Source organism: Bombina bombina, chromosome 6 (genome assembly GCF_027579735.1).
Source record: "Bombina bombina isolate aBomBom1 chromosome 6, aBomBom1.pri, whole genome shotgun sequence".
In the NCBI taxonomy this organism is placed as follows: Eukaryota; Metazoa; Chordata; class Amphibia; order Anura; family Bombinatoridae; genus Bombina; species Bombina bombina.
Genome location: NC_069504.1, coordinates 218,254,008 through 218,542,365, shown reverse-complemented (window position 1 = coordinate 218,542,365; position 288,358 = coordinate 218,254,008). Strand labels below are relative to the sequence as shown.

Genomic DNA, 288,358 nt, shown 5'->3' with positions numbered 1-288,358 from the left:
ATAGAAACAACAGCAGGAAACACCACATATGCCATCCTTTTGAATAATCCAGTAAAGGTATGGCATTGAATTTAGAAACCCGGAAATAATTTTTAGGAACCGGGAGATGGAAAAAGATGCTTGGACAGTACACCCAGTACAGGTCTTTCTCCTTCAGCCTTTTTATAAGAGGGGCCAGGACCCTCAACACAAACAACAGCATGAAACAGCACATATGCCATCCTTTTGAACAATAGAGTACAGGTATGGCATTGATTTTAGAAACCCAGAGATCATTTTTAGGAACCAGGAAATTGAACAAAAAAAATGATTGGACACCCAGTACACTTCGTTCTCCTTCAGCCTTTTTATACGAGGGTCTCAGACCCTCAACATAAACAATAGCAGGAAACACCACATATGCTATCCTTTTGAATAATCCAGTACAGGTATGGCATTGATTTTAGAAACCCAGAGATAATTTTTAGGAACCGGGAGATGGAAAAAGATGCTTGGACACCCAGTACAGGTCGTTCTCCTTCAGCCTTTTTATAAGATGGCCCACGACCCTCAACAGGCACAACAGCATGAAACACCACATATGCCATCCTTTTGCACAATAGAGTACAGGTATGGCATCTATTTTAGAAACCCGGAGATAATTTTTAGGAACCGGGAGATGGAAAAAGATGCTTGGACAACCAGTACACTTTGTTCTCCTTCAGCCTTTTTAGACGAGGGTCCCGGACCCTCAACAGAAACAACAGCAGGAAACACCACATATGCCATCCTTTTGCACAATAGATTAGATATGGCATTGATTTGAGGAACCCGGAGATAATTTAGAGGAACCGGGAATATTGAACAAAAAACGTGCTTGGACACCCAGTACAGTTCGTTCTCCTTCAGCCTTTTTATACAATGGCCCACGACCCTCAACAGGCACAACAGCATGAAACACCACATATGCCATCCTATTTGCACAATAGAGTACAGGTATGGCATTGATTTGAGGAACCCGGAGATAATTTAGAGGAACCGGGAATATTGAACAAAAAAACGTGCTTGGACACCCAGTACAGGTCGTTCTCCTTCAGCCTTTTTATACGATGGCCCATGACCCTCAACAGGCACAACAGTATGAAACACCACATATGCCATCCTTTTGCACAATAGAGTACAGGTATGGCGTTGATTTGAGGAACCCGGAGATAATTTAGAGGAACCGGGAATATTGAACAAAAAACTTGCTTGGACACCCAGTACAGGTCGTTCTCCTTCAGCCTTTTTATAAGATGGCCCACGACCCTCAACAGGCACAACAGCATGAAACACCACATATGCCATCCTTTTGCACAATAGAGTACAGGTATGGCATCTATTTTAGAAACCCGGAGATAATTTTTAGGAACCGGGAGATGGAAAAAGATGCTTGGACAACCAGTACACTTTGTTCTCCTTCAGCCTTTTTAGACGAGGGTCCCGGACCCTCAACAGAAACAACAGCAGGAAACACCACATATGCCATCCTTTTGCACAATAGATTAGATATGGCATTGATTTGAGGAACCCGGAGATAATTTAGAGGAACCGGGAATATTGAACAAAAAACGTGCTTGGACACCCAGTACAGTTCGTTCTCCTTCAGCCTTTTTATACGATGGCCCACGACCCTCAACAGGCACAACAGCATGAAACACCACATATGCCATCCTATTTGCACAATAGAGTACAGGTATGGCATTGATTTGAGGAACCCGGAGATAATTTAGAGGAACCGGGAATATTGAACAAAAAAACGTGCTTGGACACCCAGTACAGGTCGTTCTCCTTCAGCCTTTTTATACGATGGCCCATGACCCTCAACAGGCACAACAGTATGAAACACCACATATGCCATCCTTTTGCACAATAGAGTACAGGTATGGCATTGATTTGAGGAACCCGGAGATAATTTAGAGGAACCGGGAATATTGAACAAAAAACTTGCTTGGACACCCAGTACAGGTCGTTCTCCTTCAGCCTTTTTATAAGATGGCCCACGACCCTCAACAGGCACAACAGCATGAAACACCACATATGCCATCCTTTTGCACAATAGAGTACAGGTATGGCATTGATTAGAGGAACCCAGAGATAATTTAGAGGAACCGGGAATATTGAACAAAAAATGTGCTTGGACACCCAGTACAGGTCGTTCTCCTTCAGCCTTTTTATACAATGGCCCACGACCCTCAACAGGCACAACAGCATGAAACACCACATATGCCATCCTATTTGCACAATAGAGTACAGGTATGGCATTGATTTGAGGAACCCGGAGATAATTTAGAGGAACCGGGAATATTGAACAAAAAACGTGCTTGGACACCCAGTACAGGTCGTTCTCCTTCAGCCTTTTTATACGATGGCCCATGACCCTCAACAGGCACAACAGCATGAAACACCACATATGCCATCCTTTTGCACAATAGAGTACAGGTATGGCATTGATTTGAGGAACCCGGAGATAATTTAGAGGAACCGGGAATATTGAACAAAAAATGTGCATGGACACCCAGTACAGGTCGTTCTCCTTCAGCCTTTTTATACAATGGACCACGACCCTAAACATGCACAACAGCATGAAACACCACATATGCCATCCTTTTGAACAATAGAATACAGGTATGGCATCGATGGAACCCGGAGATAATTTTTCGGAACCGTTAGATGGAAAAAGATGCTTGGTCGGTCCTCCTACTTCAAATTTGGGGCACTGCACGTGCAATGTACTGTGCCACCAGATATGAGTGGTGTGTTAAGTAGTACTATTCTTAACAGTTTAATCACTGTTATGTGCCTTTTTTTTTGCTTTGAGTTTTGTAGCCACAGTGCAGCAGAGGCCAGAAAAATTAGGCATGTACAAATGCCTTAAAAATTTGGTATTGTTGAAGAAAAATTGTTGTTTGTAAAACAGTTAGAAAGTACCCTAAAACCTTGTGGCTTGAACACTAGTTGTTGGTGGATAAGTCACGCAAGTCATCCTGCATTATAAGAAAAAAAAAAAGCCAGCGTGTGTACCATTTGTAGCCCAAGGCAGCTCATCTCATCATCAGGCCTTTTTTACTCAAATGTATTGCCCAATGTCAGTCCCTTCGGGATCCATCCCTCATTCATTTTAATAAAGGTGAGATAATCAAGACATTTTTGACCTAGGCGACTTCTCTTCTCAGTGACAAAACCTCCTGCTGCACTGAAGGTCCTTTCTGATAGGACACTTGAAGCTGGGTAGGCCAGAAGTTCAATTGCAAATTGGGATAGCTCAGGCCACAGGTCAAGCCTGCACACCCAGTAGTCAAGGGGTCCATCGCTCCTCAGAGTGTCGAGATCGGCAGTTAATGCTAGGTAGTCTGCTACCTGTCGGTTGAGTCTTTCTCTGAGGCTGGATCCCGAAAGGCTCTGGCGATGCATAGAAGTTAAAAAGGTACGCATGTCCTCCATCAACAACACGTCAGGAAAGCGTCCTGTCCTTGCCGCCGTGGTCGTGGGAGGAGGAGGAGGATTACTTTCATCTCTTCCCCTGTTAGATTCCCGTTGTGCTGTGACATCACCCTGTGTAAAGCATGGTTTTTAATTTATTTTTGAAATGCTCCATCCTTTCCGACTTGCGGGAATTTGGTAACATTTCAGGCACTTTATGCTTATACCGGGGGTCTAGTAGCGTGGACACCCAGTACAGGTCGTTCTCCTTCAGCTTTTTTATACCAGGGTCCCTCAACAGGCACGACAGCATGAAATACCCCATTTGCACAAGGTTGGATGCCGAGCTAATCATGTCCCGTTCCTCGTCCTCACTGTTGTCACTGAGGGTATCTTCTTCCCCCCAGCCATGTACAACACCACGGGTACCAGATAGGTGACAACAACAAGCACCCTGGGATGCCTGTTGTGCTTGGTCTTCCTCCTCCTCCTCCTCAAAGCCACATTCCTCCTCTGACTCCTCTTCCTCACAATCCTCTTCCTGCGTTGCCGCAGGTCCAGCAAGCGATGCTGATAAGGCTGTTTCTGGTGGTGATGGACACCACAACTCTTCCTCTTCCTCTTCACACTCATCTACGGCCTGATCCAGCACTCTTCGCAGGGCACGCTCCAGGAAGAAAACAAATGGTATGATGTCGCTGATGGTTCCTTCGGTGCGACTGACAAGGTTTGTCACCTCCTCAAAAGGACGCATGAGCCTACAGTAATTTGGGAAAAAAATCACCAGCTCCCCAGAGGCTGTCCTAGCACCCGGTCATACAAATACTCATTAACAGCTTTTTCTTGTTGGAGCAGGCGGTCGAACATTAGGAGTGTTGAATTCCACCGTGTCGGGCTGTCGCAAATCAAGCGCCTCACTGGCAGGTTGTTTCGACGCTGGATATCGGACAAGTGTGCCATGGCCGTGCAGGAACGCCTGAAATGGCGACACACCTTCTTGGCCTGCTTCAGGATGTCCTGTAAACCTGGGTACTTATGCACAAAGCATTGTACAATCAGATTACACACATGTGCCATGCACGGCACATGTGTCAACTTGCCCAATTTCAATGTCGCCACCAAATTACTTCCATTGTCAGAAACAACCTTGTCAATCTCCAGGTGGTGCGGAGTCAGCCACTGATCCACCTGTGCGTTCAGGGCGCACAGGAGTGCTGGTGTGGTGTGACTCTCCGCTTTCAGGCAAGTCAACCCCAAGACGGCGTGACACTGCCGTATCCGGGATGTTGAATAGTACCTGGGGAGCTGGGGGCGTGCCGTTGATGTGGAGCAAGACGCAGAAGCAGAAGAGGACTCAGCCGAGGAAGAGGTTATGGAACAGGATGGAGTAGGAGGAGTAGAGGAGGTAGCAGCAGGCCTGCCTGCAAGTCGTGGCGGTGTCACCAACTCCTTTGCAGAGCCACGCATTCCATGCTTGTCAGACGTCAGCAGGTTTACCCAATGCGCAGTGTAGGTGATATACCTGCCCTGACCATGCTTTGCAGACCAGCTATCAGTGGTCATATGGACCCTTGCCCCAACGCTGTGTGCCAGACATGCCATTACTTCCTTTCGCACAATAGAGTACAGGTTTGGGATTGCCTTTTGTGAAAAGAAATTTCTGCCAGGTACCTTCCACTGCGGTGTCCCAATAGATACAATTTTTTTTGAAAAGTATCAGACTCCACCAGCTTGTATGGTAAAAGCTGGCGGGCTAAGAGTTCAGACAAGCCAGCTGTCAGACGTCGGGCAAGGGGGTGGCTTTGAGAAATTGGCTTCTTACGCTCAAACATGTCCTTGACAGACACCTGACTGTGGGCAGATGACCAGGAACTGCTACGTAAGAGAGACTCAGTGGAGGATGGTTGAGAGGGGGCAAGGAGGACAGCAGTGGTTGATGTGGCTGAAGATGCTGGAGCAGGAGGAGGATGGTGGCTTTGAGTTTGTGTGCTGCTTCTACTCATGTGTTCTTCCCATCAGCGTTTGTGATGTGAGACCATGTGCCTTCGCAAAGCAGTTGTACCTAGGTGGGTGTTGGACTTCCCACGACTCAGTTTCTTTTGGCACAGGTTGCAAATGGCATCACTGTTGTCAGAGGCAGACACACAAAAAAAATGCCACACTGCTGAGCACTGCAATGACTGCATTCTGGTGGTGGCGACAGCATGCGTTGATTGGCGTCGGCGTGCTGTCTGGCTGACCCTGGGTGCCGATGCATGCTGTCTGACTGTGCCACTAGCTCCTTGCGACGACCTCCCCCTGCTTCCAACTCGTCTCCTCCTCCTCCTCCTCTCTGTCTCCCCATCTGAACTTTCCCCCTCTTCTTCTTCTCTTATGGCAGGCACCCACGTAACATCCACCGACACATCATCATCAACCGCTTCACTTGTATCTGACACATCAAAAAAGGAAGCAGCAGCGGGTACAACATCATCATCATCATCATCATCATCACACCGTACCTCCATGTCTGTAATGCTGCCTGACTGAGACACTGTTATCTACATCCTCTGTCAATGATGGTTGCGCATCACTCATTTCTTCCAACTGATGTGTCAATAACTCCTCTGACAGATCAAGTGAAGCGGCTGTGGTGCTAGTGTTGGTGGTGGCGACAGGCGGGCGAGTGGCACTGTTCACTTGAGAGGTGCCCAAAGCACAGCTGGAGGTGGATGGTGCGTCAAGGTTAGGAGGACTAGGAGTGGAAGCTGTAGAAGATTGGGTGTCCTGTGTTAGCCATTCAACTAGGTCCTCCTCAGAACCTTTTGTGTCCCCCCTGGCACCTGGCCTCTGAACAATGTGCATATTTGTAGGATCTAAAGGAATCACAGCACCACGACCACGACGGCACCTGCGGGGTGGCCTGCCTCTGCCTGTCATTTTTTTTTAAATGTACACTTACAATACTATTAAACAAATTATGAGTGGTGGCACTGGGCAAGTGGGCACAGTATACGCTGTGAGCCTGACACCAAAAAACAGACTGATGTTTCAAAGTCAAAAATGTTTATTTTTTAAATATTAAAAGTAATGTGACAACAAATATGATTGGTGGCACTAGTTGGCAAGTGGGCATGGCTGGCACACATGCTGGGAGGAAGGCAACTGCAATTAGATTACACTAGCTGACTGATGCTTCACAGTCCAAAAAGTTTAAAAAAAAAAAAATTACAATACTGTTAGAACAAATATGATTGGTGGCACTAGTTGGAAATGGCAAGTGGGCCTGGCACACACGCTGGCAGGCAGGCAACTGCAATTCAATGGCACTAGCAGACTGATGATTCACAGTCAAAAAAGTTTTTATTTTAAATATTTTCAAACCTGTTAGAACAAATATGATTGGTGGCACTAGTTGGCTTGGCAAGTGGGCCTGGCACACACGCTGGGAGGAAGGCAACTGCAATTAGATTACACTAGATGACTGAAGTTTCACAGTCAAGAAATTTTTTATTTTAAATATTTACAATACTGTTATAACAAATATGATTGGTGGCAGTAGTTGGCAGCAAGTGGGCCTGGCACACACGTTGGCAGGCAGGCAACTGCAATTCAATGGCACTAGTAGACTGATGATTCACAGTCCAAAAAGTTTTTATTTTAAATATTTACAATACTGTTACAACAAATATGATTGGTGGCACTAGTTGGCTAGTGGGCCTGGCACACACCCTGGCAGGCAGGAAATTGCAATTCTATTGCACTAGCAGACTGATGATTCACAGTCTAAGAATTTTTTATTTTAAATATTTACAATACTGTTAGAACAAATATGATTGGTGTAACTAGTTGGCAAGTGGGCCTGACACACACGCTGGCAGGCAGGCAACTGCAATTCAATGGCACTAGCAGACTGATGATTCACAGTCAAAAAAGTTTTGATTTAAAATATTTTCAAAACTGTTATAACAAATATGATTGGTGGCAATAGTTGGCAGCAAGTGGGCCTGGCACACACGCTGGCAGGCAGGCAACTTCAATTAGATTACACTAGCAGACTGATCTTTCACAGTCAAAAAATATATTTTTTTAAAAATGTATACTACTGTTATAACAAATATGATTGGTGGCACTAGTTGGCAAGTGGGCCTGGCACACACGCTGGCAGGCAGGAAACTGCTATTCAATTGCACTAGCAGACTGATGATTCACAGTCAAAAAAGTTTTGATTTAAAATATTTTCAATACTGTTACAACAAATATGATTGGTGGCACTAGTTGGCTAGTGGGCCTGGCACACACGCTGGCAGGCAGGAAACTGCAATTCAATTGCACTAGCAGACTGATGATTCACAGTCTAAGGATTTTTTATTTTAAATATTTACACTACTGTTAGAACAAATATGATTGGTGTAACTAGTTGGCAAGTGGGCCTGGCACACACGTTGGCAGGCAGGCAACTGCAATTCAATGGCACTAGCAGACTGATGATTCACAGTCAAAAAAGTTTTGATTTAAAATATTTTCAAAACTGTTATAACAAATATGATTGGTGGCAATAGTTGGCAGCAAGTGGGCCTGGCACACACACTGGCAGGCAGGCAACTTCAATTAGATTACACTAGCAGACTGATCTTTCACAGTCAAAAAATATATTTTTTTTAAATTTACACTACTGTTATAACAAATATGATTGGTGGCACTAGTTGGCAACTGGGCCTGGCACACACGCTGGGAGGAAGGCAACTGCAATTAGATTACACTAGATGACTGATGTTTCTCAGTCAAAAAAGTTTTTATTTTAAATATTTACAATACTGTTATAACAAATATGATTGGTGGCATTAGTTGGCAAGTGGGCCTGGCACACACGCTGGCAGGCAGGCAACTGCAATTCAATTGCACTAGCAGACTGATGATTCACAGTCAAAAAAGTTTTGATTTTAAATATTTACACTACTGTTATAACAAATATGATTCGTGGCACTAGTTGAAAAGTGGGCCTGGCACACACGCTGGCAGACAGGCAACTGCAATTAAATAACAATAGCAGACTGATGTAACAGTTTGTTTTTAAAAAAGTTACACTAATGTTACAACAGATAGGAGTGATGGCACTCAGGATAGAAGTAGGCACAGTATGTGCTGGCAGCCTGACACACAGGCTGGCACTAGTGGCAGGCTGGCCTGGAAACTAAAATTAAATAACACTAGAAGACTGATGTAACAGTTTTTTTTTAAAAAATTTAAACTAATGTTACACCAGATAGGAGTGGTGGACTGGCACTGAGGATGGAAGTAGGCACAGTATATGCTGGCACATGAGTGGTGGCTACTGGCACAGCAATTAAACAACGTTGTATGCTGTGTAAGCCTGACACACAGGCCTGATAGAAAATGATTCACAGTCCAAAAAGTTTTTATTTTAAATATTTACAATACTGTTACAACAAATATGATTGGTGGCACTAGTTGGCTAGTGTGCCTGTCACACTCCCTGGCAGGCAGGAAACTGCAATTCTATTGCACTAGCAGACTGATGATTCACAGTCTAAGAATTTTTTATTTTAAATATTTACAATACTGTTAGAACAAATATGATTGGTGTAACTAGTTGGCAAGTGGGCCTGGCACACATGCTGGCAGGCAGGCAACTGCAATTCAATGGCACTAGCAGACTGATGATTCACAGTCAAAAAAGTTTTGATTTAAAATATTTTCAAAACTGTTATAACAAATATGATTGGTGGCAATAGTTGGCAGCAAGTGGGCCTGGCACACACGCTGGCAGGCAGGCAGGCAACTTCAATTAGATTACACTAGCAGACTGATCTTTCACAGTCAAAAAATATATATTTTTTTAATTTACACTACTGTTATAACAAATATGATTGGTGGCACTAGTTGGCAAGTGGGCCTGGCACACACACTGGGAGGAAGGCAACTGCAATTAGATTACACTAGATGACTGATGTTTCTCAGTCAAAAAAGTTTTTATTTTAAATATTTACAATACTGTTATAACAAATATGATTGGTGGCATTAGTTGGCAAGTGGGCCTGGCACACACGCTGGCAGGCAGGCAACTGCAATTCAATTGCACTAGCAGACTGATGATTCACAGTCAAAAAAGTTTTGATTTTAAATATTTACACTACTGTTATAACAAATATGATTTGTGGCACTAGTTGAAAAGTGAGCCTGGCACACACGCTGGCAGACAGGCAACTGCAATTAAAAAACAATAGCAGACTGATGTAACATTTTTTTTTAAAAAAAGTTACACTAATGTTACAACAGATAGGAGTGATGGCACTCAGGATAGAAGTAGGCACAGTATGTGCTGGCAGCCTGACACACAGGCTGGCACTAGTGGCAGGCTGGCCTGGAAACTAAAATTAAATAACACTAGAAGACTGATGTAACAGTTTTTTTTTTACAAAATTTAAACTAATGTTACACCAGATAGGAGTGGTGGACTGGCACTGAGGATGGAAGTAGGCACAGTATATGCTGGCAGCCTGACACACAGGCTGGCACTAATGGCAGCCAGGCCTGGCAACTAATATTAAATAACACTAGAAGAGGACTGATGTAAAAAATATTTTTTTTAAACATTTACACTAATGTTACACCAGATATAAGTGGTGGAAAAAAGAGCTATTAATCACACTATATGATGTGGGCCTGACACACAAGCCTGATGGAAAATGAAATTTGATTACACTAGCAAAATGATTTAAAAGGTTTTTTTTAAAATTTAAAATAATGTTAAGCAGATATGAGTGGTGGCTGCTAGCACAGCAATAAACCACAGTATGCTGTTTAAGGCAGAAACACACAGGCCTGATAGAAAATGAAATTAGATTACACTAGCAAAATGATTTAAAAGTTTTTTTTTTAAATTTAAAATAATTTTAAACAGATATGAGTGGTGGCTGCTAGCACAACAATTAACCACAGTATGCCCTGTAAGCCAGAAACACACAGGCCTGATAGAAAATGAAATTAGATTACACTAGCAAAATGATTTAAAAGGTTTTTTTTTAAAATTTAAAATAATGTTAAGCAGATATGAGTGGTGGCTGCTAGCACAGCAATTAACCACAGTATGCTGTGTAAGCCAGAAACACACAGGCCTGATAGAAAATTAAATTAGATTACACTAGCAAAATAATTTAAACGTTTTTTTTTTTTAATTTAAAATAATGTTAAGCAGATATGAGTGGTGGCTGCTAGCACAGCAATTAACCACAGTATGCTGTGTAAGGCAGAAACACACAGACATGATAGAAAATGAAATTAGATTACACTAGCAAAATTATTTAAAAGTTTTTTTTAAAATTTATAATAATGTTAAGCAGATATGAGTGGTGGCTGCTAGCACAGACATTAACCACAGTATGCTGTGTAAGCCAAAAACACACAGGCCTGATAGAAAATGAAATTAGATTACACTAGCAAAATTATTATTATTTTTTTTTAAATTTAAAATAATGTTAAGCAGATATGAGTGGTGGCTGCTAGCACAGCAATTAACCACAGTATGCTGTGTAAGCCAGAAACACACAGGCCTGATAGAAAATGAAATTAGATTACACTAGCAAAATTATTTAAAAGGTTTTTTTAAAAATTTAAAATAATGTTAAGCAGATATGAGTGGTGGCTGCTAGCACAGAAATTAACCACAGTATGCTGTGTAAGCCAAAAACACAGGCCTGATAGAAAATGAAATTAGATTACACTAGAAAAATGATTTTTTTTTATTTTTTTTATTTAAAATAATGTTAAGCAGATATGAGTGGTGGCTGCTAGCACAGCAATTAACCACAGTATGCTGTGTAACTCAGAAACACACAGGCCTGATAGAAAATGAAATTAGATTACACTAGCAAAATTATTTAAAAGTTTTGTTGGTTAAATTTACACTAATGTTAAGCAGATATCAGTGGTGGCACTAATCACAGTATATGCTGTGAGCCTCACACACAGGCTGAAAGCCAGGCAAATGCAAAAAAAATTACAAATAATTAAAAAAAAAAAAACGACTGAAGTTATAGCCCTAAAAGGGCTTTTTGGGGTACTGTCCTTACAGCAGAGATTAGATGAGTCCTTCAGGACTGTAGTGGACACTAAATACACTAGCCTTGCTATCTATTTCCCTATAATGTCAGCAGCAGCAACACTAAAGCTCCTCTCACTAAGAAAGCAAGATCGTAATGAATCTAAAATGGCTGCTGCCAAGGAGCTGGGAGGGTCTGTGAGGGAGTGTCTGCTGCTGATTGGCTCAAATGTGTCAGAAGGCTGTGAGATACAGGGTCAAAGTTTCCTCAATGATGACACATAGGGGGCGGATCGAACATCGCATATGTTCGCCCGCAGCGGCGAACACGAACAAGCTATGTTCGCCGGGAACTGTTCTCCGGCGAACAGTTCGCGACATCACTATAAATGTCCCAAGTTCCAAAGTGAAACCAAAGACCCTCCCAGTTCTGCCCATGGCAGGTCCTGCTACACCCACAGGACAATAATGACTTTGCCATCATCCACAAAGACACCACCCATTCAGATGGAATCCATGGATTATTTAGAGGTTAGCAAAAAGAAAATAATGGTAGATTTAAAAGAAAAACATCACATGTACAACTATAAGAATGCAGAAATAACGAGCCTTCAATTGAGCTATACAAAGTAAAAGTTTGTTAGTTCAAAAGTAGCACTGAGTGAAAAACCAGCTGGGCTAGATATTGAAGACAGCTTTACTGTGACATTGCCCTAAAATGTGTTCATTCAGTTATCTCTTAACTGATTACTTTGATAATCTTTGGAATGATACAAAGCAACACAACAACATATGTTTACCCAGAGGCATTCTATAAACAGTCAACAGAATACAGCTATGCTTTTTTAATGTTAGACAGATGTTATACATTAAACATACATGAAACCCAATGTTTTTCTTCCATAATTCAGATAGAGAATATAATTTTAAACAACATTCCGGTTTACTTGTATTATCAAATTTGCTTCATTCTTTAGATATCCTTTGGTGAAGAAATAGTAATGTACATGGGTGAGCCAATCACACGAGGCATCTATGTGCAGCCACCAATCAGCAGCTACTGAGCCTATTTAGATATGCTTTTCAACAAAGGATATCAAGGCAAAGAAACAAATGAGATAATAGAAGTAAATTGGAAAGTTGTTTAGAAATGCATGCTCTTTCTAAACCATAAAAGAAAAATTTGTGTTTCATGTCCCTTTAAGATTTCTGTATATCATACCACAGATAATAATTCACAGGATGAATTAAGACAGATATTTAGCCAATAAGACTGCTATTCTAAATTAAAATAGCAAGACACAAACCAGAATAAACAATTACAAATTTATGTAAAAAATGTCAAGTATCAAGTATTTGTACCTACCAATCAACTATTGCTTCAGAGAATGTATCAATGGAGATAACCTTTGATGTAAATATTATGGAAGCTGGATTTTATTTATTTATTTTTAAAAACAGAATCCTATAACAATGTTTGTATAATAATTATGATTTGGCCATTCTCCATTTATAGTCACATTTGTATATCCCTTTAATAAAAATAATTTAGCTTAAAGGCATCTACTTTCTTGCATTCGACGGCACCAATACGCTCGCCTAAGATCGCCGCTGCGGACCTGAATACGTTCAACAAAGTTACCAAAAAAGCTGTCAAAAAGCCATGCACCAAGTACAGTGCGATGAGCAGCGGACTGTTGTTAACTGACAGTCATCGATCTCACTGCTCTTCGGCTTTTTTACAGCTTTCTTGGTATACTGTCACTAAACACCTATACTATACTAACTGTTTTACCCCCTAAACCGTCGCTCCCGGACCCCGCCGCACCTAAATAAAGTTATTAACCCCTAAACCGCCGCTCCCGGAGCCCACCACACCTAAATAAAGTTATTAACCCCTAAACTGCCGCTCCCGGAGCCCACCGCACCTAAATAAAGTTATTAACCCCTAAACCGCCGCTCCCGGAGCCCACTGCCACCTACATTATACATATTAACCCTTAATCTTCCGCCCCCTATACCGCCGTCACCTACATAAAGTTATTAACCCCATCCTGCTGCTCCCGGACCCCGCCGCAACTAAATAAAGTGTTTAAGCCCTAAACCGCCACTCCAGGAGCCCACCCCCACCTACATTATATTTATTAACTCCTAATCTGCCCCCCTACACCGCCGCCACCTACATTATATTTATTAACCCCTAATCTGCCCCCCTACATCGCCGCCACTATATTAAATGTATTAACCCCTAAACCTAAGTCTAACACTAACCCTAACACCCCCTAACTTAAATATAATTTAAATAAATCGAAATAAATTATTCCTATTTAAAACTAAATACTTACCTATAAAAAAAAACTAAGATAGCTACAATATAACTAATAGTTACATTATAGCTATCTTAGGATTTATTTTTATTTTACAGGCAATTTTGTATTTATTTTAACTAGGTAAAATAGTTATTAAATAGTTATTAACTATTTAATAACTACCTAGTTAAAATAAATACAAAAGTACCTGTAAAATAAAACCTAACCTAAGTTACAATTACACCTAACACTACACTATAATTAAATTAATTACCTATATTAACTACAATTAACTACAATTAAATAAAATTATCTAAAGAACAAAAATAACAAACACTAAATTACAGAAAATAATAAAATAATTACAAGATGTTTAAACTAATTACACAATCTAATCCCCCTAACAAAATAAAAAAGTCCCCCAAAATAAAAAAAACCCTACCCTACACTAAATTACAAATAGCCTTTAAAAGGGCCTTTTGCGGGGAATTGCCCCAAAGTAATCAGCTCTTTTACCTGAAAAAAAGTACAATACCCCCCAGCGGGTCCATCTTCAAGACATCCGACACGGAGCATCCTCTTCCATCGACATCGACTGTAGAATGAAGGTTCCTTTAAATGAAGTCATCCAAGATGGCGTCCCTTCACTTCCGATTGGCTGATAGAATTCTATCAGCCAATTGGATTTTAAGGTAGGAAAAATCCTATTGATTGAATCAGCCAATCAGATTTTTCCTACCTTAATTCCGATTGGCTGATAGAATCCTATCAGCCAATCGGAATTCGAGGGACGCCATCTTGGATGACGTCATTTAAAGGAACCGTCATTCCTCGTTAGTCCGTCGGCCAGGAAGGATGCTCCGCGCCGGAGGTCTTGAAGATGGAGCCGCTCCTCGTCGGATGGATGAAGATAGAAGATGCCGCTTGGATGAAGATGTCTGCCGGTCCGGATGTCCTCTTCTGCCCGGATAGGATGAAGACTTCTGCCGGTCTGGATGTCCTCTTCTGCCCCATCAGATGAAGACTTCGGCCTGGCTGGGTGAAGACGGCTCAAGGTAGGATGATCTTCAGGGGGTTAGTGTTAGGTTTATTTAAGGGGGTTTCGGGTGGGTTAGAGTAGAGGGTGGTGGGTTTTAATGTTGGGGGGGGTGTATTTTTTTTTACAGGTAAAAGAGCTGATTACTTTGGGGCAATGCCCCGCAAAAAGCCCTTTTAAGGGCTGGTAAAAGAACTGGTTACTTGGTAATTTAGAATAGGGTAGGGCATTTTTTTATTTTGGGGGGCTTTATTATTTTATTAGGGGGCTTAGATTAGGTGTAATTAGTTTAAACTTCTTGTATTTCTTTTTTATTTTCTGTAATTTAGTGTTTTTTTTTTTTTGTACTATAGTTTAGTTTATTTAATTTAATTTAATTGTAGGTAATTGTAGGTAATTTATTTAATTAATTTAATGATAGTGTAGTGTTAGGTTTAATTATAACTTAGGTTAGGATTTATTTTACAGGTAATTTTGTAATTATTTTAACTAGGTAGCTATTAAATAGTTAATAACTATTTAATAGCTATTGTACCTAGTTAAAATAAATACAAAGTTGCCTGTAAAATAAATATAAATCCTAAAATAGCTACAATATAATTATTAGTTACATTGTAGCTATATTAGGTTTTATTTTATAGGTAAGTATTTAGTTTTAAATTGGAATAATTTAGTTAATAATAGTAATTTTTATTTAGATTTATTAAAATAATATTTAAGTTAGGGGGGGTAAGGGTTAGTGTTAGACTTAGGTTTAGGGGTTAATAATTTTAATATAGGTGGCGGCGGTAAAGGGGGGCAGGATAGGGGTTAATAAGTTTAATATAGGTGGCAGTGGGGTCCGGGAGCAGAGGTTTAGGGGCTAAACAATTTATTTAGTTGTGGCGGGGTCCAGGATCCGCAGGATAGGGGTTAATTAGTTTATGTAGGTGGCGGCGGTATAGGGGGCGGCAGATTAGGGGTTAATATGTATAATGTAGGTGGCGGCAGGGTCCGGGAGCGGCGGTTTAGGGGTTAACATGTTTATTATAGTTGCGGCGGGGTCCGGGAGCTACAGTTTACGGGGTAATAGATTTATTTAATTGTGGCGGTGTAGGGGGGGGCAGATTAGGGGTGTTTAGACTCGGGGTACATGTTAGGGTGTTAGGTGTAGATATCTCCCATAGGAATCAATGGGATATCGGGCAGCAGCGAACATGAGCCTTCACTATGGTCATACTCCCATTGATTCCTATGGGATCCGCCGCCTCCAGGGCGGCGGATTGAAATCCAGGTACGCTAGCCTGGAATAGTGGCGAGCGTACCTGCTAGTAGTTTGATAACTACCAAAAGTAGTCAGATTGTGCCGAACTTGCGTTTGGAACATCTGTAGTGACGTAATCAACGATCTGTGTCAGACTGAGTCCGGCGGATCGAAGCTTACATCACTAGATTCTACTTTTGCCGGGCAGTAGGGGTTGATAACTAAGGCGAATCAGCCTCGCCACAAATACGCTGCGGAATTCCAGCGTATTTGCGGTTGACGGCTTGATAACTAGACCCCTATGTATTGAGCTTTGGTGTTCCAGCCAAATAAAAGATAAGGAAGCAAATCTGTTTACACAAACTTAGAACATAATGAGATCTGATATCACCTTTAAGTTCAACCCATTGTAATAGGCTGTGGTTTCAAAGCACAAAATCAGCTACTTCATATACACAAATAAGCATGAAAATGAAATTTCTCAAATATTTTATACTCTGCAGTTGGTATAACAAGTCATTTAAAATACATTAATGGAAAAACAATTTTACAGTGTACTGTCCCTTTAAACACTAAAGTCAGGCCCCCGTTAGATAAGTACTGTGTGTTTGTGTACTCAGTTGCTGCTTGTTACCAGATTAGGCCACTTTACTGCCTTGCAATGGCGTTTCCGTCCTGCTCGGTTACAGATCCTTTTTCTGCTTTTCCCCCAGCTCTCAGCGTGTATGGTTGCTGTAGGACCAGGCACTGTGCACTCTAGTTGTCACATACCATCCCAAGTTGTGATAGATTTGTGGTTATATGCTTTATATTATTAAGTTAAACATGTTGGCTTACGGAGCTGTGGAGTTATGCTGCCATTTTAGCAGCGGCTGGCTCCGCCCCCCCTGGTTTTTTATTTTGTGTAATTTAGTGTTTGTTTGTTTTTTGTAACTTAGTGTTTGTTTTTTTCTGTAATTTAGTACTTTTAATGTTTAATATTTAAATAATTTGAGTAGGGTTATGTTTCTTTAATATGTAATTTAGTTTATTTTATTGGTATTTTAATTTAATTGTAGTATAATAGGGTAGGTTAATTAATAGTTTAAAATAGTTTATTTTAATTTTACAGGTAAGTTTTAATTTGTATTAAGATAGGGATGTTGTAATTTTAATTTAAAATTAGGGGGTTGTTAGGTTTAGTGGTTAATATCTTAATTTTTTTTTGGCGATGTGGGGGGCTGACGGTTTAGGGGTTAATAGGTTTAGTTAGTGGTAGTGATGTGGGAGGCCAGAGGTTTAGGGGTTAATACGTTTATTTAGTGGCGGCGGTGTAGGGGAGTGGCGGAATAGGGGTTAATACGTTTATTTAGGTTGCGGCGGGGTCGGGGAGTGGCGGGATAGGGGTTAATAACTTTATTTAGGTTGCGGCGATGTTGGGGAGTGGCGGGATAGGGGTTAATAACTTTATTTAGGTTGCAGCGATGTCAGGAAGCAGAGGGATAGGGGTTAAACATTTTAGTATAGTGGCGGCGTTTAGTAACAGGGTATAAATAAAGTTGGGAAAAAGCCGAATAGACGCGAGATCGATGACTGCTAGTTAACAACAGTCTGATGCTCATCGCTTCGTACTTGGTGCACGTCTTTTTGCCGGCTTTTTTTTAAATAAGGAGAGCGTATTGAGATACGCGGCCGCGTTGTTAGGAGATGTTAGGCGAGCGTATTGATGCCGGCAAATGCAACACAGTTGACAGCTTGATAGATATCCCACTGTGTATATATATTTAGCTTAAATTTGTTACATTTAGGATGTTTTGTATATTTTTCTATGTATATAGCTAAGAAACTACTATGAATGTTTAATCTGATTTGGGCTGTTCGCCAAATATGCACACTTTATAGATCTCCTATGTTTGAACATTGTTCAACATATATTTTTAGATTGAATGATCGTATCTGTGATGTCAAAGACATATGGGTGGGGCATGCAAGTTTAAATAGACCAACCCGTGTATGTAAAAATTAGCCCTGACAAAGCCCCTGTATGTAGCCCTTTTGTACCCAAACAAGCACTAGAAAACAAGTGTCTAAGACGACCATAATGCTATTGGAAATACATACATTATAATCTCTCTGCATGCCAGAACTGGTTTATGTGATTACAAGTAGTGGACAAGCTGTGGATACTCTCAAGCAATTACCTGTTTGCCATAGCCAGAGTGGCTTCACATGAGTGAAAATCTGGATGCGATCCAGATTCTTAAGCAAGCTGTTCGTATATATCTGAGCTGAGACATACATGAGGAAATATCTGTTTCCAAGAAATGGAAGCTGTCAAACCGATGTGGAGGCAAGCTGAGGGGCAGTGACCTGTGTATGCAGCTATGTGATATAGTTTGCTCTATTGCAGCTCTCCAAGAAGGCAAAGTTGTATCAATTATATACAGTGAACTCTGTGATTTACCATCTTTATATGTTTCACACATGAAGTGTCTTGCTGAAGAGATTTAAATAAAATGTATACACCTCTTGCACAGTGTTACTATTTCCAGAATGTCTGATACACAAGGGGTTAACAAGTCCAGTTAATTATAGCCAGTGCCTTTCTTTCCCTGCGTTTTTTATGGAGAATTGTTCTACCAGTCGCGTGCTAACTCCATGAGCATGTGACAGGCTAGCCTTCTGTAAGGCTCGATACGCACAAAAGTACTCTTGGTCTGATAAACTTTATGTGGACATTGTTCAAATAAGGTATTGCTTGTTGATGTCAACTATTTAGCCATACATTTATGTATTTGCTAGTTTGCAAACGTTTATGATGGCTGTTGATTCTCTGTGGTTTTATGTATGTACGTTGATATATTAAGGTTGCAGGATTTTAAGTGTGTATATTTGTCTTTCCTCTCACCTGATGCATCCTTTTATTAACTCATTAATAAATGTGTATATATTTTGAAAAAAAGAGTGCTGAAATCCCTTCTTTTTAACAGGATTTGATTGTATCCTGTTTATATTTCTCTCTTGTCCATTTTGAATATTTGTACGTATAAGGTTCTGCACCATAGCTGCTTAGCGTTTTTTTGGGGCCATATAATTGATTTTATTGTGGCCAGTTAAGATTTTATAGTTCATAGGCATTATCTCTCCCCACATTTTGTTTTTTGTGTGTGTATTAGTTGTTTACAATATGTCTCAGAATTACCATTCCTATGATCAGGCCACTTAAAGTAAGGCTACAAAATTTTGTTGCAAAAAGCCTTGATAATGAAGGTGCTGAAGGCAGGTGTGGGGCAACAATAGAGGGAATTTGCAACACTGGCAAGGTGGTCCTCTTCCATGCTTAACAATCTAAGAAATAAGAGGTTGCATATTTCCACCCTCCATCTCTTGTTTTTTTTCTTCTTTTTATATTATTGTCACGTTTGTGGATTTGGAGGAGTGCTTGCATAAGTTTGGTTTTACTAGAGACCATTTAAAGGAGGGCTACTAAAACTGTACATGGTCTATGAAATAAAATGTACAAGGAAATATTGAACATAATATGTATAGCTCAGAGGAGAAAAGGAGAGAGCTGATACAGCTACATTGCCTCACCAGCTGCACCACCCCCTTAAATTGTAACTGGTCTGCCCCAGCTGCTGCAGCCCACTGGTTAATCTCCTGGTGTCCTGGTAGGCCAATTCAGCCCATATACTCTGCTTTATTGATGATATTTTATTTGAAATGCTTGTCCTAAGTTTTAATTGGTACACATTGCCTAATTCAGGGATTCAGCATACATATTCTCTGTCTCCTGATTCCATCCTATTGAGAGGAATTATATTTAAAGGGACACTAAGGTAAATTAAATTTTCATGATTCAGATACCGCATGTAAGTTTAAACAACTTTCCAATTTACTTCCATTAAAAAAAAAAATGTTCACAGTCTTTTATATTTACAATTTTGAGTCACCAGATCCTACTGAGCATGTGCAAGAATTCACAGACTATACGTATATGCATTTGTGATTGGCTGATTGCTATCACATGGTACAAGGGGAGTGGAAATATACATAACTTTGAAATTTGTTATACAAAAATCTACTACTCATTTGAAGTTCAAACTAAGTTATATTGCATTGTCTTGTTATCTTGTATTTGTTGATTATGCAAATATAATGTGTTGACTGGTCCTTTAATTCAAGTATTCGATGACTCATCCCAAAAGTTTCTTGTACTGTCACATTTATAAAATCATGTTTAACTGCATAGGACTTGCATTGCTATTAGGTATCTTGTTCTGATTATGATTATTGACTCTCTGTGGTAAAAAGTGCCCGTGCTATTATTATATGGGTCAATAACTAAGGTGGAATTAATGTTTTTTTTCTAAACAAAGCCTCATCCCTCTTAATTGTTTCTGTTGTTAGTAGGCCATCCTCCATCTATTTGTAATATCACAGGGGTGTATGTCATTCTTATTGATTTAAATAGATATTCTAGTGTAAATATAATATGATATATTTCATTAGACCTTTTTATTTTAAAAACAAAATTCCCTTTACCACGTGTTTTAGTCTCTCAGAAGAGTTATATAGTCAAAGAGTTGTAATTTCACACAAACATTCACTGGACAAATTGTATAGTTAAAGTGCATCAAAACAAATTTGTTCACCAAAAATCGTATTTTTAAAAAATGTAAAATATGTATGTAAATTACCCAGAAATAAATTTATATTAAATATGCACGGTATAAATTGTATTTAAGTACACTGGATGTGTAAGAAACACATAGAAATTCATACAAAGCGCTATTGTTTTTTTATCTTAAAATGGCCTGAACATGGTTGTCCCATGGGCGTGCATGAAATTGTCTCTTAAATCCAAGAGTAGGTATCTAAACATTTCCACCTTACGGATCTCAATCTTTTTTCTCCCTAGCTGTTATTAAAATACTCAAAACACTAATTACTCTTATAGAAAAACCTCTGCATATGCATATAACAGCAATTTTAAGGTACAGTGCACTGAAAACAGCATATTTTGATTTCTATTAAGCAAAATATTAAAGTTTAAACATAAACCTTGTTCTCCCAGAGTACTTAGACCTCCACTGTGGAATCTTACATAGCAGAGAGCTCTCATATTTCTATGGGAAACGGCTTGCCACTTGCAGCGATGGCCCATTTTCTGTGATAATTGCACCAAGACTGTCCCTGCGAGACTAAACATGTTTTTTTAAGAAATTTTGATCATTGGACCTTGGATTGCTTATTGTTGTGCTTATACCAAGATATAAGGAGTAAAATCCATGTGTTTGCCCCTTCATTTCCCTCCAGACATACATGTATTATGTGAAGCATTATTATACTTTCCTGTGACAAAGCTTGCTTTTGCTCCATCAAATGTTAATACATTTTCCTATGTACTTGCAAGAAAGTTATTTTAACAATAAAACACTATTACTGTCTTCTTTTCTATCCACTCTTGAGGATATTTGGGGATGAAATGCTATTAAGATACAGCAGATTGAAAACCAGCTTCTTTTGTCCTTGGGAGAATACAAAGAACAATAGAGTATACAGAATAACACTTAGAGGTGTCATTATTATACTTATTTTGGTCACGTTATATTTTATTACATTTATTTACACAAATATTGTTGCTATGCAACTCGAGAATGGAGCAGTTGTCCTTTGACGTCACAAACAGAAGCTATACTAGAGCTTTATTAAGAATCAGAAAAACAAAACAGTCACAAGTTATACTAAATCATCATGTTATCTTTGTAACTTAGAATGTGAGCTCACAAGTCTACCTGTTCTGTTGATCGTCCTATGTAAAGATGGTTTACAGCTTGCAGTTACTCGTCACTTTATGATTTACGTAAATGTATTCTGATTATTGTACTCCACATGTGTATACTTATTGTTACAGCACTGCGTAATATGTTGGTACTCTCTAAACAAATGATCATAATAATATAAAGAGATAAAATAAACATTTATTAATCAAAGCAAAATAACAATTAAACATGCTAAACCAAAATCATTTTGTTTTAGAATATCAAAAAGATGGTAGCATTAATAGCTGAAGCAATGGCATATTTAAGTATATTATTCTGAGAAAATTAGCCAAGTCTTCGCATTTTGCCAGTAATAAAAGAAAAGGAAAGGCTGGAAACTCCTAATGGGGGTAAAGTGTAATAAAAGTAAAACATACTCCAGTTCCCTAATGCACATGCAAAGGTATATAAAATGGGTGTACTTCAAAAAGAAAACCAATAATGTGCTTAAAATCGGTGGGATTCGATAGCCTAAATAAAACTTGATAGACATAGACCTGTGAAAACACCGGATTTACATTAAAATGTCTTGAAAAGTAGCAGGAGCGAATTAGCATGAAAATAGGGTTCCTAGACAAGCATGAAAATAGGGTTCCTAGACAAGAAGTGTTCATTAACACAACTATTCTCACTTTTATACAACCAAAGGTATGACAACAATAATCACAACTTGTTAACAGGCAGAGACTAAGAGCAATTTAGGCACCCTATTATACACTTAAAAAAAAGAAACACATACTAAACAATGAAGGACACAGTTTGTCATAAAATATAATCCATCCAATTTATAGTGAAAAAACACAACAGATTAAAGAAAGAAGGAAGCAGATGCGTCAATTAGACAAAATGGAACTTGGTAGAAAAAAAAACAATGACTAAGTAACTATAGAGTTATTTAATGTAAAACATTACAAGATAAACAAAAGGTAGGAATTGTGCATAGAATTAAATCCTATCTATTTGAGGAGAACGTTGGTCCAGGGGAGTTTAATGTAAAATGGAGCATAAATAGCCTAGAAACACCTGGTATATGAAATTGCAAAATATGAGAGTTGTGAGATATGAGATCTCTATCTCCTTGTTGAGTAGAGTCCAGAAGAGCAATACATTGATGTTTTTGTTCATGTTGCAAAACAGAATCATTCACAAAGCATAAAAATGCACTCTGAGGAGGTCCTACTAAAGTGATAATAGCATCAATAGGGAACCTAAACCTTTTTGGCCACAAAGCTGTCAGGTAAAGTTTTGAAATGTTGCTGCAAAGCAATATTCCTGCTAATATTTGCCATTTTTGTCCAAGTGGCTAAAATGTGTGTGAACTTTAATCTCGCATGTAGTCAAACCTTTTAAATGTTGCAAAGATATTAAACATCTCCGTGATGGACACATTGTGTGACTGATCTAGTATTTTGTTCTCTATTTAAATATAAACATCTTTGAACTTTATTTCTATATCTATATGATGCAGAAAATAGACAACAGAGACCAGGGACTTATTTTCATTAATTTATAAATGGCTAGATTACAAGTGGCAAGAAAACAAGTGGCGAAAACTCAGCTAGAGTTAAGGTTTTTGCACTAGTCGGTTTGTGTTTGTATTAGAAGTTTAAAAAAATGTATTTTGCGCTAGCGGGAACCAAACTAGTGCTTAAAATCAAAAAAACATAATTGCGTTTTTGCATTCTCCCATAGAAGTCAATGGAGCAAAAAATTTTGAAAAAAAACACCCACTCCCTCGCACAAACAACATGACATATTCTCATTAGCACAAATCCAACATGAAAATATTAATATTTAATTTTCCAATGTTCCTTACATAACATAATATGTTCTAATTATTCATAAATAAATATTTCTACATATATCTGATGTTTTTTTAAACAAATATATATATTTATGCCTATATATAGATGATTATATATATGTATATATATATATATATACACACACACACACACATATATATATATATATATATATATATATATATATATATATATATAAATAGCTATTTAGAAATACATAGAACATACTATGCTATGTACATTGGAATGTGAAATATTTACAGTTAGTACACAGTTAAACATATATATATATATATATATATATATATATATATATATATACACAGTGGGTATTGAAAAGAATCACCCCCCTTGAAAATAATCACATTTTGTTGCTTTGCAGCCTGAAATAAAGGCACACAATTTTTGTTTATCCAGTTGTAATTACTCAGTGCAACAAGTGAAAGATATAACACCAACATGTCAGTCAAAAAGAAAGACAATTCAAAAACAGAATCACTGAGTTGGAAAAAGGATCACTCCCTCCTAAAATTACTTGTAAACTCAATCAGGTGTAGATAATCACCTTCTCAATGGCACACACAAAGCCATTTGACCTTCAACTGTGATCAGATGTGGGTATATTGATTAGCTTAGCATGAAAAGAGCTTTCCTGGAGCATCTCAGTCCCTGGTAGTGCAACTGAAATGAACAATCAACTATGGGTGGCAAGGCACTGTCAAAAGATCTCCAGGATAAAGTTGTGGACAGGCACAAGTCAGGAGATGGATACAAGAAAATATCAAAGGCTTTATCAATGTCTAGAAGCACAGTGAAGTTAATTATTAAAAAGTGGAAAGTATTTTGTACAACACAGACCCTCTGTGGATCAGGAGGTCGCTCCAAACTGGATAAAAATCAGGAGGAAACTGGTCAGAGAAGCTACCAAGAGGCCCACAGCAACTCTAAAGCAGTTGCAGTTGCATGTGATGACAATATCACAAATTATCCTGAAATGTGGCTTGAATGTGAGGGTTGCAAGAAAAAAAGCCACTTCTCAAGACAGGCTACATGCAGTCACGACTGAGCTTTGCCATAACACACCTAGGAGATTCTGAGGCCACATGGAAAAAAGTGGTATGGTCAGATGAGACTAAAATTGAATCATTTGGCCTCAACACCAAACGATATGTCTGGAGGAAATCCAATTCAGCTCACCATCCAAATAACACCATACCTACAGTAAAGCATGGAGGTGGTAATATCCTGTTATGGGGATGTTTTTCTGAAGCAGGCACTGGAGTATTTGTCAGGATAGAAGGAATAATGTATGGGGCAAAATACCGTCAAATTCTTGAGGAAAATCTGCTGCCCTCTGCCAGGAAGTTGTTAATGGGAAGGTTTACCTTCCAACATGACAATGACCCAAAGCACACAGCAAAAATGACCACACAGTGGTTGAAGGAGAAAAAGGCGAATGTCCTTGCATAGCCTAGTCAGATCGCAGATTTAAACCCCATTGAATATCTGTGGCATGACTTGAAGGCAGCAGTCCACAAATGGTCACCATCAAATGTAACAGAACTGGAGCAGTTCTGCAAAAGAAGAGTGGGCAAATATTGCACAGTTTAGATGTGCAAAGTTAGTAGCGACGTATCCCAACAGACTAAAGGCTGTAATTAAAGCAAAAGGTGGTTCAACAAAATACTGACACAACGGGGTGTTCCTTTTTCCAACTCAGGGATTCTGTGTTTGAATTGTCTTTATTTTTGTCTGACATGTTGGTGTTTTATCTTTCACTTGGATGTTATAAGTTGCACTGAGTAAATACAACTGGATAAACAAAAACTGTGTCTGTCTTTATTTCAGGCTGCAAAGCAACAACATGTGATTATTTTCAAGGGGGGGGGTGATTATATATATATATATATATATATATATATATAAAAATACAAATACATATTTAGCAATGTATATGTATGTATCTCTATGTTAACCCAACGTCTCATATCTTTGAGCCCTTATAACTTTTTTGTGCAATATTGTTTTTTAATATTTTTTATTAGCCAGTGTTATTATGAGTGTAACTGTACTTTGTAATGTATTTTTGAAGTTTTATGCAACTTTTTAGTTTCACAAACAGCTAACCACAGCTCAGAGATCGCTGTAAGAATTGTAGCGTAAATCGCTCAATATAAGGACAAGTAAAACTGCTCGGGAAAACGCAATATCGCTTGCGCAAAACCATTTGTGCCTCTCTTGTAATCTAGACCAAAATGTTTTATATTAGATTTTAGATGAACCTCAGCTTCAAGGTTAGCATGTGATTGTCACAGAGCATTACTTGGCAGTGCTCTCTACCAAAATCATTTGCAAACTTCCCTGATGCACATTGCTGGGCTATTGTATTTTGAATCTCCAAAATAAATAATAATATTTTTTGGTCTTTTTTAAATATTTAACCAGAAATTCAACAAATTCATAATAACTAATTAAATAACAGTTTTCAGAGCTCTAGAAATCTCAACATAAATTTAAAAATAAAGCTTAAAAAGATGGGTATAAAAGGAGATGACAGTATTTCCATTTAGTTTTTACTTTTCATTATTTCTGCCTGGGGAGGGATGAACCATAAAAATACCTACCATGCAGACGTTAGTGAGATGTGTAGTATATATTTTTACAAATTTGGGTGTTTCTGATAGGATTGGAAGATGTTGGTAAACCTTCTTCCAATTGACAATGGGCAACAGATTTTTCTCAAGAATTTGATGGTATTTTGCCCCCTTCATTATTCCTTCTATCCTGACAAGTGCTCCAGTGCCTGCTGCAGAGAAACACCCCCATAACAGCATATTACCACCTCCATGCTTTACTGTAGGTAGGGTGTTATTTGGATGGTGAGCTGTATTGGATTTCCTCCAAGAGGGATGTTGGATTTCCTCCAGACATATCGTTTGGTGTTGAGGCCAAATAATTCAATTTTAGTCTCATCTGACCATAACACTTTTTTCCATATGGCCTCAGAATCTCCTAGGTGTGTTATGGCAAAGCTCAGTCATGACTGCATGTAGCCTGTCTTGAGAAGTGGCTTTTTTCTTGCAACCCTAACATACAAGCCACATTTGTGGAGAATTTGTGATATTGTTGTCACATGCACACAATGACCACTCTTTGTCAAAAATTCCTGCAACTGCTTCAGAGTTGCTGTGGGCCTCTTGGTAGCCTCTCTGACCAGTTTTCTCCTGGCTCTTTCATCCAACTTGGAGCGATGTCCTGATCCAGAGAGGGTCTGTGTTGTACCAAATGCCTTCCACTTCTTAATAATTGACTTCAATTTACTTCTAGGCATTGATAAAATCTTTGATATTTTCTTGTATCCATCTCCTGATTTGTGCCTGTCCATAACTTTATCCCGGAGACAGTGCCTTGCCACCCATAGTTGATTGTTTACTTCAGTTGCACTACCAGGAACTGAGATTCTCCAGGAAAGCTCTTTTCATGCTGAGCTAATCAATATGCCCACATCTGATCACAGTTGAAGGTCAAATGGCTTTGTGTGTGCCATTGAGAAGGTGATTATCTACATCTGATTGAGTAATTTACAAGTAATTTTAGGAGAGGGTGATCCTTTTTCCAACTCAGTTATTCTGTTTTTGTATTGTCTTTATTTTTGCCTGACATGTTAGAATTATATCTTTCATTTGGATGTTATAAGTTGCACTGAGTAATTACAACTGGATAAACAAAAACTGTGTCTATCTTTTTTTCAGGCTGCAAAGCAACAAAATGTGATTATTTTCAAGGGGGTGATTATTTTCACTACCCACTGTAATACTATAAGGTTTATACCTATGCAAAAGAGAGCTCCATTTAATATGGAAACAAATACATGATTTCGAATGAATGAAAAGTGCATATAGATGTGTGTATCCGCACGCACACATGTGGGTACAGAAATATATGCAAACAAATATTGCCCTTCCATGTGTATACATATGATCCCCATGTACATACATATGATCCCATATATTGCATGGAATAATCTACCGTAATAATTTTTAAGTCTATTAACATGAAATTATCTGAAATTTCAAAATGGAAAAAGGAAACCCCTTTTCATAGCCAATAGTTACTGTAATATTTGGAATTTAGATCCAAAGGAATTTTGGTTCTCAGCTTAAAAATCCAATCCATTTCCTGGTGACTTAAAGGGAAACTGAACCCAAATTTTTTTCTTTTGTGATTCAAATACAGCATGCGATTTTAAGCAACTTTCTAATTTACTCCTATTATCATTTTTTCTTCATTCTCTTGTTATCTGTATTTGAAAAAGAAGGCATGTAAGTTTTTTTTTGGTTCAGACCTCTGGACAGCACTTTTTTATTGATAAATTAATTTCTCCACCAATCAGCAAGGACAACCTAGGTTGTTCACCAAAAATGGGCCGGCATCTAAACTTACATAGAACTAAATTTACACAGGGAGATACGGTATCAGGCCATATAATACTGATCTCTCAAACACCCCTATATATATATATATTTCAATTTTTGAGGATATCTTGTTTGAGATAGAGTGGATTGCTGCAGGAGTGAGTTAATAGCTCCTGTTTTTCCCTTCCCTCTCTGTGTTTTGGCTCTCTCCAACATAAGGTATGGCATATGTTTTGTCTGATGATTTGTGGGAGGCCAAATTGAAAGATTCTCTTGCTAATAATAATGCAGTTGGAGAGGATAATGATGAGGAGAATATAACAATCTTTAGTGCATTTAGGAGATATAGATATCTCCTAAATCGACAATTGAAAATCAAAGCTGAGAATGCAAGCCTAACTAATTATAAAGAAAAAAAGATTATCCCAAGAGGTTTACGACTATCATTAGATCCAGGTGCGAATACAAGGGAGGATGAGGAAGGTGATTCCTTTGTAGAGGATTGGAACGATAAATTATCCTCAACCTCCCTTGATTTGATGGAAATGATGATACAAAGAAATATTAGACGACTTGAAAAAGTCAAAAGTGAGGCTGAAAAAGCTCTTTTGAAAGTTAACACCTTTGAAAGTGATCCTAATTTTGAGAAACTTAATGGTGAAACAAGTACCAACATTATTAAATTGAAATCAGATATTAAAATGAAGAAATGTAGAAAATTTAGAAGGGATCAGGAGGATTATAAAAATGGAAGGGTTTATATATATAAGTCCCAAAAGGGGACTTATGACTCAGGGACAGATGTGTCTGACTCTGAAACAGGGCCCTCAAAAAACTCCCCTGGAATAACATCAAGAGAAGGAAGAGAAGGACTAGAAGAGGCAAAAGGAAAAGACCCATTTGGGAACCCCTCAAAGGAGAAGAGATTTCAGACCAGACAGACCAGGGGGAGAGGGGATCAATATGTTCAGAACAGAGGGAGATTCAGAGGGAGGGGAGTACGCAGGGGTTACTAGAGAGCCCATTTGTGGATGAATTACAAATTGTTAATCTCTCATCTTTCCCTCTCAATCTGGCTCATATTGAACTCCTCAAAATGGGTTTCTCTTTCTGCCCCACAGCCAACATTGATAAGTTTGAGGTATTGAAAGATTTACACTTATTTGCTAGGAAAATTGTCCTATCTGTGGTAATGAAAAATAGAAACTTTAACAGTTTGGATGCCAATGATCAACTAGCTCTAAAAGACCTGGAATCCTTATTAAATGATAATGATCAGGAGGGTTCTATTGATGAATCCCAGGATAATCCTGTTAATTATCAAAAACCCATTTTCAAGTCTAAATCCTCATACATGCCTTCTCTCTCACTAGTGCCATCTGTCAATCTCTTTGTTAAGAAAATGGAAAAGGAAATTGACATGATGGTTACTTTAAAGACAAATGACAATTTGAAACCTCGAGAGAGAAAAGCTTTGAGGGAACTATCTATGGCCAGGGGGTTGGTGATCAAACCGGCCGACAAGGGCGGAAATTTAGTCCTGTTGGATGAACAGCTTTATGTAAATGAAGCAAAACGCCAATTGAACGATAAGAACCAATATGTAAGGTTGGATCACAGCCCCCTGGCACAGATACAGATTTCTCTCTTTAAACTTCTAAATGAAGCAAGGTCCAGGGGGATCATAGATCAGAAAGAGTTTAAGTTTCTGGTCCCTGATTTCACGGTGATGCCTGTTTTCTATATTCTCCCGAAACTGCATAAGAACTTAAAGTGCCCACCAGGAAGGCCAATCGTTTCAGGGATTGGCAGTGTCACTGAGAAAGTTGGGGAATATGTAGATACATATTTACGTCCTTTTCTTTTATCTTTAACATCATATGTTAAAGATACAGCGGATCTTTTGAGGAAACTTGATGGAGTGGTAGTTAATGAGAATACACTGCTGGCTTCTCTAGATGTAGGGGTTATACTCCTCCATCCCTCACGAAATTGGACTCCAGGCAATAAGGAAATTTTTGGAAACAAAAGGTCCCCTTTTATCAGAACATTCTGAATTTATTATTTCTCTACTTAGATTTGTCCTTCAGAACAATGTATTTACATTTGACGGACAGATCTATAAACAGATACGGGGAACAGCCATGGGGGCAGTATGTGCCCCCACTTATGCCTGCCTTCATTTGGGGGCTTGGGAGTCAGATATCTTTGAACGATACAGTGACACCTTTAATAATAAGGTGTTAATGTGGGTGAGATATGTGGATGATGTTCTTGTCTTATGGGATGGGAACTTAGAAGAATTCCATGACTTTGTTCATGAGCTTAACCATAATGACAGGAACATCATCCTCACATCAGAGACAAACAAGACCGAATTAAACTTTCTTGATATCACTATTAAGAAAGAAGGTTTGAAGATTGTGACAGAAAATTTTAGGAAAAAGAATGCCACTAACAGCATTTTACATGCTGATAGTGGTCATCCTGTTCATCTGATTAAGGGTATACCGTATGGACCGTTTCTCCGACTTAGGAGAAACTGTTCTTCTTTAACCAAATTTGATATGCATGCTGCCTTAATGAAAGAAAGGTTTCTCAAAAGAGGCTATTCCAATAAATGTCTTAAAAAAGCTTTGTGGAAGGCACGAAGGACCCCTAGAGATGATCTTTTGTATAATAAAAAATCAAAGCCTAAAGAGGCGCAAATCAGATTTATCACTAAGTTTAATAATCAATGGTCTAACATTAGATCAGCACTAGCTAATAACTGGCATGTACTCACTCTGGACGACAAAGTCAGAGATACTATTGGTGAAAAACCATTTTTAACAGCTAGGAAAGCTTTAAGTCTGAGAGATCACTTGGTTCAGAGTCAATTTGTGAGAGGGCCCTCTAATGCTGATTGGCTAAGAAGGGACAAGGGAATCAAAGGTAGCTATCCATGTGGGCACTGTGTGTACTGTGCCCACATGGATAGCACCAAACAATTCTTCACTTTAAGTGATAAGGTTTTTGATATTAAATTCTTCTTCAACTGCAAATCTGAAGGGGTAATTTATCTTCTTCGCTGTTCGTGCCCGGTCTTTTACGTTGGCAAAACCAAAAGGGCAGTAACGGACCGGGTACAGGAACATCGGGATGATATCCTTCATGAAAATGACACAAATGTGGCAAGACATTTTTGCACGTTCCATAATGGAAGTGTAGAATCTTTGAAATTTACTGTAATAGACAAAGGGATAACAAATGGTAGAGGTGTTAATAATGAAAAAGTTCTATTACAGAAAGAAACAAAATGGATTTATAGACTTAATACTAGGTACCCGGCAGGACTTAATGACAAATTGGAGTATGCTAGTTTTCTATAGTCAGTGGACTCTCCCACCTTCAGGCAGAACATGTGCTATATTTATAAGGTGTCATCATTTCTATTTGTGATAAGAAGTGTTAGAAAGCTGAGGAATTAGGCTGTTTCTTTCATATGATTTTAGTGTGTAATTAGAATCTTCACAATCTTACACATAAGAGCATTGAATTTTGATTTTCTGTGTTTTTAAACAGTGACATGTTTACTTATGTGAATACACCTTTAAGCAATTATCCCAGATGGGGGAAGCACACCTGAGGAATGTCAGGTGAGCTTTTCTTTAAGAGGAAGTCCGCCGGTAAGGACTCAATTAAGCCCTGATGAACCCCTGTGAAACACACTGGATGTGGGGGTGAAACGGTCGTTGGTTTGTGTTTTTAACACTGAAGTGTTTAATCAGGAGCAGGTCGACTTACTCCTGTTTACAAGAACTGTCTAAGGTTTTAAGGTCTATGGTGCACGCATAGCCTTTTATACTCTTTTACTGCCTGCATTCTATCTGCATACCTGTTAAAGTGCTGGCTGTAAGAAAACATATGGTCTGTGCTATCACAAGGACTGTTTGGTGTTTAACCTGTTGCCCTGTCAAGCGGATACAGGATTTGGAGAACAGGCACCTGTGGAGTCTATGCAGGTGCACTTAAGCTATGAGCGAGTGATATCTGCACATTGCATCTGTTTGGGCAAGTCTGCGCACATCCTGGCGTATGCTCCGATGCCTTTGGTCTATCAGCCTAGGGAAAGCCTGGTTCTTTCTCGGTGCGGTGGATGCCGGTACAGCTGATTACTACTACACAAGGAAAGCGCACTTTACCTACAAGTCCGATTGGAGGAGTCTGCAGGCTATACCACTCCCCTTCTCAGTGACATCAGACGCCACAGAGAGAGCGGCCTGCTTTTTGGAAATCACCTGGGACACAGAACCTGTATGTTTCACTGCTGTTTGCTCTATCCTGGCAAGTGATATATATCTTACACTTCGGAACAAGTTACAGTAAGAACTAGTACGCTTACTTTATCCTTTGTATGAAGGACTGTCTTTTCATTTGCATTTTTTTGGACTGAGTGCAGCATATATTTTTGTTTCCCTCTAATTTTTGAGAGAGACTTTTTTCAGCTGTTTTATTTTTATTTCATTGACACACTGCTCTGACATGTTATAATTATGATTATATGTTTTGATATGTGCTTATATGTTCTATCTTAGGTTTCTATATAATCTGGTAACTTGATTAATGTGTGTCTTAGATACTATTTGATTTAGCAGCATACGTATGCTTTAATAGATATCTTGCAGGTGTTATTACCATACGGCTAGATTTAGAGTTGGGCGGTAGCCGTCAAAACCAGCGTTAGAGACTCCTAACGCTGGTTTTTACCGCCCGCTGGTATTTAGAGTCAGTCAGGAAAGGGTCTAATGCTCACTTTGCAGCCGCGACTTTTCCATACCGCAGATCCCCCTACGCCATTTGCGTATCCTATCTTTTCAATGGGATCTTTCGAACGCCGGTATTTAGAGTCTTGGCTGAAGTGAGCGTTAGAAATCTAACGACAAGACTCCAGCCGCAGAAAAAAGTCAGTAGTTAAGAGCTTTCTGGGCTAACGCCGGTTTATAAAGCTCTTAACTACTGTGCTCTAAAGTACACTAACACCCATAAACTACCTATGTACCCCTAAACCGAGGCCCCCCCACATCGCTGCCACTCTATTAAATTTTTTTAACCCCTAATCTGCCGCTCCGTACACCGCCGCTACCTACGTTATCCCTATGTACCCCTAATCTGCTGCCCCTAATACCGCCGACACCTACATAATATTTATTAACCCCTAATCTGCCGCCCCCGCTATCGCTGACCCCTGCATATTTTTTTTAACCCCTAATCTGCCGCTCCGTACACCGCCGCAACCTACATTATACCTATGTACCCCTAATCTGCTGCCCCTAACACCGCCGACCCCTATATTATATTTATTAACCCCTAATCTGCCACCCCTGCTATCGCTGACCCCTGCATATTATTATTAACCCCTAATCTGCCGCTCCGTACACCGCCGCAACCTACATTATACCTATGTACCCCTAATCTGCTGCCCCTAACACCGCCGACCCCTATATTATATGTATTAACCCCTAATCTGCCCCCCACAACGTCGCCGCCAGCTACCTACAATAATTAACCCCTAATCTGCCGACCGGATCTCGCCGCTACTCTAATAAATGGATTAACCCCTAAAGCTAAGTCTAACCCTAACACTAACACCCCCCTAAATTAAATATAATTTAAATCTAACGAAATAAATTAACTCTTATTATATAAATTATTCCTATTTAAAGCTAAATACTTACCTGTAAAATAAACCCTAATATAGCTACAATATAAATTATAATTATATTGTAGCTATTTTAGGATTAATATTAATTTTACAGGCAACTTTGTAATTATTTTAACCAGGTACAATAGCTATTAAATAGTTAATAACTATTTAATAGCTAAAATAGTTAAAATAATTACAAAATTACCTGTAAAATAAATCCTAACCTAAGTTACAATTAAACCTAACACTACACTATCAATAAATAAATTAAACAAACTACCTACAATTACCTACAATTAAACCTAACACTACACTATCAATAAATTAATTAAATACAATACCTACAAATAACTACAATTAAATAAACTAACTAAAGTACAAAAAATAAAAAAGAACTAAGTTACAAAAAATAAAAAAATATTTACAAACATTAGAAAAATATTACAACAATTTTAAACTAATTACACCTACTCTAAGCCCCCTAATAAAATAACAAAGACCCCCAAAATAAAAAAATGCCCTACCCTATTCTAAATTACAAAAGTTCAAAGCTCTTTTACCTTACCAGCCCTGAAAAGGGCCATTTGCGGGGCATGCCCCAAATAATTCAGCTCTTTTGCCTGTAAAAAAAAACATACAATACCCCCCCCAACATTACAACCCACCACCCACATACCCCTAATCTAACCCAAACCCCCCTTAAATAAACCTAACACTAAGCCCCTGAAGATCTTCCTACCTTATCTTCACCATGCCAGGTTCACCGATCCGTCCACTGAAGTCTTGATCCAAGCCTCCGAAATCTTGATCCAAGCCCAAGCGGGGGCTGAAGAGTGACGTCCATCCTCCGGCTGAAGTCTTGATCCAAGCGGGCAGAAGAGGACATCCGGACCGGCAAACATCTTCATCCAAGCCGCATCTTCTATGTTCTTCAATCCGATGACGACCGGCTGATCTTCAAGACCTCCAGCGCAGATCCATCCATCTTCACCGACGACTTCCCGACGAATGACTGTTCCTTTAAGGGACGTCATCCAAGATGGCGTCCCTCGAATTCCGATTGGCTGATAGGAATCAGCCAATCAGATTCAAGTTCAATCCGATTGGCTGATCCAATCAGCCAATCAGATTGAGATCGCATTCTATTGGCTGTTCCGATCAGCCAATAGAATGCAAGCTCAATCTGATTGGCTGATCAGCCTGATACCGTATCTTCCTGTGTAAATTTAGTTCTATATTGATTAAGGGTGGCACCAGAATCTTAACTATCAGCAATATTTTCCACTCTCTCAAACACCCCTATATATATATATCTAAACTTACATAGTTGCATTTCAAATAAAGATACCAAGAGAATGAAGAAAATTTGATAATAGGAGTAAATTAGAAAGTTGCTTAAAATGTAATGCTCTATCTGAATCACGAAAGAAAAAATGTGGGTTCAGTGTCCCTTTAACCCCTTAACGACCGAGGACGTGCCGGGTATGTCCTCAAAAAAAGGCAGTTAACGCCTGAGGACGTACCCTGCACGTCCTCGGTGTGGAAAGCAGCTGGAAGCGATCCTGCTCGCTTCCAGCTGCTTTCCGGTTATTGCAGTGATGCCTCGATATGGAGGCATCCTGCAATAACCTTTTGTAGCCATCCGATGCAGAGAGAGCCACTCTGTGGCCCTCTCTGCACCGGACATCCATGGCTTTCCTCATTGGTGGGTGGGAGCCTGTGTGGGAGGCGGGTGGCGGCCATCAATGGCCCTGGTGATGTGGAGGGGGGCGGGATCATGGGTGGGGATGACTGGGGGCGCGCAGGGACGGGCACGTGTGCACGGGGGGCGGGCGCGTGCACGGGGAGGGAGCGGGTGGGAACCGCTACACTACAGAAAAAATGTGTACTAAAATTAAATAAAAATGGGTATAAAAATTCAAAAAAGACATCCGTCAGGTGGTGGGGGTTGGTCTGTGGGGGGGGGGGGGGAAGCTACACTACAAAAATTTTTATTTTTTTTTGCAAACTGGGTACAGACAGCTGCCAGTACCCAAGATGGCCCCCAATAAGGCAGAGGGGGAGGGTAAAAGAGCTGTTTTGGGGGGGATCAGGAAGGTTGGGGGCTAAGGGGGGATCCTACACAGCAGCATATGTAAATATGCTAAAAAAATATGTTTTAAAAAACCTTTTATTTTAGTACTGGCAGACTTTCTGCCAGTACTTAAGATGGCGGGTACAATTGTGGGGTGGGGGAGAGAAGGGAGCTGTTTGGGAGGGATCAGGGGGTGGGATGTGTCAGGTGGGAGGCTGATCTCTACACTAAAGCTAAAATTAACCCTGCAATCTCCCTACAAACTACCTAATTAACCCCTTCACTGCTAGCCATAATACACGTGTGATGCGCAGCAGCATTTAGCGACCTTCTAATTACCAAAAAGCAACGCCAAAGTCATATATGTCTGCTATTTCTGAACAAAGGGGATCCCAGAGAAGCATTTACAACCATTTGTGCCATAATTGCACAAGCTGTTTGTAAATAATTTCAGTGAGAAACCTAAAATTGTGAAAAATGTAACGTTTTTTTTTTAATTTGATCGCATTTGGCGGTGAAATGGTGGCATGATATATACCAAAATGGGCCTAGATCAATACTTGGGGTTGTCTACTACACTACACTAAAGCTAAAATTAACCCTAGAAGCTCCCTACATGCTCCCTAATTAACCCCTTCACTGCTTGGCATAATACACGTGTGGTGCGCAGTGGCATTTAGCGACCTTCTAATTACCAAAAAGCAACGCCAAAGTCATATATGTCTGCTATTTCTGAACAAAGGGGATCCCAGAGGAGCATTTACAACCATTTGTGCCATAATTGCACAAGCTGTTTGTAAATAATTTCAGTGAGAAACCTAAAATTGTGAAAAATGTAACGTTTTTTTAAATTTGATCGCATTTGGCGCTGAAATGGTGGCATGATATATATCAAAATGGGCCTAGATCAATACTTGGGGTTGTCTACTACACTACACTAAAGCTAAAATTAACCCTAGAAGCTCCCTACATGCTCCCTAATTAACCCCTCCACTGCTGGGCATAATACATGTGTGGTGCGCAGTGGCATTTATCAGCCTTCTAATTACCAAAAAGCAAAGCCAAAGCCATATATGTCTGCTATTTCTGAACAAAGGGGATCCCAGAGAAGCATTTACAACCATTTATGCTATAATTGCATACGTTGTTTGTAAATAATTTCAGTGAGAAACCTAAAGTTTGTGAAGAAATTTGTGAAAAAGTGAACAATTTTTTTTATTTGATCGCATTTGGTGGTGAAATGGTGGCATGAAATATACCAAAATGGGCCTAGATCAATACTTTGGGATGTCTTCTAAAAAAAAATATATACATGTCAATGGATATTCAGGGATTCCTGAAAGATATTAGTGTTCCAATGTAACTAGCGCTAATTTTGAAAAAAAGTGGTTTGGAAATAGCAAAGTGCTACTTGTACAGGGAGTGCAGAATTATTAGGCAAGTTGTATTTTTGAGGATTAATTTAATTATTGAACAACAACCATGTTCTCAATGAACCCAAAAAACTCATTAATATCAAAGCTGAATATTTTTGGAAGTAGTTTTTAGTTTGTTTTTAGTTTTAGCTATTTTAGGGGGATATCTGTGTGTGCAGGTGACTATTACTGTGCATAATTATTAGGCAACTTAACAAAAAACAAATATATACCCATTTCAATTATTTCGTTTTACCAGTGAAACCAATATAACATCTCAACATTCACAAATATACATTTCTGACATTCAAAAACAAAACAAAAACAAATCAGTGACCAATATAGCCACCTTTCTTTGCAAGGACACTCAAAAGCCTGCCATCCATGGATTCTGTCAGTGTTTTGATCTGTTCACCATCAACATTGCGTGCAGCAGCAACCACAGCCTCCCAGACACTGTTCAGAGAGGTGTACTGTTTTCCCTCCTTGTAAATCTCACATTTGATGATGGACCACAGGTTCTCAATGGGGTTCAGATCAGGTGAACAAGGAGGCCATGTCATTAGATTTTCTTCTTTTATACCCTTTCTTGCCAGCCACGCTGTGGAGTACTTGGACGCGTGTGATGGAGCATTGTCCTGCATGAAAATCATGTTTTTCTTGAAGGATGCAGACTTCTTCCTGTACCACTGCTTGAAGAAGGTGTCTTCCAGAAACTGGCAGTAGGACTGGGAGTTGAGCATGAATCCATCCTCAACCCGAAAAGGCCCCAAAAGCTCACCTTTGATGATACCAGCCCAAACCAGTACTCCACCTCCACCTTGCTGGCGTCTGAGTCGGACTGGAGCACTCTGCCCTTTACCAATCCAGCCACGGGCACATCCATCTGGCCCATCAAGACTCACTCTCATTTCATCAGTCCATAAAACCTTAGAAAAATCAGTCTTGAGATATTTCTTGGCCCAGTCTTGACGTTTCAGCTTGTGTGTCTTGTTCAGTGGTGGTCGTCTTTCAGCCTTTCTTACCTTGGCCATGTCTCTGAGTATTGCACACCTTGTGCTTTTGGGCACTCCAGTGATGTTGCAGCTCTGAAATATGGCCAAACTGGTGGCAAGTGGCATCTTGGCAGCTGCACGCTTGACTTTTCTAGGTTCATGGGCAGTTATTTTGCGCCTTGGTTTTTCCACACGCTTCTTGCGACCCTGTTGACTATTTTGAATGAAACGCTTGATTGTTCGAAGATCACGCTTCAGAAGCTTTGCAATTTTAAGAGTGCTGCATCCCTCTGCAAGATATCTCACTATTTTTGACTTTTCTGAGCCTATCAAGTCCTTCTTTTGACCCATTTTGCCAAAGGAAAGGAAGTTGCCTAATAATTATGCACACCTGATATAGGGTGTTGATGTCATTAGACCACACCCCTTCTCATTACAGAGATGCACATCACCTAATATGCCTTATTGGTAGTAGGCTTTCGAGCCTATACAGCTTGGAGTAAGACAACATGCATAAAGAGGATGATGTGGTCAAAATACTCATTTGCCTAATAATTCTGCACTCCCTGTATTTATGGCCCTATAACTTGTAAAAAAAAAGCAAAGAACATGTAAACATTGGGTATTTCTAAACTCAGGACAAAATTTAGAAACTATTTAGCATGGTTTTTTTTGGTGGTTTTAGATGTGTAACAGATTTTGGGGGTCAAAGTTAGAAAAAGTGTGTTTTTTTCCATTTTTTTATAGTAAATGATAAGATATGATGAAAATAATGGTATCTTTTGAAAGTCCATTTAATGGCGAGAAAAACGGTATATAATATGTGTGGGTACAGTAAATGAGTAAGAGGAAAATTACAGCTAAACACAAACACCGCAAAAATGTAAAAATAGCCTTGGTCCCAAACGGACAGAAAATGGAAAAGTGCTGCGGTCATTAAGGGGTTAATAGCTTAAATCTGTCACCTCTTCTTCAGAAAAATATTTTTTTTAATCACCATCCATTTTAAAAGATATGACATCTTTGTTATGTTTGTTCATAAAAATGTTGAACAAGAGGTGTGGTTAAAGTACATATATTTATAATTGTCAAATGTTTTCGAATCCTCAATCTAACCTCTCTGGTGATAAAACCTACATATTGTAAATTGCAAAATACACAGAGTAAGAAATATATTTGAAAAGTAAATCTACAATTTAGACAAGCGGTGGCTGATTTTCATGTTCAAATTCATGAAAGAGGTATCTCGCATTTAAAATTCAGTGTGCGGCTTGTGACTGCATGAAGTGACCTCTGTGTTGAAGATGTGAAGATGGATAAAGACATCCGCCGCCGGTATTAAGATAAGAAGATGGACCGCCGCCGAGATGAAGAAGGACCACTGCTGGGATGAATATGGAGCACCACCATCATCTTTGGTGAGTTAGGTTATTTTTTAGGGTGTTTTTTTTTAAGAATAGGTATTTTTTTTTTTTTAGTTTCTCTCAGGAGCAAAAGAGCTAAATGCCCTTTTCAGGGCACTTTTTAGAGTAGTTTTGTTTATTTTTTTTTGGGGGGGGGGTGGAGGGGTTAATGTTAGAAGATGTAGGTTTTTTATTTCACAAAAAGAGCTGGTTCACTTTAGGGCAAGTGCCCTACAAAAGGCCTTTTTAAGGGCCAGTTGTAGTTTAGTTTTAGAATAGATTTTATTTTTATTTTGGGGTGGTTTTTATGGGCGTTTAGAATAGGCATAACTCTTTTTTTATGTTTAGTAATTTGTTTGTTATTTTTTGTAATGGTAGTTTTTTTTTTTTTAATGTTAGTTCTTTTTTATATATACAGTATTCTCAGAAGGATCTTGTTCTTGTTGTTTATCACCATCATTAATTTTATTTTTATTATTATTCGATGGAATTTTTGTATTATCCCTATTATAATTAGAGCTCCTTTAATATTTCTATTTTTATTTTTAGCATTATTAGTACTACTCCAAACATGAGAATCAGTTATCCTCTTACCGGTCTCCTTTATTAGTTTAATTCAAATCTTTTTCTCTTTTCCAATCTATTTTTGTATTATTACGATAATCCAATACATCTCTCCTAAATTTATTAGTTTTTGTAGCCACCAATCAATTTATAAGCAGTTTAACATTATTAATCATATTCTTATATAATTTATCATATTTTTCTATATCCTCGTATTATATAAAGGGCCATAATACCCAAATGTTGAAACACTTGAAAGTGATGCCTCATAGCTGTAAAAAGCTGACTAGAAAATATCTCCTGAACATCTCTATGTAAAAAAGAAAGATATTTTACCTCAAAAGTTCCTCAGTAGCCACATCCCATTGTAAAGGACTTCTAAGCATCAAATCAGTATGTCTGTCCCGGGACAGATAAGGGGTTGAGCCTCGTACACTCTCATGTTATTTCCCTATTCAGTTTAAAGGAAGTTTACTATGAAATCTCATGAGAATTAAAGGGACATTCCAGACAAAATTGGAAACCACATGGGTGCATTTCGGTATTGAACAGAAGCATTTTTGTAATATACATGCATTAGCAAAAATGCTTCTAATAAAAGCTATAGCTGTTTCAAAAGTGTATTTAAGTATGCGCCATGCACCAGCATTTTAAACACAGCACTTGCTCAGAGAGCCTAAGGTGCTTGTACCATCTTGTAATGACTCAATTTGTTAATTACTGACATGATACATGCCCCAATGATGATCTGAGCAGCTGCATTATTTAAAATGCTGGTGCACTGAGAATATCTAGCATTGCCTCACATGCACGTGCAGAGAAAAATGTTAACACTAAAACAGTGATAACCTTTACTAGAAGCATTTTTGCCAATACATTTATATTGCAAATATGTTTCTATTCAAATATGTAATTAATCTATGTGCATTTAAATTTTGACTGGAATGTCCCTTTAAGTGAAATCTCATGAGATCACAGTAAAAGAGTTCATGACCTCAGCACTGCTGATGCTGATTGGCTGATGTTCATTTCTTCATTTATTTATTTTTTTTACCTGCAGCTGGGCAGTTACTGAGTATAACTTTTTACACAGAACTTACTCTGCTGAGCTGAGGAAATTGTGAGGTAAAATCCTTTTTTACATAGAGATGCTCAGCTGATATTTTCCTGTCTGCTTTTTACAGTTATACTGCATCAGTTTCAAGTGATTTAGCATATGAGTATTATGTCCCTTTAAGTTTCAGTTTATCCAACTCCGGGCTAAATTACGAGTGGCACACTAATTGTTGCGTGCAAACAATATTGGTTTTATCGTGCCTGTTTGAGCATGTCGGAAATAGCGTGCGTATTAGAGGTTAAAAGTCAACGTGATCGATTGAGCACAATTTAATTTAACATGCGTCTGGATAGCGCAACTTTAAATCTCTGGTTAACTATTACTCTCAAATAAAAAGTTGCACAAAACACATCAGAAATACATTTGAAAGTACAGTTACACTCATAATAACACTAATAAAATTATAAAAATTATAAGAGCTCAAAGATATGAGGTCTCAGGTGTTTGAAAAAAATAAAGGGCCACAAAGGGCTTTAACATAGAGATACACACATATACATGTCTAAATATGTATGTGTGTGTGTATATATATATATATATATATATATATATATATATATATATATATAGGGTTAATTAGACAAAGCAATCACTGGTCTTATCAAGTGTATCCAAACTTTATTCCTTAGTGACGTCACTAAGGAATAAAGTTTGGATACACTTGATATGACCAGTGAGTGCTTCGTCTAATTAACTCTCACTTAGATTATGAATTTTGCGTTATGGTTTAACACTTAAAAAATGGCTATTTCAGCGTAAAACAGAGTCATGTCGGTATAGCTATACCGCAAGCATTTTAGCCTGTGACGCAACGTCAATCCTGCACTCAAAAAAATGACGTTTTCGCGTGGGATATCCATAGAGCAGGTATTACAGGTTGTGCGGTGAGGCTAAAATGCTTGTGTTACAGCCTATACCGACACGATCCACACCGCCATCTGAAAGCAGTAGTTATGGATTTTATGTCACAAAAATGTTTCACAAAACTCATAACTAAAATGTTACAAAGTAAACTAACACCCATAAACTACCTATTAACCCCTAAACCAAGGCCCTCCCGCATCGCAAACACTATTTCAAACTTATTAACCCCTAATCTGCTGCCCGCCCACATCCCCGCCACTATAATAAAGTTATTAACCCCTAATCCGCCACTCCCCGCCACTACTGCCACTAACTAAACCTATTAACCCCTAAACCGGCAGCCCCCCACATCGCCACTACTATCTAAACCTATTAACCCCTAAACTGCCAGCCCCCCCCACATCGCTACTAATAAATTAAACTATTAACCCCTAATCTGCTGCCCGCCCACATCCCCGCCACTATAATAAAACTATTAACCCCTAAACCTATCACCCCCTAACTTTAAATTACAATTACAATATCCCTACCTTAAAATAAATAAAAACCTGTAAAATTAAAAAAAACTAATTTTAAACTAACAAATATCCTAACATAACTATTATACTAAACTATTATACTAAAATTAAAATAACTATCAATTTTAAAAACTAAATTACACATAAAAAAACTAACACTACTAACAAAAAGTCTAATATTACAAAAAATAAAAAATACTAAATTACGAAAAATAACAAACGAAATTATCAAAAATAAAAACAATTACACCTAATCTAATAGCCCTATAAAAATAAAAAGCCCCCCCAAGATAAAAAGAGCCCCTAGCCTGCAATAAACTACCAATGGCCCTTAAAGGGGCCTTTTGTATGGCATTGCCCTAAAGAAATCAGCTCTTTTACCTGTAAAAAAATACAAAAACCCCCAACAGTAAAACTCACCACCCAAACAACCCCCCAAAATAAAAAACCTAACTCTAACAAAACCCTAAGCTACCCATTGCCCTGAAAATGGCATTTGTATGGGCATTGCCCTTAAAAGGGCATTCAGCTCTTTTACATTGCCCTGAAAAGGGCATTCAGCTCTTTTACATAAAGACCAAACCCTAATAAAAAAAAACACCCAAAAAAAGTTAAAAAAAGCCTAACACTAATCCCCGAAGATCCACTCACAGTTTTTTTAAGTCCGGACATCCATCCTCATCCAGCCGGCGAGAAGTCTTCATACAGGTGGTGAGGTCTTCATCCAGGCGGCATCTTCTATCTTCATCCCGGCGTCTTCTATCTTCATCCCGTTGGCGCAGAGCGGATCCATCCTTGAAGACATCCGTCGCAGAGCGTTCTCTTTATACGGTCACCGCAGTACACTGGATCTTCAATGCAAGGGATTCCTATTGGTTGATTTGATTCTTGAAATTCAAATCACCCAATAGGATGAGAGCTACTGAAATCATATTGGCTGTTCAAATCAGCCAATAGGATGAGAGCTAATGAAATTCTATTGGCTATCCAAATCAGCCAATAGAATTTCATTAGCTCTCATCCTTTGGCTGATTTTAATTTCAAGAATCAAATCAGCTAAAAGGAATGCAAGGGACGCCATTTTGAAAGACTCCCTTACATTGAAGATCCAATGTGCGGCGGTGACCGTATGAAGAGGACACTCTGCGCCGGATGTTTTCAAGGATGGATCCGCTCTCCACTGCCGGGATGAAGATAGAAGACGCCACCTGGATGAAGACTTCTCACCGCCTGAATGAAGATGGATATACAGACTTTGTTTGGGTGGTTTTTTTTTTAGATTAGGGTTTGGGCTTTATGTAAAATAGCTGAATCCCCTTTTCAGGGCAATGTAAAAGAGCTGAATGCCCTTTTAAGGGCAATTAATACCCATACAAATGCCATTTTCAGGGCAATGGGTAGCTTAGGTTTTTGTTATAATTAGGTTTTTAATCCGAATGTCGATAAGAACGAATATTCTTAAAAATTCGAAAATCAAATGTTATTTACAGTTTTCGAATGTCACTTTCGAATTCGAATGTTTATAATTATATCGAATGTCCACATTCGAAATTTCGAATTTAACATTCTATTTAACAAATACTATTCAGAAGTTCAATAGTTCATGTGGTAGGGCGGGAATCTAGTAAATTTGAAACATAATAGATACAAATATATCATTTCGAATGTTTCCATATAGAATATTGCATAATTCGAATATTACATTTAAAGAAAGCATTAGAAATACTATTACAAACATATAAATTCGAATTTTTCGAATTCGAATATTGCATAATTCGAATATAACATTTAAAGAAAAAGCATTAGAAATACTATTACAATCTAAATTCGAATTTTTCGAATTCGAATACACGTATTGCATAATTCAAATATTACATTTAAAGAAAAAGCATTAGAAATACTATTACAATCTGAATTCGAATATTGCATAATTCGAATATTACATTTAAAGAAAAAGCATTAGAAATACTATTACAATCTAAATTCGAATTTTTTGAAAAGAATATTTTCGAATGTAATCGTAAAATTTGAAACGGAACATTCGAAAATCGAATGTTAGAATGTTATGTAAACATTCGAAATTCGATTCGAATGAACGAATGTGTTAAAATTTGTGCCGTTTTTCGAATGTTGCGAAACATTCGCCCATCCCTAGTATATATGTATTTAAAGACATATATACACATATAAACACATAAATACATATGTATACATATGTAGATATATATATGCAAGTGCAATGGAGCCCTTTGCAGTCAAGTAGATGAAAACATGTAAAATCATATTTATGCAATATTCATATTTAATAAAGTGTTTAACTATGTATTTACTGTAAATATTTCACATTGCAATGTTTTTCACATAGGGGAATATGTTCTAAGTATTTTTAATTAGATATTCCTATATATATCTGTATATATATATATATATATATATATATATATATATATATATATATATACTCATATATATTGATATATTGTACTAAAATACCATCAGATATTTGTAGAAATATGTAGTTATGAATAAATAGATCATATTCTGCTATGTGAAGAACATTAGAATGCAAAATAATGATATTTTCATGCCGGTTTAGCAAACGTGATCAGGTTTGCATGTGAGTAGGGTGTTAGATTTGTTTCCACTTTTCGCACTTTTTTGAAGTCAATTGGGGAAAATGCATACAGGGTTGCAATATTCAAACTTTGGCTTTTTGTGCTCCTCAGGTTAGCGTGCAAGCAAAAACGTTTTACTTTCAACTTGTAATACACGTGCTACCCGACACGCACAAAAAGCCTACTTCTAGCGAAGTTAAAGCGTGAGCTTGACCACTCATTTGCGTTCCACTCGTAATCTAGCCCTCAATCTGAGTCATTTTCACTCTATTATCCTTATATTTAATTAATAATTTTATTAAATTGAATGCACACTCATCTAAAATAGAATCACATTCTACCATAAATTAAAATTCATCAAGAACAAAAGCTGTTTTTTTCAATATCCTCAGGCCTCTTAAAAAAAAATTGTGTTTGATATAATTCTCTAATAGTATAATGCCCTGCCAGTCCTTTGCATCCTGAATGAGTAATCTTTCATACATTTTCAATAATTGTACTCGTTCATCTTTTTTATCAACAATATCATTACTATTACCCTCCTCCATTAAATCTACTGATTAACATAATCTGCCATGTTAGTTAAAAATAGCAGCCCAAACAATAAAAGAACTTACAATATGGAAATTATGGTAGGCGCTAAATTATTTTATCACTTAAAGCATAAAATGTTCATAAAGAATCTTACTGTTTGTTAAATAATAATAAGAAGAAAGTGTCCTTATATCCAAAACCAGATCACTTGAAGAAAGAATATTGCCGTGTCCCCCTCCGGTTGATGTCGCTGCTCAATGATCACCTGTGATTCTCCACACTGCAACAGTAATGAATCTAAATCTGAGGATGGAGAGCGCAAAAACAAATAGAGACTTCCTCTTGCAATATAACTTTACACCTTTACTTTTAAAAGTTTAAAATGAACTCACAAACAAGTAGATAAAAAAAGGCACATAGGGACCGATTTATCAAGCTCCGTATGGAGCTAGATGCCCCTGTTTCCGCGCGAGCCTTCAGGCCCGCTGGAAACAGAAGTTATGAAGCAGTGGTCTAAAGACCGCTGCTCCATAACTTGTCCGTCTGCTCTGAGGTTGAAGACAGAAATCAGCCTGATCGAATACGATCGTGTTGATTGACACCCCCTGCTAGTGGCCGATTGGCCGTGAATCTGCAGGGGGCCACATTGTACAAGCAGTTCACAAGAACTGTTGGTGCAATGCTAAATGCCAACATATGCTGTCGGCATTTATCAATGTGCAGCGGAGATGATATGCTACATGGTATCATGTCCGCTCGCACTATGATAAATATACCCCATAGACTCTGTTTTCAGTCCATGTTGACGAGTGATCATTCTCCCCACTGAAGCGGCCCGGCGTCTGGCATCACTTACACGTGAACTTCGTCATTACAGATGCTTTATTGATGAACTGTTGCTGATTTGGAACAGAGAGGAGACAGTTGCTCAGTTTTTTTTTTGGATTGGATTAATTTAAATGATTTGGGACTCAGATTCACTTATGGATTTCAAAAATTCACATCCATTTTTTTTGAATGCCACTTTGTTTGGAAGCAACCAAGGCTGGATTGGCCTACCAGGATTCCAGGAGATTTTCCGATGGGCTGCATCAGTTGGGGCTGGAAAGCTACAATTTAAGAGGGGATTAAGTGATGCAGTTGGGTTGTAGGGTGCCTGTATAACATCAATCTGGCACTTTTTTAAATACAAACTAATATAATTTAATTATGAAAAAATAGGAGATTCCTACTAACCCCCTTTCAGAAAAATGGGGCATGTGCATTCTACTGACTCTGTAGAAAATAAGGCTGGTCTTCATATTTTTCCAGGGTTGCTCTTTATCCAGAGCAGGGGCAGAACTACAGGGAGTGTAGAGACTGCAACTGTGAACGGGCCCAGCTTAAAGAAAAAAAGAGTTTTTTTTTTCAATAAAAACCGTTGACCTGACACTACCTGCACTGATATCATGTGAGTGTGACGTGATGCTTCCCTAGTGTCTCTGTCTCTGACTACAGGGGTTAGTGTTTCTGTTTTACCCATTGATGTTTATGTGTGTGTGTGTATGTTTGTGGAACCAGCACATTACAGACCTTGTTTCTACAGCATGGGGGGGGCGGGGGCTAAACAGTATCACTATACAGTACCACTATATACGGTACGGGGGGGCTGGACCATGCCATAGACTACTGTGGTCACTTTATAAAGTACTGGGGCGGGTAGGGTCAGGCCAATCATCTCAATGGCAGATTACAGAGTGTGTCACTAACTCACTATATACAGTACTGGTGAGTTAAACAGTGTCACTATATACAGTAATTGGGGGTCAGACCATCTCACAGACTGTGGGCACAGGGTACCTCCTTTTGCAATGTAAACTGAACAAAAACTTGAGAAGCACTCGAGCGGCAGCAGTTTAGTGCATTTATTTGTAAATTCCAATTATGGATAAGACAAAAATGGTGCGAGAACCAACAACAAAAAGGGTAACATAACCCAAGTAAAACAGAGTTGATGAAAACTAGAGTGTCAAAGTGAACGGCTTATGCGTTTCGGCCTAAGCCTTACTCATAGCCATTTTAAAATGAGCACGAAGTTTGCGTGCTTTAAAACCTCACTCCAGTGTTGATAGGCCGTCAGGATCCCCACCTGTGTTTACTGGCCAATCAAGTAGTCAAACACATACACACCCCCACTCCAATCACACGAGTGAATGAACTCATGCACACGCTGAAACATCAGAGGGAAAACCAAACAGCCCAATGTAACCTAGAAACAGGGGGTGCATTCCCACATGACAGTAACGTTCAGTCTCTCCGCCGAATGCTGTTTACTGCACAGCCCGTAAGTATAAAGGATCCACAGGATCACAACATACTATTAGTCAAATTACAAATTAGTACTTACGACACAACAAGGATGACTGAGAGGGCGAATATGCGGAGACAGAATGTGCATGATGGACAAATTTAGTAATAACCTCCAAAACACAGTGAAAGAGAAACCTCAGGGTAATAATAGTCTAATTCTCTCATACCGAAAAGGACATTACAAACATTCACATCTAGTGCAGGAGGGTGAATTATCTGTCCAGGTGCACATAAAGAGAGAGGGGTGCAAGAATCAATTCCGCATGCAATGGAAGCAACCAAGGATTGTATGTGGCAGTGAAGGGAGAAGAATGTCGGCAGTTGTGGACATATGGGCCAATGCAGCTCAATGGTACTAAAAAGACAGTATTGGCAAAAGGCCCCCCACATCATCTGGAGACACCAAATCAATTCCAGACCGGATCTTCCCTACACAGCAAACACAAAAAACAAAAATAGAAATAACAAAATGTAAATAAATATAAAGATAATCCAGCATTGAAAGCATTCAAACAATAAAACAACGTGTACATACATGAATAGGGGTAAGGAATGAACAATACACATAATCACAGCGGTACATGATCCAAATTAATTCTGGTCTGTAGACCAGAAATTAATAAGGTCGAACTCAGAGTTGAAGCCCTCTGGAGTTCGAGTTCTCAACTTGAAGATCCAGAAGGCCTCTCGCTCCCCTAGTTTACCAACCCGGTCAATCAGATCCTTCTTGGGTGGGACCCTGTCAATAATGGTCCAAGTAAATGATCTAGACGATTTCGGATGTATATCAACAAAATGTTTGACCAGGGGAGTTGTCATGGTACCTATCCTGATATCTGACAGGTGTTCCTTAATTCGCGTTCTCGCCTCCCTGGTGGTAAGTCCTACGTATTGGAGGGAACAAGTGTTGCATGTAATAAGGTAAATAATGAATGTCTGCCTACAGTTGAGGCAGAATTTAATCCTAAATGACTCACCCGTCAACGTAGAGACAAAAGAATTCCCCACAGTTACCTTCTCACATGCAACACATGTGTGGTGATGACATCTGAACATCCCTAGACTAGTAAGCCATGATGAGGGAGTTGCTGTCCCTTCAGCAGACCCTATCCTTGTGGGTGCCACATAGTTACCCACAGTTTTGTTCTTTCTATATGCAAATCTAACTCCCTGATCAATCATTCTTACTAGGCCGTCATCAGCTGTCAGGAGCTTAAGATGTTTCCTTACAATTTGGCAAACCTCCTCATACTGCCTAGAATACTCAGTGATGAAGGTCACCTTGGAGTCAGAATTGGACATAGAGTCAAGGTTAATATTTTTCTTTTTCTCTAGGAGCAGAGTCCTGGGTATCCTGCTCACCACTACTCTCGCCTTCCTCACAGTCCGTGTGTCATATCCCCTCTCACTCAATTTCAGAGTCAGCTCATCCGCCCGAATTTCATACTCGTGAGGCTCTGAACAATTCCTCTTCAGACGGATGAACTGACTCTTCGCCACACCTCCAAATACCCTACGTGGGTGACAGCTAGAGGCATGGAGCAGTGAGTTACCAGCAATAGGTTTGTGATACACATCAGTCTTTATCCTCTGACCTGGAATACAGTGTAATATCCAGGAAATTCACCTGGGAGGTTTGTATCTCCGAGGTGAACTCTATGCCAACATCATTCCTATTCAGATAGTTTGTGAATTCCACCAGGAGAGACTCTGACCCCCCCCAAACAAAGAGGAGATCGTCAATATAGTGACCGAACCACACAATCTCTTCTCGGTAAGGGTTTCCATCCCCAAAGACGTGGGACAGCTCCCACCAACCCATAAATAGGTTGGCATAGGAGGGGGAAAATTTGGCCCCCATTGCTGTCCCACGCCTCTGGAGATAGAACTCCCCACCGAATTCGAAATAGTTGTGCGTCAGGAGGTGACTTGCACCACATAATCAGAGAAATCAGTGTTGTCAAAAAATCTCGTCATAAAAAAGCGGATAGCCTCTAAGCCCTTATTGTGTGGGATCGAGGTTTAGAGGGATTTGACATCCACAGTGAGCCATCTGTAGTTTTCTTGACACACAATATCTTCAAGTAAATTGATTACATGTCTTGTATCAGCCAAATGGCTCCACAGAGTGCTCACCATGGGCTGTAAAATGCCATCAAGCCATTCAGACATGTGTTCAAGCAATGAAGATATATCACTCACAATTGGCCTCCCCTTTACGTTAGTAAGTGTTTTATGCACCTTAGGCAGGTGGTTGAAAGTCGCAATTCGGGGGTTAGACACCAGTAAATAGCTCCTGGTGTCTGGGTCAATAAAGCCATACTCAACCCCATCGTCCACAAGAGAGGCCAACTGTGAGTGGAATGTCCTGGTGGGATCAGTCAACAATTTGGTGTAGTCATCTGTGTAATGTAGCTGTCTCTCCGCTTCAGCTATGAAATCACCCCTGTTCATGATGACCACCATCCCACCCTTGTCTGCAGCCCTTACAATTATATCCTTGTTCCTGCTTAAGCTCTCAATTGCTTGTTTCTGTCTGTAGGTCAAGTTGCCACTGTGGCCTCTCTCCGTCCTATAATACAGTTTAGTCAGATCCTCCTCCACCCTCCTCTGGAACTTTTCGAGAAGGTTACCCCTGCATTGTATGGGGTAAAAGTTTGATCTCTCCCGGAAAGACGGGAGTTTAAAACCATCCTGTCTGATCAAACCCATTCCTTCTCCCAAAGACTCCATAGTACCCACATCACATAACTCCTGGAAATCCAACGTATTATCCCTAGGTGGCATAGATCCCCAACCTGGTCTGTTAGGAATGTGATCATGACTCTCATTACCCTCCATAGGGTGCATGTTAAAGAATTTTTTTAAAGTCAAGTCCCTTATTAATTTGTTGACATTTAATAGAGTCTTAAAGAGATTAAAGTCTGTTGTGGGAACAAAAGTGAGTCCTAGGCCAAGCACCTTCATCTCATGGGGATTAGGAGAGTAATCAGATAGGTTGATTACATTCTGTAGTTGTAATTCCCTCTTCTCCTTCCCCTCCTTTGGGGATACCTCCGCTGCTCCTGATGTTGATTGGCTGGGTCTTGGTTTTGTCTTCCTCCTCCCCCCCCCTTCTGATGTTCCTTGGGGGATGGAAAAAACCTGCTCCAATTGGACCCGCTCACGTTCTCTGATATCACTTCTAGCCCCTATTGTAGGTGTGATTTCATCTCTATAATTTGACTGTGAGTGGAAAAAGGGAGTTGGGGTTTTCAGTATTGGTGCGGTTGTTTTAGGTCTTGTCACTTGATCTTGTGTGACTTCTTCACCTGCTGATCCTGAACCTGACCCCTCGTTCCAAGACTCCCCTTCACTCTCGTAGAAATTTACTCTGCGACCTCTGTTGCGCCTCTGTCTGTTGGACCCTCGACGTTGATTTGGGTGGAAAGAGTTCTTGTTTTGTTCCCTCCTAAAGAGACTACGTTCCCTTCGGTTCCAGATGTAGACCCTATTCAGATCGTAATCTTGCTGGTCCCTCAGGTACTTATTGTGTTTTACCTGGAGTAATAATGTCTTAGCATCTGCCACAATCTGTTGAAGGGTATTGTTGAATTTTAGGAAGTTGGATTCCTCGCTCCTGGTACTAAGCTCCTTTTGTACCTCCTTGATCTTTCCAGCTAGTGCGAGAACCAACAACAAAAAGGGTAACATAACCCAAGTAAAACAGAGTTGATGAAAACTAGAGTGTCAAAGTGAACGGCTTATGCGTTTCGGCCTAAGCCTTACTCATAGCCATTTTAAAATGAGCACGAAGTTTGCGTGCTTTAAAACCTCACTCCAGTGTTGATAGGCCGTCAGGATCCCCACCTGTGTTTACTGGCCAATCAAGTAGTCAAACACATACACACCCCCACTCCAATCACACGAGTGAATGAACTCATGCACACGCTGAAACATCAGAGGGAAAACCAAACAGCCCAATGTAACCTAGCAACAGGGGGTGCATTCCCACATGACAGTAGCGTTCAGTCTCTCCGCCGAATGCTGTTTACTGCACAGCCCGTAGGTATAAAGGATCCACAGGATCACAACATACTATTAGTCAAATTACAAATTAGTACTTACGGCACAACAAGGATGACTGAGAGGGCGAATGTGCGGAGACAGAATGTGCATGATGGACAAATTTAGTAATAACCTCCAAAACACAGTGAAAGAGAAACCTCAGGGTAATAATAGTCTAATTCTCTCATACCGAAAAGGACATTACAAACATTCACATCTAGTGCAGGAGGGTGAATTATCTGTCCAGGTGCACATAAAGAGAGAGGGGTGCAAGAATCAATTCCGCATGCAATGGAAGCAACCAAGGATTGTATGTGGCAGTGAAGGGAGAAGAATGTCGGCAGTTGTGGACATATGGGCCAATGCAGCTCAATGGTACTAAAAAGACAGTATTGGCAAAAGGCCCCCCACATCATCTGGAGACACCAAATCAATTCCAGACCGGATCTTCCCTACACAGCAAACACAAAAAACAAAAATAGAAATAACAAAATGTAAATAAATATAAAGATAATCCAGCATTGAAAGCATTCAAACAATAAAACAACGTGTACATACATGAATAGGGGTAAGGAATGAACAATACACATAATCACAGCGGTACATGATCCAAATTAATTCCGGTCTGTAGACCAGAAATTAATAAGGTCGAACTCAGAGTTGAAGCCCTCTGGAGTTCGAGTTCTCAACTTGAAGATCCAGAAGGCCTCTCGCTCCCCTAGTTTACCAACCCGGTCAGGATAGGTACCATGACAACTCCCCTGGTCAAACATTTTGTTGATATACATCAGAAATCGTCTAGATCATTTACTTGGACCATTATTGACAGGGTCCCACCCAAGAAGGGTCTGATTGACCGGGTTGGTAAACTAGGGGAGCGAGAGGCCTTCTGGATCTTCAAGTTGAGAACTCGAACTCCAGAGGGCCTCAACTCTGAGTTCGACCTTATTAATTTCTGGTCTACAGACCGGAATTAATTTGGATCATGTACCGATGTGATTATGTGTATTGTTCATTCCTTACCCCTATTCATGTATGTACACGTTGTTTTATTGTTTGAATGCTTTCAATGCTGGATTATCTTTATATTTATTTACATTTGTTATTTCTATTTTTGTTTTTTGTGTTTGCTGTGTAGGGAAGATCCGGTCTGGAATTGATTTGGTGTCTCCAGATGATGTGGGGGGCCTTTTGCCAATACTGTCTTTTTAGTACCATTGAGCTGCATTGGCCCATATGTCCACAACTGCCGACATTCTTCTCCCTTCACTGCCACATACAATCCTTGGTTGCTTCCATTGCATGCGGAATTGATTCTTGCACCCCTCTCTCTTTATGTGCACCTGGACAGATAATTCACCCTCCTGCACTAGATGTGAATGTTTGTAATGTCCTTTTCGGTATGAGAGAATTAGACTATTATTACCCTGAGGTTTCTCTTTCACTGTGTTTTGGAGGTTATTACTAAATTTGTCCATCATGCACATTCTGTCTCCGCACATTCGCCCTCTCAGTCATCCTTGTTGTGCCGTAAGTACTAATTTGTAATTTGACTAATAGTATGTTGTGATCCTGTGGATCCTTTATACTTACGGGCTGTGCAGTAAACAGCATTCGGCGGAGAGACTGAGAGGCTGAACGCTACTGTCATGTGGGAATGCACCCCCTGTTGCTAGGTTACATTGGGCTGTTTGGTTTTCCCTCTGATGTTTCAGCGTGTGCATGAGTTCATTCACTCGTGTGATTGGAGTGGGGGTGTGTATGTGTTTGACTACTTGATTGGCCAGTAAACACAGGTGGGGATCCTGACGGCCTATCAACACTGGAGTGAGGTTTTAAAGCGGCTATGAGTAAGGCTTAGGCTGAAACGCATAAGCCGTTCACTTTGACACTCTAGTTTTCATCAACTCTGTTTTACTTGGGTTATGTTACCCTTTTTGTTGTTGCTTCTCTCACCATTTTTGTCTTGTCCATAATTGGAATTTACAAATAAATGCACTAAACTGCTGCCGCTCGAGTGCTTCTCAAGTTTTTGTTCAGTTTACATTGCTCTGGGGCTAGAGTGAGCACGGAGCTCGCGGCAAAGGGCTGCAGGGGTAATTATTCCACAGGAGTGCTGTTGGAAACAAGGGACCGGAACTCACTCTGACGGGGAGACGACTATGGAGTAACAGTACGTTTACTACCACTACTACGTTGAAAAGGAAAGGTACGACTACGCTGAAAAGGAAAGGTACGATTCTCCTTTAAGTCTGGGGAGCTGTGTTACGATTTTGCGTTCAGTTGCATATCATATCGTGTGATGTATTAAGTAACTTTGGGTCCGTTCTCCACTCATTACTTCACACAGAGGGGCGGAGGAACCCCACTGTTGGTTTTAGCGCCCGGTCACAGGGGGTTAAGTGAATTTACCTTTAAGTGTCATTCCGGATGGTCTGCTTATCAACACACAGAAATTTGGCACTCTACATGCCCTAATACCTTTAGTATTTAAGTGTTTTGGATTGATATTGTTTTTCCATTAGGAATCCTTTTGTGTAACACTTTTTTGACACTTAACCCTTTTGGACTGTTTCCACACCAACCATTTCTTCCTCTTCACTTTTTATTACCTCCTTTTGCAGACATGTAATCTGATTCACCTTTTTTGGGGGGTGGGGGGGGCCCCTTCTTAGATTCTTGCACCTGGGTCCTGTGGTTTCTAGTTACGCCTCTGAACCCGAGTCTGGCCCTGGAAGCAACACTGGAAAATCACAAATTTGATATGCCAGGAGCTGCCACCTGAGACATGTGCACTATGCAATTTATCAGGTTAAAAATAAATTGTGCAGAGAAAGCTTGATATGAATCTCATGCGATCTCCTAGCTGAGCAGCTTTTCTGTCTGCATACCTTGTGGTGGTGCGGCTGTGTCCCATTATGTATAGGGCCCGCAGGGCAGTCTCCAGTGAATTGGAGGACTCAGCTTGAGACTGGCGAGGAGACGCCAATCAACAGAATGCTGCAGCGCAAGTAGCTGGTTTGACACTGGAGTTATTACCACTTACGGTGGGGGTACCAGGAAATTGGTACGCTGTTGAATCGCATTGTGTGCATGGCTCGCATCCAGCTGGAACTGTCCTGAAGAACAAAAAAGTATACAAAGCTACAGCCTTTGTCTGAGCACATATTTCCATTGATTTCCAGATTGACATTCACAGCATTTGTATATTGTGATGACAGCAGATTTTGGCATATTGCACCAACCGGAGAAGAATTATTGCACTAATAGTTTTGGTCATTATTTTTGCTTCATTACGGATTATCCAATATAAGGCTAGATTACGAGTGGAGAGCTAACGTAGCGCACAAGTGATATCAGTTTTTTCTGGCTTTTGGCCCTTTTGCCATTTACTCTTGTCGGGTTAATGCGACTTGAAAGGTCACGTAAACGGTAGGCCCTAGGGGAAGAAAATAAAGTTGCATTAAACACAGCATTACACTCATATTAAAGGGATATGAAACCCAATTTTTTTTCTTTTGTGATTCAGATAGAGCATGCAATTTTAAGCAACTTTCTAATTTACTCCTATTATTAATTTTTCTTTGATCTCTTGGTATCTCTATTTGAAAAAGCAGGAATATATGCTTAGGAGTAGGCCCATTTTTTGTTTCAGACCCTGGGTAGCACTTTTTGATTGGTGGCTACATTTAGAGACAGTGTAAACTTTGATAATTGAGATAGGGCATTTCAATTTTAAACAACTCTCCAATTTACTTTTATATTCAAATGTGCTTTGTTCTCTTGGTATTCTTTGTTGACAGCTAAACCTAGGTAGGCTAAAATTGATTTCTAAGCATTGTGACAGTTTTTTCACATTTAGACACTTCACTGATAGGCCTGTTATCAGGCCAAAACGCGTCGACATTTAACTGGTAAGCAAATTTCCTATACCCTAACAAGGTGTTTTATACTTTCTGCAGTATTGTCTCTCTCTTTATTTCACAGGATTATTTAGGAGACATTCACACTACTGATGGGATATTACTTATAGAAGACATAAGAAATTCACAACCTCCACTGCATTTTTACAATCTTAATATTTTTGGGAACTTTTTGACACACCATTTTCTAATTTTTATATATTTTTCTTATTTTTCATATTTTTCACTTTTTTTCATATTTTTATTTTTATTTTTTCACAATTTTTATATTTTTAATTCCTATATATTTTTTATATTTTTCATTTTTTAACTTCCACTTTTCCAATCCATTTTCTCACCATTATATATTGGAGTATTTTGGTATTAGTTATTTATGAGTCAGCACTGATTGGCTAAAATGCAAGTTTGTCAAAAGAACTGAGATAAGGGGCTGTCTGCAGTGGTTTAGATACAAAGTAATCGGAGAGGTAATAAGTATATTAATATAACCGTGTTGGTTATGCAAAACTGGGGAATTGGTAATAAAGGGATTATCTTTTTAAACAATAAAAATTCTGGAGTACACTGTCCCTTTAAGCGTGTTTTTGCCCAGCACAGTGGTATAGACAGACCAGAGTAAGCAGCAGTAGGTGACATATATGAGTATTTCATGAAAGGGCTCATTAGTGGTCAGCTCACAGGTAAAGACTATTATTGTGGGTTGGGAGAAGAGACCACTGGAAGAAGTAGTATCAGTTGTAGAGCACTACAATAGACAAAGAGAGAGTAAGAAAAGGGATAGAGAGGATAAACTCATAGTATCACTAATATTACTGAAGCACTTTCCAATTGTTTCTCAGGAGGGCAACAAGGGTATGGAGGCTGGGGAAGGGGTGCAAATTGAGCATTAATAAAGTACCCCTGCAGCCACCAGGGTGACTTGTTGCTGAGGTGCTGTTAAAATTGTAGGGAGACAGGGCATTTTTCTAGGTAATGCCCTCACCCTGGGAGGAAAATAAATGACAGAGTCCAGACCCTATAACTCAAATAATAAGACAGAGCAATGACTCAGAGAGATTATTTCCTGCCACTCAATACCCCAGGTGCATGGGCACTCTCCAGCTAGAGTATTTCCAGGTACAGACTCGCATACCTTATGCCCCAGTAGCTGTATGTCCAACTGAGACCCTGATTTTCTGATAGAGAATAATGTGTATGCCCTTGAATGTGCTAGGCTGTAATCCTCAGGGTGTGGGCAACAATATTGACTCTCACTAGTTTGCTGGAATATAAATGGAAAAACCTGGACTTGTTTTATTTTTGAGTAAGATTGTTACTACATCCTCTATAGTTAAAATATAATTGGGTATTGTGAAAAGTCATTTTCTGTCTGTTTAGACACTAACTGACCAACCGGATTGACTAATTTAGCTCTCGTGCAGGAAATTTCTGACTTTCTGCATAAATAGCTGTAATGTGACAGGACAGACAGACCACAGAAATATCTTAAACTTGACAAAATTTTATCTAAAAATAAATGGTGTTATGTGAAAATTTTCTTATTGTTTTATTATTGTGCGGAAGACAGAGCATTCATAGACATGGCTGGTTACTGCCCCCAGTGGATACCAAACTTTCCCAAAATTCCAGCCCCATTACATGAGCTCACCAGCAAAGGGATGCTAGCTTCCTTGCTCTGCCATCCATAAAGAGGCTTTCAGGAAATTAAAGACTACTTTAGCATCAGCCCTTGCTTTGGGACTTCCAAATGATTCACTACTTTTTATTTAGTCCCATGGGGTTTCCAATAGACTAGTAGTATATTTTTGTGCCATTCTGTAGCAGTGGGGCTTTCCTCGTGCATGTGAGCGGTACCAGCAGCTGTACTAATAGTTGACCTCTCCAATAGTACTCGGGCATTCCCTTATTGTGTGTGTCTCCCTTGCAAATTCATGAATGGGGACCATTTGTAAACATGCAACTAGACTTTAATAATATCCCAACATGAGTGCATTATCAGTATGCTCTTGCAGTGTTATGTAAATATATGAGTTTGTCAGATAAGATCATTGGTTCATTTTGCCCAGCTGTTAAATCTTATTTCTGGGATGATTGTGTCTGTTTAAAGGTTTGAGTATGCTGATATTATGTAACGTTTTTGGTTCTGTTTAGTATATGTTTGTTTAAATGTTTTCTTAGAGAGAAAGATTCAATAGGAAATATATGTACAGTATTCAGTGAGTTTAAATATATGTGTTAGTCAGATAAGATCATTGCTTCATCAGGCCCAGCTGTTAAATATTATTTATAGGATGACTGTGTCTGTTGAAAGGTTAGAGTATTCTGATAGAATGTAATTTGTTCAATAGGGCACTCCTCGAAAGTTTGGAGACTGAATACAAGTAAAACGATTCCAAAAGAAATGCCTGGCACCTAGGTGAAAAAGACTTTATCAAGATCTGATAACCACTAATACTGCAGTAAAGGTTGCTGGACTCTCTTCTTGGATACATTTTTGGCACTGTAAACTGGTAACAGTCCCAGAAGTGGACTCTGGCTTATCCATGACTGTTTCCAATGCTGTCTTCAAAACATAAGGACTGCCCTTGTAGCCTTGATTGTTGGAGTTGTGTACATGCTACGGTACTACAGAGTCATCCCCAGCTAAACTAGAGGAGTATTGTTTTAACTAATTTACTAATATTGCTTGTTTTGTATTTTCTTGTAACCAAGATGTTTTAGCAATCATTGTAATTATAAGAATCCATATAACTCTGTCTGCTGAAACGAATGCTTTACTTGGATAACCACATACTAGTTTCTATGATCACAAATGAAACATGTTAAGTCTGTGAACATATATCCCCAAGCACCTCGGGAAGAGTCCCTATGATTGCATGGCCATTTGATCATGAGGGATATCTCATATACCACTGTGTATTTTGGAAGCAATATGCTCATGAACACCTTAAATTCCCAGACAGGGGTGTGGCTCTAAACCTTGCAGTGGCATATTTCATGGTGTTGCCTACTGAGCATAAAGAATACATCCATACTTTCATAGCTGAGAGAGAATGCCATACTGTTTCAGAATACATTCTGAAATGTTATAGAATATACCAAACCCTTCACTTTTTTAGAGCACAAAAAGCCCCCCCCCCACATGCTCCAATACCGCCCCTTAATATGTGGGCATATATGTGTCTTACAATGTAGAAGGTATGAGAAAAGAAAGGGCTGTGTTTTCAGAGATTTCTTATTGTAGTCACACACTAGTATGTAATCAGACACATCGAGTTAGGAATATTGAGACTATGAGGCCTACTTATCAAGCCTTAAATCACCAATACACGAATTCCGCAACGTAATTTTGGAGAGCCTTAGTTATCAAAGCCTACAGACCGGCAAAAGTTGAAATCTGTGACGTAACATACGATCCGCCGGTCTCAGTCTGACACAGATCGATGCTTACATCATTACAAATGTTCCGAATGCAAATTCGGCACTATCTGACTACTTTTGCTAGTTAACAAATTTCTAACAGGTACGCTCGCCACTATTTTGGCCCAGTGTACCTGGAGGCGGCGGATGCCATAGGAATCAATGGGAGTCTGAAAGCAGCAAAAGCTTATGTTCGATGCTGCCCGATATCCCATTGATTCCTATGGGAGAATAAAAGTTACGCTTACACCTAACACCCTAACATATACCCGAGTCTAAACACCCCTAATCTACCGCCTCCTACACCGCCGCCACCTACATTATACTTATTAACCTCTAATCTGCCGCCCCGACACCGTCACCTACATTATATTTATTGACCCCTAATCTGCCGCCCCGACAACGCTGCCACCTACATAATGTTATTAACCCCTAATCTGCCGCACCGACACCGCAGCCACCTACATTATACTTATTAACCCCTAATCTACCGCCCGACACCGCCGCCACCTACATAAAGTTATTAACCCCTATTCTGCCGGTTCCGGAGCCCACCACAACTAAATAAAAGTATTAACCCCTAAACCCCTGGCCTCCCACATCACTAGCACTTACTAAACCTATTAACCCCTAAACCGTCAGCCTCCCACATCGCCATAAACTAAATTAACCTATTAACCCCTAAACCTAACAACCCACTAACTTTACATTAAATATTAACTCATCCCTATCTTATAATAAATTTAAATTTACCTTTAAATTTAAATTAAACTATATTAAACTATTAATTAATCTACCCTATTATACTAAAATTACATTAAACTATATTAAACTAATAATTAATCTATCCTAACTATTATACTAAAATTACATTAGTGAAATTAGGTTTATTGAATTAGCAGAACATGTGCAATATGCATCAAAAAGAAATCAGATAGGTGCATACATTTGGGCACCCTTGTCATTTTGTTGATTTGAATACATGTAACTACCTAGCACTGATTAATTGGAACACACAATTGGTTTGGTGAGCCCATTAAAGGATTACTTTCTGTTATACTTTTTAAGCTAAACAACTAACATATTAAAGTTAATAAACATTAATTAAAACCTACTGACCTATATTTTCTCCAAAACGAAGTTTCATAACGTTCTAAAAGTTATATCTTTTATTCGCCGATGATGTCACGTTATCCTGCCCACTATTTTCAGCACTGCATGTTCAAAATACTTAAACCAATAACTTTGTGTTTAAAGCGACATTTTGAAACCTAGATATTGTAAACTGATTGGTACAGAGCAAAGGATACCCACGGAGTGGGTTTGGAAAATAATTACATTTGCAGACAAGATTTCTGATATAAGGTAGAGATATGTTAATGAAATGCTATTGATAAAAAGCGTATTTGGGGTAGTTACTTAGTAACATGCATAGAAAATATTTACTTACAGTGGCCCTTTAAGCCTTGAACTTCATAGACAGGTGCATCCAATCATGAGAAAATGTAATTTAAGGTGGCCAATTGCAAGTTGTTGTTACCTTTGACTCTCCTCTGAAGAGTGGCAACATGGGGGCCTCAAAACAACTCTCAAATGACCTGAAAACAAAGATTGTTCAACATTATGGTTTAGGGGAAGGCTACAAAAAGCTATTGCAGAGATTTAAGCTGTCAGTGTCCACTGTGAGGAACATAGTGAGGAAATGGAAGACCACAGGCACAGTTCTTGTTAAGGCCAGATGTGGCAGGCCAAGTAAAATATCGGGAGGCAAAGGCAAAGGATAGTGAGAACGATCAAGAACAGCCCACAGACCACCTCCAAAGACCTACAACATCATCTTGCTACAGATGGTGTCACTGTGCATCGTTCAACAATTCAGGGCACTTTGCACAAGAAGCAGCTGTATGGAAGCGTGATGCCACGCCACAAACAGAGTCGCTTGAGGTATGCAAACGCACATTTGGACATGCCAGCTTCATTTTGGAAGAAGGTGCTGTGGACTGATGAAACAAAGATTGAGTTATTTGGTCATAACAAGGAGTGTTATGCATGGCGGCAAAAGAACACAGTGTTCCAAGACAAACACTTGCTACCCCTAGTAAAATTTGGTGGATGTTCCATCATGCTGTGGGGCTGTGGCCAGTGCCGGTACTGGGAATCTTGTTAAAAGTTGAGGGTCACATGGATTCCACTCAATATCAGCAGATACTTGAGAATAATGTTGAGAAATCAGTCACAAAGTTGAAGTTACGCCAGGGCTGGATATTTCAACAAAACAAAGACCCAAAACACTGCTCAAAATCTACTCTGGCATTTATGCAGATGAACAAGTACAATGTTCTGGAATGGCAATCCCAGTCCCCAGACCTGAATATCCATGAAAATCTGTGGGGTGATTTGAAGCAGGCTGTCCATGCTCGGCAACCATCAAACCTAACTGAACTGGAGATGTTTTGCAAGGAGCAATGGTCCAAAATACCTTCATCCAGAATCCAGACACTCATTATAGGCTATAGGAAGCATCTAGAGGCTGTTATTTCTGCTAAAGGAGGCTCTACTAAATATTGATGCAATATTTCTGTTGGGGTGCCCAAATTTATGCACCTGTCAAATTTCGTTTGGATGCATATTGCACATTTTCTGTTAATCCAATAAACCTCATTTCACTACTGAATATTACTGTGTCCTTCAGTTATTTGATAGATCAAAATAAAATTGCTGTTCCAAACACCCAACTATTTATAAATTATCTATAAATGAAAATCATGGAAAATATCAGGGGTGCCTAAACTTTTGCATACGACTGTATGTATATATTAGTGTTTTATATGCGTATATATGACTGTAAATACATATATACACATATAAATACAAACACATTAATATATATATATATATATATATATATATATATATATATATATATACATACATACAGTATATACACACACACAAATACATCTTTAGCAATGTATATGTGTGTCACAATATTAAAGCCTTTTGCCTGCCTATTTTTCTAATACCCGAGATCTCCAATCTTTGAGGCCTTATAACTTTTTGTGAAATATTTTTTGTGAATAATTTTTATTAGACAGTGTTATTATGAGTGTAACTGTACATTGTAATGTATTTTTGAAGTGTTTTGTGTAACTTTTTAGTTTCGGAAAACAGTTAACCACAGCTCTGAGATTGCGGTAAGGATTGAAGCGTAAAGGGAGATTGCGCTAGTGCAATCACGATTTCGCTCCACTTGTAATACCAGCAAAATGAAAATGGCTCACAAAACGGTTTGCACCTCACTTGTAATCTAGCCCCTGGTTGGTAATGTTGGAAAGGAAGATTTTAATGGACAAATTGCAATTATCTGTATATTCATTTGTGCTTTTTGTTTTGCGCTCAGATTCCTTCTGACTTGGTGCCTCGTTGCCTTAGGATCAAGCTTCTCCCTATGTCTGCCCGAGAAAAAAAACATTGTATCTCCAGCATGGACTTGAAAATGTACACTTCCCTATGTACCAAGCACCCCTTGTACAAATGAAAGTGAAGCAGAGAGTCTGAAGGAGATGAACCTCTAAAGGACAAATAAGACAAGAGACCATCTTGTGCCGTTTTCATGTTTTGATTATACTCAACCTTGCTTTGCTCAGAGTATAACAGGGGGCTGTGGATGTTGAGGTGCTGGCTGGATTATGCAGGTCAAGGGAGCTGAGAGGGTAAAGGGGGAGTGGTTGTGTTCCTTGTATGGGCAGGCCAGGTGGTCTGGGAAATGAACAGAGACCAGGTGGGTGGTAGCATCAGAATGCAGCTACAAATGTGTTCCAACTACCTCTATTTGGCTTTTTGAAGTTAACAATATAGCAATAAGTTAGTGCTGATTCATTTTAAGCATTGTCATATAATTCTTGCTTTAATTATTGTTGAAGGCTCTCCTCTCATGCACCCTTATTCAAGTTCATATTACTGTCAGTTGCTTATTGCAGATACTGCAGTTACTTAGGAGGGTGGGAGTGGGGTACTTTTGAGATATACTGGTTAGCCTCTGTAGAGGTTGAACAGCTAGTTTATATTCATCAAATAGTGCTGATTGGTTATGTTATAAAGTCATATAAGGGTTAAAATGTTCTTTTCAGCCTTGGCTGGCATTAAGAAATGCTATAAACTAAGGATATGCATCCTGTGAAAAGGGGCAGGGCTGACACCCCAACAGAGGGGGCAGAGAGATTTGAGCTAACCACAAGAACCGTTGCTGCAGTGATCAAAGACTGATGTGTTTGAATTTCTTTTTGCAATTATAAAATGCTTAGCAAATTATAATATTGTTCACGCCTATATTTGTGATTTATATTGTGATATAAGCGTACATACAGGCATGAGCATTCTATCACACTGGTGTCTTAATCCTGGAGTGAATCTATTGCTATTGCCAATAAATGCAGAGACAGATATATTTCCTTTACTTTGGAAAATAAAGACAGAAACCACAGCACTCTGAACTTCCTTGTGAGAAGTTAAAGGTTTAAATCCAAAACAAGTTTGCGCATACATTTTACTGTAGCCTTACCTTTTACTGCTTATGTTGAGGCTCTCTTTAATATGTTTAATTATCACAGAGATGGGCAGACTAGATCAGAGTAAGCCTACTCAAAACATTCAGAAGACAAAAGCTAACTATAACAGAATATTTATAGCTTTGGCCATTCAAGTCTAGTACGGTTCAGGACCTAGTATGATTAAAGCTTCTGAAGCAAAGTGAACCTTGTCCAAGGTGACAACTGTACAGGAATAGCACATATAGGAATAACACTATTTAAATTGCGAGTGATGGAGACATTAAAACCTCTGGAGGAGACATCATAGAACACTTGCTGTTACAGCATATGAATGCTTAGGTGTCTCCAAGGACCATATATGTATAGTGCATCATCAAATGTAGAGGGGCCTACTTATAAAATAATAAAGCATTCACTTATATGTGTACAATATATATATATATATATATATATATATATATATATATATATATAATGAAGAACTTTACTATAGTGAGAGGGATGATCACTGTTGGAGACACATGGGGTCCAGCCACAATGGCTCCCTACTAGAGCTGCCTATTCATAAATGGAATGGAACAGGGTTAGATTTTCATAATTGAGCTAAATGGAAACCTTTTGGTAGTAAGGTAAATGTAAAAAAACCTTGAATGACCAAAATACAGGGGAGTAGGTGGTGTTTTCTTTCTTAGGCTCACTAATGTGGCACAAGTTTAAAGGTGCAGTAAGGTCAAAATTAAATTCTCATTATTCAAATTCGACTTGTTCTCCTTTGTTGAACAGGAGCTTTAAAGGGATAGGAAAGTCAAAATTAAACTTGCATGATTCAGATAGAGCATGTCTTTTTAAGAAACTTTTAAATTCACTTCTATTTTCAAATGTGCTTTGTTCTCTTGGTATCCCTTGTTAAAAAAGGAATGCGCACATATCATGCACTAGAGGGAGCTGCTGCTAATTGGTGCCTGCACACATTTGTCTCTTGTGATTGGCTAAATAGATATTTTCAGCTTCCTGTCAGTAGTGCAATGCTGGCCCTTCAGCAATGGATAACAAGAGAATGAAGAAAATTTGATAATAAATTTAAATTGGAAAGTTGTTTAAAATTGTATGTTCTATCTGAATCATGAACAGAGAGAAAAGGTAGCCCTTTAAAAGTTACTGTGTAAGTAATTGAGCCAGTTCTCGTACCGGGACTTAGTTCACAGTACACACCCCCAACTGTACAATGTAGATAAACAAATAAATAAACTGTTCCAAGAGCCAAGTAGAGGTGTACCTTGTAGCACTGAAGGAAGTCCTTACTCGAAGACGGTACAGCATCCGATAGCAGCGTATCTGCCGACTTCCCTTGCTTCCGCCTCTATGCGAAACCCGGTCTGCGGCTCTGGTGACGTCACCGTGTGATGTAAGGGGTGTGTGTCAGATCCACATCTTCACCCGGCATAGGCAGCAAAGGAGGAGGTAACAGCTGGGACTCATACGCTGGTGTATAAGCATCAGAAATCAAAAGAGATGAGTCCCAGGTTGAATGAATATAAAACTTTTCTTTATTAGATCCATTAAAAATGCAATGTGAGAAACAGCTCACACAGTTCAGCAGCAACCAGTGTAGAAGGGGTGAGAGGATAAGCGTAGCACCAATGGCTTACATGTTTCGGCTGAGAGCCGTAATTATAGCCTAAGGTGCTGTACATCTGTGCTTCATTAAAAGGGATATGTGACATTCTTATTGGCTAAAAAACTCAAACAGTTTAAATAAAAGTTACGCCCACTACTACACACCTAATGTGTTAAAAAATGAACCCTATGTGTGCCTGTGGTTCTACAGATTGAGGCATATCTATATATGCACCATAACAGAGTGTGTGGATGAAACAACGGAATGAACATGTGTTATAGTTGGTCAGCATCCTACAAAATATCTTGGTCAAACATATAGTGGATACTTAAAAATGAAATATAATATAATTATTATTAAGCACCAACTTTGAATCTTAAGATATACAACAGGATTGGGTATATTCTTAAAGAATAATTGCAATATATAGAATATAGTAACATACAGTACTTTAGTATATAGCTTAAATATATATTGCAAGAACACACTTAGAAATACTAAAAAATGTGTCTCAAAATTACCCAAACAAGTACTCCTATATATGAGTTTGAAGGTATATAATATGCATGGAAAAAGGGACCACATGCAATACAAAATACATAACCACACTTGCGCATTGATGTATAAATGTAACAGTTGGGATTGGTTGAAACTGACCACTTACATATTGCAGTAGTATTTAATATACAATAAGTCTATCTGGAATATATAAAAAGAGACCGTATAGATAGATACTTAATACCATGCAGTCAATGGCTAACATATCTTTTGTAAAATGTATAATCTGTACCTATTTGTTAAACAATCAAGGTGTGGAATGTTTTATAGTGCAAAAGAAGCACAAGTATAGTGTATAAAAAGAGAGATGAATGTATTAAATGTATTAATCATAAAAGATAATTTTGGGGTTTACTATCCCTTTAACATGTATTTAGCATTCTAGAGCAGCAGTGTTTGCATCTATGTATAATATTGCTATAAACAATGTTGCAAACACTGCTGTTATAGACTGCAAAAAGACACATGCACGCCCCTGAGCTCATTTAGGGTCACTTTTTAACAAAGGATACCAAGAGAATTAGGCAAAATTGATAACAGAAGTAAATTGGAAAGTTGTTTACATTTTCATGCGTTATCCTATCCATTTAAGTTACATTTTTTACTTTACTGCCCCTTTAACATTTTCTACACTGTTGCAGACTCGCACGGCTTGTTAAATTTACATTCAATTCAAAGCTTCAGCCCTACAGATTAAAAAAATAAATAAAATTGCATTGCATTATTTATGCAATAGGCTGCTGTGCTTTGTATCTCTGTACTGATTTTCAATATATTCAATGAAAGCACTGATGCTGGTGACTCAAAAAGCGTAAATATAAAAAGACTGTGCACATTTTGTTAATGGAAGTAAATTGGAAAGTTGTTTAAAATTGCATGTTTTAGGGGAATCATTAAAGTTTAATGTTGAATTAAGTGTTCCTTTAAATAATAACCTTTATTGAATTAAACAAATGTGGGTGCAAATTAAAGGTTTTGTATTATGTATGCAATAGCCTGGGTGTTATGTATCTCTGTACTGATATTCAATATATTCAATGAAAGCACTGAACAGAGGATACATATATAAGCGCTCTGTATTCCTTTCAGAAGTGTAAACTGTGTATAATGAGAGAAAGAGTTAAATAATAACCTTTACTGAATTAATTAACCAAATGTGTGTGGAAATTAAAACACAAGATGGGCTGTGTTTCTCTTCAAAACATACTTGTTGATACACATATCTAGTAAACCTTTGTGCTAAATTATACTAAACAAAATGACATTATTAAATCATTTTATAATATTCATTTGCTTACAGACCTTTTGGTATAGCTGTTTGATATGCAACCAAATTATACCTCTATGTGATCATTATGATTCTAATTTTACCAGTATTTCATTTTTTTTTTTAATCTAAACATGCTTTGAATTATTATACAAGAATGACAGATCTTTTATATGAAATTTATTAACAGTAGACAAAATAATTTTAATAAAAATAGTTTGCTTGCACAATAAAACAGGCAAACACCAAATACAATGTATACATAGAAACAAATCACATTTCAGCATGATCTTTACAATATTAAAAACCATGAAGAACATAGCCTCCCTGTATAATAAAACAGAAGCTATCAGTTGTACATAAATGCATATTAGATGTCAAAATATTGAAATAATCTGTTGCGTTACATAGATAATTTGATATAGAATAAATAAATCATTATAGTGGTGTAAATGTGCACTAAATGGCATACATTGTAAGGAATAATAAGTATAGAAAAGCACTCTGGTCTTGAAGCAAACATTAGTGTAAATTCAGCAACTCGTTGCCAAAATCTCTTGCATAGATAGGGTAATTAGATCTCTGATTCCTGCTGGAGAAGCTGGATACCAGATTGGTTTTTATTTAAGAGCAGAGCATGTCCTCACTGTGTAGCTATTCATACACTATCATCTGTCCAGTTTCATTAAAACATTGCTTAAGTCTTTTCCCAGTCTTATGATGCTCAGAATGGTGTCGTTCAACTGGTATAGTTTTAGTCTTATCTGCCTTAAGTCAGTTCATAAAGGTTTTTATTGTTGCATTCAAATACCTTTTTTTTTTTTTTTACTAACATTTAAACAGAATATATAAAAAATAAAAAAAGGACACCATGATCAAAGTCCGTCATAAAAATCTCAAGTTTACAAATGTGTGTGACGCAGAGATATAAATACTGCCTATTTATTTTTTTTTGTCAGAAACATTGAACTTTATGCTCAGTAACAAGAATTGCATCAAATATCCTGAAGTTTAAACGGACAGTCTAGTCCAAAATAAACTTTCATGATTCAGATAGAGAATGTAATTTTAAACAATTTTCCAATTTACTTTTATCACCAATTTTGCTTTGTTCTCTTTGTATTCTTAGTTGAAAGCTAAACCTAGGAGGTTCATATGCTAATTTCTAAGCCCTTGAAGGCTGCCTCTTCTCTCAGGGCATTTTGACAGTTTTTAACCACTAGAGGGTGTTAGTTCATGTGTATCATATAGATAACACTGTGCTCACGCATGTTGAGTTCCAGTGAGCCAGGTCTGATTGACTAAAATGGATGCCTGTCAAAAGAACTGAAATAAAGGGGGCAGTTTGCAGAGGCTTAGATACAAGGTAATCACAGTGGTAAAAAAGTGTATTTATATAACTGTATCGGTTATGCAAAACTATGGAATGGGTACAAAAGGGATTATCTATATTTTTAAACAATAAAAATTCTAGTGTAGACTGTCTCTTAAACCTGAAAGTTGCAATGAATACACCTAAGTAAATAAACTAGTTATCTTGCTTGCTTCTAGTTCAATATATAGCTCAAATATTTGTAGCAAGAAGGTTTATTGTATACCAAAAACATGTTCTGGTAGCAAAAATGGCTGAAGTTGATCACCAGGGAATAACATTTTTTCTTTAAATATTACTAAAGAAAAAATAAAGAAAGGGTCTTCTTTAGACTCTATGTCTACTATAAAGCAGGGGTGCCAAAATGTTTTTTTATAGGGAGGCACTAATTGTAGGGTATCACAAAATACAATTAAAAAATAATAAATACATTTATTATAATCATATTTTAAACTAAAAAAATAATTGTTACTGTTAATATATAATAATAAAATGTACAAAATTTGGCACAAATACACATGCATAATTATTAATGAAAATTGTGAAACTTCTTTTTCGATAAATTACTGATTTCTATTTAGTTGTGTTGAGGGACACAAAAAATCCTTGAAAGGCTCGTAGCCTGTAGTTTGTTCGTCCCTGATCTAGAGTGACCTTAACAACAATTTTGAAAAGTATCTGGTGATTGCAACACATTGGTAGTTTATTTGTAATAAGGTACAAAACATAAATAGGATTTAAATATAATATTAGCTGAAAAAAGTGTTAGTGCACTGAATAAAGGATCATATTAAAAAGGTAAGTCTACAGATTTTTTAATAAAATATTTTTCTATACCTCTTGGAGTATTACACTCTCAGAGGAGAAGAAGATAGATATATCTTAAAAAGCTGTGTGTAAATGTAATGAGAGTTACAGAGATCAATGTGATCAGTGGTGCTAGTTGCAAAATTGGGTAGTGCATAGTGTTACCGATTTGGTCAGCAGAATTTTCTGCTTGGGACAAGCAGTGTGGCCCCAGAGTGGTAGTGTACCTTTGTGTTTAACCCATTTGCAGGAGTTAAAACATATAGGTATGCAGGATCGAAAGTGATAAAATTACATTATCTAATAAAGCAGCATGTCATTTTTTTTTAAACTATAATGGTCAGAGTGATGATAAAGTTTCTAATTCGTAAAATCAGAGCTGAATGGAAATAATATTTTAGTAGGACTTACTTTTTAATATAGCAATGAAATTCTATTACCCTGTGCTTTTGACCGCCCACTTCAAAAGTAATTTATCTTGTGAGCTAACCGTTTTGACTGTTCTCCAATCGGCGCTCTAGCTAGAAATTTTTTTTTGTAAGTGCCATATGGCTAGAGCTCTGATTGGAGTCAGAAGCATTAGCTCACAAAAAAAAAAAAATACTTTTGAAGTGAGCTGCAGGGGTATTAGAAATAACTAAGTTATTGCATATATTCATTAGAAAGAATGAATTAAAGCCCATCTAAAATAAGTTTCCGTTCTGGATCCGATTATACAAATTGGAAACTTTACCATCACTTTAATGTAAGAATGGGCTTTAACAACGTACCTTGGCATTATATAGGGTTCTAACCTTCTTTTGCTATAACCATTATACTTCACAAAACTGTCTGATTCTTCTATACAGGCTACATTTTTACGGAGTATGCCCAAGTGAACATTTGGTAATTACAATTAGACAAAAATGTCACATACAACTGCACACTGAAGACTGGAAGTGATGTTGATAAATTTAGACTAGCACCAGTAGCACAAGGTACACTCAAAACTTGATGAGTCAGGTTTTCAGAATTTCTTAATGTGTTAATTATCACAAATTTTAACAATTTTGTTGCTAAAAAAGGCAACAAACTGAAACGTTTGCAAATAAGAAAAGTTAGCAAACACTTCTTAATAGTGGTTATTACCTGTTCATTCTCAAAGTCTGTATATGGATGATTCAATTATTTTACATTTTGGCACTGTTAAGAATAATTTTCTAGTGGTATTTAATCTAACAGCAGACCCAGTTGGAAATAAGATTAAAGGGACATGAAACACACAATTTTTCTTTCATGATTTAGAAGTTTAGTAAATTGGAAAGTTGTATAAAATTGTATGATCTTTTAATTAAATTGCTTTATTCTATTGACATAAATTGTTTAAGGAGCAGCAATGCAATACAGGGAGATAGCTAAAAGCAAATGACAAGAGGTATATACGTTCAGCAACCAATCAGCAGCTTCTGAGCCTACCTAAGTATACTTTTTAACAAAGGATACAAAGAGAATAAAACAAATTGTTATAAAATAAATTGGAAAGTGGTTTAAAATTACATGCTCTATCTTAATCAGGAAAGAAAATATTTAGGTTTCATGTCCCTTTAAAAAAAAAAATAACAGCACCAAAACAAATATTAGTCCCAGAGGCTAAAATTTGAGGAAGCAAAGCTAGCTATACAATGTTTTTTTTCTCTTTAACAGAATAATTTGTGGCACATTTTCCCTTTAGAACAAGGGTTTTCAACATAAAGCCTGGGGGCAGAATGCAAACCTCCTGTACTATCTCGCCACCTAGTCACATGTAAATCCAGTATACAAGGTTCTTAGTGTACATATTGAATGGTTCATTGTAGTTTATTCATTTAGAACTAAAATATTTTTCACCAGGTCTGCAAGTGAATTTCATTGCTGCCATTCTATAAACCCCTGTTTTACATTATACAGCAATCTGTATCTATTATAACATATGAACCAGGCATAACAAACAACGAATATCTGATAAACTGCCACATGTATATGGAGTACAGTGTACTGTTTTTTTCAGCTCCAGTTTATAAAAAAACAAGCAACATACTGTATATCTCAGGACATCACAAGGAATGAAACCAGAGGCTGTGCACAAGCCGATCAGTCAAGTTGTGAGGTGTCCAGGATCTAGCTTAGCACCTTTGGTGACAGTGGCATAAAAATGAATTGACGTCAATTCATTCATAGATAATGGCAATGTAAAATAGAGAAAGGCTCCACAACAGTTAACTGAGAGTAAAGTTGTCATCCAATCTTGCAGACAGTGCTAGGACAATGCCTTGTCTTATGAATTCAACTCTAGTTACTTGTATGCAACCGCCTGCAAGTATATTATCTAAATTAGTAACAATTTCCTACAATGTTTCATCACTTCATCAATGCAAATTGTCCTCATTGCACGGCAAGAATAGGATACATATTACCAGGAAAAGCTAACAATATTTCACTCAGCGATAATAGAGGTGCCGTTCCATCCAGTTTTTTTTTTTACCACAGTTACTTCATATCTTCATGCTTCATGTTGATAAATGTTTACTCTAATTTATTTACAAATGGGCTGTCAATTCCTTTTAACATTCTATCAGCAATGTTCCCCATTTGTTTTTTCACAAGCTTTAAACGACTCTCATGCAAAAGTTTCTGGGTCAGGTACTTTTCTCTCTTGATTTTTTCTTTGGTCTCATTGGAAATATCTGGTATTATGTATGATATAATAAACTTCACAAAGTAGACAATATGCTATAGAAAAGAAGAACAATTATTATTATATATATATAAAACATAGAACTATATATACGTATACACACCTATACATACATTTATAAAAATTCATTAAAATTATGGGGAGATAAAAAACTGAAATTAAAATCCTCCATGTCTCAAAATTAAATTAATATAAATATTTGCATAGGAAATTAGCACATCTAGGCAAGATTCCCCGCTTGCATTTTCCCAGAAATACTTCATATACAATGTTACCAATGCACAAGAGAACTCTGGGTAAGATATGCATATCTTACCCAGAGTTCTCTTGTGCATTGGTAACATTGTATATGAAGTATGTCTGGGAAAAAGCAAGCGGGGAATCTTGCCTAGATGTGCTAATTTCATATGCAAATATTTATATAAATTTATAAACAAATAAATATAACACTAATATTTATGTTAGCAATTGACCATGACTTGAAATGCCATACTTGACATACTTGATGTTATAACCATGAACATATGTGACAACACATTAGCAGCAATCTAACGGAACTAACAAATTACTGAAGGGTGGGGCTACAAAACCTATGCCACCAGTAGATGCAGCCATTTTGTTTAACAAAACAAATATAGAAAATACACATTTTAATTGTATATTATATTAATTACTTAAAAAAGAAAAATATTTTAAACATATACATATTATTGAAATGTTAACTGCATGCATTGAATTTAAAAAGTGTTTGGCATGAGTAAGAGATTGTTTACGGTAAATTTAGTTAGAAAGAGGAAAAAGTGGCAGACATCTGTTTCCTATTGCACTTTTCATCTCTGATAGCATGGCTGCTCTACTGATGATGCCTGCCAGATCCACCAGAACAGAAAAAAATAGTGACAGAGATCCAAAATAACTGAGAAACTGAAACAGAGGGAAAATGAAATACACAGAGGCACACACACAGTTATGGAGGCAAAGAGAGCAGGAGTGAGACACAGGCAGAACAAAATAGAGAATGAGAGACAGTCAGACACACACAAGATACGCACAGCTAGAGAGATACAGCCAGCATAAAGAAAGATGTAGAGACAGTAAGAAAGAAAAAGACCAAGAAGAACTTATATATAAAAAAAAAAAAATCAGTGCAAAACCCCCAACTTAATTATACAAACTTGGGTATAGATTATTATTAAAAAAAACATGTAACCATGTAATATAGAAGATACATATGGCTAGATTACAAGTGGCACGCTGTTGTTAGCACAGGATGCGATAAGCAATATCGCGACCACGCTAACTAGCATGCTTATTACAAGTTGAAAGTAAAAAGTTGTGCTCGCTTGCAAACAAAATTTGCTTTCACTGGATTAGTGCGACTGAAGACCTAGCGTAAAGTGTAAGGGTTAAAAAAATGTTCACCAAACACAACAAATACATTAAAATAAAGTATTACACACACATATATATATATATATATATATATATATATATATATATACACGTTCTGATCAAGTTTTTTATATAAATATTAATAAAAGTGTTTTGTAAGGTTTAAACTGGATATGGTATATAAGAAGGTATTTGACAGGGAAGGGCTATAATATATACATATTTTGTATGTCTAAATATGTGTACGTGTGTATATATACTTCTATATATGTATATACATGTGTATTTATGTGTTTTTTATATATAAATATATACACACACAAACTTTTGAGCACTTTGCTCTCAAATACTATTAAACATTACAAAATATAATATATATATATATATATATATATATATATACATACATATTTAACATTCCAATGTTCTTAACTTAGGAGAAAAGGTTATTTTTAAAAGAAAATCTCTCTATTAGGTACACCTGTTCAATTGCATGGTAACACAAATTGCTAATTAGCCAATCACATGGCAGCAACTCAATGCATTTAGACATCTAGATGTGGTGAAGACGACTTGCTGAAGTCCAAACTGAGCATCAGAATGGGGAAGAAAGGGGATTTAAGTGACTTTAAACGTGGCATGGTTGTTGGTACCAGGCGGGCTGGTCTGAGTATTTAAAAAAACTGCTGATCTACTGGGATTTTCACGTACAACCATCTCTAGGGTTTACAGAGAATGGTCAGAAAAAGAGAAAATATCCAGTGAGCGGCAGTTGTGTGGACAAAAATGCCTTGTTGATGTCAGAGGAGAATGGGCAGACTGGTTCAAGATGATAGAAAGGCAACAGTAACTCAAATAACCACTCATTACAACCAAGGTATGCAGAATACCATCTCTGAATGCACAACACGTCGAACATTGAAGCAGATGGGCTACAGCAGCAGAAGACCACACCGGGTGCCACTCCTGTCACCTAAGAACAGGAAACAGAGGCTACAATTCACGTATGCTCATCAAAATTGGACAACAGAAGATTGGAAACACATTGTCTGGTCTGATGAGTCTCGATTTCAGCTGCGACATTCAGATGGTAGGGTCAGACTTTGGCACAAAACACGAAAGCATGGATCCATCCTGCCTTGTATTAACAGTTCAGGCTGGTGGTGGTGGTGGTGTAATGATGTGGGGGATATTTTCTTGGCACACTTTGGGCCCCTTAGTAACAATTGAGCATCGTTTAAATGCCACGGTCTGCCTGAGTATTGTTGATGACCATGTCCATCCCTTTATGACTACAGTGTACTTCTGATGGCTACTTCCAGCAGGATAATGCACTATGCCACAAAGCTCAAATGTTTTCTTGAACATGACAATGAGTTCACTGTACGCCAATGGCCTCCACAGTCACCAGATCTCAATACAATAGAGCACCTTTGGTATGTGGTGGAATGGGAGATTTGCATCATGGATGTGCAGCCGACAAATCTGCAGCAACTGTGTGATGCTATCATGTCAATATGGACCAAACTCTCTGAGGAATGTTTCCAACACCTTGTTGAATCTATGCCACGAAGAATTAAGGCAGTTCTGAAGGCAAAAGGGGGTCCAACCCAATACTAGCAAGGTGTACCTAATAAAGTGGCCAGTGAGTGTGTGAATATATATATAAATATTTTAAAATCAAATAAAACATTGGAATTTAAAATATTCATAACTCACTTTGGGTTTAGCGCTGTAAGACTAATGCGCGTAAAGTTAGCGTGCGAGCGATACATTTTTTTCTGCGCTCCGTTGAAGTCTACGAGGAGAAGAAATTAAAGCAGTCTGGATATCCAAAGTGCTGAACTTAGCACGCATTGGGTTTCACTTGCATGCAAACTTTTTACTTTTAACTTGTAACATGTGTGCTAACCCGCCGGGGTTAAAAGATTACCTCTAGTGAAGTTTTCGTGTGAGTTGAACCACTTGTAATCTAACCCATAATGAGTAACATGGGATATTAAAGGGTTATAATGCCATTTCAAAGTTCTTGTGACTATTAGAATTCACTTCACAGAATCCCTTGGTCGCAACTGTAGCACCATAATATATATTTTATAAACTTATGTCTTTACCCAGTTACTATAATGCAGTAAATAAATCAAGGACACTGTATAATAAATTAGCACAACATGCCCAATGAAAAGAAGTCTATATATCTTAAGAATTATGTGCTATAAATAAAATATTAAAGCAAATGATTGCTACAGTGGCAAGAAAAGGTATGTGAACCCTTTGGAATTAGTTGGTTTTCTGCATGAATTGGTCATAAAATGTCATCTAATCTTCATAAAAGTCACAAGTATAAACAAACACAATGTGCTGAAGCCAACAACACACAAACAATTATAATCATTCATGTCTTTATTAAAGACATCCCATTAAACAGTCACAGTGCTGTAGAAAAAGTAAGTGAACACTTTGATTTAATACCTAGCTGATCTTCCTTTAGCAGCTATAACCTCCACCAACCGTTTCCGGTAGCTGCGGATTAGACCTGCACAACATTCAGAATTAATTTTGGACCACTCTTCCTTACAGAACTGCTTCAGCTTAGCCATATTCTTAAGATGTCTGGTGTGAACAGCTCTATTGGGGTAATTCAACAGCATATCTATGGGGTTAAGGTCTGGGCTCTGACTGTGCCTCTCCAAAAGGCAGATTTTATTTTTTTGAAGACATTCTGTAGTAGATTTACTTTGATGTTTAGGATCATTGTCTTGCTGCATCACTCAACTTCTACTGCCCTTCAGCGAACAACCACCCTGAAATTATCATGTAGGATATATTGATAAACTTGGAAATTATTTTTTCCTTCGATGATGGCAAGTGGTCCAGGCTCCACAGCAGCAAAGCAGCCCCAAATCATTATGCTCCCTCTACCTTACTAAACCATTGTGATGATGTTTTTATGTTGGTATGTGGTGCCATTTTTACGCCATACATAGTGCTGTGTGTTCTTCCCAAACAACTCAACTATAGTTTCATTAGTCCACAAAACATTTTCCCAGTAGCGATGTGGAGTATCAAGTTAGTTTTTGGCAAAATTCAAGAGTGCAGCAATGTCTTTTTTGGAAAAGCAGCAGGTTTCTTCATGGTGTTCTGCTATGGACACCATGACTGTTTAATGTTTTCCATATAGTTATGTTAACCAGTTCCAATGATTTTTTTAAGCTTTCAACTGTCACTCTAGGGTCCTTTTTTACCACATTGAAGATTTAACAGTCTACCCTTTGATTAATCTTGGCTTAACGGTCACTTCTAGGGAGAGTAGCCACAGTACTAAATCCTCTCCATTTATAGAGAATTTGTCTAACAGTGGACAGATGAATATCTAAGCTCTTTGAGATAACTTTGTAACCCTTTCCAGCTTTATGCAACGCAACAATTCTTGATGGCAGGTCTTCTGAGAACTCTTTTTTGTGAGACATGGTTTACCTCAACAGATGCATTTTCTGAATTGCAAACTCTAAATGTTTGAGTGCTTCTTATAAGTCAAAGTAGCTCTAACCCACACCTCCAATCTTGTTTCATTAATTGGACACCAATTTCTATATCTAATTAGCTATTGTTGAAGTTATTAGCCTCAGGTTTCATATACTTTAACGATATATTCAATAGGTACAATAATACAATAATGTGTTTATTAGTTAAAACAGATTGTGTTTGTTGATTACTGTAGCTTAGATTAACATAAAACCAGATTTTAAGACAAATTTATATATAAATGCAGGTATTCTAAAGGGTTCACATACTTTTTTGCCACTGTATGATTCAAAATTGCAAAACTATTTTTCTTCTACAAGATACGATGAGTCCACGGATTTCATCCTTACTTGTGGGATTTATCCTCCTGCTAAGAGGAAGTGGCAAAGAGCACCACAGCAGAGCTGTATAAATAGCTCCTCCCTTCCCTCCACCCCCAGTCATTCTCTTTGCCTGTGTTAGTAATAGGAAGAGGTAAAGTGAGGTGTAAATTTTAGATTCTTCAATCAAGAAGTTTTTTTATTTTAAATGGTACAGGTGAGTACTATTTTCCTCAGGGAGATATGGAAAGAAGATTTCTGCCCTGAGGTTGATGATCTTAGCAGATGTAACTAAGATCCATTTTGGTTCCCACAGAGCTTCTGAAGGTAGTGCAAGAGAAATCTTCAGTGTGGAGAACGGTGTCATGCTACAAGCCGCATTGAGGTATGTTAAGTCTTTTATTTCTGAGGAGACTTGGTATATCAGAACTGGCTGACATGTTTCCCTGCAAGGGAAGGGGTAAGCAGTAGACCTGTATCACTGAGGGTGTTACTGAAAATCCTGTGTTTTAATACATATTGATTTGACACTGTATTGGGGCTGGACACTGGGAGAGGCAGCTTGACATTATATATTTTAATAACAAAGTCAGTAGGGCTGCAAATTATTGTTAATACATATTAGGTACAGGGGACCACGTGGCTTTTTTTTTCAAACCGCTTCCCATGCGGTTAAGCACACTGTTAGGACGCGCGCTCAGACGCGCAGTTTACTCTGACTAAGAAGGCAGCAGGCATTAGCTCCGGTGGGGCTTAGAGTTGTTTTCTGTTCACCGGATCGTTGAGTCCTTTTGCAGTACCCTGGGGGCAGGTAGGCGCCACAGAGGTGCAGGCGTAATTTTTTCTGTTCAGATATATTTTTTTATTAAAATGTCTCAGAGGGTAAATTCAAATTGTACCTCTAGGGTGCAATAATTTTTGGGACAATTGCGTTATTATATGTAATTGTGTAGCATTTTTTAAAAGTTTTAGGCAGTTTGAGAAAAAATTGTTGCGCTTTTTATTTCTTAAAGGTGCAGTACACATTTTTCTAAAAATTGTTTGATTCAATAACTGAGGTGTTTTACGTTATTGTGGCTATTGCTAGTCTGTTCAACATGTCTGACATTGAGGAAACTAATTGTTCTATGTGTTTAGAAGCCATTGTGGAACCCCCTCTTACTTTGTGTACCTCTTGTACTGAAAGGGCCTTACAATGTAAAAGGCATATTTTAAGTAAAGAAAGTGTGCCTAAGGATGATTCTCAGTCTGAAGAGAATTAGGATATGCCATCTAATTCTCCCCAAGTGTCACAACCTTTAACGCCCACACAAGCGACGCCAAGTTCTTCAAATGCGTCTAGTTCTTTTACTCTGCAGGATATGGCTGCAGTTATGTCAACTACCCTTAAAGAGGTATTATCTAAGTTACCAGTCTTACAGGGTAAACGTAGTAGGACAGGAATTAATGTGAATACTGAGTCCTCTGATGCATTGTTGGCTATTTCCGATGTACCCTCACAAGGCTCTGAGTTGGGGGTCAGGGAATTGCTGTCTGAGGGAGAACTTTCAGACCCAGGAAGTATGTTTCCTCAGACAGATTCAGACGTCATGTCCTTTGAATTTAAGCTTGAACACCTTCGCCTGTTACTTCGGGAGGTTTTAGCGACTCTGGTTGATTGTGACCCTATTGTAATATCACCAGAGAAATTGTGTAAAATGGACAAATATCTAGAGGTACCTACTTACACTGATGTTTTTCTGGTTCCTAAAAGAATTTCGGAAATTATAAAGAAGGAATGGGACAGACCAGGTATACCGTTCTCTTCTCCTCCTCCTAGTTTCAAGAAAATGTATCCCATATCAGACACCATTCGGGACTCCTGGCAAACAGTCCCTAAGGTGGAGGGAGCTATATCTACCCTGTCTAAGCGTACAACTATTCCTATTGAAGACAGTTGTGCTTTCAAAGACCCTATGGATAAGAAGTTAGAGGGTCTTCTAAAGAAATTATTTATTCATAAGGGTTTCCTTTTACAACCAACAGCTTGCATTGTTCCAGTTGCTACTGCAGCAGCTTTTTGGTTTGATGCTCTAGAAGAGTCTCTGAAGGTTGAGACCCCTTTGGAGGACATTTTAGATAGAATTAGGGCTCTCAGGCTAGCTAATTCTTTTATTACAGATGCTGCCTTTCAAATTGCTAAGCTGGCGGCGAAAAAGGCAGGTTTTGCCATTTTGGTGCATAAAGCGTTGTGGTTAAAATCGTGGTCTGCTGATGTATCATCTAAATCAAAGCTCTTAGCTATTCCTTTCAAGGGGAAGACCCTATTCAGGCCTGATTCGAAGGAAATTATTTCTGACATTACTGGAGGTAAAGGTCACGCTCTACCTCAGGATAAGTCTGTTAAGATGAGGGGTAAACAAAATAATTTTCGTTCCTTTCGAAATTTGAAAGGAGTACCCTCTGCTTCCTCTTCCTCCACAAAGCAGGAAGGGAATTTTGCTCAGGCCAAGTCCGTCTGGAGACCTAACCAGGCTTGGAACAAGGGTAAGCAACCCAAGAAGTCCGTTGCTGTTACAAAGACAGCTTGAAGGGACGGCCCCCGATCCAGGTCCGGATCTAGTAGGGGGCAGACTTTCTTTCTTTTCCCAAGCTTGGGTAAGAGATGTTCAGGACCCCTGGGCACTGGAAATCGTGACCAACGGGTATCAACTGGAATTCAAAAATTTTCTCCCAAGAGGGAGATTTCTTCATTCACAATTGTCTGTAAACCAGATAAAAAGAGAGGCGTTCTTACGTTATGTAAAAGACCTCTCTACTATAGGAGTAATTCGTCCCATTCCAAGATTAGAACAGGGACAGGGATTTTACTCAAATCTTTTCGTAGTTCCCAAAAAAGAGGGAACATTCAGACCTATTTTAGACCTCAAGAGTCTAAACAATTTCTCAGAGTTCTATCCTTCAAGATGGAGACAATCCAAACAATTTTACCAATGATCCAGGAGGGTCAATATATGACTACCGTGGACTTGAAGGACGCATACCTTCATATTCCTATCCACAAGGATCATCATCAGTTCCTAAGGTTTGCCTTCCTTGACAAACATTTTCAGTTTGTGGCTCTTCCCTTCGGGTTGGCCACAGCACCCAGGATCTTCACAAAGGTTCTAGGGTCCCTTCTGGCGGTTCTCAGGCCACGGGGCATAGCAGTGGCACCTTATCTAGATGATATTTTGATTCAGGTGTCAACTTATCATCTGACAAAATCTCATACAGACACAGTGTTGTCCTTTCTGAGAACTCACGGGTGGAAGGTGAACCTAGAAAATAGTTCACTAATTCCACGGACAAGGGTTCCCTTCTTGGGAACTCTGATAGATTCTGTAGACATGAAAATATTTCTGACGGAGGTCAGAAAGTCAAAAATTCTAAATACATGCCGAGCCTTTCAGTCCAATCCTCGGCCATCAGTGGCTCAGTGTATGGAGGTAATTGGATTGATGGTGGTGGCAATGGACATCATTCTGTTTACTCGTTTTCATCTCAGACCACTGCAACTGTACATGCTCGGACAGTGGAATGGGGACTATGCAAATTTATCTCCTCCGATAAATCTGGATCAAGAGACCAGAGACTCTCTTCTTTGGTGGTTGTCACCGGATCATCTGTCCCAAAGGATGTGTTTCCGCAGACCCTCATGGGTGATTGTGACAATGGACGCCAGCCTACTGGGCTGGGGTGCAGTCTGGAATTCCCTGAAGGCTCAGGGTGTATGGACTCAGGTGGAGTCTCTACTTCCGATCAATATTCTGGAATTGAGAGCAATATTCAATGCGCTTCAGGCATGGCCTCAATTGGCTTCGGCCAAATTCCATCAGATTCCAGTCGGACAGCATCACGACTGTGGCTTACATCAATCATCAGGGGGGAACGAGGAGTTCCTTAGCGATGACAGAAGTATCCAAGATAATTCGTTGGGCAGAGGCCCACTCTTTTTATCTGTCAGCAATCTACATCGCAGGAGTGGACAACTGGGAAGCTGATTTTTTAAGCCGACAGACTTTTCATCCGGGGGAGTGGGAACTCCATCTGGAGGTATTTACCTCACTGATTCTCTGAGGGGGCAGACCGGAATTGGATCTGATGGCATCTTTGACAGAATGCAAAGCTTCAAAGATACGGATCCAGGTCAAGAGATCCTCAGGCTGAACTGATAGATGCCTTGGCAGTGCCTTGATCGTTCAGCCTAGCTTATGTGTTTCCACCGTTTCCTCTCCTTCCCTCCGTGATTGCTCGGATCAAACAGGAGAGAGCTTCAGTAATTCTGATTGTGCCTGCGTGGCCATGCAGGACTTGATATGCAGATCTAGTGGACATGTCCTCTCTACCACCGTGGAAACTTCCATTGAGACAGGACCTTCTCATTCAAGGACCTTTCCAACATCCAAATCTAATTTCTCTGCAGCTGACTGCTTGGAGATTGAACGCTTGATTTTACCTAAGCGGGGATTCTCCGATTCAGTCATTGATACTTTGATCCAGGCACGTAAGCCTGTCACTAGAAAAATCTTTCATAAGATATGGCCTTAAATTTTTTTTTGGTGTGAAGCCAGGGGCTGCTCATGGAGCAAAGTTAGGATTCCCAGGATTCTGTCTTTTCTCCAAGAAGGATTGGAGAAAGGGTTATCAGCGAGTTCCTTAAAGGGACAGATTTCTGCTATGTCAATTTTGCTACACAAACGTTTGGCAGATGTTCCAGATGTTCAGTCTTTTTGTCAGGCTCTAACCAGAATTAAGCCTGTGTTTAGACCAATTGCTCCACCCTGGAGTTTGAATTTAGTTCTTAGTGTTCTTCAAGGGGTTCCGTTTGAACCCATGCATTCCATAGATATTAAACTGTTATCTTGGAAAGTTTTGTTTTTAGTTGCTATTTCTTCTGCTCGTAGAGTTTCTGAGCTCTCAGCGTTACAATGTGACTCACCTTATCTTTCATTCTGATAAGGTGGTTTTATTTAAATTATTTTATTGATAAGAGGTCTGTGTACAGTACATATCAGGGAGCACTACAAGAGTTATAAGTCATGCACTGTTTTACAGTCTCAGATATTTGTAGATAAAAATTATAACACAACTGTGTAACATATAAATAAGTAAAGCAATCAACAAAGTACAATAAAGTAGAGTAAAATAAAATAAAGATAAAATAAGATAAAATAAAATAAATTAAAATATGTCGAGTCTCAGAATACTAAGTGTAATAGAAAGGTGAGTTACTATAGAGTAGCACTATCAGTTCTAGGTAATACTATCCTAAATACCCCATGGATTTCGTTATTGCCTAGAGGGGTTATTTAAGGTCCTTATATAGTCTTCCCACAAGGCAATTAGCATAATGAAGCTGTCTGTGATACCTTTCTTATAGGCAGAATATTCCTCTAGCTCTAGTAACTTGGATACCTTGCCCCTCCACGTATCCAATGTGGGAATGTCTTTCGTCTTCCATAGTCTGGCTATTAACATTTTAATGCTATTTGTAAATATCCCGAACAGGGGGAGAAGGGACTTACAGGGCAATTGGGTGGATTTGTTTAGTAGCCATATCTGAGGATCTGGGGGAATGGAAATCTGCAGAATTGTTTCAACCTCGTGCATAACCTTATACCAGAAGTGGTTAATTTGAGAGCACCACCACCACATGTGTCCCATTCCACTCCCCACATGGCCACATCACCAACATTTATTACTCGTATTGCGGAACAAGCGGTGAAGCTTGCAGGTAGTTACGTACCAGCAATGTAGAATCTTATAATTGGTCTCTAGAATGGAGGCTGAGGTAGAGGATTTTTTAGTATTCAAAAATATATTGGTCGCCGTCTGGGGAAGAATTATTATCCCCAACTCTCTTTCCCACATCTCAATGGAATATGGTAGGTTACCTGGGAGGGGTTGAAGTAGTATTTTGTAAATAATAGAAAGGGAATGTTTTATTGGAGAATTTAATATATATAGGTTCTCGAAGTTTGTGAGTGGGAGAACTAAATTATTTTTATGTTTGTGGGTATAGATATAATTATGTAGTCGTCTGTAGGAGAACCAGTTGTGCGCCCAGTCAAAGCCCTTGTTTGTAAGCTGCTCCTGTGTGCAGATAGATTCATTTATAATTACACTCTGCATAGGTACATCACCTTCTAATGGAGAGGAAAGGGTCAAGTTAGATAATAATGACAAAGAAAATTCTGGGTTGTGTAATAAAGATGTCAAAGGGCCCGGGTTGGAGGACAGGCACGGGTTGTGTCTAGAGGTTAGGTCCCATTGTAGGGCAGTTTCTTTAGTGATAGGGTTAATAAGCAGTTTGCTTTTCTCGGAAAAGTCTGGGCACCAACACAGGCTAGCGAGTGGGAAGCCAGGATTAAGATGGTTTTCCAATTGAACCCACCTTCTCTGCGATGCTCCCACCCTCCAGTCCAAAATCCTCTGTAGGAAAATGGAATTTCTATATTTCTCTAGGTTTGGTAAGCTCGACCCACCTTGGGGTCTCGGAAAGAACATGGTGGTTTTGTTAATTCTTGGTGGCCTCCTATTCCAGATAAATGCGCTGAATAGGTTCTGCACCTGGGGGAGATATTTAGGGGGGAGAGGGATGGGGAGAGCTCCCATGATGTAAAGCAATCTAGGGAAAATATTCATTTTTAGGGTATTAATCCGACCCCACCAAGATAGTCTTTTTGAGCTCCAGGATGATAAATCCCGCATTTTTGCAGTTTTGATTGGGAGGAAGTTGGCTTGAAATAGCTTATCAAAGGATCTGGGGAGGTAAATACCCAGGTATTTCAAAGCTCCATCGCACCATGACAGTGGACATATAGTTTTAATAAACTCAACAGAGCTTGTCAGGAGCCCAAAGTCTAGGATCTCAGATTTACTCTGATTTACTAGAAAATCAGTAAGGTTATGGAAGGTAGATAGCTCGGACAGGAGTGCAGGGATCGACACCTCCAGATTAGTAAGGCTAAATAGGATATCGTCAGCAAAGAGGGAAAGTTTGTAAATATCTTGACCTATAGTAATTCCGGAGATGTCGGCATTATTCCTAATCTTAGCAGCGAGAGTTTCGATAAGGAGCGCGAAAAGTAAGGGGGATAGAAGACAGCCCTGACGCGTACCGTTCTTAATTGTTATTGGGGGGACAGGGAACCATTTATTAATATACTGGCGCTCGGGGAAGAGTATAACGCAAATATTCGTTGTAGTGTGATGGAGCCAAGACTGAAGGCCTCCAGGGACGCTCTCAAGTACGACCAATTGACGCGGTCGAAGGCCTTCTCCGCGTCTGTTGAGATTAATACAGAGGGAATGTTATTATTTGCGATGTGCCAAATTAGGTGTATATTACGGACTATATTATCCCTTGCCTCACGACCTGGCACAAAGCCTACTTGGTCATTATGTATGAGGTCGGGGAGGAAACTATTAAGACGGTTTGTGATTATTTTTGCAAAAATCTTTGTCTGTGTTTATAAGTGAAATCGGGCTTTAGTTGGATATCAGGTCAGGAGATTTGTTGGGCTTAGGGATGACCGATATATACGCCTGAAGTGTTGTCGGGGAGAATACCTTATTCTCGTCTATGCTACGATAGTATCTAAGAAGATATGGGGACAACATTTCTTTGAATTGTGTATAATAAGAATTTCCAAACCCGTCAGGGCCCGGGGCTTTGCCTGTTGGGAGAGAGGATATAACTCCGAGAATCTCTTCCTCAGTGAATGGAGTGTCTAGGTCAGCTCTTTGTTCGTCAGATAACCTAGGGTGGTTTAAGTCGGACAGATAGTCTGCTATATCCTCAACGGGGGGGAGCTTCCACATCTCTTCTAATATTATAAACATTATCATAGTATTCTTTAAAAGCTAGTGAAATATCAGTAGTTGAAGACCTATTGGCCCCATCTAAACCCTTAATTCCCATTATATACTGTCTGTTATTTCTTTTTTTAAGTTGACGAGCTAGCATTCTACCTTGCTTGTTTGCCCCTTCATAATAGACCTTTCTCAGGAATAGAGCCTTATATTTAGCTTCCGAACCCAGAAAAAGGCGAAGCTGATGTCGTTTATGTGTGATACTGTCTAAGAGAGAGGTGTTTGAAGGGAACGTTTTATGTAGCCCCTGTAGTTTATCTATGTCTGCTAATAAGGAATTAAGGTAGCTAAGTTGTTGCTTTGTCTTAGCGGCCTTAAGTGCAATTAGCTCACCTCTAATAACGCACATATGTGCATCTACGTCAGGTGTATCGTTCCTCTGGAAATACTCTGTTAATGCCTTTTGCACCTGGGCATAGATCAGGGAATCCCTGAGAAGGGAGTCATCAAATTTCCACATAAAAGAGGAGGAAGAAAGCGGGGCCATTGGAATTGGCAACTAATTATAGCGTGGTCAGACCAGGTTAGAGGATGGATATCAGTATGGGTGATATGGGACAGATTGGTAATGTCTGTAAATATATAGTCAATTCTGGTATATAGATGGTGAGGATTAGAATAAAACGTGTAGTCCCTCTCATTCAGGTGTTGGAGTCGCCATATGTCATGTAGTGCTAATTGTGAGAGAAAATGTTTAATTTGTCTTAATACTTTGTTAGGTACTGAGGACGTACCAGAGGAGCAATCCAGCAATGAGTTAACTGCTAAATTAAAGTCGCCCCCAGGACTAGGCTGCCATTGGCCACCTCTAATATTTTGTTACAGAGCAAGTGAAAGAAAGGGGCGGGATTTACAAGTGTTATGGGCTTATGATAGAGAAAATCCACTAGGATAATATATCTCCCTTCCTTGTCCCTATGTGTGGAGGACACCCGAAATGGTAAACGTTTGCTCACCAGAATCCCCACTCCATTGTGTTTAGTAGTGTGCGAAGAGAGAAAAACCTCACCAAATCTCCGGAGGCTGGCTTTGGGCTCAAAGCCTCTTTTGAAATGGGTCTCTTGAATAAAGAGGATATCCCCCTTATTCCTCCTATAATCTCTTAGGGCCATTGATATTTTTTGTGGGCTATTAAGACCTTTAGTGTTGTGAGAAATAAACTTAAATTTAGTCAGTGTATTATTCATTAGGTTGGAAATAAAAGTGTTTGGCAGATGTATGTAGTATCTACACCATATCTTTTAAGGAAGAAATATCCCTTTTCCGAGACTGGACAGAAGTTCAAACAAAAATAAACATAAGCATGAAACCTTATATGAAATACATATAAAAAAAAATAATAAATGTAATAAACTTTAACAACTGTAGAAAGTGTAGAAGACATACTACTATACACCTTACTGGGGGGCGGGATGAAGTATCACCTAACAAGCTCTCAGGTTAGAATTATTCAAAATGAAGCAGGACTGATATCTTAGGTAAGTGCAAAATTCTTTTTGGTAAGAGGAGTGCTTACCTAAATTAAAGGGTAAATAGTTATATCAGCCTATCAACCAGTGACGAAGTGAGCACGCTCCCGGGCAGAGCATAGAGTTATATTACCATCTGCTCTCATAGGTTAGTTAGGTGCAATTAAGCTGACAAAGTTGTGGCCTTACTGCAATTGGTGGAGTAGAAGTTAGTGGGATATTAAACCTAGATGAATTTAGCTAGGAGGATTAATTAGCGTATTACAGTAGTATGCAAGCCACAAGGTGTAGTCTGGTTTGTATTAGTACTTAATACAAGTTCAGATAACTCGAATTAGAAATAAACATAACCTGTCCAATACTGAACTATACAGGAGACGGATAGTAGAGCTGTTTAATTAAAGTACAGGTGAAGCATTCAAAGGAAATAGTCATGTTTCTTTGACAACCTTTAACATTGAGTATTATTAAAATAAAAGTGCAACTTAAAACGTTAGTGGGAGATAAGTACTACGTGTGGATAATCACTAACATTTATCAGTGTGGCTATAAACCCATAACTTCATAAGTTTTTAGGTTCACCCTAATTACACACTCTAAAAAGAATCACACACTAACTTTGGATAATAACAGGAAATTAACTACAGAATATTAGGGGCTAATCAGGAAGAAAAACGTCCGAACAGCAAGGCAGGTGAACAATAAAGTTCCATACATTACCAGGGTGTAGACAGCCCTCATTGTTCCTCTGTTGCTTGGACAACAGGCATGAGAGCAACAGGAGCGGGGCCCAGGAAGTCCAAAAAGTTCAGTGAACGTCACAAGTCCCATAAAGACTGAGAAACAATTGGGACATTGTAGGACAAGCCAAATGATGTGGTAAAAACTAGTTCTTAGTTATTGTGCTCCAGATCTTGAAGATAAGGCATCCGTCTTCCTCCTCTTTGGTTGAACTCTGTGCCATAGAGGTCTCTGTTCGCCTGGGCGAGAGGGCCCGGGTTCCATTGATGTTGGAGGTACGGCAATCATGGCTTCAGTGGGTGGGTTAAACTTGATGTTGAGGGACCTAGAAAGATGGTCGAGGTCACTGTAATCCTTGTAGATGAATTGAGACCCATTATGGTTTACTATCAGGCTGAAGGGGAAGCCCCAGCGGTATTTTATATGGTGTTCTTGCAGGGTGCTTGTAATAAATTTAATTTCCTTGTGCCTTTGCATCGTATATGGGCTGAGGTCTTGGTATATTTGCAATGAGTGTCCCTGAAAGGCTATAGATTGCGTGATCTTGCTGCTTGCCAGATGGAATCCTTTGCAGTAAAGCGCAGGAATCTAATGATGACATCCCGTGGAGGCAGAGGAGGCTTGGGAAGAGGGCGCAAAGCCCTGTGGGCCCTATCAATATCCTCACTGAGCAGCTGAGGCGAGTTAGGTGACAAGAGTTGAAATAGCCCTTTAAGATATTCTTTTAGCTGGTCTTGAAGTATATCGTCAGGGATACCGTGGATACGCAGGTTGTTCCTGCGTCCCCAGTTAGCCAAGTCCTCCACTTTGTCTTGTAGGGACTGCACCATGGAGTCTTGGATTTAGATTTGTTGTGTATTAGAGCTGACCAAGTTATTTAAAGTATCCTGGCCCTCTTCAAGGTACTCAATCCTGGCCCCCATCTCATTCAGGTCTCTTTTCAATACCCTCATCTCGTCTTTTATGAAGGACTTCAGCGACTCCAAGTCTAATTTGGAAGGTAGAGACACCAATTTAGCCTGTATGGCCTGTAGTGAGTCCTGCTGACTATTAGTTGTTCCAGAGGGGGTTAATGAACCCAGTGTCTCCGTAGTGGGAGAGGGGGTTTGAGCCTGTGTTTTTGCAGGCTTATCAGCTTTCTGCCCTTTTTTGGGAGTCATTTTAGGGCCCTTTAATAGGTAGGGTAGTGAATTAGAAATGTTGGTAAGCCCTTCTTGCATATAATGTAATTTATATAACTGGTCAAGTGCTCAAGTTCAAGCTGTTGGTGGTGTATGCTCAGAGAGGTGACATAAATGTGGCTATATCAAATTAAAACAACTTTTAGGGCTGAGGTCAGCTAATAGGGTTAACAACTCCAGAAGAAAGCCAAAATATTTCACCCTATATAGTAATTGGGGCACAGTGCTATATGTATTTTAACGGACCTGGTATCCTACCAGCAACAGTGTGTTCAGTCAACCTGCCGCACACCTCTTGGAGCCGGAATAAATATTTCCCCAGCCTAGCCACGTGGGCTACGTGATCTGCAAGTAGCGTCTTTACAATTAGTAAGAGGAACGGTTCCTCAATAATCCGCTCTCGGCCACTTAACACCCGACAGTAGCCCTGTCTTCAGTGGGCTGGATATGGATGCGGGCAAAACTGGTTCAGCAGAGGGATCGGGTGTAACTGACCCTGATGGCCTGAAATGATGGCATCTCAAGGGAGCTCCTGATTGTGCTACGCTCCATTGCGGTTCCCTTCTCCTCCAGTAATGGGCCAGCTGAACCAGACACTATTGCACTGCCCTCCGGTAAGCTTTTGAAAGCTGAGTCTGGATTCCTGCTTATGATTAGAGTCTGAGAGAGTAGGTGAAATACGGAGCAAGTCTAAAGTGCAGTCATGTTCCTGAACGGCTTGGCTCCGCCCCCCCTGATAAGGTGGTTTTACGTACCAAACCTGGATTTCTTCCTAAGGTTGTTTCAGATAAGAATATTAATCAGAAATTGTTGTTCCTTCTTTATGTCATAATCCTTCTTCTAAGAAGGAGCGTCTGTTATATAACTTGGACGTGGTCCGTGCCTTGAAGTTTTACTTGCAGGCGACTAAGGATTTCCGTCAATCATCTTCATTATTTATTGTTTTTTCTGGAAAGCGTAGGGGTCAGAAAGCTACGGCTACCTCTATTTCTTTTTAGCTGAAGAGTATCATCCGCCTGGCATATGAGACTGCTGGACAGCAGCCTCCTGAAAAAATTGCGTCTCATTCTACTAGGGCTGTGGCTTCCACATGGGCTTTTAAAAACAATGCTTCTGTTGAACAGATTTGCAAGGCTGCGACTTGGTTGTCTCTTCATACTTTTTCCAAATTTGATACTTTTGCTTCTTCTAAAGGTTTTTCAAGCAGTGGTGCCTTCCGTTTAGGTCTCTGTCTTGTCCCTCCCGTTTCATCCGTGTCCTGTAGCTTTGGTATTGTATCCCACAAGTAAGGATGAAATCCGTGGACTCGTCGTATCTTGTAGAAGAAAAGGAAATTTATGCTTACCTGATAAATTTATTTCTTCTACGATACGATGAGTCCATGGCCCTCCCTGTCATTTTTCAGACAGATTTAGATTATATTATATTTTTTATAAACTTCAGTCACCTCTGCACCTTTGGCTTTTCCTTTCTCTTCCTAACTTCGGTCGAATGACTGGAGGTCGAGGGAAGGGAGGAGCTATATATACAGCTCTGCTGTGGTGCTCTTTGCCACTTCCTGTTAGCAGGAGGATAAATCCGTGGACTTGTTGTATCGTAGAAGAAATTAATTTATCAGGTAAGCATAAATTTACTTTTTTTGTGTGAAAGTAACTTATGACTGATATACAATAGCAATTATAGCAAAGGCAAACAGCAATCAAATCAATGTATTACACATAAACATTGCACAGATAAATATGTAATTACCTCCATAACAATGAGGAAAGAAAGCTTGGCTGCTATAACGTGCCAGTAATATACATTGTGCTCATACTGATGCTCATGGCCAGGTGGATAACGGAAATCACGGTATCTGGAAAATATTTAAAAAGGAAAATGAGTTGTTATCGCTCCAAAAGCTGTTGCATTGAGTCAAACCAGCCATTGGCACAGAAACATAGTGGTTTGCATCACTGTATTCAATTATTTCATTGCAAAATCTCTGTTCTTCCAAAAGCAGAGGATGAAGAATGCACTGAACAACAAAAAATGTTTTTGCAGTTTCTTCATTAAAGACTGACTCAGTAAAACTCTTCTACAATCATTTTGAGATGTTTTACATCCAAGCACTAAAGCACCCCCCCCCCCCCCATAAGATTGCTAAAAATGTCAGGGTGGAGATTAAAAGTTACCTAAAAAATAAAAAAAATAAGGAAAAAAAAAAATAAGAAAGAATTATTTACACAGACATAATTATTAAAGTACATTTTGGCCCATGCCCCCAATACCCCATGAAGAAGACAATCACTTCAGTGATCAGTTTAAAAATGCACCTCTTTCTGCAACCCCCTAAGGCATTGTCTGGCCCATGCAATCACCCCCCCCCCCCCCCCGATGCACTACCATTATTACAGACCCCACAACCACTCACGCACACCCTTAGGTGCCAACATAACACCTTTTGTCAAAGTTTATATTTATGGGTAAAATTGCTTCAGTCCTAACAAACAATTTATTTTTTAGCTCCATTGACAAACTATGTTTTTGCAGACCTAGGGCTAGATTACAGGGCTACCACCAAATACAACATAAATACATTAAAATATACTGTTATACTCATATAAACACTACCTGATATAAATTATCTACATAAATATTAATACAAAGTTTTTATAAGCATTCAAATGTATATGGTATATGTCCATGTATTTGATGGCAAAGGGCTATAATATATACATATATATATAACAAAATGTAGAAATGGCTGCAGCACTCCAAGTTGAAATTTAAAATTTTATTAAAAGCAGTGACATACAGGCGACGTTTCGGGCTTTTGCCCTTTCTCAAGCCTTTTCTCTTGGCTTGAGAAAGGGCAAAAGCCCGAAACGTCGCCTGTATGTCACTGCTTGTAATAAAATTTTAAATTTCAACTTGGAGTGCTGCAGCCATTTCTACATTTTGTTATTAGTACCTGTTTAAGGTGAAACAGAGGCAGCTTGAACCCAGAAAAAACAAGCTGAATTGGTGCTGGACTTTACCTTCTTTATACACACACACACATATATATATATATATATATATATATATATATATATATATATATATATATATATATATATACACACACTATAATATTAGTAAAAAACAAAAGAGGGGACAGAAAAATAGAAAAAAGTATGCCCTATGCCAGCACTAATCACAAAATATGGATAGTCATCAAAGCTGGGTGTGAGGGCTACCGATCTAGGAGATATATAAGCCCCTCTCCTATAAACATAAACCTGCTAGCCATAGATGTACAAAAAAGATAATCAATTTATTAGTAAAAAATACATATAGATGTATAAGAATGAGTAAAAAAGTGCCTAAGTATAATAAAATACCTATCTACCAATGGCCATTGGGGAGAAGTCTGTATCCATGGATAGAGCTCAAATAATAGTAACTCAAAACATCATAATTGAGCCTAATGAAGTTTATATAGTGGTCCTATAATATAGGATTATGGTCCATAAAGTCTATGCAGGATAAACACCACACTAGTCTCTAAGACATGCAGTAGGAACATACGTTTAAAGCAGTCATATATGGAGAAATGTTAGTAAAGAACAGTAGTTCAGTTCATGGAAACATATGTCATGCAATGCTGGTAGGGAAGCAAAAAAGCAATATAGCAGTCAAGCAGTTCAAATAGTAAGGACACAACTGTAAGATATTCCAAGCAATTATTGGCTACCAGAAATTGCTTGGTATACTTGCTGTAGGGTACTACCTACTGAGGGATCTACCCTTGCTTAAGGGACCCTTATTTAAAGGCAAGTAACATGGATAGATCTCACCCAGCTTTTCTTTTTCTGTCCCCTCTTTTGTTTTTCCTAATATTATATATATTATAATATGCACCAAAAGAAGAAACAAAGAGATAACATTGTATCTTCACTCCACTGTGAGCTAAGCCGCTATACGGAGGATCCGTGTTGTGACGTAGGCACAAGTCACATGAGCGCTAACAGCTGATCGCTGCGAGACGCCAGGAGCACTTTGGAAAAGTACAGCGGTAAGGAACCGAAGCGTGTACTACAGCTCACGCAGGTGAAAAAGTGTAACTAATCCTGTGGGACGGTATTTTTCTGCTCTAAGGTAAAACACATTACCAAGTTATTCTGTTTTTTCTGCACCTTCAATGTATGGGCAATTATAAAGTTAAAGACGGTGCTTCTGCTATGGTCCAATAAGTGGGTGTTTTCTTTAATTGCACATATACGCCTAAGTTATACAACATTAAATTTGGATGTGAACTGTGCATTATCGTATATACACATACATGGATCTCCAAGTGGCACTTAAAGAGACTCTCTCTGGTGCTATATTATATCGCTCTTCACTATCAATGTACTAAGCTTATTAATTATATGTATAAACACCCAAGAAGTTTTGTTTGTCTGGTGAGACTGTTCACTTTTAATACATCAGTTTGTTATGCTTTGGGTATGCAATAATGCTTAACCTCAGTTATTCGTTTTTAGGATTGTTTTAATTATTTCTGGGAGATGTCCCTTATATATACTTTTATAATCGATTTGTTAATTATGATGAATAAATACTTTTAATGTTAAAAGGTGTAGCTTTTGCCACAAAAATGTTATCACATATTAAGGTCTGTTATACATTATATATAGACAAATCACTTTTTTCGCCTTTAACTATCCCTTATAATTCAAGATATCTTAAGCTCAATTGCAGTGCCTTCTAAAAAGTCCATAATTCCATAAGAATATTTAACAATGTGTTTCACTGTGTATTGACTGAAAATGTTTCAATGTTCTTCTGATACAGGACAATGTTATTTTTATTGTAAATACACACACACACACATATATATATATATATATATATATATATATATATATGTATTTACAATAAAAATAAATATATACACACACACACACACATATATAGTATATATAGTACATATATAGTATGTGTGTGTATATTGTAAATATATATATATGTGTGTATTTACAATAAAAATACATATATATATATATATATATATATATATATATATATATATATATATATATATATATACACCCAATGGCAGCAGTTGGCTAACCTTGGCACCCCAGATGTTTTGAAACTACATTTCCCACAATGCACTTTGCAGTCTAGTTGCGCATCATGGTAAATGTGGTTTCCAAGCATCAGGGGTGCCAAGGTTAGCCAACATTGCCCTAGAATATCATCTGTGGGCAAAATTTTGTATTTTATTTAGCTGATTATAAAGAATAAACTTTCTAATGTCAATGTGCTCTTTTTTGATTTGGAAATGGTGTCAAATAAAACAGATTATTGTAGAACAATACAATATGTTAGAAAGCAAAGTAAACAGAAGCAAATCTTTTATAAGAGAGAGAGGAGAGAGAAGAGAGAGAGAGAAGAGAGAGGGAGAGAGGGGGGAGAGATAGAGAGGGAGAGAGAGAGAGAGAGAGAGGGAGAGAGAGAGAAAGAGGGAGAGAGAGAGAGAGAGAGAGAGAGAGGGAGAGAACAGAGAGGGAGAGAAGAGAGAGGGAGAGAAGAGAGAGGGAGAGAAGAGAAGGAGAGAAGAGAAGGAGAGAAGAGAAGGAGAGAAGAGGAGAGAAGAGAGGGAGGAGGGAGAAGAGGGAGGAGAGAGAAGAGGGAGGAGAGAGAAGAGAAAGAGGGAGAGAGAGAGAGAGAGAGAGAGAGAGAGGGAGAGAGAGAGAAAGAGGGAGAGAGAGAGAGAGAGAGAGAGAGAGAGAGAGAGAGAGGGGGAGAGGGAGAGAGGAGAGAGAGAAAAGAGAGAGGGAGAGAGAGAGAAAGAGGGAGAGAGAGAGAGAGAGAGAGAGAGAGAGGGGGAGAGGGAGAGAGGAGAGAGAGAAAAGAGAGAAGAGAGAGAGGGAGAGAGAGAGGAGAGAGAAGAGAGAGGGAGAGAACAGAGAGGGAGAGAAGAGAGAGGGAGAGAAGAGAAGGAGAGAAGAGAAGGAGAGAAGAGAAGGAGAGAAGAGAAGAGAAGAGAAGAGAGGGAGGAGGGAGAAGAGGGAGGAGAGAGAAGAGGGAGGAGAGAGAAGAGAGAGAGAGATCCGTGGTGGTATAGCACTCTCAGAAACACTTAATATAATTTCCTTCTGTCCGGGGTGCATTTAAAACATAATATAGACATCCATATGTAAAATGCACTCACCGGGTCTTGATCAGATATTATTAATAAAGAGTTATATCTGATCAAGACCCAGTGAGTGCATTTTTCTTATGGATGTCTATATATATATATATATATATATATATATATATATATATATATATATATATATAGTAGTTCCTGGCCCTGTATTTGTCATATATATATATATATATATATATATATATATATATATAAATACTTGGGGGCCTATTTATGAAAGGCCTGTCGGACATGATCTGACATTGCGGATCATGTCCGACAGACAATACGCTCTCCGCATTCAACATTGCACCAGCAGCTCTTGTAAACTGCTGGTGCAACGCCACCCCCTGTAGATTCGCAGCCAGTCGGCCGCTAGCAGGGGGGTGCCAGTCAGCCCAATCGTATTCGATCGGGTTGAATTGTGGAGATCTCTGTCCGCCTCCTCAGAGCGGACAGTTTATGGAGAAGCGGTTATGGAGCAGCTGACTGGTGTTACGGAGCTTGATAAATATGCCCCTTGGAATGATTTAATCACCTGAAAATATCATCTGAACTCAGGTGTTATGATTACACTTACCTGCATGTAGTTCCGTCACCAAACCAAGGTAGTGGATCAGGCCTGCTTTGATTTCTGAAATCTTTTATGTTAAAAACTGAGAGTGTATTATTAATGTATCCTTCCATTGTATAATCACTGTTTGTTCCATAGGGTGGTACGGAGAAAGACCAGTAATAAACTAAACGAGGTATCATGTCAGATGTAAATGCAATTATCATAGCCTGGGCAAAAGAGAGAAGTATGTTAGGGGAAGGCAATTTTATGTAATTTCATTAAGAAAACCTGTGCCCATATATGTAACATATTGTTATGCCCTTAAAGTCAAACGCCTAATTACAAATAATTAGAGATATGATGCCAAATAAATATAAGTTTAATTCATCAATTTTTTATAAAACATAAATTACCTGTGATATCTTATGTTTTTCTAATCGAATCGGCTTTCCTATAAACAACCCGTACATTTTTTTTTTCTAAATTACTATCACGTGCCTCTTAGATCCAATTGATTTTCTGGCCGTTAGGCGGCCGTCAAATTGCGTAATAAACATCCTGGTTTACCTGCGCATGCGTGACTATTTATCCTCCGCAATTTACAAGCGCGCGCGTCCTCGTTTCGCACATGCGCATTATAAATTTTGGGTTTTCGTCATTGAAGGAGCTGCTGGCCCATAAATGATGCGCATGCGCGGTTAATCCATGCTCAATGTTCACGAGTATGCTAAACACGTATAGAGCAGATGGGACCGCTCTATACGTCAGTGTGTCCTAAACCAGAAAATGGAGCGTGGGAGGAGATTATTCAAGGAACGGTAGGAGAAATAAAGTTATAAATTGAACAAAATAGATAATTTTTTATTAATAAAAAACCTAGCGACTACATTTGGGTTAATAAAAGCAACATAAAAACGATTGCTGGTTACAATAACTTTACCTTCACTTTAAGGAAAATTAGATAAATTATGACATGTTCACATTATATATTCAGAATGAATATGCGTCAAATGATGCAAAACACAACATGACCACTTAACTTACATTTGTCACCACAGCCAGAATCGCTACTCCCTGCATGATTGGCTGCCAGGCGCCAATTCCCTGTGCTTTTTCTGGTACCATACGCCTAAACTGAGTGGTCATCTTCCAAGCGTCAACCCTAATTTCCAACAAATTATTAACAAGCGCCAACAGGGGCGCAAGTGGAAATGAGGCTACAAACAACGTGACAAATCCAAACTGAATAACTGTTGGAAATAAAAAGAAACCATTAGAAAGATTTTCTTAACATCTATTGTAATGTAATAATAATTTCCTCTGATATTACACAGATAAGTCCATATTAGTAAATAGGAAATATAATGTGTGTAATTTTTGCGTTACGCTGTGTAAGATTACACAAATATTCATTGGTATTTAGTTAATAACCCTTAGCGTATAATTTCTATGTTACAAATTTGCTTGTATGGAAACAAATGTCACTTGAAACAAAGTTATTTTAGGGACACAGCAGAACTACTTAAAAAAAAAAGTAATTAAATGGATAATAAAATGTAAATGGAAGCTGCAAGTGACCACAGCTTCATGTCTGAAAAGTATTTTTTCAATGAATAATTCTTATTTTTTTTTCATTCAAATAAATATATTTCTATGAGTTTTCTATTCACGGATTTCCATGTTCCCGGAACAAAATAAACTTTGCTACTCTATCTATAATATGGTTGACAGTAGTACAATATCAAGGAGAGAGGAGGAAGCCCACATCTTCCCTTAACTTATTTCGCTCTGATTCTTTTCAGTTAGTTAATTATAATTTATTAAATATATTCATTAAACAATCAAACCAAATTTCTAATAGCCACTCTAAAAGGAAATATAAATATACAATTATATGTACACATTCATATGTTTATATAATACATTCATATTCTTCCAAGCTTAAAGTCCTTAAAGGGACATGAAACCCAACATATTTATTTCATGATTCAGATAGAGAATGCAATGTTAATCACGTTTCCAATGTATTTCTATTATCTAATATGCTTTATTTTCTTGGTATCCTTTGTTGAAAAGACATCATTGCACATGGGTGAGCCAATAAAATGAAGCATATATGTGGGGCGACCAATCAGCAGCTTCTGAGCCTAATTATGTATGCTTTTCAACAAAGGATACCAATTTAACTAAACAAATTAGATAATAGAAGTAAATTGGAAAGTTATTTAAACTTGCCAGCTCTATCGGAATCATGAAAGAAAAAAATTGGATACAGCAACCTTTTCTCTGCTGATGTTGATGTCAGCAAAACCAACCACAACTTCCAGAGAGGCCAGAGTGATCATTCTTGTAAGTAGTGTGCAGACTGTAGTATGGTAAAACTACAGGTAGTGGGCCCCAGGGGTCAAGCCGAGCGGGAATGCATGGGAACAGAGTTCCTGCACTATTTTTGTAGAGGGAACTAAGTTCCCTCTGGACAGAGAACAGACATGCTTCAGTAAACACTGCTGCTGCTGCTGGTAGGAGGAGCTGGAGACCAGTGTTCCCTATAAGGCCAGTTTTGTGATTGACCCAGCAGTAAAACAGTTAATTAGAGTAATTACCAAACACTACACAATGCAGACTGCAACTTGTTTTTCCCTTATTAACTGTTTCACTGCTGGGCCACTCACAAAACTAGCCTTAGAGGGAACACTGCTGGAGACCAATCTGGGAAAAGGGATAGTGAGATCCTCTAGTAATTGGCAGTAACATTTCCTATAATACACTAAATGCAAGCCTGTCAGTGGTCCTGCTGTTTGATCTCCCTGCGCTGTGTGGAACAAATGGTGCTTACATTTCTGTGTGTCTTGCTCTGGGGTTATTTAACTTCCCTCAGAAGAAATAGGACTATTCCACCTTAAGTGGGTGAGACTCTTTGCTTTCACTAACAAAAGTGTATAGATTATATACATACAAAAACAGTGTGTGTGTGTGCATGTATGTATGTATGTATGTATGTATGTATGTATGTATGTATATATATATATATATATATATATATATATATATATATATATATATATATATATATAAATAAAACAATATTGGGGGGGGGGTGGATGTCTTGGTGAGTTCCCGTACTTTTTTCTGTAGGACTCGACCCCTTTTTATGATGTCTTTAACATAATATACTGTATGTTTAGACCTATTTTAACAAATAGTTGTTTGACTAATGTTAACATTTTTCAATTAACTATTTTTCAAGCCCCATAACAAGATATCTCTCATGCACAGGTTTCTTTTCCCAAATCTAACAATAAAAGGTTTGTCTACTGTAAAAATGATGCTAATTATTGCAGATATACTGTATATTTATATAAATACATATTTCATAAAAACCAAACCACAGACACTCACCCATCTCGAGGTATTCATAGAATAATCCCAGTTTGCCTATAGGTTGCAAGTGATAGTCTTGTTCCCAGCGTGGCATTATCCTTTCTGTGCCTGGAGAGCGACAGCGACTAATAAGGTTCTTAATCCAGCTATCAGAGTAAGACAAAATATAAATGAGGAGCCATCCTATATCAAACCATATAAAAGCATTAAGCGCATGCATGAAGCACACCAGGAAATTTATTTTTCTACTCAATATAACACAATTCAGCTGGAATACTTGAGACCGGAGTTATATTTTTAAAAATGTAATTTTGCAAACAGGAAAAGGGGTTTTAGTACAATATTTTGGCCAAAGTATGTAAACCCACTTGCCAGCATCAAGGCAAATCAGTTATATAGTGCACCTATACATTTGGTTGTCTCTGCAAACTATATAGGACAGCTCTAAGAGCATTTGACAGCTCTAAGAGCATTTGATTAAAAAATACTTCTATTATCAAATTTACTTTATTCTCATGGTATCCTTTGTTGAAAAACATAGGCTCAGGACATGTCTTGAGCACTCTATGGGTTAATTTACTATTGTGCGAACTGACATAATACGATGTAGCGTATCATGTCCGCCACACATCGATAAATGCAGACCGCATATATCATTGCACCAGCAGTTCTTGTGAGCTGCTGGCGCAATACTGCCCCCTGCAGATTCGAGGCCAATCGGCCGCTAGCAGGGGGTGTCAATCAGCCCGATAGTATTAAATCAGGCTGATTGCTGTCCGCCACCTTAGAGGTGGCGGACGAGTAAAGGAGCAGTGGTTTTAAGACTGCTACATCTTAACTTCCGATCCAGGCGGAGTGGGTCGGTAGCTGCACTTATATCCCTTGTGCCATTGGCTCACCTAATGTGTTCTGCGATTGGTCAGTACTGCATTGCAGCTGCTTCAACAAAGGATACCAATAAAGCAAACATTATAATAGAAGTAATTTGGACAGATGTTTAAATTGTATGCTGTGTCTGAATCATGAAAGAAAAAACTAAATTTATGCTTACCTGATAAATTTATTTCTCTTGTGGTGTATCCAGTCCACGGATCATCCATTACTTGTGGGGTATTCTCCTTCCCAACAGGAAGTTGCAAGAGGACACCAACAGCAGAGCTGTTATATAGCTCCTCCCCTAACTGCCATATCCAGTCATTCGACCGAAAACACGCAGAGAAAGGAGAAACCATAGGGTGCAGTGGTGACTGTAGTTTAAATAAAAAAAATTACCTGCCTTAAAATGACAGGGCGGGCCGTGGACTGGATACACCACAAGAGAAATAAATTTATCAGGTAAGCATAAATTGTGTTTTCTCTTGTAAGGTGTATCCAGTCCACGGATCATCCATTACTTGTGGGATACCAATACCAAAGCTATAGGACACGGATGAAGGGAGGGACAAGGCAGGTACTTAAACGGAAGGTACCACTGTCTGTAAAACCTCTCTCCCAAAAATAGCCTCTGAAGAAGCAAAAGTATGAAATTTGTAGAATTTTGAAAAAATATGAAGCGAAGACCAAGCCGCCGCCTTGCAAATCTGTTCAACAGAAGCCTCATTTTTAAAGGCCCAAGTGGAAGCCACAGCTCTAGTAGAATGAGCTGTAATCCTTTCAGGAGGCTGCTGTCCAGCAGTCTCATAGGCTAAGCGGATTATGCTTCTTAGCCAAAAAGAAAGAGAGGTAGCCGAAGCCTTTTGACCTCTCCTCTGTCCAGAGTAGACAACAAACTAAGCAGATGTTTGACGAAAATCTTTAGTAGTTTGTAAGTAAAACTTTAAAGCACGAACCACGTCCAGATTGTGTAATAGACGTTCCTTCTTTGAAGAAGGATTAGGACACAAGGATGGAACAACAATCTCTTGATTGATATTCTTGTTAGATACCACCTTAGGTAAAAACCCAGGTTTGGTACACAGGACTACTTTATCCGTATGGAAAATCAGATAAGGAGAATCACATTGTAAGGCAGATAATTCGGAACCGAGGAAATAGCTACCAAAAAAAGAACTTTCCAAGATAAAAGTTTGATATCTATGGAATGAAGAGGTTCAAACGGAACTCCTTGAAGAACCTTAAGAACCAAATTTAAGCTCCATGGCAGAGCAACTGGTTTAAACACAGGCTTGATTCTAACTAAAGCCTGACAAAATGCCTGAACGTCTGGAACATCTGCCAGACGCTTGTGCAAAAGAATAGACAGAGCAGAAATCTGTCCCTTTAAGGAACTAGCTGACAATCCTTTTTCCAAACCTTCTTGAAGAAAGGATAATATCCTGGGAATCCTGACCTTACTCCATATCTTATGGTAAATTTTCCTGGTGACAGGCTTTCGTGCCTGTATTAAGGTATCAATGACTGACTCGGAGAAGCCACGCTTTGATAAAATCAAGCGTTCAATCTCCAGGCAGTCAGACCCAGAGAAATTAGATTTGGATGGTTGAAAAGACCCTGACGTAGAAGGTCCTGTCTCAGAGGCAGAGTCCATGGTGGAAAGGATGACATGTACACTAGATCTGCATACCAGGTCCTGCGTGGCCACGCAGGCGCTATCAAAATCACTGATGCTCTCTCCTGCTTGATCTTGGCAATCAGTCGAGGGAGCAGAGGGAACGGTGGAAACACATAAGCCAGGTTGAAAGACCAGGGCGCTGCTAGAGCATCTATCAGCGTCGCCTTGGGATCCCTGGACCTGGATCCGTAACAAGGAAGCTTGGCGTTCTGGCGAGACGCCATGAGATCCAGTTCTGGTTTGCCCCAACGATGAATCAATTGTGCAAACACCTCCGGATGGAATTCCCACTCCCCTGGATGAAAAGTCTGACGACTTAGAAAATCCGCCTCCCAGTTCTCTACACCTGGGATATGGATAGCTGATAGGTGGCAAGAGTGAGTCTCTGCCCAGCGAATTATCCTTGAGACTTCTAACATCGCTAGGGAACTTCTTGTTCCCCCTTGATGGTTGATGCAAGCCACAGTCGTGATGTTGTCCGACTGAAATCTGATGTACCTCAGAGTTGCTAACTGAGGCCAAGCCTGAAGAGCATTGAATATCGCTCTTAGTTCCAGAATATTTATTGGAAGGAGTGTCTCCTCCTGAGTCCACAATCCCAGAGCCTTCAGGGAGTTCCAGACTGCACCCCAACCTAGAAGGCTGGCATCTGTTGTTACAATTGTCCAATCTGGCCTGCGAAAGGTCATACCTTTGGACAGATGGACCCGAGATAGCCACCAGAGAAGAGAATCCCTGGTCTCTTGATCCAGATTTAGTAGAGGGGACAGATCTGTGTAATCCCCATTCCACTGACTGAGCATGCATAGTTGCAGCAGTTTGAGATGTAGGCGTGCAAACGGCACTATGTCCATTGCCGCTACCATTAAGCTGATTACTTCCATGCACTGAGCCACCGAAGGGAATGAAGAACACGGCAGGAATTTAGAAGCTTTGATAACCTGGACTCCGTCAGGTAAATTTTCATTTCTACAGAATCTATCAGAGTCCCTAGGAAGGAAACTCTTGTGAGTGGGGATAGAGAACTCTTTTCCTCGTTCACTTTCCACCCATGCGATCTCAGAAATGCCAGTACTACGTCCGTATGAGACTTGGCAATTTGGAAGTTTGACTCCTGTATCAGGATGTCATCTAAATAAGGGGCCACTGCTATGCCCCGTGGCCTTAGGACCGCCAGAAGCGACCCCAGAACCTTCGTAAAGATTCTTGGGGCTGTAGCTAATCCAAAGGGAAGGGCTACAAACTGGTAATGCCTGTCTAGAAAGGCAAACCTGAGAAACCGATGATGATCTTTGTGTATCAGAATGTGAAGATAAGCATCCTTTAAATCCACTGTAGTCATATATTGACCCTCCTGGATCATGGGAAGGATGGTACGAATAGTTTCCATTTTGAATGATGGAACTCTGAGGAATTTGTTTAAGATCTTTAGAGCCAAAATTGGTCTGAAGGTTCCCTCTTTTTTGGGAACCACAAACAGATTTGAGTAAAAACCCTGTCCCAGTTGCTCCTTTGGAACTGGATGGATCACTCCCATAACTAGGAGGTCTCGTTCACAGTGTAAGAATGACTCTCTCTTTATCTGGTTTGCAGATAATTGTGAAAGGTGAAAACTCCCTTTTGGGGGGGAAGCTTTGAAGTCCAGAAGATATCCCTGGGATATAATTTCTAACACCCAGGGATCCTGGATATCTCTTGCCCATGCCTGGGCGAAGAGTGAAAGTCTACCCCCTACTAGATCCGTTACCGGATAGGGGGCCGTTCCTTCATGCTGTCTTAGAGGCAGCAGCAGGCTTTTTGGCCTGCTTACCTTTGTTCCAGGTCTGATTTGGTCTCCAGACCGTCTTGGACTGAGCAAAAGTTCCCTCTTGTTTTGCATTAGAGGAAGTTGATGCCGCACCTGCCTTGGAGTTTCGAAAGGCACGAAAATTAGACTGTTTGGCCCTTGATTTGGACCTGTCCTGAGGAAGGGCATGACCTTTTCCTCCAGTGATATCAGCAATAATCTCCTTCAAACCAGGCCCGAATAGGGTCTGCCCCTTTAAGGGAATGTTAAGTAGCTTAGATTTTGAAGTCACGTCAGCTGACCATGATTTAAGCCCTAGTGCCCTGCGCGCCTGTATAGCAAAACCAGAATTCTTAGCCGTTAGTTTAGTCAAATGAACAATGGCATCAGAAACAAAAGAATTGGCTAGCTTAAGTGCTCTAAGCTTGCCAAGTATGTCATCCAATGGAGTCATTACCTGTAAAGCCTCTTCCAGAGACTCAAACCAGAACGCTGCAGCAGCAGTGACAGGAGCAATGCATGCAAGGGGCTGTAGGATAAAACCTTGTTGAATAAACATTTTCTTAAGGTAACCTTCTAATTTTTTATCCACTGGATCTAAAAAAGCACAACTGTCCTCGACAGGGATAGTAGTACGCTTTGCTAGAGTAGAAACTGCTCCCTCTACCTTAGGGACTGTCTGCCATAAGGGGGAGAGAATGGCACACCTGGTCTATCCCATTCCTTATTAATAATTTCTGTAAACCTTTTAGGTATTGGAAAAACATCAGTACACACCGGCACTGCATAGTATTTATCCAGTCTACACAATTTCTCTGGCACTGCAATTGTATCACAGTCATTCAGAGCAGCTAAAATCTCCCTGAGCAACACGCGGAGGTATTCAAGCTTAAATTTAAATGTAGAAATATCAGAATCAGGCATCTTTCCTGAGTCAGAAACATCACCCACAGACTGAAGCTCTCCTTCCTCAGCTTCTGCATATTGTGAGGCAGTATCAGACATGGTTCTTAAAGCGTCAGTATGCTCTGCATTTCGTCTAACCCCAGAGCTATCTCGCTTACCTCTAAATTCAGTTAGTCTGGCTAATACCGCTGACAGTGTATTATCCATGACTGCCGCCATGTCTTGTAAAGTAATCGCTATGGGCGCCCTAGATGTACTTGGCGCCATTTGAGCGTGAGCCCATTGAGCGGGAGTCAAAGGATCTGACACGTGGGGAGAGTTAGTCGGCATAACTTCCCCCTCGTCAGATTCCTCTGGTGATAAATTTTTTAAAGACAAAATATGATCTTTATTTCTTAAATTGAAATCAGTACATTTGGTACACATTCTAAGAGTGGGTTCCACCATGGCTTTTAAACATAATGAACAAGGAGTTTCCTCTATGTCAGATATGTTTGTACAGACTAGCAATGAGACTAGCAAGCTTGGAAAACACTTTAAATCAAGTTAACAAGCAAATATAAAAAACGGTACTGTGCCTTTAAGAGAAACAAATTTTGTCAAAATTTGAAAAACAGTGAAAAAAGGCAGTAAATCAAACGTAATTTTTACAGTGTATGTAATAAGCTAACAGAGCATAGCACCCACTTGCAAATGGATGATTAACCCCTTAGTTCAAAAAACGGATAAAAAAAAATGATATAGACGTTTTTTTAACAGTCACAACAAACTGCCACAGCTCTGCTGTGGCCCTACCTTCCCCAATAAACGACTTTGGAAAGCCTTTGAGCCCTTTAGAGATGTCCTATAACATTCAGGGGACTTCTGAGGGAAGCTGGATGTCTCTGTCTGTAATTTTAACTGCGCAAAAAAGCGCTAAAATAGGCCCCTCCCACTCATACTACAACAGTGGAAAGCCTCAGGAAACTGTTTCTAGGCAAAATTTAAGCCAGCCATGTGGAAAAAACTAGGCCCCAATAAAGTTTTATTACCAAAGCACATATAAAAACGATTAAACATGCCAGCAAACGTTTTATATTGCAATTTTATAAGGGTATTACCCCTGAGAGTAAGCATGATACCAGTCGCTATTAAATCACTGTATTCAGGCTTAACTTACATTAATCTGGTATCAGCAGCATTTTCTAGTATTTTCCATTTCTAGAAAAAATTGTAACTGCACATACCTCATAGCAGAGTAACCTGCACGCCATTCTCCCGCTGAAGTTACCTCTCTTCTCAGACATATGTGAGAACAGCAATGGATCTTAGTTACAACCTGCTAAGATCATAGAAAACTCAGGCAGATTCTTCTTCTATTTACTGCCTGGGATAAAATAGTACAACTCCGGTACCATTTAAAATAACAAACTTTTGATTGAAGTTAAAAAACTAACTATATTTCACCACTCTCTCTTACTACCTCCATGCGTGTTGAGAGTTGCAAGAGAATGACTGAATATGGCAGTTAGGGGAGGAGCTATATAACAGCTCTGCTGTGGGTGTCCTTTTGCCACTTCCTGTTGGGAATGAGAATATCCCACAAGTAATGGATGATCCGTGGACTGGATACACCTTACAAGAGAACTGGGTTTCATGTCCCTTTAATGTTTTTTTATACATATAACTATGCAAAAAAAAAAAAAAAATTTTGTAAAGAGATGCATGAACTTACGGTACAAGTATTTCCTGTATGTTATTCCAGATGGCTTTACCTCCCATTATAATTGTCAGCTGTGTTGTAAGTTCCAGTAGGCATCCACCAGGATCACACTGCCAGATAAAAAGGACCGATATTTAATTCTTAAATATAATACATACGGATGGTTTGACACAATACGAAATTCAAACAATTTCAATCAATTAGAATTCCAATGAGAAAGCTTTTTGTGGGTTTTTTGAATATGAACCCATTCAAAATAGATAAAAATAATAATCCATTTATCTTACACTTTCAAATGGAACTGTGTATAGAAAATCTCCTCCTATATCTCACATGGGGTCAATTCAACAACAGTATCCCACATCAAAAGAACACTCTTTCTTTGGCAGTATCAAAAGATTTATGGACTTTTTAAATTCAACACATTAGTTCAAGATTGTTACATAGTTATATAGAAATATAAGTTGAAAAAAATAACAACGTACATCCAAAATGATAACCTTTTACACATTCCTATTAATACTGTTGATCCAAAAGCAGGCAACCCCCCCCCCCCCAAATAAAAACCAAAAACAAAACATTTTGAAGTGATTTCCATTTGTGCTTTAAAGAGAAAATAAAATCTTTCTGGACTCCAAGTGGCAATCAGATTTTTCCTTGGATCAAAAAGCTACTATATTGTCAATACTAACTGTTATAGCTCTGTATATGCTGCTTGCCAAAAAGTAATCTAGATATTTTTTAGAAGCATCTACTGAATTTGCTAAAACAACCTCATTAGGCAGAGAACTCCATATCCTTATTGTTCTTACCGTAAAGAACCCCTTACAGGTCAGCTGATAGATAATTGCTTACATGGGCCCTATATATATTTGATTTTGTATAATGTATTTATATCCTTGTGGAGAAGCCTCTTTTCCAGTGTAAATAATGGTAACCTTTCCACTTGTAGTGTCTGAATACTGGTGCACAGGCCCTCACAGGATATGTGCGTATGCTGCAGAAAACAGTAATAAGCATTTTTGCTAATAGAAGTATATTGCAAAAACGCCTATTTTTTTAAATTGAAGTGCACCCATGCACATTCCATTTTTGACCTTTCTATGCCTTTAAGCACACTTTTCTGTATTTTCCCAGCTGATCTTTTGGACCCTATTTATATAATCGGCCACCACATCTGCTGTAAGCCAGTCTTTTGGTACGTCCCCAGAACAGAAACAATAATCCTTAACATTATTCAGTTGCTTAAAGGACCACCCAATGCAGTAGCATTGCATAATTAACCAGTGCATAATAAAAAGACAAGACAATAACACATATTCTGAATTTCAAATAAGCAGTAGATTTTTTTCTGACAAATTTATTTTTTCTCCCATTTTCCGGCCCCCTGTATCATGTGACAGACATCAGCCAATCACAAACTAGTATACGTATACACTGTGAGCGTATGCACATGCTTAGTAGGATCTTGTTCCCCAGAAAGTGTGTATATAAGAAGACAAAATGTGCAAAATTTGATAATGGAAGTAAATTGTAAAGTGTCTTTAAACTGCATGATCTTTCTGAATCATAAAAGTTTATTTTGACTTTTAAGCACTTTATCCATTGTCAGAAAATGACATGTTTTATGCAAGGTTTTTGTAACACTGATCTAAAAATCTACAGAATGTGGTTCTTACTTTGGAGTTTTGAAATAATATTAATTATAACAACAATAATAATAATAATAATAATAATAATAAAAAGTTGCTATAACATATTTTATGTGCAAATTCAAATTTAATGAAGTGCAGGCCCAAGGTGGATATGTACAAAATGCAAAAATGGAACAATTCTTCTGAACTATCCTGAACCAAAACAGTCCCATATTTACATTTGTTTAGTTGCCATAATGTGTGGTATACATGAAACGTACTTCCTCATTACGATATCTTCCAAACCAATACACTGGATCTCCTGGATACCCTACAAATTTCCCCTTGAAAAATGCAATATAAAAACATGAGGAGTAGTAGTTTACGAACTGGAACATAAACATCTTTGTAGTTAGACTGTTTTCATAGTCAGTCTTTGTCCTTGGTAGTTCTGCAAAAAGAAAACAGAATTACTGAATAAGTTTTGCATAGGGATAACTTATGCATCTCATTAAAATACAAATAAAACTAAATGTAAGACTAAAAATAATAAATATGATAAATATCAGGGTTCAGATTTTTAGGGCAGATTTTTAGGGCACCTGTCCACACTTGATTGCATATGTTCCCCATATTTATCATTGCACAAGGGAACACTCGTGCAATGCTGCCCCCTACCCTCACGCAACCAATTGTGTGAAAGTAGGGCTTCTCAATCACTGCGGCTGAATTAATCCAGGTTTGATTTTCATCCGTCAACTCCAGTTTGGTGGAGAGAGTTTATGAAGCTGGTAAATACACTATTCTTTACCAGGTTCAGTTTGCATAAACTTCACATACTAATATCAATCCTGTGTCACAGAACAGTAAAGCTGATGCTCTACTCAGAATCCATAAGTCATACGCTATTTAACCTTCTGGCACTATTTTGTCTTCTATATATTTTTAAGTCTTTCTTTTTGGAGCAGACCTGATAAACGTGCTGGAGCACCCTGGTAAACCATTTCTAACCCATGAGATGGAATATATTACTTCAATAAATCAAATATATTTACCACCTTTTATCTTATGTAACCCAGTATTACTGTTCTTGTGGAGTCTGTAGAATTTGTCTGCTGCTTGTTCCAGAGGTCATCTAGAATCACTCCCTGTATTTCCCCAGACCACGGGAATCTTTTTTGATTGATTTAATTCTATAAATATAAATCTGGTTTCTCAGCAGTTCAGTACTATATCTGTATTCATCAACCAGTTCTCTAAGATGGACCATTATATACCTTCTGCTATCTGTGAGATGCTTCGCTGATTGTGCATGACTAACTTAGGGCTAGATAACGACATGAGCATTATATTTAGCAAGATGAAGGCTTTTTGCCTCGGTTGGGTTGTGCTTGTATTACCAGTTAAAAGTAAAATGTTAGCAAGTGAGCAAAAACGCGCAAAATGTTGAACTTCGAATATCGTGACCATGTTAATGTATTCTCCCATAGAAGTCAGTGGAGCTCACAAACTCGAAAAAAACACCCATACTTGTGCATTAACCTCATTGTGTTTATTCAAGTGTGCTAAACCCAACATTAATTATGAATATTTCACATTCCAATGTTCTTCGCATAGAGGAATATATTATAAATATCTATCTATCTATCTATATGTATATATAAAGAAGAAGTCTTAACTCATCCACGACCAGCTCAAACCGATTAACCTAGGAACATAAAATTTGGAAGGTACGCTGTTTTAATGACGTAGGCACCCACTAAGGAAGGATTTTTGGAAATTACATCCCTAAGGGGGTGAAAAATTATTATTTTTACAGATGTGAAATTGGTATTTAGATTCTCCTTTAAAAATAAAGAAGCCTGTGTTTTACCATTTCCAGAAAATCCACTTAAGGGGGGTCAAAAGGGTGTGTGTGGTGATTTACAAGGATACATATATCTTAAAAATCAAAGATGTCACAGATGTGAAAAATTGGTATTGAGATTCTCCTTTAAAAATAAAGAAATACACGTTTTACTATTTTCCAAAAATAGACTTAAGTGGGGTCAAAGGGGGAGAGGGGGTGAGGGGGTGAGTTATGAGGCTACCTATATATCAAAAACCAAAGATGTTACAGATGTGAAAATTGGTATTTAGATCTCCTACCGGGGAGATTGACAGCTCCTGCCCTCATGTGATTGGCAATGCATTGGCAAGGGGCAGGAATGCACACAAGCGCAAAGTAGCGCTTGTGTGCAATGTCAAATTCCGCCAGTGGATTGCTGCCCGCCAGAGGCGAGCTGGGGAGGACAGGGGGCCTTGCTTGATAAATCTAGCCCTTTGTGTTAAACTATTACAAAGATAAAAAGAAGCCTCAGTGAACTTTGTTGAATAAAAGTTATGTCTCACACAGGCATAGCTGAAATGTTATCTGTTAAAGCAATCTAATATTATATAAAAGAAAATCAAACAATAGACTGGAATGCAGAAGTATAAACAGGAATAACTAGTGAGTAGGAAAGATCCAAATACTTATGTGTTTCATACCGGAAAAAAAAAAATGTGGCTTTTAAAACCAAACACTAAAAAATAAACAGAAAGCATAGGAAGGTAGATAAATCTTACCGAAATCTGTTATCATTATTGCTACTCTTTCATACAGCATGTTCAGAAGCATGATAATTATGAAACTAATTATGGATGCAGTGACTGTAGTGGCTGTCTGTGGTGTCAAGTACTTCTGAATTGCTTCTGTTCCATTAATGTGACGAGGTAGAGTTGCAGAAAATACAAGGAACACAGAAAGTCGATACACAATAATGCCAACTACTGAAGCAACAATCAAAAGAATCTGTGAAAGTAAAAAAAAAGGATCAGAATATTTTAAACAAATGCATAACTAAAGTATTACATTTAAGAGTCCATATGAAAAGAAAAACATAGTAACTGCAGTAAAAGTAAGCCCTGGACAGCACCTATGCAGGGGAAGGGCATTTGACCCCTGTATAGGTGTGACATAGAAAGCTGGGTGTGGCTAGGAGGGCGATAGTAGGGGCTGGAGGAGATAGTTAAAAGAGAGGGGTGGTCCTGAAAAGAGCGCCAAACTTTTGGAGCAGAGGGTAAGTGTGGAAGAAAGCTTGCTTTGTTGCACACTTACCTTCTACAGCATGGCATCGAATCAGGACATTGTGGCATCGGTTGAAGCGTGGAGTGGGTAATGGAGCAGCTCCAGAAGGCGGGAGCTGCTCAGGCGGCGAAGGTTACAGCAAGGAGCGGGACATCACGGCCTACAAGGGCCAGACTGGTGAGAAGAGCCAGACCGCCTGAGAGGCTTAGCCCGGAGCTGGGAGGAGGAAGCGCTGTGAGAGGCAGAAGCACTGGCAGAGGAGCGTCTCCAGGGGGACCGGTCAGACGGAGGAGCGGGACATCGACGCCGGTAAGGCCTGCAGGGAGGCCTGGGCTGGCTCAAGTGGCGGTCGGTGGAGCGGATGGAGGAACAGGAGGCGACACGGCCCGCAGCGCGGGCGGCAAACAGAAGAGGCCAGGGAAGGCGGGGCCAAGGACAGCGATGATCGTGGAGGATGGAGGTGAGGTCGGGGGAGAGAGAGGAGGGAGCGCAAGCAGCACGAGAGGACGCAGCAATGGGGGGACTGCAAATCAGGTGGCGGGGGGCCCTTGGAGCACGGGCCGGTGAGGTGCGGGGGTGTGTTTATGGTGTTGTGGCAGTGACCGGAGATGGGTCAGGGTAGGGCGCAGGATAGGGGAAGCGGCATTGGTTGGTAGTTAGGGGCCGTAGATAAGGCCCAGGAAAAGGGGGGGTTTGTGTGGCAATCTGAGGGGCCGTAGATAAGGCTCAGGGAGTGGGGGTTGTGCCAAGCAAGCTAAAGGGCCGTAGATAAGGCCCAAGGAGAATAGGAGATGGATTAGGGGCCCTTAGAGGGCCGGATGACTGGGGGCCTGGAATTTAGGAGGAAGCAGGGATCAGGGCAGGATGGGTTTAGGCAAATCCTGCATAGTAAAAAATAAATAAATAAATAATAAAATCATAAATAAAGAAAGAGAATGATATGCCAATGTGATGTTGGGGAAGCCCATTAAATTTAGCAGACATGTGGGTCCCCTTACATGTGGTGAGGCCTATCGTTATCCCTGGTGAGGAACAGGTGCAGAGCATAGTAAGCTTGAGAATAGTGGTGCAGCAGGGAGTTTCCCTCATGAGGCAGCTTTAGCGCAGGTCCTATGCAGGCAGGAGGTGGGATAGACACGTTACCACATTGTAACCACCCCCTCTCCCCATCTCCTCCCTCCCCCCCCTCCTCTCCCCCTCTCCTCCCACCCTCCCCCCCAGGATATCTAGGTCTATGGTGAGAAGGCGGTTAGCTGCCATGGCATTTTTATTTCAGCTGATGGGGTGGGAGGATGTGTCGAAACATTTCCTGGTCCGGCTTGTGGCCCGAAGTTTGTGTAGAGGAAAATTGGTAGCGGATGGTAGACGGCCGGTGGTGTTTTCAGTGCTGCAAAAGGTGGTGGGGCTACTGCCCGGGATTTGTAAATCGGAATACGAGGGAGTGCTGTTTCGGGCAGTCTTTGTGGTAGCATTCTTCGGGGCATTCAGAATATCCGAGTTGGTGGGTAGAAATAGGAGGGATAAGAGAGGTATTCAGAGGTCGGACGTGGTGGTGGAGGTGGATAGGGTATCAATTTGGCTGGGGAGGTCCAAGACGGACCAGGCGGGAAAAGGGGTTCAGATTGTCCTAAAGGCTATGGGTGGCCCTTGCTGCCCGGTAAAGGCGGTGCAGGAGCTGGTTGAGGTGCGGCAACTGGGACTGGGGCCATTGTTTGTGCATATCGATGGATCGTCCTTATCCCTGTTCCAGTTTCAAGCGGTCTTTAGGCAAGGTTTAGAGAGGAGTGGCTTGAACCCTAGGGACTTTGGGACACATTCCTTTAGAATTGGGGCTGCAACGGAGGCACATGCGTTGGGTATGGGGGCAGAGGGGATTAAGAGGATTGAGAAGTGGGCATCGAACAGATATGTTTCATATGTTAGACCTGTGTTAGTCTAGTGATGCTTATTGTCTCATTACAGGTCCAATACAGTGTTGGCTGATGGGCCATTCCTATATCTACTGGGCTAGGAAGGCGGCACTGGTTAGAGAGGAAGGGGTCCAGATGGGGTTTTCGTCTGCAGATGTCAGCATACGGTGATTTGGAGTCAGAGGAATGAGGTGGGATCAGTTAGTGACTGAAAAGTTGTGGAATATGCTAGGCTGTTCTGCCCTCCAGATATTTTGTTGATACATCTGGGGGGTAATGATGGGTTCCAGATCTCAGAAGGACTTGGTGGATGGGATGAAAAGGGATGTGAAGAGGTTGCTTACGCTGTTTCCAAATTTGATGATCTTGTGGTCTGAGATAGAATCGAGGGTATACTGGAGGGCAGCTTGGGATGGAAAGAGATTGGGGGCATCGCGGAGAAAGGTAAATAGGATGATGAGCAGTTTCATAAAAGGGGTTGGTGGGCTGTCTTTACGGCATGTTGAATCGGGAATCGGGGAAATGTTTCTTCCTAAAAGATGGGGTGCATTTGAATGAGGTGGGTTTGCACCTATTTAATTTTAATGTTAAGGAATGGGTTACTAAGGCCTTCGAGGTGGTTGGCGGGGCGCGGCGTTAGGCCTTGCCTTTGGCAGAGTGCTTGCTGTGTGGAATAGCATTTGTATGGGTACCTCCGGATTTGAGGAGAGGAGTAGAGGAAATGTTATCTGGTATATGGGGAAGCTATGGGGGGCAAGCACTGGCTGGGGGGTATATAATGTTCAGTTATTTATGGTTATATGTAATTGTTAAATAAAAAGCTGCAGCCTTTGTAACCCACATTCCGTGTTGTGTTTTTATTTGAGGAAGTACCTAGTAGAGGGGTCAAGTAAGCCCTGGACAGCACCTATGCAGGGGAAGGGCATTTGACCCCTGTATAGGTGTGACAAAGAAAGCTGGGTGTGGCTAGGAGGACGATAGGAGGGGCTGGAGGAGATAGTTAAAAGAGAGGAGTGGTCTTGAAAAGAGCGCCAAATTTTGGAGCAGAGGGTAAGTGTGGAAGAAAGCTCCTGCCCTCCCTCCCTTACTTTGAGGAGTTTTTGTCGCAGCTATGGCGGAGTGCTTGCTGTGTGGAATAGCATTTGTATGGGTACCTCCGGATTTGAGGAGAGGAGTAGAGGAAATGTTATCTGGTATATGGGGATGCTATGGGGGGCAAGCACTGGCTGGGGGGTATATAATGTTCAGTTATTTATGGTTATATGTAATTGTTAAATAAAAAGCTGCGGCCTTTGTAACCCACATTCCGTGTTGTGTTTTTATTTGAGGAAGTACCTAGTAGAGGGGGTCATGGATTTTACTGCAAATTCTAGACACTTGACATTAATGATATACATTTTTTTATGTTGCTACAATAGATTATATTGCCACAAACACAAATCTGAGACACACTGCTAAGGAACAACATATTTCTGTCATGTACTTTTCATTAAGTTTTAAGATGACATCCTTGAGATACAGTGACAACGCCAGCACTGAGTTCACCAAACCAGGACCATTTCAGTTCAGCGTTCTGATCTGGTACTACTATATATATATTTATTTATTTATTTATATATATATATATATATATATATATATATACACACATATTTTTTATATATAGTATTGCTTAAAACTTGAGAAAGGAAGGAATTTATCCGAAAGCTTGTCAACTAAATGTATAGTTAGTCCAATAAAAAAGTATCCTGCTCATGATCCAGTTCGTTGGGTGAGGCCAGGAATGAGTGAGCTGATACACTTAGAGATATATCAGCTTGCGACTACTAGCACATAAGGGTGCTATTGCCAAATGTGATTACCCTTTTGGCTTTGTTTTAACATCTTCCACACTAGTCTGGTTGACCTGCACATGAGGAGCCCCTTTGTCTTGTTTTGCAGCAATCATCTTTCTACAATCTGTGGAAGCACACATACATCGTGGACAGTGCATAACACTGATCTCATTTTGGGACTACCATAACACTGTATGTTTATTTGTACATAGATGTGTGTTTTGATTTATATATACGCCTAATCATTGCTCTATATTATTTTTGTTTGTTTTGCTTATGGGCACCCTCACCTTGCAGCTTGTTTGGCAAATTAAAAATATATATGTATATAAGCATATACCGATATATTTACAGTGATAACAGTCCCCATAGACCGCAATGTAAAGGCACTTATCAGTGCCTTTTTTTTTCTAACACCCCACTTCCCCTCATTTTATCCCCTCAAGAAATTGTACACTTGATTAGGGGGGCAATTAGGGGACTTTTTTTTTTTTAATTAACCAGAGATCTGACCTCTGGTTAATTGTGTTTAGCACAAAGTGCTATGGGTTATTTAACGTGCGTCCGTAAAGGGGCAAATTTGCCCCTTTATGGGCACACGTTAAAATAGCGCTTCACTGGTAATCTAGCCTATAATGTGTGAATATTACATAAGCACGTGTAGTACCTGATGTTGCCACATTCTAATTCAGGGGGAGGGTTGCTAATTATAAAATGGTACACTTTTTCATTGCATAAGTTAGTCTGACGAATGTTACTAGTATGCAATAAATAACGATTATTACCTTGACTTAAATCCTGAGACTCTTCCTTGCTATTTGAAACTTATTCTGGCACCCTGGTATTGTGATATTGGTCTGTGAGACTGCACCTGTTAGAGGATATATCTCTATCTATCTATCTATCTATCTATCTATCTATCTATCTATCTATCTATCTATCTATATGCTGAATGCATTCTACAAAGTATTTAATATAGTGAAAAATAAAGATTCTGTAAAAATAATAGCCAAAATTTAAAGGGACAGAGGTAAGCTCTGGACTGGTGACCAAATTAGGCCTGACACTTGTTTTTGTTTGGGTATCGACAGTATTTTGTGAAGCGTGAACATTATTTGAAATTCAGTGTGCGTTTTATTGGAACACAGCCATTCTCATTTGTTTAGGTATTGTCTATGGCTGCTTTCCACTTACAACAGCAGAGACCATATGTGGTGCCCTATTATTTTACACTGCTGCTCAGCCTAAACAATATACGTCCATATTCCCAACTCAAAGAAAAGTAACTAAGAAAAAAAATTGAAAACTTAAAAACAGAATTTATGCTTACCTGATAAATTGCTTTCTCTTACGGTGTATTCAGTCCACGGATTCATCCTTACTTGTGGGATATTCTCAATCCCTACAGGAAGTGGCAAAGAGAGTACATAGCAAAGCTGTCCATATAGCTCCCCTCAGGCTCCGCCCCCCCAGTCATTCGACTGACGGTTAGGAGAAAAAGGAGAACCATAGGGTGCAGTGGTGACTGTAGTTATTTTAAATTAAATTTGAACCTGACTTAAATGTCAGGGCGGGCCGTGGACTGAATACACCGTAAGAGAAAGCAATTTATCAGGTAAGCATAAATTCTGTTTTCTCTTACTTGGTGTATTCAGTCCACGGATTCATCCTTACTTGTGGGATACCAATACCAAAGCAATAGGACACGGATGAAGGGAGGGAACAAGTCAGGTAACCTAAACGGAAGGCACCACTACTTGCAAAACCTTTCTCCCAAAAATAGCCTCCGAAGAAGCAAATCTAACACCACAAACTCTTTACCCTCCCGTGGAGATGCTACTTGTTAGAGCGGCAAAGAGAATGACTGGGGGGCGGAGCCTGAGGGAAGCTATATGGACAGCTTTGCTGTGTGCTCTCTTTGCCACTTCCTGTAGGGATTGAGAATATCCCACAAGTAAGGATGAATCCGTGGACTGAATACACCGTAAGAGAAAGCAATTTATCAGGTAAGCATAAATTCTGTTTAAGAGAAATGGAATCTCATTGAAACAGAATTTTTTTCACAAAAATAAAAATTTGTGCAAATGTGTTCCCTTAACTAAGGTCTGCTTGGAGTTTTGGAGTTACAGTGCTTGCGTCTTGTGGGGTTTTTAGGACGGCAAATAATGTCAACATTATGAATTTGAGCATGTATTTCTTTTAAATCTATGAGGCTGCTTAATGACTAACAAAGAGACTGATACGTTATGTACAGAAACACACAGAGACAAAAAGACAGGGAAAAGAAAAAACAAACAAAAAACAGATAATAACAGATGCTGAATGAGTGACATGCAATAAAACACACAGCAGAGAAAATGATGTAGTACAATACAGATGGACAGAGAGGGGTAGAGACTAGGGCTGTCAGTACAAAGCTTTGGGAAATCTCGTAACCTTACAAATACTGTAATGGATGAAACAATTTATGCTTCAGCGTGCAACATGTTTCTTTACATGCACGTTTAAATTATCACACAATTCTACGGAGTAACCTACCTCTATCTGACAGGTCTCTTAGGCTACGAGGACAAACTCGAATTCACCATAATAACAGACTGATCGACAATAAGCTACTTGAATCTAAATATATTCACACTAATACACATATTCATAATAATACATAATTACCCAGAATAGAACCGCACTTGTACAGAATGTCATTCTCAAACATTTCCCAAAAGTAGTGTAAGGCACATGTTCTTCTTGCTGTAAGTATAATGAGAGAACATTTAATCAGAAAATGTTACACATAGCTCAGTTATAAATGGTTTTATTACTGGTTGGATACAATGTTTTATTTACCTGAGTTACTGGGTTTATAACTACATGTGTGCACTTTGCTTCATACTCTGGAAGAGGTTGTTCCTCTTGCTCCAAAAACTCAACAGTGTCCCACTCATACTCAAGTTCAGCCTGTCTTCGCTTCCAAAACTCAAGGGAAGAGGGTAACTGTTAACACAAGGACAGACAGTTTCTAATAAGTTCACCCTTTGTGAAATACATATTTCAGTAACAATATATTACAGTTCACTCTGGCAGCCGCAGGGGTTAATATAAATGTCAACATTGAGACAACAATGGGATATATTAAAGTCCTGTAGAGAAGCTTATCAAATAATTTATCAACACAATTTCCACAGACTTTATATGGTGCATTTTGAAAAAGAATTGTTGTTAAAGGGACATGAGACCCCAAAAATGATGTAGAACATAAAATTTTAAGAACCTTTCTAGTTTACTTCTATTATCAAATTTGTTTCAATCTGTTGGGTATCATTTATTGAAGGAGCAGCCAATGCACTACTGGTTTCTAACTGAACACATAGGCGAGCCAATGACAATCTGTATATTTATGCAGCAACCAATCAGCAGCTTTAACCTAGGTTATTTGCTGCTCCTGAGCTTTCCTAGATAAACCTTTCAGCAAATAATAGCAAGAGAAGGAAGCTGCTAGTAGGAATAGATTACTTTTTTCAGCATTTGTGTTTAAACATAATGGATATAAATCACATTTGTTTAATTAAAGCAAATGTTGGATGTTAAAGGGCCAGTAAACCTTAAAAATAATGTTATATAATGCTGCACATAGTGCAGAATTTATATAACATTATTTAAGTGCTATAGTTCTAAAAGCCTTTTTTACCTTTTAATATGTAAAAAATATGGCCCTTTTACAGACCCGCTCTCTGCTCTCTGCTGAGCGGGTCTGTTATATTTAGTCAGCGCATCGGGCCAGCTGTATAGTCACAGCCCAGCCCGACCGTGCCATAGCACTAAGTGCAGCTCGCTCCTGTCACAGGAGCGAGCTGCACTTAGTCTTATGGCGCGGTCGGGCCGGGCTGTGACTATAAAGCTGGCCCGATGCGCTGACTAAATATAACAGACCCGCTCAGCAGAGAGCAGAGAGCGGGTCTGTAAAAGCGCCATATTTTTTTACATAATTTTTTTTTTTTTTTATTAATCTTTTTATTGAAGTCAAAAACCAGTACAGAGTATAAGGTATGACATAAAACATTCACACAACAATGTGTACAGAGCATAATTAGGAGACAATGTATTCTAGTAATCACAAACCTTTCCGTACAATATGGATCATCACATAAGGAGACTTCAGTTTTGTTTAGAGTATAACAGATGTAGTAGAAGCGAAAATGATCCTCTCCTAGCTATATACAAAGACAAGTAAAGTAGCTAATCAGATGAGGGTAGAACTAGGGAGGGGGTGACTCTATAGTTATATGGGGAAGAGGGATGCAGCGGGCAAGAGCCGCTCAAAATGTAATAGGGGGGGGAAAGGGGGGGGTGGAGGGGCGGAGCCAGTTAGTATGTCTACACCAGTGATAAACCCAAGAGAGGACCAGGGTGTTATTACTTAATATAAATACAATCACACTCATCTAAACCTTTATATTCCTATAGAGGGGGCCTTGAGTCATATGATCTGTTGTCAGATAGAGGGGGGTCGTCCGATTAATTGGAGACTAGGGGGCTTGGGGGACTTCTGGGTGAGCCCCTCTCCTAGGGGAGTGCCACCTCTAGGTGATGTTGGAGAGGGAGAAGGATATGACCCGCAGGCATAAGTACTGGCGGGAAAGGGAGGAGAGAGGCTCAATCAAGAAGACTATTATGTGCTAGAGATGTGGATAGAGCATAAATAGACTAGAGATTACAGTTGTATAGTCACAGAAAATTATAGTCGATAACACATATAAATATAAACACAACACTTAGGTAAAAGAGAGATCACGTGCACCCATATAGACAACAATAATTATTAAACACATTATAAAGAATCGAGTATAACTAGGGAGAGTCTAAATTACATGCATGCTCACTGACATTACTACGGATAATATGACACTGCACATACTGGTCAGTTAGTACCAAGATACTTTGAACCAATTTAGTTATTTTATCTTATAACTTGTAGCACAACATATGTCTAGCGCCTTGCTGTCAAAGGCCCACACGCCTTTATAAGTAAGGGATAAAAAACTTATATGCTGGACCGTGCTTTCCCAGTAGACACGGCCCAGCAGCATCTATAAATGGACCTTATCATCATCAAACAATAAACCCTGCTTACTAATAGGGCTTAAGAAGGTTATATGGAAGGGGGGGGATATTAGTATGTATGGGATATAAGAGGACTTCTTGAGTGAGCTCCTCTCCTGGGGAAATGTCAGCTATAGACTATGTGGGAAAACGGGAAAGGGATATGACCCGCAGACAACCAGTACCGGCGGGAAAGGAAGGAGAGGGGCTCAGTTGTAACAGGAAGTGAGTAGTGCAGGCAAATGCCTAAGGTAGATATATTTTCTAACACGCAAAGTCATACCTAATAAATCCATGACAACAGTGCCAACACTCATAACCTCATAGCCAGTAACTCCCATAATTGCCACAGCTAGGCTTAAGGATAGTTAGCATAAGTAATACCAGCGTTTTGCAGTAACATTGGCAGTTTATATGACTATAGGCAAATATGCCTTAGCATGATAAAATTATGTACCGTAATACTATTTAGTATTAATATCTCAGTACTGACTCTAAATTAAAAGCTTATATGTACAGCTGCAGACTGATTTATAGCATATACAACTTTAGTACCCTGGCTATATGCAATATTTTGGACTCTCAAAAGGTTAAAGGAGTCACTCCAATCAGTATATATAGGGAAGTTGTTATCTAAGATATTCACTAACTCCTGTTAACTAGGATTTCAACCATAACACTTGGAACAGATATGTACAGAACATGTGTTTTAAGAAGGGGGTGTTAGTAGTATGGTCTGCGGTCAATCAATAAATAAAATAACCCTAATCAAAGGGGGATCTATTATTAATCATCTCCTTAAGAATGTAGTTATGCGTAGACCACAGTAGTGATTCAAACCCCTGCTGAGATGCAGCAGGATATGGGAAAAAATATGCTAGGGAGGTCAATGTACTAGCAAAGATACACATGCACATAAATATACTTTTCAAGAATCCATAGCTAGCATCTAAGTGGGATGAATATAAACATAAGAAAATGAGAGGTTTAAGTGTTAGGACCACAAGACCTGCGAATAAACACATGGGGAAGAATAAGCAACTGTAAACTAACAGGTATATAGACTGACATTCTCCCCCCATAAACAAACAAAACAAAAAAATAGAAACTGCAGAAAATTATGGCCTTTAAAATCAGCAGGATTATGAAGGTTAGAGCACTGAGCATTAATGCATACAATTATATAAATGGACAGTAAGAGCACTACACCTCTGTTAACATGTCTACAAATGGTCAACTGAACATTACAAAATTGTAAAGATAAACTACCATGTGGTCAGCAACATAAGGGCAATATTATAGTGTCTAAAAACAAGAAGATCAAAAACTTTCAGGCCCATAAGTCTTTATCCGAAGAATGGGCTACCCCCAAACTGCGCACTGGAAATCTCAAAGTGAATATTCTGCCAGTTAGATTATGCGGACACAAGCTGTATGCATGGTATATGGAAATTCACTGGTAAAATAGCTTTAAGGTTAAACAGTCTCTATAGAGTCCATACCGCATATCAGTCAACATGTGCCAAAAGTTCACAGATAACTTCACTAATTTCACTGGGTTTGGCTACGCAGCAGGGGGGGGGGGGGAATACAATACTAGCCACCTGGATCAAAAGGGTTCTGAAGGCTTCCAGTAAGCATAAGTAAAGTGCAGCCGTTTGATTCCCTGTCGCAGACCGGGGCTTGCTAACCCAGAAAAATCTTCACCGCAGCCTCTCAATTGTGAGATAGAGGAGATCTGTGTGTGCGGCTAGCGCCAATTTCATCCCAAACGCAGCAGCCACTTTTAATCCCAGCTGATATCACCCTCGTCCAGCCAAATGGAGGATCCTCTGGGTAAGTTAGAGATAGGGGACCAGGGATTGTAGCTACAAGTTGTTTAAGTTAGCAGACGGTATTTACCTCGATACAAGGAGTATTGAAGACCAGTGGATACCAGTGCTTCAGGCATAGGTGTCCGGGGGAGCTTGCAGGCACTAAAGAAACAGCCTCATGTTGTCGGGATACGCCATTACCCTGATCTCTGAGGTCTGCTCCAATGGCGGGTGTGGCAGTAACAGTTTCCAGTCGGCAGCGTATGTGCAAGAAGTTTCTCACTTAGTAGAATTTGTGGCTCAGAACGATTTATAAGTGACTAATCTTAGGGTTGCTGAGATGTCACAAAAGTTTTCCTCCATCCGCCATGCTAAGTGTTCCAGCATGCGTTGAACTCATTGTAGAAGTTCTCTTTAGTTAGAAGTGCCATCTCTGTATGAGCATTCCGTTGTCCTAAGGTTATGTCAAAATCAGAGTACAGGCTGTTTAGGTACTTAGAACTCCATAAATATTAATTTTAGTAACCTGCCATCAGGAGCTCTGTAGTGGCACGTCTTGCTAGATTGGCGGTTGGCTCCGCCCCCCCCAATTTTTTACATATTAAAAGGTAAAAAAGGCTTTTAGAACTATAGCACTTAAATAATGTTATATAATTCTGCACTATGTGCAGAATTATATAACATTATTTTTAAGGTTTACTGTCCCTTTAATAAACATAAATCTTTCCAATATCGAATATGACATTCAAATGATTTAATGTAGCAATTTAAGTATTCATATGTGATATTAAAATATTGATTATCTTAGACTTCAGTATGTCTGTTAATATTTAAAATATAATTGTACCGTTCTTTCTTCAATTTACATGTTAAAAATTGCAAGATTCTCCCCCAATTGACGACTGGTACCATTTTTGTCACATACTGAGGTCTCATTTACAATTTTGGTAACAAATAGGCAGTGGACAAGTCAACAAAAAAAAAAAAGATTAAAAAAAAAAACAACAAAAACAAAATAATTTAAACAATTCCACTTTGTTATTTCATTCACTAGGCAATCAAGTAAAGTATTCTCATAAAATCCAGAGGTCATCTCTACTAAAATATTTAATGAGACACTAATAAATGCAGGCTATAATACAAGGGATTATGTTAACTCGAGACACAGTGTTCTGGATTTTTTCGGATGTTATTTTATGTAAAATTGACAGTTAACCTTACCCCATATCCCCATGAATACAGCAAACACAAGTGTCCCAAAACTGTCAAAGATGCAGAGTTTCTGGAAATAAATACAATTTTTAGATTAAAACAAAGCGCATAAAATGGCATTATAAGATTCGATTCACTCTGATACATAGAGTGTTTTTCATTTAATGTTCCTACATCCCCATCAGATAATAAATAGTTTTCACTTGTCCAAACCCCCCCCCCAAAAAAAAACAAAAAAAAAACAAAACCCCACAGTTACATCTGATGCTAACGTTTACAATCTTTTCTTTACTTTAAAATTGTTAAAAAAAAAAATTACTAGATTGATCTGATATATCAGTGATTACTTTATATTGTTAAATACAAAATTAGGGGAAAGACGAAAAATATAAGCTGTAGATAATGTAATGATTAATTAAACATTTAGTAATATAGTCTAGAAGCTACTGAATTCAAAATTTAAAACCTAGCAGCATAACATTGCAATGAGATCACAGACAAAGCTAAATTTGAATTTCACAGTTGCACAAGGCTACATTTTAGGTGTGGCTTTTGCCAGCCAGCAGTAAAAAGTGGATGGCACCCAATGGTTATCGGGGGGCTATAAACCAGGATGCCAGTGTCTAAATTTTGTCGCATAACTTTATTGAGCCCTGGCTTAACAACCATATTATATTGATCTATGTTAACTAGTGATGTCCAGTAAAAGTTCGTGAACGAATCGTTCTTTTGAACTGGTTCTTTTCACTGAACTGATTCGTTTGAAACAGTTCACTTCCTGAGTCTGTAGCAGCACTGGTAATATGATCCTAGAGTGAGTGATTTCTGCTTCTGCCAACTCTTTTGCAATGAATCACACAGCAGAATCAGACATCCTCACTCTAGGATCATACTACCAGTTGCTATTGAATCAGTGAACTGTTAACTAACTCCTTTGCAATGAACAGTTCACTGATTCAAACATCAAGTCACAGCAGTTCTCAATAGACTCCCTGCCTTACCCCTAACTGCACATTAAATACACCTTTACTGCCCCTTACAATAAATACTCCTCATCATACATTAACCCTAAAGACCCCTACCTTTACCCCTAACTGCACATTAAATTAACCCTTACTGCCCCTTACAATAAATACTCCTCACTATAAATTAACCCTAAAGACCCCTGAATTTAGCCCCTAACTGCACATTAAATTAACCCTTACAATAAATACTCTCCCCATAAATTAAACCTAAAGACCCCTGCCTTTACCCCTACCTGCTTATTAAATTAACCCTTACTGCTCCTTGGCCATAAATATTCCTCCCCATAAATTTACCATAAGGACCCCTGTTATCCCTAACTGCCTCTCAATTAACCTCAAATATTGCTGTGGAGCTCAGCCAGAAAGGACTATGGGGAGATATACTTAGGAAACGGTTAAAGCTTGCACATACAGGCATGCACAATCAGCTGATGAACTTATAATAAATATTTAAGAAATTGTGCTTTTAATAGAAGATAATAAATATCAGGATAAAAAAATTTTTTTGAGTTTTGTGGATAAAGGAGCGCTGCTTTGTGTGTCAAAAACTGCATAAGTGTCTGTAACAGAAGAATAGTCTGCCCCGTGTGCGCCACATGACTGCTGTGTCGGCAGCTTGACAAGTGAACTGATGAATCGGTTCATGACCCGGTTCTTTTTAAACGAACCGTCCGAAATGAACCGATTCATCCAGACGAATCGGACTTTCCATCACTAATGTTAACCGGCAAGGAACTGAGCAAGTCATGCAAAATACCTGCTTTTAAAGGAATCTGCTTTTGTCTAATCATTAACTTTTTTTATTGAGGTTTTAATACAAACACACAGACAGGATACCATAAGATTATACAGATCACTAAAAACACATTAGCAAGGATTACAGTATTCAGCATTAGGCATTAATTATCACTTACAATATCCTGTCTTTAATAGGTCAATGAAAACAAAAGGACACATAGAAACCTGTTTTTTTTTGTTTTGTCAATATAAGTGATACGATTTACACTCATATAAAGAAAAACGTGTAAAATTAAGATTGCTATACTCTAAAAGACCCTCTGAAACACCTTTGAGGCCACTTTTGGACCTCTTGCTCATCAACAATATCTTCACAGAGGGTACACTGGAAAATAGGACGACCACTCATGGGTCTCATTAAACAGATATGCAGCATCAGTAGATCACTCATAGATTACTAAAACATGTAAAAGGTATACGAAACCCAACATTGTTCTTTCATGATTAAAGGGACAGTCTAGGCCAAAATAAACTTTAATGATTCAGATAGAGCATGTAATTTTAAACAATTTTCCAATTACTTTTATCACCAATTTGCCTTTGTTCTCTTGGTATTCTTAGTTGAAAGCTTAACTACCGAGGTTCATATGCTAATTTCTTAGACCTTGAAGCCCACCTCTTTCAGATTGGATTTTAACAGTTTTTCACCACTAGAGGGTGTTAGTTCACGTATTTCATATAGATAACACTGTGCTCGTGCACGAGAAGTTATCTGGGAGCAGGGCACTGATTGGCTAGACTGCAAGTCTGTCAAAAGAACTGAAAACAGGGGCAGTTTGCAGAGGCTTAGATACAAGGTAAATCACAGAGGTAAAAAGTACATTAATCTAACTGTGTTAGTTATGCAAAACTGGGGAAATGGGGTAATAAAGGGATTATCTATCTTTTAAAACAATAAAAATTCTGGTGTAGACTGTCCCTTTAAGATAAAACAAGTTTTCTTATTTACTTCTATAATAACATTTTATTTGTTCTCTTTGTATCTTTTGTTGACAAGCAGGGACATAAGATCAGGAGCCTGCACGTGTCCTGGAGCACTTTATGGCAGCACAATATTTTCCATTTGCAAGAGCACTAGAGGGCAGCACTATTTCCTGCCATGTATGCTGCTTAGGATACCTTACCTAGGTATCTCTTTAAACAAGGAATTACTATGGGAATGAAGCAAATTTCCAAACAGAAGTAAATTGGAAACTTTTTTTAAAAAATGTGTATGCTCTGTGTGAATCCCAAAAGAAAATGTTTTTTTTTTAATCCCTTTAAAACAAAGAAAAAGGCTTAAGGAGCCAATGCAAAGAGTCAAATTAAACTCCTATCGGTTTACTAAACAGCACAACACATAAGGCTAATAAATCCTACCCATACAAAGCTAAAAAAGGTGCAATGTGTCCCTGTTGGGAGAAAGGCCAAATAAAATGAAAGAACGACGGCTAAATACAGGAAATATCAAAAGTAATGATCCTAACATCTCTAAAATGTTATCAAGCCTAATTCTTTCATTGGTGGAGATAATCGGTCATTATAACAAACTTGATCCAAGATGCACTAACAATACTGAGAAACATCACTATGCATTGCATTAACCCTTTGAGTGCTAAGCACTTTCCCACTGGGTGCTAAGCTTGTTTAAGGTTTTTTTTTTTTTTTTTATATATATAAAAACAAAACCATTTTAAAGGGACAGTCTAGGCCCAAAATAAACTTTCATGATTCAGATAGAGCATGCAATTTTAAACAATTTTCCATTTACTTTATCACCCAATTTTGCTTTGTTCTCTTGGTATTATTAGTTGAAAGCTTAACCTAGGAGGTTCATATGCAAATTTCTTAGATCTTGAAGCCCAAGCCTCTTTCAGATTGTATTTTTAACAGTTTTTCACCCCTAGAGGGTATTAGTTCACGTATTTCATATAGATAACTCTGTGCTCGTGCATGAGAAGTATCTTGGGAGCCAGGCACTGATTGGCTAGACTGCAAGTCTGTCAAAAGAACTGAAATAAGGGGGCAGTTTTGCAGAGGCTTAGATACAAGATAATCACAGAGGTTAAAATTATATTATTATAACTGTGTTGGTTATGCAAAACTGGGAAATGGGTAATACAGGGATTATCCCTTTAACTTTTTTTTCTTTCTAGATCCGAAGACTTACACTGTTGTAAAGGTTAGGCGATGGGTCTTGGGGGTCTGTAGCTGCTTAGATGCCTGAGATACAGGCTTCTAAGAAGCATGCCCCTGCTCCTATACTCAACATTGTTAAGGTATAAATAAAGTTGCGCTGTGACGTCCACCATGCATACGTAAAGACCCGGCGTGAGGAGCGGGGGGAGCCTCCAGATCTTCCTCAAGGGTGGGAGGACTGCTAGCGACAGCTCTTCGTTAGCACCAGAGTGGGAAACTCTGCGACGGCTCAGGAGGCCGTCGTTGGCACTCAAGGGGGTTAAATACATTTTAAATGCTGTACAAGTATACAACAAATATCAACTTATATAGACCAAAGATCCTTGTGCTCTGAAGTTATAAATATTGTATTAAAATACAACCCGAAAGTATCCTCAGTAAGGGCTAAATGAAGTGTATATATATATATATATATATATAGTATATATATATATATATATATATATATATATATATATATATATATGGGAGCAGTACTCTAAATCCCTCTATCCACAGTGAGATCATGCTGGTCGTATCGCACATATTTCAAATCTGTGCTGTGCCCAGGAGTCCAAGCAGGAAATACACTCTGATCTCAGTATCACCCCCTGTCCTTAAAATAAAGGTAACCTGTAAAATGTGTGCACCCTCGGACTCTCTTTAGCTTCCTCTACTTACAAAAGTACTGGGCTTCCCCTATAAGGTTCCGGTGGAAAATACTTCAAAGGGGTCATGTCGGACTCGAGATTCTCAAGCTGTGGGTCCTCTGACACAGCATACTGGTAAGACGCATAGAATCAGTTTCTACTTGCAGCTCCTGATTAACTCCCAGTAGAGCTTTCCAACTAAGGTTTCAAGCTAAAATTATCGTCACCATTACGCTATACAACTCTTGATAAAGCTTGTGGAAGTGGTCTTGGATAACTTGAGTTAGTGCTGTCTTCCAATTTGCAGAACAGCTTTCATGTTGGGTGTTAAAGGCACAAATGAATTGTTAGAAATGCATTTATACCACTCGCAAGAAGAGGGGAATTTCATGCTCGGGTTCATTCGGCGTTGCCACGCATTTGAGACTTGTGCGCCACTGCTTGATGGCAGTCCCCCTACCTTAGACTATTTCTCTAGAAATATGTTACATGAAATCAGAATATTAATTGCACTCAGTTTTCCAGACCATCCTGTCACTATATGCAATAAGAAAAAAAGGGGAGTTATAATAAAATCTTTGAAACGTTTTAACTGCTCCAAAGGAAACGGGTAAGCCCATTCTTACAAATTATGTTAAAAGTGTTTGAGAACAATAACTACACAAGAATAATATTATTAATCAAATGTTCAATACATTATGAACAATTTAAACCAAATAAAACAAATGTTACAAGAACTTTATCTATTTAAAACCATTTCACATTATATAATATTTAGTGTATCAAACCCTAAGGATACAGAAGGGCTGTCTAGCACGCATCCTTATTTTAATGGATTATAAATAATAAAAAAAACTATGATGCAATACGCTTGGAATTTGTGTAGATCTAAGCATATAAATGACTCAGATACTAGAGCACGATATGGTCATTTGTGTATAACCAAGTCCAATAATCTGGACATTGATTTGCTGATGATGGGCCATCTCTCCAAATGATTTTTTGATGGCGCACTGCTGGCAAAACCATTTATATAATTGCATATAAAAAACAACAATTAAGCCTGTTCTTTGTGAAAAAAAAGGTATTATCTGTTAATAAAGCACTAAGATATCCTACAGATTTTAAAACAATACAGGAAATATGTGTTTGGTAGAATACATTAAATTGTATTCTTCCACAATCAGAAGGTCTTATATTTCAGTGTGTCTTGTATGTCATACAATATTATTCTTCAGTTGTAAAGTACAATATAACTGAGTGCTTGATAAGCATTCCATTAAATTGAAGTTTATAAGGGATTTACACTCCCGAAACATTGCATATTATGCTGTCCATAATTGTTGAATAAAGGATGTTTTATTTAAGGTGCTGTGGAACTGACTTCTTGGCATTCCCATTAAATGATACAGAAATGTGAAGCTGGATAACTCACATAGCTGTACAAGCACCTCAAAGCGCCAACAACAAAAATCTTCATCCTCATAGTTACAGGATGGAACCTGAAAATTCACATTTTGTAATACAAACTATATTATTACAAATTACCTTTTGAAGATGAACAAGTTGATGTTAAGGTGCCAGTATGTACATTCCTTGTCACACTGTGGACACATAATGATATTTCCTCCAATATTTGGATCACAAACCTCTTTGCTGAAAGAAATAAAATACAGTTTACATTACGAGCCTTTGTCTATGGATTTCTATTTTTTGCCTATTTCTTTACTAGACACGTTGTTGGTCTGCCAATTATTAAAAAAATAATTTCATTTGTGTGTACTAATTTGCACATCTGCTGACAAAAAAATTGGATGTGAGTTCTAGATTACAAGTGAAGCACAATAGAATGCAGAGTGTACATTTATGTTTGGCACAACCTTGAACAAAGAATAACACACAAGTGGGTGCTTAAAACAATTATACTAAAGCATCATAATATGCTGAAACGTTTTTATACACATTGAATTATATTAGCTTATGCATTGCGCTTTTATTACATGTGGTAAGTTAAAGGGACATAAATACTTATATGCTAAATAACTTGAAAGTGATGCAGCATAACTGTAAAAAGCTGAATGGAAAGTATCACCTCGAACATCTCTATGTAAAAAAGGAAGATTATTTTACCTCACAACTTCCTCAGCTCACCAGAGGGTAAGTGCTCGTGTAAAAAGTTATCTTACAGTTACTGCCCCAGCTGCAGGTAAAAAAAAAGGGAAGAAATGGAACAGCAGCCAATTAGCATCAGCAGTGGTGAGGTCATGAATTTCTTTTTCTGTGATCTCATGAGATTTTCATAGTAAACTTCCTTAAACTAAATAGGGAAACAACATGAGTGTGCATGAGGGCATGCTCCCTTGCAAGTCCCGAGACAGGCATACTGATTTGTTGCTTAAAGCCCTTACAATGGGGTGTGACTACTTAGGGACATTTTGAGGTAAAATACCTTCCCGTTTTAAATAGAGATGTTCAGGTGATATTTTAATGTCAGCTTTTTATACAGCTATGCTGCATCACTTTCAAGTGTTTCAACATTTGGGTATCACGGCCCTTAAGTGTTGTGCTCCAGCACAATCCAAAATAGAGCTGTAAAAGGTAGGCACTTTCTAAGACCTGAATGAAGGGCATTATTGTTATTAATAGTATTGCGAAGAACAGCATGAACAGCTTTACCTACTTGTGCAACATTAACTTAGGGGGCACCCTCGGCTTATCACTCAATCGTCCCCATAGAAGTCTAATATGCGAGGGATACAGCACAAAGTCTATCCGACATGCAGATGTTAGCGCCCTAGACTTTCGCTTAAGCAATATAGAAAAGAACTTGTAATGCAAGTGCAAACTAGAAGTGATATTTATTGCACTAAAATAATGTTTAACGACAGAATAGACAGAATGATGTACAGGTACAAATTCCCAAATCCGGAACTACAAAATACAAACGTACTCTGAAATACAAACTTTTTATTATAAAACATTTTTAAATTAAAAATGACTATTTTTCCCTGCCTGGTAAGTCACAATCTGCTCTGCCTGTGTCTTTGTTTTTGTATTTTGAAATATCTATATTTATTTAAAACAACAAATATTACCTTTCTGATTACAGTACTGTCTTTCTGAGGGTAGTATTTAAACAGAAGTATTTAAAATTTTAGTGTGTGCATAAGCTGTATTATGACATGTAAATATTGCCTAAAATTACATAACATAGTAGATGAGGTTTGAAAAAAGACCGAAGTCCATCGAGTTCAGCCTATACAAATCTAATTATACTTACAAAAAGCTCCAGTTGAACTTAAATTAATCCCACTAAAAGGTGACCTATTTAATACAAGCAATCACATCCATGAATTTTGTTTCTAGCCAGTAAATGTATCTAAACCATTTTTTAAATGTATCTAGGGGTATTGGCATTCACTACCTCCTTTGGTAATGAGTTCCACAATTTTATTGCTCTTACAGTGAAAAAAATGTTTCCGTTGCCAGGAGATTAAATCTCCTTTCCTCCAAAACCTTAAATTGTGACCTTTTGTCACAAAACTTTTCTTGCAATAAGCAGAGCTTATGTTCATCTCTGTATATGGGCCTTGAATATTTATATAAAGTAATCATGTCACCTCTCAAGCGCCTTTTTTCTAGAGAAAACAGGCCCAGTTTGGCTAGCCTCTCCTCATAGCTTAAATTCTCCATTCCCCTTATTAGCTTTGTGGCCCTTCTCTAAACTTTTTCTAGTTCTGCAATATTTTTTTTGTGATCTGTCCCCAAAACTGCACTCCATACTCAAGGTGAGGTCTTATCAGGGATTTATATAGTGACAGAATTATGCTTTCCTCCCTTGAAACAATGCCTCTTTTAATACATGCTACTATCTTATTAGCCTTGAAGCCGCTACCCTTCATTGTGCATCCATCTTTATCCAGAACAATTGTCTCCTTGTCTCCGTTTGCATCCCACACTGAGACACAACCATCTTCACGCTAGTTTACTTCCGCACCAGTGCTCTCAGGGCAGGCAGTCTCAAAGAGGGGATGTCACCGGTGCTCGCCAAGGGTAGGAGCGCTCCATCAATGCTCAAAAACGAAATCCAACAAGAACATAGCAGGCAGCACCCGGTATATCACAGGACTTCACAGGACACAATGAAATAAAAGCATAACTTTATTAGGCACCAGACAGGGATGCATTTAGTACAAATCACAAAGGGAAGGTCGGTCATACATGTTTCGTTAGTGACATATTGTACTTTCTCAGTGACCCACTGAGAAAGTACAATATGTTACTACAAATCACAAAGGGCAAGGTCGTCAAACATGTTTCGTTAGTAAGTGCATCCCTGTCTGGGTGCCAATAAAGTTATGCTTTTATTTCATTGTGTCCTGTGAAGTCCTGTGATATACCGGGTGCTGCCTGCTTGTTCTTGTTGCATCCATCTTTAGCTTGTTATCTATTACTAACTTCCCCAAATCCTCTTTCCTCCTCTGTTTGGCTAAGTCTTGTTCCATTAAAATAATACATAACATATTGTGGTTAACACTTGGTCCCATCCCGTCTCTAAACTGTCTAAATTTAAAGATGCAAATATTCCAAAATCCCAAGCTATTACTAAATCCAAACCTTTTCCAGTCCCAAGCAGTTTGGATAAAGGGTGTTTCTACTTGTATTCAAAGCAATGATTAGTCTGATAATAATACGCAGATTAATTGTAAAGTATTAAACGAGTTGTTTAAATATTGGAAAAAAAAAAGAAATGTAACATTTTGGATTGCATAAAGCAAGGGGCGCTGCCATGTTGTAACCTAGGTTTTCTTCTCTGATAAGGCCAATTATAAACAGTTATTAAATGGGTCACTGGAGTGTGCAACCAATCAGATTTTTAGAGCTAGATTACAGAAAAGGGGGGGGCAAAATAAATAATGAAGGCGTATTGGAAAATTGTTTTTTACCAAGCATAATTAAATATTTTATTTCACAATTTCTAAGTGTACAATATCCCTTTAGGGATTAACTTAAATAAATATTGTTTTTAAACCCTCTAGGATTTTAATGTGGCAAAAACTAAAGCTATATTTTCCCATCACCATTGCAAAGTTTATATTCAAGAAAAATTGTCTTTGGGGTGATTCTGTGTGGTTTGGTGCAATCCTTTACAAGTACAATGACAATTTAAACCATAATGTTAACCTTACCAATAACTTAAGGACAACTCATGTATTAGTATACTAATCAGCTCTTAGAATTGTGCCAGAGGACCAAGTGCAGTGTTCGGTTTAAGAAAAACATGTGGGGTAAGAACCCCAAAACAAAACTAAGTGGTGCCCAAGCAGATTCCATCTTTTGATAATACCCAGTCACCACCAATTAGAAAACACAATTTAGTGCTTACCTGATAAATATATTTCTCTAGTGTGTATCCAGTCCACGGATCATCCATTACTTATGGGATATTCTCACTCCCAACAGGAAGTTGCAAGAGGACCCACAGCAAAGCTGTTATATAGCTCCTCCCCTCACTACCATATCCAGTCATTCGACAGAAAACAAGCAGAGAAAGGAGAAACCATAGGGTGCATTGGTGACTGTAGTTTAAATTTAAAAAATAACCTGCCTTAAAGGACAGGGCGGGCCCGTGGACTGGATACACCACTAGAGAAATAAATTCATACAGGTAAGCATAAATTGTGTTTTCTCTAGTAAGGTGTATCCAGTCCACGGATCATCCATTACTTATGGGATACACAATACCAAAGCTAAAAGTACACGGATGAAGGGAGGGACAAGGCAGATACTTAAACGGAAGGTACCACGGCCTGGTAAAACCTTTCTCCCAAAAATAGCCTCGAAAGAAGCAAAAGTATCAAATTTGTAGAATTTTGAAAAGTAAGAAGCGAAGACCAAGTCGCCGCCTTGCAAATCTGTTCAACAGAAGCCCTCATTTTTAAAGGCCCAAGTGGAAGCCACAGCTCTAGTAGAATGAGCTGTAATCCTTTCAGGGGGGCTGCTGACCAGGCAGTCTCATAGGCTAAGCGTATTATGCTTCTTAGCCAAAAAGAAAGAGAGGTTGCCGAAGCCTTTTGACCTCTCCTCTGACCAGAGTAAACAACAAACAAAGTAGATGTTTGTCGAAAAATCCTTAGTAGCTTGTAAGTGTAAAACTTTTAAAGCACTAACCACGTCCAAATTGTGTAATAGACGTTCCTTCTTTGAAGAAGGATTAGGACACAAGGAGTGGAACAACAATCTCTTGATTGATATTCTTGTTAGATACCACCTTAGGTAAGAACCCAGGTTTGGTACGCAGGACTACCTTATCAGAATGAAAAATCAGATAAGGAGAATCACATTTGTAAGGCAGATAACTCGGAGACTCTACGAGCCGAGGAAATAGCTACCAAAAAAAGGGACTTTCCAAGATAAAAGTTTTATATCTATGGAATGAAGAGGTTCAAACAGAATTCCTTGAAAAACCTTAAGAACCAAGTTTAAGCTCCATGGTGGAGCAACAGGTTTAACACACAGCTTATTCTGACTAAAGCCTGACAAAATGCCTGAACGTCTGGGACATCTGCCAGACGCTTGTGTAAAAGAATAGACAGAGGCAGAAATCTGTCCCTTTAAGGAACTAGCTGACAAAACCTTTTTCCAAGCCTTCTTGGGAGAAAAGATAATATCCTAGGAATCCTGACCTTACTCCATGAGGTAACCCTTGGATTCACACCAATAAAGATATTTACGCCATATTTTATGGTAAATTTTCCTCGTGACAGGCTTTCGTGCCTGTATTAAGGTATCAATGACTGACTCGGAGAAGCCACGCTTTGATAAAATCAAGCGGTCAATCTCCATGCAGTCAGTCTCAGAGAAATTAGGTTTGGATGGTGGAAAGGACCCTGAAGTAGAAGGTCCTGTCTCAGAGGCAGAGTCCATGGTGGAAAGGATGACATGACCACCAGCTCTGCATACAAGGGTCCTGCCGTGGCCACGCTAGGCGCTATTAAAATCACTGATGCTCTCTCCTGCTTGATCTTGGGAACAGAGGAAATGGTGGAAACACATAAGCCATGGTTGAAAGACCAGGGCGCTGCCAGAGCATCTATCAGAGTCGCCCTGTGGTCCCTGGACCTGGATCCGTAACAAGGAAGCTTGGCGTTCTGTCGAGAACGCCATGAGATCTAGTTCTGGTTTGGCCCCAGCGATGAATCACTTGTGCAAACACCTCCGATGGAGTTCCCACTCCCCCGGATGATAATGTCGACTTAGAAAATCCGCCTCCCAGTTCTCCACACCTGGGATATGGATAGCTGATAGGTGGCAGGAGTGAATCTCCGCCAAGCGAATTATCTTTGAGACTTTCTAACATCGCTTGGGAACTTCTTGTTGCCCCTTGATGGTTGATGTAAGCCACAGTCGTGATGTTGTCCGAGCTGAAATCTGATGTACCTCAGAGACGCTAACTGAGGCCAAGCCTGAAGAGCATTGAATATCGCTCTTAGCTCCAGAATATTTATTGGAAGGAGAGACTCCTCCTGAGTCCCACGATCCCTGAGCCTTCAGGGAGTTCCAGACTGCACCCCAACCTAGAAGGCTGGAATCTGTTGTTACAATTGTCCATTCTGGCCTGCGAAAGGTCATTACCTTTGGACAGATGGACCCGAGATAGCCACCAGAGCAGAGAATCCCTGGTCTCTTGGTCCAGATTCAGTTGAGGGGACAAATCTGTGTAATCCCCATCCCACTGGACTGAGCATGCATAGTTGCAGCGGTCTGAGATGTAAGCGTGCAAACGGCACTATGTCCATTGCCCGCTACCATTAAGCCGATTACTTCCATACAATGAGCCACCGAAGGTCGCGGAATGGAATGAAGAACCCGGCAGGAATTTAGAAGCTTTGATAACCTGGACTCCGTCAGGTAAATTTTCATCTCTACAGAATCTATCAGAGTCCCTAGAAAGGAAACTCTTGTGAGTGGGATAGAGAACTCTTTTCCTCGTTCACTTTCCACCCATGCGATCTCAGAAATGCCAGTACTACGTCCGTATGAGACTTGGCAATTTGGGAAGTTTGACGCCTGTATCAGGATGTCGTCTAAATAAGGGGGCTACTGCTTAGGCCCCCGCGGCCTGAGACCGCCAGAAGGGGACCCTAGGAGACCTTCGTGAAGATTCTTGGGGTTGTAGCTAGACCCAAAGGGAAGAGCTACAAAACTGGTAGATGCCTGTCTAGAAAGACAAAACCTGAGAAACCGATGATGATCTTTGTGTATCGGAGATTTGAAGGTAAGCATCCTTTTAGATCCACTGTAGTCATATATTTGACCCTCCTGGATCATAGGTAGGATGGTACGATAGTTTCCATCTTGAATGATGGAACTCTGAGGAATTTGGTTTAAGATCCTTTAGGATCCAAAATTGGTCTGAATGTTCCCTCTTTCTTGGTGGAACCACAAACAGATTTGAGTAAAAACCCTGTCCTTGTTCCTATTTGGGAACTGGATGGATCACTCCCATAACTAGGAGGTCTCGTACACAGTGTAAGAATGCCTCTCTCCTTTATCTGGTTTGCAGATAACTGTGAAAGGTGAAATCTCCCTATGGGGGGGAGAAGCTTTGAAGTCCAGAAGATACCCCTGGGATATAATTTCCAACGCCCAGGGATCCTGAACATCTCTTTGCCCATACGCCTGGGCGAAGAGTGAAAAGTCTTGCCCCCACTAGATCCGTTACCGATAGGGGGCCGTTCCTTCATGCTGTCTTAGAGGCAGCAGCAGGGTTTATAGCCTGCTTACTTTTGTTCCAGGTCTGGTTTGGCCTCCAGACCGCCTTGGACTGAGCAACAGTTCCCTCTTGTCTTGCATTAGAGGAGGTTGATGCCGCACTTGCCTTGGAGTTTCGAAAGGCACGAAAATTAGACTGTTTGTGGCCCTTATTTGGACCTGTCGCTGAGGAAGGGCATGACCTTTACCTCCAGTGATATCAGCAATATCTCCTTCAAACCAAGCCCGAATAAGGTCTTTCCCCTTGAAGGGAATGTTAAGTAGCTTAGACTTTGAAGTCACGTCAGCTGACCATGATTTAAGCCATATCGCTCTGCGCGCTTGTATAGCAAAACAAATTCTTAGCCGTTAGTTTAGTTAAATGAACAATGGCATCAGTAACAAAAGAATTGGCTAGCTTAAGTGCCCTAAGTTTGCCAAATATGTCATCCAATGGAGTCGCTTACCTGTAAGGCCTCTTCCAGAGACTCAAACCAGAACGCCCGCAGCAGCAGTGACAGGGGCAATGCATGCAAGGGGCTGAAGGATAAAACCTTGTTGACAGAAATGTCGACAGGGATAGTAGTACGCTTTGCTAAAGTAGAAACTGCTCCCCTCCACCTTAGGGACTGTCTGCCATAAGGTCCCGTGTGGTGGCGTCTATAGGAAACATTTTCTAAAAATAGGAGGGGGAGAGAACGGCACACCTGGTCTATCCCATTCCTTATTAATAATTTCTGTAAACCTTTTAGGTATTGAAAAACATCAGTACACACCGGCACTGCAAAGTATTTATCCAGTCTACACAATTTCTCTGGTACTGCAATTGTGTCACAGTCATTCAGAGCAGCTAAAACCTCTTTAAGTAACACGCGGAGTGTGTTCAAGCTTAAATTTAAATGTAGAAATATCAGAATCAGGGATTCTCCCTGAATCAGAAGCATCACCCACAGACTGAAGTTCTCCTTCCTCAGCTTCAGCATATTGTGAGGCAGTATCAGAACATGGTTCTTAAAGCGTCAGTATGCCTCTGCATTTCGTCTAACCCCAGAGCTATCTCGCTTACCTCTAAGTTCAGGTAGTTCTGGGCTAAATACCGCTGACAGTGTATTATCCATGACTGCCGCCATGTCTTGTAAAGTAAACGCTATGGGTTGCCCTTGATGTACTTGGCGCCATTTCAGCGTGAGTCCCTTGAGCGGGAGTCAAGGATCTGACGACGTGGGGAGAGTTAGTCGGCATAACTTCCCCCTCACTAGATTCCTCTGGTGATGACATTTTTTAAAGACATAATATGATCTTTTATTGCTTAAAGTGAAGTCAGTACAATTGGTACACATTCTAAGAGGGGGTTCCACCATGGCCTTTAAACATAATGAACAAGGAAGTTTCCTTTAATGTCAGACATGTTTATACAGACTAGCAATGAGACTAGCAGAGCATTGGAAAACACATTAATTCAATTTAACAAGCAATATAAAAAAAAAACGGTACTGTGCCTTTAAGGGAAACAGAATTTAGTCAAAGATTTGAAAAACAGGAAAAAAGGCAGTTACACAAACAAAATTTTTACAGTGGTATGTAATAGGCTAACAGAGCATTGCAACCAGCTTGCAAATGGATGATTAACCCCTAGTTCAAAAAAACGGATCATAAAAAACAACATAGACTTTTTTATCAGTTCCCAGCAAAGTGCCACAGCTTACTGTGGCTCCTACCTTCCTCCAATAAACGATTTTAGGCTCTTTAGAGATGTCCTGTAGCATGCAGTGGACTCTTGAGGAAAACTGATGTCTCAGTCTGTAATTATAACTGCGCAAAAAAGGCGCTAAAATAGGCCCCTCCCACTCATATTACAGCAGTGGAAGAGCCTCAGGAAACTGTTTCTAGGCAAAAATACAGCCAGCCATGTAGAAAAAATTAGGCCCCAATAAGTTTATCACCAAGCATATATAAAAAACGATTAAAACATGCCAGCAAACGTTTTATAGTAGCTATATCTATAAAGGGTATTAACCCCTGAGAGGTAAGCATGATACCAGTCATTATTAAATCACTGTATTCAGGCTTAACTTACATTTATCAGGAATCAGCAGCATTTTTCCTAGCATTTCCAATCCTAGAAAAAATCATAACTGCACATATCCTGATAGCAGAATAAACTGCACGCCATTCCCCCTCTGAAGTTACCTCACTCCTCAGACATGTGTGAGAACAGCAATGGATCTTAGTTACAACCTGCTAAGGCAAAGTCTTCTTCTATCTCTGCCTGAGAACAAATAGCACAACTCCCGGTACTATTTAAAATAACAAACTTTTGATTGAAGTTAATAAACTAACTATTTTTCACCACTCTCCTCTTACTACCTTCCATGCGCGTTGAGAGTTGGCAAGAGAATGACTGGATATGGTAGTGAGGGGAGGAGCTATATAACAGCTTTGCTTGTGGGGTCCTCTTGCAACTTCCTGTTGGGAGTGAGAATATCCCATAAGTAATGGATGATCCGTGAACTGGAGTACACCTTACTAGAAAAAAGCTGTCCTATAATCCAATATGCTGAGATCAGTAATACAGCAATGTAACCTCCCATACAGTTGCATGTATATGCCATGTCATTTTTTTTAATTATTTAAATCAGATATTTGTTTTTATTTAAATAAGGATTTTTTTTTTATAAAATGCTTTTTTGATGAAAAATCTATCGAAATATAGTTTCTATTTAAAAGGTACATTGTAATCCAAAGGTTATTCATCCTGAAATAAGTTTTTCATTATGTAGCATTAGGCTGTATATTCATGATTTTCTAGAAGATATATAACATATTCTTGGTTTTTGAATGCTTGGAACTTATAGCAGACTTTCTGCTCTCCAAACCATTATTTAGAATAAAAAGAGGGAAATTGGTCTTTTACAATTGAATAGGTTGAAAAGCCTAAGACAGGCCTGGGGGTTCAATTTATAAAGCTGCAGAGGCAGATTCTGAGTCGTTGTGGTAGAAATTTAGTAGAAATTTACGCAAACCAGCCTGCAACTGTTTTTTAAGAAGCAGCGTTCTTAACCTCTCTCCACCTACTCGGAAGGGGTAGAATAAAATCACCCTGGGAATGATCCAATTGGGGTGATTAACAATCGCTGCTCTTGCGTGATTGCTGTGCAAGAGCGGGCATTACATAAACAGTGTTGTTTGGGGCAACTCTGGACTAGAGGTTCCCTGGATGGGAGAACTTTTCTACCTGGACAATTGTAAATGTGGGGAGTTGTAACACGGTGAAATAATTTCTGTTTTTTCTGGCTTTGTATCACTTTTTTATTATTTTACTTTCTTTTCTATCCTTTGTAACTTGTGTCCTCTTCTTCATCTTGGATATTTACATTTATATGTCTATTTATAACACATTATTTTTATGTCATACCTCCAAGTGCAGGTTTCCTGAGATTTATATCCATACAAGAAACATCCAAGTCCCACTATTCCTGCCACCACCAACATCTGTGTGTAGAAACCAAGCCAAGCAAAGTAAATCCCAACCTTCTCTCCATAGTATTTCCTATAAAATAAGTAGAAATAATTATATATATTTTTTTCAAAACCCATTGCGATAATGTTATACAATATACAACCTGCTGAACATTAATGCAGTGATTGCTCTTAAATTATCTATATGTTAAATATTATTATCATGGGGGGACAAGTGCAAACAAATGCTTTTAAGTGGTAGAGCAGTGTTTCTCAACCACATTCCTCAACGACCCTTAACAGGCCAGATCTTTATGATAACTAAACTTTAGCACAGGTGAAATGATTACCTGATGTGTGAGAATACTTTAGTAACCATGGTTACTGATCAGCTGATTATTTCACATGTGCTCTAAAGTTCAGATATCATGAAAATCTGGCCAGTAAGGGTTACTTGAGGACTGGAATTGAGAAACATTGTGTTAGAGCATAATTGCTTGAGTATGACTATGGTTTTAACTCTCACACATATTTAAAGTCAGTTTCCAAAGCACCAATGCACTTTGGGACCTAGCTCTAGTAAGCCAATCAGCAGAGGCATAAGGTTGTAGTCACCAACCACAAGCTATCTTGTAGTAGTGCATTGCTGGTCCTGAGCTTACCTAGTATACTTTCCAACAAAGGATACCAAGAGAACTAAGTAAATTGATAACAGAACTAAGCTGAAATTCTAGCTAAATCCTAACGTTTAATTTTGAATTTCATGTCCATTTACAGAGACAGTAAAGCCATGTAATTACTAAACACTTCTGTTCTGTTGCTATAGAATAACATAGTCAGCCAAGTAAATTATCATCTTGTTTGCTGCAGGTTTGTTTTCAATAACCTAAACTCCACCCACTTTTTGCCTTAGTTAAAGGAGCCACCTGGGCTGAGTCCTGCAGGTATCAAGGCTAGCCTTGGTCATAATGTTGCCCCGGTCATAATGTTAGTAAACTTGCATTGCTTTGCATTAATTATCAGTTAAAGCCAATCTAAGGAAAGATATGTAGCAGGATTTGCCTTTTTTGCTTTCAAGCATTGAAAATGAGAAAATCACAATTTTCAGATCTATAATACATGGAGAGGTGGGGGCAAAATAAATAAGGGAAGTATATTGCAAAGTTGTCTTCACTATGCACGAGCAAAAAAGGTTATATAAAAAAAAAACAAATCTCAATGTGATTACTGTCCCTTTTATGGAAAAATTCTCCCTGCACTCATTTCAGTGTTAACACTCATATTCAATGGTGAACAATTGTTCTATAAAAACATTTTAAAATGCAGAAAAAGCATAAAGAAAACCATTAAAAACTGATAATAAATCCACTGTCCATCCACTAAAGTAATGCTCTATGTGAATCTCTTAATTGAAAATGAATTGTGCACATTTTTCTGGCTGATGTTTCAGACGTAGATGCTTTTTATCTATCTTTTACCAGCATTTTATAAGTGGAATTCCTGCCGTTATCAACTAGTAGTTTACGTGAAGTGACCAATGCTTGATATCTCGCACATCAAACAAAACCGCCAGCATCATGGAAAAAGCAATATTTACAACTGCAGCAGCTAAGGGAAACACACTTGCAAAATGGTTTATACAGCTGTTTGTAACTGTAAAATATGTGCATGTCTCTTTTGTTGTGATAAAATAGCTGGATAGAACTAAATTATGTCCTCTAGAACCTGGCAGCGAGAATCCTGGCACAGTTTTAGAAGAATGTGTCACCTGTCTTTTGTCCCAGCATGCGGAATACAAACCAATTATGTTGTGTATTGTGAAGTATCTTATCTTGCAGTCATGTCTTGTGTATGTTGTCTTGTTTTATCTGTCTATATTTTATATATTTCCAGTAGATTATTTTATACAGGGAATTATTTTTGTTTTGCTTAAATTCCCTTATGCTTTAATGTTCTATAGATCTTCTTTTATGACACCATGTGAATCCTTTGCAGAGGAGATACTTCTATACCCAGAATAAAAATACAGTTACAAGACAGTTGCTGCTCCTGCTCTAACTTGCAACTAGCAGCTGTGATGGGTACAAATCTTTATAAAATTATGCAATTTTCAATGTGGATGTGGGAAACATTTTTCCACACACAATATTTGTTTCACAAGCAGGTTTTATTGAATCAAGGTCAATTTGAAAGTCTCTTACATATAAACTACTTTCTTGAATTACTCTTTTACTTATTTGATTAAGAATGTCATCAAGAGCCCAAAATGGCCATTATAGGCGATTAAGACAAACAATATCAAAATTGTTCACTATATTTTATTTACCCCATTATGTATGTAGCCTTGTGTTTCCCTAGTTCTTTATTTTTTTTTAAAGTTAAAAAATGTTTGACCTCTCTCCTACAATGTCTTTAAAAAAGGCAACAACCATACAATATAGTACCAGACCTTCAAACTATCCTGATGGAGAGCGCCAGTCGCTAATTCTGAGGCTTATGTCCCCACTGTCCCTCTTAGCCATATCTCCTGATTTACAGAATTTCTCTTAGTCCTAGCCCATAGGCGACCCAGGAAATGCCTACAGAACTGCCCAAATACACCCACAATCCATCCAGACACACCCATTATCCCGGGCTACTATCCATAACCACACCCTCCTAACATGGGCTCCACCTACAAAATGGTGATCCCCACCCTCAACCTCCTTAGTTTCAGATACCCAGTCATCCCGTTGGGAGGTATGTAGGCTTGCTCCTCTGTCACGTATAGGAGAATAGTATGAACATGTGAACTGTTGTATGTCTTGTAGTTTCTAGTGTGTGTGTGTATAAAACAAAGTATAACAAATACATATTTCTATTTATCTTACATAACATATACAGTATAAGAGAACTGCTCTACCAGGAACAAACAACAGCTCAGTAGCTTGTTCTATGGTGAGTTATCACACAGAGGAAAACTTTACAGAAGTATAATCAGTCTGCTCCCGCCGAGTAAAGTCAGTCCTGCTCCCGAAATACCAACAATCCCTCCACTGATAAAGGAACAAGAAAAACCCAGAGCAATCGTTTCCTCCTTCTTTGAGACCACGGTGAGTGAGGGGCAGCCAGTATCCATCTAAGCACATTGGGCCTGGAGTCCAGGGCCTGGTTTTCCCCCATTATCTCTAGGCAGAATTATCCAGGGTCATTATTCAAACACAAAACAGAAGAGAAGTGCTCACCAGGAACGAACAACAGCTCAGTAGCGAGTTACCACCTAGGAGCAGTACCTTTTAGCGCAATTGGTGCTATATTGACATACCTTACAAGATCCAAAGGCTGCGACTTGTAAAAGCTCAGTGGTGAGCCCATTCCCTGTACAAAAGATATCTTTCATTAGGGTAACCAGGATCCTTTGACTTCTCATTAAACCTACACTGTAAAAAAAAAGTATATATTTAGTAAGTTAACATATTTCTATAATAATTTCTAACAGAATATCTTTTAATTGTGAACAGAGGAAAATTAACAAATAAAATGTTTATATTTATGTAATTTTATACTTACATACACACACATATACATATATGTATGCACACACTCACATATATTAATCTACATGTGTGCACCCCTATGCATACATGTGTATACAGATCTCAAATGGTATTATTAGTTAAATAAAGTACCTCATATAAGAATGCTACAAAGTAAGGTAGAATTTCACTAATACACTTATACACATACATTCACCTTATATATACACAGCACAGCATATATACACATATATATGAAAACATTTGTTTTTGTTCATACAGCTTAGTTTATCTAGAGGACTTGTCAGAGATTCTTTACCATACTACTAAAAACTTGTAAACAGTTCATGTACGTACATCATGAAGGGGGAAAGCTGCTTTGTAGATCCCTGAATCCAAAAGTTTGGTTAGATGCAAATTTCTTTACATTATCCTTTACAGGCATACTCCACACGGGAAAGGACAAAATGGACCTGAATAATAAAAATAACTCAAAGTAACCCAAAGAATAATCAGAGATGTTTTAGGATTATCTGTAATTTTAGATCTGCATAATAAATTTAAGGAAAATAGGGGAAATATACCATTATTAGTTAGAATTATATACTAGTAGAACATAAACAATTACTGTGAGCTGTATGGAAAAACAACTTTGTAAAGATCAGTTGTTATGATAAATACCTTGATACATAAATTTTGCCCCCAATGAAATATTTGAACAATATTTTTGTGTTGTTTAGATACAATGCATGTTTCTCTGATCTATGCACAGACTATGGAGTACAAATTCAAACCATAGTTTAATTAAAAACACACTGGCACTACTAGAGGATGTACACAGTCTATTGATTCATGTTGGTTGTGAGTCACAGTGTTCTTTGTGGGGGCTTTAAACATGTTTGTAAAAAGACACTAGAGTCCATCCAAACTACAGGTAAAAGACCAGGCTGGCTAACCTAGATTTTTGGCGAAGTCCATATTGAGCAGAAATCTTCATTGTTTTGTTAAAAAAAGCGGTTCAACATTTCTCATAGATAGTTACAGCATGTTTTTGTACCATCTTTGTATATCTGAGTAGTATGGTACAGCTCAAATTTAAATGTATTCCTAGTCACAAATTTCCTATATAACAGTTGATTAAAATTGTGATTAATTTTATTTTATTGTGAGGTGTTATATTTACTATACATGTTGGGTACAATCTAACGTGGTATATGATCATCAATGCCATGCCTCCATATAAAACATGTGGGTCCCTCGAAATTACAACATTTTATATTTCAATAACAATGTCTCTTTAAAGTGAATGTCTACTTTCATGATAAAGTGCCCCGGTTTTTAAAAAAAAAAAACAACTATTAAAAACAGGGACACTTTCATTCAGGAAATTTTACATTGCACCAGATTTTACAAATACTTACCTTCTTCTCGCTGAGAACACCGGAACACCAATCCCATGCCTGCAGCTCCTCTGTACTTCGTCAGCAATGACTAAACTTGGCTCTCTCCAATCACAGCTTCGCCCCCAGGAGCATTCATCTGGTGAGGCCCACACCGGTGATTGGAGGAAGCCGCTTCGTCATTGCTGTGTTAGTACAGCAGGATAAAGCAAGCGGGGGATCGCGATCTGGTGTTTCAGGAGAAGAAGGTAAGTATTTGTAAAATCCGGTGCAATTGTAAACTTTGGATGAATGAAAGTGCCCCTGTTTTTTAATAGTTTTTTTAAGAAACTGGGCACTTTATCATGAAAGTTTTGACATTAATTTTAAAATCTAGTCCAGTATCTACCAGCGCCTAATGGGTAAATATTTTTGAGAAATTAACATGCACATGGGCGCTGTTTTAATAAATAAACTTTACTTCCCCAATTAGCAATACAATATTCAAAATAGCAGTTCTATTAAAATGCAGACATATATTAATTAACAGTACATTTCGGCTTCTTGTTGCCGGTGTGAAAAAAGCCTCTTTGTCTTGAGTATAAAAATCACTAAAACGATCCTTTTCAAAAGGTGCCGTGAAAAATTCTTGTTCCGGGCTTTTATAACATCTTCATTAACTGTAAAAATCTTTGTGAACCAATTAAATGCTGAATGACGTGTCTTTAGGTCATTGGGTTGGAGAGGCAGTTTGATGTGCATCACTTCAGCATAAGTACATAACACATCCCATGGAGCGTGCACCTTTACAAAGATGAGTTTTTCATCTGATATCTAAAACAAAAGAATATCATTGTTATCACAAACATATTTAAATTAAAAATAATAGTCAGGTATAGGTATATGGTTAACAAATATATAAGTACTTATATGATAGATGCTAGGTACTAAAGCTGTTTCTATATATTAAAATCACTTTTTCTTTAATGTCTCAAACAGTCTAACACAGTAATAATAGGTATTTTCATAGATACAAAGGCCTGAATTCAACAAAACCTGTTTGTGAAACAAATATCTCACAGATAAAAAAACCTGCTGCAACATTACAACTTGAGAACTGTGTCAATTTGTCAATTTACAGAGATTTGCCTTCCGCCCATCACATCCCTGAGCCATACGAAAGAAGAAAATTTGATAATAGACATAAATTGGATGGTTGTTTAAAACTGAATGCTCAATCTGAAGAAAACAAACAAAAAAAACAAATAAAACAAATAAAGACAACCTCATTATCTATGAAAAAGTGATACACAATAGCGAGACACAATACTTCACATGGGCAATAAGAGTGTTTGTTAATTCCACATGCTTGGTGTTAGTGTTGGCAAACAATCCTGACCACCACTTCTCATTCTGTGTGGTGAGACTACTGTTCTATAATTAATAGACCATTGTTAAACTTGTTAACTGTGTCTAAAACATGTTTCCAAAGTTATAATAGTTTTAAACTCTTTGCGTTTTCACATACAAGATATCATGTAGTGGGCACTTTGCAAACTATGGCCTAGATTTAGAGTTCGGCGGTAGCCGTCAAAACCAGCGTTAGAGGCTCCTAACGCTGGTTTTGGCCGCCCGCTGGTATTTGGAGTCAGTGATTAAAGGGTCTAACGCTCACTTTGCAGCCGCGACTTTTCCATACCGCAGATCCCCCTACGCCATTTGCGTAGCCTATCTTTTCAATGGGATCTTTCTAACGCTGGTATTTAGAGTCGTTTCTGCAGTGAGCGTTAGAGCTCTAACGACAAGATTCCAGCCGCCTGAAAAAAGCAGGAGTTAAGAGCTTTCTGGCTAACGCCGGTTTATAAAGCTCTTAACTACTGTGCCCTAAAGTACACTAACACCCATAAACTACCTATGTACCCCTAAACCGAGCTCCCCCCACATCGCCGCCACTCGATTAAAAATTTTAACCCCTAATCTTCCGACCGCCACCTACGTTATACTTATGTACCCCTAATCTGCTGCCCCTAACCCCGCCGACCCCTATATTACATTTATTAACCCCTAATCTGCCCCCCACAACATCGCCGCCAGCTACTTACAATAATTAACCCCTAATCTTCCGACCGCAAAGCGCCGCCACCTACGTTATCCCTATGTACCCCTAATCTGCTGCCCCTAACACCGCCGACCCCTATATTATATTTATTAACCCCTAATCTGCCCCCCTCAACGTCGCCGACACCTACCTACACTTATTAACCCCTAATCTGCCGAGCGGACCTGAGCGCTACTATAATAAAGTTATTAACCCCGAATCCGCCTCACTAACCCTATCATAAATAGTATTAACCCCTAATCTGCCCTCCCTAACATCGCCGACACCTAACTTCAATTATTAACCCCTAATCTGCCGACCGGAGCTCACCGCTATTCTAATAAATGTATTAACCCCTAAAGCTAAGTCTAACCCTAACACTAACACCCCCCTAATTTAAATATAATTTTAATCTAACGAAATAAATTAACTCTTATTAAATAAATTAATCCTATTTAAAGCTAAATACTTACCTGTAAAATAAACCCTAATATAGCTACAATATAAATTATAATTATATTATAGCTATTTTAGGATTAATATTTATTTTACAGGCAACTTGGTATTTATTTTAACTAGGTACAATAGCTATTAAATAGTTAAGAACTATTTAATAGTTACCTAGTTAAAATAATAACAAATTTACCTGTAAAATAAATCCTAACCTAAGATATAATTAAACCTAACACTACCCTATCAATAAAATAATTAAATAAACTACCTACAATTACCTACAATTAACCTAACACTACACTATCAATAAATTAAATAAACACAATTGCTACAAATAAATACAATTAAATAAACTAGCTAAAGTACAAAAAATAAAAAAGAACTAAGTTACAGAAAATAATAAAATATTTACAAACATAAGAATAATATTACAACAATTTTAAACTAATTACACCTACTCTAAGCCCCCTAATAAAATAACAAAGCCCCCCAAAATAATAAATTCCCTACCCTATTCTAAATTAAAAAAGTTACAAGCTCTTTTACCTTACCAGCCCTGAACAGGGCCCTTTGCGGGGCATGCCCCAAGAAGTTCAGCTCTTTTGCCTGTAAAAAAAAACATACAATACCCCCCCCCCCAACATTACAACCCACCACCCACATACCCCTAATCTAACCCAAACCCCCCTTAAATAAACCTAACACTAATCCCCTGAAGATCTTCCTACCTTGTCTTCACCATCCAGGTATCACCGATCCGTCCTGGCTCCAAGATCTTCATCCAACCCAAGCGGGGGTTGGCGATCCATAATCCGGTGCTGAAGAGGTCCAGAAGAGGCTCCAAAGTCTTCATCCTATCCGGCAAGAAGAGGACATCCGGACCGGCAACCATCTTGATCCAAGCGGCATCTTCTATCTTCATCCGATGACGACCGGCTCCATCCTGAAGACCTCCACCGCGGACCCATCTTCTTCCGGCGACGTCCAACTGCAGAATGACGGTTCCTTTAAGGGACGTCATCCAAGATGGCGTCCCTCGAATTCCGATTGGCTGATAGGATTCTATCAGCCAATCGGAATTAAGGTAGGAATATTCTGATTGGCTGATGGAATCAGCCAATCAGAATCAAGTTCAATCCGATTGGCTGATCCAATCAGCCAATCAGATTGAGCTCGCATTCTATTGGCTGATCGGAACAGCCAATAGAATGCGAGCTCAATCTGATTGGCTGATTGGATCAGCCAATCGGATTGAACTTGATTCTGATTGGCTGATTCCATCAGCCAATCAGAATATTCCTACCTTAATTCCGATTGGCTGATAGAATCCTATCAGCCAATCGGAATTCGAGGGACGCCATCTTGGATGACGTCCCTTAAAGGAACCGTCATTCTGCAGTTGGACGTCGCCGGAAGAAGATGGGTCCGCGGTGGAGGTCTTCAGGATGGAGCCGGTCGTCATTGGATGAAGATAGAAGATGCCGCTTGGATCAAGATGGTTGCCGGTCCGGATGTCCTCTTCTTGCCGGATAGGATGAAGACTTTGGAGCCTCTTCTGGACCTCTTCAGCACCGGATTATGGATCGCCAACCCCCGCTTGGGTTGGATGAAGATCTTGGAGCCAGGACGGATCGGTGATACCTGGATGGTGAAGACAAGGTAGGAAGATCTTCAGGGGATTAGTGTTAGGTTTATTTAAGGGGGGTTTGGGTTAGATTAGGGGTATGTGGGTGGTGGGTTGTAATGTTGGGGGGGGGGGTATTGTATGTTTTTTTTTACAGGCAAAAGAGCTGAACTTCTTGGGGCATGCCCCGCAAAGGGCCCTGTTCAGGGCTGGTAAGGTAAAAGAGCTTGTAACTTTTTTAATTTAGAATAGGGTAGGGAATTTATTATTTTGGGGGGCTTTGTTATTTTATTAGGGGGCTTAGAGTAGGTGTAATTAGTTTAAAATTGTTGTAATATTATTCTTATGTTTGTAAATATTTTATTATTTTCTGTAACTTAGTTCTTTTTTATTTTTTGTACTTTAGCTAGTTTATTTAATTGTATTTATTTGTAGCAATTGTGTTTATTTAATTTATTGATAGTGTAGTGTTAGGTTAATTGTAGGTAATTGTAGGTAGTTTATTTAATTATTTTATTGATAGGGTAGTGTTAGGTTTAATTATATCTTAGGTTAGGATTTATTTTACAGGTAAATTTGTTATTATTTTAACTAGGTAACTATTAAATAGTTCTTAACTATTTAATAGCTATTGTACCTAGTTAAAATAAATACCAAGTTGCCTGTAAAATAAATATTAATCCTAAAATAGCTATAATATAATTATAATTTATATTGTAGCTATATTAGGGTTTATTTTACAGGTAAGTATTTAGCTTTAAATAGGATTAATTTATTTAATAAGAGTTAATTTATTTCGTTAGATTAAAATTATATTTAAGTTAGGGGGGTGTTAGTGTTAGGGTTAGACTTAGCTTTAGGGGTTAATACATTTATTAGAATAGCGGTGAGCTCCGGTCGGCAGATTAGGGGTTAATAATTGAAGTTAGGTGTCGGCGATGTTAGGGAGGGCAGATTAGGGGTTAATACTATTTATGATAGGGTTAGTGAGGCGGATTCGGGGTTAATAACTTTATTATAGTAGCGCTCAGGTCCGCTCGGCAGATTAGGGGTTAATAAGTGTAGGTAGGTGTCGGCGACGTTGTGGGGGGCAGATTAGGGGTTAATAAATATAACATAGGGGTCGGCGATGTTAGGGCAGCAGATTAGGGGTACATAGGGATAACGTAGGTTGCGGCGGTTTACGGAGCGGAAGATTAGGGGTTAATAATAATATGCAGGGGTCAGCGATAGCGGGAGTGGCAGATTAGGGGTTAATAAGTGTAAGGTTAGGGGTGCTTAGACTCGGGGGTACATGTTAGAGTGTTAGGTGCAGACGTAGGAAGTGTTTCCCCATAGGAAACAATGGGGCTGCGTTAGGAGCTGAACGCTGCTTTTTTGCAGGTGTTAGGTTTTTTTTCAGCTCAAACAGTCCCATTGTTTCCTATGGGGGAATCGTGCACGAGCACGTTTTTGATGCCGGCCGCGTCCGTAAGCAACTCTGGTATCGAGAGTTGCATTTGCGGTAAAAATGCCCTACGCTCCTTTTTTGGAGCCTAACGCAGCATTTGTTTTAACTCTCGATACCAGAGTTAAATTTATGGTGCGGCCAGAAAAAAGCCCGCGGAGCGTTAACAGCCCTTTTACCGCCGAACTCCAAATCTAGGCCTATGGACGTTTAATACTATTCAACAAAAGGAACCAATATGGAAAATTATTAATAGTGTTACCTATTCTAGTTTCTTATAGATGACATGTCATTTATACTTTGTTTTCATTATTATTATTATATTAATCAGTTATTTATAAAACACCAACGTGATATGCTGTGTTATGACATTAGGTATAAAACAGCAAAGTACAATAACTGAAAAACATTAAAGTACTATTAAACTTGACATTTCAACAATGCATAAAATGTTTCATTATTGTAAGTGCAACATTATTGCAATATACATTCATAATTTATTATGCTATTTTTTTTTTTGTAAAATACATCTAAAATTTGTGCTTGTTTTACTTTCTCCCTGGGAGGTTTGGGTTAATACTTTCATGCAATTTATGCAAGCTTTTGTTTACTTCACCTCTCACCCCTAAGATTCTCAGCAGTCACATGTTTGTAAAGGGTAAATTATCAGTGTTGAATCAACAATCATAATAAAAAAAATCATTATTTATAATAGTAACTAGGTTAAATCAGTGCTAAACCATCTTAAATGGACAGTTTACTCAATTTTTTTCCACTTTACCTGCTGGGGTGTATTCAATTGTTTACAAGTATTTCCATAACCCTTATATTAGCATTTGAAATAGCTTATTTAGCCTGTGGCAAAACTCACAGGCGAAATCCCCACCTATTCTGAAAGTTTTTGGCCTTCAGGCCAAGCTGTGTAAACACAGCTAGTAGAAGAAATTACACTCCCAGTGGGGTATAGAAGAGACAATGTAATAAAATGTTAATTTGCCATTGTTCTCTCCGAATATTTGTGATTGGTTTATGGACAGATATAAGATAAAGTATGTATATGTACACAATGTGATACAGTAATGAGATCTGATTGCACCTACAAGCTCAACCCATTTTATTAGGTTGTGGCTTCAAAACTCAAAATCAGCTATTTAACATACACAAATAAACCTTAAAAAGCAAATCTCATACATTTTATACTCTGCAGCTGGTAAAAAAAAGTAATTGGAAACACATTAAGGGGAAAACAATTTTATAGCATACTGTCCCTTTAAGGGAAAAGAAAAAGGCAGGCTTCCTCAGTCTCTCTCAACTGCATATGTGCAAACAGCGTTTGTGCAATATCTGAATATTAGTTTGTGATTGGTTAGCAAGGATTCTTTTGTTCTGGGGGAAAGGGAAATCAGTGAAAGGAATAAACATAAAAACATAAAACAATATGCTCATTTGACAAAATAAAGCTGCAGTTATCATTGCAAAATTATTCTCATATGAAAGTTCAAAATCATGTAGTTTCAATTAGGGGCCGATTTATCAAGCTTCCGGAAACAGAAGTTATGAAGCTTCATGACTTGTCCGCCTGCTCTGAGGCCGCGGACAGAAATGAACCCGATCAAATAGGATTGGGTTGATTGACACCCCCTCAATCTGCAGGGGTGTCGGCATTGCACAAGCAGTTCACAAGAACTGCTGGTGCAATGATAAATGCAGACAGCGTACGCAATGTGCAGAGGACATGATACGCTATATCGCATCATGTCCGCTCGCACTATGATAAATCTACCCTTATGTGTTTAGTGCTCCTTTAACTTGAATCATGAGGGGTAGAGAACCCAGAATCACTGTTAACTGTAAGCCTCATTTACAGGACAGGTGGATTTGATTTTAACAAATGCAGAACATATTCTATTAGTTTTTTTTTTTAAATGGAATTTTAAGTAAAATTGGGGCATATTTCATACAGAATGGATTTTATTACCTAATTTCAAGAAATGAAATATTTTAGAGAGATCACATTTGTGAAACAAAAAAGACAAAGTACTTACAGACCGTGTTGCTTCCAATTGTAAGCCATTTCTCATGAGGTTTGACTCGTATGCTTGCCTTTTTCTCTACAAAAAATGATTTAATGAAAATATTTAGTAAATGAAATGATTTATATGGTCTGTGACACAGCATGAGAAAACCATAAAACCACACAATAGTCTAACAGACTGTTTTCTGAATAATACTATTATCATTTTCCACTGCCTCAGGGTGAATGGCCTCTCCTTATCAATGCAAATTAAAAATAGCACAGTGACAAATTTTATTTGTATCTTGAATGGTAACCAATCTCATTACTCATTCCCCAGTTTTGCTCACCCAACAGTGTTATATTAATATACTTTTTACCTCTGCGATTACCTTGTATCTTAGCCTCTTTTAACAGCCGCCTGATTACATGGCTATTTCTTTATTATCTATTGACTTGCATTTTAGCCAGTTAGTGCAGTGTCAGTCACAACTCCACAGGCATGAGCACAATGTTATCAATATGGCCCACATGAACAAGCAGTCTCCTGTTGTGAAAAGCTAATAAAAAAGCATGTGAAAAGAGGCTGCCTCTAGTGGCTTAGAAACAGGCAGGCATTTAGAGGTTGATATGTTATAAAGTATATTAATATAACAATGTTGGTTGTGCAAAGCTGGGGAATGGGTAGTAAAGGCGTTATCTATCTTTTTAAACAATAACAATTTTGGTTTTGACTGTCCCTTTAACATATAATTAACTCAAGAAGTATTGACACCCTTCACAAAACAGTGCAAAAGTGAAGTCAAATAATAAACAATACAAACAATGGTGTCATATGTGGGGATTAAACATGAGAGAGCTTTACATTTTCATTTTAACACAATAACTGAGTAATATAATTTTTCTGCAAGCTAACGGTTTCAAATGTATTGATACATTTATAGAAAGTTTCTAATAAAACCAGAGGCTGTTGTGAAACTTTCAGTCTGCAGAAACTCTACTGATGACTTTCACAGTTTCCTGTTTCCCTGGTGAATGAATATGAGCCACTGTCGCTTGTCCCTTTACCATGGGTGGAACTAAATAACTTTCAGCAGAAAGGAAACATGGTTGCTGACCTTCTCAGATCAGGTATAAAATATATAAAAATACACAAATAGTTCACAATGTGGCCTCACACACAGTAAAGAAAATAATGAGAGAGGCAATAGAGAATCGAAAGCGCACGCATACAGAATTGCACAGTGAAATCAAGATTCAAAATCAACTGTCAGAGGCCACCTTATTGTCAACAAGTTCTATGGAAAAGTTACATGAAATAGGCCCTTACTGAGCCTAAACCACATATTTTTCTGGTACCAAAAGGGGACTCCTCACCCACAGTAAAATATGCTGGTGTTGAGAAGCTTATCCGCTCGCCTTTTTGTACATGGGGGCCAAAGACCAATACTTGACCTGATGAAAAAAACTTCACAAGGCCAGACGTAAAAAACCCTGTCGAGGCTGCCCTCAGTGATTTATCTTAAAAAAGAGGGCTGTCCCTGTGAGATGCGAAATGTCACCCTTAGAAAGTACAGCAGCTTGCTGGAAAGGAAAACTTTGCTGATGAGAGTAAAATTAGCTGCAAGCAGGGGGTGCAGTTTAAAACATTAAATCCTGCAGCCAATACAGATCAGATTATATTGTTTTTAAGAGTGTAGTATCTTACAATTGCCTATGAAATATAATTTAACCCATAAGCTTTACACTGCACATAGATTTATGGGGAAATACAAAATAATAATCAAAATCATTTCTTTTTTTTCAATTTTCACCAAAAGGAACTCAAAATGCTTTAGATTTCACTGAAGGAGGTTATAATTATACCGAGATAGTATTGAAAAAATAATAATAGCTAATTTTAGTACAATATTGACTTATATTTTGGCCAGGTGATCACTAAAGTCAGCCTGGTGGTGTGCCCAGTAAATGTATCAAAAAAGCACTGTGTAGTAGAGAGTTGCAGCATTTCTGTGCTACATATATAAAAGTCAGTTATGTGCAGTCACTAGAGAAAGGTGAGGCAGTGCTTCACCTCTCATATGGGCAAAAATATATTTTTTTTTATTGGCTTTAAAAAATAAATAAATTTAAATCTCCCCCCCCTCCCAGCATTTTTTCTTCTTCACAGCTACATGTTGTGCAATGGAGAGGCACAAGCAGGTCTGCCCACCATTACACAACATGCTGCGCCACCTACTGGATGAAAGTGGTTAAGATCATTGCATGGCCCATAACTGCTTATTTGAGGCAGTCCTATTTGGGCTGAACCAATCCAGTGAGAGGCATTAGTAAGTGGAACTTAGGGTTGGGGCTGCATATTTAATCATATAAAACAAAATGAAAAAATGAAAAAAAAAATACTTTCATTTATTTTGTTGCTACCCTGTTCAGCTGTAAGCTTTTATTCAATAAAAAAGAGAGTTCTGTTCTTCCCCTCCAAGTGCAGTGGAATGTTCTACTGTCACTTCCTTACAGACTACAGAGCGGGAAGAGATGCAGACTCAGAGCCTTGTTTTAGCCCCATTTTATTAAAGTAAGTTCTGCAACCTTAGATTTTACTGAAAGGGATTCTGTTAGTTAAAATTATAATTTAATGAATGTGGTTTAGTGTTTTTTGTTTTTTTACTCTTTTACAGCAGTTTAAGGATCGTTTTTGTATTTTGTTTACTCAAACTTTACACCCAGCAGCTTGCCTCTGTACTGTACACTAATATATAGTCTCAACAGCATGGTAATGTAAAATGAAACCAAGCAATTTAGAATTAGTTATAGCAAATATTCTCAATGGCTCCTGTAGCTATAGTATTTCATGTAATCCAGTGATGTTGGACAACCCTGATGTAGACAACAAATAATAATGTATTAATGCTCCCATTCATATGTGCTGTTCTATTTCAGATATTTAAAATAGATTGTAGACTATTAGCATTTGATAGTCACTTAAAATATTACTTAAAAATGCAGTGGTCCCTCCCCCCCCCCCTTGTGTGTGTGTGTGTGTGTCTCTCTATCTATCCATCTCTCTCCTTATGTGTCGTTCTCCCCCATGGTCTCTTTCTCTCTCTGTCTCTCTTCCTCCCCCTCTGACTCTCTCATCCCTTATGTGTCTCTCTAACCCTCTGTGTGTGATTGTGTCTCTCTCTCTTTCTCTAACCCTCTGTGTGTCATTGTGTGTCTCTCTCTCTTTCTCTCTAGCCCTCTGTGTGTGATTGTGTCTCTCTCTTTCTCTTTCCCTCTAACCCTCTGTGTGTGATTGTGTCTCTCCCTTTCTATCTAACCCTCTGTGTGTGATTGTGTCTCTCTCTCTCTAACCCTCTGTGTGTGATTGTGTGTCTCTCTCTCTTTCTCTCTCTCTCTAACCCTCTGTGTGTGTGTGTGTCTCTCTCTCTTTCTCTCTCTCTAACCCTCTGTGTGTGACTGTATCTCTCTTTCTTTCTCTCTCTCTCTCTAACCCTCTGTGTATGATTGTGTGTGTGTCTCTCTCTCTAACCCTCTGTGTGTAATTGTCTCTCACTAACCCTCTGTGTGTGATTGTGTCTCTCTCTCTATCTCTCTCTAACCCTCTGTGTGTGATTGTCTCTCTCTCTAACCCTCTGTGTGTGATTGTGTCTCTCTCTCTCTTTCTCTCTCTCTCTAAACCTCTGTGTGTGATTGTGTCTCTCTTTCTCTCTCTCTCTCTAAACCTCTGTGTGTAATTGTGTCTCTCTCTATCTCTAACCCTCTGTGTGCGATTGTGTCTCTCTTTCTCTCTCTCTCTCTCTCTCTCTCTCTCTCTCTCTCTCTCTCTCTCTCTCTAACCCTCTGTGTGTGATTGTGTCTCTCTTTCTCTCTCTCTCTAACCCTCTGTGTGTGATTGCGTCTCTCTTTCTCTCTCTCTCTCTCTAACCCTCTGTGTGTGATTGTGTCTCTCTCTCTCTCTAACCCCCTGTGTGTGATTGTGTGCTTCTCTCTCTTTCTCTCTAACCCTCTGTGTCTCTCTCCCTCTTCCCCGTCTCTCTCTCTCCCTCTCCCCCCGAGTGCTTTTCTGTGTTTCTGTCTACCTTTTATTTAATTAATGAATTGGTAGTGCCATCTGATGGTGTGGCTTTATTTAAAGGGGTGGGGTCAAGCACTCCACCATCTTTAAATTTCACCAGCCGCCACTGGATCAAGACATTTTTATATTTACTGAATAATGAAGGAATCTATAAGCATAATTTGTTATCTGGCAAGAGTTTCTGTTACAATCCTTTAGATGTTTACTAAGTTGACCAGTTTTCCAAGACACAATTTAAAGGGACATGAAACCCATATGTTTTTTTTCATGATTTAGAAAGAGCATGCAATTTAAATAACTTTTCAATTTACATCTATTATCTAATGTTCTTCATTCATTTGATATCCTTTGTTGAAAATCATATCTAAATATGCTCAGTAGCTGCTGATTGGTGGCTGCACATAGATACCTCATGCGATTGGCTCACCATGTGCATTGCTATTTCTTCAACAAAGGATATCTAAAGAATAAAGGCGTATCCTAGCCACTGCCTCACTAGCCTCTGATGTCACTACACGTCACTGATAAAAGTATAGTGAGCAGAAAACTAATAAGCCCCAGGATTTATGTTACAGTCTCTATGAACATAAACAAGCAAGAAGACAAAGTAACAAGTAATATGAGTAAATAATAGCAAGTTTGGTGATATGTTAAAAATACACTTAACCTTTAGTGACTCATCTAATAACAATGCATTAGTGTGATTGTCTAAAAATAAATGACTCAATAGATAAAAATGTCCTTCATATTTCCTTATAAATCAGAAAAAAATTGTCAAAAAGAGAAAAAACATTTAATGTGATGACTGAGAAATAGTAATTAGTATTAGTATATAATATATAGGGTGACCATATCACCACTTTAAAAAGGGACCTGGCTGTTTTCAGGGCTGTTTAAAGAAATGTTTTGTATAAGAACCCTGACATATGTATTTTGCATATGTGTCCCTTTTCAAAAGCGGCAATATGGTTACCCAAATGATAAACCGCAAATGATAACATGATCTACTGCTGAAACAACAATGCATAAGAACTGTACTCACATTAAAGGGACCTTAAAGGGATAGGAAACCCAAACATTTTTTTGTGTGTGATTTAGAGCATGCAGGGTTGCACGCAAGTGCACAGGAGAAGCCGGGCGGACAGGGGCGAATATGTATGCCCCTGTCTGGCCTTAGATGATAAATCTGGCCCATAGAACTTGTGAAAAAAATCTCAACTACGCATAAAAAAAAGAAGAAAAAAATAAAGGAGGAGGCTGAAACTCGGATAAAGAGAGTAATTAGTAATATGCTTAAAGGGACAGTAAACATTATGATAAAGTGTGCATGATTAAAATCCGCAGTTTCAATAATCCACAAAAACCATTTAAGCAGTAAATAAATGTAATGTTTTATAACACAAGTGCCCCACCTCTGTTGCTCACAGCCACTTTCTGGGATGTTGCTTTATTTTTTTTAGGGTTTGCCTATCAGAGGTGAACTCTCGCCCCAAGTTTTTCCTCTTCAGTGGGCTCACATGTTGTATGCTCCTGGCAGCTACATCTCTGTGAAGCGCACTGCTGAGGAAATGCTTGGTGTGAACAGTTGCCTTCTGAAAGGCAGAGCGTCCATCTCGTGCAGCCATGCCATGATTGAAGGAAGCCGGTTTCATCATTGCTGTGTAAGTACAGCAGGACGAAGCGGGCAGGGGATTGCCAATCCGGGTTTGCAGAAGATAAAGGTAAGTATACGGTGCAATGTAAACTTACATGGATGAAACTGCCCCTGTTTTTAATAGTATTTTTAAAAACCAGGTACTATTCATGAAAATTTACATTTACTTTAAAGGGATGTGAAACAGCCTGTTTCATGGTAAATAAAACCCCCAGCACAAAGCAGTGGGTTATACCTAATAGAAATCATTGCAATATGTATTAGTCATCATATTTAAAGTGAAAGTAAACATTGATGAATGAAAGCCCGGTTTTTAAAAATACTATTAAAAACAGGGGCACTTTCATTCATCAAAGTTTATAAAGCAGCCGTTTTGTTTAAAAATGTAACTTTCTTCTCTTCACAGTCAGTCAGAGTAACTTCCCCCGCCCAAAGATCCTCTCTTCACACGTCAGCAATGACTAATCCAGCTTCCTCCAATCACGGCTTTCCCCCCAGAGGTAACATTTCATTTATCAAAGTTTACCTTCACTTTAAAGTATTTGACCTTTTATTTATTTTTTAAACTTTATTTGTACAGGGTCCATTACTCCCTTCAACAGCCCTACAAGGAGGCTGGGGTTTCTACAGGAAGGTTAACTAGCTTGATGTTATAAAACGTTGACAAATAATAAAATGTGATAAATAAGCATTCAAATAAGGATATTTATTTATGACTTATTGTTTTGTGATTTATTACAAGATTTCAAGATTTCATTAGCTGATTTACTATTAAGTGAATACTAGATAAACAGGGGTCATATTTGCCCATGCTCAAAAATGGCAGAATACAACTTAAGTTCCCAACATGTCAGTTCTTTCATCTACCTGAGTATTTTTGATTTTGTTTATTTACAAAATCTGTTTCTATGTTTACTTTGATAAACATTTTTTCTTTACTAAAGGATCCCTGTTTAATACCTCTTTGACTGCACATCCAGGTATAAAATATGCAAACAGCAATGCGTTTCTCCATGCATAGTTTAGTTCAACAAACATTTCACATGGCATACATTGAATAAACAAATGGATTAAATGTATTTGCATGGGAAAAGTGCAAGAGTTCATTTATACTTCGCTATGTTTATAGGGTTTCCTAGCTTCTGGGCAAAAGAAAAAAAAGAAATAAGACAAACCAGTTTTCCTGGGTTTCTCTCTTGTTGTTTGTATTATAAATAACAGAGAAAACCTCACATTTTTATACAAATGGTAAATTATTAGAGCAACACTCTTGATCCTACATGCATATTTTTTAACCATCGACTGCCAGTGACATACAAATCAAGAATTCTACCTCTTTAGCTGCCAGTAACACATGTAAACACAGTGATTTGACCCCCTTGATTGATCCCCACTTTTTTCTGCACCATATTTGTACTGCATTGAGGCATAGGAGACATTTTACATTTAGCTAACACACAGGTACTTTAACCCCTTAATGACCGGACCATTTTTCAATTTTCTTACCCTTAATGACAATGGCTATTTTTACATTTCTGTGGTGTTTGTGTTCAGCTGTAATTTTCCTCTTACTCATTTACTGTACCCACACATATTATATACCGTTTTTCTCGCCATTAAATGGACTTTCTAAATATACCATTATTTTCATTATATCTTATAATTTACTATAACATTGTTTATAAAATATGAGGAAAAAATGGAAAAAAACACACTTTTTCTAACTTTGACCCCCAAAATCTGTTACACATCTACAACCACCTAGAGAAAAACACCCATGCTAAATAGTTTTCTAAATTTTGTCCTGAGTTTAGAAATACCCAATGTTTACATGTTTTTTGCTTTTTTTGTAAGTTTATAGGGGCCATAATACAAGTAGCACTTCGCTATTTCCAAACCACTTTTTTTTCAAAATTAGCACTAGTTACATTGGAACACTGATATCTGTAAGGAATACTTGAATATCCATTGACAGGGTATATTTTTTTTTAGAAGACATCCCAAAGTATTGATCAAGGCCCATTTTGGTATACTTTCATGCCACCGTTTCCACCGCCAAATGCGATCAAATTAAAAATTTTTTCTCACTTTTTCACACATTTTGTCACAAACTTTAGGTTTCCCCACTGAAATTATTTACAAACAGCTTCTGCAATTATGGCGACAAATGGGTTGTAAATGCGTTCTCTGGGATCGCCTTTGTTCAGAATAGCAGACTTATATGGCTTTTGGGGTTGCTTTTTGGTAATTAGAAGGCCGCTAAATGCCGCTGCGCACACACGTGTTTTATGCCCAGCAGTGAAGGGGTTAATTAGGGAGCATGTAGGGAGCTTGTAGGGTTAATTTTAGCTTTAGTTTAGTGTAGTAGACAACTCCAAGTATTGATCTAGGCCAATTTTGGTATATTCATGCCACCATTTCACCGCCAAATGCGTAGCAAATAAAAAAAACCTTTAAATTTTTCACAGATTTTAGGTTTCTCACTGAAATTATTTACAAACAGTTTTGTGCAATTATGGCACAAATGGTTGTAAAAGCTTCTCTGGGATCCCCTTTGTTCAGAAATAGCAACATATATGGCTTTGGCGTTGCTTTTTGTTAATTAGAAGGCCGCTAAATGCTGCTGCGCACAACACGTGAATTATGCCCAGCAGTGAAGGAGTTAATTAGGGTAGCTTGTAGGGCGCTGCAGGGTTAATTTTAGCTTTAGTGTAGAGATCAGCCTCCCACCTGACACATCCCACCCCCTGATCCCTCCCAAACAGCTCTCTTCCTCCCCCCCCACCCCACAATTGTACCCCCGCCATCTTAAGTACTGGCAGAAAGTCTGCCAGTACTAAATAAAAGGAGTTTTTTTTATTTTATTTTTTTTAAAAATGTATTCTGCTGTAATGGAGCCCTGCCTTAGGCCCCCAACCTCCCTGATCCCCCCAGACCCCAAACAGCTCTATAACAAACCCTCCTGCTACTTAATTGCCGCCATCTTGGGTACTGGCAGCTGTCTGCCCAGTACCCAATTTGCCCCCCAAAAATATTTATAAATTTTGCCCCCAAAAATATTATGAAACTTTCTGTAGTGTAGCAGCCCCCCCCCTCAATACCCCCAACCCCCCCCCCCAGATCCTTTTATATATATTAATTTTTTTATGTTGTTGAACTTTTTTTTTTTTTTCATTGGTGGTCAGTGGCTAATATGTGTGGCGCCCCCCCACGTGCACACCGTGCTGCCGCCTCTTTGCTTCCCCTTCCCCCGGAACACTGCACCATTGATACCGGTGCAGAGAGGGCCACAGAGTGGCTCTCTCTGCATCGGGAGGGCTTGTTAAAAGGTATTGCAGGATGCCTCCATATCGAGGCATCACTGCAATACCCTGAGAGCTGCTGGAAGCAATTGCGCTCTCGCTTCCAGCACTCTCTTAAACAACTGACGTACCAGGTACGGTCCATTGTCATTAAGCTGCTAGTTTTTGCAGGACGTACCTGGTACGTCAGTTGTCATTAAGGGGTTAAAGAGCTGGACATTTAAGTGCCCAGTATTTTTGTGAAGCTTTATACCGGACAGCCTACTAAAACTGGTCTGGTTGAAAACTGGATACTTGGCAACTGTAACTTATACAAAGCTACAAGTATAGTAGAGGGCCCTGCTCCTGATTAAACAATTGTATTATACGTGGCAATAGTTGCACACAGGAGTATTAGTCCTGCTATGTATAAGCCTAGCTTAGAAAGCATAGTGAAATGGTTGAGGTATAAGATTATTAAAGGGATAGTCTAGTCAAAATTCAACTTTCATGATTTAGATAGAGCATGCAATTGTAAACAACTTTCTAATTTACTTCTATTATCAATTTTTCTTCAATTCTCTTGCTATCTTAATTTGAAAAAGCAAGAATATAAGCTTAGGAGCCGGCCCATTTTTGGTTCAGCACCTGGGTAGTGCTTTATGGATTGGTGGCCTACATTTAGACACCAAATCAGCCCCCTTTGCGAGAGATATGGGGAGGTAGTGTTATAGAGCAGTGTTTTTAACAGTGTTTTCAGGCAGCAATAAAGGGGGCCAGGTTTTTCGTCATATCTGAACTAGATTACAGGTGAAATAATCATCAGATGGCTGGCAGCTGGTTAGTAACCATGGTTACTCATCAGATATCATGAAAAGCTGGCCAATTGACTTCTCCTGAGGACTGGAATTGAAAAACACTGTTGTAGAAGGCTCTCTATGGACCCGGTTCTCAAAAGCTTTCTGGTGAGGCAAAATTATCTCAGAAGGTTTATCAGTGAAGCAATGTCCCACAAAGAACTTTAGAAAGACAAATTTAGCTTGAGAACAGTTTATCTCGCTTTGTAGGGGTCAGGATGTGAAAAATTAGATTATAATTTTTATGTGTCCATGTAGTGTGAAAAGGAGCCAATTTTAGCAAGGTTCTGCTGATGGAAGAAATATGATTTTTTTTTGTCAGGGTCTAGTAGAATTTAAGGGCAGAGGATTTGGGATGTAATCTTATAATGAAAATAAATAAAAACCCATCCCTGACATCTTCAAGAGCTGGGAGGACATCCACCTAGGTGATGGAGTTAAACGTTAAAATAAAGCTCAAATATGTCTTCTTAAAGGAACATAAAACCCAAATGTTTCTTTCATTATTCAGATAGAGCATACAGTATTAAAAAAAACCCCTATACAACACACTTTAATTATAAAATTTGCATCATTCTCTTGGTATCCTTTGTTGAAGGAGCAGCAACTGATTTTGTTGAGCTAGCTGAACACATCAGGTGAGCCAATGACAAGAGACATATGTACAACTGCCATTCGACGGGTAGCTTTCACTTGTGCATTGCCGCTCCTGAGTCTACTTATATGCTTTCCAACACAGGATACCAAGAGAACAAAGCAAATTATGTTATTATTCTCAAAGTTTGTTGATTGATTAAATGAGACATTATACACACTTCTGGACTATTATTGATATTGACTTATTGTTTTATTTATTTTTATTCAATTAATATTTGAATGCCTCTATAACAAGCAGATCATTAAAGTGCCATAAAACATGTTGAGATCTGTGCATACCCTAAAAGGGCTAATTAAGTAAAAATAGTTTGCATAAAAAATTGTTTCAAAACTGCTGGCAAGTATTTTAAATAAAAAATTCAAAAATAAGCAAAATTTGTTAAATAGCCATGCTGTCTGAAGTAGTCTGATCCACCCCCCATCAGTGTTTAGCTACAGAAACACAGGTATTGTATTTCCCAGCTGCTTATTTGCTTCTAGGCATACTCCAGCAGATGAGGAGTGTCTACTTCTGCATTCTACCAAAAGCAAAGGTAGAAATGTATACAGAAATTGCATGGGGGGAGTTATAGCTGTACAATTTGGAAACTTAAAAGAAAGGGTTAATGGCGAGGCACTGCGGTATACATTTGCAGGTAAAGTAATTAAAGTACATATTATATTTTGTCTCTATCCCAACTTGTTTTATTTCCCTTAAAAACAAGACAGCCATACTTGTTAACTCTCATGCACCATGCTTTTGATTTTTAACATATTTTGTTTGCACAAATTAGACATGTGCAATTCGTTTCAGATCGATTCGGAAATTCTGAAAATTTGGCAAATTCTGATCGATTCTAATTTCCGAATTATAATACTGCCGAATTTACCGAATAAATCCGAATTAGTTCGGATTTATTCGGTAAATTCGGATGGCCATGGATTACACTAGTATTGTACAGTATATTAGGTTATATCACTCTGCTATGGGTTACACCTAATATACAGTACATAATACTAGTCTAATACACAGCATATCCCACCTAACACATACCGAAATTCCGAATTTCCGAACCCAATCCAGCCGAATTTTTTCGAATCCGAATAAACCGAAACAAATCCGAAACAAATTAATTCGAATTTTTCCGAATTCAAATTGATCCAAAACGAAATTAGAAAAAATCTGAATCGATCCGGACCGAAACAAATTTTTCGATCATGCACATTTCTAGCACAAATACCAATTATGCTAAATTTATATTAATTCCCCTAAACTAAATTTTATTCATTCTTCAGGTGATTAAAAAGATTGTCAAAGCACCAAATGTAATCACAAAAAAACCTCAAACATAAATACCAACTATGTACAAGAACAGTTGTTTTTATTCAACTCCAGAGCTAATCTTGAAGCATGAGGGGCTGCTGATTGGTGAACACAATTCATCATATTTTTAATTGAATTCTCTATAAATGTGTTTTGGGGCTGTATACATTTAAGTAAGTAGTCTCTAGGCCGGTACAACCAAGTAGGAGGAAAATATTTTTGCGGTAAAGAAACACTAATATTAATTGTATAGGAAGTGTCAGTTGTGCCAAATATAGCTCTGAAGCAAACAGATCAGAATTTATAGTTTACCCTACGGGCTAAAATAGCTGCTATCTTACAGCACAGGAAACTACCTACAGGTTATGCAAATGACTGCACAATCTGTGCACTCAATGGAAGAGCTATAGTAGAGCGATGAGTACATTTGTTTAAAGGGACATAAAACTATTTTTTTTTCTTTCATGATTCAGATAGAACATACAATTTTAAACAACTTTCCAATTTACTTCTGTTATCACATTTTCTTAGTTTTCTTGTTAACCTTTGTTGAAAAGCAAGGATGTTAGCTCAGAAGTGTGCACGTGTCGGCAGCACTATATGCCAGCAGTTTTTCAACAATGTTATACATTAGCAGGAGCATTAGATGGCAGCACTATTTCCTCTCATGTAGTGCTTCAGGCACGTGCACGCTATCTACCTATGTATCTCTTCAACAAAGAATATCATGAGAAGGAAGAACATTTGGTAATAGAAGTAAATTGGAACTTGTTTTTATAATGGTATTCTCTATCTGAATAATTAAAGAAATAATTTGGGCTTATTGTCCCTTTAATCATATTAAAATAATCTTTATTTAAAGTAGAAAAAATGACAAGAGCATCTGAAAAGAAATTTGTTTAAAAGACATTAAAACTCAACATTTAAAATATAATTTACTTTTATTTTGTGAACTTTTTTACACTTTAAAAGGACATAAAAGTGCAAAAATAAAAGGTTCTAATGTTTTACATTTTGTTTATCGCACCATTGCTTGCTTAAAATTGTGCATTTAACTTTAACCCCTGCAAAGTGTTAAACGGGCATAGTTTAAATTCAGCTCCAGAGCAGGCAAAGCACTACTTAGAGCTAGCTGAACACAAAAAGGCTTATGTGTGTAGCACCAATTAGCAGCTATCTCTCAGTAGTGCATTGCTGCTCCTAAGCCTATCTAGGTATTACGTTTTTAATAAGGATAAACAAGGGAACAAAGTCATTTTATAATAGAAGTGAACCTAAAAAGTATTTTAAACGTGCAGTGCTCCATCCTGAACCATTAACGTTTAGTTCTAAATTTCATGGCCCTTTAAGGGGTTTTGTAGATAGGTTTGAAAGCATTGTGTGGAAGGCAGAACCTTAATGCCACAGCATTCTACACAGCAATTGCTTGATCAGTGTAGGAGCGCACTTATATTTATCTCTAATTGGCAAAGAAGATTAGTACTAAGGAGCATGTCCCTTTATAAAAATAAATAAATATATAGTTTAAATATTTAGTTAAAACACTTATTTTGTATGCCGATCTTTAGCAATGCAGTATTTGACTGCGGGTATATACTATGGCAAATATATAAAATTGAGGCTTCAATGTCCCTTTTTATTACAGACCATTGCTTATTATAATTGCACCACTGAGACATCAACCAATAGCAACAAAACATCTCAAGGGTATCAGCTTCAATACAAGCCTAAAATAATGATATAATGAAAGCTAAATATAGACTAATATACACCATCTGCTTCATTTCTACATGAGTGCAAGGTAAACAGAGATGAGTTAGTGGCTTGTACAGCTGTATAACATGTTCATTGGATTTATTTAAAAGAAGAAACAAAAATCCACCCATGAATCATGTCCTGCATAGAGGTACACTGTCAGCCATGTTTTTAGCCATATCAATATCACAGGTGTGGAAAAACCAGGTGTCATAAAAACAATAAAAAGCGGTTAAAACTGTCATTTGATCAATACATATGAAAGCCTGAGAAAGTGTATGGTACTATTCATTACCTTAAAGGGATAGTCTGGTCAAAAATTAACGATTCCCCCATAGAAAACAATGGGGCTGTTTGAGCTGAAAAAAACCCCTAACACCTGCAAAAAAGCCGCGTTCAGCTCCTAACGCAGCCCCATTGTTGTCTATGGGGAAACACTTCCTACGTCTGCACCTAACACCCTAACATGTACCCTCTGAGTCTAAACACCCCTAACCTTACACTTATTAACCCCTATTCTGCCGCCCCCGCTATCGCTGACCCCTGCATATTATTTTTAACCCCTAATCTGCCTCTCCGTAAACCGCCGCTACTTACATTATCCCTATGTACCCCTAATCTGCTGCCCCTAACACCGCCGACCCCTATATTATATTTATTAACCCCTAATCTGCCCCCCACAACGTCGCCTCCACCTGCCTACACTTATTAACCCCTAATCTGCCGACCGGACCGCACCGCTACTATAATAAAGTTATTAACCCCTAATCTGCCTCACTCCCGCCTCAATAACCCTATAATAAATAGTATTAACCCCTAATCTGCCCTCCCTAACATCGCCGACACCTAACTTCAAACATTAACCCCTAATCTGCCGACTGGATCTCACCGCTACTCTAATAAATGTATTAACCCCTAAAGCTAAGTCTAACCCTAACACTAACACCCCCCTAAGTTAAATATAATTTAAATCTAACGAAATTAATTAACTCTTATTAAATAAATTATTCCTATTTAAAGCTAAATACTTACCTGTAAAATAAATCCTAATATAGCTACAATATAAATTATAATTATATTATAGCTATTTTAGGATTTATATTTATTTTACAGGTAACTTTGTATTTATTTTAACCAGGTACAATAGCTATTTAATAGTTAAGAACTATTTAATAGCTAAAATAGTTAAAATAATTACAAATTTACCTGTAAAATAAATCCTAACCTAAGTTACAATTAAACCTAACACTACACTATCAATAAATTAATTAAATAAAATACCAACAATTACCTACAATTAAACCTAACACTACACTATCAATAAATGAATTAAATACAATACCTACAAATAAATACAATGAAATAAACTAACTAAAGTACAAAAAATAAAAAAGAACTAAGTTACAAAAAATAAAAAAATATTTACAAACATTAGAAAAATATTACAATTTTAAACTAATTACACCTACTCTAAGCCCCCTAATAAAATAACAAAGCCCCCCAAAATAAAAAAATGCCCTACCCTATTCTAAATTACAAAAGTTCAAAGCTCTTTTACCTTACCAGCCCTGAACAGGGCCCTTTGCGGGGCATGCCCCAAAGAATTCAGCTCTTTTGCCTGTAAAAAGAAACATACAATACCCCCCCCAACATTACAACCCACCACCCACATACCCCTAATCTAACCCAAACCCCCCTTAAATAAACCTAACACTAAGCCCCTGAAGATCTTCCTACCTTATCTTCACCCTGCCAGGTTCACCGATCCGTCCTCGGAAGTCTTGATCCAAGCCTCCGAAGTGTTGATCCAAGCCCAAGCGGGGGGCTGAAGAGTGACGTCCATCCTCGGGCTGAAGTCTGGATCCAAGCGGCGACTGAAGAAATCCATCCTGGGGGCTGAAGTCGGAAGTCCATCATCTGGATGAAGTCTTCTATCAAGCCGCATCTTCAATCTTCTTTCTTCTGGAGCGGAGCGGAACCATCTTCTTCCAAGCCGACGCGGAACATCCTCTTCAACCGACGACTAGACGACGAATGACGGTTCCTTTAAATGACGTCATCCAAGATGGCGTCCCTCGAATTCCGATTGGCTGATAGGATTCTATCAGCCAATCGGAATTAAGGTAGGAATATTCTGATTGGCTGATGGAATCAGCCAATCAGAATCAAGTTCAATCCGATTGGCTGATTCAATCAGCCAATCAGATTGAGCTCGCATTCTATTGGCTGTTCCGATCAGCCAATAGAATGCGAGCTCAATCTGATTGGCTGATTGAATCAGCCAATCGGATTGAACTTGATTCTGATTGGCTGATTCAATCAGCCAATCAGAATTTTCCTACCTTAATTCCGATTGGCTGATAGAATCCTATCAGCCAATCGGAATTCGAGGGACGCCATCTTGGATGACGTCCCTTAAAGGAACCGTCATTCGTCGGGAAGTCGTCGTCGGAAGAAGATGGGTCCGCGGTGGAGGTCTTCAAGATGGAGCTGGTCCTCATCGGATGAAGATAGAAGATGCCGCTTGGAAGAAGATGGTTGCCGGTCCGGATCTACTCTTCTTCCCGGATAGGATGAAGACTTTGGACCCTCTTCTGGACTTCTTCAGCCGTCGGATGATGGATGTCTAGCCCCCTCTTGGGTTGGATGAAGATATCGGAGCCAGGACGGATCGGTGTGATACCCGGTGAGGTGAAGACAAGATAGGAAGATCTTCAGGGGCTTAGTGTTAGGTTTATTTAAGGGGGGTTTGGGTTAGATTAGGGGTATGTGGGTGGTGGGTTGTAATGTTGGGGGGGTATTGTATGTTTTTTTTTACAGGCAAAAGAGCTGAATTTCTTGGGGCATGCCCCGCAATGGGCCCTGTTCAGGGCTGGTAAGATAAAAGAGCTTTGAACTTTTGTAATTTAGAATAGGGTAGGGCATTTTTTTATTTTGGGGGGCTTTGTTATTTTATTAGGGGGCTTAGAGTAGGTGTAATTAGTTTAAAATTGTTGTAATATTTTTCTAATGTTTGTAAATATTTTTTTATTTTTTGTAACTTAGTTCTTTTTTATTTTTCGTACTTTAGTTAGTTTATTTAATTGTATTTATTTGTAGGAATTTTATTTAATTAATTTATTGATAGTGTAGTGTTAGGTTTAATTGTAGATAATTATAGGTATTTTATTTAATTAATTTATTGATAGTGTAGTGTTAGGTTTAATTGTAACTTAGGTTAGGATTTATTTTACAGGTAATTTTGTAATTATTTTAACTATTTTAGCTACTAAATAGTTCTTAACTATTTAATAGCTGTTGTACCTGGTTAAAATAAATACAAAGTTACCTGTAAAATAAATATAAATCCTAAAATAGCTATAATATAATTATAATTTATATTGTAGCTATATTAGGGTTTATTTTACAGGTAAGTATTTAGCTTTAAATAGGAATAATTTATTTAATAAGAGTTAATTTATTTCGTTAGATTTAAATTATATTTAATTTAGGGGGGTGTTAGGGTTAGACTTAGCTTTAGGGGTTAATCCATTTATTACAGTAGCGGCGAGATTAGGTCGGCAGATTAGGGGTTAATAATTGAAGTTAGGTGTCGGCGATGTTAGGGAGGGCAGATTAGGGGTTAATACTATTTATTATAGGGTTTTTGAGGCGAGAGTGACGCGGATTAGGGGTTAATAACTTTATTATAGTAGCGGTGCGGTCCTCTCGGCAGATTAGGGGTTAATAAGTGTAGGCAGGTGGAGGCGACGTTGAGGGGGGCAGATTAGGGGTTAATAAACATAATATAGGGTCGGCGGTGTTAGGGGCAGCAGATTAGGGGTACATAGGGATAATGTAGGTGGCAGCGGTGTGCGGTCGGCAGATTAGGGGTTAATTATTGTAGGTAGCTGGCGGCGACGTTGTGGGGGGCAGGTTAGGGGTTAATAAATATAATATAGGGGTTGGTGGTGTTAGGGGCAGCAGATTAGGGGTACATAAGTATAATGTAGGTGGCGGTCGGCAGATTAGGGGTTAAAAAAATGTAATCGAGTGGCGGCGATGTGGGGGGACCTCGGTTTAGGGGTACATAGGTAGTTTATGGGTGTTAGTGTACTTTAGAGCACAGTAGTTAAGAGCTTTATAAACCGGCGTTAGCCCATAAAGTTCTTAACTACTTTTTTCTGCGGCTGGAGTTTTGTCGTTAGAATTCTAACGCTCACTTCAGACACGACTCTAAATACCAGAGTTAGAAAGATCCCATTGAAAAGATAGGATACGCAATTGACGTAAGGGGATCTGCGGTATGGAAAAAGCTCGCGGCTGAAAAGTGAGCGTTAGACCCTTTCCTGATGACTCCAAATACCGGCGAGTAGTCTAAAACAAGCGAGTTAGGAGCCTCTAAGGTAATCACAGACGTTAAAATGTATATTAATATAACTGTGTTGATTACGCAAAACTGGGGAATGGGTAATAAAGGGATTAGCTATCTTTTTAACAAAAACATTCTTGAGTAGACTGTCCCTTTAAACAGACATTATACTATGATATTTAAAGTAACAGTAAAGTCATAATTAGACATTCATGGTTTACCTCTAGGCTTTAACCAACAGCCTTATCAAGGATTTTCTGGATCTGAAGCTAAGCTGGCGGGAGATCAGTGAGCTGGACCCACTGCTTAGGTTCCAGTCTGCTACAATAGCACCATATGGGTGCGCCTTATTTGTGAGTATATTTTATCCTGTCGGTTCTGTGTTTATGTGCCTTGACGTTACTAGGCCATGTTTGGCGTCTCTGTTCCTTTCTTCCCATACACCAAGATATAGCAAGTGTGTTTTAATATTATTTTATAGCCTGAAGAAACAGCCTGTGGTGGCTGAGAAACGCGTCGTTGTTTTTAATAAAGTATTTTTACATATACACTTGCTCACGATCCATTTTTTTCTCTCGCCGGGGGCATTTTTTTTTTTTTAATAAAGTATTTTTAATATACACTTGCTACGATCCATTTTTTTTCTCCCGCCGGGGGGCAATTTTTTTTTTAATATAAAATTCTATCGGGCCCATACTCAGAAGCAGGCTGGCCTTTTCTCTCCCAGGGTTAGATACCTGTTAGATTCCTGTGGAAAAGTAATGGTTTGGTGGGTTAAGCAGGAGTAAGACGGCTGTATACGCTCTGAACTCAGGTATGGTGACCTCTCTAACCTACTGCTGGTAGTGATGATGTCCTAACCCCTGGTGATAATACTAGCATGCCCTTCAGTTTTAAAAATGAGCAGTGCTAACACCAGGGTAAGTGAACAGTGGCAGCCGCAGAGTGTGCCAGCTATGTGCTTGCCAACCCCAGGACCCCATACAATGAATTACAGATACCCATACAGATGTAGTGTGTGTCTAATCTGTATCTATAAGTGTGTGTGTATATCTGCATGTATAGGTTTATGCAATGTAGTGTGTGTGTGTGTATCTGCATGTATAAGTGAAAGCTATGTAGTGTGTGTGTATCTGCATGTATAAGTGTATTGCTATGTAGTGTGTTGTGTCTGTATGTATCAAATGTAAGCTATGTAGTGTGTGTGTGTGTGTGTGTGTGTGTGTGTATCTGCATGTATAAGTGTATGATATGTAGTGTGTGTGTGTGTGTGTGTGTATCTGCATGTATAAGTGTATATTATGTAGTGTCTGTGTATCTGCCAAGTATAAGTGTATGCTGTGTAGTGTGTGTATCTGCCTGTATAAGTGTATGCTTGTAGTGTGTGTATATCTGCATGTGTAAGTGTATGCTATGTAGTGTGTGTGTATCTACATGTATAAGTCAATGATATGTAGTGTGTGGGTATCTGTATGTGTAAGTGTATGCTATGTATTGTGTGTGTGGTATCTGCATGTATAAGTCAAAGATATGTAGTGTGTGTGTATCTGCATTGGTGTAAGTGTATGCTATGTAGTGTGTGTTTATCTACATGTATAAGTCTAATGATATGTAGTGTGTGTGTATCTGCATGTTTTAAGTCTATGATATGTAGTGTGTGTGTATCTGCATGTTTAAGTCTATGATATGTAGTGTGTGTGTATCCTACATGTATAAGTCTATGATATGTAGTGGTGAGTGTATCTACATGTATAAGTCTATGATATGTAGTGTGTGGTGTTATCCTGCATGTGTAAGTGTATGCTATGTAGTGTGTTACTGTGCATTTTTGCTGACTTTAAAGGAGCAGTTTTAAAGAATCTATTATTAAATGTCCAATTAAGATAAAAATATTTAGCACTGTCTCTGCAAAGGCTAAATTAAATACAGAGCTCACATATCAATACCAGTGGTCTATTGCTTGTGTTTGATTTGCTTCCCTAAAAGTATTAAAAGATATGATTTTATTTAGAACTTTATTTATATTACTTTGGTCTTATGATTTTTTTTAAGCCCCATCCCTTCTCCTGCCCACCACATTTCTATTTTTTGCCGCCGGTGGGGGGGTCCCCTCTTTTGAATTTTGAAATGTGGGGAGGTATGGGAAAGTATAAGAAACATAACAAAAACGATAAACAAAAATATAACGGTAATCATACAAAGTTTTAATACATAATATATTGGCTATAAATGAATATACATATAGGGCTATATTACAAGTGGAGTGCTATTACATCGCAGCACACGATAGGAAGCATTGAACCTTACGAGAGCGCCTCTTCAAAGGTTCTTATGGGAGCCTAGTTCTGATGCCGTCACATATTAACACACAAACACATATATATATATATAAATTATATAATATATATACACACATATATATATATATATAAAATTATTTATTATCATCAGGTATTTGTAGAGCGCCAACCAGATTCCGCAGAGCTGTATAATAATACCACACATATATATATATATATATATATATATCTATATATATATATTATATATATATATACATATACATATACACACACACATACATACATACATACACACACATACACATATATTTACTCGGAACACACAGTTCCCATAGACCGCAATGTAAAAGCACTTTTCAGTGCTGTTTTTCCCCCCACTCCCACCAACTTTAAAGGCTCAAAATTGCCTAGTGCATTTTTTTTTAAATTAAAAAAAAAAGCTAGATTTTTTTAAAATAAAAAAACTATAATGCTCTCTATTTTTAGGGCATTTGGGACACTTTTAGAAAATTAACCAGAGATCGGATCTCTGGCTAATTTTCTGAGCTCTAATTGCTACTGCAAGCTCGTGGTAGCAATAACCAGCCACTGGATAATTATCGCTCGTCCGCAAACGGGCAAATGCTCTCCATTTTTAATCTAGAGCATAGTATGTTATGAACAAATATTATTTACTCTATTATAATGTTTAACCCTATAATATATATCAGGTTATATATAACATTACAATACCTTAATTTAACCTTATTTTGCCATATTTGCTGTAAGTAAAATAAATGTATTTATGAATAAAAAGTGATAAGGATAAGTGAATTACAAATAGAAGAGAAATTAATGAATCCCTAATGTCTCAAGACTCACCACCAAGGTTCTAAAATAAATTATATGTAAATATAAATTGCTATGGGCCAGATTACAAGTGTAGAATTATTTAACGCTCCCGCTCTAGCGTTATCTGTGCTAGAAGCTTTTTGCGGCCGCCGGGTTGCGCTCGTATTACAAGTCGAAAGTAAACTGTTTTTGCTTGCGCACTAACCCGGCACTAACCCAGCACGGATTGATAAATAGGCCTCATAGTTAAAACCTTTATTAAATATGAATATTGCATAAATATGTTTTTTTCATGTTTTTCATCTACTTGACAGCACACCAAAGCACTTATATATATATATATATATGTCTATATATGTGTACATGTGTATTTATATGTGTATATTTGTCTGTAAATACATATATACACATAAATACATATGTATGTACAGTATATATATATATATATATATATATATATACACACACATATACATACACACACACATATATATATATATATATATATATATATATACATACACACACACACACGCACACATATAGACATCTTTAGACATGTATATGTATGTATCTCTATGTTAAAGCACTTTGCCTGCCTTTTTTTTTTTTTACCCGATACCTCGTAACTTTGAGACCTTATAACTTTTTTGTGCAATATTTTTTTAAAATAATTTTTATTAGATGGTGTTATTATGAGTGTAAATGTACTTTGTAACATATTTTTGATGTGTTTGTGACACCTTTTTGTTTTGTAAAACAGTTAACCAGAGCTCTGAGGTCGCACTATCCTGACGCCCTATAACTTCAATTGCATTCAAGTAATTGCACTTGCAGCTTGTAATACAAGCAAAAAACTTGACGTGCGCAAATACCCGCAATAAAATCAAGTGTGCACAACAGTTATTGCACCACTCATAATTTAGCCCTTCATGCGGGGAAATAGATCACTCACTAATAACTACTAAAATATTGATTAAAGGGATATGAAGCACATTTGTTTCTTTCTTTCATGATTCAGATAGAACATGCAATTTTAAACAATTTTCCAATTTACTTCTATTATCTAATTTACTTTGCTCTCTTGGTATCCCACATAGGTGGGGTCAGGAGCACAAATGCACTACTGGGAGCTAGCTGCTGATTGGTGGTTGCACATATATGCTTCTTGTCATTGGCTAACCCAATGTGCTCAACTAGCAATAATAGTGAATTCCTGCTACTTCAACAAAGGATATCAAAAAAATGAAGCAAGTTTGACAACAGAAGTAAATTAGAGAATTCTTTAAAATCATTTGCTTTATTTAAATTACAAAAATGTTTTTTGTTGTCCCTTCAAATAAATTAAATTTACATTTATGCAATATATGCTGTAAATCTAGCACATGTAACTAAACAATGAATAATGGAAGAAGATTGTTGTGTTCTGTATAAGATTAAAGCAGATTAAATATCACAAGAGCTCTTGTTTGAAAGAGGGAAGTTCCCACTTGAGAGCCAAGTCAATGGCTGTTTGCTTTTGTTTCTTTTGTTGAATTCCTTTTTCTTAAAAAAAGAGCAATGTTAGCTCATTGTTGAGATAAATAATGACATATTTATGGAAAAATATCACTATAGTTTACTAGTCAATGGATAAAAAGGTATTAGCCCAGTCACAGAGGGAGAAACTACTAGTCCATTCAATGTTAAAGACAGGAAAAAGTCAATTTTTTAGTACTCGTCCAGGACTAGTGGAAATGTAATGCCACATATAGATCTTGATTTATTTAGAGATCTAGAGGCCTATTTATCATAGGTCTTGCGGACCTGAATGCGGAGAGCAATACGCTCTCCGTATTCAGCATTGCACCAGCAGCTCTTGTGAGCTGCTGGTGCAACGCCGCCCCCTGCAGACTCGTGGCCAATCGGCCGCCAGCAGGGAGGTGTCAATCAACCCGATCGTACTCGATCGGGTTGAATTTCGGTGATGTCTGTCCGCCTGCTCTGTGTTATGGAGCAGCGGTCTTTAGACGGCTGCTTCATAACTGCTGTTTCTGGCTCGCCAGAAACACGGGGCGTCAAGCTCCATTCGGAGCTTGATAAATAGGCCCCAAATCTCTTCACACTTCTATTTATATTTTTCATATCATTTGGTCAACTTGATTTTTAATTTTGTTCTATATTTCAACAGGTTATTAACTAGAAAATGTTATGTTTGAACAAATGACTTTTCTCCACTATACATTTAACCCTTCAAAAAGTAAAGCGTCCAGCACGTTCTTGTTTTGTTCCTGAGCAAGATATCACTAGTGATTGGAGTTCAACTAACATCAACTAACGTTTGTGCGTGTGATTTTATTAATCTACGTTAATAAATTCCTTTTTTTCATGTTACTATTGCTGGTCACATGGTCACACATTTGTTTTGTTTTCTGTAGCACAAGATGGTGGCTAAATAATGATTTGATCATGTTTCCAGCTCTACTAAATTCCGCGTTGTTATACAAATAAATGACAATAAATGATAAATTTCTTCTGTTTTTGCTTGCTCATTGTATTAGTATATTACTATCTGCAGGGCAGCATTGAGATATAATGTGATACCTGAAGCATATTTTAGTTTCTACAAAAATGCAGCTATACAACACATACTGTATTACTACATGAAGAAAGAAATGTATCAAATATTTATTTTAAAATACTTTAATCACTTAAAGGGAACACTGTAATCAAAACAGGACATAAAAATATAATTTTTTTGTTTAAAATAATTGATAAGAAAACCTGTTTAAATTTTAACTGAAACTAATTCTGTATAACTGATAGGTAGGGACACACCTCTAAGTGCGACAGGAAAACCATGATTATTCAGAACAAGAATATGTTTTTTTTGTTTGTTTTTTAACCAACTGTAACTGAAATACATTTTAGCATGTCCTTTTTAGATGAAGTAAAGAAAACATTAACTAAAGTGTGCCCTTTAATTTAAAAAAAAAAGTGTGTTCCCTTTACATATATAATCATTGTTTTAATCTGGGAAAAATAGTAATGTTAAAACCTGCATGCTGGCTGGCGGTACTGTATACTTAGCGTACATGATCTTACTCCTACTCAAAACACTTGAGCAGTGGTTTAAGCAGAGTATTTAATAAAAGCGGATTCTTTGGAATGTTGCTTTTCTTGTTTCTTAAAGCCACTTAAAACCATTTTTTATTTACAAAGAACCAGTACTGTGCTCTGCAAATTATACTATGAATCGCATCACTGTATAAAAACAAATGGACTAGATCCAGTTACACAAAAGCAGCAATTATAGGGGGAAGAAAATACTATTTCTTCAAGTCAACACTATTGCTCTGGGATTGCAACACACTTACTATTATTTAGTGACAGTTTGTAATTTATAAATCACTAAATTATACCAGATTTTTACAGCAGGTCACAATGAACAGCCTGGTGAAGGGATTGTAACTGCTGTTGCAACATCTTTGACTTAAATAACTTCATGAATCCAAAGCACAACCCCCCCCCCACTGTAAGTAATCTTAAAGGGATACTAAACTCAAATGTTTAAATTTATGATTCAGATAGAGCATGCAATTTTAACAAACGTTCTAATTTACTCCTATTATCAATTTTTCTTCATTCTCTTGGTATCTTTATTTTAAAAAGCAGGAATGTATCTTAGGAACAAGCCATTTTTGATTCAGCATCTTGGGTAGCGCTAGTTTGATTGGTGGCTACATTTTTTTTTATGCCTCCAACCCAATTAGCATGCGCTACCCAGGTGCTGAATCAAATATGGTCCGTCTGCTATAGCTTACACTCCTGCTTTTTCAAATAAAGATGCCAAGAGAACGAAGGAAAATTGATAATAGGAGTAAATTAGGAAAGTTGCTTAAAATTGCATGATCTAGCTAAATCATGAAAGAAAAAATGTGGGTTTAGTATTCCTTTGAGTTGGGACCCCACAAAATTCCATTAACCCTAACCATGACTTCCTCTATGCACATAATTCCTAACTGGAAACTTCAAAAACTCAATTTACCCTAATCGCAATTTTCACAGACTATAAACACTATCTGGGAGCCCCCAACCCTATCTGTGACTGCCTTGGTCATTAACTCTTAACAACCACATCCATCATTTATTACTCCTAACCACTACTGTTAAGTAACTAACTACTTCTCATTTGCTACCAGCTCAGCCCCATTATATGATGTCAAACACTTTATGGCACCACTCCTTCATGATTTCCCCCAGTGGTCAAACACTCTAGGACTAAACTGTTAAAGGGTCACGTCATCCTTACTAGGGAATATTATACTGATTGGGTCCTTAAGGATTTGTAGTATACAGACATGCAATTCCTTATAGCTTTATAAAATTATATATAACTTAACTGGCATCATGCAAGAAATATTTTTTAATATGTTTAAGTAGTTATTATTCATATGCATGATAGAATATTTGGTATAATTTACTGTCCCTTAAAGAGGGTGTGGATTATAGAGGTTTCTTAGTTTATGAGGGCATTTACTACTGGGATCATAATGTAGGTGAAAGACATTGGGCCTCCATTTATTAAAAGCCAGGTGGTGGATGAGGTAGGTGGTTTGCTCCTGGAAAACTGTCCGCCCGGCACTAGCATTCGGGGTGATTTAACTCTGTTACACTTATGGTGAGCTAGAAGGCTAAGTAGCCGCGGGGGTCCTGCTGTGGTACAAAGCTTAAAAGGGACATGAAACCCCCCACAAATGATTTCCATTACTCAGAAAGGGGAAAAAAGAATTACCTATTTTTAACAAAGGTTTCCAATTTTATTCTTATTGTCAAGGGATATGTGAAGGGATTAATATATACTATTATTATATATTTGGCTATCAGCACCAAGTGATTCATTCATTTATAGGGACATTGAAGGTTTTGACTGACCAGGGTTCAATCCTCCCCCAGTCAGTATGCAAAATTACAATGCGTCCAAGTGTGGACAATAAAACATTTGGTCTACTTAACTTAAACAGTCACTTCAAAGAAGAATTTTTCCTGGCCCTAAAACATTTGGCCATCAGTCAGTTCAAAGAAGAAACAAATGCTAACAGACACATGTGATAACAACGCAATGGCTCACTGAATCATTTGAAGCATAATGATATGCAAAGACTAATTATAAATGCTGTGTATTGAAGCAATGAAAGTTTGGCCAGCAAAAACACATGTTACAATTAAGCTATTTTAAATTAAATTTTTAATACAGCTTACATGATTTAAAAAATATAAATATATATAACAATGTTTTATCTGCTGTATTTTGTATGAATATATATATATATATATATATGTGTGTGTGTGTGGGATGCACATATGTACAGTATATTCAGACACATATTAAACATGGAGACCTGAGAGCTAAAATTTCAAGATGTTTTCACACACACACACACATATATATATATATATATATATATATATATATATATATATATATATATATATATATATATATATATATATATATATATTGGAAGCATAGAATGTTTTAGGATTTAAAATAAGCATTCTAACAATTATTTCTTTGGTTGCAGGACAACAATTGAACATGGGCATCAATTTATATATTCAGGAAGAGAGTACACTGAATGTGAAACATGCTGTATTTGTATGGGAATATATATATTCAAGATTTTAAATGTTATTAATTTTGGAATAGTTAGCAGTATAAATTACTTTGATGTAATATGATATTAGAAATAATATTAAAATATTAAAAATAATCAGAATAAATAATGTGACATAGTCCAGTACATGTGAACATTTAATTTAGGTAATATAAAAAATTATAACATTTTAAATTACAGATTTTAAAGAAATATTTTTACTGTCTAGGAATGGTTAAATTAACCCCTTAATGACCGAGGACGTGCAGGGTACGTCCTCAGAAAAAAGGCAGGTAATGCCTGAGAACGTACCCTGCACGTCCTCGGTGTGGAAAGCTGCTGGAAGCGATCCTGCTCGCTTCCAGCTGCTTTTCCGGTTATTGCAGGATGCCTCCATATCGAGGCATCACTGCAATAACCTTAGATGGCCATCCGATGCAGAGAGAGCCACTCTGTGGCCCTCTCTGCACCGGACATCGATGGCCGGTATCGTTGGTGGGTGGGAGCCGGTGTGGGAGGTGGGTGGCGGCCATCGATGGCCCTTGTCATGTGGAGGGGGGCGGGATCGTGGGCGTGCAAGTCCGGGCGCGCGCGGGGGCGCGCGCACGTGCCGGTGGGGGCGCGCGGGGGGGCGCGCCGGGGCAGGGACCGGGTGGGGACCGCTGCACTACAGAAAAAAATGTGTCCCAAAATAAAAGTGGGACAAGTAATTTTAAAAAAAAACACCTTATTCGGTATTTAGGTGGTGGGGGTTGGTCGGGGGGGGGGGGGGGGTGGGGGGAAATAACAAAAAATAAAAATTAAATAAATATTTGATTGTGAAATAATGGGTACTGGCAGACAGCTGCCAGTACCCAAGATGGCCCCCAATAAGGCAGAGGGGGAGGCTTAGAGAGCTGTTTTGGGGGGGATCAGGGAGGTTGGGGGCTAAGGGGGATCCTAAACACAGCATATGTAAATATGCTTTTTTTTTTTTTTCTTTTTAAAAAAAAAAAAATCTTTTATTTTAGTACTGGCAGACTTTCTGCCAGTACTTAAGATGGCGGGGACAATAGTGGGGTGGGGGAGGGAAGGGAGCTGTTTGGGAGGGATCAGGGGGTGGGATGTGTCAGGTGGGAGGCTGAACTCTACACTAAAGCTAAAATTAACCCTGCAAGCTCCCTACACACTACCTAATTAACCCCTTCACTGCTAGCCATAATACACGTGTGATGCGCAGCAGCATTTAGCGACTTTCTAATTACCAAAAAGCAACGCCAAAGTCATATATGTCTGCTATTTCTGAACAAAGGGCATCCCAGAGAAGCATTTACAACCATTTGTGCCATAATTGCACAAGCTGTTTGTAAATAATTTCAGTGAGAAACCTAAAATTGTGAAAAAATTAACGTTTTTTTTAATTTGATCGCATTTGGCGGTGAAATGGTGGCATGAAATATACCAAAATGGGCCTATATCAATACTTGGGGTTGTCTACTACACTACACTAAAGCTAAAATTAACCCTAGAAGCTCCCTACATGCTCCCTAATTAACCCCTTCACTGCTGGGCATAATACGCGTATTTTGCGCAGGGGCATTTAGCAGCCTTCTAATTACCAAAAAGCAAAGCCAAAGCCATATATGTCTGCTATTTCTGAACAAAGGGGATCCCAGAGAAGCATTTACAACCATTTATGCTATAATTGCATAAGTTGTTTGTAAATAATTTCAGTGAGAAACCTAAAGTTTGTGAAAATATTTGTGAAAAAGTGAAAAATTTTTTTTATTTGATCGCATTTGGCGGTGAAATGGTGGCATGAAATATACCAAAATGGGCCTAGATCAATACTTTGGGATGTCTTCTAAAAAAAAATATATACATGTCAATGGATATTCAGGGATTCCTGAAAGATATTAGTGTTCCAATGTAACTAGCGCTAATTTTGAAAAAAAAGTGGTTTGGAAATAGCAAAGTGCTACTTGTATTTATGGCCCTATAACTTGCAAAAAAAGCAAAGAACATGTAAACATTGGGTATTTCTAAACTCAGGACAAAATTTAGAAACTATTTAGCATGGGTGTTTTTTGGTGGTTGTAGATGTATAACAGATTTTGGGGGTCAAAGTTAGAAAAAATGTGTTTTTTTTCCATTTTTTCCTCATATTTTATAATGTTTTTTATAGTAAATTATAAGATATGATGAAAATTATGGTATCTTTTGAAAGTCAATTTAATGGCGAGAAAAACGGTATATAATATGTGTGGGTACAGTAAATGAGTAAGAGGAAAATTACAGCTAAACACAAACACCGCAAAAATGTAAAAATAGCCTTGGTCCCAAACGGACAGAAAATGGAAAAGTGCTGCGGTCATTAAGGGGTTAATCTGTTTGTTTGTCATGCTGCCCCCGATGGCCAAAATCCAGTATAACAGTCAAAAGATTTGACTGTTAAAAGATGCGTTTCCATAGTAACCATACATTTCCAAAATGAACCAATAAGAAGGAAAAAGGTTTCCGAAGGGCCTCCCATTTTTCTCACCTATGATTAGACAATATAAGCTGTATGCAAGATAGGAAAAGAGGCTGCTGATGATTTTGCTAAACTGACTGAAAACGGTTGCGTGGGACACAGTCAAACTATAAGCAAAGTGGGCCATACTTTTTCTGATCCATTGCAAATACACTTATTTTCATATGAGGTGGAACAAATTTGGGAGCTGAATTATCGATTTGGTCATTTTTGGTGATGTATGATTGTTCAAATTTTTTAATATTTAAATAAAAGGTATTTAGTAATTATAATTAAACTGCAGTTAGCAGCTCTAAAAGAAAAATTGTATTTTAACAGTCCATTCATAGTCTGTGTACTTTAGAACAAATCCTTAGTGCTAAATAATTTACCTGTGCATATATATATATATATATATATATATATACACACATATATTTTAGAACTGTCTTAATTGTAGATAACTAAGAATTTAATTCAGCTTAGATAAATTGGCATAGAGTTTGGTTATTGGCACAAATAATATATACAATTTCTGATGTTTTAAATTGGAATTATATAGGATAAATTGCGGATAAATAGTTGATTGTATTGCTGAACGTTAGTAGCTTATATCTTAGTCTCAATCTGATATTTTAAATGCAACGCCGATTTAGGAGGCTATTGTGAATAAGGCAACTTTTATGAACTTTGCATAGCATATTTTAATAGTGTTAAACGTAGTATTGACTCATGTATTTTAATGTGTCTATAAATATTAACTAATAAAAAGAACTTAGGAATTTATATAAATTTTATGGTTTTTGATATATGCATATTTTATTGGGGTTTGGTTTAAAGGATAATTATTAAATGTATTGTGTTATAACCCGGCCATATAATGACACTATTATCAAATTTGCTTCATTCTCATGTTATTCTTTTTTGGATAGATACCTACATAGGTAGCGTGCACATGCCTGAAGCACTACATGACAGAAAAACAAGATTTATGCTTACCTGATAAATCTATTTCTATCCGAATATGGAGAGTCTCACGACGTCATCAATTACTAGTGGGAATATCACTCCTGGCCAGCAGGAGGAGGCAAAGAGCACCACAGCAAAGCTGTTAAGTATCACTTTCCTTCCCATAATCCCCAGTCATTCGATCAAAGGAAAATGGAAAAAAGGAATAACACACAGGTGTAGAGGTGCCTGAGGTTTAGTAAAAAAATAACAGTCTTACATTTAAGGGTGGGGTCATGGACACCATATCCGGAAAGAAATAGATTTATCAGGTAAGCATAAATCTTGTTTTCTTTCCCAAGATATGGAGAGTCCACAACATCATCAATTACTAGTAGGAACCAATACCCAAGCTAGAGGACACAGATGACTAGGGAAGGATAGCAGGACAGGAAGACCTAAACAGAAGGCACCACCACTTGAAGAACCTTTCTCCCAGTATCAAATCTGTATCCAGTATCAAATCTGGAAAAGTATGCAAAGAGGACCAAGTTGCAGCCTTGCAAATCTGTTCAACAGAAGCTTCATTCTTGAAAGCCCAAGAAGAGGAGACAGCCCTCGTGGAATGAGCCATAATTCTCACAGGAGGTTGCTGACCAGCAAAACGAACAATACTTCTCAAAAAAGAGAGAAAGAGAAGTAGCAGTAGCTTACTGACCCTTACACTTTCCAGAGAAACAAACTAACAGGGCAGAAGACTGGCAAAAATCCTTAGTCACCTGTAGATACAATTTTAAAGCACGCACAACATCCAAGTGCCTTATTAGAAGAAGGATTAGGACATAGAGAAGGAACAACAGTTTCCTGATTAAAATTTATATCCTAAACCACTTTCGGAAGAAAACTTAGTACGAAGAACCGCCTTATCAGCATGAAACATAACATAAGGCGAATCACACTGCAAAGCCAAGAGTTCCGAGACTCTCCAAGCAGAAGTAGAAATAAGAAACAAAACCTTCCAAGATAACAACCTAATATCTATGGAATGCATTGGCTCAAAACTTTAAGAACAAGGTTAAGGCTCCAAGGAGGAGTAACAGCCTTAAACACAGGCCTGATTCTGACCAGGGCCTAACAAAAAGATTGAACATTAAGCACACCCGCCAGACACTTGTGCAACAAAATAGATAATGCAGAAATCTGACACTTCAGAGAACTGACTGAAAATCCCTTCTCCAGACCTTCCTGGAGAAAAGACAAAATCCTAGGAATCCTTACCCTACTCCAAGAATAGCCCTTGGATTCACACCACTAAAGGTATTTACCCCATACCTTATGGCAAACCTTTCTAGTAACAGGCTTGCGAGCCTGAATCATGGTCTCCATTACCGACCTATAAAAAACACGCTTAGACAGAACTAAGCGTTCAATCACCAAGCAGTCAGCTTCATAGAAATGAGATTTGGATGAAGGAATGGACCTTGAGTTAGAAGGTCATTCTTCAGAGGCAACCTTTAAAGTTGAAAAGATAACATCTTCACTAGGTCTGCATACCAGATCCTGCGAGGCCAGAGCTATTAGAATTACTGATGATTTCTCCTGTTAGATACGAGCAATGACTCGTGGAAGGAGAGCAAACGGAGGAACAGATATGCCATACTGAAATCCCAAGGAACCGCCAGAACATCTTCCAACTCTGACATCCCCCCATTCGAAAATTATCCTGGAGAACACCTCCAGATGGACAGCCCAATTCCCGGGATGAAATGTCTGCTCAGAAAGTCCGCTTCCCAGTTGTCCACACCTGGAAAGGAGGATGGCAGATAGACAGCAATTGTAAGATCCCGTCATTTTGAACAATCCAAACCACCTCCTTCATGGCTAAGGAACTCTGAGTTCCTCCCTGGTAGTTGATGTAAGCCACTGAGGTGATATTGTCCGACTGGAACCTGATAAACTGGGCTAAGGACAACTGAGACCAAGCCTTCAGAGCATTGGAAATTGCTCTCAACTCCAAGATATTTATGGGGAGAGCAGACTCCTCCTGAGTCCATAGTCCCTGAGCCTTTAACAAGTCCCAGACTGCTCCCCAGTAGGCTGGCTTCCGTGGTCACAATCACCCAGGAAGGTCTCCAGAAGTACGTACCCTGAATCAGATGCTCCTGAGAAAGCCACGGAATAAAATCTCTAGTCGACTGATCAAGATCTATACTCTGAAACAGAGCCAAATGGTCCCCGTTCCATTGTCTGAACATGAATAACTGCAGAGCTTAAAATGGAATCGAGCTAATGGAATGATGTCCATGGAAGCAACGATCAGACCAATTACCTCCATACATTGAACCACTGATGGCCGAACAGTAGACTGCAGAGAGAGGCAAAAGAAAATAATTTTGGATTTTCTGACCTCTATCAGAAATATTTCCATAGATAGGGAATCTATTATGATCCCTAAGAAAATTATCCTTGTAGCTGGAACAAGGGAACACTTTTCCAGATTCACTTTTCATCCGTGGGAACGAAGAAAAGACAACAAGATCTATGATTATCTATCTATAAGAGTTTGCTTGTTGAAAAGATGGCGCCTGAACCAATATGTCATCCAGGTAGGGCGCCACTGCAATTCCCCGAGACCTGATCACTGCCAAGAGAGCCCCCAGAACCTTTGAAAAAATTCTGGGAGCTGTGGCAAGGCCAAACAGAAGAGCCACAAACAGAAAGTGTTTGTCTAGAAAGGCGAATCTCAGGAATTTGTGATGATCCCTGTGGATGGGAACATGAAGATATGCGTCCTTCAGGTCTATGGTCATCATGAACTGACCCTCTTGGACCAAAGGAAGAATGGAACGAATGGTACCATCCATTTTGAAGGATGGTACCCTGAGAAACTTGTTTAGACACTTTAGGTTTAGAATAGGTCAAAAAGTTTCCTCTTTTTTGGGAACCACGTACAGATTAGAATAGAATCCTAGACCTGGAACTTGTACTATCACTGCCAGTGGGGAAAGGTCCTGAACACATTTCAAGAATGCCTCTCTCTTTATCTGGTCTGCAGATAAACTTGAGAGGAGGAATCTGCCCCTGGGAGGGAAAGATTTGAATTTAATCTTGTAACCCTGAGATACTATGTCCACAGCCTAGGGATCTGGGACATTTCGTATCCACGCTTGATAAAACAGAGAAAGTCTGCAGGTTTCTTTGATTGCTTCCCCTTTTTCCAAGACTGATTGGGCTTCCAAGAAGACTTAGCTCCTGCTTGGAAGAGTGAGACTTTCCTTTGAAGTTACGAAAGGAAAGAAAATCACTCTGACATCCTTTAGGTCTATTCTTCTTGTCTTGTGGCCGAAAAGACCCTTTTCCACCCGTAACAACAGAAATTACTTCTGCCAGACCAGGTCCAAACAAGGTCTACCCTTGTAAGGAAGTGCCAGAAGCTTGAACTTGAAAGTAACATCAGCTGACCAAGATTTTAGCCGCAATGCCCTGCTGGCTAACACAGCGAAGCCAGATATCTTGGCTCTCAGATTGATAACCTGCATGGCAGCATCAAAAATAAAGGAATTGGCTAGATTGAGAGCCTTAATCCTGTCTTGGATCTCCTCCAAAGGAGTCTCTACCTGAAGTGCATCAGACAAGGTGTCATACCAAAACAATGCCGCACTAGACACAGTGGCAATACATACTGCAGGTTGCCATTGAAGACCCTGATGAATGTACATCTTCTTCAAATAAGCCTCCAGCTTTTGTCCATTGGATCTTGAAAAGAGCAGCTACCCTCTATAGGAATAATAGTTTTCTTAGCCAGAGTAGAAATGGCCCCTTTTACTTAAGGTACCATGCACCATGAATCCTTAATGGAGTAAGCGACAGGAAACATCTTTTTAAAGACAGGAGACGGGGAAAAACGAATCCCTGGTTTCTCCCATCCCTGTGCAATAAATCTCCATTGCACGGTCTGGAACAGGAAACAATTCCACAGTGGAAGGAACATCATAGTAGTTGTTAAGCTTACTAGATTTCTTAGGGTTGACAACAACAGGTGTATCGGAGTCGTCCAAGGTAGCCAAAACTTCCTTCGTAATACACAAAGGTGTTCAAGCTTAAATCTGAAGGATGCCCCTTCAGCATCAGATGAAGAAATGATACTGTCTGAGTCTGAGATTTCACCCTTAGAAGCTACCGACGTGTCTTCCTCCCCATGAGAGAGGGCAACCTGAGCAGCAGTGGGAAGAACAGTAACCTTGTTATCTGAATCTTTAGTTTTCCTCTTGCATTTTCCCTTTAGCAAAGGTAAAGCAGATAATGCCACAGATACCACAAAAAATATCTTTGCAGCAAAATCTACAGGCAAATATATGCCTCCAGGCGACAGAGGGACCGCAGGGCACTGCATGTGACACCATTAAGGCTTTGGACGTTCGAGGAGAAAACTGTGGCATTGCCTGAACAGCATCATCCTGAGAGATATTGGGCTCAGTGTGCAAAAATATCTCTCTTTATATGAGAGTTCTAGCTAAGCATGCAGCACAAAATTGTTAAAGGAGAAACAATTTGAGCCTCAAAATATAACAAGCATCCAGTGAAAAACACAGAATCTTCCATGCCATAATTCAAAATATTATTTATTATTTTAATAATATAATTTTTAAATAAGTCAAATTTACCAGGTACTGTTACTTTAAGAAACTTACTCCGTCAGAGAAAGTCTAACACCATGTTATTAAAAGAGCAAAAAAGTACCCCTACACCTCAGACTGGTTAAGTTAAAAAATTTGACAATAATAAACGGCAGGGCTCTCCTGCCGCTTTAATACAGAAGTTGTCAGCATTAGAGGAGACGCCGCTCCGCTAAACAAGTGAAGCGGAAGAGCAGGTCATGTGGCTCGCCGATAAGAAACACAGATACAAGCACGCGTTTCTGTCCCCGCCATGAAATCTATAATGGCTTCCTAAAAACAAGAAAATTACTATTACTCCTTGAAATGAGTAGATGCTTCAGTAAAGTCTTAACATACGGCTTAGTAAAATGTGCTGCATACATATATAGCACAAAACAGTTCACAATTTAACAAACAACCGCTCTAACTGACTAGTACACTGCAGGGACCCGCACCTCAGCAGAGCAGCTAACAATAAGCTCCACAATGAGATAGTCTCATTGAACGCCAACATTCTGCTTAGCTAGAGAATATACTCTTAAAATCTAATAAAACGTAAAAGCCCCTGTCTCATAGTAACAATAAATGTGCCTGCTACCTGCCCTAAATATCCTGCATAAAGGATATATCTGCCCCTGAAAGTTGCAGCTAATTAGTTTATTTTCTTAAGTGACCATCTCCATACCTAGAAGACAAAAAGGCACTTACCTGCAATCTAGCTGTCCAGCAGGAGGACAGCTTACACGTGTGAGAGGACACATACTCCTCACAGAGACCTGTAGAAAAAAGAAAGAGTAAATCTACTCTGGCTTTCTATACTAAAGCAGCAATATGTTAGGAAAACGCAGCAAGGTCCACCTCACAAGTTCCTAACTGCTTTAAAGCCACCACTACTCTACTGCAGGGATTGACGTGGACTACAGCTATACCAAAAAAATCTTGCTTGTAGCGAAAATAAATCCATTTCTTCAGACACCAGAACTTCACCACCTCCATTGAAAGAGGCAAAGAGAATGACTGGGGATTATGGGAAGGGGAGTGATACTTAACAGCTTTGCTGTGGTGCTCGTCTGACGTTGTGGACTCTCCATATCTTAGGAAAGAAATAGTGCTGCCACCTAATTCTCATGCTAATGTATAAGATTGTTATAAAACTGCTGCCATATAGTTCTGCAGAAACATGCACACTCCTTAACTTACATCATTGCATTTAAACAAAGGATAACAAGGAAATGAAGAAAATTTGATAATAGAAGTAAATTGTCATGAAAGAAAAAAAAGGAGGTTTTATGTCCTTTTTTAGAAATGGGGCCCAAAGCTGTTGGGGATGCATTCTGGTGGGGGAAAAATCTTGTGTAGTATAGAGATCTTTTGGGGATTGACTATTTGGTACCCTTAAACTTACTAATTTTTAGGGGTCAATTGTAGTATAAGGGTTGAGGATAGAGTTAATTAAGTTTGGGGTAGGGTCTAGGGTTTATTACAGCAGAGAGCTTCATAGCTACCTCAATACTGCAGACCATTTATGTTTGCGTTATACTATTGAGTTTTAATAAAAATGGGTTTGTGAGGACACAGTGTCTGTTAAAGGGAACTGCTGCCAGATTGGTTTTGCCTCCTCAAAGAATCTTTTGCACTTGGAAATAATGTTAAGCATAATAACCTGTGATCCATCAACCTGGATGTTTGGATATATTTTTTTTTACCAGGTTTCTGACCTGGTGCAAGCCCCAGCTGTTTGCCAGTAGGTATTAGTACTGTGGTAATAAAACTGAAACAAGATTTAATTCTAGTCAAATTGCAGGAAGAATCTACCAGTGAGTCTAATAATTGAAAATACAATAAACATAAATAAATAAATAAATGGTGAGAGAATAGACACTTTCTAACAAGTATTTTCAATATGATTTATCTTTTGTTGAACTAGTCATTCTAAATATCATCTTTTCTATTTCTACCCAAACCATCTGGAAATGAAAATACTAACAACATTTGTTAAATCTTAAATTCCTGTAACGCTGGGATGTAGCATAAAGTTTAAGATTGTAAAAAAACTGGAAAGCAACCATGAATTCCTGGCTCAAGCAATAAAACTGTGATAAATTAAGAACATATGGAAACAAATCTATTAGTATCAATTCTTAGAATTTCATGTTTTTGTTGTTAGTCTTTTTATCCAGTGTTCATTTCTGTTTTTAACCAATATTTTCTAGCTAATATAATTGTATTGCATTGCTATTTGTATATTGAGTTTTATATATTTTTATATTTATTAGATGCCAAATTTATATATTCTAGTTACTTCCACACTACACATGCAGAGTGCAGTTGAAACTTACTGCCATACAACACAATGTCCTGAGCAACATAGCTTCTGATTGGCTGTTTAGCTCCTGCTTCTTAAATAAATAAATAAAAAAGTTGTTTTTTGTTGTGGTAGTTTATCCATGGCTAAAGTTAAAATGCAGAATAATTTTCTTTTTTGGTTTGGTAACAGACCACAAAATATTTATATGGTTTATATAATTTAAATAATTTAGAGGTTGCTTACAATCATTTAGAAAAAATGTATGAAATTATTTACCAAAAAAATCTCCTTATACTTTAATGGTGATTTTCTGTTAAAAAATAATTAGATAAGTCTTTCTAAAGAATTGTGATAGATCCCTTAGATTTTGTGATGCAAAGCTGGATTAAGAACAAGGCAGCATATGAAGGTTTGCTATAGTGACATTAAATGACAAAAAAAAAAAAAGAGTCTCTCTCTCTCTCTCATATATATATATATATATATATATATATATATATATATATATATATATATATATATATATATATATATATATATATGTGTGTGTGTGTGTGTTTATTATGCAGTGATTTTAATAGGTTTCTAACATTGTAAATGGTAAATCTTTTAATCTTTCACTATTGACAATAAAATGCCTCTGCCCCTCGAACTTCCTGCTATTACCGAGTACAAAACATTTGTGGTATTAAAAAAAAAACATAATTTATGTAAGAACTTACCTGATAAATTCATTTCTTTCATATAAGCAAGAGTCCATGAGCTAGTGACGTATGGGATATACATTCCTACCAGGAGGGGCAAAGTTTCCCAAACCTCAAAATGCCTATAAATACACCCCTCACCACACCCACAATTCAGTTTAACGAATAGCCAAGAAGTGGGGTGATAAAAAAGTGCGAAAGCATATAAAATAAGGAATTGAAATAATTGTGCTTTATACAAAAATCATAACCACCACAAAAAAAGGGTGGGCCTCATGGACTCTTGCTAATATGAAAGAAATGAATTTATCAGGTAAGTTCTTACATAAATTATGTTTTCTTTCATGTAATTAGCAAGAGTCCATGAGCTAGTGACGTATGGGATAATGATTACCCAAGATGTGGATCTTTCCACGCAAGAGTCACTAGAGAGTGAGGGATAAAATAAAGACAGCCAATTCCTGCTGAAAATAATCCACACCCAAAATAAAGTTTAATGAAAAACATAAGCAGAAGATTCAAACTGAAACCGCTGCCTGAAGTACTTTTCTACCAAAAACTGCTTCAGAAGAAGAAAATACATAAAAATGGTAGAATTTAGTAAAAGTATGCAAAGAGGACCAAGTTGCTGCTTTGCAAATCTGATCAATCGAAGCTTCATTCCTAAACGCCCAGGAAGTAGAAACTGACCTAGTAGAATGAGCTGTAATCCTTTGAGGCGGAGTTTTACCCGACTCAACATAGGCAAGATGAATTAAAGATTTCAACCAAGATGCCAAAGAAATGGCAGAAGCTTTCTGGCCTTTTCTAGAACCGGAAAAGATAACAAATAAACTAGAAGTCTTTCGGAAAGACTTAGTAGCTTCAACATAATATTTCAAAGCTCTAACAACATCCAAAGAATGTAACGATTTCTCCTTAGAATTCTTAGGATTAGGACATAATGAAGGAACCACAATTTCTCTACTAATGTTGTTGGAATTCACAACTTTAGGTAAAAATTCAAAAGAAGTTCGCAACACTGCCTTATCCTGATGAAAAATCAGAAAAGGAGACTCACAAGAAAGAGCAGATAATTCAGAAACTCTTCTGGCAGAAGAGATTGCCAAAAGGAACAAAACTTTCCAAGAAAGTAATTTAATGTCCAATGAATGCATAGGTTCAAACGGAGGAGCTTGAAGAGCCCCAGAACCAAATTCAAACTCCAAGGAGGAGAAATTGACTTAATGACAGGTTTTATACGAACCAAAGCTTGTACAAAACAATGAATATCAGGAAGATTAGCAATCTTTCTGTGAAAAAGAACAGAAAGAGCAGAGATTTGTCCTTTCAAAGAACTTGCGGATAAACCTTTATCTAAACCATCCTGAAGAAACTGTAAAATTCTCGGAATTCTAAAAGAATGCCAAGAAAAATGATGAGAAAGACACCAAGAAATATAAGTCTTCCAGACTCTATAATATATCTCTCTGGATACAGATTTATGAGCCTGTAACATAGTATTAATCACAGAGTCAGAGAAACCTCTTTGACCAAGAATCAAGCGTTCAATCTCCATACCTTTAAATTTAAGGATTTGAGATCCTGATGGAAAAAAGGACCTTGCGACAGAAGGTCTGGTTGTAGCGGAAGAGTCCACGGATGGCAAGAGGCCATCCGGACAAGATCCGCATACCAAAACCTGTGAGGCCATGCCGGAGCTACCAGCAGAACAAACGAGCATTCCTTCAGAATCTTGGAGATTACCCTTGGAAGAAGAACTAGAGGCGGAAAGATATAAGCAGGATGATACTTCCAAGAAAGTGATTATGCATCCACTGCTTCCGCCTGAGGATCCTGGGATCTGGACAGATACCTGGGAAGTTTCTTGTTTAGATGAGACGCCATCAGATCTATTTCTGGAAGCTCCCACATTTGAACAATCTGAAGAAATACCTCTGGGTGAAGAGACCATTCGCCCGGATGCAACGTTTGGCGACTGAGATAATCCGCTTCCCAATTGTCTATACCTGGGATATGAACCGCAGAGATTAGACAGGAGCTGGATTCCGCCCAAACCAGAATTCGAGATACTTCTTTCATAGCCAGAGGACTGTGAGTCCCTCCTTGATGATTGATGTATGCCACAGTTGTGACATTGTCTGTCTGAAAACAAATGAACGATTCTCTCTTCAGAAGAGGCCAAGACTGAAGAGCTCTGAAAATTGCACGGAGTTCCAAAATATTGATCGGTAATCTCACCTCCTGAGATTTCCAAACTCCTTGTGCCGTCAGAGATCCCCACACAGCTCCCCAACCTGTGAGACTTGCATCTGTTGAAATTACAGTCCAGGTCGGAAGCACAAAAGAAGCCCCCTGAATTGAACGATGGTGATCTGTCCACCATGTTAGAGAGTGTCGTAAATCGGTTTTAAAGATATTAATTGAGATATCTTTGTGTAATCCCTGCACCATTGATTCAGCATACAGAGCTGAAGAGGTCGCATGTGAAAACGAGCAAAGGGGATCGCGTCCGATGCAGCAGTCATAAGACCTAGAATTTCCATGCATAAGGCTACCGAAGGGAATGATTGTGACTGAAGGTTTCGACAAGCTGAAATCAATTTTAGACGTCTCTTGTCTGTTAAAGACAGAGTCATGGACACTGAATCTATCTGGAAACCCATAAAGGTTACCCTTGTCTGAGGAATCAATGAACTTTTTGGTGAATTGATCCTCCAACCATGATCTTGAAGAAACAACACAAGTCGATTCGTATGAGATTCTGCTAAATGTAAAGACTGAGCAAGTACCAAGATATCGTCCAAATAAGGAAATACCACAATACCCTGTTCTCTGATTACAGACAGAAGGGAACCGAGAACCTTTGTAAAAATTCTTGGAGCTGTAGCTAGGCCAAACGGCAGAGCCACAAACTGGTAATGCTTGTCCAGAAAAGAGAATCTCAGGAACTGATAATGATCTGGATGAATCGGAATATGCAGATAAGCATCCTGTAAATCTATTGTGGACATATAATGCCCTTGCTGAACAAAAGGCAAGATAGTCCTTACAGTTACCATTTTGAACGTTGGTATCCTTACATAACGATTCAATATTTTTAGATCCAGAACTGGTCTGAAGGAATTCTCCTTCTTTGGTACAATGAAGAGATTTGAATAAAACCCCATCCCCTGTTCCAGAACTGGAACTGGCATAATTACTCCAGCCAACTCTAGATCTGAAACACAATTCAGAAATGCTTGAGCTTTCACTGAATTTACTGGGACACGGGAAAGAAAAAATCTCTTTGCAGGAGGTCTCATCTTGAAACCAATTCTGTACCCTTCTGAAACAATGTTCTAAATCCAAAGATTGTGAACAGAATTGATCCAAATTTCTTTGAAAAAACGTAACCTGCCCCCTACCAGCTGAGCTGGAATGAGGGCCGCACCTTCATGTGGACTTAGAAGCAGGCTTTGCCTTTCTAGAAGGCTTGGATTTATTCCAGACTGGAGATGGTTTCCAAACTGAAACTGCTCCTGAGGATGAAGGATCAGGCTTTTGTTCCTTGTTGAAACGAAAGGAACGAAAACGATTATTAGCCCTGTTTTTACCCTTAGATTTTTTATCCTGTGGTAAAAAAGTTCCTTTCCCACCAGTAATAGTTGAGATAATAGAATCCAACTGAGAACCAAATAATTTATTACCCTGGAAAGAAATGGAAAGTAGAGTTGATTTAGAAGCCATATCAGCATTCCAAGTTTTAAGCCATAAAGCTCTTCTAGCTAAAATAGCTAGAGACATAAACCTGACATCAACTCTGATAATATCAAAAATGGCATCACAGATAAAATTATTAGCATGCTGAAGAAGAATAATAATATTATGAGAATCATGATCTGTTACTTGTTGCGCTAAGGTCTCCAACCAAAAAGTTGAAGCTGCAGCAACATCAGCCAATGATATAGCAGGTCTAAGAAGATTACCTGAACACAGATAAGCTTTTCTTAGAAAGGATTCAATTTTCCTATCTAAAGGATCCTTAAACGAAGTACCATCTGACGTAGGAATAGTAGTACGTTTAGCAAGGGTAGAAATAGCCCCATCAACTTTAGGGATTTTGTCCCAAAATTCTAATCTGTCAGACGGCACAGGATATAATTGATTAAAACGTTTAGAAGGAGTAAATGAATTACCCAATTTATCCCATTCTCTGGAAATTACTTCAGAAATAGCATTAGGAACAGGAAAAACTTCTGGAATAACCACAGGAGATTTAAATACCTTATCTAAACGTTTAGAATTAGTATCAAGAGGACCAGACACCTCTATTTCTAAAGCAATTAGTACTTCTTTAAGTAAAGAACGAATAAATTCCATTTTAAATAAATATGAAGATTTATCAGCATCAATCTCTGAGACAGAATCCTCTGAACCAGAAGAGTCATCAGAATCAGAATGATGATGTTCATTTAAAAATTCATCTGTAGAGAGAGAAGTTTTAAAAGATTTTTTATGTTTACTAGAAGGAGAAATAACAGACATAGCCTTCTTGATGGATTCAGAAACAAAATCTCTTATGTTATCAGGAACATTCTGCACCTTAGATGTTGAAGGAACTGCAACAGGCAATGGTACATTACTAAAGGAAATATTATCTGCTTTAACAAGTTTGTCATGACAATTAATACAAACAACAGCCGGAGGAATAGCTACCAAAAGTTTACAGCAGATACACTTAGCTTTGGTAGTTCCAGCACTAGACAGCGATTTTCCTGAAGTATCTTCTGACTCAGATGCAACGTGAGACATCTTGCAATATGTAAGAGAAAAAACAACATATAAAGCAAAATTGATCAAATTCCTTAAATGACAGTTTCAGGAATGGGAAAAAATGCCAATAAACAAGCTTCTAGTAACCAGAAGCAAAGAAAAAATGAGACTGAAATAATGTGGAGACAAAAGCGACGCCCATATTTTTTAGCGCCAAATAAGACGCCCACATTATTTGGCGCCTAAATGCTTTTTGGCGCCAAAAAATGATGCCACATCCGTAACGCCGACATTTTTGGCGCAAAAGGACGTCAAAAATGACGCAACTTCCGGCGACACGTATGACGTATGCATTATCCCAAATATGAAACTGACTGTCTGAAAATAAGGAATGTTGAACATTCTGAGTCAAGGCAAATAAATGTTTGAATACATATATTTAGAACTTTATAAATAAAGTGCCCAACCATAGCTTAGAGTGTCACAGAAAATAAGATTTACTTACCCCAGGACACTCATCTACATGTTTGTAGAAAGCCAAACCAGTACTGAAACGAAAATCAGCAGAGGTAATGGTATATAAATAAGAGTATATCGTCGATCTGAAAAGGGAGGTAAGAGATGAATCTCTACGACCGATAACAGAGAACCTATGAAATAGACCCCGTAGAAGGAGATCACTGCATTCAAATAGGCAATACTCTCCTCACATCCCTCTGACATTCACTGCACGCTGAGAGGAAAACCGGGCTCCAACTTGCTGCGGAGCGCATATCAACGTAGAATCTAGCACAAACTTACTTCACCACCTCCATAGGAGGCAAAGTTTGTAAAACTGAATTGTGGGTGTGGTGAGGGGTGTATTTATAGGCATTTTGAGGTTTTGGGAAACTTTGCCCCTCCTGGTAGGAATGTATATCCCATACGTCACTAGCTCATGGACTCTTGCTAATTACATGAAAGAAATAATCCTTTTTTGGGCAAAATGCAGAAGTAAAAAAAAATTGTTTAAAAAAAAAAAAAAATTTAGGCAATGCTTTAAAATGGGATACACTGGCAAAGGCTGTAACATTAAAATTAACAGAATGCTGTGTAATGAGTGGAAAATCCAGGAACTCATGATCTTGAATGCCAATTATATTAACATACACAAAAATAATTCTATTTAAGTGTAATTTTAAAAGAGTATAGTGCACATGGTAAAAAGCTGCATAAGCACCCCAAACAAATTACTCAGAGTACTCAAAAATATATTACTCAGAGTACTCAAAATCAAAAGGTCACTTCTCTCTGCTTATCCTCCTTGATCTGTCCGCAGCCTTTGACACTGTCGACCACCCTCTTTTGCTCCAAACCCTCCAATCCTTCGGCATCTGTGACACAGCCCTTTCGTGGCTCTCTTCCTACCTATCAAACCGTACCTTCAGTGTAGCCTTCTCTGGGGCCTCCTCTGCCCCGTCACCACTTTCTGTCGGAGTACCGCAAGGCTCTGTCCTCTGTCCCCTTCTCTTCTCAATCTATACGTCATCACTAGGCTCCTTAATTAAGTCCCACGGTTTCCAATATTATTTGTATGCCGATGACACCCAAATCTACTTCTCTGCACCAGACCTATCTCCTTCCTTGCTAACCCGTGTCACTAACCGTCTTTCTCACATCTCTTCCTGGATGTCCTCCCACTACCTCAAGCTAAATCTCTCCAAAACTGAGCTCCTCATTTTCCCTCCTTCTTCCAAAATCTCCACCCCCAATATCTCTATAACTGTCGACAACTCCATCATTACCCCTACCCCGCATGCCCGATGTCTCGAGGTCACATTTGACTCAGATCTTTCCTTCACTCCTAACATTCAGTCCTTGGCTAAAGCCTGCCGCTTCCACCTTAAAAACATCTCCAAAATTAGACACTTCCTTACACAAGACACAACTAAGATTTTAATCCACTCTCTCATTCTTTCCCGCCTTGATTACTGCAACTTTGTCCTCTCTGGTCTCCCCACCTGCCGCCTAGCTCCCTTACAATCCATAATGAATGCCTCTGCCAGACTCATCTTCCTTACACATCGCTCTTCATCTGCTGCTCCTCTCTGCCAATCCCTTCACTGGCTTCCTCTTGCCTCTAGGATCAAACACAAAATTCTCACTCTGACATACAAAGCCCTCAACTGCACTGCTCCCCCCTATATCTCAGACCTTGTCTCCAAATACTCTCCCTCCCGTCCCCTTCGCTCTGCTCATGACCTCCTCCTCTCTGGTTACCTCATCGCACTCCCGTTTACAGGACTTCTCCAGACTGGCTCCCATCTTGTGGTACTCTCTGCCTCGCCCCACAAGACTCTCCCCTAGTTTTGAAAGCTTCAAGCGCTCCCTAAAGACTCTACTGTTCAAGGATGCATACAACCTATGCTAACCTTACTTTATACCAGTTCCACTCCTCCATTGCTATCCCCTGAACCCCTTTAGCATGCATGCCTAAGAGTCCAGCTGTTTGTAGATCACCTTCTTAAGAGTGGATTACAACAGTGCAACTCTTGGCAGGGCCATCTACCCATTTGATCCCTTTAATTGTTTTGTTGTACTCCCCTTTGTTTATAGTGCTGTGGAATCTGTTGGCGCTCTACAAATAATCGATAATAATAATAATAATATATTCAATTTTATTAACACATCATGAAAGAAAAAGCAATGAATATCGCATATAGTGAAAAGAACAATGTCAAATTTATTGTGGGGCCCCAATTCATTGATTCTGACCCTTGCTTCTCCAACTTGATTCCCTACTTTGGCATATTGGTTTGCTTTTTTGATTTCTGTTACAGACCTTTGTTCCTCTAACTTTGATTGTGTTACCTTTGACATATGTAAAGTAGCCACTTTACAAATCTGGTCAAGATAAGCATCATTCTAAAAGCCCCAATAAGTAGTCACTGATCTAGTTACATAAGCAGTAATATACCCAAGTGGAGTTAACCACTATTGTCATGGCAACATCTATCTGCCCAGCCATGACACTGGGGAGAGTATGGGCATGAAGAGGTAAATAGCATCCAGCCTCTTGAAGTCAAACAAGGAACCCCAAAGGGAACCCAGAGCGAGGTGCGCTTGGTGAACCAAACAATCAAAATAGTGCACAAACCATATGGTTCCCGTGGGATCGGGCAGTGAGTTCAAAACAATTAGAATGAAAGGTGCAGGTGGCAAAGCTCCTCTGGTCCTCGGAGTGAAGGTTTCTGAAAATTATAAGTGAAAAAGAGGGCGCCACATAGCGTGATACTGTTGTTGTAAAATAAGAAGGCAGAATATTCAAAAAGGCTTACCAAATGGCTCTGCACCGTTCTATGACCGGTGCTATCAGGCAGACTAACACTCTCAGTGGTTAGCACACTGGGTGGCCTCAGCTAAACTGCAGACAGGTGGATCTCAGTGTTGCTTGATTGCAGTAACCAAACGTCTGTATAGACCATGTATTGCAGACTGCAGTGGATTTTTAAAATCAAACACCTTTTCAGGTTAGATCAATAAAAATGTAAGACAACTTCCGTATAATAGAATTAAAATCTTTAATCTTTAATATAAGAATTGTTACGCGTTTCTTTTCCTCAGGCATAAAAACAATGGATACAATTTAAACAAATTGAAACCTTAAATACAAGTGAGTTTAAAACAGGAAGTTATCATAGTTTCAAAAGAAGACCAATCGTAACAAAGAAATCCCTGTGGATCTTATCAACACTGATTAAGAAATCTTAACCTGTGAGCTAACCGTTGTTAACAATATGTGTTAAAATGTTGCTAGGATGTTTCTAAACTATGAAAGGTGTCTATCACAGGTTTTAATGAGATGAATAGTACTGAATACAAAAAACAATAACTGCAGCTGCTCCTAACAGTTATAAGTATATGCGATTGGATGAACATATAAAGCATATTTGAATGAAAGATGTTTATTGAAAACTGACGTGTGGTGTTGTTTGAAGCTATGTGGTGGTGGATAAAATGTGAGTAATGTGAGAGGTAATGAGAATATAAAAGAAATCGAATCCAACTGGAAATGAAATGGTGAATAGTATGCAATTGAAGCCAGTAAATATTAATAATAGTAATAAAGATCTGAACCTCACGGCTATGGAAATAAATATAACAACGTTTTTTAATAATATGGCTTTTGCAAAGCCGTCATGTGTCTTACTAGATTGCTTGCAATTTTCGTATATTAAAATCAGAATTCTATGTCTGATTAATCGGGAAGATTTAAGAAAGTTAGTGAAAATATATATGTTCTTAAAAAAGGTCTAGAATAAGATACATTGAATCTGACCCTACAGATTTAGCAAAAAATGGAATAAATATAATTGAATTTTGATTTTGTTTTTATATATTTACTTTAACATTAGTTTGTTTCTATGTAGATTTTATATAGAACCTCAAAATTATGATATTAGTCTTTAATGTTTACACGGAATGTCGATACATTTTACTTTTAAAAACCTATAAATCCATAGGCTATTGATTAGAAATATATTATGATTCCAAATGTTCTGCGTAAATTGGCATCACAATATATCATGTGAATTAGACTCTAGTAATCCAACGTATGAACATTGGTTCTAAAAATTTCTCATTTGAGCCAACAAACGAACTGGGCATATGGCAAATATGTATGAACTTTTGAGTGAAATAGATATGTTTGCTAGTCCATCTGTCACACCGTGTGGATTATTAATCACATACGGTTAATCTTTCGTTGTCCTATTGAATATATTTGTCATTCTGTGTATTGAAAACAGAAGCCACGCTAACATAATTTCAAAAATATTATAATAAGCTAAGATAAGTCTTAAATTGAGAAGCTAATGAGATTGCCAGAAAAAATAGAAAATGTGAAAATGTTCATTTTTGTAATATCCTGATATTTGATCAGAAATAAACCGAATTGATGTATCACTGGTCATTTTGATCGTTATGGTTATCATATTGATTTGTGACATATCTATAAGTCTAATCTAAATCTGGATCTAGATATTGGTGTTGGTGTTTGGACAACCCATTGCAAGTGTCATATTAGTTGGTATCATTATTGTTATATCTGAATATTAATTAAATGCTGCTAAATCAAGGTTGGCTTTTAGGCCTTCAGGAAATAATGTTTTTAACTTAAAAATCCAGAAGGTTTCTCGTTGTCTGAGTTTGGTAGTTCTGTTGTAGTCTGCTGACCTAGGAATGAAATCTATGGGAATAAATTTGAAGATATGAGGGTTGCCTTGATGTTTGGCTAGACAATGGGTTGGAACACTATGTTTAATTTTTGTTTTCTTGCAATTTTTACAGTTGCGAAAGTGTTCTCTCCACCTTATTTTTACATTCCTGGAGGTGCGGCCTATATATTGTAGCCCGCAAATGCACTCTAACAGGTAAACAACGAAAGAGGTGTTGCAACTGTAAAATCCCTGAATGGGATGTATCTCTCTGGTGGTCTGGGACTTGAAGGTTTTAGTGCCATGTTTAATATATTGGCAAGATTTACAACCAGTTTTTCCGCATTTATATACTCCCTGTAACCCAAAGATGCCCCTCTTGGATTTTGTAATGATCTTGGATTGTTGTTGGGTGTGTTTAACAATTTTGCTAGGTGCTAATCTACTTCTCAGGGTTGGAGCTCTCCTATAAACTATCTTTGGTTTGTCCTGTACTATATTTCTCAAAATAGGATCCCTTTGGATGACATGCCAGTGTTTGTGTATAATTTGATTGATTTTTTGAAAATTATTATTATATTGAGTAATGAACATGATATTTCCCTGGTCTGTTGGTGTGTTAGATAATTGTTTCATTTTATTGTTATTGGATAGTATATCATTCCTGTCCAATCTTTTTGTTCTCATGAGTGCATTATCTAAAATGTGAACCGGATAGTTCCTCTCTACAAATCTATTGTATATAATCTGACTTTGTTCAAGAAAAGTGTTATAATCTGAACAGTTCCTCCTAATGCGTCTGAACTGACTGTACGGTACATTGTTAATCCAGCTTCTATGGTGATTGCTATGGTATTCCAAATAGCTGTTGCTATCCACATCTTTAAAAAAAGTTTTGGACATAATGATCTGGTTGGGCCCCCAACTGAGTGCCAGATCCAAATAATCTATTGATTCAGATTGTATATTGGCTGTAAATGTGATTCCCATACTATTGTTGTTAAGTCGTGTAATGAATAATTCTGCTGATTCTGTACAGCCATCCCAAATAAATATGAGGTCGTCTATGTAGCGGCATGCTCTCATTGCACACAGAACAAGTAGGCCATTACATCACACCGTACAGCCATTCCCTGGTCAACCCAGTGGGCAGCCTCTGACGAAGTAGGGAGAATCCCTACGAAACGTGTAAGGCCACGCCCACCGCATCACGTCACCACGTCAACCGTTTCAGCACTCGCAAGCAAGCCAGCTTTGAACTTGCGCTACAGCTGTTTGAGGACTGAGCGTGGTGGTAGCTATACGCAACTTTTCTTTGCTTTTCTATTAACTGTTTGCAATATTTATATGGAACATTTTAATCCTTCTGGGGATAATATTGGGACTTGAGGAGCCTCTGGGAACTGTGATTGGAGATCACTAAACCAACAGTGGGGATTTTAAACCTGATTTCCAGACCGAGTGAGCTGTATTTGAGACACTGCAGCATATTTGCCTTGAGAGACCCATGAGCTGTTCTCCCAGTGCTTTTAACATACCTCACATGTTTGAGGTTTGATTTTGTGAGTGTGAAATTGTATTTTATAATAAAATCTGTTTGTAACTTACATATTACACTTAGAGGGGATGCGCCCTGCTTCTGTTCTTTTCTTTTTTCAGTGTTACATAGTGCTAAGTTACATAAAACAAAGGAAATACAAAAAATAAATAAAAAAATAGGCTAATGCAAAATACAGTTCTTGAAATAAAATGGGACTTAAACAAAACACAAAACCTACAAGTATCACTGATAAGCTTACAGTAAGCAGTGGGAACATATTGTTAAGGTGTTTCTAAAATTGTTCAAATAATATCCAGTGAAGTTCTAATTTAATCTGGGGCTGATATTCAACTATATACCTGAGCCTTTTCATTTGTCAAGCAAAGCCAGCACCTCTTGCTCACAGGACCAGTTTATGACACTTTATTTGCTTCAATGAGTTTGAATCCTTTCTTTGATCTAGAGATGGAATTCCTTTAGCCCATGTTCCTTATCTGTTAGAGCCTCCTAGAGCAGATTTCGAGCTACATGCACAGCAGTGGTTCTTTTGCTCAAAGAATCTAATACCTTTGCATAGGCATAGACAAAGAGGGCTAGTAATAGATACAGAATGTTACACACAAAACCCCCCAATTAAGGTTAAACCTGGCACTGCTGGGATATTGCACTACCTCTGCTGGATGACTGACTATCTCAGGCATCCACTACACATTATGAGTGTATCATGACAACCATCATATAGGCCTTTTTAATCAAAGCCTTATGCCCGACTAGTAAAGTAGTATCTATAGGCTACCGACATTTGTGTGGTTTACAATATATGGCTAGGAGAAATTAAACCTAAGTCAAGAGCTGAAGATCTAGCCCATACATAGAATCAAAATGAGGAGTCTGGAAAAAACTTAGACTCCAAGGCAGAGGCGTAACTAGAAACCATAGGGCCCAGGTGCAAGAATCTAAAAAGGGCCCACCCACCCCCACCCCCAAGAAAAGGTGAATTTGATTCATATATATTTTTTTTTTTTTACATTTAACGCAGAAAAAAAATTGTGAATCAGATTATATGTCTGCAAAAGGAGGTACCCTGTGCCCACAGTCTGTGAGATGGTCTGCCCCCTATTACTGTATATAGTGACACTGTTTACCCACCAGTACTGTATATAGCGAGTTAGTGACACAGTCTGTAATCTACCGGTGTACTTTATAAAATGACCAGAGTAGTCTGTGACATGGTCCAGCCCCCCCGTACTGTATATAGTGGTACTGTACAGTGACACTGTTTACCCCCGCCCCCCCCATGCTGTAGTAACAAGGTCTGTAATTTGCTGGTCCACAAACCTACACATACGCATAAATACACACACAGTCACATACATAAATACACATATAAACACACACACAAACAAACACCAATGGGTGAAACACTAACCCCTGCAGTCAGACACAAAAACACTAGTGAAGCATCACATCACACTTTTTTTTTTTTTTTTTTAAGCTGGTCCCCGACCCTCGGGGGCCCAGTCACACAGTTGCGACCTCTGCACCCCCTGTAGTTCCGACCCTGCTCCAAGGTGGAATCATAGATCTAATTACAGGTTTGATATAGAACAGTGTCTGGACAAATCTGTAAATTCTGCAAAATTCTAGGAATTCTTAATTCATAAGCACATACAAGCCAGATCTGTTTTCCAGACTTTATTATAGATATGTTTGGTAACTGGGCTTCATCACCTCACTCATCACCAAGGAACTATGAGTTCCTCCCAGAAGATTGACATAAAGTTGAAGTTTTTATATTATATTCCAGTACATTATAGTCCATACTGTCTACGTTACATATTCACATCCTCTGTTATTTAAGACATAATATAAAGGATTATTACATAAAAAATAAAGAAAGGATAAACCTTTGATGAGATTAATTGTATAACTTTACATTTTTTTTTTTTTTTTTTTTTACATTTTTCCTTTTTTAAACTAAGGTTGAAAAATACATTGTGTATTTCATCTGTACAATAAGGAACAAGATACAAACTTACCTTCTGCTTCAAATGAACATTTTTCTTGTTTGGTGTCTTTTCTTTCATGCTTTCATCTTCATAAACAAGAACATAATCAATTCGTCGTTGTTGATCGTTGAAGTATAATGATTCTGAATTGAGATTAAAATCCACCTGTAAATATTTAAACAAAATATACATACATTTTAATATAAAAAATACCAATTTAAATAATATTAACCATGTCATTCAACAGATTATTTTGCCTGCAATACTTCCCTTTTTCTAGGGTTATATGGCTTATGCAAATAAAAAAAGATAGATGTGTACAAAAAAATATTTAAATACTCTCTTAATTAGAAAAGAGAGAGACTGCATATTATTCTGTTATGTATAAGTTAAAAAATGTCAATATTGTATAAAGGAGAAAATCTAAATACAAAATGTATTATCAGATTACATTTGGCAGTGACGTAAGAAAATGCAGAATTTTAAAACTACTTTGCTTTTATCACCTAATGGTTAGACACACAATCAATATATATATATATATATATATATATATATATATATATATATATATATATACATACATACATACAATATATACATACAATATATACAATATATATATATATATTTAAATTTTTTTAAATTAATTAAAGAAAAGGATACTTAAGGGAATATATATATATTTAATTTTTTTAAAATTAATTAAAGAAAAGGATACTTAAGGGAAAAAGAGATACCAACTCCTTGTCCCCTAAGTTCTGGGGCCCGATCCGATATGCAGCATCGCCCGCAAAAGCCGGCGACGCCGAAATTTGTGCTGGTTTGGTATCCTATATACGGCGTAACCTAGAAGTTACGCTCGTATATTTCTGCCTTTGCCCATAGTTTTTTGGGCCATAGGCAGGTATACCAAACCAGCGCAGTGATCTTACCGGCACATAACCATTCAAATGCAAGTGTATAAAATGGTGTTCCATCTAATAAAGAGTTACAAGAGCTTAGGAGAAATGTAAGGAAGCATTTTTTTTTTTTTAAGAAAAGGGTGGTGGATTCATGGAATAAATTCCCATTTGAGGTGGTAAACACAAAGACTGTAAAGGAATTCAAAAATGATCTGGACATGCATAAGGCTATCCTAAGAAAAAAGTAACATGTAATATGGGTAGACTTAATGGGCCTTTTTGGTTCTTATCTACTGTCAAATTCTATGTTATACATATATATATATATATATATATATATATATATATATATATATATATACACACATACACACACACAAATGTATTCACAATTGTTAGCACCACAGAACAATAAAAAATAATTCCATTGCCTTTGTAACTCTTTATTAGAGTTGCAAATTTATATCTTGAGCATTTTGAATTGGATAGTCTTTTCTGACAGTGTTCCCTGGAAAGAATACATTATGCTCTATACTAGATTTATAGAGAATCTTAATAATCAGGAAAGGGAGTACTGAATGTAAAATAATGTATACTGCATTAAAATGATAATGTAAATCTGAAATTTACGTATTCTAGTTCAGAGAAGGAGATTGATTATCTTGACCTAAAAATCAGACCAGACAAGACTAATAATCGGCTTGAGACAGAGATTTTTAGGAAAGAAATATCTGGGAATACCATATTAAGAGCAGATTGAAGTTATCCTAGATGTGTAAAGAAGGGAAAGTTTGAGGTGTAAGTTACTATCAAGAGGTTATGATTAGGGATGGGCGAATGTGTAAATTTCCGAATTTGAATGTCAGAACGAATGTTATTACCAAAATTCGAATTACAAATCCGAATGTTGATACGAACGAATATTCTTAAAAATTCTATAATCGAATGCTATTTACAGTTTCAAATGTCACTTTCGAATTTGAATGTTTCAATTTCGATCAAATATTGCATAATTTGAATATTACATTTAAAGAAAGCATTAGAAACACTATTACAAACATATAAATTTTAATTTTTCAAATTTGAATATTGCATAATTTGAATATTACATTTAAAGAAAGCATTAGAAATACTATTACAAATATATAAATTCGAATTTTTCGAATATTGCATAATTCGAATATTACATTTAAAGAAAGCATTAGAAATACTATTACAAATATATAAATTCTAATTTTTTTAAACGAATATTTTCGAATGTAATCGTAAAATTTGAAAACCAAACATTCAAAAATCAAATGTTGGAATGTTATGTAAACATTCAAAATTCATGTTAAATTTTGAATGTTTACATAACACGTGTTAAAATTTGTTTCATTTTTCGAATGTTGCGAAACATTCGCCCATCCCTAGTTATGATGGAAATGAATTGGCTAAAACAATGGAAGAAGTATTGAGTATGGATAGGGAGATACTGATTAAGGATAGAGAAAGAATTACAGGAATAGGTCAAAATAACATCTTAACTTTCTCAGCTAGGTATAACAAACAATACACAGAAGTTTGCAAAATAATACAGAAATATGTGCCTATAATGAAGAATGATACTAAACTTAGTGAAGTGGTAGAGAAAGGAGTAAGATGTGTCTCTAAAAAAGTGGAAACTATAGAAAATACCCTTAAGAGAGATTTTTCATCCAATGTTGTCCCAGGTAGCATGACGTGGCTAAGCAAAAGGAGTCGCAGTTTTAAGCGTGGAGGTCAACCGTGTAAATCCTGTAGTCATGTTAGAAAGGGGTATAATTTTGTTTCCACTGTTACACATAAGGAGTTTACCATACCCAACACTTAGAGGGCGATTTATCAAGCTGAGAAAGACAGGGGTGCATATACGAGCCCCTGTCCGCCACAGCTCGCCTCTGGCGGGCTAAATTCCCCTGGAGAAATTCAGCATTGCACACAAGCGCTATTTTGCGCTCGCGTGCAATCCCACGCCCTGCCCACGCACAGCCAATCATGTGCGGGCAGGAGCTGTCAATCTCCGTGGTCGGACAAGACCGGGGAGATTGAATATCACAACCTTAGAAGTGGCGAAGAGGTTAGGAAAGCAGCGGTCTGATGAAATCTACTTGTTAAATACGGCGTGCAGGTTCTCCTGTGAGAACCTGCAGCCGTAGTGGGTCGAATGGCTTGCAAAGTCATTAAAAAAAATCGACCCCTTACACTGTAACTTTAGATTTGTGGTATACTTGATCATTTGCAAATTATGTAAATATCAGTATACAGGAAGAACTACACGTAAATTAAAGGATAGGATCTTCTATCATTGGAAGCAGAAATACCGAAAACCCCTGTAGCAAGACATTTTACATCTCATAGAGTGGACAACTCTATGATAAAGTGCAAATGGATTACATGTGTTCATTATTTTATTGACCAGGTGCCTAAGCTAATAACAGGTGGAGATAGAATGTTAGCGCTTGACAAAAAAGAGGTATACTGGATTTATACTCTAAAAACTGGTAATCCACTGGGTAATGAAATATTCAATGTAAAACTATTTACAGGTTTGTAAGATGTATATCATATCATAAGGTTAGAGAGAGATATATCAACTATAGGAGGGGATATAACATGCCATACTCTTATTGATATAGGAAAGGGTCAATTGTTCTCTATTTGCCGTGTATCCATATATATATATATATATATATATATAAATATTTTTTCATAAGACAAGCTACTGGTGACACCCAAATCATGCATATTTCTTTTAGTACTTTCCTTCCTTTATTATGACTTATAATGTATATTCCTTTAAGGCAGAGGTGTGCAAGGTGTGTATTTAAAGGGACAATGAACCCAAATTTTTTCTTTCGTGATTCAGATAGAGCATGAAATTTTAAGCAACTCTCTAATTTACTCCTATTATCATTTTTTTTTACATACATACATATATATATATATATATATATATATACACATATATATATATATATATATATATATATATATATATATATATATATATATATATATATATACATACACACACACGTATTGCAGTATGCAGTGATACCTTTTTTATTGGACTAACATCATATTTCAAAGGCAAGCTTTCAAGAGTTTTCCTCCCTTCCTCAGGTCTGAAGCAATACTGATCAATCTGATATAGAAACACACTACATACAACAAATGGAAGGGAGGGAGGGGGTTAGAGGGGTATCATAAATAGCAGAGGATGTGTCTGAAGGAGAATATATCTGAGAATACCCAGAAATGTAAATAAACAGATGAGAGTAAATAAGCAAGATGAGAGGAAAAACAAAAGGAAGAAGGGGGGGGGGGGGCATGGCTATTTATGACACCCCTCTCACCCCTCTAAAAAAGGTATCACTGCATACTGCAATACTCTTATTTGAGCATCTTATCTACTGGACTAATACGGCTAATCCAATCTTCACTATATATATATATATATATATATATATATATATATATATATATATATATATATATATATATATATATATATATACATATACACATACACACATACATACACACATACATATACACATACACACACACATATATACATATTTATTTATGAATAACTAGAACATATTCTGCTATGTGAAGAACATTTGAATGTGAAATATTAATATTTCCATGTCAGGTTAGCGCACTTAAGAATATGCGATCAGGTTTGCGTGCGTGATATCCTAACATTGTCCTTTTGCACTTAGCAGATTAACGCACAAGTCAAAACTTTTTTACTTTCAACTTGTAATACAAGCCCTACTTGATGCACAAAAAAATCAAGCGGAGTTAGTGTACGTGCGGGAACGTTAAATACCGCTACACTTGTAATCCGGCCCTAACTGAATCTGTCCTCAAGAGTCCTCTTTTCCTAATTTTCAAAGCTGCAACGACACAGCAGCCTTCATCCAGTGCATTGCACTGCCTTTCAAAAGCCCACTCCCCTGTACTGTTGCTCAACTAGCTGCAGTAATAATTGGAACCAGTTCTAAACCAATATGGGAATAATTCAAGGAAGTGTTTCTAGAGGCAGTGGAACTTGCTAAAGGCAGCAGTAAGTCTGTTCTGCTTTTATATTGCATTTGATTTTGAAAACTATTTTTGTTAATAATAAATTGCAACTCACTGTAATAGTTATTTGTCTAATGGTGAGGTGATGTGTAACTGTTCTTGAGCTTATCATGGTGCTATGGCATTAACAATGTTTCCACTTGCTTTTCTAAGCAGCGATATGAGGTATAGCAGCGTTTGTGCAATTTTATCACAAAAACAGGAAACCATGGGTTTGGGAATGTGCTCACTTCCTGACCTTTCACTGTTAAAAAAACAGGGCTATTTTAAGTATTATCTTTTATTTAAGAAGTGTAGACAGATTATGTAGCACTGGCAAAAAGAATATCACATAGGTTATCTTCACATATGTATTAATATTTTTTGTACACAATTGCAGCTTTTTTAAATATGGTGCTTACTTTATTGTATATCGTCACATAACGTGGCAAATACAAAGGTTACAGGTTAAACTGTCTATTAAATTGGCCAACTACAAAGAAAAGTCAAATAATTTACATTGACATTAAACTAACAATTCTTGCAACTGTTTAAAGCGACATTATAGTAAAAATATTTAACTTTCATAGTTCATATGGGACATTTAAATTTGAAGAGACTACGCGCAAAATTATGTAACATTATTCTAGCGACACCTTAAAAAACAAGAGATTGAGAGGATTACCCCCCAAAAGTATACTTCCATTCCTCGCCAGTCTCTTCTGATTTTTTTTCTTCTTAAAAGAAAAAAATCACAGCGAGCCCGATTGCGCCATTGAACTAAATGTAGTGTGATGCCGTGCTGCGTAATGCCGGGAGCGTGCTACATTTAATTGTATACTGTGATCAGGTGCACTGTGAGGAACTTTTTAGAAGAAAAAAGAAAAAAAATCCAAAAAGGCTGGTGACGAATAGAAGGTAAGTTTACCTCTGTAGGGGGATAAATCCCTTAATCACTTTTTTTTTTAAGGTGCCGCTAGGATAATGTTACATCATTCTGCACAGTGTTTGTTCTCAAGTACTTTGCAGTATGTGTTCATGCTACACAGGGATTGCTTAGATCAGTGCATCATCTTTACTTGCACAGTCCCAAGACACCAGATAAATATAATTAATACATTTTCAGGGGGTTTAGTGCTCTGGATCTGCATAACCCTGAACATTTTACCAATAAAAATGATAATTCAACACTGTTTTAAAACATTAGATTTACAGATAATGGCAACTACGTTACTTGCAATTCCAAGAAAGTTTTGTTGTCTTGCTATAGAATAACATACCAGCCAAGTCTACATAAATTTAAAGTGATGTTAAATAGAGTTTAAAAAAAAATGCTAGGATTTTCCTTGGACGAAATCATCAGTTTTTTTAAAAAAAGTATGTACAAAGTACCTTTATTTTGCCACTGCTAAAGTGCTATACTAAGTGCTTCTGGTCGCCCGCTGCGCAGCTAATTTTTTTCCCAATAAATTGATATTTCCCCTTCTTAGCCAATAGGCATGCTAGCCATACGGTACTGTATAGCTAAGCCTCCTGTTAGGGGTAGATCTATCAAAGCAATTTGCCTGTTATTGCGGGCAAAATAATGCATACGCACCAATCACCATATTTTTAAAAGCAATCTGCACTATAATTGCGCAAATCTGAAAGAAACTTCTTTACACTTAGCTTGCATTCGCCTAGGAGCACAAATACGCCCCGTTTCTTATTTATCATTGTTTTGCACTGATAGGGAACTGAAATTTCTCCTTAAATTGCGTGTTCTATATTTCGCCATTATCATACATGCTTTTACATCTTGTCATGCAGTACTTTCTTCTTTTAACTAATTTTTCAAAGGCTCAGCGCCAAGAAGAGACTGTTATTGCCAGAAATTTGCTCTTCCACAGGCGCATACGGGTACCAAGAGTTTTATATATATATATATATATATATATATATATATATATATATATATATATATATATATATATATATATATATATATATACACATTGATTTATTGATTTTTGCGATCTTAAATTACCAACATATGGCAAAAAAGCACGGAAACATTATACAATATAAATATGCGCAAAATAGATACCTAAAAAATGCTTTTTTATAATTAAGACATGGCGGAGTAAATATTTATAGGGATGTACTGTGATAAATAGGGAGTAAATGCTTTTCTCGACAGTCACAATTTATCATTATTATGCCCCAGCTCGCCTTTTACTAGTAAACGCTCAAAATTGCATCTATTTTTTGATAAATTCAGGTGCACATATGCGCTTCTCCGGAGGCAAGCTGGGGCGCAGTTACAGGTCGAAGCACATACAGAGTTCGCCTAGCCTTTGATAAATCTACCCCTTAGTGCAGCCGGGGGTCTGGCAAAAAGAGGATCAGGTTAGCGCGCTCTCCTGCATGCACATCTTACTAAATACATTTTAGTTATCATAAAAAAGTACGTCTTCCAACTTCCACAACTTACTTCTAGCTACAAGTTTATAGTTACTAAAATTAGTCAGAACCAGCGTCACTTCCTTTAGGCCACCAGATTTTATATATGTTACCTCTTCATTGCATAACTCAGTATGTTCCAATACAAGATATGCAAAGATAAAAATATAACATCAAATTTAAATTAAAAGCCTCCTTTCCCCCCCTCTCTCTCTCCCCCAAGGCTCCATGTCAAACTGAAAGTTTTTAACCCATTAAATTTGAGCAACCTACGCAAGCTAGTTATTTAACCCTAAGGCATAATAAGTTTAAAAAATAAAAACAAAGAATAGCCTGAGAATAAAGCAGATATTTATTTTATATGTCAACAGCTAATTACAAAAAAGTATATACGTAAGTGTAAAGTTTTAGTTTCCAAAAAGTAATGGGCACCACACATGTTATAACTATAATTATAGTCATAATAATAAATAAGTTATTCTGGGTTAAACAGTCAATTCTTATTATCTAATGTCCCCTGCTGAGGCCAATTAGGCACCATTACAAATAAGCTGTAAAAGGAACACATTTAGTGGGTTGTATGTCCCTTTCAAATGTGTTCTCTTTACACTGCTTAGTTGTCACTTAAAGGGATACCAAACCCAATTTTTTTTCTTTCATGATTCAGACAGACCAAGCAATTTTAAGCAACTTTCTCATTTACTCCTATTATCCCATTTTTGGCTCAGAACATGGGTAGCACTTGCTGATTTGTGGCTAAATGTAGCCATTCCTGATTTTTCAAATAAAGAAAACAAGAGAACGAAGAAAATTTGATAATAGGAGTAAATTAGAAAGTAATGAAATCTAAAGCATGTTGGTTAACATAGTGTGAGCAATAATATCTGTACAGATCTATTCCTGCAGCCAGACCAGATCAGTGTTCTCTACTGCTAGTGCTGTACAGATCTATTCTTGCAGCCAGACCACATCAGTGTTCTCTACTGCTAGTGCTGTACAGATCTATTCCTTCAGCCAGACCAGATCAGTGTTCTCTACTGCTAGTGCTGAATCTATTCCTGCAGCCAGACCAGATCAGTGTTCTCTACTGCTAGTGCTGTACAGATCTATAACTGCAGCCAGACCAGAACAGTGGTCACTACTGCTAGTGCTATACAGATCTATTCCTGCAGCCGCCAGACCAGATCAGTGTTCTCTACTGCTAGTGCTGTACAGATCTATAACTGCATCCAGACCAGATCAGTGGTCACTACTGCTAGTGCTATACAGATCTATTCCTGCAGCCAGACCAGAACAGTGTTCACTACTGCTAGTGCTGTACAGATCTATTCCTGCAGCCACACCAGATCAGTGTTCACTACTGCTAGTGCTATACAGATCTATTCCTGCAGCCAGTCACATATCAGTGTTCGCTACTACTATTTCTGTACAGATCTATAACTGCAGCCAGACCCAGATCATTGTTCACTACTGCTAGTGCTGTACAGATCTATTCCTGCAGCCAGACACAGATCAGTGTTCATTACTGCTAGTGCTGTACAGATCTATTTCTGCAGCCAGACACAGATCAGTGTTCATTACTGCTAGTGCTGTACAGATCTATTCCTGCAGCCAGACCAGATCCGTATTCACTACTGCTAGTGCTATACAGATCTATTCATGCAGCCAGACCAGATCAGTGTTCACTACTTCTAGTGCTGTACAGATCTATTCCTGCAGCCAGACCAGATCAGTATTCACTACTGCTAGTGCTGTACAGATCTATTCCTGCAGCCAGACCAGATCAGTATTCACTACTGCTAGTGCTATACAGATCTATTCCTGCAGCCAGACCCAGATCAGTATTCACTACTGCTAGTGCTGTACAGATCTATTCCTGCAGCCAGTCACATATCAGTGTTCGCTACTGCTATTGCTGTACAGATCTATAACTGCAGCCAGACCCAGATCATTGTTCACTACTGCTAGTGCTGTACAGATCTATTCCTGCAGCCAGACACAGATCAGTGTTCATTACTGCTAGTGCTGTACAGATCTATTCCTGCAGCCAGACACAGATCAGTGTTCATTACTGCTAGTGCTGTACAGATCTATTCCTGCAGCCAGACCAGATCCGTATTCACTACTGCTAGTGCTATACAGATCTATTCATGCAGCCAGACCAGATCAGTGTTCACTACTTCTAGTGCTGTACAGATCTATTCCTGCAGCCAGACCAGATCAGTATTCACTACTGCTAGTGCTGTACAGATCTATTCCTGCAGCCAGACCAGATCAGTATTCACTACTGCTAGTGCTATACAGATCTATTCCTGCAGCCAGACCCAGATCAGTATTCACTACTGCTAGTGCTGTACAGATCTATTCCTGCAGCCAGACCAGATCAGTATTCACTACTGCTAGTGCTGTACAGATCTATTCCTGCAGCCAGACCAGATCAGTATTCACTACTGCTAGTGCTGTACAGATCTATTCCTGCAGCCAGACCAGATCAGTATTCACTACTACTAGTGCTATACAGATCTATTCCTGCAGCCAGTCACATATCAGTGTTCGCTACTGCTATTGCTGTACAGATCTATAACTGCAGCCAGACCCAGATCATTGTTCACTACTGATAGTGCTGTACAGATCTATTCCTGCAGCCAGACCAGATCCGTATTCACTACTGCTAGTGCTATACAGATCTATTCCTGCAGCCAGACCCAGATCAGTGGTCACTACTGCTAGTGCTGTACAGATCTATTCCTGCAGCCAGACCAGATCAGTATTCACTACTGCTAGTGCTGTACAGATCTATTCATGCAGCCAGACCAGATCAGTGTTCACTACTGCTAGTGCTATACAGATCTATTCATGCAGCCAGACCAGATCAGTGGTCACTACTGCTAGTGCTATACAGATCTATTTATTCAGCCGCCAGACCAGAACAGTGTTTAATACTGCTAATGTTGTACTGATCTATTCCTGCAGCAAGACCAGATCAGTGTTCACTACTGCTAGTGCTATACAGATCTATTCCTGCAGCCCGTCACAGATCAGTGTTCACTACTGCTAATGCTGTACAGATCTGTTCCTGCAGCCCGTCATAGATCAGTGTTCACTACTGCTATTGCTGTGCAGATCTATTCCTGCAGCCAGACCAGATTGCAGTATTCACTACTGCTAATGCTGTACTGATCTATTCCTGCAGCCAGACCAGATCACCATGTTCACTACTGCTAATGCTGTACTGATCTATTCCTGCAGCCAGACCAGATCACCGTGTTCACTACTGCTAACGCGTTACATATCTATTTCTGCAGCCAGACATAGATCCGTTTTCACTACTGCTAGTGCTGTACAGATATGGGTCTGGCTGCAAAAATAGATCTGTACAGCACTAGCAGTAGTGAAAACGGATCTATGTCTGGCTGCAGAAATAGATATGTAATATGAGAAAGGGGGGTGGGATAAGCGCTCTATATGGGAGCTCACCAGATACGAATGTCTGTGGTAATTTGTTCTGTTAGTTTAAAAAGAATAAAGCCAAGTGATATATAAAAGGTTTTAATAAAAAATATGTATTATTCATATGTGGATTTCGTAGTAATGAATACCATAATATACACTATACACAGATGGTTAAAAATACATATAAGATGCCGGCATCAATTAAGTTAAAATATAGCTGAGAATTAAGCTATATACATTCAATGTAACTATTTAAAAAACAATAAATGCAATATTGTAGCATAAGTATCTAAAACATAAATATAGCTTTGATTAGGCAGAGATGTAAATAAAGGCAATATATCGATCAGCCAAAAAACAGTATAGTAACAAAGAGCTAATAGTGTCAAACCGCTCTTGTATCAGGAGCAAATATCGAGTGAGTCCAATCTGTTAGCCGTTAGTAGCAGTTATGAAAACACGAGCCGTGAGCTGTGTGCATCACGTGACCTGACTAGTCAGAGTCCTCCAATCCTGTGAGCCAGAGGTAGATACAAATTTGAAACAAGAAAGTCTCAATAAAAAATAGACACTTTATATCCCTAGTTATACTTGCAAGTGTCCGACGAGTTTTTCGAAAAGTCAGTGATGACAAATCTTCAACTGTTTGAAACAGCTCAATGTCGATCCGTCTTTCTCCTCCCCAATGTATATAAAATTTCTTCTTTAGAAGTAGGCTCCGGCCTGTGCAATATCCGCTGTGTATTGTAGATGATTTTTCTATGCAGCAGAGAGTTATTGCTATAATGCAGATATAATGCAATCGATGGGCACACAGGAATTACTCATACATCTACCTCAAAAGCTTTCAAAGAGGTAGAAATGAACCTGTTTTTTGTGCCGTGAGAAGGAAAGGTTATAGAACAGCACTGAGAGAAAGTCACACACAGGGATTAATCATATATCTCTCTCTATTTTTATCATAGAGGTCGAAATGAACCTGTGACTAGTAACATATGACAATCAGTGTAAAATAGTATGTAATAAAAGTAAGCAAATCTACGCGTTTCGGCAGTGTTAGCTGCCTTTATCAAGATGCTTACTAAGGGTAATTGACGCTTTTTATAGAGGGATGTGTACTCAGCATCAGGTGTGATAGTGTGAGGTCATAGTTAACTCTATACTAGCCTCAAGATGATTGGTTTGTCAATATTGAAAGCATGTATTAGTAATATATACAGGTGAGTCAGTAAATAGCAATCTTTCATGTATATATCAATAGTATATAAAGACATTTATATCTGGATACTAGAACATAATAATAAAAAAGATATAAAAATAATTTTTGTATATACGGTATTCATTCATGTATAGCTCCACACATGACATCTATATGTGTAATATGGAGAGATATAAAATTGTCAGTAGATGGTTATACATTGATTGTATAAAATATATACCTATTAGAAATTCTCATATATGGTGTATTACTAACATTTATTTTAGCTTATAGAGGGAGAAGTGTGACCCTATATATATAATGAGCTTGGCAGGGATTTTTTTAAAAAAGTGAGCCAGTGTTTTAAGTGCAATGGGAGAAAAAGTGTGAAGTAGGCGTGTATAGTTATTTTACTTCAAATCTATAATACTATATACTAAATTTTTGTGTTTAATTAGAGACATGGAACATGTATATTATATAAGTCCAATATATAGTATATATGTGTAATAATTATAAATAAAGCCTAAAGCCCAACTTATAGTGATTTTGTGTAGAGGGAGAATAGATTAGTTTCAAATGGTTATAGAATAGAATTGAGATCAAAGGCACTATTTAATCCCAATGGGTGCACTGTTTTAAATTTGAAAATTAGTTCTGCTTCTTTTTTTATAAGTGTTTTTTCTACATTTCCCCCTCTTGGATTTTGTTGAATTTTTTTCATACCCCAGAAGTGAAAGCATTTAAGATCTCCAGAGTGTATTTCAGTGAAGTGTTTGTACAATATAGTTTTAGTAGTCTTATGCTCAATATTCCAGATATGTTCTCTTATTCGATCTTTGAGTGTACGACTAGTTTGACCTATGTAAAATAAATCACATGAGCATTTTATGCAGTATATTACATTTGAGTCACTATGACCTCACACTATCACACCTGATGCTGAGTACACATCCCTCTATAAAAAGCGTCAATTACCCTTAGTAAGCATCTTGATAAAGGCAGCTAACACTGCCGAAACGCGTAGATCTGCTTACTTTTATTACATACTATTTTACACTGATTGTCATATGTTACTAGTCACAGGTTCATTTCGACCTCTATGATAAAAATAGAGAGAGATATATGATTAATCCCTGTGTGTGACTTTCTCTCAGTGCTGTTCTATAACCTTTCCTTCTCACGGCACAAAAAACAGGTTCATTTCTACCTCTTTGAAAGCTTTTGAGGTAGATGTATGAGTAATTCCTGTGTGCCCATCGATTGCATTATATCTGCATTATAGCAATAACTCTCTGCTGCATAGAAAAATCATCTACAATACACAGCGGATATTGCACAGGCCGGAGCCTACTTCTAAAGAAGAAATTTTATATACATTGGGGAGGAGAAAGACGGATCGACATTGAGCTGTTTCAAACAGTTGAAGATTTGTCATCACTGACTTTTCGAAAAACTCGTCGGACACTTGCAAGTATAACTAGGGATATAAAGTGTCTATTTTTTATTGAGACTTTCTTGTTTCAAATTTGTATCTACCTCTGGCTCACAGGATTGGAGGACTCTGACTAGTCAGGTCACGTGATGCACACAGCTCACGGCTCGTGTTTTCATAACTGCTACTAACGGCTAACAGATTGGACTCACTCGATATTTGCTCCTGATACAAGAGCGGTTTGACACTATTAGCTCTTTGTTACTATACTGTTTTTTGGCTGATCGATATATTGCCTTTATTTACATCTCTGCCTAATCAAAGCTATATTTATGTTTTAGATACTTATGCTACAATATTGCATTTATTGTTTTTTAAATAGTTACATTGAATGTATATAGCTTAATTCTCAGCTATATTTTAACTTAATTGATGCCGGCATCTTATATGTATTTTTAACCATCTGTGTATAGTGTATATTATGGTATTCATTACTACGAAATCCACATATGAATAATACATATTTTTTATTAAAACCTTTTATATATCACTTGGCTTTATTCTTTTTAAACTAACAGAACAAATTACCACAGACATTCGTATCTGGTGAGCTCCCATATAGAGCGCTTATCCCACCCCCCTTTCTCATATTACACATCTATAGTCAGTATATGGAGATTTACTAGACTATTTAAGGGATTTAAGCTTACACCATTGTTTAGCACTCACACCACAACTCTTTTCTTGCAGAAATAGATATGTAACGCATTAGCAGTAGTGAACACGGTGATCTGGTCTGGCTGCAGGAATAGATCAGTACAGCATTAGCAGTAGTGAACATGGTGATCTGGTCTGGCTGCAGGAATAGATCAGTACAGCATTAGCATTAGTGAATACTGCAATCTGGTCTGGCTGCAGGAATAGATCTGCACAGCAATAGCAGTAGTGAACACTGATCTATGACGGGCTGCAGGAACAGATCTGTACAGCATTAGCAGTAGTGAACACTGATCTGTGACGGGCTGCAGGAATAGATCTGTATAGCACTAGCAGTAGTGAACACTGATCTGGTCTTGCTGCAGGAATAGATCAGTACAACATTAGCAGTATTAAACACTGTTCTGGTCTGGCGGCTGAATAAATAGATCTGTACAGCACTAGCAGTTGTGAACACTGATCTGGGTCTGGCTGCAAAAATAGATCAGTGTTCACAACTGCTAGTGCTGTACAGATCTATTCCTGCAGCCAGACCAGATCAGCGGTTCTGTTTTTTAATACTGCTACAAAAAGCAGGAATGTAAGCTTTGGAGATGGCCCATTTTTGGTTCAGAACCCTGGGTAGAGCTTGCTGTTTGGTGGATACATTTAGTGCAAGGTATGCCTGTAATTCAGCTTTTAATTATTATTTTTATTATCATCATCATTTATTTGTATAGTGCCGCCAAATTCCGTAGTATATTGTTTTACAAGTGACTAGAAAACAAATAAGTATTGTAATTTTTTTCTGCTGAAGTAATTGCATATACTTATGGCATATTACTAAACTAAACCAGGAAATACTTTGTTCATCTCTGTGGGCTAGCATTATTTTTTTTTATTTTTTTAGTAGAGCAGTAGAGCTTGTCATATTCACACATTTGACAGAATTAGGCGTAAGCATAAAAATGATGTCTTTATATTAGTTCTATTTTAATAAGTTAAGTGAACAAAAATAAGAAAAGTACAGAACAGAAAAATATAAAGAAAATGTGTGAAATGTTTATCAAAAAAGAAGGGAAAAAACATAGACCAGTATATCACAAAACATGTGTGGGTTAAAAGAAAACAAATAAACAAACAAAATTAACTTTAATGTTATCCCATTAGAGTCAAAAGGTACTTTAAAAGTATAATAAAGTCGGCTATGCTTTGGCATTGCCACTAAGACAATTTTAAAGTGAAGGCAAACATAGCAGACCAGGAAAGATGAATACAAATCTATGCTTTGTACATATTGTATGTGGTTTGTTGGTTTTGTTCTTGAACACCAGAAAATTAACCATCACTTTAAGAGTTCACTGTTGCATTTTTAAAATAAAGCAGTTTGATAAAAATGTATTTCTAAAAATACAAAATACTGCGGATTGGAGAGAAATTGTATTTAAGAAATGCATTTTGGTATACATTTTCTTAGCACTGATTTAATGGCCTTTCATGTTGCAATAGACTTGAATATAATATTATCTGCATTTCTTTCTTAGTGTATTCTATGTAAAATATGTCTCTCATTGTCAGCAAGTGAGCTAAACACAATTTGTTTTGGTGTATGATGTGGAATAAGCACTTTATCTTGGCAGCACTTGCTAATGGTGGATAGCATAGTCATATATAGGATACCAGAAGCAATTACAAGTTACACATAACAGTAGTATTGAAAAGGAACATTGATACACTTGTGTTGGCCATGATGCTTCAGATAAAAACTACTGATGTGATGACTGAATGCACATTAGAGGGGACCCTTAAAGCTAATTTTTTAGCATAATATATATCAGCACTGTGCTGAAAATGATCTGTGTATAAATTAAGCATTTGCTAAACAATTTTAAGCAAGTCATTTTTTCAGAGGATAATTGCAGGAAAAAAACAGCAAGAGAAATAATGAGTAATACAAAGTTTATTTTCACTAATTTCAGGCTAAATTAAGTTTCCCAAGAACAGGAACCAAAAACCACTATGGGCTAGATTACAAGTGGAGCAGTATTTTTCTCCGTTTGCCCGTTAACTCCATTAAAAGTAGGCTTTTTGCACGTGTTGGGTAGCACTCATATTACAAGTTGAAAGTAAAACATTTGCGCATAAGTGCTTACCCGAAGCACGCAAAAAGTGAACTTGGAATATTGCGACCACATTAACGTATTCCCCCATAGACTTCAATGTTCTCTTTATTCTTAAATACATATTCCCATGTGTGAAGAACATTGGAATGTGAAATATTTGCAGTAAATACATAGTTAAACACTTTATTAAATATAAATATGATTTTTCATGTTTTCAGCTACTTGACTGAAAAGGGCTCCAATGTGCGCGCACACACACACACACACACACACACATATATATATACATATTTTTTATATATATATATATATATACACACATACACACACACACATATATATATATACATATTTTTATATATATATACACACACACACACATATATATATACATATTTTTATATATATATATATATATATATATATACACACATACACACACAGATATCTCTCTCTCTCTCTCTCTCTCTCTCTCTCTCTCTCTCTCTCTCTCTATATATATATATATATATATACACATACACACATACACACACATATTTAGATATGTGAATGTAGTACGTTTCTCTAGGTTAAAGCCCTTTGCAGTCCAAGTTTTATTAGATATTGTTATGAGTAACTGTACTTTTAAATATATATATATTTTTTTGTATAACTTTTTGTCTTGCGTAACAGTTAACCAGAGCTCTGAACTCACCCTATCTCAACGAGTGTTAAATTCAATTGTGATTAAGTGAATGTGTTTACTTTCAGTTGGTAACATGCATGCTACTTCCGACGCCATGATAAATCACTTGGGCACAACAATAAGTGCGCCAATCGTAATACTATGTGTATACTGTCTTAAAGGGACATCAATTATATTTTTAAGGTGTTTATGAAGTAAAAGCTATTTTAGAAATATTCCCAATATGTTTTTGTAAAATTAACACTACTATTATTGTTCAGTTCCACTTCCCTCCAAAAATGCTGTCCAATGAGCAGAGTCATATGCAAGTATGCCTGAACACTACCCGCTGATGTGCACCAAGTGGTACCTGTCATTAGCCATGTCACCTTCTAATCGCGCTAAAACTTGTGTGCTGTAATTAGAGTCTGCTTCTGCTGGCCCATAAACTGAAAAGAAAGTTCACGAGTAACAGTAACCTTGGCAACAAGCAAGTGTTGCAAGCACTCACTTTGTTGCAGTTTAATTGTGACTACAATTCATTGAGGTGGAAAATGCTTTGGGGTGCAGCACTGCTATATACAGATGTGTTATTCCCTGCTGTAGCGGTTTGCCAGATGTTCGTTGCCACAACACAGAAAAAACATGGCACAGAGCCTTTCTACTTCCTTGTTGTAGCACTTAGTTTGAGAACTGCTCCTACCAATAGTGCACAGACTCTGTTGATGCTGTGACAATAACACTAAGGTGCCCAGCATAGGATATTTCTGATTTGTCACTGGCTTAAGGACACAAACATTTGTAATTTCAATTTTTATGTCAGAGAAGCTAATGCTTTAACGTTCTGATAATGCTGAAGTAATGAAAAAAGCTTCTTTGTAACCAGAGTACGTATTTATTACTCTGCAGCCAGAAATTGGTTTCTTTTATGTCCCTTTAAAGCATCAATGCCAGAAATAAGATTGAGTCACATTTTTTTAATTTTAAAAACTAAAAGCAACTACTTGTTTTCAAAAGTTTTCAGCATGATGTGTGATAATTAACAACTAATGGATGTCATTACTGCTAGAGTCGGGAACACTGAGCCACAAAAGCTTACATTCAGTTCTGCTACAGTTATTGCATTACAGGACAGATTTTATAGCTAGATTACAATATATTAGCCATCTAATTAAATATGTAAAATTAACAAAACGTGTATATATGGGTCAAACAATACATATATTTTGCTAGGTATTCAAAAATATATATAAAAAATATAAAAAAACTTGTACGGCCACACATTGTTGCCCAATACACACATACATATATACACACACATGTGGCTATGGGAAGCTCATTAACTGGTAACTCTCCCATGGATTAGTAGATCCCAGGCTGCAGATCTGTTAGCTGTGGGTCTTTTCCTTGTAATACTTTACTGTTAGGCTTTATCAAGACATCTGTCCTCTATGCCTTAAGGGGGAAATGCGTTGACCTAGACACTGTCACCCTGTTACTTTGTTTAACTGTTTACTAAACAGACCAACTTTTAACCCTGTGGCGTTCTTATTTGGAACGGAGGGAGTTGGTGTAAACCGGATACACTGCAACTTGCTGCACTGTATTTAATGATACAGAGACATTGTATCTGTAAGCTTCCTTCATTTAGTCACTGAAAGTGACCACAAAGCCTATTTACCTAATATTAACACCCACCCCAAGGATCCCTTTCTGATATTTCTAAGGAGGGGGAAAGGACTAAAGGCACAACCTCTGGAGGGCTTAAGAAAAATTACTACGTTTAGATTACTTATGACACAAAGTGTCACTACATTGCAAGAAATCTACTACCCTCTTTTACAACTTTTTTTAAGAAAATCGCTATACCACCAAGCTATCCTACACCTGACCCGAGTGACGTAAGAGGAGTCACGTGGGTCTAGGAAAGAGCCGCATCCAGGTCACGGCCATAAGCTCCAAAGTGGAAGATAGCCGTAAGACCTGTCTCCATCTAAGGCAATACTTACCTAAAGGTAATACTTAAAGTTACATTCTGTCACCCTAATGCAGGATATTGGATGATCTATGACCATCAGGTCCAAGGTATCAATCAAGATTCCTTCCAGCTAGCTATACTCTAGCTTTATTTTGACTTTTTCATTACCACTTTACCCTGAGAGACTAATGCCTTCATTTTACAGTTTAGTTTTTACTGCTGCCTATTTTAGGCTTTTTATAAGCGTATATACGTTGTTTTACTTATTTTTCTTATGTACTAAGGGAGACGTCCCTTATCTGTTTACCTTATTGTTTTATTAACTTAATATACGGATAGATTATTATTATTTGGATTGTATTGATTATTAAATATTTGGATTGTATTCAGCAGCCTATCTCCCTTTATTTTTATTTTCAGTTTTATCCCACCCTTAAAGCCCACACATACATAGCTTGTTCTAAATTATTGCCATTTTTACAGAAGTTATATAGTAATAGCCTACCTTACTAGAGTTATACTCTTTTCTGCTAGAACACTTAATTAGTGTGTTATATATTTCCTTAGATCCTTGCTTATAGCGCTAACTCTATCTTTCTACATATGCCATTTCTTGTTTTTCTTTAAGGGGAATAACCGAGTTTAGCAGGATCTCTATATCCTTTAGCGCTTCTTCTTTTCCCTTTTCTATAGAGGGCAGGTGGCCCTGGATGTAGCGCAGAATACGCAAATATGTGTGGCGTGCACACTCCTGCCAGGATACCGAAAAGCTATTAAATACAATACAGGTGGCAAAATCCCAAGCCCATATTGTTTCCTGCAACAAAACCTGCGGTAGGGAAGTGCCACAGATGTGCCCCGGGTATGTGTGGTTCATTCTTCCCATTGTGTGATTTCCAATAACTTGTGGCCGAATTTCATGGCTTTTCCAAGAACAGCAGCCCAATTTATTAGGTAAAAAGGCACAAACAATGAGGGGTTAATATCTACTATTTATTTTTAAAATAAGTAAATAATAGAAAACAGAAAACTTACTATTTCAGCAGTGTGACTTCTTGGTGCATCTGCTTGCATTGTCCCATAAGTAGGAAACAGGGTTTGTTCCATTTCTTCCGAAACTGATAAATAAAAAACATAAATAAAAAGATTTGGAAAATGCCAATAAACAGGATCATTGTTTTATTACAATATTTAGCACATTTGCACTGCTGGTTTGCAGGATAATTACAGTTCCTTTCTCTCACAACTCCTTAGGGGACACCCTACTTACAGATATGTGCTGCAGATGTGGAGTTGGCCGGCACCTACTTTCCCCAAGGGGGGAACCGTGTGCATTTCCTGCTCTTATGTTTTATTTGACAGCCTGCCACTCAATAACAGCATTGTAGTGCTCTTCTGGCACACGGCAGATGTTACTTAAAGGGACATTCCAGCAATACAAACCTAACAATAGTTTGCTCAGCAAGTGTGCAATTACTTTAAAAAGGCACTAGTCAGGGGGGGGGGGGGGGGGGGGGGGGGGGGGGGGGGGGGGGGAATATAAGCAGACTTTTTTTTTACAGAAGAGTTATTGAAAAGTTTCTTACTAAACTTCTCTGGGGCTCTGTAGCTCCTCAAACATTTGCTTTGTATCTGTTATAACAATTATACACCAGTTAGCATTAAAGGGACATAAAACCCATTTTTTTTCACTCTCTTGATTCAGATAGAGAATACAATTTTTAAAAAAGTTTCCAATTTACTTCTATTATCAATTTTCTTTGTTCTCTTGTTATTCTTTGTTGAAGAGATATCTGGATAGGTAGCGTGCACTTGTCTGAAGCACTACATGACAGGAAATATGGCTGCCATCTAAAGCAAAATTGTTGCAAAACTGCTGCCATATAGTACTACAGACACGTGCACACTCCTAAACTTAAAGAAAACTATGAAAATGTAAAATTGTATGCTCTGTCTGAATCATGAAAGAAACACTTTGGATTTTATGTCCCTTTAACCCCCTTAATGACAGTTGCTGTCATTTTTTATGGAATAAACTTCCTCAAGAGGTAGTAGCGACAAACACTGTGGGGGACTTTAAAAATGCATGGGACAAGCATAGGGCTATCCTACGAACTAGATAAGTTTATACTGTTAGGTAAGGTCGGGCAGACTTGCTGGGCCTATGGCTCTTATCTGCCATCAATATCTTTGTTTCTACATTAAGGGGTTAAATAGCACAGCACTCAACAGCAGTGAGGCCACTTTCAGTGAGACCCGTGCTATTACTGGGCTAACAACCCATTAGGGACACACAATGTACAGGGTATGTCTGAGTCATCAAGGGGTTAAAGACCGGTGATGTACAACCAGCATTCTGTAGGCAGAGAATATTATGTGCAATGTGAATCAACTTTCCAATTTACGTCCATCAAATTTGTGGTGTTCTCTTGGTAGCCTTTGCTGAAAACTAAACCAAGGTAGGCTGATAGGAATTTAGGAGCAGGCACGTGTATTTATCACTCTATAGCAGTAGTGTTTGCAACAATATATTACATTGCTCTAGAGTGTAAACACGACTGCTGGATGGCTTAAGATACACACACCCTCCTGGGCTCACTTAGGATCACTAAAGAAATATAAAAAACAGTGCCCCTTTAGAGAAAAAAAAAACTTTAAATCTAAGTAAACATGAAAAAAAAATATGTTAAGAGCAGCAAACAATTTACGTGGTTTTTATTTTTTTTTCCAAAATGCGCTCAGGAATGATTAAAAAGCCACTGAGATAAGGGAGCTACCATTATAAAACTTAAAGGGCTATGAAACCCAAACATTTTATTTTGGGATTCAGACACAGCAAATAATTTAAAAAAAGTTTCCAATTTACTTTTATTATCAAATTTGCTTCAATCCCATGGTATTCCTTGTTGAAGAGAACCCTGGGTAGGGATATTGAGCACTACATTGCAGGAAATAGTGCTGCCATATAGTGCTCTTGCAAATAAATACAATTCTTGCAAAACTGCTGCCATATAGTGCTCCAAACATGGGCAGGCTCCAGAGCTTACATCCCTGCTTTTCAACAAAAGATACCAATAGAATTAAGAAAAATTGCTAATAGAAATAAATTCTCAATCTGAATTCCCCCCCCCAAAAAAAAACCCAAAACATTTTTGGGTTTCATATCCCTTTAAGGACAGTAAATATTGTAGAAAATGTTACATCATTCTGAAACATAAAGGAAAGATTTGCGGTTTCATGTCCCTTTAAACTCAAACATCTATTTGTTTGCCACTTATTTAAATTATACATTGATTATTGTAAAAAAATAATATTAAAAAGATAATGTAGAATATTATTGGATGAGCACATTTTAAAAAATAAACCAGAATTTAAAGAAACATATTGTATAATCTAAAAACCTGCATTGGTTATGAAATTAAACATATTAAAGGGACATGCCAGCCACATTTTTTCTTTTATGATTTAGAAAGAGAATGCAATTTTAAACATCTTTCTAATTGACTTATATTATCTAATTTGTTTTATTCTATTGATATTCTTTGATGAAAAGCATATCTAGATATGCTCAATAGCTGCTGATTGGTTGCTGCACATAGAAGCATTGTGTGATTGGCTCACCATGTGCATTGCTTTTTCTTCAACTGAGGATATTTAAAAAATGAAGCAAAATAAATAATTGAAGTAAATTGTAGTCTTGTTTAAATTTCTATTCTCTATCTGAATCATGAAAGAAAAATTTTGGGTTTAGTGGCCCTTTAAGTGTTATTTTTAGACAAAGAAAGGCTTTCAGAATACTTGGTGCTGCCTGAATAACAATACACTAAGGTTTGTTTCCAGGTAAATTTACTTACACCAAACAACTGGGGAAAAAGAAAAAGTATATGAATTCCTTTTGGTTTAAAAAAGTCTAGCATTTTGCTTGACGTCACAGTTAGTTCTTAAATAGTTTAAGATGCTGAGGTTTTTCAGGGATATTAAACAGAATGAGATTGTAATATAACATTTTTAAATATGTATAGTTAAAAAAACTTTGCAATATACTTTCATTGATTATTTTGTCTCCTTTTCCTGCAATTAAAGGGCCAGTAAACCTAGTAAATAATGTTATATAATTCTGCACATAGTGCAGAATTATATAACATTATATTAGTGCTAGCTTTATGTAACATAATATTGCCGCTGGGATTTTTATTAAAAAAAAAAAAAAAGAGGGTTTTTCCTGCTCTGTCTGACAGCGGAAGCGAGCTACATTGAGTGTAATGGCGCGATCGGGCCGGGCTGTGACTAGACAGCTGCCCAGATGCGCTCAGAGGAAAAACCAGACCCGCTCAGTAGAGCACAGAGGGCGGGTCTGAAAAACCCTCTTTTTTAATAAAAATTCCAGTGGCATTATTATGTTACATAGAGCTAGCACTAATATAATGTTATATAATTCTGCACTATGTGCAGAATTATACAAAATTATTTTCTAGGTTTACTGCCCCTTTAAGCACTGAGAATTGTTGGTTTTATAAATAAGTATTTTATTTTTCTCTCTCTATTGCTGAGAACAATTAGTGACATATATAAAACAAGCCATAAGAGAGACTTTGCAAACAAGGAGGTATGCAATATAGGATTGTTAAAGTAAATATCTAGCAGGGTTTCCATGCAGCCATGTTTGTAAACTCTACCTTATAGCCAGATTTCTATCTGTCCCTAATTGTCCTTGGCATAAAAGAGAAGAAAATAAACTTAAGTTCAAACATGGTGGCATTCATTACTTTTTTAGAAGAATTTTAAAGAAAGTGAACCTTTATACTTGCATCTTAAATATCTAAACAGCTGATATCATTGTAAAATCCATCTACATATAATTCTCAGGTTAAGCTATGCTTTGAATACCTCATTTTGTCTACCATGTATTTACTATTTAATATCCCTTTAACTTGCCGTTATCTTGCAAGGGCCCCAAAGCAGCCTCTGTTGCTTGATAAATAGAGCCCATTGTACAGCAAAGCCACAGCTGTCATATTGGCTACTGGATGGAAATACTGCAGCGCACCATCCTGGTATCCTTGTGCCTTAAAGGGGCAGTACACACCAATTTCCATTTAACTGCATGTAATAGGCACTACTACAAATAGTATAAATATGCACAGATACGGATATAAAAATCCAGTATAAAACCTTTTAAAAACTGACTTAGAAGCTCCCAATTTAGCACTGTTGATAAGGTTAGTCTGGGACACCCATTGAAAGGGGCTGATAGCAGAACCTCCCCCGTCCCTTGCATATGAAATGACCCATTATACAAACAGAAACAATCTGAAGTCTGTATACATCAGTATACATCTACAACGTTGGGGCTCGGTTAGGAGTCTGAAAATCAGCACAATATTATTGAAAAATAAGCAAAACTATACATTTTTACAAAAACACACCAAGATGGGCTATATAAATGGATCATCTACAAAACATGCAAAGAAAAAAATCTAGTGTAAAATGTCCCTTTAAGCTATTCAGAAATGGTGTTTACAGCTGCCTCTCTATGGTCCAACACTCTGGACAGAATGTGATTAGAAAGTGGAAAATAAAATTGTGAAAATGGTTAGGATTAAAGGAACATGGAACCCAATTTTTTTCTTTCATGATTTAAATAGAGCATACAATTTAAAAAACAACACTTTTCCAATGTACTTTTATCTAATTTGCTTCATTCTCTTGGTATCCTTTGTTGAATGAGCAATAATGCTCTACTTAGAGGTAGCAAAACACATCAGCTATGCCAATGAGAAGAGGCATATATGTGCAGCCACCAATCAGCAGCTAGCTCCCAGTAATGCATTGCTGCACTTGAACCTACCTAGGTATGTTTTTTAACAAAGGATACCAAAATAACAAAGCAAATTAGGTAAAAGAAGTGAATTTTAAAGTGGTTTAAAAGGGCACTCTCTATCTGAAAGAAATATTTGGGGTTTCATATTCCTTTAAAGAAATATAATCAGTTTCTGTATACAAAGAATGTAAGTGCATTGATTGAGGTCATGTTACATAAGATTTACAGGCTTAAAGTGAATGTCAAGTTTGATGAATCAGTGCCCGGTTTTTAAAAACCCTATTAAAAACAGAGGCACTTTCATTCATCAAACTTTACATTTCACTTGTTTGTTAAAATACTTACCTTTCAATCTTGAGAGCCGCTCCAGCGCTTCCCCCACCCGTCGCAAGCCTCTTCATATGTAAAAAATGACGAATCCGGCTTTGTCGTTGCCGTTGCTGACGTATGAAGCGACGAGCAGCAGGAAGGGGAAGTGCTGGAGTGGCTTTCAAGATTAAAAGGTAAGTATTTTAACAAAAAGAGTGAAATGGAAGTTTGATGAACTCTACCTCTCTCCATTTGCCTCATACAGTTTGATCCTATTATAAGCATCTAGTATATTCTCATTTTCTCTAGAGGATTAAGCACATCATCTCAGCGATTGTGCCTATATTATGAATAATGGTTGCAGCACTAACATCTAGTGATAAATGCAGATTTATATTATGCGTGTAGTGCATACAGGGAGTGCAGAATTATTAGGCAAGTTGTATTTTTGAGGATTAATTGTATTATTGAACAACAACCATGTTCTCAATGAACCCAAAAAACTCATTAATATCAAAGCTGAATAGTTTTGGAAGTAGTTTTTAGTTTGTTTTTAGTTATAGCTATTTTAGGGGGATATCTGTGTGTGCAGGTGACTATTACTGTGCATAATTATTAGGCAACTTAACAAAAAACAAATATATACCCATTTCAATTATTTATTTTTACCAGTGAAACCAATATAACATCTCAACATTCACAAATATACATTTCTGACATTCAAAAACAAAACAAAAACAAATCAGTGACCAATATAGCCACCTTTCTTTGCAATGACACTCAAAAGCCTGCCATCCATGGATTCTGTCAGTGTTTTGATCTGTTCACCATCAACATTGCGTGCAGCAGCAACCACAGCCTCCCAGACACTGTTCAGAGAGGTGTACTGTTTTCCCTCCTTGTAAATCTCACATTTGATGATGGACCACAGGTTCTCAATGGGGTTCAGATCAGGTGAACAAGGAGGCCATGTCATTAGATTTTCTTCTTTTATACCCTTTCTTGCCAGCCACGCTGTGGAGTACTTGGACGCGTGTGATGGAGCATTGTCCTGCATGAAAATCATGTTTTTCTTGAAGGATGCAGACTTCTTCCTGTACCACTGCTTGAAGAAGGTGTCTTCCAGAAACTGGCAGTAGGACTGGGAGTTGACCTTGACTCCATCCTCAACCCGAAAAGGCCCCACAAGCTCATCTTTGATGATACCAGCCCAAACCAGTACTCCACCTCCACCTTGCTGGCGTCTGAGTCGGACTGGAGCTCTCTGCCCTTTACCAATCCAGCCACGGGCCCATCCATCTGGCCCATCAAGACTCACTCTCATTTCATCAGTCCATAAAACCTTAGAAAAATCAGTCTTGAGATATTTCTTGGCCCAGTCTTGACGTTTCAGCTTGTGTGTCTTGTTCAGTGGTGGTCGTCTTTCAGCCTTTCTTACCTTGGCCATGTCTCTGAGTATTGCACACCTTGTGCTTTTGGGCACTCCAGTGATGTTGCAGCTCTGAAATATGGCCAAACTGGTGGCAAGTGGCATCTTGGCAGCTGCACGCTTGACTTTTCTCCGTTCATGGGCAGTTATTTTGCGCCTTGGTTTTTCCACACGCTTCTTGCGACCCTGTTGACTATTTTGAATGAAACGCTTGATTGTTCGATGATCACGCTTCAGAAGCTTTGCAATTTTAAGAGTGCTGCATCCCTCTGCAAGATATCTCACTATTTTTTACTTTTCTGAGCCTGTCAAGTCCTTCTTTTGACCCATTTTGCCAAAGGAAAGGAAGTTGCCTAATAATTATGCACACCTGATATAGGGTGTTGATGTCATTAGACCACACCCCTTCTCATTACAGAGATGCACATCACCTAATATGCTTAATTGGTAGTAGGCTTTCAAGCCTATACAGCTTGGAGTAAGACAACATGCATAAAGAGGATGATGTGGTCAAAATACTAATTTGCCTAATAATTCTGCACTCCCTGTATAAATGTTTCTTGTTTTATTTAAAACCAAGTTATGTCTCTACGTCAAGAATGAGAGATAACAAAATCATAATTGCTTATCAAATGATCCAATAATATTGTTCAAACTATTTTTTAAAAAGATTAAACTCTGCTAATAAGAAAAGTTTTGTTAACCATGAAATCAGAAGTGGTACTCTGCTAGTTCATGCCAGGCATAATGCTAGTAACAGTATCATTTATACATTTTGGTTCCAGTTGTATACTATTAACAGTATCTATCCTTCACTTAACAACTAAAGCAACAGGACTACAGAATAAAAGGTTCACTTAGGTACAGAATTATGAGCGGTAATCACATTGTCAGAGCTATAACTTATAATGTGTAAAACATACAAATATATATATATATATATATATATATATATATATACACACATATATATATATATATATATATATATATATATATATATATACATATACATATACACACAAAAGTGCAAAAATGCATATACATAGCTGTAAAATATCACCGCATTTTACCCATTAGGTACAGTTTGCTATACACTATGTGAGATTACTGCTGTCACAATTCCATTGAAAATGAGTCCCCAAAATTCAAATTTTCCTACCTTTTTTGTACATGATCTCTAGTGCAGCTGTCTCGTCACCATAACAGGACTCTCTAACTCCGCCTCCCTTCCACCTAACACCTAGCATTACTACACAAATCCTCCCCCCTGCACTTGCAGATCCTGTTCCCTGGTAAAGGTAAAGTAGTTATTTGTAAACAATTAAAACACTCCAGCAGGTATAAAAAGATCATTGGGAACACATTAAATGGGACAAAATGTTAAAATACAATGTCCCTTTAAGAAGTAATTGATCCAATGAGTGAGTGAAAGTCATAGTGATGATATAGTTGGTATTATTTCTATTCATTACCAGGAATTTAGTATCATGTATTGTGAAAACTAAAGCAATTCAGAAATAATTCAAATAAATATTAACAGAAACTTGAAAAAGTCTCAAATATCTGGTGAATGAGAATCTACAAAAATAAACATTAATGACAACATTTTAAGAATGGTGTATTTGAGACTGTTTAAGCTTCATATAGTAAGATAACATGGCATACATTTATACCTAGATAGATGCAGTATTTTCTTGTTTTAGCTGGTACTATGCAGCCCTGTTCATTATTATAGTCCCCCCAACCTCAAAGATGCCAGCTGTCCTGAATTTGCAATGCAGTATGATTTTTACATTTCGAGGCATGAAGAGTTAGAGGGGAGAGGTAAGGGAGATGAGGGAAAAAAAAGAAAAACGAATACAAAGGTAGGAACAGCCAGTAGAAAATTAGATCCACCATCTTTTTTTATTGCATTAAGATATTTGAATTTGTGTTTAAATATTTGCACTCTAAAATTGTATTGCCTGGTGCCACCGCAGGTTTCACATGAAGAAATATACTATAACAAACACAAATTGGTCCCTCTATGTTTTTTATATTTACTTTAAAGGGCAATAATTTGTTAGAGCATGTAATTTTAGTGATATCGACCCTGCAATGATATGTGATTAAACTCATAGTTAAAGTATTGATTGGGAGCCATATAATTGCTAAACTGTTGACCCCGAGAGGATACAGTTGATAAGAAAATCAGGATTGTTTGTTGCACAACCCAGCTGCGCAAACTGCTGCTGACGATAAGCCAAGCCGCTGTTTCTGCTCAGGACCAGCAGTTCTCTGTGGCTCAAAATACATACTTTAAATATGGGTTTAACCCATTTGTAGGGATTAAACACATAGCATTGCAAGTTTCGTGGTTTTGTAATTACATGCACTAGTGAATTTGAGTATTTTTTCTCTATTATGGCACTTTAATAAAAGGACAATTAAATACAGCAGAATTGCATAATTAACAAGTGCATAATACAAAGACAATTCAATAACACTTATGTTAAATTTGAAATAAGCAGTAGATTTTTTTTCTGACAATTTTTTTCCCCATTTGCCAGCCTCCTGTATCATGTGACAGCCATCAGCCAATCACAGACTAGCATAAATATACAATGAACTTGTGCACATGACTGCACAATTTGATAATGGAGGAAAATTGTCTCTTAAAACTGCATGCTCTATCTGATTTATTAAAGTTTAATTTTGAATTTAGTGTCCCTTTAAACATTTTTACCTAGCAATATTTTTCAAACTCTTTGCCTATTTTGTGGGAGTATGTAATAAACCATTAGCACTTGATATTATTATACTTTTTTTTTTTTAAAAGTGCCAACATATTCCCAGTGCGTTCCATGGGTACAATTCACTTAAATAAAACAATGATATCCAAACCTTTATATTACTATATACGCCTTGTTGTCCAGTCCAAGCAATATTTTTTTTAATAAAAGGCATATTTTAAATTAGTCAAAAGTTATAAAGTTTTATTGTGAAAAATGAAATTTATTGTGGTGTCAAGACTTTAAAAAGAGAAATTTATCAATATATTTAAATAATTTTACCTTTTTAAAAATAAAAAAAAGCTACATTCTGTAGGGTCATTTAATGGTTTAAACATTTTAGAAGCATATTAAGGGCCCGATTATCTAAAGTGTGTGTGTGTGAGAATGAGAGACTTCTATATTACAACATAAGGTCTAAACAAAAATCCCAAATCCATGTCAGCGAAGTTTTGATCACCAGGCACTAAGTGTTAGCTATGAATCATTTAAAAACATTGTTTCCTGATTTCTGATTCTGGTAAATTTGCAGAATTGTAATATTTTGTTTTTAGTGCAATATTTCTGATCCAGAGTATGAGTTGTAGAACAGTGTGTGTCAGGTATTTGTTTAACTGCTGAAAATGCATTAGAAATGTTTCAACAAACATAGAAACATAGAATTTGACGGTAGATAAAAACCAAAAAGGCCCATCAAGTCTACCCATATTACATGTTACTTTTTCCTTAGGATAGCCTTATGCATGTCCCAGGCATTTTTAAATTCCTTTACAGTCTTTGTGTTTACCACCTCAAATGGAAGTTCATTCCATGAATCCACCACCCTTTCTGTAAAAAAATGCTTCCTTAAATTTCTCCTGAATCTGCTACCCTCTAACTTTAGATTGTGACCCCTTGTGCCATATACATTGAGCCCCATTTATGAAGCTGTGAATGCCATAATATCAGCAACAAGATTTTAATGTTGCAATACAAACTGGAGGGTATAAACCAGTCAAATAAGCAGAAACTTATTTAATTTTATTTTTACTAAGGCAATATATAAATTATTTAATACACAGCAGATTGTTGTATAGTATTTTAAAGGGTTACATACAAATAAAATAAGCCAGCAATTAATCTATTAAAAACTCCTACTAAAGGCAAATTTACAAACCTGCAGAATTTGCAGGATAAATATACGGTAATGGCTACTACAATTCTACCAGGTTTACAGTCTTATGGTTCTTCACGGCCTAAAATTGGATGTCCCTTTTCCAAGGTAAGAAATAGGTTAAAGGGACAGTGTACATTAGTTTTCATATAACTGCATGTAATAGACACTACTATAAAGAAGAATATGTACAGATACTGATATAAAAATCCAGTATAAAACTTAGTTAGAAGCTCCCAGTTTAGCATTGTTGATGAGGTAGTCTGGGACACCCACTGAAAGGGGCTAGGTAAACAAAAGGAGCAGACACTCCCCACTTCCCCCCTTCCCTGTATATGAAAAGACAAATAACAAACAGGAGCCAGCAGAGTCTGTAAACAAGTGTATACATCTGACACTGTGGGGCTTGGTTAGGAGTCTGAAAATCAGCACAATGTTCTTAAAAAATAAGCAAAACTATACATTTTTATAAAAACACTCCCAGATGGACTATATAAATGGATCATCTACAAAACATTTTTGCAAAGAAAAATCTAGTGTATAATGTCCCTTTAAAAGTAAAAGCCCCAAATTATAGCTTTGTTCTTTAGTCTGGAAAATATTATTTTAGCCCTATAACTGCCTGTTAATAGCAGGCTATACGTGTAATGCAAATAGTTTTTGATTTTAAGGCTGCAAAAACAAGCTTGAGATTTTTGTGTAAATAAAGAATTGATATGTAAACAAAAACAGACACCTCAATAGTAAAAATCCTCATTTATGAACTGGTTGAAAGTAACTATTTACAATACAAAAGTGAACATTTTTATTTACATTTTCCATCTATTCTTTGCCTAAAAGGGCAGAGAATAACACAATGGTGCAGTACACACCTTCTAAACAAACTAGTATTTCAATAGGGTTTCTTGATACAATGACAATGTCTATTTTTACCTTATAGTTACAGAGCTAGGTTTAGTGTGTTGCTTCACTTAAAGGTACAGTCAAGTCCAAAAAAACTTTCTTGATTTAAATAGGGAATATAATTTTAAACAACTTTCCTATTTACTTTAATCACCAATTTTGCTTTGTTCTCTTGGTATTCTTAGTTGAAAGATAATTCTAGGAGGTTCATATGCTAATTTTCTAAGACATTGAAGACTGCTTTTAATCTGAATGCATTTTGACCACTAGAGGGCATTAGTTCATGTGTTTCATATAGATAACATTGAGCTCATGCACATGAAGTTACCCTGGAGTGAGCACTGATTGGCTAAAATGCAAGTCTGTCAAAAGAACTGAAATAAGGGATCAAATTGCAAAGACTTAGATACAAGGTAATTACAGAGGTAAAAAGTGTATTTCTATAATAGTGTTGGTTATGCAAAACTGGGGAATGGGAAATAATGTGATTATCTTTCTTTTTAAACAACAAAAATTCTGGTGTTGACTGTCCCTTTAACTCATAAAATGCAAAAATACACATTTGTGCAGCCTAACATAACAAATTGTTGTTTTTAATTTCTGTAGTTTTACTCTTTTAACTAGCTAAATATGGGGTATATTTCAATATTTTCAAATGTGTTGTTCAAAATCATAGCTCCCCATTTGTTTAACTTTTGGCAAAATAAAATATAAACTGTTTTCCTATATTTGTTCCACCTGACATACATGCAAGATAAATCATGAATATCTGGATCTCCTATATTCATACTAAATATGAATATGTATAATCAGTTTTTTTGCAGTTATCTAAATTGATATATTGTTGCCGTCTTGTGTGGTTGATGTAATCGCCGAACAAGCAGATTTACTTATCATTTTTTGTCAATATTTGTTTAACATTGTTATAATGACCACTTTAATATTCCCATACTGAATGCATGTTCTCATATATAAATAACGAACAAGCAGTTACTATAAAACATGTTTGCAAATACAATGTTAAAGGGACATTATACACTAGATTTTTCTTTGCATAAATGTTTTGTAGATGATCCATTTTTATAGCCCATACAGGTAGTTTTGCTTATTTTTAAATAAGCCCCAAAGTTTTAGAAGTAGACTGTTGTCTACCTACTCCAGCTTCCACCAGTTTGTGTAAAGATTCTTTTTATATGCAGAGGAGGGGGTGTCTGATCTTTTTGCTCTCCAGCCCCTTTTCACTGGGTGCCCCAGACTAACCTTTTAAACAGTGCTAAACTGGGAGCTTCCAAGTACGTTTTTAAACGGTTTAATACTGGATTTTAGATCAGTATCTGTACATATTATTCTTTATAGTAGTGTATATTACATTCAGTTATATAAAAAATTGATGTATACTGTCCCTTTAAAGTGAATGTAAATTTTGATGCTAAAGTGCCCGGTTTTTAAAAATTCGATTAAAAATAGGGGCACTTTAATTCATCAAAATTTCCCTCCTGTTGTGAAAAAATACTTACCTTTTACTCTTGACAGCAGCTCCAGCTTCCTCTGGTCGTGGCAAGCCATTTCTGATGTCAGAAATGATGGATGGGTCATCCTCCAATCACGGCTTCCCCCCCGGGGGAATCAGTGTCTGATTCAATGCCGTGATTGGAGGAAGCCGGATTCCTCATTTTAGACCCAGGAAGAAGCTTTGCGACGGGCGGAGGAAGCTGGAGCTGCTGTCAAGATTAAAAGGTAAGGTTTTTTTCACAACAGGAGTGAAATGTAAATTTTGATGAATTAAAGTGCCCTTGTTTTTAATCAAATTTTTTTAAAACCGGGTACTTTAGCATCAAAATTTACATTCACTTTAACATTTGAATTAAACCAGATCGTCACATTTAAAATGTGAATTGAGTATCTGTAATATTGTTATTCACCCTCTAAGAAAAGAAAAAAAAACTGCTTAAGTCCTAGATTTGCCCAAGGCAAACAAGTAAATAAATGATAAAAATGAATTTACAAAATAACTAAATAAAAAAATGTAACATGTATATTGGGTTTACAAAGTGTTACAATTTTAAAGTGACAGTGCACAGTGATAAATGGATACAGATTTCCATCTACATTTCAAAATGTATTACAGTGCATTGTTTTTTTTTTTTTTTTTTTTGGAAAAACATCTGAATAAAGCATTTTTTCTATGTGAGCTGTCCCTGCCAACCAATGAGCAACAGATACAAAGGTATCCGTTGCTCTTCCTGTTAGTGCTTATTTTTATGCAAACAAAATGTTAACATATTTTACTGCTGCTTCATCATAGAATAGAAAACATTTAAATACTCTGTCCCTTTAGTTGGACACTAGTTGGACTACACCCATGTATTATAAGGGAATGTAAAGATTTCCCAATATTCCGAAGTATTTGCGGTTCTCAAGAACTCATTTTTGGAAACATTGTTGCAGAATTTACAAGGTGGAGTTAAAACATCTCCTTTTTTTACAATGCAAATATTTACTGTGGGATTTTTTTTTTTAGAATTGCTTTTCCACAATCAGACTCAGAGTCTCCCTTTATCGAAGGGTAATGCAGTTTTTGCTTCTACTGTCCAATTCAATCTGTCTGTGTAATGTCTTGCATTGTAAACTAATTGACAGTTATAAGATTTACAAAAACTCTCCCCGTACATTTTTATGGCTCAATTTATGACGAGGGGCAAAAAGGTAGGATTAATTTTAAATATGTTTCTTTATTCGCTTCATGTTTTTTTGCATAACAATAATATAAATTATCACAAGATTGGAAAAGATTATTCTGAAACATGGTTACATTCTTGCAGAGAAAAAAAAAATTACAAATACAAATTTTCTACGGACATAGAAAGAAAGATAAGGGAAAAAGAAGTGTAAGTGATCATACATTATCATACATTTCACTTATTTTTTAAGTCTACTTGACACATATAAAATTTACTTACACTTCTGAAACTACATACTAAGCATTTAAAGTGACATACAAATGATCAAGATTAATACATATAATTGAATACACATAAAAAAAATCTATTTAAACTAATGCATAGAGGTGTTTGTAATAATTTAGTGAAGTTTGCAAACACTACTCACTATAATGCAGCCTCTTCTGCTAACCTCCCTCCATTATCAGCACTTGTGTGCTCTTTTATCTTATTGGGTGGCACCAATGACAATTCGCTTGCTGTTATACATGTGCACGCGCTACCTACAGAAAGTTAGAAATATACTTATTTTTTTATGTTTTTATATAAAGATGGCTATGTCACAAGTGATATCATGGGCACCCTGCCTCTTACATAGTTCTCAAAACGCGTCATATCAGATGCATTGAAATGATTCTGTCTACCAAGTACAGAAAACAGATGGGGGAGTTTAAAGCATACACATTTATAATGGAATTTACAGAGCTGTGGAAGCCGATACACTTTACTGATATACAGATTAAGATTTTATTATATTATATATATTTATACACACACACATACATATACATACACACACACACATACATACACGGAAGCACACTGTCAGAAATGAACAACCAGCTCAATAACTTGTTAGCTTGCCCTATGGCGATTTACCACCTGGCTGTAGCTTCTTTTTAGCCCAGTAATGCTTTTCATAGAGTAGAACTTTTGAGTAGTATATCAGTCTGATCCTGCCTATTAAGATCAGTCCAGCAACGAAATAACAGGCAATTCCTCTCTGAACAAGGAACACGACAACCCCAGATGATTGTTTCAGCCTTAATTTGGCCTAGTCAGTGAGGTGCAGTCATATTCCTCTGAGCACACTGAGCAAGCAGTACACATCTGGTTGCCCATTTTTCCTCTTAGGGAGACATAATATACACAGGGAGAAGCACACTCTCAGGAATGAATGAATATATATATATATATATATATATATATATATACACACACACACATACACACACACATATATATATACACACACACATATATATATATACATACACATATATGTATATATATATATATATATATATATATATATATATATATATATATATATATATATATATATATATATATATATATATATATATATATATATATATATATATATATATATATATATAAAGCTCTTGGGAAAAAATAAGAGACCACTGCAACTCGGCTTCTCTGGTTTTACCATTTATTGGTATGCGTTTATAGAATAAAACAAAATGTTAATTTTACTCAAACTGCTGACATTTCTCCCAAATTCCAAATAACATTATTGTCATTTAGAGCATTGTTCCTCAACCGCAGTCCTCAAGTACCACCAACAGGCCATGTTTTCATTATAGCTGAACCATTGCACAGGGGAAATAATCAGCTGATGGATGAGAGCAGGTTAGTAACCATGGATACTGATCAGCTGATTATTTCACCTGTGCTCTAGTTCCGCTATAATGTAAACCTGGCCTGTTGGCGGGTACTTGAGGACCGCGGTTGAAAAACACTGATTTAGAACATTTATTTGCAGAAAATAACAACTGGTCAAAAGAACAAAAACAAAAAAGCAGTGTTTTCAGACCATAAATAAACCAAAAGAAAACAAGTTCATATTCATTTTTAAACAACACAATACTAAAGGTTTAACTTGTTAAAAGCTCAGAAATCAATATTTGGTGGAATAACCCTGATTTTCAATCACAGCTTTTATGCGTCTTGGCATGCTCCCCACTCCTGTGGCAAAAATTCAAGCATCTTGGCTTTGTTTGATGGGTTTGTGACTATCCATCTTCCTCTTGATCACATTCCAATGGTTTTCAATAGGGTTCAGGTCTAGAGATTAGGCTGGCAATGACAGGGTCTTTATCTGGTAGCCCTCATTGATTGACCTGGCTGTGTGGTATGGAACATTGTCCTTCTAGAAAAAACAATCCTCAGAGTTGGGGAACATTGTCAGAGCAGAAGGAAGCAAGTTTTCTTCCAGGATAACCTTGTACATGGCTTGATTCATGCATCCTTTACAAAGATAAATCTGCAGTCACGCAAAACAATGTTTTTAGCATGTTAAATAGTGCTCTTTGATATACACTATAGAAATGTATCTGACCCTATAAAGTATTTTTCTTTTTAGATTGTAATTAAAAAAAAAGTCAGACACCTGTTAAAATTAAAGGGACATTCTTTCTTTCATGATTCAGATAAGGATACCAGGGTAAGCTCAGGAGCTACTGATTGGTGGCTGCACATATATGCCTCATGCAATTGGCTCATCAGATGTGCTCAGCTAGCTTCCAGTTGTGCATTGCTGATCCTTCAAAGAATACCAAGAGAATGTTGTAAATTAGAAAATAGTGGTAAATTGGAGATTTTTTTAAAAATTGTATGCTCTGTCTGAATTATAAAAGAAAATCTTAAAGGGACATTATACACTCATTTTTTCTTTGCATAAATGTTTTGTAGATGATCTATTTATAAAGCCCATAAAGTTTTTGTTTTTTTTAAAATGTATAATTTTGCTTATTTTTAAAGAACATTGCTCTGATTTTCAGACTCCTAACCAAGCACCAAAGTTTGCTCCTGTTTGTGTAAAGGGTCTTTTCATATGCAAAAAAGGGGGAGGGGGGAGTGTCTTATTTCCCACTTGCAGTGGGCTTTCCAACTGCCTTTTCAACAGAGCTAAACTGAAAGCTTCTAAGTAAGTTTTCAAACCATTTTATACTGGATTTTTAGATCAGTATCTGTGCATCTTATTAGTGTCTATTACATGCAGTTATATGAAAATGAGTGTATACTGTCCCTTTAAATTGAATTTCTAACATACATAGGTAAATTCTGTCCAAGAAATCATCTTTCCTTTTGATAGGAATAATAATTCCCATCAATCAATGAGTAGTAACAGGAAGCTGAGTGTACTGTCCCTTTAAGGCATACATATTTTTGCTGCCCCTTTGTGTATACAGTTTTTTGAATTGTGGGAGGCATTGAAAAGGATGAGACTATATCAATATTTATTTTAAAAGGGATATGAAAATATTTTAGCTGCAGCAGTAAAATGTATTAGTCCTTTGCTTTTTCAATGAGCAATAAATACATTCCACAGAATAAGTTGCAAAATATGTATTTCCTGTTAGTTTCAAAATCAACTTAAATTAAAAAAAAATGTAATGAAGGAAATATTATAATGGACAATATAAAAACTCAATATTTATGGTTTTCCTTTCAAAGATATTTTAACTGCTTGGATGCCAGAGGACTGCAGCATATTATTAATACACTGCGGCCCGCTATGCTATGCAATAGGTAAGCATATTTTGTGACCCAGCAACACTTATTTATCTGAAATGTTGCTGGTGGCAATTCAACAAGTAATTTTCATGGTGTTTTTATATCAGGATACAGTACACAGAAAAACATGCAAAAATGTGAAAAGCACAAGGGTCACCAAGCAAAAAGGAAATGGGCTGGATTAAACAAATAATAAATAACATGCAAAACAAAAAAAAACGCCAGGTCATAGAGGAGAAACGGGCCTTTAATATGCTAATATTTATAAGTGCATAGACAAAGCTTGAGAAATTCTGATCCAAAGCTCCTAGAAAATTATTTCTGTCTTCTTCACGGAGTATAAAAATTCTGAAAAAGTAAGATGCAGCTTACGTTTCTGGACATTTTCCTATGCTTTACGGAGTTGGGGAAACTCCCTTAGTAACTGGCATGAACATTTGCATAACTGAAGCATATTGGAGTTTTTATCTTACTTCCTTTTATATTTTCTTTTTTTTTTTAAATTTGATGTATACAAAGGGCTACGGCTATTGGCTAAGAGGTGGAAAAATGTCACCTCATTGAAAAAACTGAGTTGTACCGTGGGCGGGCAGAAGCGCTTAGGTTAATGATAAAGGCGTGGTGAAATAAAAGGTAACTACCGTATTTATCAGGTTTTTTTTAAACTGATGAATAAAGGTCACCTTTATTTTAAGCAATGGTAAATTCTAGCATTTTTGAAACGCTAGAATTTACAATCACATTAATTTTTGTACATGCAGTGACCGACAGCTGTCAATACACAATTGGTAGTTTAAGAGACTTGCTTACTAAATTTTACTAGGAGTAAATCTAGGTAGACTCATCTGAGCTCAGGGACATGAGCATGTGTTTAAAACAATGTATAACACTGTACACTCCTGATATCATATGAACTTACCTAGGTTTACTCTTCTACAAAGGATTCTAAGAAAAAGAAGCAATTTTGATATATTAGAAAGTTTTTAAAGCTCTGTGCTCCATCTGAATTATAAAAAAATGATTTTGGCTTTACTGCCCCTGTTAGCATGACTCTGACTTAATCAAGATGTTAGGGGCTTTACAAGTGTGTAAGGTGTATATTATGCTAAATACAGAAATGTGACTTCTATAAACCTTGTTTTTATATGTTAACACCCCATAAGCTTTGGGCGTTTATTATGCACTTTATTAACCCCTTAATGACCACAGCACTTTTCCATTTTCTGTCCGTTTGGGACCAAGGCTATTTTTACATTTTTGCGGTGTTTGTGTTTAGCTGTAATTTTCCTCTTGCTCATTTACTGTACCCACACATATTATATACCGTTTTTCTCGCCATTAAATGGACTTTCTAAAGATACCATTATTTTCATCATATCTTATAATTTACTATAAAAAAAATTATAAAATATGAGGAAAAAATGGAAAAAAACACACTTTTTCTAACTTTGACCCCCAAAATCTGTTACATATCTACAACCACCAAAAAACACCCATGCTAAATAGTTTCTAAATTTTGTCCTGAGTTTAGAAATACCCAATGTTTACATGTTCTTTGCTTTTTTTGCAAGTTATAGGGCCATAAATACAAGTAGCACTTTGCTATTTCCAAACCATTTTTTTTCAAAATTAGCGCTAGTTACATTAGAACACTAATATCTTTCAGGAATCCCTGAATATCCCTTGACATGTATATATATTTTTTTAGAAGACATCCCAAAGTATTGATCTAGGCCAATTTTGGTATATTTCATACCACCATTTCACCGCCAAATGCAATCAAATACAAAAAATCGTTCACTTTTTCACAAATTTTTTCACAAACTTTCGGTTTCTCACTGAAATTATTTACAAACAGCTTGTGCAATTATGGCATAAATGCTTGTAAATGCTTCTCTGGGATCCCCTTTGTTCAGAAATAGCAGACATATATGGCTTTGGCGTTGCTTTTTGGTAATTAGAAGGCCGCTAAATGCCACTGCGCACCACACGTGTATTATGCCCAGCAGTTAAGGGGTTAATTAGGGAGCTTTTAGGGAGCTTGTAGGGTTAATTTTAGCTTTAGTGTAGTGTAGTAGACGACCCCAAGTATTGATCTAGGCCCATTTTGGTATATTTCATGCCACCATTTCACCGCCAAATGCAATCAAATTAAAAAAAACTTTAAATTTTTCACAATTTTAGGTTTCTCACTGAAATTATTTACAAACAGCTTGTGCAATTATGGCACAAATGGTTGTAAATGCTTCTCTGGGATCCCCTTTGTTCAGAAATAGCAGACATATATGACTTTGGCGTTGCTTTCTGGTAATTAGAAGGTCGCTAAATGCTGCTGCGCCTCACACGTGTATTATGGCTAGCAGTGAAGGGGTTAATTAGGGAGTTTGTAGGAAGCTTGCAGGGTTAATTTTAGCTTTAGTGTAGAGATCAGCCTCCCACCTGACATATCCCACCCCTGATCCCTCCCAAACAGCTCCCTTCCCTCCCCCACCCCACAATTGTCCCCGCCATCTTAAGTACTGGCAGAAAGTCTGCCAGTACTAAAATAAAAGGGTTTTTAAAAATAATAAAAAAATTTTTTAGCATATTTACATATGCTACTGTGTAGGATCCCCCCCTTAGCCCCTAACCTCCCTGATCCCCCCCAAAACCGCTCTCTAACCCTCCCCTCTGTCTTATTGGGGGCCATCTTGGGTACTGGCAGCTGTCTGCCAGTACCCAGTTTGCAAGGAAATATGTTGTTTTTTTATTTTTTCCCCGGTTTTTCTGTAGTGTAGCTTCCCCCTCTGCACAGACCAACCCCCACCACCTAAATGATTGCTTTTTTATAACATTTATTTTACTTTTTTTTTTATTTTCCTGAACTTTTTTTTCTGTGTGTAGCGGTTCCCACCCGCTCCCTCCCCGTGCACGCGCCCGCCCCCACCCGCCCGTGCACGTGTCAGTGCGCGGCCCTGGCATACCGGCCCACGATCCCGCCCCCTCCACATCACGAGGGCCATCGATGGCCGCCACCCGCCTCCCGGTTCGGCTCCCACCCACCAACGCACTGTAAGCCACCGATCTCCGGTGCAGAGAGGGCCACAGAGTGGCTCTCTCTGCACCGGATGGCTTAGAAAGGTTATTGCAGGATGCCTCCATATCGAGGCATCACTGCAATAACCGGAAAGCAGCTGGAAGAGAGCAGGATCGCTTCCAGCTGCTTTCCACACCGAGGACGTGCAGGGTACGTCCTCAGGCGTTAACTGCCTTTTTTTTGAGGACGTACCCTGCACGTCCTCGGTCGTTAAGGGGTTAAAAGCTACTATAAAAGAGACCACAACTTTAGATTCATTTTCACAATACATTATTATGACGGATACCAGCTACCCCGACTGGGTAGCTCCGCCAAAGGGTCCTGCTTCCTCCATGGAGCCTGCAGCTGTATAGCTGGAAAGTAATTATAGCCAGAGCCTACCCACATAACCAGACAAGACCAGTATTCAGGTGAAACAAGAAATGCTTTATTGTGAAACACACTCTGCTTATATAAACACACAAAGGGTCTTATCTGACCCCTAGATCTCTCGCCATTCCCGCCCCTCCAGGCAGTTCGGCGCCTCCATAGGAGCCACAGTTCCATAGAGCCCTCACAGTTTTGGGTTTTGGGGTGATCCCCGGATGCCAGAGTAAAAAAAGCATCATGGTCCGTTACTGGGGACCGGAGTTACAGCCTGGGAAAGACATGGAGGTGGGGGTGTCCAAAACCCCCGGTTACCAAGAGAGCTCCCTTCCGGCAATCACCCCACCCTCTGGTATTCCCTAGGGGCTACCACTCCCTAAAAGAGCGGAGCTCTGGGGAAAGAAGCCGCTGGAGCGACCTGGGGTACAGGTTAGCGGGTATCCGGCGCAGAGCCCAGCCAGCCTTGAATGGTTTATGTGGACAGGGATCAGCTCACGGCTAGCTGGCAGTTCCAGGAGCCCGGCAAGCAGGAGGGGGGTTAGGCGGTGAGAGATCAGCTCTTCCATTAGAATGTACAAACCACAAAACAAGCATTAGGAAGAGTTTGGGCGATCCCCTAAGACATGAAAAGGCCAAAACTGGTGTGATAAGTGGAGAGCCAGGCAGTAGAGGGGTGGGGGTGGCCCTGGCAGTCTGGTATCCATGACAGTGCTCTCCCCTCCTAGTCTGGCAGACCGGCTAGACCCCAACAGGTCGACTTGGGGCTGTCCGGGGATGGCCCTTAATTGTAGGTTGCCGGGAGAGGTCATCCCACCCCTTACAACATCTCCCACCAGAAAACACTAAAACCATAAAGTACTTTACCCCCTCCATGAGTTCATGGCATTACTGTCGCTCCCTGTTGGTATTCATCCCCTGCCTGCACACTGGGGTTCAGGGATATCCACATAAGGCCAAGTCTAGTCACTCAGTTCCCCAAAACAGGGTTCCAGCTTGTGCCCCATAACAGGTGTCCACCCACAAGCAACACTAACAGAGTGGACTCCTGACTTTCCCATGAAAGGCATCGGCTGCTGGAAAGAAGGCAGGGTAGCTGGGGCTGCTGCAGCCCAAGGTTAGGGACCGGGGCAGACTGCCCTGCATTCCTGGGGTTCACAGGTGGGGACTGTGTTCTCACTACCCCCTACTGGAAAATCCTCCTTGATGGGGAGAGGGCAGTGGTTAGCACCGACCTGCCCGGTTGCCAGCTCCACTGCTGGGTGAACGCCAGCTTCTATTCCAGGGCTGTCCCTCCCGGGCTCTGGGATGCATAATAGGGGTGGGCAGAGGCCAGCGGCGCTCTGCCCCGCTGCCAGCTCCTCCGCTGGGTTGACACAGGGGACCACAGGGACAAACTCCGGCCCTGCAGTATCCATGCTCCTCTAGCATAATCCAGTGGTGGTGGTGGAGGGCAGTGATCAATCTCCTTCTCAGGGCTCAACTCCGGCACTTCTGCTGTGGGGATGTCAGGGGCACCCTTGGTTGCCTCCCCAGCCACCGGAACCCTAATTCTGCACCAGGGTCCTCCACCTCCCAGAGTCTCTGGGAACTCAGGGAAGAGGGGCAACCCAGACTCCAGGGCAAAAGCCCTGCACATGTTCCCGGGGCACCCGCCTCTCAAAAGACAGAATCATTTCAAGTTCCAGGGTCCATAGTCTGTGGGGAGGCAGCTGGCCTGCGTTCCTCTCTGAAAGTTACAGAGGCTTCTGTTACATCTCCCCCACTGGTATGGCTTTGAGTTAGCCGGATGGTCCAGCCCCAAACTCCCTTCCACTTTGGTGGTTGGCCACTGCCACCGGGGGGGTGAGAATGCTGACTTTTTTAACCCTGGATCACGCCAAGCAGCTGGGGAGAGAGACCAGCTGTCTCCTCTCCCGGAAAGGGGTTCTGTCGCTGGGGAGAGAGGTCAGCTACCTCCTCTCCCTGGAAACTGATCGGCTGCTGGGAAGGGAGGGAGGTGGTCTACCTCCGCTCCCTGGGAATGGCCATGCCACTGGGGAGAAGACCAGCTGTCTCCTCTCCGGGAAGGGGTTCTGTCACTGGGGAGGAAGGTCAGCTACCTCTGCTCCCTGGGGATAGCTCTGCTGCTAGGGAGAGAGGCTGGCTGTCTCCTCTCCATGGAACTGGATCTGCAGCTGGGGAGAGAGACCAGCCATCTTTCCCTGAAAGGGGTTCCTCCACTGGGGAGAGAGGTAGGCTACCTCCTCTCCCTTGTTTCCTGGAGCTGCTGCAGGTGCTGGGCAGAGGCCAGAGGTGCTCTGCCCTGTTGCCATCTCTTTGGCTGGAGGCTCCCTGTCTGTCCCTCCTCAGAGGAAAAGTCAATTAAATTCACAATCTCTGGGTCCTGGGGAGACAGGATGACTACCTCCTCTCCCTGGGACTCCAGAGATGTCACAGGTGTAGGGCAGAAGTCAGCGGCTCTCTGCCCTGTTGCCAGTGCTTCTGTTGGGGTGGCTCCTTTGTCCAAGACCATAAGCTCGGGGCCAGGCTGCTGATCCTATAAATCCCTGATTGCTGCACCATAGCTCCCTGCAGAATCTGTGGCATGCTGCTTAACAAGATCTAGCAGCCTCTTGTATGACTTTTCCATCTCCCATTTCTGGAGACCTATAAATACCAGATTGGCTAGCAGCCAGGGTACCCCCGAGAGATTCAGCAGTTTCTCTCGGAAAATGCTAATTTCCTCCAGTCTCAGTCTGGGTCCCATTTCATCTTTTCAAAAAGTAATCCAGGCCCACCGAAGCCAAAGCCCTCTGGAGAGGCATCAAATTCCAGCCCTGTAGCCCTCTAGTCACATTTCTGCCTGGACCAGTTCACCTAGTGAAGATAGCCATTCCCCCCCTTGGGCTGTTCTCCCAGGAAGTCTAGCTGAAACCAGTACCTCTCATCAGCAGTGGGGAGGACCTTTCCATAACAGCCCTGTTCTTGTTGAAGTGCCTTCCTCTATAGTTGCTGGCAGATAATGTTCCTCAAGCTCAGCTCGTCCTGTTCAGAACCAGAACCGTCCAGCTGGGCCAGCACTTTTTGCACTCTCCATAGGAACTTGGCTTCCATAGTTGCAGGCTACTGTGGTGCTTCTCCTCTGTCAGCAGGAACCGTGTGGAAGAAGCAGATCCCACCGCTGCCAGCCAATGTGACGGACACCGGCTACCCCAACTGGGTAGCTCCGCCAAAGGGTCCTGCTTAATCCCTGGAGCCTGCAGCTGTATATCTGAAAAGTGATTATAGCCAGAGCCCACCCAAATAACCAGACAAGACCAGTATTCAGGTGAAACAAGAACTGCTTTATTATGAAACACACTATGCTAATATACACACAAAAGGGTCTTATCTGACCCCTAGATCTCCCACCCCTCCAGAGAGTCTGGCGCCTCCATAGGAACCATAGTCACATAGAGCCCTCACAGTACCTAGGTGACGGTTTTTCAGGGGATCCCGGGGTTGCGCCAGCACTTAAAGTTACCACTGCAAGACTGAAACACGAATGTACCCAGATCCCACTGGCAATACAACTAAAAAACATGCATGTGCATTTAACACCTGTGCATGCTTCAAACGGTGATGACATAATATTATTTTAAAAACCTGATAATAATAATTGTTATTTTAAATATCTGATAATAATAATTATCAGGTTTTTAAAATGACAGGCAATGCTCATACATCACTGCCTATCCTGCATTTAGTAGTATGCATATAGCATGGCCATATCAGCATATGAATGTGAGCATTTAAAGCTACAATCTAATGCCTGGAGTATGTGGTCAGTGGGTGGAGTTAGGGTGGTCAGCGAGTGACGCTTTGACAACCTCAGCAGACTTTGTCATGCTGTGGGTGGGGTTATGCAGGTTGTAGATGGAGTTAGGCAGACTGGGGAAATTTATAGGGAAGGGGTGTGCCGCAAAAGGGAGAGTAGGGATGATTAGGATCTCTGTTTTAAGGTTATTTTAAACACATTACTATGCATTTTAAAAGGATAGAAAGGTCAAAATTTAAATATGAATTTTTAATGTAAAATAGAAGCATTTTTGGAATAAACTTCCATTAGAAAAAATGCTTCTAGTAAAAGTTATTACTGTTTTTCTGTGGCATACGCACATATCCTGTGAGGGCCCATGCGCAGTATTCAGACACTACACCTTCTAAGCGAGTCACTGGTGGCTAGCATGACACAAATTACGTCTTCACAGAAGCAATACTGGTGTATAGACTTTTCTATCCCATTAAATACAACTTGTACGTCAGACTGATTCATGACCATAACTGATTTAGCATTTTACACAGTCATCTTTACAGCACAGCTACCACAGCCGATTTAACTACTGAGGGATAATTAACTTACATTTTCTCATACGGGTACACATTCTCATGGAAAGGTTTACAGAAAATAATAATAATAATAATAATAACTGTTTGGTAAATAGGTGGAGACTGGAGTTTAAATAATGACTACTGATGTTCTGTGACAATTGTGACATGCAAGTAAATACTGTATATTTATTCATTGCTTCCTTTAAACAACAAAATAGAGCTGTATTAGATTACCTTATGGAATAGAGCCATACAGCCATATTGTTTAATATTAACCCATGTGTCATCTAGAGGATTAAGGGACATTTTCATGCAGCCAAAGTGTCCATTAAACTAAACAAATGTGTTGTTCCAAATGCAGAAAAAAAGGTTTTCAATGCAGTGGAAAAAAATCTCATTTACTCTAAAATTATTAACATGAATGCAGCATAAGCATTTTACACATCTTAAACCAGGACTCAACAAATACTGTACATTCTTGAACATGGACATTGGCACCTGGTAAATGCCATATTAATTAAAAAATTGCATCTTCTAATTTGTAAACATTTTAACATTAGTGATGTCCCAACTCTATGCATTTAAAACCCCCCTACTTACAAATGTGTTAAACACATAGTTAAATCACTTCAAAGGAGCTGCAAAGCCCTGCTGGCCCTGAGGGGAAACTGCCACTGACCCAATCAGCAGCACCAGAAACATGACCAAGCTGTGTGAGTACCGCTATCGATTGGGTGAACAGTAATTTCCGCTCAGTTCCAGAATTGTCGACAGCACCAAGTAGCCTCACTGGAAACTAGGCCTTTGATGGCCCCTGTGGTAACTTGGGGGGGGTAGCTTTAGAGAATTAGTTGGAGGTTCTCAAGCTCTGGTAATACAGAGAATCATCCATTAGACCTGCAAGTTCATACCTGAAAATATAAAAATGCTACCTAGAATATGCCAGGTACCTCACCCATCAATAAGTACATACAATGTATGTTTGCTATGGTTTTACTGCTATGTAGGTATTAAATATAATGACCCATCTATGTGACAATGGTCCTAAAATAATGATTCTATTTCTGGCGTGTGTATACGCAAAAGACAAGGTTATATAAATAGATTATCTGACTATAACCGACTACATTTTACAGTCAGAGTATGGATCAGACCAAAGCTAGCGTTATGAATTTTACAAACTAATCTGAAGATGAGCAATTTCTTGGTATCCATTTAAGAAGCACCAGCAGACAAGGGCAGACAACTCCAAACATGTCCTTCCAGCCATTGTGGCTAGCGGGCAGCAATGTGATGCCCACATTTAACATAGCAAAAGCGCCTGCAACATCAGCCGCTGCTTGAGCCCATAATCTACTGTCACAATCTCTCACTATGTCTTGACAGTTAGTCATAACATGATTGGAGAAACATGTTTAACTATTGCAACACTAGGAAGAATAAATCATGCAGTATGTAAGATATAAGGCTCAGAACGCGCCTCATTCCTTTCCTCCCCTTTCAATTCCCCCAGCATAGTTCAGATGAATAGAGGCATTGTACACACAGGGGATACTAGACTCAGTAATGTATCAGTCTTGGGGTTAAATCACTTTGTTCCTGTCAATCAAGGAGCTAAATCACTACTCAGTATATGCAAAACAGAATAGTTAAATCACTACTGTGTGTTACTAATAGTCAAAAAGTACTACAGTGTGTTCAGTGCAGGGAATCAAGGGGATTAACAAAGGTTGTTTGCGTTACTAAAAACAAAAAAATTAAGAGACCAAGAGGTTAAACCAATATTTCTGTGTGTTATTGGAAGCAATGTTTGGCCGGTAATACCTAACAGTAACCTGACAAAGATCACCTGACAGTAACTATTAGCCTCACGATGATGATTGATGATGATGATTGATTGATGATGATGATTGATGGATGATGATGATTGATGGATGATGAATGATGAATGATGAGGCTAATAAAACCTTGTTTCTTTAAGGTAATAAATATCCCAGGTTACCGAATAAATGTTAGAACTAGGTGAATGTAAAATAGACATTTTGTGAAATTCTATATAGAATGATTTTTCGAGCAACTATTTTCTCTTTGAGTTTATTTTTTAACTGCACTAAGGGCTAAATTTACTATCCCTGCAGGCGGACAAGTTTGCAAGTAGTGAACCTGTCCACCTGCAATCACCACTTGCAATGCCGCCCCCCTGCTCCGGCGCAACCCTCTGTGCTAGAGCAGAGAACGTCAATCATGCATAACAAGCAAGTGTCTGGGAGATTCAGCTCGCTGAGGTCACAAAGACGCAAAAGAAGCAGCTTCTGCTTTTTAAATATGTGGCAGCAGGCTCGCTTATGCGATCCTGCTCCACACAGATGAAAAAGCTGCAAGTGCAGCTTAATAAATCTTGCCCTAAGTGAATGTGGACAGGACTAGGCGCATGCATGTGTTATCAAATGTGTTAAGTTCTCCATCTGTGATATTTGTTTAGTTTTAAAATGTATTTAATATTTTTACTGTTAGATATTTTATTCCTATCCCTTTCAATTAGTATTTTTTACTGAATATTAATGACATTATTGAAGTTAATTACAAATAAAAATAGGTTTTCTTTTTAAAGATTATAATTAAAATAATTCCAGGTTTCCTTACAAACTGCAAAAATGGAATCTTACTAATGCGGTAAATTAATAGCACTAAATGCTGAGGTTTACCGAGAATGTCAAGCTCATTAATAAAAAGATGCACAAACGTTCTATACAATTCTCATGCAAAGATCTAACTTGTCCAACAGATAAAGAATATGATATCAATTGGTGTAAGAGGCGAATAAATTGATGTGTAATGTGCAAAAGCATTGTTAAATAAAGCAGAATTGCATAATCATCAAATACATAATAAAGACAATGCAACATTTATCTAAAGGTCTCTTTGCTGGTGAAATTATTTAAGAACACTTCCATTTCCCTGGTGGAATTACCTAAAGCCATTATTTATCCTGAAAACAGGGTGTCTCGCTAAGGGGCGTATACTGCATTTTCACATGGGAAGGAGATGCATACATTACAAAAGTGCACAATGAAAATCATAATTTAAATCATGCAAATTAATAATTTAACAATTAAAACAAATATGCAGGAAAAATTGTATGGTTATGGTGCTTCAAAAATCGTTAAAAAAAATTGTATTTTATCAAAAATGTAAAATTTCTATGTAAATTACACAGGAATAAATCGGATTAAATATGAACATGGTAAATTGTAATTTAAGTACACTGGATGTGCAAAGAACACACACAGGAAATCGTACTTAAAAGAACAAAATGCAAAGCGTAATTGTTTTATCGTATGTTTTATCAGATGTGCACAAAATTCTCTCTCAAATCCAAGCGTTATTATTGAAACATTTCTGCCCTACAGATCTGATTTTTCTCGTAAACTAAATGGTAACGAGGTTATGACAAAATAGACAAAATAGTTAATACCCTAATTGAAAAACACATGAATATGAAAATATGGACGATTGTAAGATGCTTTAAACAGAAAGCAGCACAATGTGTTTTTTGATGCAGAATTTAATTGTTAAAGTATGTCCCCTGCTCACTTTGCCCTACACAGTGAAGTTCCCCTTTTCAGTGAGCTCCTTTACTTTCTATAGGAGACATCTTGCCACTCGCAGGGACGGCCCCTTTTAAAGATAATTCAACCACTGCAGCCCCTGCGATGGTCAGGATGAAAAAAACACGTCAGAACCAGCGCAGTTTAAATAATCAGCCCAGTCTGAATTTCAAAATTAGTAGAATTTTTTTTCTGACAAATTTTGTTTAGTTCAATTTTCTTTCCCCTTATCATGTGACATCCATAAGCCAATCACAAATACATATATGTATATACTGTGAATTCTTGCACATGCTCAGTATGTCTTATTGTTCCTTTAAAAAAAAATGTAAGTTGCGTGGGAGTTCCAGTTATTATATTCTTAACTGACGTGTGGCTATTGCATGACTGTCAAAGTACATTATAAAGTTTTGTGTGTGTGGGGGGGGGGGCACATTTGTGTGTGTAGAAGTTATGTCCTTATAGTCTTTGTTTAGATGACACAGTGCAACTGTTAGCTCACACATATAAGCTGGTGCATCAGTATCCTCTGTAGGCTCAACAGAAACGTTAAAGAAAGCTCTGACCCTCTTATAAATCTTACAGGGAGCCTGTGCTGTTGAGAGCTTTTTTGTCAACTGCATCTCACTTTTTTTTTTTTTTTATCTTCCAACATTTCCCAAGAGAGTAAGGTAGCCCACATGTGACAATTATAGAAAGCTTTCATGAACATCACGGGGTTGGTTTATAAGGGAGAATTACAGGGATGCGTGTACAAGGATCTCATACAGACTGCATAAACAAATTTTTTTTTTTAGGCAAATAGGCTCATATCCTTTTAAAGTGAAAAGCTTCCGCTCAATTTCCTCCTTTATAGCACTGCAGTTTTCTGTACACAACTGGTAGTCTGACAGGAGCTTCATTCCCTTGTGGATCAAGATTCCCCTGTTGCTATTTAAGTTGTGAAGGGCTGTGGGAAGATTTGTGCACCGAGGCTGCTGGCAAGTCATCCTGGACATGTTTACAAAACAGCCACACAGTCCGGATTAGTTTAAATCAATGTATCCTTTACATTAGAATAAAACCATGACTAAAGACTTGTTTGCAAATCTTTCTCTACAATTGTACTTATATGTTATCTCTCTCTCTCATAGAGGCAGTATGAGATCACCTGGACAAAGAAATAAATAAAAGACAATCTAAAGAAGATTACTTCAGAATACTTCAGGACAGTCTCCCCAAAAGAGTTTAAGATGTGCTTAGTGCCAAGGGAGGTCACACTAAATACTGACACTTGCCTGAAGAATCAATTTTGTTCTGAAAATTATGTTTTTTTATTTTTATATTTTGTGAGACCGAAAAATAAATGCGGATGGCAATTAAAACTTTGCTAAAACAACAAATTTAATGGTGGCCTAAGACTTTGGCACAGTACTGTATATTTAATAAAAAAAATTAAAAAAAGGGAAGAAGATTTTTTTTCTGTAGTGTAGTAGACACCCCCCCTTCTCCCCTCTGGCGATCGTTAGTTAGGGACCCCCCACCACAGCTTTTTTCTGTAGTGTAGCTACTCATCTCTTCCTCTCCCTTTATGTTTTTTTCTGCAGTGTAGGACCATCCCACTCACTTCAAATCCCTCACCCCTCTGCTGCTGGAACACCCCCCCCCACCTCCCAGATTCCCTCCCAAATCTCCCGCTGGCACAAGCAGATGATCATTAAAGATGATGACACACACTGTGTCATCATTTGTAACGATCTGGCATCTGCCTTCATATGGAACCGGAGCACCAATCATGCTCCAGTTCCATTTGCAGGCAGATGCCTGGAGCTCAGGAACTCCAGCTCTCGGCTGTAACTTAACAGCCGAGACTGCTGGAGCTTCCTGCAGCTCCAATATGTTGTGCGTAACAATAAGCAAAGTACCACACAACGTATATAAACATCACATTGACTTAAGGGGTTAATTACTTCTTAATTAACCAGTGTTTTGGATCATGATAAAGGAAAACTCTGTGCCTGAACATGGCTTTCATCGGTGGCCTACTGTCAGGGTGCCAGGAATCAGACTGAGACGAGAAGTGCAAAAATAACCACACCTTTATTAATAGCAAAAAATAATAAAAAGTCCACAAGTCAAATAACAAGCCAGGAGTAAAACCAGAGAAGGTAGTCAGACGAGCCAAGTCAGGAGCCAAAGCGAATAGTCAGACGAGCCGGAATCAGCAACAAGGAAAACAGCAGAGTCAGGAACGAGCCAGGGATCAGGAACCAGGAAGAACGTCAGGCAGCCAGGTAATAAACAGGAACTCTCACAAACAGGTCTGAGACAACGCAAAGCATACTAAACAGAGGCCCTTTAAATAATAAGTGATGACATCACAATTCTGAGACTGCATCCTGTCTCACATGGATGATGCACACCAGTCTGGCCATAAAAGGAAGTGCAGGAAATGAGCAGCATCCCCCAAAATGCACCATAGTCAGGAAGAGAGGTGAGTAAAATGGCTGCCAGCAGCACATGGCAAACAAAACAGGGAAAAAACCCTGACACCTACTTACAGCCCCACATAATTATAGGTCAACTGTCAATTGGTCAATATCAATATATCAATTGTGTTCTTTAACCACTGTTCAAGAAAGAGAAGTGCTCTCTAAGGAACTAACACCAGCCCAATAATTTGGTAGCTTGTTCTATGGCAATTTACAACCTGGGAGCAATGTATTTTAGCCCAATAATGCTTTTCACAGAGAAGAACTTTCCTGAAGAATATCAGTCTGATTCCGTCTAACAAGTAATTCCGGCCCTGAAATAGCAGGCAATCCTGTATGTATGTACATATATACATATATATATTAACTAACACAAGAAAAAGAGAGAATACAACCACAATTATAAGTGGGTATCAAAGAATGACAAGGTTGCACACTTAAATCCTCATTAGAGAAAAAGTGTTTATTTAATCTTAAATGTAGGTCATCAAACGGACTCCCCTAACCCCTCCCAAGTGCAAAAGAACATGTGATAACATATAATGAATAACAACAATTACAGCAACATTCAAGGTAGAGAGCCTTATGTCCCTTTAAGTCCGTGAACCAAGAGCAAATCCAGTGAGCACTTAGTATAAAAAACATGCTCACGTCGCTGTCAAACAGCCGAACTGCAAATATTCTCTTATTTGTATCCAATTGAGACTTGCAAATTACAAATACGAAAAAGAAGAGCAACAATGTTGCATATAGCGATCCTTAGTTAAATCACAGACTGGAACATCACCATTTGTATCACTTCAAGCACTTAGTGTATATAGAACACACTCAAGCACAGCTGTAAATGGTGAAACACTATTCAGTGTAGGACAAACAGTACTCACATTGCATTTTATCTCAATATTTTCTCACCGCTCATACTTCATGGATGACCGACAGTGCAACAACGGACCAATATTCTCATGACATGAGACGTGTTTCCACAATGAAACCTTGCTGTCAGTTGCTATCTCCAAATATTGCAGGCGAGGATCAAGCTGAGTTTGTGTCGGCTCCTAGTTTGAAGTTGCCGGTTAGATGAGCGCCAGCCAACAGGGCAGGCTTTCAGGGCTTTATCAGATGCTGTAATTCCGGGGTGTTGCCTTTTTATCTTGTTTCCAACACCACCTCCATTGTGCTCTGATCCATCTTTTTATTTAAAGGGCAATCAAATTTGCCTAACAGTAAGATATACTAATAATTTTCATTTTCAAAAACCTACTGTTAGATAGTTTTGCTAGTGATGGGGTGTGTGCCATAAACCACCATGACTTCATATAGGACCATATTTACAAAATGCTTTTTAACCATTTTTTGACTTTCTTTCAGCAACTTTCTTTAACCCTGATTAGGTAATGTAGAAATATATGTATACACACAAAACTCACAAAACTTGGCTAAACAATTTATAGACACATGTGTATTGCAGGTTTATTCAAAAAGCTTACAAGATTACTAATTCAGAAAAACAATATGACATAAGGCAATGGATAACCTGCAACACAACAGGCGTAATTTATCTCCTTCACAGTTCGTGTCCCAAATACTATGTGGGAAAAACTAAAAGAGACCTCAAAGATCGAGTTAGGGAGCATAGGGATGATATCAAGAATAAAATTCAAGAAAGTCCTGTAGCACGGCATTTTGAAAGTGAACAAAACTCTGATTTCACAATTCTAAAAGTCAGAGGAATTGATGTAGATAAACTTTTATTGCAACATGAGAGCAGGTAGATATATAGATTAAAAACCCTAGCACCAACTGGTCTGAACGAAACAATTGATTTTTCCTGCTTTTTATGAAGAGGTTTTAGTAAATAGGTTATGTATATGGCTGTTTACAACATACATGTGGCTATAGATTGTTTAGCCAAGTTTTGTGAGTTTTGTGTGTATACATTTTTTTTCTACATTATCTAATCAGGGTTAAAGAAAGTTGCTGAAAGAAAGTCAAAGAATGTTTAAAAAGCATTTTGTAAATATGTAAAATCACACCAAAATAATGCATTGTGTCAGTATTGTGTTGTTTAGGGATTTAAAGTCTTAAATGAACGTGGTCCTATATGAAGTCATGGTGGTTTATGGCACACACCCCATCACTAGCAAAGCTATCTAACAGTAGGTTTTTGAAAATGAAAAATTATTAGTATATATCTTACTGTTAGGCAAATTTGATTGCCCTTTAAATAAAAAGATGGATCAGAGCGCAATGGAGGTGGTGTTGGAAACAAGATAAAAAGGCAACACCCTGAAATTACAGCATCTGATGAAGCCCTGAAAGCCAGCCCTGTTTGTGGGAGGGGCGAAACACGTCATGCTGGCGCTCATCTAACTGGCAACTTCAAACTAGGAGCTGACACAAACTCAGCTTGATCCTCACCTGCAATATTTTGAGATAGCAACCGACAGCAAGGATTCATTGTGGAAACACGTCTCATGTCATGAGAATATTGGTCCGTTGTTGCACTGTCGGTCATCCATGAAGTATGAGCGGTGAGAAAATATCGAGATAAAATGCAATGCGAGTACTGTTTGTCCTACACTGAAAAGTGTTTCACCATTTACAGCTGTGCTTGAGCGTGTTCTATACACTAAGTGCTCGAAGTGATACAAATGGTGATGTTCCGGTCTGTGATTTAACTAAGGATTGCTATATGCAACATTGTTGCTCTTTTTTTTGGTATTTGTAATTTGCAAGTGTCAATTGGATACAAATAAGAGAATTGTTGCAGTTCGGCTGTTAGGCAGCGGCGTGAGCGTGATTTTTTACACTAAGTGCTCACTGGATATGCTCTTGGTTCACGGACTTAAAGGGACATAAGGCTCTCTACCTTGAATGTCGCTCTAATTGTTGTTATTTATTATATGTTATCACATGTTCTTTTGCACTTGGGAGGAGTTAGGGGAGTCCGTTTGATGACCTACATTAAGTTTAAATAAACATACATATACACACATTATATATACAGTGGATATAAAAAGTCTACACACCCCAGTTAAAATGTCAGGTTTCTGTGAAGTAAAAAAATGAGACAAAGATAAATCATTTCAGAACTTTTTCCACCTTTAATGTGACCTATAAACTGTACAACTCAATTGAAAAACAAACTGAAATCTTTTAGGTGGAGAAAATAATAAAAAAAAAAAACTAAAAAATAATGTGGTTGCATAAGTGTGCACACCCTCTTAACTGGGGATGTAGCTGTGTTCAGAATTAAGCAATCACATTCGAAATCATGTTAAATTGGAGTCAGCATACACCTGCCATCATTTAAAGTGCCTCTGATTAAGCCCAAATAAAGCTCAGCTTCTCTAGTTGGTCTTTCCTGAAATTTTCTTAGTCGCATCCCACAGCAAAAGCCATGGTTCACAGAGAGCTTCCAAAGCATCAGAGGGATCTCATTGTTAAAAGGTATCAGTCAGGAGAAGGGTACAAAAGAATTTCCAAGGCATTATATATACCATGGAACACAGTGAAGACAGTCATCATCAAGTGGAGAAAATATGGCACAATAGTGACATTACCAAGAACTGGACGTCCCTCCAAAATTGATGAAAAGACGAGAAGAAAACTGGTCGGGGAGGCTACCAAGAGGCCTACAGCAACATTAAAGGAGCTGCAGGAATATCTGGCAAGTACTGGCTGTGTGGTACATGTGACAACAATCTCACATATTCTTTATATGTCTGGGCTATGGGGTAGAGTGGCAAGATGAAAGCCTTTTCTTACGAAGAAAGACATCCAAACCAGGCTACATTTTGCAAAAACACATCTGAAGTCTCCCAAAAGCATGTGGGAAAAGGTGTTCTGGTCTGATGAAACCAAGGTTGAACTTTTTGGCCATAATTCCAAAAGATATGTTTGGCGCAAAAACAACACTGCACATCACCATAAGAACATCATACCCACAGTGAAGCATGGTGATGGCAGCTGTTTTTCTTCAGCTGGAACTGGGACCTTAGTTAAGCTAGAGGGAATTATGAACAGTTCCAAATATCAGTCAATATTGGCACAAAACCTTCAGGCTTCTGCTAGAAAGCTGAACATGAAGAGGAACTTCATCTTTCAGCATGACAACGACCCAAAGCATACATCCAAATCAACAAAGGAATGGCTTCACCAGAAGAAGATTAAAGTTTTGGAATGGCCCAACCAGAGCCCAGACCTGAATCCGATTGAAAATCTGTGGGGTGATCTGAAAAGGACTGTGCACAGGAGATGTCCTTGCCATCTGACAGATTTGGAGTGTTTTTGCAAAGAGTGGGCAAATCTTGCCAAGTCAAAATGTGCCATGCTGATAGACTCATACCCAAAAAGACTGAGTGCTGTAATAAAATTAAAACGTGCATAACAAAGTAAGTGCACACTTATGCAACCATTTTATTTTATTTTTATATTTTTTCTTCCGCGTTTCTCGGTTAGTAAATGCCTGATGAAGCGGTTTGCTAACCGAGAAACGCGTTGCAATTATTGGGGCCAACTGGGTGACCCTCTAATCCACTTTTTATAACGACCCTTGTGTTGTTTTTAACTCTTTGTTTTTAATAAATATTTGCAACTTTTATATTTGGAGTGGATCTCTTTTCCTACCTTCTGCCTACAACCCCTGAAAAGGGTTATCATGCACTTTGGGCACAGATACTGAGAAGCATTAAGCCTGCCTTTGTTCCTACTGCACCAATACTAAAAAGATTGTTTGCTTGGGTGAGCTGCCACACCTGCCTAAATCTACAGCCTGTTTCTACCAGCACATTGGTGTGTTCTTGGAGTATGTGAGTACCCACTTTATACTATCAAACACACACCTATGTTTCATCTTTAATGGTCTGCACATATAGTGCTCTTTGTTTGTCTTATCACACCTGTTGCAGCACCACAGCATTGGAAGCATCCCTGAACGGGTGAGCTGTCACACCCACCTAAATCTACAGCCTGCCCCTACCAGCACATAAGTGTGCTCCTGGAGTATGTGAGTACTCATTTGGCCATTGTCTTACACTTTCTATGTCTTTATCCAGACAATACTACACATGAGGTGCCCCTCTGTTTTCTATTTTTCCTTTTTTTATACACACAAACACACACATATATATATATATATATATATATATATATATATATATATATATATATATATATACACACATACACACACACGTCTAATGGTCCACAGCAAATTACTGCTTAAGTTTATTAAAGCATATTGTCCTACAAAAGACTGCAAACTAATCTACATCTTGTAGAGTCTGTACATAGAACAAAGACTATTATTTCTCTGAAATGTATTTTCACTTTCAAAAAGGAAAAGACCCATGCATTAAACAACAGCAAATTACATGCTACAATAACTACACATCTTATTATACACAGCTGATGTGGCACTGAAAGATCAGATAAATCCGGTTTACAAACAAACACTTATTTCTAAGCTTTCCATTGCACTTTATTAAATTATATATATATATATATATATATATATATATATATTACACACACACACATATATATATATATATATACATACACACATATACACACATACACAGTATCTCCCAAAAGTGAGTACACCCCTCACATTTTTGTAAATATTTTATTATATCTTTTTATGTGACAACACTGAAGAAATTACACTTTGCTACAAAGTAAAGTAGTGAGTGTACAGCCTGTATAACAGTGTAAATTAGCTGTCCCCTCAAAATCACTCAACACACAGCCATTAATGTCTAAATCGTTGGCAACAAAAGTGAGTACACCCCAAGTGGAAATGTCCAAATCGGGCCCAAAATGTCAATATTTTGTGTGGCCACCATTATTTTCCAGCACTGCCTTAACCCTCTTAGGCATGGAGTTGACCAGAGCGTCACAGGTTGCCACTGGAGTTCTCTTCCACTCCTCCATAACATCACGGAGCTGGTGGATGTTAGAGACCTTGTGCTCCCTCACCTTTCATTTGAAGATGCCACACAGATGCTCAATAGGGTTTAGGTCTGGAGACATGCTTGGTCAGTCCACCACCTTTACCCTCAGCTTCTTTAGCAAGGCAGTTGTCGTATTGGAGGGGTGTTTGGGGTTGTTATGTTGCAATACTGCCCTGTGGCCCAGTCTCCGATGGGAGGGGATCATGCTCTGCTTCAGTATGTCACAGTACATGTTGGCATTCATGGTTCCCTCAATGAACTGTAGCTTCCCAGTGCCGGCAGCACTCATGTAGACTCAGACCATGACACTTCCACCACCACCAGCTTTGTGGCCCTTCTCTGAACTTTTTCTAGTTCTGCAATATCTTTTTTTGCGATTGGTCCCCAGAACTGCACTCCATACCAGGGCTTTATTTAGTGACAGAATTATGCTTTCCTCCCTTGAATCAAAGCCTCTTTTAATACATGAGAGTATCTTATTAGCCTTTGAAGCCGCTGCCCTGCATTGTGCACCCATCTTTAGCTTGTTATCTATTACTACTCCCAAATCCCTTTCCTCCTCTATTTGGCTAAGTCTTGTCCCATTTAAAAAATATGATGCCTGCTTATTTTTACTTCCAATATGTAGAACCTTGCATTTTCCTGTATTAAATCTCATTTTCCATTTACTTGCCCATACTCCTAATTTTTGCAGATCCCTTTGTAATGAAAGTTCATCCTGCTCTGACCTAATGACCTTACTTAACTTAGTATCATCTGCAAAAATAGAGATGTCGCTATTTAATCCTTGCTCTAAATCATTTATAAAAATATTAAAAAGAGCAGGGCCCAGTATTGATCCCTGGAGGACTCCACTGAATATATATTTGTCCAATCTGAGTAAGATCCATTTACTACTACTCGTTGCTCCCTATCTTTTATCCAGTTATTTATCCATGAGCTAACATTTTCAGCTATTCCCAGTCCCTTAATTTTGTGCATTAATCTCTCATGTGGCACTGTATCAAATGCCTTTGCATATATCACATCAACTGATTCCAGTTTATCTATATTTTTACTTCCTTGTGGAATCTAATTAGATTAGTTTGACATGATCTATTTCTCCTAAAATGCTGATTATAACTCAATCTTGTTTACACGAATATGCTCGTCAATATAATCCCTTCAAATATCTTCCCCACTATTGATGTCAGACTAACTGGTCTATAGCTTCCTGGATCATTCCTGCTTCCCTTTTTGAAGAGTGGCACCACATCAGCTTTACGCCAATCCTGGGGTACCATGCCTGAGGATAATGAGTCTTGAAAAATTAAGAGTAGTGATTTCCATTAAAGGAAAGTGTTATCAATGAACCTTTCATGCAATACATGGAATTTAGTAATTGGCACTTTTTAATCTAAAAGAGGTGCATGAAAGTAAAAAATAAGCTTTCATGATTCAGATAGGGAACACAATTTTAGGAGACTTTCCAATTAACATCTATCATAAAATTTGCTTTGTGGTCTTGGTATCCTTTGTTAAAATATTCAGCTACTACTGTGCACTACTGGAAGCTATACACACACATACATATATTATATAACGCAGTAAAAGTTGAATTTGTATTTCACTGCTGTGAGGCCTAGAAAGAATCCAACCTAAATAAGTTACATTTTAGGTGCAGGTGGTGGGCAAAGTGGGAGGCAACCATGGGTGTCTTGGCACTCTAATTCAGGGCCTAATCTTAATGCGTCACGTAATGTACTCCAGCACTAGGTAAAGCAGCCAGTAACTGTACCTAGTGCGGGAGCACACTACATGTAGATAAATGGTGCGATAGGGCTTGCTACTATTAGATAGCGAGCCGAAGACGTGCTAGTTAAAAAAAAAATGCCGCACAGAAGAGGATGGCTACGAGGCAAGTATATTTTCAGCTGCAAAATTTGCTATTTTCAGCTAATTTTTAAACAAAATGCTATCCTTATGTCATTATATAACATGTCAAAAAACATTTACTGTCCCTTTAAAGGGACATTAAACACTAAATAAATGCTAGATAGAATGATGTAGTCAATGCAGAGGTTACCCTGTGAATACTATGCAGACATAATTCTTACAATTATATTGCATGCTTTAATATTTTTTAAAAAAATAAGTGCAAAATGTTATTGCCCATAAAGCAATGGATGCCACTGTGTTTCCTTCTCTGCTTAGGCCAATTAGGGACAGTAATAAATAAGCCACTAAAGTGTACAAATAGTAACTACAGGAACCACAGACAAAATAAATAATTAAATTATAATTTCTTTACTACAGATAATTACGCATTTTATTTTACATTCTCAAAGTCTTAAATGCCCATTTAAGTTATTTAGCAACCTGAAATAAAATCAGGGATAGGCACAAAGGCTTTGGCAGACATTTTCCAGAAGGACACCAAGGTACATTTGAAATTAAAAACATTATTTTATAGTGCTTGGTGTTATTATACTGATGCAGATACCACTGATCCTATAACCAGCCCTCCTCTGGCTATACCCATGAGCCAGTGTCACTACTGTGTCATTATATAGTGCTTGGTGTTGTTATACTGATGCAGATACCACTGATCCTATAACCAGCCCTCCTCTGGCTATACCCATGTGCCAGTGTCACTACTGTGTCATTATATAGTGCTGGGTGTTATTATACTGGTGCAGATACCACTGATCCTATAGCCAGCCCTCCTCTGGCTATACCCATGTGCCAGTGTCACTACTGTGTCATTATATAGTGCTGGGTGTTATTATACTGATGCAGATACCACTGAGCCTATAACCAGCTCTTGTCTGGCTATACCCATGTGCCAGTGTCACTACTGTGTCATTATATAGTGCTGGGTGTTATTATACTGATGCAGATACCACTGATCCTATAACCAGCCCTCCTCTGGCTATACCAATGTGCCAGTGTCACTACTGTGTCTTTGTATATCGCTGGGTGTTATTATACTGATGCAGATACCACTGATTATATAACCAGCCCTCTTCTGGCTATACCCATGTGCCAGTGCTACCACTGTGTCATTATATAGTGCTGTGTGTTATTATACTGATGCAGATACCACTAATCATATAACCAGCCCTCCTCTGGCTATACCCATGTGCCAGTGTTACCACTGTGTCATTATAAAGTGATGGGTGTTATTATACTGATGCAGATACCACTGATTCTATAACCAGCCCTCCTCTGGCTATACCCGTGTGCCAGTGCCACTAATGTGTCTTTGTATAGAGCTGGGTGTTATTATACAGATGCAGATACACATCCAGTATTTTACTCAGGCTTTATTTATTACATAACTTATCACCCAATATCGCTAGCAGTCTCTTGACAAGCCACTAACTTTATTCACACTACATATTTATTTTTATTCCTATTATTTAATCAGAAAGAAAAGATATACTAAGGTTGTGGCGGACACTGCAAGGGCTAGTCACGGACACCAGTTTCCGTGTATGGACACCTTGCCTTTCCCTGCATAAAATATGAGGGGAAGATGAGCACAAAATTTAAAACACTATGGGATTGATCCAAATCTTTTAGAAAAAAAAAAATCAAATGATTTAATCTACAACATTCCCCATAGACTGTAATGGTGTTTTTTGCTGAAAATCATTAGATCCGTTGAACTAGAGGATTATTATGATTGTCCCTTATATAGATTATAACAATGTATACTCCACCTATCTAGTTTTGACTTGAGCCCAACTGTTATATTGCATCTCAGGGGTGTTCATCCCCAATCTTTACCTCACATCATTATCATTATTAAAGTCTATACAAGGCAGTATGCATTTAAAAGCCACAATTTTAGGGTGTGATTTGAAGACTTGTAAAGCGACAAATAAATGTCATTTTTGGCACACAAAGGAATATTATATAATGGTGTAGCGCTGCAGAATCTCTACAAATAACCGATAATAATAATAAGATGCCTATAAAAAAAAAAAAGCTTATAGACACATATATACAATACATTTTCAATTAAATGATCTGTGAATTTCTGCTGATTCTATGACCAGATCTTAATATAGTAGAACCTATCGTTAGATCATATCCCCTATCCACTCTTGGTTCTAAATGAAGTGTGTTTGCATTAAAAGCTACAGGTAACTGTTTCTTTCTGACTTTCCCATCTAATGGTGACCACATTCAGATACACTTTGTACTTATGCCACAGATGATAATTTGGAAGAGATGATGGAATCCTAGAGGGGAGGAGAGATTTTGTCAGACTACAAACTGAAACTATAGCAGTAAACACAAGTATGTGTTATGGAAGCATTCAGTTATGTTTTAATGATTCTAATACTTAACCTAACAAAAACACTGCAAAAATATTGTTGTTTAGACTAGAGACAAATAATACTATATATATATAAATATATATATATATATATATATATATATATATATATATATACACATACATATATAATATATATATATATATATATATATATATATATATATATATATATATATATATATATACACACACACACAAACACAGTTTGCAGCAGTAAAGTTCCACAACCATCTGTACACATCTCTTATCTTCCCCACCTCACCTATCATCTCCCCGTCCTCTGATATTTCGTCCATCTCCAATGAGGTTTCATCACTGGCATAAGCCATTATGCTTGTGGTATACAATAGGTCTGTTTCTTTAAAGCATATACACCATCAACGTGAAAATATCCAAGCTACAGATCCAGCCAGGGCTCATAGGAAGGCGCTGCAAAGAAGACCAGCACCCTAGGGTAGGCAGCAATACACAGAGAGGGCAGGGCTCTCTCACACACACGATCTGAGCAGTGCGGGGTGTTGGCTCCTCTGTTATGTGAGACGTCCACTTCTAAACTTTCAGGCACATGTTCCACCCAACTTTTTAAGTTAAAAAAATGTTACAAATCAAACTAGCATTGCTGGTGATCTGCTGTATAGCTACACTGCGTGCAACTCAAGTCTTCTGTTCTTCACCAGCTCATATGATTGAGGACCTGAGGAAAATATTATGACACCAGATTCTGTATTGCCTGCAGATTCGGTTTTCCTCTGTCTAATGAGCAAGTATTCAACTCTAAACTTCTGATTGTGCCACAGCTAGTTATTGCTATTTAAGGTGGATTACTAAAAATTGTGTTTTAGTTTTGGTTTCCTTTGCCCCCAGCTGTCTAGAAGTGTATTTACAATTCTAATTTACCAAATGCTTAGTTAGCAAAACCTTGTAAATGGGGTGAACATAAGGAAATCAGTTTAACCCTTTAACTTCTAATCTGTGTTTGCAAGCTTGTACTGAATTTTGAAACTGAAAACAGCTGCTATACAAAACGAAAAAAATAATCTAGGGTAAACTGTCAATAAAGTTATTGTTTATTTAATACTTAAATGGATATTAAATCCAATTTTTTTGAAGTTAGAGCTTACAAAGTAAAATAAGTTTCCAATTTACAATGATCACATTTTCTTAATTCTCTTTGTATTCTTTGTTCAAGGAGCAGCAATATATTACTGAGAGCTAGCTAAACACATCAGGTAAGCCAATGACAATATAAGTGCAGCAACCAATCATCTGCTAGCTCCCAGTAGGGCATTGTTGCTCCTGAGTCTACTTTGGTATGCTTTACAACAAAGGATACAAAAAGAATGAAGCAAATTAGATAAAAGTAAACTGGAAAGATTTTTTTTTTTTTTTTTAAATTGCATGCTCTGATTTATTAAAGTTTAAAAAGGGACATAAAACCCTAAAAAATGTTCCAATTTACTTCTAATTATCAATTTTGCTCCATTCTCTTGGGATTCTTTATTGAAAGAGCTGCAAAAAACCACTAGAAGCTAGCTGAATACATTGGTAAGCCAATCACAAGAGGCATATATGTGCAGCCACCAATCAGCAGCTTGCTCCCAGCTCCTGAGCTTACCTAGGTATTATTTTCAACAAAGTATACCAAAAGAACAAAGCAAATTAGATAATAGAAGTAATTTGGAAATATGTTTAAAATTGCCTGGTTTATCTGAATCATGAAAGAAAAAAAAATGGGTTTCTTGTTCCTTTAATGTCCCTTTGAAATACTTTCAATCACCCTTTGTGCCTTCACATTTAACATCAGTTTCATCTCCCCAAAGCACCAAATTTGTGATTCTATACCTCTGTTTTAAAGAAACAAATTAGAGGATAAAATGTATTATTTTTAGCCACTTTGCATCATCTTGCTTTTTATAAAGAAAATAAATAGAAATAAAATGTCCATAAACAGATACATTTCAACTAACCAAAATTCTTATTTTGTATGGAAGTGACAACTCACAAATGTACAGTGATGTAGCAAACACAATAATAATATAGCAAACATGCAATGTACATCAATCTCAAAGTAGTAAAAATAATAATAAAGCGAACAAACAAAATCCTTGCACTAAAATGAATCATATTTACAATTGCACAAATGTCAGCTATTTTTAACCTCACACAGTCCAGTCTATTTGGATACTGTATTTTTACCGCCATTTAGAAACAACGAGTCCTGACAACAAAATAAAATTAGGCCAGTCACACTGGTTTGCAAACCTGTCCTCACGCCTCCCTAACAGGCCACATTTTGAGGATATCTGAACTAGAGCACAGGTGAAATAATCAGCTGATTAGTAAACATTGTTATTTTACCTGCTCTCATTAAAAGGTCATCCTGAAAACCTGGCGTGTTGGGGAGGCTTCAGGACAGGTTTAAAAAAACAAAAAGAAACAAACAGTGGTCTAGTGGTTGGTGTCAGATGATTTGTTACTTTAATAATTTCTTGAGGGGGGGGGGGTAATTGGTATTTCTTGGGTGCAGTCAGAGTGGGCAAAATTATGCAACATGAGGTTGTATTAATAGCTGAACTTGGACAAAATTGCAGAATAACTGAACAAATGTAAACAAAATAAAATCACTATACACATAACTTGCCTCAGCTGAATGATCTAATTTCAGAGTAGGGGCTCCAGTTTCAATATTTGTGGTACCCTTCACTGTCCTGGCTGATACAGGGACCAGCATTGACTTGTAAATGGTCTGTGTAACTCCTAAAGTAGTGTCCCCATTCAACCCTAACGTCTCCAGCTGTTAGCCAGGAAAGTGGAGGGCACAGCTAATTTTGCTCCTGGAGCCTAAACTTTGGAACTTTTAACAGAAGCGATTTATTTAGTGTATTGTTAATCATTTTTTTCCCTGTGATTTTAATTTTGTTTATGGTTACTGTTCATTTCTTCTGATGTTTTGCCTTCATCCAAACATTACTTTTAATAGATCTCATTCTTTCTAATATTTCAATATTTGAGGGTGGTTAGTATTTTGTTACATTAGGAATAGTGAGAGATTTACAGGGATTTCAATCCTTTATATGTATTTATGATAGAATCAAATATGGAAAATAAATCATACTAAAATTTAGGAGCATTTCAAATAGAGCGGCCATAGGCTTTTTCAGTCTGCAGGATTTTTAGATATATACAAGAGAGAGATCAGAAAACATAGCTTCAACTAATAAAAAAAGAAAACATGCTTGTATCACTGTCTAGCATAGCCTGTGACTATACAGACACCTGGTAAGAGAGCTTTCTCTAGGTCTGCTGACAAACACTTTCAGGATTCGAAGACATAGCCTGAAGGGTGTAATATATAATGTAACATTTCACACCCTGAATGAAGAAATATTCTTTAGGTTTGTATACATTTTTCTGTTCATGGTACATTTACCAACACTTTATAACGATCAGTGTAGTAGTTATAATAGTCGTTTTGTTGAAATATTTAACTCCCACTGTCAATGTTAAATTAAAAGGGACACTGTAAAATTGTTTTTTATATTAATGTATTTTCAATGACTTGTTATACCAGCTGTAGAGTATAAAATGTATGATAAATTGCATTGTCAGGTTTATTTGTGTGTATATGAATTGGCTATTTTTTTGCGCTTTGAAAACCACAGCCTATTAAAATGGGTTGAGCTTGCAGGTAATATCTATTATCTCATTATGTTATCACTTTGTATACACACACTTGCTTCCTTATCTTATATTTGTTTGGAAAACCAAATATCAATACTTAGAGAGAACAATGGAACATTATCATTTTATTACTTAACTATCCTGCACCCCACTGGTAGTGTAATTTCTTCTGCTGGCTGTGTTTACATAAGCTTGTCAACAGCTTAGAATCCAGTATAGAAACTTTCAGTATAGGTGGGGATACCACAGGCTAAATCGGCTATTTCAAATGCTGAAATAAGGGTAAAGGAGTTACTTGTAAACAATTTAATACATTCTAGCAGGTAAAATAGATCATTGGGAACACATTAAAAAGGGAGAACATTTTTGGGTGAACTGTCCCTTAGGCCTGTCAAAAATAATCGTTTTGACGATGCATCGCGATGCGGCATGAAACGATTCTGCATCGATGCGCTGAGATGCGATAATCGATTAACGATACCCACGTGACCAGCCTCCAGGACAAGTAACAGAAAGTGCGCGAAAGTGCGCGGTACATCGTTTTGACGTCACGTCACCCAATAAAGCAACATGGGCGCTCCATGGGCGGTCTCTGGAAGTGCTAAAGTTACGCAGTAGGAGCAAAGCAGGAGTGTGTTGCCTGAGATTGATGATGGTGAATGTGATGACGATTCCGACTCCGAGTATACACGGCGGTATACAGCTACACGGCGGGCTCATTTTTATTTTGTGGGAGACAGAGGAGGAGACCTATGGTGAGAATTAGACTAACTAACTGCTTAGTTACCAAAACGTTGTACATTTTGCCAATGCCATGCCATAATTGCCATTGCCATGCCTATTGCCTCAACTGCCTACTTGCCATAGGTAAACTAATTATTAACTTACTTAAAGAGCAAATCAATAAGGGGTACACATTTATTACACAATAAGGGGTACAATTAAATACTTGCCTTATTTACTTAACGTAGTATGTACTACTACTACTGCTGAGCTGACTGAGGCTCAGGCTGCTGCATAATTAATTGCTGCATTATTGAATAATATTGCATATATAAAAAATTTATTATAAATAAATATAGTATACTATTATTGTCTAATGTCTCTATTAGTCTAATCTGTATCTATCTAGATCTACATGTTTTTCACATGGATGGATGGTCTGGTCTGAAGTTCTAATATTTTAATAATATACACTTTTTATATATAATAATAGTATTTATTTTTTAATATAATACATTTTATATATGCAATTTAATATGCAATTGCATGCATGTGCTGACTCTGAGTGCTCTCTTAAAAGATGCCAATCCGAAGAACCCAATCCTTGTTTTTATTTTATAAGTTAACAAAACTTAACAAGGCTAAAAGCTGCATTTTTTAAACATACTAAACTAAAGGCCATAAAACCCATTTTGTGATTCAAGAAAGTGCATGCAATTTTAAACAACTTTCCCTATTATATAATTTGCTTATCCTGTTCCGATCAGCCAATAGAATGCGAGCTCAATCTGATTGGCTGATTGGATCAGCCAATCGGATTGAACTTGAATCTGATTGGCTGATTCACTCAGCCAATCAGATTTTTCTAACTTAATTCCGATTGGCTGATAGAATCCTATCCTAATCCTATCTTGGATGACGTCATTTAAAGGTACCTCATTCGTCGTTCAGTCGTCGGCCGGGATGGATGCTCCGCGGCTGCGGAGCGAAGACAGAAGATTGAAGATGCCGCCGGAAGAATGAAGACTTTGCTGCCGCTTGGAGGAAGACGTCGCCGGAGGAAGAATTCTTCTTTGCCACTTGGAGGAAGACATCGCTGGAGGAAGAATTCTTCTTTGCCGCTTGGAGGAAGACATCGCCCGGATCGGATCAGGAGTTTGGCCCGGTGTGGTGAAGACAAGGTAGGGAGATCTTCAGGGGGGTAGTGTTAGGCTTTTTTAAGGGGGGTTTGGGTGGTTTTAGAATAGGGGTATGTGGGTGGTGGGTTGTAATGGGGGGGGGTATTGTATTTGTATGCAAAAGAGCTGAATTCTTTGGGGCATGCCCCACAAAAGGTCCTTTTAAGGGCTGGTAAGGTAAAGAGCTTTGAAATTTTTTAAATTTAGAATAGGGCAGGGAATTTTTGTTATTTTGGGGGTTTATTATTTTATTAGGGGGCTTAGAATAGGTGTAATTAGCTTAAAAATCTTGTAATCTTTTTTTTATTTTTTGTAATTTAGTGTTTGTTTTTTTTTGTAATTTAGTTTAGTTAATTTAATTGTATTTTTAGATAGATGTTTGTAGTTTATTTAATTTATTGATAGTGTAGGTGTATTTGTAACTTAGGTTAGGATTTATTTTACAGGTAATTGGGTAATTATTTTAACTAGGTAGATATTAAATAGTTAATAACTATTTAATAGCTATTATACCTAGTTAAAATAATTAACAATTTACCTGTAAAATAAATATTAACCCTAACATAGCTACAATGTAATTCTTAATTATATTGTAGCTATCTTAGGGTTTATTTTATAGGTAAGTATTTAGATTTAAATAGGAATATTTTAGTTTATAATATGAATTAGATTAATTTAATATAAATTTAGTTAGGGGTGTTAGGGTTAGATAGAGTTAATATAGTTAATATAAATACTATAGTAACTATATTAACTATATTAACCCTAATATAATTAGGGTTAATATAGTTAATATATATAATGTAATACCTATATTAACTATAATATACTTAGGGTTAATATAGATAATATAGCTGGCGGCGGGGTAGGTAGATTAAATTAGGGGTTAATCATTTTAATAGAGATGGCGGCGGTGTAAGGGACTTAAATTAGGGGTTAATAATATTAATATAGCTGGCGGCGGTATAGGGGGATAGATTAGGGGTTAATAATTTTTATATAGGTGGCGGTGTAAGGGGTCAGATTAGGGGATAGATAAGGTAGATGACAGCGGTGTAAGGGGTTCTAATTAGGGGATAGATAAGGTAGATGGCGGCGGTTTTAGGGGCTCACAGTAGGGGGTTAGTTTATGTAGATGGCGGCGGGGTCCGGGAGCGGCGGTTTAGGGGTTAATAACTTTATTAGGGATTTCGGGGGGGGGGGGGATCGCGGTTGACAGGTAGATAGACATTGCGCATGCGTTAGGTGTTAGGTTTATTTTAGAAGATCGCGGTTGACAGGGAGATAGACATTGCGCATGCGTTAGGGGTTTATTTTAGCAGCCAGTTTAGGGAGTTACGGGGCTCCAATAGTCAGCGTAAGGCTTCTTACGGCTGCTTTTTGTGGCGAGGTGAAAATGGAGTAAGTTTTCTCCATTTTCGCCACATAAGTCCTTACGCTGCATATTGGATACCAAACTGCGCTGGTTTGGTATACCTGCCTATAGCCCAAAAAACTACGGGCGACGGCAGAAATATACGCGCGTAACTTCTAGGTTACGCCGTATATGTGATACCAAACCAGCGTAAATATTGGCGTTGCCGGCTTTTGCGGGCGACGATTTTTATCGGATGGACCCCTAAGTATTATATAGTAAGTAATGTGTGTGCTGTGCAATGCATTGCTAATATGTCATCAACAAACGATATCTGAGAAGTATGAAGCAAATTAAATAATAGAAGTTAGTTATGATGTTTATTTAAAATTGTATTCTCTATCTGAATCATGAAAGTAAATGTTTGGGTTTCATTGCACCTTTAAGTGTGTAATATATTACAGTAACTTACAGTGTCAGTGAGTGATGTCCCCTGCAATGCAATTTGTTTTAAAATTTATGTTCGCAAAATGTATGGCATTGGCAAAGTAGTTGAAGTTACTAGTACTTGTTGATTTTACATTTGCGGCTTGACATTTTGACAACTGGAACTTAGTGTTTTTTCTTTTTTTTTTTTTTTTAACACTGACAGAGTTCGACGTTGACAACAACATCATCCGTCACATATGTACAGGTCATGCTAAAATGACAGAGGGAGACAAAAAAGATAGAGAGATAAAAAATGCACCTAGCATTTTAAAAGCAAGCATCTGGGCACATTTTGGATTTTATGAACATACTGGAAAGCACGAATTGGACAAGACACACGCGGTTTGTAAAGCCTGTCACACAAAAATTAAATACCTAGGGAATACTACTAACTTGAGAAATCACGTTACACATTTTCACTCTGAGATGCTAACCCCTGCCACTGCCGCCAGTGCCACTGCCAAGGAAATAACAAGACTAGCTGAAGCTCATCAGCCAAGAATTGATGCAATGCTGTCAACTTTGCCACCCAACTCTGAAAAAGGGAAGAGAATAACCAAAGCTGTGGCAACTTTCATAGCGAAGGACCTACGGCCTTACTCTGTTGTGGAAAACCTTGGGTTTCGCAACCTGTTGAAGACACTAGAGCCACGTTATAAGATCCCATCACGCAATCACTTAACAGAAAACGTTATACCTGCACTCTACCACAAAACAAAAGCCAGTCGAGTCGCAATAACGTGTGATTCATGGACTTCAGTCACGACAGAGTCTTATGTAACAGTAACTGCACATTACGTTAGCAAGGACTGGAAGATCTTGTCGCATGTGCTGCAAACGAGAGCAGTTTATGAGTCTCACACGGGTTCTCATCTGGCGGAGCTACTGTCTCGTGTCGTGGAAGAATGGCAGCTGTCCGATAAATCTGTAGTGCTTGTGACCGACAATGCGTCGAACAGGATTGTTGCTGCTCAAGTTGGAAAATTCCCTCATGTAAAATGCTTCGCCCATACACTGAATCTCGCATCCTAGCGGGCGCTGAAAGTGGCCACGCTCTCCAGGCTTTTAGGCAGAGTGCGACGAATATCAACATTTTTTCACCGCAGCACTACAGCAAACCACTGTCTGAAAGAAAAACAGAAATGTCTTGGCCTGAAGAATCATAAGCTGATAACTGATGTGACAACAAGGTGGAACAGCTCATATGACATGGTCGAGAGGTTCCTAGAACAGCAACCTGCAATCTGTGCCACATTGTTGTCTCCAGAAGTCAGAAAAAGTGAGTCAGATATCTGCACTCTCAACGAAACAGATGTGTCAAATGCAGAGGATGCTGTGAGTGCATTAAAGCCAATGAAAGATGCAACCACACTGATGTCAGAAGAGCGCAATCCAACTGTTTCTCTCATTGCCCCTCTAAATGCACAACTGCTCCAGAACATGACAGACACCATGGGAGACACACCCATGATCCATGAGATCAAGAATGCCATCAAAACAGATCTCCTGAAGAGGTACAGCAGTGAGGCAGAGAAGAAGATACTTTATACAGCCTCTGCCCTGAATCCTCGTTTTAAGGGACTGCCTTTTATTCTCACAGAGGAGGAGAGATTGGAGATATACAGAGGAGTGACTGAGGAGGCTGCATCCTTGGAGGTAATTTTAATTGCATCATGTTTCTTGAAAAATGTATAAATTGAAAACAAACATAAAACATACCATCCATACAAAATAGGCTTAGCTAGCAGTAGCTTGATTAGTAGCTAGTTTAATGAGTACAAGGTTTATTATATAAGTCAGTTTGAAAACGCCACAGTCAGTCAACTTTCCTCCTCCTCCGTCCACTCCCGAGTCCTTCCTAATAGATGTGAGCTGTTGCAGGCATTTATTTATGCATTACTGTCTCTCTGAGCACACACATAGCATTAGCTGGCTGGCTGCTCGAGGTAATAATGAATGCTATTTTTTCTATTCTTTTTTTCAAACACAGATTGAGTGTACTAGTACAGTTACATCTAGGAGGACAAACGTGGATGAAGTGCCACTGCCTGAGGGAAAAGAAACTCTGGAAGAAGAATCACCCATCGAGGAGGATAACCCTTCTCCTCCCAAAAGAAAGTCCACATCGCTGCTCATGACTTTGCTGGGACAGTCTTTCACCGACACTGAAGTTACAATAGAACCCAAGACCCCCTATGCCAAGGCCGAAGAGGAAATAGAGAAATATTGTAAAGCCCCATCTCTGCCTCTCACTGAAGACCCTTTGAAATGGTGGCATGTACATGAGGTCATATTTCCCCTCCTCTCTCATTTGTCAAAGCGATACTTGTGTATCCCAGGTACAAGCGTGTCTGCAGAGCGGGTTTTCTCCACTGCAGGAGATGTGGTAACGGCAAAAAGAAGCACCCTCAAACCAGAGCATGTGGATCAACTAGTGTTCTTACAGAAAAACCTACATATTCCATAATTCTGAGTAGTGATTCAGGTTTATAATATTAATATTTAATGTTTTTTGGCACATCCAGAAAAATGTGCTGTGTGCCCCACTGCCCAGTGCAGACTACTGTTAAGTTATTTTATATTTGTTACTGTTATATAGCTTATAGCTTTTTGAAAAATGAAGCTTAAAACCTTGAGTAAATCTTTGTTGGATCACAAAATATACTAGTACACTACACGACACGACCGACCACGTCACTCTGTCACAGTCACACACACACACACAAACAATACAAAAGAAACAACACACAACTGCACACACCTCATGTGTGCGTGTCAGTGTCACCCTTCACCATGATTCACTCTTTTTATGATGTGTGGTTTTTTTGGTATTGTTTGACTGTGACTGTGTGTGTGTTGTGTAACAATATATTTGTGATCCCATAAAGATAATCAAAGTTAGTAAATCTAGTAGTTCAATGCTACTTGTTGTATAATGTCTATTACTACTTCTAGTGTTACTGTGATGTTTGCCAATCAGGAAGTGCTCTGTTTTGTAGATGTTGTGCTATTGTTTACAGCACACCCCTGTATTGTTTGCAATGCAGTGAGTGCATAGTGCATAAGGGATTATTAATATTATTCACACTAAAAATTGTCTATTTTAAATAGACCCTTTAAGAAAGATATCATATGTTTTTGTTTATGATCCCAATCCCAAATGCCATCCCACTCCCAGGCAGATCTTTAGGGGTTAACCTAATATAACCAACCAGTTAACAATAACAATGTGTGTACTGTACTACTGTCTAACTGTCTTTATGAGTGTGTGAGTGTGACTGTGAGTGAGTGAGTGCCAGTTTGAAAAGTTTGTATGTATCTATGAGTGTGTGTGAGATGAGTGTATTAACTGCCTTTGAATGTTTTTGTTTGTATGTGATTGTGTGTCTGTCCCAGTGTCTAAGTGTCTATGAGTGTGAGTGTGACTGTGGCTGACTGGCTGTGGTGCCTTTGAATGTTTTTGTTTGTGTGTGTGTCCCACTGTGTCTCTAGTGTCTGAGTGTCTAGTGAGTGTGACTGTCTAACTGTCTATGAGTGCACTGTGCAGAGAGTGAGACTGAAGCCAAACCACTATAGGGGAAGGAAAAGCCTTGAGTAAACCTTGAGTAAATCTTTATTGGATCACAAATATACTGTACACTACAGACAGTACAGCACACACACACACACACACAACACAGCACAATACAAAAATAAAGCACACACACCTCAGGTGAGTGGCGTGCCACCCTTTCTTCACCATGATTTACTCCTTGATGTCTGTGTCCTTTTTTATGTATTGTTTGTTTGTGTGTGACTGCTGTGTACTGTTCAGTGACAGACTCAGTCACTGTTCAGTTGTGTGTAGTACTGCTTTAACAGTAACTAATACTAACTAATTATATTTGTGATCCCATAAAGATAATATAATCATCAAGAAGAAACTGTAGTTATAGTAGTTCAGTTCAATGCTACTTGTTTTAAATGTCTCTCTCTCTAGTACTATTGTAAGTCTGTAACTGTGTAAACTAATTGTATATGTCACAATCACATGTGTGTTGTGTGCACACTCTGTGCTGTGTGTTGTGTTCCAGATTCTTCACGTGATGTTTGTTTGCCACAAATTGACAGTCATGAAGGCACAGTGGACTGCACCTGTAATTTTGTACCTATAAGGAATTTATGTTTTGTTTTCTGAGGACAATTTTCACACAACTAAGGTATTATGGTGGTAACTTAAGCTTAACCTATCTATTTTGGTTTTAATTTAATGTCTATTATTATATTATTATTACTAAGTAAGTAAAGACATTAAATTAAAACCAACATAGATAGGTTAGACATTTATTTGTTGTTCATGTTTCTTTACAAGTGTATAGTGTACTTACTATATATAATATATACATTTAAATATTTTCTTTTATTGAAGAAGTACACTGTGAGCACTGCACTTTTTACACTACGTACTCTAACTACAGTTTGATGCCATAATATTGTTTCCAAACCAATACAACAATTGCCATTTAGTATTTACTGTTCTATAAACTATTGTTGTCTGCTGTGTTCAGACTTTGCCACAGGAAGAGTGTACTTTTTTGAGCTAATAAAATAAAAAAAGAGTTTATTTCAATATTTTGACTGCTTAATTTTTGTTTCTGAAAAATTAAAAAATTGGGCAGAAATAGTGCAGTAATTGTGATGCATCGCGATGCATCGTAGAATCGAATCGTATCGAATAGTTACGATGATAATCGTAATCAAATCGAATCGTGAGACAGGTGAAGATGCGCAGCTCTACTGTCCCTTAAAAAAAAAAAATAGGTATGTGAAATTGGATTTGGAGAAATGCAACCCCCCCCCCCCCACTAATTTTGCTTTATTCTGTGCATTCTTTTTAAAATGTAAAATGAGCTATCCTTTTAACAAATAAACAAATGACATCAGAAAACATGTTCATTTGTCAAATTGTTCTCTGGCTTTTCTGCCGGCAGGAAACCCTCCATTAAATACAATTCACTAATGTCCTACTTAGTTGATTGACTTCTCCCTCAGTCAACTAGCATGTGACTTTCACTCGTGTTCTTGACCAATCTTGACCTCATTAGTGAATAGAAATCCTTGCCCCTCCATTTGCTTTACTTCAGGCTCAGTCGCATTATACTTCCTGCCTAAATGAATTTTAAAACTGTTACACATGGCTCACTTGTGCTCACTGTTTTCAGAGGGAGTGACTGGCCTAGTATTTAAAAAAAAAATGCAAATTACTATAATTGAAAAGTTGTCATATTTTTGCTAAAGTTTGTTGGTTAAGATGGCTAATACTATGCATAATTGTAACAGTTATTTTCTGTTTTTAAAGCAATCTGTTTCTTTGTATGTTTATTTTAATTAACACTTTTTATACTGCAGGAGCATTATCACTTTAACTAGATGTTTAAAGGGACACTGAACCCAATTTGTTTTCTTTCGTGATTCAGATAGAGCATGCAATTTTAAGCAACTTTCTAATTTATTCCTATTATCAATTTGTCTTTGTTCTCTTGCTATCTTAATTGAAAAAGGCATCTAAGCTTTTTTTGGACAGCACTTTTGTTTTGGTGGATGAATTTATCCACCAATCAGCAACAACAACGCAGGTTGTTCACCAAAAATGGGCCGGCATCTAAACTTACATTCTTGCCTTTCAAAAACAGATGTCAAGAGAATTAAGAAAATTTGATAATAGGAGTAAATTAGAAAGTTTTCTTAAAATGTCATGCTCTATCTGAATCACAAAAGAAAAAAATTGGGTTTAGTGTCCCTTTAACACTTTTTCAGGTGTTAAACACACTGTTGCATGCAACAATAATGCAATCATAAAATGGTCACATTGTTACACATTATTGTCAGTTATTTGTAGAGCGCCAACAGATTCTGCAGCGCTAAATTACTGTTTATAGGTTTATGTAATTTACTTTCTTAAACAATAAATATGTTTATTGTTTTTGTTCACATCGTCTATCATTTATTGTTTAAATTTGCCAAACAAATACTCTGACTAGGTATTTATTAACAGAGCATCTATTTTTGCTAATCCTCCTTAAAAGAACAAAGGGGGCTGTGACTGAGGATGGGGGTGTGGTTTGAAACGGTATGTTGATTCACTAGAGAGAGATCCTGAATGTGCAGGGTACAATGAATCTGGTACAACAACCACATCTATTCACTGGGTCTCAAGCAAGACCAAACAGGCTAAATCCTTCGGTGCCAAGATTCCTCTGGAACTTATAAAGATCTGTCTTGTGTTTGTGGGTGTCACTGTGTGAACAGTTTGATGTAAATGTCTGAACCAACAGGTGTAGATTTGACTGTTGTAAGAAATACAACGTATACATCATGCAAAGTAGTTTTAGCCAAATGTTAAAGGGACATTCTAATGCAATAATGATATGCTCTGAGCATGTATTTGTTGTATTATTAACCATAGATAACTGTGTGTTTAAAGGTCAAACTAAAAATAAAACTTTTATGGTTCAGAGCATGCTGCTTTAAGAAACTTTTTAATTTACTTTTGTCATCAAATTTACTGTGTTTTCTTGGTATGTTTTCTTGAAAAGCATATCTATGTAAGCACCACTGGGAGCTAGGTGGTGATTGGTGTGTATGCACATTTGCCTCTTGTCATTGGCTCATCCATGTTCAGCTAGCTCCATGTAGTGGATTTTAAGCAACTTTCTAATTGGATTTTAAGCAACTTTCTAATTTATTCCTACTATCAATTTTTATTCATTTTCTTACTATTGTTATTTAAAAGTAGTAATTTAAAACTTAGGAGCCAGCCCATTTTAGGTTCAACACCATGGATAGCGCTTGCTTATTGGTGGATACAGTTAGAAAACCAATAAGCAAGCATAACCCAGGTTCTCAACCAAAAATGGGCCGCTCTCTTAAGCTTTACATTCCAGCTTTTTAAATAAAGATAGCAAGAGAACGAAGAAAAATTGATAATAGGAGTAAATTAGAAAGTTGCTTAAAATTGCATGCTCTATCTTAATCATTAAAGAAATAATTTGGGTTTAGTGTCCCTTTAACCCTTGTGTTATATGCAAATAATGCAATAATAAAATACTCTAATGCACTAGAGCATTTACTGTTTGCACTTTCATGTCCCATTAACCAATTAAAGGGAAAATAAAGTAAAAAATAAACTTTCATGATTCAAATGGAGAATGTAATTTTAATCAATTTTCCAGTTTACATTTATTATCTAGTTTTCTTTGTTTCCTTGGTATCCTTTGTTGAAATTCATACTTAGGTAGGTCCAGAAGCAGCAATGCACTACTGGGAGCTAGCTGCTAATAAGTATATATGAATATATGCACATGCCTAGTGGGTAAGTCTCTTGCCATTGGCTCATCTGATGTGTTCGGCAACCTCCTAGTAGTTCATTGCTACTCCTTCAACAAAGAATAACAAAGGAATGAAGCCAATTTGATAGTAGATGTAATTTGGAAAGTTGTTTAAAATCATAAGCTCTATCTAAATCATGAAGGAAAGAATTCGGGTTTCATGTCCCTTAAAGGGACAGTCTACTCCAGAATTTTAATAGTTTAAAAAGATAGATAATCCCTTTATTATCCATTCCCCAGTTTTGCATAACTAACACTGTTATACTGTATCAATACACTTTTTACCTGCCCTCTTATCTCTTCTTTTGACAGACCTGCATTTAGTGCTGACTCATAAGTAACTCCACGGCATGAGCACAATGTTATCTATATGGCACACATGAACTAATGCTCTCTAGCTGTGAAAAACTGTCAGATGCATTCAGATAAGAGGCGGCCTTCAAGTTTTTAGAAATTAGCATATGAGCCTACCTAGGTTTAGCTTTCATCTAAGAATACCAAAAGAACAAAGAACATTTGATAATAAAAGTAAATTGGAAAGTTGTTTAAAATTACAAGCCCTATCTGAATCCTAAAAGTTTAATTTTGACTATACTGTCCCTTTAAAGGCAGGATAAAGAGGTTAAGCCAATCAGGGTTGCAGCACCCAAACAGGACTTTACACATGTGTTTAACCCCTTTGCAAGTGTTAAATATGTAGCCATGGTCAGTAATTAAAAATTCACATGTTCCAACAAATTACAGTATTTTTTTTACATTAGGAAAGGTACATTAAACTATTTTTTCCCTTTTATATCTGTAATATATATATATATTTTTATTTGTACTAGTTTGGAACAAGTACAATTCCTGTGCTATTTTTCTTGTTGTTGTAGTTGTTGTTTTTCGGTTTCTGTGGCACGTCACTGTCCAGTAGTGGGAGATTTCTATCCCAAAGACAAGCTGCCTACATGCACACACTTCCTGTTAGTTTCAAAATGTAACTAAACTGCTTTTCATGTTAGTCTCAAAACGTAACTAAACAGCTTTAGCTAAACTTTTTCTCACACACAAAATAATTTTCAGCATAATTAAATAGTACTGCTTCATATACATGAAAGAACTTTCTTGACTTTAAATGTGGTTTTAATTTTCAAAGGATGTAATGTTAAAGTTTTCTGTTCCAAAATTTTCAGAGGCTGAAAGGCAAACAGTTATTTTTAATCTTGTACATGTTTTTACTGTAAGAATGCGTGTGTGCAACTTTCAATAGCAAGAGGAATTCAGGTTTTTGTGGTTAGTTGTACATTGTAATATTTAGTTGGTTTATATTGACCACTTGCATAAAAAGGTAAACTTTTAAAAGTAAAAAAAATTTAAATGTTAGTGACAAGAAGTCTGAAAGGGGAACTGAAAGAACATGTAAAGTAAGAAGAGACCTTTAAAATCTTAAAAACAATGTAAAAGTAGTTTTGCAATATTAAATACTGGATGACTATCATGTGGGGCTGTGGCTGCATCATTTATAAGGTCACAACCTATGGTCCATCTGGGCCCAATAATCAGTTTACAATATGGTGGAAGGATTTCCAAGATGGCTGCCACAGTGTTGCTATACTGTACATTAAAACCTGCCACCATAATTGTACAGGAAGACTCAACATATCATCGTTAACAGACTAACAAAGGTGGAAGGATGACTTGCAGTTACAGAGAAGTAGCTCCTCTTTCTTCTATGTGGTAGCCGCAGGGCCGTCTTTAACACAGGGCAAAAGGGGCAGCTGCCCATGGCCCAGTTTCTGTTGAGGGGCCCAAGAGTCCTAGAATTTTTTTTTATTTTTTTATGGTTCATACCAGACTGCTGATGTGACATGGGGAACACACACATTCAATCCTAATACTGTCACAGTCAAAAGTACTCTGTTTATATATATATATATATATATATATATATTTAAAAACTGTGCCAGACCGTGCCGGTGTCATGCGACATGCCAAGCTATTGCCGTGTGCCGTTTTAAATGTGCACTGTGCAGCACTGAATGCAAAGCCCTAACTTGGTATCCAGCCATTCCCACTGCATCAGAAAAGGTCCTACTGGGGTTACCACTGTTACCAGGTCACTGCTCTGGTGGTGGGGATTGTTTCTGGGTAGGGCTGACTGTAGGCGCATGCAGCAGAAAGCTGGAGCGGCAGGCACGTGAGGATTTGAGCATCTGTGCAGCTGCATACACTGCTCTCTTCAGTCTTGAGGCTGTGTGACTCATCTCACACTGTATCCATGCAGCCTTGGACAGACAGCATCCTGTCTGCTGGTCCCCTTAGCCCTGCTCTTTCTGCTGTGGAACTAAGATCAACTAACTGAAGTTTGTTAGGGGAACAGTGCTTTGTAGAAAGGTGTCAGTGGGAAGAATAAGTGAGTGCACACACACACACACACACCACTCCCCATGCAGCATCGTCTAGTTCAGGGTGAGAGGGAACTTGTTCCTAGCAAAGAAGTGACATGTGCTACTGTGGCTGATGTATAGTGTCATGCTGATACTTCACACATTAATGTAAGGTTTATTTTTATAGTTTTTGTTTTCTCTCTGTCTCAGATTTTACAGCTTCCCATAGTAGTTCTGCTGTTCCAGTCAGTAAACTTATATTTGTCTGCACCTCCATGCTTCCTCCTCAGTCTTTACCTTGCTTTGCTCCTGTTGGCTGCCCTAAATCTCTTTAACCAGCTAACCTCACACCAGAATCACATTCAAAAGAATATTAAATGAATCCACAGTGGAGGAATTTATAGATTTATTTACTTATTAGTTCTGCTTAGGTCCAGTTTCACATATTGATATATATGATCCACTGCTGGGCTAATAATTAAAAAAATTTTTGATTTAGTTGTTTTTTGGGATGTTGGGGTGGAGAGCAACATTGCATGGGGGGGGGGGGGGCAAGAAAATTTTTGCCCAGGGTCCAGTCAATATTAAAGACGGCCCTGGGTAGCTGACTCAGATTCTACTGCTTACAAACAAACAAAAGATGTTGAAATGGAGGGGGACCTGCCACAGCCTTTGTCCTGGAGCCCAGTGAGGTTTAGTTACCCCCTTGTGCCCATACAAGACTTTCTTGGCTGGGGTCTATCTAGCACCACACATTTTTTTTGTGTGCAGTGAAACTGCACTGTTATAATAGGTGTAGTAAAAAGGGTAAATGTTGTAAGAAAAGCAACTCCCCCCCCCCTGGAATTTTGTATCTAAGCATTGAGTTACTTTGTTGATATCAGTGAAACATTATTATTTCCACTGCTATTTTAGTGTTATGGAGGATTTTCCTTTTTTGTGTCCCCTTGGTAACAATTCTGAGGATGGCCATGGTTGCCATACTACCTGATAACCAGGCAGAAAAAGTTTAATAATGTTGGGTTTAAAAAAACATTAGGTCATTAAACATTCTGGTTAAGTGCCAGCATTTGTACAATTATTTCATAATTAATTAATTAATCAATCACAGAGTTATAAACCTTTATTGAACCTTGTAAAGACTGGATATTTAATTACAACATTTTAATTAACCTTTCACTAAACTCATCTAGGTTATATCCAACTACATTTCAAGAGGTACCTGGTACATCTTTTCTATGTTATGGAATTTCCATACTTAACTGATAACAACTATATAAGGGTTAAAAGAAACTCATAGAATATAATAGGGTATAGAAGATGGCTTAGCAAATAATAATGGCACCAGTCATCTTCATGTAACCCTTTAAGAAAAAAGCCATGTATGCTAAACTAGAGATGAATAGGCTCAGTTGTCTTATGAATTCTTTACCCATTATGTGAACTAAATTCTTTACATCTTGAACTTTATTCACTGCAAAGAGCAGAAAATGATGTTGCTAAAACACAGCTAGACAAGACACACTTTTTCTATATAAGATCAGTTTAAAAAGACTATAGTCAAAAGAAGAATTGGTTATCCTCCTATAAAATAAGGGCCTTATTTGATGTGCACATAAGGGCTCCCATGAGCCTCTACTCAAATAAATGCACACCCCTAGGGGTCATGGGGGCTGAGAGGCCCCCTCATTTATATATATATATATATATATATATATATATATATATCCAACAGCAGAATTGTAGGGTGTATACATAAGATAGCCCTTATTCCTAAACAGGTCTTCAACCTGTAAGCCCACAACAAATATGGAGAATCGTTCCCCCATCATGGGACCATTTTTACTCAAGACAACACCAAACAGATGATTTTCCTCTGATACACCTTTAAAGTAAGGTAAGGATACTAGTAAATTAACTGTCATGATTAACTTAGGACTTTTTTTTTATATTTGAACTATAATGCTTATTGTGACTCTCTGAATACAGACTGAGCTGGACTTAGGGTACAGTTTTAGCCTATCGCTCACTATAAAATTATACTCTTGAAAGATGCTTACCTTGCCTCATATTGATTGAGGATATTCAATGTGAGTGTACATCTGTACCGGGCATGTGAAATCTGTTTCAGATTTTACTAAATATTATTACACTAGGTTGTGCCTTTTGATTTGTTTTCTTCCCTTTTTATGTGAACTCCACAAGCAAAATCTGCGTCTTCTACCATACTCTGGGAAGACAGGAAGGACAACTTAACTCATTGGTGCCTGACACCTCTTAACTCAAGTGCGGCACTTCTCTCATACTAATTGAGGTACTTTTGAGAAATTAGAAGTCCAAAAGGGAATTTGTGGGGCGTATTTTACTATTTTTACATTGACTTTTAAATTGATACAAACTTTGAACTATTACCACTATATCAAGACTGCATTAATTTATCTACTAAATCCTATTCGGACTCTATTAAAGTGGACTCCTAGCGCTTGTTCCCATGTTCCTTCTAAATTTCTAACCTTTACACGAAGTGGGATAGTTAATCCCACTACAAGTAGGGAACTTATAACTGCTTTTTTTCCCTGTCCACTGCTATCTAATTTTCATATAGAGTTTAACTCATATATAGCACCCCTATAATCAGGATTGCTTCTACCCCTCGTGGTTCCAATCAATCTACTTACACAAACACACACACTAGTGTTCAAAAGTTTGGGCTCACTTAGAAATTATCTTGGTTTTATAAGAAAAGCATTTTTTTGTCCATTAAAATAAATAGAGAAATACAGTATAGACATTGTTAATATTGTAAATGACTTTTGTAGCTGTAAATGGCTGATTTTTAATGTAATATCTATGCAGGCGTTCAGAGGCTCATTATCAGCAATCATCTGTCCTGTGTTCCAATGGCACATTGTGTTTTCTAATCCAAGTTAATCATTTAAAAAGGCTAATTGATCATTAGAAAATCCTGTTGCAATTATGTTCGCACAGCTGAAAACTGTTGTGCTGATTAAAGAAGCAATAAAACTGGCCTTTATTAGACTAGTTGAGTTTCTGGAGCATCAGCAATTGTGGGTTTGATTGCAGGCTCAAGATGGTCAGAAACTAAGAACTCTCTAGGAAACTCTATTCTTGTTCTGAAAAATGAAGGCTAATTCATGAGAGAAATTGCCAAGAAACTGAAGATTTTGTACAGTTCTATGTACTACTCCCTTCACAGAACAGCGCAAACTGGCTCTAACCAGAATAGAAAGAGGAGTGGGAGGCCCCAGTGCACAACTTAGCAAAATGAAAAATACATTAGAGTGTCTAGTTTGAGAAACAGACATCTCACAAGTCCTCAACTGACAGCTTCATTAAATAGTGTCCACAAAACACCAGTCTGAACGTCAACAGTGAAGAGGCATCATAGGCAGAGTTGCAAAGAAAAAGCCATATCTCAGACTGGCCAATAAAGAGAAACTATTTAGATGGTCAAAAGAACACAGACATTGGACAGAGGAAGAATGGAAAAAAGTGTTATGGACAGATTAACTGAAGTTTGAGGTGTTCAGATATAAAAAAGAACATTAGTGAGATGCAGACCAAATGAAAATATGCTAGAGTAGTGCTTGATGCTATTAGTCAAGCATGGTCGAGGCAATGTAATGGTCTCGGGGTGCTTTGGTAGTGGTAAAGTGGGAAATTTATACAGGGTAAAAGGGATCTTGAAGAAGGAAAGTATATCACTTAATTTTGCATTACCATGTGGACACTTGATTAGAGTCAATTTCCTTGTACAAAAGGATAATGACCCAATTAAAGTACATCTCCAAACTATGCAAGGACTATTTAGGGAAGAAGCAGTCAGCTGGAATTCTGTGTTTTAAAGAGTGGTCAGCACAGGCACCAGATCTCAACCCTATTGAGCTGTTGTGGGAGCAGCTTGACTTATAAAAGGCCAGGTATGTTTGTCTGATGCAAAATGGTGTGAACAGATTAGGGGAGCACTAATTGTGTTTCTGACTGAAAGTTAGTGTCAATTTTTTTTGTTATAAAACGTGTAATAAGTATAAATATAAAAAAAGGCACAATGTGTATTTTAGATCGTGTTTTTACGATATGATCTAGATGGATAAAATGGACAACAATATTGTTAAATAGATGATTGTTTGATTAAGTATTTTTTAAAAAATTGGTATGAATAAAGAGATCATAAATAGATCTAAAAGTATTTTACTATTAGTTTGCTAAAAATAAAAATACAGGAATATAAAATACAATGTATACGTATAAAACAATTTTCATAGGTTCAGAAATCTGACATACAATCCGTATATTGTTAAAGTGTTACAGTGGAGATAATATTGGTTACAAAGTAGCACTTTATATTGCAATAAGACAATGTTGAATGGAAACAAATGCTCGAGCTCAAAAAACGATATGCATATACTTAATAAATTTCTCACTGCAGTGGATTAAAACGTATCTTAAAAAACAGTCAGTGACTGTGAAAAAATGACTGTGATAAAAACGACTGTGGAAACAAGTGAACCTTGATGTAAGGATCCCATATTTGACAGCCAAAAGGCTGTGTAATTTAGCAGAAAAAAAACTTTTTGTCAGAGGACTGTGAAACGAGTACCTGTTTTGGCGGTATATGCCGCTGCTTCTGGCTGTGTGTAAATCACAAAGAGGGCGATCTGTATTCAGACTGTCCTTCCGGGTCACGTGTGTTGGTGACTCACTGATAGTGGTAGTGGAAGGTAGAAACTGATAGGTCGATTCCACTCAGTCTTTATATGTGTCCAGAATTTTTCAGATGCAAAGTATGGGCAAAATTTTTCAAAAGTGCCATCAAATTTATTCCATAATAAAAAGTGAAGTGTTGAATCCGAAGGTATATACACACAATCCCGTCGGTGTTTGATGTCAATCCTGGTTGCTATTAGTAATAGCTAGTGGACCAACCGGGTGTGATTGTTGTTTTTCAAACCTCAGTGAGGTAATACGATTTTTGCTTTGTTGTTTTTGTTGTCTTATTATTATTGTAAATATATTCAAAATGTGTGTTTTTAATTGCGTCTTAAAAATACCCTTTTTTTTTTTTTTTTAAAAAGAGCAGGCAATTGTCTTTAAAACATTGGGTCTCTTTAGGGCTTAAGGGGGCTGAGATTGATGGTTTTAATACTTAACCCTCCATCCATCTCCCTTAAACTCATTACTGCAGCCCTTATTTCCGGGTCTCCAGAGCTGTTGACTGGTATCCCCAGATTTCCCCCAGTGATGCCAGTCCACTTGACCTCCTCAAATGTGGGGGTAAGTGTGTGTGTGGGGGGGAGCACAATTTAAGAAAGTACACCCCCTAATTCACAACACATGCACCTCCCAGGGTAACATATGTCATACGCACTAAAAGGGTTAATATTAGAATTTGTGACATTTGTCAGTTTTTGTGTATCAATTTTTCTATTAAAGAGCCATTATAGTCTAAAAATGACATGTTCAAATAGTGCTGCTGATTAGGTCAATGGCGGTTTCCACTCCGGCCCAGCAATTCTATGCAGCTTCCAATTGGTACTTTAACTATGTGTTTAAACCATTTGTGGGGGTTAAACACAGAGGTGCAGTATAAATAGTTTTAAAATTACATACTCTAAACTAGAGCATGTAATTTGTCTAGTATAATGACCATTTAGATGGACAGTAAAGTCAAAATAAATATTAATAATGCAGGAAGAACATGCATTTTAAACAACATTCCAATGTACTTTTAATTTCACTTAGTTCTCTTGTTATCCTTTGCTATCTAGGTGAGCTCAGGAGCATGCACGTGTCCTTAGCCATCTAGCAACACTGTTTGCAACAATGTTTATAGCAATGTTATACAGAGTTGTAAACTTTGCTGCCATAGAGTGTTTGTAGTATTCTGTTACAGCTGTGTATGTAACTGGAGTTCAAACAGTACATCACTATTATTGTTTTTCTTTCCTCCTTTGAAGGAATAGTCTAATTAAAATTAAACTTTCATGATTCAGATAGAGCATGCAAT

General features: G+C 38.1%; 1 protein-coding gene across 1 annotated transcript; it reads right to left on the bottom strand.

The window, feature by feature from the left end:
* Positions 1-67,776: 67,776 nt before the first annotated feature.
* ANO6 (anoctamin 6) lies at positions 67,777-265,936 on the bottom strand. Its single transcript, XM_053719206.1, is given in 24 exon segments — positions 67,777-72,538; positions 90,777-90,882; positions 95,771-95,973; positions 96,791-96,996; positions 99,146-99,273; positions 106,085-106,182; positions 107,988-108,157; positions 110,314-110,539; positions 117,231-117,308; positions 117,405-117,551; positions 128,749-128,815; positions 128,862-128,969; positions 139,483-139,617; positions 142,831-142,870; positions 142,873-142,945; positions 143,399-143,446; positions 143,448-143,483; positions 143,485-143,514; positions 144,974-145,078; positions 145,081-145,254; positions 152,088-152,153; positions 203,401-203,535; positions 223,395-223,477; positions 265,432-265,936. Coding segments are annotated over 24 exon segments (2,736 nt in total). The 5' UTR covers positions 265,499-265,936; the 3' UTR covers positions 67,777-72,331.
* Positions 265,937-288,358: the final 22,422 nt, after the last annotated feature.